Genomic DNA, 288,358 nt, shown 5'->3' on the forward strand with positions numbered 1-288,358 from the left:
TGGCCTAGTGGTCAAGTTCAGTATGCTGTGCTTCAGCAGCCTGGATTTTGTTCCTGTGTGTGGACCTATACCACTCATTAGCAGCCATGCTGTGGTAGTGACCTACACACAAAATAGAGGAAGATTGGCAACAGGTGTTAGCTCAGGGCAAATCTCCCTCAGCAAAATAAATAAACAAACATTTCCTATCTCTTTGTTGAAATTCTCACTTTGTTTATGCACTGTTTTTCTGACCTTGGTGACCATCTTTATGACTGTTAATTTGAACTCTCTATCAAATAAGTCACTTATCTCCCTTTCATTAAGGTCTGTTTCTGGAGTTTTATCTTGTTCTTTTGTTTGGAATATATTCCTTTGTTTCTTCATATTCCTTGACTCTCTGTGTTGGTTTCTATGCATTAGATAAAACAGCCAATTCTCCCAATCTTGAAAGAGTGATCTCATGTAGGAGACGAACCTCATCAATGAGCCTGGCCTGAGCTCCTGGCTGTCTCTCAATGATTGTTCAAGTCCCTTTCTTTGTTCAAGGTGCCTCCCAGTAGTTGAGGGCATGCCAAGACCTGTCAGTGTCCTAAAGGGGAGGATTGCAGTCAGCACCTAGATGCAGTTGTTTGGAAGCTAGACCCTCAGACAGCAGCTGGGAAAGTATGTAGGTAAGGCCCTCCAGGAAGAAACTGGGAGATGGGTGTTTTTGTCTGCTCCCTCTGCATTTGGCCTGGACATATAGCTGGTTTGGGGTGGGGGGTGATCCCGTGCCTGTTGATAACTGCTTCTTTGTTTGTTATAGTCCTGTGGGACTTGTTAATGCCAGCCCCATCAGTTATGAGAGCTAGGAGATCCAGGAGCTCATCCCTTGGGCAGCAGCCACAAAAATTGGGGCACAGACTTGTGTTCAGGCTCCTTCTAGGGAGATACTTGTGACTTTGAGTGGGATAGAGGGAGAAGGTGGAGGAGGAGTCCCCTGGCTTCCCTGGTCTCTGGGGAGGACAACCATCAGCTCTGTTTTGATGTGGGTCTTTTCTCATTTGCCCAATGTGTAGGTGTCACTCAGCTAGTTTCTAGATTTCTTTCAGAGGGAATTGCTCCATGTGTAGCTGTACATTTGGTGTGTCATGGGAGGAGGGGAGTGCAGAAGTTTCCTGCATCACCATCTTGGACTGGAACTCCAAGTGATTTATTTTTATGAGTCCTTTCTACTCCTTGGGAGGCCAAGGCAGAGGAATCCCAGGCAGGACAGACTGGTTGCCACGTTCCAGGTGTCCTGGGCCAGGAGGCTGCGTCTGCTGCCCTAAAGCCACTGCCCTGCCAGCTGTCTGACATTTTTAGATGCCTTCCATGGAAGTTTTATTTGAATCATAGCTAGACCTTCTTTTAAATATTTTGAATGGCTACATTAAAGCTTTTTTTAAAGAACATTCTTATGTAATCATCAATATTAAAATCAAAACAATTTTGATTCTTCTTTACAGGCGATGAGTTTAGTATCTTTGCTTTAAAGATGTGTTCTGTACTTTTTCATCTTCATTAATTTTTTCTGGGGTTCTGCACTGTATCATTTGAAACAAAACTCTTTTTTTAGTGTTCAATTTTGTCATAATAAATAATTATTTAGGCTCACCAATTAACTTTTGTGATTATGTTTAAAGGTTTATTAAAGACATTATAGGATAAGGGTTGTGAAATTTGGAGCCAGAATGCTGGGATTCAAATCCTAGCACCACCTCTTATTGCGTGTATGATTTTGACCAGGAAAGTGAACCTCTCTCTGTCTCATCTTCCTCACTGTAAATGGGGAATGATAGTAGCTACCTCATTGGTTTGCATGAAAATATTTAAATGAATTACTGTAAGTACCCAGCAGAGTATCTAGCATATAGCAAGCACTTTTAACTATTATTTTCTCTTTTCTTTGTGTTTGGCTCGTCTGTCAGTGTTTTGGTAAATATCTTTGAAAAGTATTTCCTTTATCCAGGAAAGGTATACAGTTACTATTCTTTTGCAGTCTTGCATATTTGCATATGATTTTTTTGCATCGTCACATAGGAACAAGAGATTGGTGGAATATAGGATTCTTGCAAAATAATTTTTTCCCTGAAAGCTTATAAATAGCATTTTATTGTCTTCTAGCATTTATTGTTGCAAAAGTCAATGCAATTTTTATCCCTTGAAGGTAAATTGTTTTATCTTCTTGGATTAATTAATGAACTCAATAAATATTTATTATGCTGATTCTATGTATAAGATACAGTTCTGCGCTCTAGACATATGGCAGTGAATCAAATCTCGTGAAGCTGACAACCTAATTGGGGTGGGGATGGGGAAAAGACAATAACCCAATTACCCAGAATTAGCTAAACTGCAAGGTCTGAGGAAACAGTTCCTACAAGATTGCCCTCACTTGTGACACCAATTGCAATTTTGGGGTCTTCCCCAAACCACCCTCAGATTTGGTAATTTGCTAGAAGGACTTATAGAACTTGCTAAAGGTTAGTTAGCAAAGGAAGAGATGCATGGGGCAGCGTCTTAGAAGGGTCTAAATGCAGAGCTTCCAGTTCTCCTCTTCCAGTGAAGTCATGGTGGCATTACCTCCTCCTGACCATGATGTATGACAATAAGCATGAAGTATTGCCAGCCAGGGATGCTCACCTGAACTTTGGCATCTGGAGTTTTTACTAGGCTCAGTTGCATACTGTCTGCCTGGTTGTCTTTTGGTCTCTAGTCTCTCTTGGAGATTGGGCTAATGCTTTTAGTCTCCAGTCCCTCTGGAAGTCAGAACTGATATGGCATGGCCCAAAGCTCCCATCATAAATCACATTGTTAGACTACTCATTAACCAAGCTTCCAGACAAAGGCATTCCTATTAGGCAGGACATTCCAGGGGCCTGGTGATCATCTCCCAGTAGCCAAGGGCAAAATCCAGACCTCTCTTTGGGTAAGATTAATTTTTCACTACCTCCCAATAAATATACAACAAATGCAATGAAGCATAATGAAGCAGGGTAAGGGGCTAGAGAGGGAAGTGGAGGTAGTTCCTCTTGTAGATAGGGTGGCAGGGGAGGCTTCTCTTGAAGCCTGAAGGAAGAGAGGGAATCAACCATGTGCCCATTTGGGGAAGAGCATTATCAGCAAAGGGAACTACAAGATTTAGGGCACTGAGGTGGTGCACAGTTGGGAAGGAAAGCAAGGAGGTCATTTTAGCTAAAGAGGGGTGAGCCCAGTGTAGGCATTGGGGGAGGTGGTGAGTGGGAAGGTCAAAAAGGTCAAAAGAGGTTGAGCTGAGGGGAAGGCAGATCCTATAGGCCTTGTATGTTTTGAATTTTACTCTCAGAGAGATGGGAATCCACTTAGAAAGGTTTGAGCAGAGCAAAGACATGCTATGTCTTGAGTTGTAAAAGCTTTGCTCTGGGTCCTGGCTGTTGAATAGTCTTTAGGGAGCAGGAGCAGAAGCAGGGAGCTCACTTAGGAGACTAAAGCAATAGTGAAGGGCAGAGGTGACGTCCTTGGGCTGGGATGATGGCAACACATGGGGAGAAGTGGGTAGATACTGGATAGGTCGTATTTTAAAGGAAGAGCAATCAGGATTTGCTGATGGGTTAGATGCCTAAAGATTCTTTTAAAATGTAAACATTTACTGCATTTATTTAGGCATAGATCTCCTTTTTAGTAAATTGCCTAGAGCAGACTGACTCCTCTCAGTCTGAAACATCTTTTTTGATTTATCCTTGATCATTCGTCTTATTCTGTTCTATTTTCCTTCTTCATTGACTAGTTCTCTCTAACGTGTTTGTATCCAGTTATTTTTTTCTCAAATGATTTTTTAAAAATGTCTTCACTCTTTTCTTTGCATTTTCTAGATGCCTCTCAGGTTTGTCTCCTTTTTGTTTGTTTTGTTAATCAGGGATTTCCATTTTTGGTATCAAGAGGGACACTCAAGGGTTAGACAGTTAGATAATTGGTCACTTTTTTTTTAAAGATTTAATTTTTTCCTTCTTTTTCCCCAAAGGCCCCCAGTACATAGTTGTATATTTTAGTTGTGTGTCCTTCTAGTTGTGGCATGTGGGACGCCACCTCGGCGTGGTTTGGTGAGCAGTGCTATGTCTCAGCCCAGGATCCAAACCGGTGAAACACTGGGCCACTGAAGCAGAGCGCATGAACTTAACCACTCCACCACAGGGCCAGCCCCAAATGGTCACTTCTAAGTCAGGGTTGATGACAGTCTTGCAGTTGGGGGCAGGGAGGGAGACGGGCAAGGGCAACATAGGGCCTGACCTTTTGGTAGACGGACACTCAGGCCTAGGGATCCTTGTGGCAGGGAACAGAGGATCAAGGCTGGCCTAGCAGCTAGGGGAGTTGACGCTCACCTGTCAAAGCTGATGATGGTCCCATAGATGCTCTGTCTTGAGCCAGCAAACAGCGTTTAAGCAGCCCCAGTTGTCGGGAGCAAGGTCTGCAGAGATAAAGAAATAGGTGGGAACTAATGGATTCTAGAATTTCCTGTACTGAAAGGCAGAGATGAATTATTAAAAAAGTTATGCTGCTCAGATGCCTGAGAGAAAGAAATTGATAAAATTGACAACACAGATATATATGTAGTTAAATTCTCCTAATTTAGTAATGTAGTAAAATCATCCCTGTTTGTGGCTGTCTCCACCCCACCACCTCCCAGAATCCAACCTGTCAGAAGTTCATCTGTTTTATAGCTTTTTTCAGTCAACTTTTTGTCTTGTTGATCAGCTCTACTTAATTTTGATTAATTTCTGTTTTTGTCTACATTATTTCTTTCTTTCAATTTTATTTATTTTATTTTAATTTCTTGAGCTGAAAGCTTAGTTTTGTTTTTTAAAACATATTCACGTATATATGTCCATATATATACACACAAGTTGCATCCCGTAAGTATTGGTATTTAGAGCTTAGATTTTTTTTTTATTTCTAAATCATTTGTAATTTAAGTTTTGATTTCCTCTTTAATCCAGGAATTACTTACAAGTTTATTTTTAAATTTCCAGGTGCTTTCAACGTTTTGGTAGTTTTGGGAGAGTCTTTATTTTGTTGTTTAACTTCTAATTTTTCCATTGCAGTAAATAATTTCTTCTTTTTGGAATTTATTGAAGTTTGTGACTCAATACACAGTCAATTTTTATGAACATTCTATGTGTTTGAAAATAATGTGAATTCTTTGTTTATTGGGTACAGAGTCAAATATTTATCTCTTAGATCAACCTTGTTAACTGTGTTATTAAAATCTTTCCTAAATTTTCTTGAAAAAAATTTATTTGTTCTTCTAAGATCTGAGATATGTGTCATTTTTGTCCACTATGTTTTTCTTTTTTTCAATTTCTCCTTGGAACTCTAACAGATTCTAACAGATTTTGCTTTGTATATTTCAAACTCCAATGTTAGGTACAGAAAAAAGTAGATGACTATTAAATCTTCTAGGTGAATTCATAATTTTAAAAAATACTAAATAGTCTATACTATACTTTTCTTGAATTTTATTTTGTCTGATTACTATTTCTACATCCTTAACAAAAAACCTTTTTCTTAGCATTTATCTGGGGCATCTTTTTTTATTTCTTTATTTGCAACTTTCCTGTGACAATTTGTTTTAAGACTGTCTTTGAAAATATTATATATTCAGATTTTTACAAAAATCTGATTTGTGCTTCTGCCTTTAAAAAGGGAAATTAACAGCACATCTGTTATAAACGATTAATGTGCATAAGCTGATTTTGAAGCCATTTTATTATATGTTTTCTATATATTATGCTTTCTATTGTTTCTTTTCTCCTTTTTCCTCTAGGGATGCAGTGTGTCCCTCCATGTACTTGAGTCTTATTTTATGCCTTATAATAAGAGTTTTTAATTTTGTTCATAAAGGTGCTGTACTTTTATTGGTAGATTTGTTCACCAGAAGTTTACAGTATTTATCACCACAGTGAATGAGATATTTTTCCCATTTCATTTCTTACAAATACAGTATTTAAAAATGTATATTTTTGCATATTTAATATCCATGCAACCATCTAGTGAAATTATCTTTTTAATTTGAATAGATTTTTGACAAGTAATCTCTTGGATTTTCTAGATAAATAATTTTATTGTTTAAAATAGAAAGATGATTTTGTTTCTTTTTTTCTAACATTTTCATTGATTATCTAGTTCTCTTTATCAGGTATACATAGTTTCCTTCTATTCATACATTAGAGTTTTTATTACGAATGTCTTTTTGGCAACTATTAGGACAACTGTCAACTCTTATGCTTTAGTCTATTCTTATATAACATTTATTTAAACCCAAACTTGTTAGGTGGGAAGCTTGGTTTACACTTTTAAGAAGCATTTTTCTTGGCACTGCAGATGCAGGTAAAAAAGGGGTCATGTTGCTACATAATAATGCAATGTGAAGTATAATTTATTTTAGTGGTAGAATTTATTTTGATTTCTTTACAAATGGCCTTAATCTTGAATCTCTGGTAATATTAAGATTTGAATGGCTTCCTTCTATTTCTCAGTTATATTCTACTTCATTTTTATGGTGGGAAATTGTATTCTGTAGCTGAATTTTGGAAGTACTGCCTACAAATATTGATGATCTTCTGTAATACCTGTTTTTCCCAATGGGCTAAATGAAGAATGTATGTGAAAGACATTGTAAGATGTAAAGAACTGTACAATACTTAGTCACTATTGTTAGAGTGAGTGCTCAATCAGTATGTGTTAATTTGCTTTGATACCTACCCTGGCCGTCTTCACCACTTACTTCCTTTTTCAATTATCTATGCCCTTTTCAAAAGGGATATGAGATCCTGTGCCCAGGGACACAGTGGATATGTGGGAATTATTTACTTAGAAATGAATTCCAACATACAGCTTCCTTTTAAAGGCAGACATTAGGGTCTTATTTTATTGCTGATTCTGACAACACATCTGTGGAATACATGCTTCCCAGTGGTCATTTTGGTCAAATGTGAAGCTGAGCAGATGCTTACTTGAGCCCCAACCACCTGGCAGGCCTTTGTTGTCTTGGCAAAAGTCTACAGACTGGGAAATCCAAGGGACACATTTCATTCCAGCTGAAGGCAGGATTATGAGTTGATGATTTACTGTGAGATCCAAGCTTTACTATAGGCACCATTCAGAATGGGAAGCTTGGGGATTTGCATCCATCAGGCACAAGGACCAAGAGCCAGGAGGTGAATTATAGACCAAAGCTGTTTCACCAGCTGGTGAGACATTGCAATTCAATTCCAGTGCAGGTAGAGCTGAGCTCATTAACAAAGGGCAGTCAGGCAGGCTGGCACAGACCTTGCTAGGGTCTTCGCCTACAAGGGCACTATCTTCCCATGAGGCAAGTGGTCGCCTGGAGAAAATACCCTCTGGCCTCTCCTAGGTTGAGTTCTATGAATCACTTCTCAAGTAGAGAACTGGAGACCCTCAGAAAGTTTTCTCCTGCTTCACGCTATCAGATGTGTTTGGGTGTCAGAGCTCCTGGGAGTTATGTTGCTCCTTACAGAAAAAAAATATTATTAAATGTTAGTATTAGTCATAAAATAATTTAATTATTTTGTTTCATTATTTATAAATTATTTATTTATCGTTATAAATAAACATTATTTATTATTCATAAATATTATTTCATCAGTGATTAAATTCTGGTATAAACTTAATATTGGCCAAGGCTTTCCTGTTCTATGAGATCTGGCTTAAGTATACAAGTCCATGGCCTGTGAAAGTCTAAACCTCTTCTAAAGATTTCTGTTAGTTTCTGAGTATTTTAATTCTCAGTCACATAAACCATTTTGAAGTTGACTTTACTGAAAATCAGGAGTCACCATGCGGATGGGTATGTACCATATTGTTCACTGAGCAGCAAACAACCTAAATCCATACATTTGCAGCCCTGTTCTTAAAACCCTTTTGGACATCCTGCCATCGAGAGTTTCTCATTGATTCTTCGACCCATCAGTGCTCAAGTTTCTTGATCTCATTGGCTCCTTTCTTGGTGTCTTCTCTCTCTCTTTCCTCATGTACTTCTATCTCTTGGAGAACCTTGGAAACTCTGATTTCTTCTCCTCCGACACTTATGAGTCCAAAACTATTAAGTCTCAATAGAACTAAAGGTTTTCTGTTTAATAGAAACTGGCTTCCTGAGCAGGTAGTTGAGATTATAAATCACAGATATTTTTTCCTACTACTCCGATATAGATAAGTGGCAATCAGTCCCAATGTTTTAAAAAAGATTTAGAAGGAAAAACAAATCAACTGTTTAATTTAGCTTGTGGATGACCAGTTCTGTGAGGGCATAGTTGTAGAAACACTGAGCTAAAAATAAGCTTCTCAGGTAGGCAATCCAGATCCTTCATAAACAGCCTACTTTTCACCTTTCTCCTCTCCACTCATCTTCCATCATTGCTCACCAAGCACTCAATTGTCTAAGGAACCAGGCAGGTAGGAAATGAATAAAGAGCAAAACTAGAGAAAACATGTCCTGTTTACTTGACTGGGCACTAGTCAGTTTTTCCATATGGGAATGTGGGAATAATGTAGCCAGATCTTCTATTTTTTATAAAAGAATCTGGAGATTCCAATTTTATATGGAATTTCCTAACTAAATGTAAGCCAAATGAAACATGCCTGGGAGTAATATTTGGAATGCAGCTGCCAGTTGCTCCATATTCTAGACATTCTCTCTTTTTGCTCATGCTTCTTCCACTACTGGATATACTCTTTCTTTTGATAAACTTCTTTCACCCTTCAGGGCTCAGTTCAAATAGTACTGTTTCTACAGGGTTCCCCTTTTTCTTCTACAGCTATTCCCAAATAGATTTAATCACTTCACAGTTCCCAGAGTCCTCTCTCAAAATACCAATTTCGAAATGTGTCACTGCATCTGTTTGCTGGTCTGCCTGCCTTGCTACACTATGAAAATCTCAAGGGCAGGGACCATGTTAACCATCTTTTTATCCTCAGGACCAAGTGTAATGCTTAGTACATAGTAAGCCCTCAATTAATGTTTGTCAAATGGATGAGGGAAATAGACATGACTCTGGGCTGTGAGGTCTGAGCTCACCTTTCCTTTCTGCTTTACTTCTTAGATTTTTCTTTTATACTTGATCACAATGCCTTGTGTTTGGAAATTATTATCTCTGACCTTTGGGGACAAGCAGAAAAATAGCCGATACAATCTATGTGAAATACTAGTGTGAAAAAAATTTTCTAGTTGTTTTGAGCAAATGTCTGGGTTCTTTCTTTGAAGAGTTTATTTTTAAAGAGTGTTTTACTGCACAGTCCATTGAGGGCAATTGAGCAGACATTGTTCTTGCCAAAGTGAAGGGGAGTGTGTGAGGGCAGTACAAGCTGGAAGTTGGATGGAACTGTCTAGATAGCATCTGGGACTCTTCTCCGGAAAATATATTAGAAAGAGCAATGTGACTGCTACCTTGAACCTGTCTGGATGAGAGATTTAAGTTCTGCTAAGAAATAGATGAGTATTTCCCATAGATTGGTACCATTTAACTCTCTGAGAGTTGAGTCTCCACAGGTTTAGATAAAATTACTTTTAGGAATTTAATTCCTAATTTCAGGGAGGAATGGTGTTTTGGAATGGAAAGTTTAGAGAGAGAAAACTTAGACCCTTACCCCCTTACTAATGTAAACTAATTATTTTTAATAAAAAAATAAAGATGGAGATTTTCTCTTAATTGGACAATGTAGAATTAAGATGTGTGACAAGGGATTATTATTTTTTGGGGGGACATTATTTTAATAGCTAATATTTTCATGGCTTCTTCTTCTAAGAGTAGAAACACAAGACAAAAAAAATCAACAGTTTCCATGCCTGTCATGTTTTTATCTTGTCTAGTACGTGCACAGGGAATTTCACCATGTAATGAACAAGAATTCCCTGACCAATGACGTGGATGTGAGGTTTGAGGAGGGGAAGTTTCTGCAGACTGAGGGTCATGAGACTTACTGTTTATTTTGGGAAAGTCTTTCCTGACTTTGCTTTCCCCACTCACCCACCCTCAACCCTCAGTCAGCTCATCCCACCTTAAAAATGATGTTTTATCGTTCCAAAGGGGAAAATTCAAATGGAATTTTACCTGAGCATGCTAGAGAACTGCAGGGCTTCAGGTTTGTAAAGTGTGGCGAGGATGGAAAGTACAGGGAAGGAAGTTGTTAACAAATTCTAGGTGATACTAAGTGGTAGCTCAGTATGGATCACACTCCGATAAAACTCCCCTGCCATTTGGTGGATCTCCTCTGCTGCCACTTGGCGCTATAAAGAGATTGTTAATTCTCTTCTCTATCCTCCGGGTTAGATATTTTTAGCCGGCTGTGAGAAAGTGTTATACATTCTCTTAGTTCATGTTTGAATACATAAGGGGGGGCATTTGGTCCCTGGGAAAAGTGCATGGAAGGATGAGGGGATGTTTAGGATTGGCTAGCCGTATTTGAATCTCAGAATTCCCACTTAATCCACTCATTTCTCAACTTCCTCTTACAGCTTTCTTCAAATGACTTTATCTTCTTCCTCTGCCCGCTATTTTCTGATGCTGCTTTGACCTCTTTCCTTTTCATTAGGAACAAGTTGTGTGATTTGTGCACTGTCAGTTCATAAATAGCAGATATTCAAGGAATACCTTTATTTTTTTTAAATCAATTTAGAGTGTCATTATTTCATTGAACGGGTGGGAAATTACAAAATATCACTGGAATGTACATTACATAAGAGGAGGAACTTGTCTGTTTGTTCATTACATTCTCTCTAATTTTTACGAATTGAATTACGTATCCCCAAAAAGATATGTTGGAATCTTAACCCCTAGTACCTTAGAATGTGCTCTTATTTAGAGATAGGATTTTTACGTATACAATGATAATCAAGTTAGAATGAGGTCATTAGGATGGGCCCTAATCCAACATCACTGGTGTCCTTATACAAAGGGGGAATTTGGACACAGACATTCACATAGGGAGAACACCACCTGAAGATGAAGGCAGAGACAGAGAAGGCAGGGTGATGCTTCTACAAGCCAAGGAATGCTAAAGATTGCCAGAAAACCACCCGATGCTAAGGGAGAGGCATGGAACAGATTCTTCCTCACGGCCCTCAGAAGGAACCAACCCTGCCAACACTCTCATCTTGGATTCTAGGCTTCAAAAATGTCAGGCAATACATCTCTGTTGTTAAGCCACCCCATTAGTGGCACTTTGTTACAGCAGCCCTCGCGAACTGATATGCTAATGGTCAGCACACTGTCTGGCCACAGTAGATGCTGAATAAATAAGAACTGAATGAATTAATAAACAGATGATTCCCTCCCATGGAAGGGCTTTGCAGTGCCTAGAATTGGGATTAAGTGACTGTGTTCTAGTCATCATAATCACTGCACATTTCTTCGTGATCCAAACCTTGAAGATAGAAAATTCTCTTCTTTGGTGCCTTGTGTGAGACAGAATAGTCTGTGCTAGGGCAGGGACCTCAGGAGTGTGGGATTCAGCTTTTTACCTTGTAAAACTTCTGGAAGTAAGGACTTACTAAGAACCCAAGGTATGAATTTGAACCCTGAGGAGAGAAAACAGAAAGGAAAAAACACAGATGAATATCTCAAACAAATCCTTCCACAATAGACAGAAATTGCTCTATTATTCACACATGAGGTTTGGGATAAGATATTTTCCCCCTGTGGGTAAAAACACACAAATCAATTTGTATTAACCATGTCTTTTTATTCTGATGTCAAAATCTGGACATCAGATTTTGCTGACCAGATTGCTGACCTGGAAATACTAAAGATTGCCCTTCCCAGGGCTAGCCAGTTCCTAGGGATGGTAAATGACTTGCCTATGAACACTCCTTTCATAGACCAACCAATCCAGAGCCCATGCCCCAAGCGTCTCCTTTACTGGGCTCTCATGTTCTGCATCACTGTCCCCCAATCCTAATTACCCCAGGGCCTGGTACCACTTCCTAGAGACAGCACCTAGACCCCAGAGCCCTCTGAAATTATCCAAAGTAGACAGTCCTAAGCCTGCTTACCCTGCCTCACCCGTTTTTTCCTAAGGTTTTCCTTCTGCCTCCTGACTGACCTTGGTCCTTGCCCATGTGGGCCTGCGTGGCGCGACATGGCATGCCCCTCTTCTTGGGAACTGTCAGTAACAAACTTATCTTTTCAACGGAAATTGTCTCCTGATCTGTTGGCCTCATCATACTTGAATACTAGGTAATAAATAAATAAATAATAAAAGCTACATTTAAAAACACAAGTGTCTGTAAAAAGCTGTGTTCTAAATGCACATGTGACTAACATCATTGATATAGACAAGCTCCCTGATCGGGGCCCATGTCACTGATTTGTGTTACTGATGAGGTTATGATGAGGTCCTTCAAATGAACAACACTTATCTTTCTGAGCAGATTACATTGTGGGAAATGTTTGGGATAACTGAGAATTTTTAGTGTGTGAAAAAGAAGACTGGAAGTGAGAAGTGAATGATGTATCTGTTTTTTATTTAAGGTATTGCTATGACAAAGATAGGTTTGGACACGCACTCGCTCTGCTTAGTCTCAATCAGCAGAACTAACTATAACTGGGGATAAAAGATATGAGAAAGAAGATTTTGTTTCACTATTCAGAAATTAATTAAAAATTAACATTGTTTAAAAAACCAGAATGGGCTATGATGGGTGACGATGAGTTCAAGAGGAGAGTTAAACAGAGAACAGGTGACCATCTGCAGAACATCCTGTAAATTTTTTTGTAGCTAGTGTAACAGTTGTAATAGAGTTTATCTTTTAGTTACTTGTATTATGGCTTTGTCCTCTTGTATTTCCAACTTTCTTGGACCTATACCACAGATTCCATACAGGCAGAGTCTGTATCTGCCATATTTCACTTTCGTATTCCCCATGAAGAGTGCCTGGCACATAGCAGCAGAAATAAATATTTGTTGGATAAATGTTTGTTGCAGTAACTGATGGGTAATCAAATTAGAGACTTTCTTGGATTCCTTTCACATTTGTGTCAGGACTGCTAAGTGTTTCCCCAACCCATTTCCTTTTCCCTGGGCACACAGGTAGACTACATTTCCCATAACCTTTGCTGTTATGTGGTACCATGGGATTAATTCTGATTGTTGGAATGTGGCCAGGCCTCGCTTATGCAAACCTACTCTGTAATTCTGCATGCTCTCTCTTGCTTCCCTCATCTTCTGGCCACATGCAAAGTATCCAGTGACTAAGACAACATCTAAGATAACATTTGGTCCACTGTTTTGACTGCTGCACTGGGAATACATGATCACAGCTGTAAAGGTTTCCATCTCTTAAAAAGTAGGACCGTCTCTAAAATTTCTTACTTGTGCCATGCTATAGCTCAAGAAGTAATCAGTTCTCCAGATTCTCCTCTTTTTGACTGAGACTTTATGATTTGATGAAACCAGACTGGGGGATTTGAGAGGGACATGCCAGGACCAGGCTTTTATGTCCAATTTGTTTTACAAATTAGGCTTCCTGACCTCTCTGTTTTTTGTTTCTGCCTAACTGAGCCTTCTCTGAAATCTCTTTTGGAGAAAGGAAGAGAAAGAGTGTTCTTCCATTGCCCTTTGCCAGTTGGCTGCCATTTCCCATCTCATTGCTTATGGTAAAATTATGTCTGTGTCTGGTGCCTCTGCTGGCGGGTGATTTGCTCAAGGGCAAAACCAGTAAAATAACAGCACATAGATAGTTGGGCAGCTCAAATTACACAAGGAGAATGGACCCCAGAACATGTATTTGACACATGTATTGAGTGCTTACACGATGCCATGCCCTGCTCCATGAACTTGGGAGATTTTAAGGTCTGTGAGACACAGCTGTCGAGAATTTTACAGTCTCTTAGAATAATATTTATTCAATCAGTTAAACTTAGCAAGTTTGAGTTCAGGAAACAGTGAAAGGAAACTTTTAAGCATGGTGGCTCGGTATCTGAGATACTCTCCTACCAAGATGGCATTAGAGAACTTGCTTCACTTCCACCTCTTCTCTAATTGGGTCAAGGAGCTGCTGCCACTTAAGGTATGGAGCCAAACTCTGGCTACTCCTTTGATAACTGAAATTCCTCATGCACAATAGCCTCGTGTAAGTATGGGAACATGTTGCCATTTCTTTTTCTTAAATAAAGGAGAGAATCTATGAACAGAACAAAGCTTTGTGCAAAAAAGGGCTTAATTCATACTTTTTGGTAATGCTATTAAAAGTTAATTATTATCTTATATGGTCCAATTTGAATTTAAAAATGGTAAGTTTCATCTTGTGTTTCAGTCCTGCTTATCTAGGTTTCTGAAAAGACTTGAGATGATTTTACAATAAAGAGTTCCGTGATCAATTGTTGGTGGCAATCGGCATGAGCCTGGGATAGGTCATGATTATATCTTTGCTGTCTCTGACTAGTCACTTGAAGACCTGATTAGAAACTGAGGAACATAAATGGCACTCTCACAGAAGCGTGTGTGCAGTTCTCTGTTCCTGTCCTCTGAACAGGGCCACATGGGCTCTGGACGTCTGGGGTGGAGCTGTTGCTTGAAACATACTGCAAGGATTTCCACTGGTTCCAAAGACTGAAGTTGGGAGAAACCTTACTGAAGGCTTTCTAAGGCTCGTCCTGTGGTATGGGCCAGTGCTTCTAGTTTTAAATCCGTTAGATCTTGCTGTAAACTACCATTCTTGAAGCATTTCATCTCTAGGGACCCCAACCTGCAAAAATATCCAAGCACCTGAAAAATTGCTGGCCTCTCCTAGAACTGCCTTTTTCAACATCATTGTGAGTCTGTGATTACCCTCAATTGCTTCCTATTATAGTTTCAAATAAGACTGAGAGCATTCATATATCGGCGAGCATTGATTTCGGTGGTGGAGCAGCTTGGTGATGTTTTGTTAACAGAAAAAATCAGACCCAGAGACATTAATTATTATCTAAAAGCTTTCATCAGATGTAGGGATTGTCACATCTATTTCAAACCTGCTGCAACTTATTTCAACAGTGTTTGCAGAGGAGTTGCTTATGGCTCTGCTAGCTGGTGCTTCCTTTTATGAAAGTTCTAGAAAAAGAGAGCTATTATCTTTGAGAGATGCTGCTCTCATTTTTATTGCAACATGGTAAGCTCTTTGGCTAGAATGAAGTCTGAGTCTTTTCTCAAGGAACATTTCTAACTCGCTCCAGGTCCATGAGGACACAAGAATTTCCAGAAAAAAATTAACCATTATTTCCTGGAAGAAGGGCACCTCTGTAGGAAGACCCCCATGAGATAATGTTTTCAAAACCAAATCTATCTTCTTCTTCATCCCCTCCTTGTTCCCTGTAGGGGGGAAAGAAATAATTAGGCAAGACTTTTTTCTTTTTCTTCTTTTAATTTTGTTCAGCATTAAAGGAGGGAACTTCATAAACATTGATTGTCATTTACAGAAAACATTCAGAAATCATGTGTGCATTATCAGGGAATGCTAACAGTATTCAACTAATAATTTACAAGACATAAAATAAGGACGAAAACCTATTACATTCTAAAGTAATATAAAACTCTTTTTTTTTAATTGTTAGGGATTGCTGTTTTATTCTAGTATATTTATAATTAAAAAAACTCAATGCTTACTTCCTAAATGACTCAGGCTGCAGCTTTACTCACGTACACAGAAATTAGGGCTTATATATTAAACAAGGAAAGAGAGATAAGAAAATTATAGATTTTAAAACTATATATGTCACAGGGTTTATTTGTGGTTTGCCTTTTGCCTCTATAGGTCAATAACAATACATGATAATAATGTAATTAAGCTCCAGAAAAATCAGTGATGACTATTGGAGGCATTATTCTTTTTAAAAAGTATAATTATTATGCTTTTTAGAGTGAATATTTTTATTTTACATACGTTTGGCAATGCAACTTTTGTGTATTGCCAACAATGGTGTGCATGTTCATAAGAGACATCGACCGCACCCTCGCCGGCTGCTCCAAGGTGCAGTCGTGGTTGGTAGGTACAGCCAAGCCCCAGACAGCCCATGGTTCCACTTGCTGGAGGACTTAGCATTGCTCTTCACTTTACATGTGTAGGCCGGAGCTAAGGTAAAAAACATTAAATCTCGGAATGTTGGAAGTATACGAAAATCATTTCTCTCAATCCTAAAAGCAAGGAAGCATTGTCAGGGATTTAAAAAATATTGGAAAGTCTCATTTAAATCTAAATATCTTTTTTTTAATTATAAATTGATCATCATAAAATACTAGCCTTTTAAAGTCACATTTGGGATGCAGGAAAAGCATCAGGTTCGTTGGATTTGCTCCTGCCTGTGTTGTTACAGCTCATGACACCTTGGATTTTCCTTCCCTCTGAGTCTCTCCCCAACCCTCCCCCAGGTTCTTTACAACATTTATTTGGTGAAGGTCAGTTATGGCTTCAGCGAATGAGTGGTCTGACCTCAGGTTACTAATAAGAAACAAACGTGTACAAAAATATTTTGTTCATCAGAAAGCAGAGTTTGTTTTCCTTAAGCTATTCCATGCAGAAAGGATTTGGACAAAGCCATTTGCTACAAGGAAAGATGACTTACTCAGGCAACATTATTATTTTTTTTTAACTTTCCTTTTACATATTGTCTAGTTCAGATAGAGTTTGCAGGTCTTAGGCCAATCTTCAATACAAATTCTTTGGAGCAGATTTAATTGACAGCCCTGTCCCTTTCTCAGCTGTATTACAAAAAGAAGCGTACACTTAACACCAATGACCCGTCAAGATGCTTAAACCGTTACAACCAGTTTCTGAGAAATACATAACACGCAGAAAGGAAGCCAGTACATATTTGTTCTTTGTTGGTTTTCCCCCTCTAAAAAAATTGTTACAAAGTCTTATGCTTAAACAGAGACATAGAAAAATCAGTGTATTCACTGTCTCCAGTTATTTACAGCAAAAATTACAGAGACAGCATACACCTCATTAGACCTTCCACAAGCATATATTAAAAGTAATTACATTTGAAAAAATATTTTTATTTTTCCTCTACATTTCTACAATACATACTCAATTTTCCGTGGGTGTAGTTTTCATTCTGTGTGTGTGTTAATCAGATGAAGCAGACGGTGCTGTGCTTGGATGTGGGCTCTGTAGCTTTTCAGACGTACCTAATGTGTGTCTGAATGTGGTGGTGACAGAGGCATGCAAACGCTCTCCCTCAGCCACTGCCAGAAGAGTGAGGATTAATACAGATTATGCTGCCCAGCTGGGGTAACCTGCGCTTGCCTCAACTGGGTTTATTCAATTCCAGTAACCTTGTGCTTTATTTTTGGCCACGAGTACAATCACTGAGCTGCTTTTTCTGATCCACTGGAGGTCGTGCAGGAGGCAAAGATGACCATGGCCAATTCACGTCAGAGGAATTTCAGCAGCTTACGGAAAAAGTGCACAAACAGACAACCCCCATCTGCTGCATAGGAATTTGCCATCCCGCACTTCAGAACGATGGAGGACTATGTTGTCATGACTCGAGAACTAATTCTTCATATACAACCAAGGGAAAAGAAAAACTTGTCGCAGATATTGAAGCCACACATTTAAAGAAACACAGTGAGACTCAAAAGCATAAAAATCGTGCATTTGACTTTCAGAAAAAAGTGGCAAGAAATCAAGCCGCCTGGCTCTAGGAAGCTAGGAGTTTGGGCACGACAAATAGAAGGATCTTTTATAAGCCATCATTACATTGAGTTATTTGCATTTTCAGACTGCTATCTTTTTCAACTGAACTCTTACTATATTCTCTAGTGATAGTCAAACATGGAAACCAAATTGAGTATCAGAAGGGGAAAATCTCCCCCATACTCCCCCTCCACTCTAACATCATTCACAGTTGTGTCTGGACAGACTTGCTCCAGCCCAACAGGCCCCTCCATTCAATTTTGCATTAAACCAGAGGTTGCAAACTGTGGGCCCTCTTCTGCTCAGAGGTGTATTTGTTTGGTCTGCAGTAAGCTCTGAATCAACTGACATTGCTTCCAACCTGAGAGATTTTCTAAGATTCAGAAGCTTTAGCAACACTTGAGCTTTAGCTGGCTAGTGGATGTCCCGTTTCAGATGGGGCATTTATTTGCCAGCTTGCCACTGGACAGCTTCACTCATTTGCATCCACTCTCTGGCCCTTTTAGACTTTTGAATTTTTAACCCTTGCTTTAAATAAACACATACCTCTGGTCCTGCAACACCCCCACGTCCCTGAAATGGTTGTCAACTCGTGTCTAAAAACCTGCATGGTTTCCCATATTAGATTGCTGCTTGTACTAGCAATTGGAAACAAAATCAAATGCCACTTTGTCTAAAGCAGACAGTGGGCTCTTTCCTCTTCTTTATACAGGGGACTTTGTACAAAGTTTCACTACAGATGAACATTTTAAAGTTACTGCTGTTCTATTGAATGGTGGCTCTGTCAGGGCACAGATGTCCTTGCTTGAATTTACTGCCAATCATAGTAACTTCATTGGAAACAAAAGTTTATAGAGAAAAAAAGAGCCAGGATAAAGTTATTTCTTCTAATTTTCAATAGCAGTAGAATTTTTCCTTGCTTCTGTAATAAATGAAAACAAAGAACATGGAACAAAACTGACATCATTTGCATCTGACTGATGTTTTTGAAAAAAGCTCGTTAAGTTTTAGGTTGTCCTTGGGACACAAGAATTGCTTTTGCATTCAAGCCTAGTACACATGGGATTGTAGAGAGTGAGCGTGAGTTGACTATCCATGTGCGTGGTTTTCTACAGTTTATCTTGACTGCTGTGAAGTTAAGTGTTGAACAAGGCAGCTATGATAGGAAATGTCCTGATGCCTCCCTGGCACCTCTTGTTGATATCCAGGGTTCACTACGATTCTGGGTATCTCAGATTCTGCCAGGGAAGTATAATTACCCAAGAGACCACTATATTTTTTGTTTTCACCTACTCAGTGGCCCTTTAGTACAGAGCCCTGAAGACAATATTAAAACAAGGGAAATCCGGAAAGGATATGTTTGTAGAGCACATCTCCACCCTCAGCTTTCAGTCTTTGAGGATAAAAAAGCCTCAGAAAAAGGGATACAAAGGTGACTGAGTCACGGACAGTAGGGGTATAGCTGAGATATTTAGCCAGATTTGGAATCCCTTATCCTCTTATATTCCCTCCAAAATTTGCTTTTCCTTTTACAGACCATAGATAGATTGCAGTTTGAATTCACACAGCTTCACCTCCCTTGTCAGGTTCATCTAACACCGCTTAGATTTCTGTATTTTCCTTGTACAGGAAGCTTGGGTTTGCTGGGAGATATACATTCCTATAAATGGGGCAGCTGGCTTATTTGGCTCCTAGCAGAGTTTAGAAAATGAGACTAAGTTGTCCTTATTCATGTGCAACTTTTCAGCAAGTCCATACAGTTTACAACATGAAGTTACAGCTCGTTGGTCTGAAAGCCTTGTCAGAGAGGTTCTCTCATTGGCATATTTAATTTATGCCATTTACAATTTGTTGTCATTTTCCTGTTTTGTTCCCCCTCGTTCTTGATGTACCTTTTTTTTTAAATGAAACATCCCTGAGTGGATACAGTGCAACATCTGCATCAAGCAGTGATTGTCATTTACGAAGCATGAATTGAAAAGTACAGATCATGGGTGCTTTCTTCCAGTGCACACTTTACCATGAATGTGTTGAGAATATTTGTGAGTCTTCATGTGGAAGGGACAGAGATTACATGTGAGAAAGAAAGTTCTTACCAAAATTTCAAAATACCTCGAGATGTAGTCACAGGAGATGTTCAAAGGGCAACTTTTAAAGGTGCTTTGTTACCATTGAAAATATGACTTGGTTCTCTTCTAATAGGCAGATTTGGCAGCTGTGGCAAAAAATGTAAATCTTTTTTCTCCACTGAAGTGAACTGAATGTGTACTGGTTTCCACTGTTTTGTTCTGGTTCAGTCGCTAGCTGTTTCCTGTCCCCTAGTTTCAAAAGGTTCATGCCGTCCCAATGAAATGTTTGCACTAGTGGAAACAACACAAATTCAAATCCAGTACCTCCTGAGGCAGACGTGGGGAACAATCTTTTTCCTACATCACCCATGGGACAAGTAAGGAAAAAATTCTCAGCCACTTCATCAATTGAGCCAATTTAAATCCTCTAAGGTAAATTAGAGGAAACAAATGATTCCCTTTGCAACTGAGCAGGAATTACAGGCTGACAATGGAAAACACTAGGCCAACAGAACAATGAAAACAAAGTTTGACATAAGTTCAAAGCTCAAAGGGAAACACCAAGTAGACACATTAAGCATCGCCTATCACAAGCCAATCATAAAACGTACATTGCATTTGGAAACGGCTTGGTTTAATTGAGTGCCTTCCATTACCCTGTTTTCCTAGCAATCAGTAGAGTAATCTTTCCATTAGAAGGAAATATGACTCTTGGAATTAATTCTTTATACAAAGAGCTAGCAGGAGTGACATTTACACCAAAAAGAATTGAGTCCCTATAGCAGCATAATAAGCAGTCTACAGCTGTCTTCTTAGACACTGAAGGTAATTTGGTTCAATGTAGTTAAATTAATTGAATATAACAGTAGTTGAGAAAGAGACTCATTATTTTAAAGCCTTTTTGTTTTTCCCCATTGGTTTGGAATTCATCAATCATGAGGTGGGAAAAGGCTCTGTTTTCTAAAAGAAAAGACTAACACTACCGTTTGCTCATCAATGAGGAGTTCTGCGGCACTGTGGAGATGGCTCTCAACCACGCGACTTCGGGAGAGCACAGGAGATTAAAAAGAAATCAAAGTTTCCACTGATGGAAACTTTATGAAGCAAGTGTGTGTGTGTGTGTGTGTGTGTGCATGTTCGTGTTTGACAAGGAGAAGAGGGGCAGGTCTTCAGGAGTTGGTGGCTGGGCTACTCTTACAGGAGGTCATAATTTTCCTTGTCTTATACACAAAGCTCTCCTCCAGCTTCCTTTTTAAAAATCTCATTTTGGATCAGACGAGACCAAAGACATAAGGCCTCCAGAACACAGGCAGAACAAACTCCTTGGAGTTGACGCTTTCCTGGTGATCAGTTTGATTGGAGAGGAGGTAGAGAAGTGAGAACTTGTACTAAGTCTAAATTCTCTAATCCTGATCTCACCTTTTGCATTCTGTACTTCTAAAAGTTGCTAAAAACATAATCTCAGGCTAGATGGATGATGCAATTCCAAGTTGCATAGGAAATAGTTTTAGCTTTGGGGTGTATTCATTCTATAGAATAACTCAAATATTTTCTTCTAATCTTCAAGTTTTTGCTATATTTTTATAATACAGTATTTTGGAGTTGAAAAAAATTAGAGGCTCCAGACTAGAAGGACATATAAAGTTCTGCTTCCCCCTTTATTGCTGCTTTTTCTATCAAACTTATTAAAGAGAATGAATAGAAAGAACTACTTCATTACTTTGTGTATTCTCTTTCTAGCTTTTCTTTGCCAAAAAAAAAAAAAATAGTTACAGAAAATCTTTACAGGAAATGGCATTGGGACCCTGGGTTCTGATTTTACTCTTTTACTCTCATTTTATTAGAAAAAATTGCTGGTGGTGATAATCTACAGACTGTATTTCTCTGTTGATGACACAATAAGCACCAAAATCAAGTTTCTTTCACAACCTGAAATCCAAAGAAAAATAGTGTTTTATGTGTCCTGGTGAAAAAGAGGAAATATCTATTGTTTGGTCAAAAAAGTCCTGAACTCCACAATATTATCTGTGGTCTAATTCTTAAAACAGGAAAATGGCTCCAAGTACTTATTTTTTCCCCCAAATATGTACCATCTTGACAAGGCTTTGACGTCATGGATAGAAATAGAGCTTTTATACAGAGGCCATGCATTATATTTATTCCTTCGTTGACTTATTTCTGAGTTGGTACCATCCTGCCATTGACTCTAGATGAAAACTCTGGCTGGGAAAACAAAATCCTGATTGTCTAACATAAAGGTAACATGTAACACAGAAGGTCAAGAATATAAGAGAGCCTGACTGAACCTCCTTTGCTAGTAGGTATGGTAGTTTAAGCCACAGTGCATGTGCATGAATAAGTAAAATCATATATAATATTCTCAGATATTATATACTTATTACATACATGCACAGTGCTTTCCAAGACAGCTACAAATTTACACATGCATCAACTATCTAAAAACATAGAAATAGGTAAGCCTATTAAGTGGAATTTTCTTAAATTATATTTGAACAATCAACAGGAAAAGTAATCATGTAAGGTACCGCTCTGTTCTCGTATATATCTACAATAAAATTCTATAAACAGTTGTCTCCCAAACATACCCAAATAAAATTAAAAAAAAAAAGATAACACCCAGTGTCCTATATTTGTATATTTATGGTCATTTCAAAAACAAACAAACAAATAAAAGAGCCCCACTCAGGTGCATATTTACATTCTTCAAACTGTAGCGGTGAAAAATAATTCTATTAAGTGCAGGACATTCCTAATGTTGCAGTAGTGACATTTTTCTTAAGTCTTCATGAACACATTGCTTTTGTCTTAATGGTGATGCATTCCATGACTATGAGACAGTTCTCTCGTCGCCTTCATTTGCAGACGGTGGCACAGTCAGGATTAAAGAGCTCCTTGTATAACGGAGGAAAGAGTGTATTCACTATGTCTGGATGCGATTGCTTAAATACCTGCAGTTTCTCCCCGTGCAAGTTGCAAACTGCCGTGATGGTTGGTATCTTGGCTATTAACTGCGGAATCGAGAGACAGGGAAGGAGACAAAGGGGAAGCTCATTAGTGCTCTGTCTTCAGAATCAGTGTCCTTCCTGGCCCCAGATGAAGGGAAACAGCTTTGGAAAAAGATGTTCAGCTTCTCCCTTCGAACAAAACAAAACAAAACAAAACGCACCCCCTCCCATCTTCCAAAGAGAAAAGAAAGAAGGAAAGCAGGACCAAGCTTCCTGATTCATTGTTCTTAAATAAAGTGTGCATGGGAGGTAGTCCAGCTTAATTAGGAGGAGTCGGTGCTCTGCAGGCAGGCTGACTGAGCTGGAATCCCAGTTCCAAAACAGCTAAATGGCTGTGTGGCTCTGACACATCCTATGTCTCAGTTTTCTCATTTGTAAAATGGGCTTAGTAACAGCACCTACTTCAATGGATTGGTGTGTTTTTGTATAAAAATGCTAAGAACACCGTAGACGTGAAACACAATTGTTAGCTGTTATTATCTTTCATTTCCCACATGAATTTTTATGACATGGATATTAGATTTTTAGTTTTGGAAGTGACAGTGTTAGGAAGGTGTAACCTAAACTGTGTGAGGTGTGATCCACAATTATCTGGACTGCTTTGCGATCAAGCTCCCTGGCCCGCCTGTCTCTCTCTCTGATCCTTTTCCACTGCAATGCATAAAATGAAACCTGTCTTTAACCTGTATTTAATCAAGAGAGAATTTGGGAGGTCACTGGCACTTAGCTTCCTTAAGGAGGTGTTTTAAAAACTAGTGGGAGAATATCCACTTATAATTGCTAGGTTTTCATACATATGTATAATGTGGAATGTAATTTTTTGAGTTCAGATACCTAAAAGCCAGTGCTTTATAATAATTTAAAATGTCCACAGTTTGCTAAATGTTACATAGGTCTTAGGAGGGGAGCAATTCTAACTTTTAACATACTTATAATTTAGGAACACTTAGAATCTATCATTTAGTGTCAAAATCAATTTAAAACCAAATGCCACTGTAATCAAATTAGTATGCGAATAAGAGTCTTATACAGAGAATACTTTTATGAAAGATAAACTTGATAGCTCATAAAGCTGTCCAAAGAAACGCTTGAAAGAGATGATAAAACAAAATTAAATAAAACCCATCTAATCACCAATTAGGCTCACCGTGCTCCCTACCCTATTCAATAAGAAGAATCCATCTCAGCCTTTGAAGCAAAAGAGGAAATAGATAATTAGTTACTTTGTGACTTTTCAGAAGCAGAAATTTCCACTCTTTCATTAACTTTCCTTTTAACAACTAATGACTCTATAACCATACTATGAGCAATTTAAAAATAGCATCAGGGTTAGAGCTGTAGACGTATTCATTAAAGGGATCTAGAACACATAGAGAAGTTTGAGATTCAGACTTTCCAACCTAACCATTTCCATTGCTATTTAATGATAGGAATAAAAATGAAAAATGTGGAATCTTTGTCTGTAGAATGGATGTTAAATTTTAAATGGAGAATCAAGACTTTCTCTCCAACATTATGAGTTATTTAAACTTGTAGCAGGCCCTCTGCTAGACACCAGAATGTGCAGAACAGTATGGTTCTTGCTTATAATCTACTTGTGAAGACAGATGTGAATGAGATTCCCACATAGCCAAAAGGAGACTGAGAAAATGTAGTGAGGGCTATGGAGGAATGGTGCTAGGACTAGTGGTAGATAACAGAACATTCTGACTTCTTGTAGCAGGCCTAAGAAGGCTTCCCTAAGAAAGTGCCATTTAAGCTGAGCTCAGACGGAAGAGTGAGAGCTAACTAGATGCTGGGCCGGGGGTACATAAGATGCCCCAGGATCATATGAAAAGACGCTGTGGAGCCTGGTGCACTGGAAGAACCGAGGGAAGTTCAGTGTCTCTGGGGCAGTGAGTGAGCATGTTTGAGGGTTAAACTGGAGAAGTGGGCATGGCCAGATAAGGCAAGGTCTCATAGTCTGCATTAAGGTCTTTGGAAGGGTTTTAAGCAAAAAGAAAGATGATCAGTATCCCATTCTGGAAGATTCACTTTGGGTCCAGGGTGGAAAACTGTATCTTTTCTATATTTTCATAGGTAAAGAGTGTACCAGTGTCCATGTAACTGCAGTCCCTTGGGAAATAACTCAAGCTCTCTTAGCAGCTGGTTCACACAGAAGGAGACTACAACAATTTTGGAGCCCTCCTTGCACATTACAATTCTCCCTGAAATAGCTATTGAATGAAGAGAGGCTTTGAAAGCTTTCTATAATCATCTGCAGTTGAATTCATGATGTGCAGAGCTCCCGAAACTTCCAGATGCAACTCTGTAATGACTGTCAATCTTTACTGTGCATAGGAATCACTGGGGTGCTTCCTAAAAATGCAGATTACTGGGATCTACCCCTAGGGATTCTGTTTCTGTAAGTCTGGTGGAGCTCAGCCTCCACGTTTGAAATAAACATCCCTCGGGGATACTGATGTAGCGGGTCCACGGAATAGACTTTGAGAAACACTGTTTCAGAGGCTCACATCTTCTAAATTTACAACTGGTTTTCAAAACTGAAAAGCAAATTCTGTATTGTATTTGAAACAGTCCTGGGAGCTGAGTGGAAAGTTAGCTCCCTTCCAGGTGGCAGAGAAGGAAGCTATCATATCAAGAGAGGGAAGGTTCCATTTGGTTAGACCTATTGGTTTGGTGAGGGACAAGTAATGAACTCCCTGTGTTTCCTATGATGCACAAATACAACATGGAGAGCATTGGTCTAGTGATTGAAAAATGAGCTTTAAAGCCTGACTGCCTGGGTTTGAATCCTGGACCTGCTATTTACAGCTGGGTCATCGTGGGTAAGTCACTTAACCTCTCACCTTCCTTACCTGTCAGATGGCAATTATAACAGTCCCTACCGCAGAGGGTTCTTGTTAGGGTTAAACCTGTCTAGACAAACTGTCTACAGCAATGCCTGGTGCACAGTGGCAATACATGTGTTAGGTGTCATGCTTCCACCCCCACAGAATGCTTCCTTTAAGGAGAGAAATAGTTGAGGCCATGCTTCTTCAGCCAAATGACATGGGGGACAAGAACTCAGCTTAGCCCTTAACCAAGCATCAAAAACCAAGTCTCTGTACATGATGTGTTAAAGCATGGGGAAATCAGCCATTTACTTTTAATGAAATGAGACAGCAACATCATATTGATTTTCACCTTCTTGTAGCAACTTTCTTAAGGTAAGCTCATTTAATAAACTGTGATTCATGAAGTAGAATCCGATGTGCTACAATTCCTAAAGCACTTTCTGCTCCTTCAGTGAAGGCGTGGTGTGAAATTAAATGTATAAAAGCATGACCCTTCTATAGTTGCTCATCTGCATTGGAAATCTTTAACCATGTGTTCAGTTTGGAAAGTGAATACAGACTCTTGCTTCTTTCCTGCCCCAAACTCGGGTTTAAGAAACATCTGGTTCAGGACCTAGTTCTTCCCTCTTTTATGGGACTTGGGTCCTGTTCCTGTTGCTCATCTGTAGAATGGGCTGGAGGGTGACAATTGCTTTCTGTTAAAGAGCACTGGGAGTACTTGAGCAAAGAGCACTGAGAAAGGCAAAGAGCTTCCCCAACTTCTGTGCTCTCAGAAGAAGCTGATTTAAAGGCGTCCAATCAGCTGTGGAAACAGAAGTGCTGACAGGGGCATCCATCACTCTGGAGGCGTGATGGGCCAGGAGGTCACGCAGAGGCAGCCAGAGCACTTGTCAGAACCCAGAAGGGCCTGGTGGAGGGAGCAGCAGGCAGTCACTTACTGCTCATTAATATTATGTACTGCAGCTGGGGGACCCTCATTTCAAAGGGAGCTTGGAGCAGCCTCAGCAGCAGTTAATGGCTCAACAACTTTTTAAACAGCTGGGGAGGTGATACAGAAGCACTTGGAGATGGAGGGGGTAGTCAATTTCAAATCATCATGAAATTTCTTCATGTTTAAATAATCCCCATAGCAGGAGAAGACAGAGGGTCTGTAAAAAGGCATTTTCACACTCATCTCTCTCTCTTAAGACGAGCATTTCTTATAAGAAGGAAGCTTTAGCTTATACCTACAGGGGTTTAGGAGAAGAAAAAGCAGCTGCTTGAGAAGAGATAATAATCCTATGTTTCTTTGCAGAGGGTGGTTTTATGAGAAAATCCACAATTTTATAACTAGTACGTTTGATGTTGGAAAAATGGAACAAGCAGAGGTAAAATTAGTGATCTTGTCCATATGGGCTTCCAGGCCATCACGATGCCTTCCAACCTGAAGCAGGAAGCCAACAACGGTTTGCTCAAAGTGGAAGAAACTTCGAAAGCACTGATAAAAACGGGGCACACCAAGGGAGGATAAATAGATCCATTTCACTTGTCCATTCACTTTTCTTTTTTGGGTTTTTGTTTAGCTAAATTTAGACACTTGGATTGGAATAATAATGTCAAATTTGAGATACCTGTCTGGTCATAAGTTCTCCCCGCCCCATCCTTACTCCATCTTTGGCTGTACTGCAGGTTCTTTCTAACCTGGGCATGGCTGACTAAAGTGGAAGTGGACACTTGATTCAGCTGGGGTTGGGATTTGGAATCGGACTGAGAGACAGCAAGTGTCTTTCTAAATGTAGCAGAAACTACAAGGAACCTAAGAAGCTAAGAGCTAGCCACATGTCACCCCGTGGACCAGGGAAGCAGAGTCAACTGATATTCAAAGAGGGAGAAGAATGAAGTAGATACTTAAAGAGAGATAGACGTGAGATGGAGAATTCTGAAGGCTTCCCAATTCTTTGTTCCAGTGCCTTCCTGAATGGGGGCTGAATTTTTGACCTTAGGTTCCATGAGATATCTCTCCATCATTTTATGTTAGTTTTTCTTTTTGCTTAAGCTAGAGTGAGTTGTTTCCTGTTACTTGTAACCAAAGAGTCCTAATTAATACACTGACTTCCAGCTTGATGAGTGAGGAGTACATCGAAGCTTTCTTCTTATTTATAGACCATTAGTCCGATGGACAACTCGGAATTTCCAGGTGTTGGACCTATAATGTTTGCCAGCAAACTATAAACAGCTAAAATGTACTGAAATAATCTGATTTCTTACGGGAATTCCACAAGAAAACTACTCAAGAACCAAGGCCGTGTGTTACTCACCATTCTCTCCCTTGCCTCTGGCATATAGCACATACAGTAAATGTAGGTTGAAATAGAAAACTATCCGAGGAGAAAGCTATGTTTCCTGAGTATGGATTTGGAATTTAAAAACTTGGGTGATCTTCTGAACTTTTTTCAATAATTTTGCCTATTCCTGAACTATTTTAAAGCATATATACCATTGTGAGGAAGCCTGAGTGAGGCCTCTGGGGTGCCCGGTTTTATCTGGGCATTGGTAACACAGGTATGTTAACTTTGTGGTCATTCACTGAGTTATAAGCTTATGATTTAAGAACTTCTCAGCATGTGTGTTATACTTTAAAAAGTATAGAAATTTTAAAGTATAAAATAAATTATTAACCAAATAGAAAGGGGAGTGGGGAGGCTCAGACCACAAGGCCACATCATCTGGGTAGGGACCCCTCTGCTGACTGGACAGACTGCTGTTCAAGATGGAATTGACCCAAAATCCCTAGTTCTACCTACTAAGAATTCTAATATAACACATAGTGTCTTGCAAGAAGAATAAACAGGCTTTAGACATAAACATTCCACGATGAATCATGGCACAGTCTATTTTGAGCTCACTGAAAAAGCAATGAAAATCAATGTCAATGACCCTTTGCAGTTTCCATTGATCTCTCAACCAGCATTTGCTCCATAGACTCTGTCTAAGAGTCAGCATGGTTGTTTTTTTCTAAATCTGTATCATAATAGCACTATTAATGTGTGAATGACCAGGAATGATTTCTTTCCGGTAAAATTTCAATTATTAACATGTAAAATAGGGTTGTCTAAGCCTTCCATCTTTTAGGCTTTTATTTAGTAACTTGGTGTTGTTATAACAGACAGAGAAACTTCCCTCTCTATGTCGATGATACAGTTTTGTTATTGTTATGCTAAAAAAAAAAAAGGAATTAAGAAGTTAGTGAACCTGTTGGCTTGCTTGTACCTATCCTGCCTCAAACTATCACGGTTCTCCCTGGGAGGGCTGGAACCTTCCAGATATGAAAGGAAGATGAACCTCAAAGGAACAGATTTGTCACCACATGGTGCAGCCATTCTTCTTGTCCAGGACATTCTCTTCCCAGAGCCAAACTGAGATCTCCATATTATTCTCATTAACATGAAATAACCTTAGACTAAAGCTTTATGGATGAAGGGACATGGTGGGACATCTTCATGAGCAGCAAGGACTTAGAAAGACTGAGTAGAAAAGAGAGAGCCCAGAGAGGGAGAGGTAATAACTTTCTGGCCAACCAGGAATCAGAAGAAAGAAGGAGTGAGAGAGATTCTGAGCTTTGGCAAAATGACTAGACTCCTCCACATCCTAGGAGAATTAGAGGGGGTTTACTAGCATAGAACTATGGGTCTAAAGACACCCAGACACAACTAGAATATACAACTATGTACTAGGGGACTCTCGGGAGAAGGAGAAGAAGAAAAAAAGATTGGCAACAGCTGTTAGCTCAAGTGCCAATCTTTAAAAAAGATTTTAAAAATAAAAAGTAAATAAAAATAAAAACACCCAGAAGGGTGGCGTGGCCCATGCTTCCTGGAAAGGTAGCATCTATAGTGCATGGTAAGGCACAAGCATGTGAACACTGTTTTGAGGAGTGAATGGAGGGCATGGTACTCCCCGAAGAGCTCTAGTTGTGGTAAAGTAAATAAATGACACTCCCTCTAGTCTCTGCATATGCTTTGTGGTCCGAGTTACACAGTTCTCCATGCTTTCCCATTGGATATATGTGTTGTTACGGGGTTCGCTACTTTTAAATTTCTCAGTACAGCCTTGGGCAAGTACATACTTCCAGGAGTGTTGCATTTATTTGCAGGAGTGCTGGGAAAAATAAATATGCCACCTAACAATATTCCGTGACTCTAATTAGCCAGCAGACACACAGGAGGGGCTGGACTGGAGAAGACTACATGAAACGAGGGTCCAACAGTGGCTCTGATCCAAACGCTTTCTTAGGAAAGGGCTGGGAACGTGAACCTGAGGGCAGGATGTAAGCAAGACCTGCAGACGCAAGCTTTTCTCTTGGCCATGGGTACATGGCCTCAACCCGGCCCCAACTGATTGGCTCCCTTTTCTCCTTCACTCTCTGCCCCTCTGGTCAGGGCAACAAGAACAGCAGTTTTAGTGACTTGTAATAAAGGAAGTCCACAGGCCAGAGGACAGAATCGTCAGCAGTCTCTGTGGTTCAGATATTCACTGCTTTACCTCCCATCCCTTCTCCTCCTCCAGCAGTGCTTATGCTCTTCTCAACTGAGCAGAGAAAGAGCAACACAGCTTCCTAACCCCCTTAGTGGTCCTCACCCTGCAAGGAAACGGCTCAAAGTGAGTCATTGCAGTACCTAAAGCAAAGGTGATGGAGGCCCTCTTGAAAGCCTGATGGAAACGCAGGCTATAGAAACATAGTATGCTCTGTGGCTTTAGGGCTGGAATATCATCCTAAACTAAGCTACCCGTAGTGCACAGAGGACTAATTTGAATCTGCAAGACTTGGCAAAATCTGTTTCTTCACTTATTGTAATGGTAGAACATCTAAAGAATCCTTAGAATTATCACACTGGACTGAGTATTGGAGGACAAAAGAAGATGTCACGAGGGACCTTTGTTTTTCTCTTTTGGATTCAAAGAATACTACACTGAAGGGAACTTAATGACCATACAGTCCAACCTGCTCCTTTCCCGGACAAGAAAAGTGAAGCCCAGAGCACAGATGGGCTGCCTCCCCTAGTCATATGGGGCTTAAAAATATATATGTATATTATATATTATATATACATATATATGCATATATGTGTGTGTATATATGTATATATATTTTTTTTCCATGAGCCTTAGTGAAAATGACCAGTGTTATCTCATTTCCTGGCTTCTCAAATCCAGCATCCAGCCAAATCTAACTATTATTTATAGCCTTACACTTATACTTTCTTACCTATATATTATTGCTGCCATCACTTGGAATGCTATACTCTGCCTCCCCAATCCCCTAACTTCCATCTTTTCAAATAGTTTTCATCCATCAGTGATTAGCTCAAATATACCATCTCTTGGATAAAAATTTCTCTGCTGACATAAAATTTCTTCTGTCTACAGCACCTACAACGACAGTACTTACACACCACCTATTATGGACCATGCAGCTTGCTTATATTTGATCTCCTTAAAATAACCTCAAAATAACCATATGACAGTGATACTATCTTTAGTTATATATTACAGATGAGGAAACTGAGGCACAGAGAGGTTAAGTCACTTGTCCAGGGTCCCCCAGCTGGGAAATGGTTCTGATTATTATAAGTATGTGACATATTATCATTATGCTCATGAGGAGAGGAAACTAGATTCTTTAATAAGGTTTCCCCTCCAACCAACAAGTAAATAAAAAAACAAACAGATTAATATATAGGAATCAAAACCTTCAAGTTAATGGACACAGAATTCCTGAATTTTCAAAGCTTCCTGAAATTCAAGTTTGGTCCAAAGGATACGGCACTGATACTTGAACTTTAATTTCAGGAAGTGGGCGGGTAGAAAGTGTTTTGGAGGCTGTGCACTCAGGAGGAAGTTCCATGACTGTGTCTGAGCCTTGCACCTCTCGCCTGATGTCTGCCACCCCTGTTCAGGGTTACCTTTGTCGGCAGTGTAAATAGTCTTTGCCCATTACATAGATGGCAGATCCACCCCACCTACTGGAGGTTTCATCGGAGCCCCTGGCCTTGAATACAACAGTCTGGTATGTGCACATTTTTCTAGAGACAGGTTTCATAATGTTTGCCAGATTCCCCAGGGGGTCTATAAGTAACAAATTTAGAGGCATCGTGGAGGCAGAAGAGCTCCATGACTATGAAGGCAGAAGGAGCATTTCCGGAAAGATGAAAAGAATCCGTGGTGGGGTAGAGTAGTTTTTCTTGGATTTAAATAAAATGTTTATTCCTTCTTTATATAAGAAATAATCCTCTTCTAATGCTTTCTCTGGTCCCCAGCTTTTCAATAGTCTCTAAGAATAGAACTGAATGGATGTTAACTAGACTTATTGTGGTGATGACTTTGCAATATATACAAATATCAAAACATTATTTTGTACACCTGAAACTAATGTTATATGTCAATTATATCTCACCAAAAGAAAATCTAAAAAAACAAAAAAGGACTGAATTATGTACTTTCCCCACTACAGATGGAGAAAGGAGAGTTAAGCTGACCTATAGTCAATGTTTTAATTTTTTTCTTGCCCTTAAATATCTTTCATTCTTCAATTTCTCTGTCCCCTTTCTACCTCAAATACCTCAGATCACCACCACCAGGACACCAGGAGGTAGAAAATGGTGTAAGCATGAGACTTTTACTCTCCTAGGGGAGTAATAATCATAGTTCACAGTGTGTTAGAATTTATGCAGTGTATACCTCATTTGATCCTTAAAACACATCTTACAGAAGCAAGAATTCATAATCCTCATTTTATAGATGATGAAACCAGGGTTTTCTGATAAGCAGATGATACCCCTAAGCAGAATAGCAACAACTTTTGTCTAATTCTGGATTTTATCGAGACCTTAATTTTAGAGTGGTAAATATGGGGACCAAAGTCTTCGGGAGATCTCACAGAGCTCCCCTCCGACACCCCATTAATTAACCAGTATATGTTACAGAGCAATTACAGAGACAGATGCAGATATTGACATTATGGTCTTTTCTGCCCAGTGTATCTGAAACCATGGAGAAGTTTTGCTCTTAACTGGGAGAAAACAGGTGCAGAGAGCAGGTGATTTGTCCTTGCTCATGTAATAAGTGAAAAGTTACACCAAAGAGAACTATCACTCTACAGTGTGGAAATGTTCTTCCTAGTGATGTGTTAATTTGAACAAAATGTTACCATAATGAAACAGCATACTTAACTCATGGCGGCTTTTTATAGCAGTGCTCAGTATGTGCAAAGTAAAATCTGATAGTATCTCCAATAGTCTTCTCACTTTTTTAAAAATAAAGAACTTCAAGAGTAGAGTGCGAGGGTTTTAATAATAAATATATAAAGAGTAGGATTTCTATCACCTTTAACCAAGAATAAGCTCCATTTCCTAGTTTCCTACCCTCTAAAAAAACTCCAGTTCTTAAGAAATCAAAGATACTTTCAGATCTAAAATAATGCTGAATATCAAGCATTGGAAAATTACTTCTTCCTTTTATGACCATTTTACTTCGGTAAACATCTTTTCCCAGGACTCTTCTTAAAGATCACTATTCTTAATTAAGTTGAATCAAGAAATTGATGACATTTTGCATGCATTTTGCCCCTGGGATATTTCACCATTTTGAAAGCACCCAGGACAAATCTTGCATGAAGAGATGAGTAGAGTTGAAGGGAAATTTGCAAGTAATTAACCTAATCTTCTACCCTGGGTAGGACTGTCGGTTACAATACACCTGACAGGAAACCAAGCAGTATCTACTAGTGTTTACTAGTATTCTACTACTAGAATATGACCAATGACAGGAAGCTCACTACTTCACACAGTGGTCTACCCCTCTGTTCAGCAATTCTTATCATTTTATAGTTCTTTCTTATTTAGAATAAACATCTACCTACTCTTAACTTGAACCCAGACCTTACTCCCAAAGGGGCACAAAGTCTCTTCTTTCTTCACATACGAATTTTAGATTTGTTTCTTTGTTTCTTTGCTTCAAGCTTTTGTTCTCAGATGAAACACCCTCAGTTCCTTTGTCTTCTTATACCTGGGGTTCAGATGTGTCAATATCATCTTTCCCTAAGAAAGTCATTCTCCTTTCAATCCATTATAATTTCCTGGTCTCCCTTTTTAAAATTGGCACCTTAAAATGTACGCAGCCTTTGGCAACTTTCAGAAATTGCTGCTGCTGAGAAATGTCCCTGGCTTTATATAACAAGCCCTGTTTGCTCACTGAGCTTTCTTTCGGGGATGGGGGTCCATGATCTGAGGACCTACCTTTGCCAAGGTCTCATCATCCAGGTGATTCTTCTGAATCACATGTTGAAGTGCAAAATAAATTTTTTCCTGAAGCTTCTGGACCTTCCTTGGTTCTATCAGCCAGGCTCGGTCTGACAAAGGAAAAGAATGGGTAAGAAGGGGAGGGAACATAAGTTTTGCTTTATTTCACTTAACAGACATAAGTGCTGAGTTTCAGACTTATTTCAAAGCAGTTCTAAATTGCTTCTGAAGACGTGTAATTATTTATATAAAACACAAATATTTCATAAGCAATGCCACGATGACAGTAATGCACAATACACTGACGCAGGAAATCAGGATGGAGGAGGTAAGGGTACAATGGTTCAAATTAACTCCTTCGTATTTCTTCTAGTCTGTGACAATTTGCATCTCTTACTCTCTGTGGACACATGCTGAGATTTTCTTTCAAAGTAGAAGTTAATGGTTTGTAAGGGAAATGAATTTTAGCAGTGAAAAAAATTTCTTGTACAGGAATATTTTTGGTATTCAGGATCCTCCTTCCTTTTATAAGCTATGTTTTAATTTAGCATAAACATGAGTCAATTTCAAAAATTTAATCTTGAGTCCTCTTTCTCCATATTGAATTTTTAAATGGTGGATAGGATAATCCCTCCTTTCTTTTCTTGTTCCTTCATTCCCTCCTTTCCTCTCTTTCCTTCCTTCCTTCTTTTCTCCCTAGAAGCTTTATACACCATGGTGGCAAAATTCAGCCCAGTATCAATGCCTTAGGCTGGAGCTTCAATGAAGAGACACCTGGAGTCTCCAAATGCTGAACAAATACTCATGGAAAAGAACTTGGACGTGATCCTTCTGAACACAGTTCAGGTCAGGTGAGAAACTCGATTCTGTAATCCTAGACAGGGCAAGGACAAGTCTAGTCAACAGGTAAGCAAAACCTTACGTAACTGAGCACAAAAGCCTTCAGTGACAATTGTCAATCAGAATAAATTAAGTTTCCCCCCCTCTCCCTTCCCTAAACTATCTGGAGCTAAATAGACAGTGGCTATTATGGCAAGAAGCTGGGAGAAGGGCGGGGTCTGGCATGAGATGGAGCCTACACAGTCTGGAAATCTCTCTTCCTCTCTTTTTGAATATGGCAGTAGGCCAGGTTGGCAAATATTTGGAGTTGCTGAAGCCTCTGAGTGTGGGTCTGCCATCAGGGCTGGAAGAGTCCCCATTAGGTAGAGCAAGCCAAATGTCCTCTTCCAAACTCATCCCAATTTGATGAGTACAGCACGTTCTTTCAGAAAAAGGCTCATAATTCAGCTGATTTCTAACTTATATGGAACAGGCTTGCCTTCCTTCTGGGGCAGTTATCTTCAAAGACTACTTAGGTTTACCATGTCTTAAATATTTGCTGCTAGGAATTTACTGACATGTCACAAACATACCTAAAGAGGACGGTGAATTTTGCAATGCTTCCTATGAGTAAGCAGGAACCAGAGTGAAGCTGCCTCCCTCCTTAGACACCCACAAGCGTAGAACTAGTCTTCTACTGAACTATACCCAATGGGAACAACCAAATGCAATGAGAAATGGTAGGATGGAAATTATTTGGCATGTGGTCGCTACCAGAAATAAATATTTCTTGTCACTTCTTCCATTTATCTTTGTGCTTGCAGGTCTGGGAAACTTTCTAGGGTTGAAAGAAAAAAAAAGCCTAGAAGAACAGCTTGATTTTAGACAGAGCCACTAAAGAAACGTTTGCAATAATACATCAAGTGATAACTAATTTCCATTTTTGATTAAGTGCTTAAATAAAAAGCAGAAGCAAATAAGAAAATCTTTATGAAATTTAAACATAAATAAATAAAGCCTAACTGATAAAAAGTGTATAGGTCGGTATTATCAGTAGATATAACTAGAAAGACATGTCAAAGTCTACCGTCACAGGTAAGACTAATTTCTTCCAGCCTCATTGAAAACTATGTTAGGATGTAAAAAGAGATCTAGTCTCTAGAGATAAATGCGTTATAGAAGGAATGAGTCTCTGGACCATAAAAATTATTAGGAATGTGTCTTTTTTTCAATAGAGAACTGCCAATGACACTGCTACCCCTTGACCCAAAACCTAACCAAAAAGACAGCTGAATGAGTGACTCTGAATTCTCATTCTGGTTGAAGAAGCAGCCATGGATTTATTAGGACTCTAGACACTTTCAAGCTGGCAGATACTTTTAAAAAGAATTTCAGGGGCCGGCTCTGTGGCCGAGTGGTTAAGTTTGCGCGCTCTGCTGTGGTGGCCCAGGGTTCGGATCCTGGGCGTGGATATGGCACTGCTAGTCAGGCCACGTTGAGGCGGCGTCCCACATCCCACAACTAGAAGGACCTGCAACTAAGATATACAACTCTGTACAGGGGTGGGGTTTGGGGAGATAAAACAGAAAAAAAAAAAAAGAAGATTGGCAACAGTTGTTAGTTCAGGTGCCAATCTTTAAAAAAAAAAAAGAATTTCAATTGCTACAATTCTATTTGATTTATAAATATCGCATCTTACCTTCTTCGAAAACTTTCTGCTATTTTATTGCATTTTAGGGCTAGATGAGGTTATAATTATCAGGAAGTCCAGTGCTCTTACTTTATGGATGAGGAAACTGAAGTTGTGAGGGGTCAAGTGTTAAAGGTCACACAGATAAGTGGTGACACAGCCCGTCCTAGAATGTCTACCGCCGCATCAGAGATCCTTCCCTGTGCAGCCTTTAGCAGGAGCCATTTTTCCCTCTGCTGTTCTCATTCCTTTTAAAGCTCCCCATATTGCTAAAAACAGGAGGCACCAGCATTTGCCTGAAGTGGGCACATCAACATTAATTTGGTTAATAAGCCAATGAAAGAGGTCTTTAAAGAGGAGAAAGTGTATGTTTTACTTATTTTAGTCCCTACGCTAGGTGTCTCATTCCAGTATCCTTCTACTACTCTGGTTCTACTACTGCCTTACTGGACATTTTTTTTCTATGTCCTTTATTTTTAAAATCAAAATAGAACTTAGCTATAACTCAAACACTATCTGTTTTCATTTATTTGTTAAGGAATAATTTTGCTTATTTGAATCTGGAGTGACCCTTACCACGTGCTCTACTCTTGATTTGGGGACAAAACTAGTCATTTTAATTAACTGGAGGCTACTTTATTTTGAATTGTCCAAAAACATCAAAAGCTTATGAAAGAAAATATAGTTTTAAAGTTTCTCCTGAGCACCTTGGATTAGGTAGGTGGAATCCATGTTAAAGATAGTAAAAGAGGTTATTAAAAAAAGGCAAAGACCTCAGGCCTCCCTACCTGGAGAGATGAGAACAGCAGATGAGAACAAAGCAATCTCCTCCTCGGTCAGCTGCAAGGAACACAAATTCTTTGCAAAGTCAAATGCTTCATTCACTAGGTCATCAGAGCCTATAAAAGAAGGCAAATTAGATGAAAATACTTGAACAGAATGGGACAATAGTAAGACAAGTCCCATAATCAAGAAGTTATTCAACAATCTGCATACTACACACATAGAAAAAATATTTCCAAGTTCCTATCCATAAAAAGTGATTTATGGGGCTGGCCCCGTGGCGGAGTGGTTAAAGTTCTGCCTCAGTGGCCTGGGTTTGCAGATTCAGATCCCAGGTGCAGACCTACTCCACTCATCAGCCATTCTGTGGAGGCCTCCCACATACAAAAAATAGAGGAAGATTGGCATGGATGGTAGCTGAGGGACAATCTTCCTCAAGCGAAAAAAGAGGAGGATTGGCAATGGCTGTTAGCTTAGGGCAAATCTTCCTCACCAAAAAAAAAACAAAAGCGATTTAGTAGTAATTACAGAAGAACAAAGTTGGGCAACATCTTGATTAGGTAATGAAAGATAATATTACCAATGAGGGGCAGTTGGAAATGGTGTGTGTCCATTGTAATATCCAACAGGGAATATATTACCTGACTCTAATATTATAAGTTTGAAATTAGTCCCAACTAAAATAATTTAAACAAGTGACTGGGGATCCTTTAGTATAAAGACAGCATTCATAGAAAACCTAAAACATTATGTATAAGGTGCCGAGGACTGTCAGTCTTAGTGGCACTTGAACTTCGCACTGTAGGTTGTCCAGGTGCATTCTATATAGAATGAAGATGAGGTAGCTATCGATTTTGTAATGTCCCTGGAAATTGGATAGAGGAGCTAGGGTTCATATATTTTTACCTTCTCATGGATGACTCACAGGTCAGTTGCTTAGCCATTGTGAATTTTGGCAAAGTAATGCTTCATCCCTACACTGATACGCGGTAAATGTTTATTTTATGAGGCTGGAAATATACCCAAGCTGCTTGCCAAGGCTTTTCCTCCTTTCTTGAAAATCTAGCCTTGGAGATGACATGGATGTGTATCAACCGCAGAGAGGAAACATTGCCAGCCCCATCAGCCTTGCTGTTGGCTTCTGTATCAACTAACGGTACAAGAGGTGAAAGGGCAGTGGCCTCCTTTGATGTCCATGGGCAGGAAATGGAACAAAAGGCACTATCAATGGTTAAAACCTTTCCTGGCATCAGCCCATCTTTGCTAATGTTCTTATCCACACTGTGCACTGATGAGTGGATATGAACAATACACAACGCTTCCAAACAGAGACTGACTCTGTCCGTGCCCTCCCACAAGAATGGTCTGGGGATAATTTGGGGCAGGTCAGCACCCACTCTATCTGTGCTCCCAGAACTTAATGAATTAACAGGGAGAAAGTCATTGCTCTGAGTGAGAAACAAGTGAAGGAGGTCCTCTTTTAACTAGGTGTCTTAACTAATGATTATGAATTTACATAGGAAACTTAAGAGGTCACCCCTAAGGACCACCAGTGGTCTACAGGGCAGACTTTGTGAAGCAGTAAGCTAGAAGGTAACAGAAAAGCTGATCCTACAAAGAATGACCTATAACACACCCCAGCTCTTTCAGATTCAATCTTCAGTGATTTCTGAATGAGGCATGGTCGGTCTCAATAGGGTCCATGATTCTCTCCTTCCTTTCATATTTGGATGCATAATTGTAGGATCCAAAGAATTAGATGAAACATTGGAGGCTCACCTAGTCCAACTCTTATCTAATAATGAGATACTAGTTGACATTAAAGAATCAAGGCATTTCATTTACCAATTTCAAGCTGAGTGGAGAAACTGATGGTACCTAATAAAATTGTGTCATTATCAAAGGGAAACTTACCTAAGGCCTTGAACATTTGCATTCCTCCATATTTTCCTTCAAACAGAACAGTGTTGTTTAATGGGTTGAAGGCACGGCACATTCTCACTAAAACCACTTCCAAGCAACCTGTTAGTAAAAAATTAAAAATATATATATAATATATGCAATAATAAAGAGGTTATTACTGCATACAGACCAAGAACCTTTCAAAAACTTTAAAACACACACACAGACACATATAGACACACACATACAGAAATCCTTCAAGATTCCTTCCCAGGTAAAAATTAACTATTTCAGAAACAAAGCTCTAATAAAGATAAAATATACTTTAAAGGTGGCTAAAATGGAGGGCCGCAATAATATTTTTTTTAACGCATACATTTCCTTCTATTTTTTTGACTAACATTAAAGCTAGTTTCAACTCTCGAATTCATAAGCGATGAGAAGTGGCCCAGACAGGAGCTTTGTGGCAGGCAAGTCCAGTCTGCTAACTTTTGTAGAAGTTTTGCTACTGGGAAAACTTGCTCTCTGCTTCAGTGTTTCACATATTCCATGTATACGTCAGCATATGATGACTTGAAATAGAGACCCCCTCAGTGTGTTTCTTGGAGGCACCATTTGTATCTGATATTCTTTGAAATACGGGTTTCTTGGTCAAATAAGTTTTGGCAAAATGCTGAATATTATCTCACTCCAGAGAGTTATAATCAAGATTTACAGATTGAAGGCTTGGAGAAGTCCTGACTTGAAGGAGCTTGTTCAGCCTTGATGGACCCAGCATTTCTCTGAGTTCACTGTTAGCCCAATGAGGGCAGGAACCTTGTCTGTAGCCATAGGCAATCGTGGTTATTTTATTCACTTTATACCTCCAGGACCTAGAAAGGTCCCTGGCACATAGTGGGTGCTTAATAAAAAATTATTAAATGAATTATTGAACTACCTTTGTTTTGCCCTCTGAATGTATTGACATCCTGAGGAACCATAGCTGCACAGTTTCCCCACATTTTGGAAAAATGGCATTTGCCCCCTAGAGTATTGGAAGGTGACAGCCAGAGCCAGAAGCCACAAATTTGCATCAGAACATCATTCGGGTGATTTGGCTACACCCAGGGTGCCTTTTTTATGCTGCCACTTTATATTTATGACTGTGTTTTATTTCTTTTGTTCTGCTGATTTCTCTTTGCTTTCCCTCATATGTCACCCAGCATAGGGGCTTACACCTAAGAGGTTACTTGCAAGTATTAATTGAAGCAGTGCTTTTCTGACAAAAACAATAATAGGTACCATTTGTTGAGTATCTACACTGTGGAAAGCACTTTCCTTGGCCCCTTATATTCATCATTTTATTTGCTTCTTGCAATACCTCTTCAGGTGAGTTTCATTAGCCTTTGTGTATGGATGAGTTACAGGAGGTGTAAAGAGATTAAGCACTCTGCCTTTTATACCACAGTCAACATTTTTACGGTTGGCAGAGATGTTGAAGATTATACGGTCCAGTGCTTCCCAAATGTCAGTCCATGGAGTGGTTACATCTGAGACTTAGTTAGAGATATACGAACTGGGTTCCCCTTTTGGAGATTCTGATTCCACAGGCCTTGGATGATGCCTATGACTCAGAACCGTCAGTAAGCTGCTCTGATGCTCCTGATGCCATTCCAAGTTTAGAATTCGTTATTTCTGGTCCATCTCTTTATTTTACAAACGAGGAAACTGCCATCTAGCGAGATTAGCTCAAGGTTATATATCAAGTGTGGCAGATTTTATTTTTCAAAGAAAGTTACAAAAATATCTTCCTTCCCACATGCTTCTCTAGAATCCTACTACTCCCCCATTAAGAAGTAGAATCCATGTCTCCTACCCTTGAACCCAGGTGGGATGGCTGCCTCAACGGATAGAGTGTGGTGGAGACAACACTATGTAACTTCTGAAGCTAAGTCAGAAAAACGTTCTGCACTTCTGCCTTGTTCGCTTGGAATGCTAGCTTGGAAACCTAGCAACTATGCTGTGAGAAAGTCCAAGTGGTCTGTGGCAAGGCTCACAGGAACAGGAACTGCGGTCCCCAGGCCACAGCCTTGGCTGTACTCTAGGCTGTCGACCAGAACAAACTGCCAGCCAAGTGAGTGAGCCAGTTTGAAAGTGGATCCTCCGGCTCCTTGTCAAGTTGTCTCTGTGAATACCACCTGGGGCAGAGACAAGCCATCCCTGCTGAGCCTTGCTCAAACTGCAGCTTTGGGATTAAAATAAACCACTATTGTTGTTTGAAGTAAGTTTTGGAGATGTTTTAATCCAGCGACAGAAAACTGATACATCAAGGTGATGTTTGAGTCGAGATGCATCAACCCGTATCATTTGGTAAAGAAGCAGCAGTAGCTTAGAATAACTCGGAGTTCTGTGTAGCCCAAGTTCAAATGTCAGCTTTGTGATATTGAACACAGCCCTTCACTTCTCTGAATCTCCACCTTCTCTTCTAGAAAATTGAAATAATACCATCTCACAAGATTAAATGAGATGTCATGGTAAACATAAACATACGTATGTATATGTTATTATAAATATAAAAGTATATTGTTATTATTACTAAGGCCTGGAATCATGAGTGTTAACACAAACACCATGGTGGTTCTTATTTCCTATTTTCAAATGGGGCCAAGAAAGACTTTTTTTCTGTTTGGATTATGGCTTCTGCAAAGTCAGTCATGTGCAGTTTCTTGAGCTGCTGCCTAAGTGATGGTGTGTGCGTCTGAGAGCATGTGTGAGAGAAGCAGGAGGGAAAGATGCGAGCAGAGTGGAGCTCCTCCTGGTGTATTCTGGCTGCAGGCTATCCTCATTAAAATGATTGGAAATGACCACAGAGGCAGAGCTCGGCTAGCCCGGATTTTTTCTCCTCCAACAGAAGGCAAGTACCACGTTTTAGAGCCAGCTCAGCAATTCAGCCACCTTGACACGCTAATTACTTGGTCTGCCTATCAAGCTGGGTATCTCAACCTCCGCAATTAATAGCTCTACTTTCAATAAGCAAAATTGTATTTGACTTCAGAGGGGAACTGAATGAGTAGCAGGGCATTTTTATTACTCAGAGTTTCCTTTGGGAGTTGGCTGACAATGTGGGTGGTAAAAATGAGTTACATATCAGAAGGAGGATTTTCTAGAACCAACACTGAGCTAAGGGTCAACCACATCCTGGTCTAAAATACGTCCGCCATGAATCTTCTCCTTGTTTACCTGACTTCAGAAGTAGAATTTGATCATTTTGGCAGAGCTCCATGAAGCCTGTTATCCGCTTTGCAAACTCTACCACGTATTGGATGGCGTGAGTGATCTGGATGGCACATTGCTGCCATAGTGCTTCCCTGGACTTCAAGAGAGAAAACACAGAATGTACATGGAGCAAAGAACAACTGGGACAGTCACTGAAATACTCGGGGTTGCCCTACTGGTGCTTACCTGTCACCTGGGCCCAAGGTGGGAATTCACCCACTTCCTTTAAAAGAGGTAGACAATATTTTCTAAGATATTGTTTTGACTGTTTGAACCTTGATACGTCACAATCATCAAATTACTGAGGCTCAAACAATGGAAACACTACAATAGTATGTAAAGATGGTTATCTATAGTTTCTTTACTCTTTTTTCCTCCTTTGCTTCCTTCCTTCACCTCACCTAAACAAACCCAAGCTCTTAGTCCATTTTGTAAAAACAAAACTCTTGCACTGAGGAATGGTGACTCATTTATAGACTTCCATAAGGTTATTTTCACGTGGTCCTGACCGACACTAGTAATATTTTTGTTGTGTTCTTTTTCCAGAACTTACAGGTTGTTTTTTGGTATAAGAAGAATTTCAAGGGAAAAGGTATCAAATCAGATCACTCTCTTAAGTAATATAGAATCCCAGAAATGGATTTTGATCTTTGGGTTATTTTTTTTGGAATGGGAAACATAAATGCAAGTGTGTTAATTCTGGCATTTATTGACCATAACAATACCTATGCTTTTGTCTTCGTATTTATATAAAAGTGGTAAGATTTAATTTTTCCAGTGGAGAAAATCAGTATGTTATAATCATATCTTTAGATACAGAAACATTTATATATTTTATTAAAATTCCATTTACTGATAGATCTTGTAACTGAGAATCTAAACCCCAAAGTAAAATAATGTGAATATAGAACAAAAACAAAAAATTCCTTCTCTTAAAGACTTCTCTAATGGACACAAAGAAATAATAATAATTATACAGGGTGAGTTGTCTTCGTTTTCTTTGGTCCTTTTTTAACATGTTGGGCAAAAAATCCATTTACATTGCTTTGTTGTATATCTTTGTGGTGTTAGTTTGCAACTATTATTACTGCTGTGATTTCTCAATTGTGCTACTGGCATCTAATGGGTAGAGACCAGGGATGCCGCTAAACACCCTGCAATGCACAGGACAGTCCCAACAGCAAAGAACTGTCCAGCCCCTAATGTCAATTGTGCCAAGGTTAAGAAAGCCAGAAACAGAGAAATTACAAAAGAACTTTCCTGTAGCTTCCCAGAGTACCTTGCTTTGATACGCTTTGATTTCTTCATAGGTGTGGGTCTGCCATGCCAGCTGGTGCAGCTCCTCCATGGTGTATTGACATGTCTCCAAATGGGACTTAATGATGTTCTGTGCAATTCGATCTATGAGAAAGAACAATTCAAGAGTTTGTGAACAAAATCCCACTCTGCTCAAAAAGTACTTTTAATGTGTTTACTACAAGAATGCCTTTTGGCAATACTTTAGCTGTATTAGAGTGTCTTTAACACTACTATCTATTTTAAAATCTCCAAACTCTTTATTGTCTATTTAAAATCGTCAATCTTTTAATCAAAATTTACTGCCTTTTCATTCTCCTTTTGGTCACAAACCTGGTGTCTTACAAGTTGTAAATTGTTCAAATAATTATTTACTTTGACAATAAATACAAATTACCATGTTTCTTGGTTTTTCGCCTAAAAGTCCACTAACAGTCTTGACATTTACTCCAAATACTTTAAAATATTTTGAAAATCCCTAGATCTCCATTGTTTATGTTAGAAAGGGGGAATTTAAATATGAATGTATCTGTTTATATTTTGGAAAAGGGAGGATTAAACAATTATCTAAAAAAATAGTTTTCTATAGAAGAGGAAGGAGTGAAGAGACAAGGCTAGAAGCTAGACTTCTCTGATGATATGATTTTTGTATATTTGACTTTGGTACCATGTAGATATCTTACATAATAAATAATGGGAGAGAGAGTATAGATGAAATAACATTGACTCATGAGGAGATAATTATTGAAATTTGGTCCTGGGGATCATTATATTCTCCTTTCTAATTTTTACATGATGAAATTTTTCTTTGAAAAAGAGAAAATGATTATATTCATAAATAAATAGTGACAAACATAGTCTATTGGGGCCATTTTTATCCCAAATGAGTTGCATTTGGTATTGTATCTTAAATACTGATCATTTTGGGTTTGGAGGTGTGAAAGTTGAGTGATAGAACACGACATAGGAGCTCTCCTTAAAAATATGCTCTGAGTCCCCTGAAGTTGGATAGAGCTTGTAGGAGATCCCCTACGTAATCCCATCTACTATTTGAACACAAGACAGTGACATCTTGGGAAACCAAAGCACACAGGAATACTGTATGTGGAGTGTGAGTAGACTGAAGATGACCAAATTTGCTGCCTGAGAGCTAATCTTGGTTCATACAGAAATGGAATTTTTCTTGTGTTTCAGGTTGTACCATTTCAAATACAATTTCTGTTCTTTCTAAACAGCCATATTTCATTTCTCTAGGATAAAGGAGTACTCAGGTACCTTCTTTTTACCTCGCTAAGCTTCTGGTAAATATGGCGTGAAATGAATTGAGTTTTAGTGATGTAGAGAATAAAAAATGTAAGCTTAAGCTTCTAGTAAACTTTCCAAATAAAAGATCTCATACAGCCCATTGCCTGGCACATTGTAAACGCTGAATAAATGGTAGCCACAATTACCATTATTAGGACATTCTATACAGTGTTTCATGGGAAAGCAATGTAGTGACTCCAATGGAGACAAAACAGAGATATTTAATTTTGGAATTAGTGCTGCTGCAGAAAGATATTTCAATATTTATTAGAGTTTTTCAATCAGAACTATAAGGTGACAGACGTAGAAGATGCTGCAAGGTGCTGCTAACTTATGATAGTTATGCTGTATTGGATTCAGCATTGAGCATTTCTAGACTTCCATTGTCTATCACATTACAAAATCCTTTCTTTAAAAATCCTAGATTCAAAATTTTACTGAATATCCTCCTATGTTATAAAAAAGAGCAGGAATTACTCTATATATCATGTTAAAATAGATTGGTATGTCATGTTTCATCATTTTTCAATTTCACTTGGGCAGTCCAATTACTTAGAATCTAAAAAAACCATCTCTATTCCTCAGTAGGTACATAATGAAAACATAAGATTTTTATAGCTCTATAGTTTTCAAACCTTTATCTTCTTGGTGTAGTTTGTTTTCATCTTCAAAGATATGCTGATTTGTCAGTAATTTACAGGCTCCAGGGTTTATGAGCAAAACTACAATTGCCACTCAAAATTGCATTATGAAAAACTCTTTCTCTCTTCCTTTATGACATCTCCTGGGAACTGTTGGCCAAGGTTTAAGAATTCTCTGGCTTTCTGCCTCCAAAGCTTAGAGTTCTATTGGGTTTGAGAAGGAGTGGGCATAATAACACGTGGACAGGTTAAGAAAAATTGGAAGTTAAATCTACACGCATGCTTTAGGCCTCAGCTCAGCTGTCCGCTCCTGCGCGAAGGCTTCCCTGCTTCTCTCTGTCCTCAGGTAGAAGGACGGGCTGCCATTACATTTTGATTCTGCCTGTAACTGAGCCATTATTCTATTCAGACTCACACTGTGGTTATTTGTGTGGATCTGTTTGTTCCATACCCTTCAAGATTGTGAGCTCTTCAAGAACTGGACTGCAGAGCCCAGCAGAGTGCATTCATATATTCATTCAACAAAAACAGTTTTTTGAGAAGCTATTATATATCAGGTTAAGGTACACATGGGAAAAGAAGACATTTTCTTTTGTTTAAAAGATCTTACAGTAATATCATATCATATCATGATGTAATAAGTGCCCTCAGTTATTGTGGGAGCCCAAAGGAGAAAATGTCTAACTTAGTCTGGGGGAGGCAGAAAAATAACCATAGCGAAGATGCCTGTTGACCTGGGTCTGAGCAGGAGTTTGTTACATGGAGAAAAGAAAGATGGACCTCAGGTCGAGGGAATGATATTACAAAGGCACAGATAGAAAATGAGCTATGAGCTAGACAATTTCTGACATTATATTTTAAATCTTTACAATTCTTACCTTTTATAACCAATTTCCCTTTTACTGAGGAAAGAAGTGAGGTTCAGAGAGAGTAAGTGATTCTAGACCCATTTTTACAGAGCTAGCAAATGGTGTTTTCAAATCGAGTCTGTCTTTTCTGGCAAGAAGTCTGAAATGTTTGCTGCATAGAGTGCATAGAAGAGACAGGGAGACATGAGAGTAGGGCTGGAAATTTTGACTAGAGACAACACAGCTGAGTAAGCCGGGCTAAGGAATTTGGATTTACCTTGCAGGCAACTGGGAGCTAGTGGAAGCTGTGATGCAGAAGAGTGACATGGTCGGTTTTTTGTCGTAGAGAGGTGATCCTGGCCATGGCACAGAAGATGACATGGCATTAGAGAGTACATGAGATTAATCAGGCCGTTGTGAAAATTCAGGCAAGATATGAGGAGGGTCTGGACTAGGTAAGAATGACAGAGATGGAGTGGAGGGCCAGATTCAAGGCGATTCTCAGGGAGAATGCACAGGACCAGCAGATGTGTGTGTGTGTGTGCGTGTGTGTGCGTGCGTGTGTGTGTGTGTGTGTGTGTGAGAGAGAGAGAGAGAGAGACAGAGAGAGAACATTATATATAGTAGGTGCTCAACCAATGTTGAATTAGTAACGATAATGTTGAAAATGTCCATCCATCCTTCCATTTTCTGCTTTATTTCACAAAGGATTTTAGAAAGCTTAGATTGACTTTGATGATCTTAAAGCCTAACGACTCACAATGGCTTTGAAGTCAAACATTCAACATGCACAATTATTTCCCATACCCTTGTGGTGAGAAATAAAAGGCAAATCTCTGTTTGACCTAAGACTTATCAATATCAGTGAGGGCTAAGACACAGCAGCAGCAGTTGCTGAAGCAGACTCTTCCGTTTCCTTCCACGGGTCTGCAGTGCAAAGGTGAGCCACGTGGAAAACCCTACTTGACCCTCTCAAGGCTCAGGTTGATAACCACATGGTAAAGCTAGACTTGGTCCCATGGGAGCAAGGCCTGAGGGCTCTTTCTGTCAATTAGAAAGATGCATGAACATCAGAGGAGATGGTTTGCTTCGACTGAGAGTCTCCAGTTGTGAAAAGGAGAGAAGGATTTAAAAAGAAGGGACAAAGGGAAAGACAATGAATACAGTATGCAAAGTTCCTGCTGGGAGCCAAAGGAACTTTCAAGAGTCCTTGCCTGGAAAAATAGAAAAGGTAATAGTAAACGCAGTCCTCTCCAGGGACCAACCACATGAGAAAGTCCAGACAAAGAGACTGAGGTAAAAGAGCAGAGGATATGGAATCTTTCTGGGCAATCGCACTCCCTTCATCCGTTTCCCTGACTTGGGTTGCAGTAGCTTCTCGGAGCCCAGTTTTTGTCGGATTCTTTAACTAACTTGGGCTGCAGATGGCGCATGTTGAAGCAGTTGGCAAGCACTGAGCCGGGTTAATGGGCCCAACAGGAATATGGCCCAGATGACTGACTCATGGGAAATTCTACCACCTTCTGAGGTGATGTCCGCGGACTCTACACTCTGCTCTTCCTGAGACCAGGGATGAGGCTAGAGATTTCTTAAGCGGACATGAAAATGCAGCTCTATCTTCTCGTAGTTAAGTTTCTATATAAGTTCAGAGAGACAGAGGTTTGTCCAATTCACTAAGTACGTGGGCTCTTTTGATAGTTAATAAAACAATGTCAAGAAACAAGAAAAAAAATTTATACGCTCTGTCCAGTCATTCTTCTTCCATCAGGATGAGGTAAAATGTAAACATTGATGCTGGCAAGGGAAAATTATGTAATTATGAGTTAATATTAAGTCCATGATCCTAATATTCTTTTGGTTAATTTTCATGAAAAATAGCTCGCTCTCACTTTACTTTACTGACTAATGCGATTCTACCACGATTATATCTCCCATTTACATCTCTCTTTTCCTCTCCCTTCTATTTCCTCCTATTTACATACACATAAAACTGTTTTTCATAAAATTGCCATTTTGTTTTCAGACCCTGATACTTTTCTTGAAGGAAAGCTTATTGGAACCCAAGAATTATAAACAATTAACAGAATTTGTAACTTCGTGTGTTAAGCAATTTTCTTTATGAGATAGAAACAACGATGTGTGATTCAAATGAAAGAGTAATCCCAGAAATCTTTAAAATAATTGATATAGGGATATGTTTATGGCATAGATTGTGGTGATGGTTTCTTGAGTATATACTCATCTTTAAACTCGTTAAGTGGTATATATTAATTATATACAGCTTTTTGTATGTCAATTATACCTCAATAAAGAGGCTTAAATAATAACTGATATAGGCAAATATACTTTATCCTTTTTGATAAAAAATATTGTTAAATTGTCATACTTCCCTAGAATCCTTAGGGGTAAGCTTAAATCCACTTATGACGTGGGCAATAAGAAGAGAGAAATTAAATTTTTGAAGGGAAAACTGGAATAAACTTGATGGTAATTCTAAACAGTGTGTGCAAAAATTATAGACCCTACGGGCTGGAACTAACCTCCTTCCTCCATTTCCAAATGGACTGTATCTGAATAATCCCAGAAGTTAGCTGTGTCACCTGTCTTTCTCCGAGACTAAAGAATTCCCACATCTCCTCCCCCATCCTCATCAATCTTCATTGTGATCTATTGAATAAATCAAAGAAGTAGGAAGGAAGTCCCTCCTTAAGGCATTTATCAATGGCTGAGATGTATACAATAAAGTTCACATGGGTAAATGAAGTTTTAAAGATCAATCATATCAGACAATGTAAAAGTAATATTTTGAAGTACTGCTTAAAGAAATATATGAAAAATAACTTTTCTTATGTATCAATCCACATAGTAGAGCAAAGTTTGGAAACAAGTCATCCAAATTACTTAATTCTAGGTGGAAAAAAAGGCTACTTCTACTTATTTCGGTGAGAAATAAGTAAACTGACAAGCAAGGTGACAGTTTCTTGTTTATAACTGTAATGTTACAAAATGAGGACCAGCTTGCAGCTACTAAAATAGCAAGTGACCTTCTGCAGCTCTGATTTCAACCACTCAGCGGGTTTTTTTCCACCAAAGGGGCTTATTTTAGCTTTCATTAGACATTTCAGCAAATGGTGCTCTCCAAAGGCTACAGTGTCTCAGACACGGATTGCACGGGTGGTTTCATTAGAGTCCCACATCCTGGGAGCAGGGAAAGTTGAGTATATCTTTAAAAACTGCTGCTTTCAGTGTTATTACCAAAAGCACCCGTGGCCCAACTGTACCAAGGCAAGGAAGCTGAGACTTAAAGCTCTATATAGCTCGAGAGGGGGCTGCATCCGAATTGCCTAATTTGTCCTCCTCCCTCTCCTTTTTTCTTCCTCCTGAGAAGGGATGGTTTCTTCTTGATGAACTATACCCCCTATTCATTTTCCTCCACAAGGGATTTTTTTAAACTTGGAAGTATTCCTCCTAAAATACTATATCTCAGCCTCAATCAAAATGATTAACGAATTTTTAATTTATCACTTGCCTTAAGGATCTAGAGAGCTGCTCAATTCTCTGTTTAGTTTATATGACTAGTGTGAAGGTAGAATTCTTAGGGGATTCGCTTTGAATTAATGCCAGGATATCTCTATGGACTTGCTCAAGGCAAGTTTTAAGAGGCTGCATTAAGCTTTCAGAATATCAAGATCCTCAGAATCCAAGTGCTGAGGCAGTAACTATAATATATTAGAACAACTGGTTGAAAGCTGAAACATTTAACTAAGTGGGCATTTTGTCCTTTTGACAATACGCCACTCATTTTATAAGTTTTCTATCGTTAAATAGAACAAGTCTACTGGTTAGGGTGTAATAGATGGCAATGTCAGAGAGGACAATGTCAATTTCAAGACCTTTCTGATTTTTCTAAGCTCTATTTAGAGCTCATTATTTTTCAGCATAAATAGAATTCTGCTGTCAGCATAGAACATCAATAATATTTAAGCTTAAAACAGCTGTGTGTTAGCGATCCACAGTCTGAAATAGGAGCGCAGTACTTCTAGCTTTTAAGTTCCTCAAATTCTCTTAAGGAGTTGGGGGCATAAATAACCTATAACTCATTTTTTGGCTCAGTTTCACGGTCCAACAACTCATTACTCTCTTTTTTTTTTTTTTTTAAAGATTTTATTTTTTTCCTTTTTCTCCCCAAAGCCCCCGGTACATAGTTGTATATTCTTCGTTGTGGGTTCTTCTAGTTGTGGTATGTGGGACGCTGCCTCGGCGTGGTTTGATGAGCAGTGCCATGTCCGCGCCCAGGATTCGAACCAACGAAACACTGGGCCGCCTGCAGCGGAGCGCGTGAACTTAACCACTCGGCCACGGGGCCAGCCCCAACTCATTACTCTCTTACCAACAAATTAGGATAGATCCCAGTCCACTTTCCATACAAGTTCTATTGCCAATTTTTATATCAGAGAACGGCAGAACTGATTTTTACTTCATGTGGACTGAACCAAAATGTTCTTAAGAGTTTTTCAGAAAAACAGATTAACAAAATATGGTTATGTTATTAACTATAAAAAATGATAAAACTGTGGTAAAACACAATTTGATGAAATATTAACATTGAGAAAAACAATGAAAGATAGCAGAATAATACCAATAATAATAATATCTGGGCAAAGATTGAATGAACAGATTAGTAAAATGGTTAACCTTTTCTCAAATTTCAGGAAGCTTGGGTAAGAGCATTTTAATAGGAGATAAGAAAGCAGCAAGTAAAGAAGAAAGAAAAACTGAAAGAATCTGTATAGCATTTGTGTTTAAGCAGAGTATGTCCAAAGGAAAAAACATAAAAGGAGCAAAACAAATTAAGAGGTTGGCTTCTTAATAATTTAATAATGGAAAACTTGTTTTGGATCATAAGTGTTTTGTTTTATTGTAATAGTGCATGTCTAATTTTTGGGAAATTACAGTTCCTTTTCTTCGAACTAGCTAAGGAAATTGAGAAAGAATCTATTATGAAAACATTACATTTCAAAGTTAATTTTCGTGGTAAAAGACCTCCTTCACAGAACAGTCAGAAAAGATCAACTCACTTCACTGTCCTAGAATGGGTGAGTTCTAAGGGACCTATCTCGTAAGACGGAGGAAGCTAATATGGACCCCTTCAGACTTTTATTTCACACTCTTTGAGAAGTCACTTAACATCTTAAAGTCTTAGTTTCTTCGGGGTTGATTTTCCATCAACAGAAGGATGTGGCAGCAGCGATGTTTTCTAAGGACCATGTGAAGCATGGCGACTTGAGTCTGAGGAGCTATGTAACAATTTCTCTTTGTTTTGACTCACAAAGGAGAAAGAAGCCTTGCAGAGGTACAGAGGGTGAGAATACAACTCACAGTCTTAAAAGCACTTGAAGAGTCTTAGATAGAACAAACAAAAACAGCCCAAAACAGTAAAATGGAGAGCCCATTAAAATCTTTGCCTACTCTCTTTTAAAAACTGCACCTCCATACACTACCCAAAGGACGATTAACGGGTCACAGATAATGAAAACCTAATTATGAAAATTGCTCAGGGCCATCATTAGGATTGACTTTTACTATTTGGATTTTGTTGACATATGGATTGACCGTTAATTTAAACAGAAGCAATCCCTCCCCCAGCCTACTACCCTTGTGGAAGTTTAGTCAATGCCTTTCTGACATTTAAGAAGAGCTAATTCAGGGGAAATCTTTGGGGGCAATTTTTACATTTCCAAACATTTAATTAATTTTTAATTTAGACTAAACATTTTAATCCAAACATTTAATCTAAACTTAATCTAAATTTCAAACATTTAATCTAACTTGATTATTACTTAAATAATACATTTAATAGACAAATGCTTTAAAATAAGTGTTTTCTAAACAGTCTAGCACCAAACTGTCCTAGAACAAAACTGTCTGAAAACCAAATAGCATTCCACAATAGTCCTCATTTATAAATAGGACTCAGATTTAAATGGTAATTTTTTCTCCTCAGTATTGAGGGTATATTGTCAAACACACCTTTACATATAGCTTACATCCTAAAATGAAATAGAATAAACAAAAAAAGTCTTTCCAGCTAGGAACATTTCCAACAGGTTTCCCTACATTTATGAACATTATAGAAATAAATCCTGTACTGGTTGGGAGAGAGAGCCTATTAAGTTGGTTGTATACTATGCTAAGGAAACCAAATTGTATTGATCTCCATCAACTTGGCCATCAATTGGTATTTCTGTGTTCCAAAACTCCTGTGATTTTTTTTTTTTTGGTGAGGAAGATTGGCCCCGAGCTAACATCTGTGCCAATCTTCCTCTGTTTTGTATGTGGGATTCCACCACAGCATGGCTTGATGAGTGGTGTGTAGGTCCAAGCCTGGGATCCGAACCCACGAACTCCAGGCTGCCAAGTGGAGTGTGCAAACCTATCCACTGCATCACCAGACTGGCCCCTGCTCCTGTGATATTTTAACCCTAACCAGCTCATCCCAAAATAAGTGCTTAAAAATGTGGCTAAAGCAGTTCATATTCACCTCATTCAGTGGAAAAGCGATTAAGAGCTGTTTCCGAGAGCTAGTGTCAAACCTTGCAATACCTTGAAATGCTATTCAACAGTGGGGGCTATTTCAGAGGTTGTCTTATAAGAATAAACATTCCCACCTTCGACAAGTCACACACAGAACCTCATGAAATCTCCTTTCCTCTTCCTTACTGCAGAATATTTCATATCTACCATGGCTTTTGAAATTGAGTGCATAAAATGGAACTGGTTTTCCAACAGCTTCTCAATAGCATTTTTTTTTTTTTGGTTGGAGGATTTTAGAATCTTATTATGAAGTTTTGAACTCTGTGTCATAAATTAATCCGACTGAAACTAGTATCTCCAGGGGAAGTCTACTGAGGAAGATCAGTTTTGCACAACTTCAGCTCAAAATAGAAAATGTGATTTAGAAGATTTATCTAATCTAGTGAATGCTAGCACATTAGGAAAGCTATATTAACAGAGGTACATGCATGCGGTGACTAATATGCGTACGTGTACTATAAACAGGTGTGTAGGGTTATAGCTACTTGAATATAAGTACTTCAGCATGTATGTGTGTATTGCTTTATAATGTAAATCATCTTTATATTTGTTTAGAGCCTTGCTGGTCACAAAGGCTTTTGAATACATGAGGCCATTTCCTCCAGTTGTGAGGAATCCCTGGGCACGAAAGGAGAAGGATGATAACATATTACTAGGTGACTCTAGACCTTCTTTGTGAGGTTATTAAAGGATATCTAGGAAGATATGGATTTGAATGCCCCTAGGGAATAACTAGTGTCCTTTGTCTCAGAATGCTCTAGAATAATTCACGGCCATGGACTGGTTAACACTATAGTTGTGACCCCTGTAGAAATCCCAGAAATGTGACAAATTTAGTTACTTAGTCCAGCCCCTACACTCAGGGAATTCCTTTTTTGAGAGAGAAGGTAGGATTCTGGATATTGAGAGATATTCTGTAGGTGGCAAAGAACAAGGCACTGTTAAAATTTCAGAGGAGTCAGGTAAGTTCTTCTCATGGGACCAAGGTGCCCCAGGTAGGCCTGGGGCTAAGCCAAGAACACGTCTTTACTTTCTAGTCCCCCTTTTCCTCTCAAGAGTGGCTCAGGGACGTGATCAGGTTGGAGCGGGCCAGGGAGGACAGGGAGATTTGCCTTGAAGCTATATCTTTACTTTGTTTGTACACGAACTTGGGGTGGTTGGGGATTGGCCACTACCCTCCCCTTGAGCTGCCCCTGGTTGCCCTTGACATTCTTTTTTTTTTTCTTTTTCAGGAGGGCGGATGGAGAGAAGAGGCTGGTGCCTAGTTCTGTTTTGACTGTGATTATTAACTGTGTAATTGATGGGGTCATCCCGCCCCTTGGAAAGTCCCAAGTGTGGTCCTGCTCCTTAGGAGGATGGTGTGACTGGCTACAGCTTTAGGAATTGCTTCAGCATCATTCTGGATTGCCTAGTTGCCTCAAAGTCCCCTCCTGCCCACAACCCCATGCTTCTCCTTGGGAAGTGGCTGTAACAAAGGGAATATTTGTGCATATGGCCGAAGCTCCCACCAGGAGCTAATCTTTCCATGTCATTTAGTCCAATTGCCTTATTTTTTAGACCAAGAGACTGAACTTCAGAAAGCTGAACTAATTTTGAACAAGTTCACATGGCTAGTATGTGGAGTCAGGCTCCCAATTTCAATGTATTTTCCCTAAACTGCCTGCAAAAAGGTATCTAAATATACATTAAATATGCATAGATAGATTTCAGCAGCTACAACATATTTCTCTGTAGAAGCGAATGCCATTAAAAGTGCTGTCTTAAGGCTATAGCACCTGCTTGGGGTTCTTAATAAATAACAACTGAAACACCACCAACTTTTATAGAATTCTCCAGAATGAAACAGCTCTGGTAATATCGTCTATCTTTCTATGCAAACTTGATAGAATGAAGTAGCTCAGTAGAGTGACGAGATCACTTTTAGGCCAATCCCTTTTTGTAATCTCCTCTAACTATTAATACTCAGCTTCTGTAATAGGTGAATATTCTAAAAAAGAGGTTTATTTCTATTTTTGGTGCTTAAAATTCCAGGCTCCATAAATAGGACACAAAAGGAATATGAAAGTAAATCTATGTTTAAGATTATGTAGGAGAGACCAGTGAATTCACATTTCATTGTCTTTATCTGGAGAGAAAATACTGAATAGAACAGCAAACGCAGATGACGTGTGTAAAAGGCAATTGATCACCTTCGCATCATAGCTAATTTGATGGATTTTTTTTCTTTCTCTTTTTAAAAGGATGTTGTTTGGCTGTTTGAATTGCCTCATTGTGTGGTACCTCATAGATACATTGCCAACCACCTTTGAGCTTAAATTAGCTTTCATTAAGAGTATTAGTCCTACAGAATCCCCCAACCCATCTGAAGGTGACAGTAGAGGAGCAGTAACACCAGCTTCCACTTTCTTCTCTGCTTCTTTGCCAGGTTCCTTCAGCCAGCTTCCTCTCCCTGCCACCAACCACTGCAAAATTTTATTTCCAAAGATATCACAGATCCACTATGCCAGCTTGAAGCAAAACTCCAGCTCAACTCAGTCGCTGCTGCTGCCTAAATATTAATTTGCAGCTTGTTTTGACCTCTTATTTCATGGCTTTTTCTCCTATGAGATTTTGAGAAACCTAAGGATATAATTCCTGAAATGCGTCATGTTTTTCTGTTTACTTTCCCACATTTTGTTTTCTGTTCCCAAAACTATGGGAAGAAAGCATTCCTGATAAGAGGTGTGGCTCAGGGTAAGCAATACCGCCACCCTCCCCCTCCATATCACTTTCCACCAGGGGAGTTTGTGGTACCGTCATGCTCAAGGCTTATAATATGTGACACTGAAGTGCAGTTATTTATTTTCATGTCTGGCTCCTAGATGCTGAGGACAAGAACCATGTTCTGCTTGCCTTGCATGCCCGGCATATTTCAAAAATATGTTTTTGAAAGAAGGCCTGGCAGTCTAGGGTAGCAGAATGATCTACAGTAGCATTTAAGCTTCACCACTTTAGCTCTGTGCCCTAGGAAAATCGCTCACTGTGTCTGACCCTTACTCTCTTCATCTGCACAATGGGATGATTTCTCCGCCGCCCTCCTGAAGGCAGTGGTGTGAGGCTTAAATTGGCTAATATGCATGAAAGGACTTTCTATACTTCTCTCCATACATAAAGTATTATTATTAGGGTCCTTAAACTAAGAAGTTTGTATTTCCTTTGTGAACTTTTAGAAAGACAAGTTTGGTTTTTCTGGGGGAATATTCCTGACTCTAACAATATTCACGTAACTGACCTTTTAATATCTGCATGCTGTTGCTGATATAGTTGTTTCATGGATCTTGAATATGTTTTTATGAAAAATTCAAAACTGTAAGATTGTATTCTATATGGAATAATCCAAAAACTTTTTTCAACAAAATTTTGCTTTTAAGATAATCCAATCAGGGGCCAGCCCTGTGGCTGAGTGGTTAAGTTCGGGCACTCCACTACAGTGGCCCAGGGTTTTGCTGGTTCGGATCCTGGGTGCAGACACGGCATTGCTCATCAGGCCATGCTGAGGCAGTGTCCCACATAGCAGAACCAGAAGGGCCTACAATTGGAATATACAACTATGTACTGGGGGGCTTTGAGGGGAAGAAGAAGGAAAAAAAAGGTTTGCAACAGATGTTAGCTCAGGGCCAATCTTCAAAAAAAACAAAAGATAACCCAATCAGAATAACGACCTGGTTGTACACATTTCATTGTTCTCTCAGAGACCAGAGGAAGCAGATCAGGACTTCTAGAAGCCAAGATTGACGTTTAAAAATATTTTAGTGTGATATAGCCTTGAACTCAACCAGTCAGAATGTGGCTAAAATCAGATTTTCTATATAGTCTGTACAGGGTATGTACAGACCCTGTGCATACTATGACAACTTGCTAAGCAAGTCAAGTCAAAATGTCAGCATGCAAGCTCTGTAGCTCATGTGTAGCCTGGGAAGGATGTCAGGCAGCAAATAGCAAACATGTTTTGCTGTGGGAATGCCAATTAGCTTGTGAGGGGCTTCCTTTCTTTGACAGGAGGAAATACAGTATAATAGTTAAGAGTGGGTTTTGATGTTACTTAGACCTGGGCTCAAATGCTTCCTTTGCTTTTTACCAGTTTTGTAACTTCTGAGCCTCATTTTTTTCATCCGTGAAATGGATATACAAATACCTATATAACAGGCATAATAGAACTGTTAAGAAAATTAAATATAGGACACTGCTCAGCACAAGGTAGGAGCTCAATAAAAGGTAATTATATTACCTGTAGTAGTCGCTAATGCTAAGTAAGAATGAGATTAATAACATTATAATATCCATTATATACCAATAATAATGATGATGACGAGGCTTAAGCATGACGGATGCTCTCCTAAGAATTTACAAATATTAACTCATTTAATCGATACACACAGGTAGGGACTATTACTGTCTCAGGTTTACAGCTGAGACTCGGAGAGGTTAGGTAAATTGCCTGAGGGAAACGGCACAACCAGGTTCCGATGTCAGGCAGTCCAAGCCCAGAACCAGAGTTCTTAACCAGCATGCTCTACCACTGACGCCTTCCTGCCCAAGGATACTGTTATGGACTTAGCGCTTTAGTGAAATAAGTGGCAGGTCTTCAGATGGTGCAGAAAAGAAGAGTCTATCACATTATCAAGGCTCATCGTGGGCACCTACATTCGACACCCATAGAAGGAGTTTGTGTCCACTAGATGGCATTGCCGTTTTAACAAAATGTGAACCAAGTCAATACTGAGGTTTAGGAGCCTGCTAAAATTGAGAGCACTAGCCAGACAATCTAATTGTAGTCCTAAAAATCTGATGGAAGAAACCTCCAAAATTTACAGCATATCAAGAGATCTCTAAAGACTACTGGTGCCTTGAAATAATTAAGAAAAATATATGCTAGTTCATTTTGGGTATCAATGTGTAGAAAATCTAGATGAATTTTGAGATCATCTAGTCTAAATGCCTCAGTTCATAGACGAATAGACTGAGGGGCAGAGAGGAAAAGTGACTTGCTAGGGTTGCTCAGACCTGATGGTTTGGGCCATAGTTTTCTGTCCGTAATACTTCCTACTGACTCTAAATCACAAACGAACTGTGATTTGTGAATTCTTAGAAGACTTTCCTTTTGGGTATGGGGCAGAAGATTGCCCAACAATCGTGAGTTTTTGTTTCATTAGGTTTTGTTTCATTAGTGTTCCAACTCAATAGCAGATTCAGGCACTTAGATATTAAGTAGGATAAAAGCAAAAATGGTGCTTATTTCTTTTCCTTTTTAACATATCCTGTTGGAAAGATTGAGTGACTTCACTTAAAAAGACTGTCCCTACTGCTTGACAATGCAGTCTGTGGACATTAAACCTATAGCCAGTAGCAGGGTAATGAATCAGCACAAAGACTCTGGTATTAGACTGCCTAGGGTGGAAGCTGGCTCCATCCTTTAGTAACCAAAGGGCCCTGGGGAGGTAAAGAAACAACCCTAAGTCTCTGTTTCCTTATCTGTAAAGTGGGAATAACATTTTTACTTATAAGATGCTTGTGAAAATTAAACGTGTGTGAAGTGCCTGTGACATAGTTAAAAATTAAGGTTAAGGGTAGCAATAATAATGAATATTTTTGCTATTATAGCTGATGTTTAATTTTCTATATCTCCCAATTGCGAATGTCATTACAGGTATTTTGTCAACAACTTCTTTACTCACTGTCACATGCTGAATTGCTAAAAGAGAGAAATAACATTTCAGGTTGTATAACTATGTGACATCGCTTCTTCCCCAACCAGATGGTAGAAGTAGCCAAGATGCATATGGCATGTTCTTCATTATGTGTTCACATCAACTTTATTTAAAACGCTCGTAGGCTTTAGGCTCCTACTCACAGTGTAGACAGAGAAGGTGACGGAGTACATAGTAGACAAGTAATAACAGCTAAGAGGTATTGAGGACTTGCTGGCACCAAACATTGCTCTGTTTTACAAATATTAACTCATTTAATTCTTACAACAACCATATGATCTACAACCTAATACTTTTCCCTTTTTAAAGACGAGCAATCAAACAAAGAGAGATGAATGAACTGGGATTGAGAAACTCGCTCCAGCTGAAATAATAAGCCATGATTTGAACTCAGCTGGCCTGGTTCTTAACACTCTGCTCTGCCACCTCTCAGGGCAGGATGTGAGGAGGCCTCACAGGTTCCTGGGCTCCACATCACTTTCCGGCATCCACTAAATACTGCAATGAAGCCTGATATAGCTCCTGTTTGTTAGCTCCTCTAGGCTACTGTTAACATGCAACTCTGTTACCCAGGAGGGTAATGTGTTAAGTAAACCTACATCAATATTTTTAGGGCAATTAGTTAATGAGATCAACTGGTTAAACCTTTAATAGACTCCTGAGCTTAACAGGGTAAAACAAAGCTGAGAGGGTCAGAAGAAAACCTGCCTAGGATAGGGCACTCTTGAAGACCACTCCTTAGGAATCAAAGGACATCACAGCGGAGAGAGGATTGGGTTGCTGATGCAATTGTGTCTGTGACTAGCCCAACTCACCGGAGCTTATTTGGTGCTCTTATGTTCTGGAACATTCCAGACTCCACTCTCTTCATTGCCAGTAATTTAGACTCTATTCCCATGTAGAATTCTTGAATTCAGACTTACAAGAGGCTTAGAGGTCGTCTGGTCTACTCCTGTGCCTTCACAAAGAAGGAAACTAAGGTACCATTTGCTTATGGTTTGTCCTCAGTTATCTTAGATGGAGAGTTCAAGCCCTGTTCATTCAGTTACTACACACTGTTTCTATCTCCCTTAGCTATTTTGCTTTAAATAGCATCATTTTGAGTACTTGCTGAAGTTTTCCTGTTTATACCAGTAACATTGTCCTTCAGCGATGAACCCAGACTCAACAGATAGCATCTGTTCTTTACAGATAACATCTCTCTATTTATAATTTCTTCTCTCTTCCTTTGCTTGAAACAAACTTTTATGGGGCAGGGGAACAATGACTGTCGTTAGAACATATTTTAAAATCAATTAGTTTTCTCACTAGAAGCTATGAATGCAAGTAATTCAACTTAGATCTAAGAAAATGACCATACTAAATAGGACCAAGGCAACTTCAAAGCAGAATTTCCAAAAATGAGCTGGAAAGAGACGTCCACTTACCGATTTCAGTCATTGTTATCCCTGGTGCTAACTGCCCGTTGTTGAAAGAGCTATAGGTAAACAAGTTGGGTACGGATGTGAGGTCATAGATAGGTTCTTGCTTTATCTGTTTGATTCCAGTCATGTCAAGTCCTGACTGATCAGGGGAAGGCTGGCAGGAATCCACGTTGTAATAACCCTCGGACTTGGGCAGGTCAATGACATGTCCGTTGGCATATGTGCCGCTGGCTTCATTGTTCAGGTTGCTGAGGCCATTGCTGATGCTGCTGCTATACACCCTGGCAAGGGCTTCCGCCTCCCCACCCTGCTGCTGCCGCTGCTCCTGCAGCCGCTGCTGGTGCTTCTGCACCTCGGCATACAGGCTGTCCCTTTGCTTCTTGGACATCCTCCCGAACTTCACAGCTGGGTTGGAGAGAAAAGCAGAAAGTAGCACTTGTGGTTATCATTCTCAGGAACCACCCTAAGTCCAAGGGGCCATGACTGCTGGTCCATCAACATCAAATGCACAAGCTTCTAGCACCATAGCCCCAGGGTCCATTCATTTGCACTCTACAGTTGGTGAAAGGTTATATTAAGGGGTATCTGTACTGGTTTATGTGCACAGTGAGAACTAAATCTAATTGAGGAGAAGTGTAAAAACTTATGTATTTCTCATTGACATGAAGTTTAGCGTATTTCCTTGTTCTTTCTTACTTACGGGGAAAAAACCCCCACAAAAACAAAAAACTACCAAATAGTACTTGATATTAAAATGTCAACCAATACTCATTATTAGCTTTTCCCTCTAAGCATTAGGATTACTAGATTGTTGGATAGGACCCTATTATTTCACTATTTTCTAAATAGCATGTTGGGTATGATCAAGGATGTGGGGCAGGGTGATAAACACAATTTTAAGCAAACCACATCATTCGCCATCAGTTGGCTTTTCACATCAAACGGAAAGGATCTCTGGAAAATAGCAATTTGGTGCATCCAAGGCCCAGCAAGCGAGCCAGCAGTAAGCCCTCCTTTCTCATTCTACCACCCCCAAGTTTTGCTGCCCATCTCTTCTGATAAAATCCTCAGCTATTCTGAGGAAAAAAGAAAAAGAGGCGTTGTAAGTGGTCACAGAGTAATATGAAAATGCTTTACTGATTGACATTACATTTCAATCTGAATGCGTTGATTTTTAACTTATAGAGCTTAACCTCCTGAACTTATGGACATTGACATTTTTCCTCACAAGCTGTCAACTCTCAGTTTAAGCTGTGAACATCCTGAGTCAAGGTGCCACCTTGTCTGAATTATCAAGCTCTGTGTTGTTCAGCTCATGCTAACGGTGGAGACTACGACAAGCCTGGAGATTCCTCTCTGTTTCTATTTTTTTTTCTTTTGTGACAGTGTTCCCATCACCTGTTGGTGTTGGGAGCTCAGAGAATGTAGAAAGAAGAAAGAAGAGGGTATAAACAGGTTCAGTTCTTGGATTCAGTCACTAGGGTTGATGAGAATAACTTCTGAGGAGACCTACACGGCCAAGTGCTTAAAAACTCTCCAGCACGAAGGGCCCACAGAAGAAATTCTTGCTGTGAAAGAGCTACCATTTCACCCTCCAATATTCTTCCAGTATTCATTTTCTTCTTTCGTGGGTTACAGAGCTACCAAATTTTATCTGAGCATCGGCTGTGTAGAATGGGGACCACATTTCCCAGCCTCCCTCGCTGCCAGCTGTGGCCACGTGATTAAGTTCTGACTAACAGGAAGTAAATGGAAGTGCTACATGTACTTGCAGGTGTTGGGGCATGATATTTTCCTCCTTCTTGCCTACTGGATTGTGGATGTGAGGGCTGGACTTAAAGCAGCCCAAACTCTTTGAATTTGTCCTTAAGCCCTCTTAAAAATCTATGTTTTGGCTTTCTGATACTGCCTAAGTAGGAAAACAAGATGGTAATTATCCAGTCATTTTTCTGAATGAAGACAATTAATCTGGTTAACTCAGACCAAACTCTCCTTTTCACCTCAACTGTTGTTTTTATAAGGTCTTGAATTATCCGGATCAGTGTGTTTACCTTTGTCAAGACACCATCTTTGTTAGCATCTGTTTCCTTTTTTTTTTTTTAATTTTATTTTTTTCCTTTTTCTCCCCAAAGCCCCCCCTGGTACATAGTTGTGTTATATTCTTCGTTGTGGGTCCTTCTAGTTGTGGCATGTGGGACGCTGCCTCAGCGTGGTTTGATGAGCAGTGCCATGTCCACACAACGAAACACTGGGCCGCCTGCAGCGGAACGCGAGAACTTAACCACTCGGCCACGGGGCCAGCCTCGCATCTGTTTCTCAGAGACAATTTTTTTGCTTACTAATTGCAGTGGTATTTCCAGTTTGTCCATGGACAGAATTCTATAGTAATTTTTAGGGAAAACTTTCTCTGCACCTTATATTATATCTTTCTAAAAAATTTACTATGTATCATTCTCTAGGGAAAAAAAACTTTTTGTATAAGAAAAAGTAAATCATAATAAATTTTGATTCAGAAAGAACTCCCTCCAACCAAGAAAATCATGTGACATGCTTCTTTATTTGCTGACTCCTTTTTCTTTGGGTTCATGTAGGTTCCAAACAGCTCACTGTTACAGAGCTATAGAGGTGAACACAAAATTTGTATCAATTGCTATAGATGAAGATTTTTGTTTTGGCCAGAAGAGATCTACTTTCTGACTGACTTTAGTAGAATAGTTTTCCATTTGTTTGTTTAAATTTTATAGGGAGAAAACTGAGAATGAGAAACTCTCCAACATGGAGACAGAAACACAGTGTCTCTTTTTAAACTCCTTTCCTTTTAGTCCTTGCTTTAGATTTCTATATACTCTATATTGAGACGAAATATACATTGTGGTGTACTGAATGCATTGATGACCCTGATTTCTTTTACCTATTTCCATGCCCTTCCCTGTGTAAATCTGCAATGCCTTTTCATTCTGTGCAAGCATCCTGTCTCACCCCTTGACTCAGGGTCATGTGACCTGCTCTGGGCCAGTGTAATATTGACATATGTGATGCTAACAGAGCTTAAAAAGTGCTTGTGTGATTGAGTGTCTCACCATGAAAAGGACATGACTAAGCTAGCTTACTGGAGGATAAAATATGTGAAGCAGACCAGAGCCACCTCAGATATCCCAGATGAGAACATCTATGATCAGCGGATCCACAGAAGGACCTGTAGCTGGTGGCAGATGCATGAATGAGCCCAGTCAAGACCCCACATTTAACAATTTTAGGTTCAGAATTCTGCTGTTAGCCATAGATCTCATAATCAAAGCTAACAGTGTCAAATAAGTACGCTGTCAAGTCCTCTGCCTAGGTAAACATCTGAAACTCAGTAGTGAATAGTTATGCCTTTTCCAGGAAATCAACTTAGCAGATTACTGAGCAACTGAAGTATTTTCAAAGAAACAACTTAAAGCTCCACTACATTTTAGAATGATCAGATTTCATTCTAAACCAAGGACTTTGCTGACAATTACCATAAAACTATTTTAGAATGAATTTTCCATTCATTTTAGAAACACAGATGAGCCAGTGTTTGTTTTATGCCCCTTCCTGTAATAAAAGTGATGACATATTTGTGAAAACATTACAGTACAGGGCAAAAATAAACCTACTCAACTTTCCCGACGTATAAATAATTCCTCGTCACTATTTGTAAATACCTTTGTTGTATTCATAGGCCTATTTTAACAAAGGCTATATTATTATTATATTTTCAGGTATTAGCGTTCTTCTTACCACTACCTATTAATCAGAATGGCACATATTTTAAGTGTTTGCCCCTCTCAGACTTGAATTACTCTGTTAATGAGATTCACTTGAGTATAGAGGCAGCCTCTTGTTAAACTGCTAGCTCTCAAAGAAACCAGCACAATTCTGTATACATTGCAAGTGCTTTATAAATATTCAGTGATTAAAGTATTTTCTCATGATATGCTCTTCACCCTCATTTTGATCCCACACTAGCAAAGAACAATTTTATGCAAAAAGTATTGGAAATCTTTCCATATTTATTTGGATTGTGAGATTCTAAATGGAACAGAAGTTTTGGGAGCAACTATAAAATAAACTCATTGCTTTTTCAAGGATTTCTTCTTACTACTACATGACAACTAGACATACGTTTTTGGTTTTAAGAGAACCCAATTGTAGAACTATCATCTTTGACTTTTCATAGTTATTTTGGAAATTATTTCATCTTACCATCTTTGGTTGTAAAGCTCTCTAAGTTTATATCTTGCTTACCAAGGAAGCTGGTCTTAATTTAACTCTTAAATTTCAAGGATATGCCTTTTTTTTTTTAGTGCTCTAAACTTTGTAGAAAAATTCTGTCCAAACTTGTTCATTAATTTTAAAATGTTCTCTCTCATCTCTTTTCACTATTTCTCCAACAGAACTTCCTGTGATGATGGAATGTTCTCTATGCTTTCCAATTTGGTAGCCACAAGCCGCATGTGGCTATTGAGCACTTAAAATACAGCTAGTGTGACTGAGGACTGAAGAATGGAATTTTAAATTTTATTTAATTTTATTCAGTTTAAATGGTGACACGTGGATACCATACTGGGCAATGCAGTTCCGGATAAGAAGACATTGTGAAATCTGTCCTTGTTGGGAAGCTTCCATTTTTTCATAGATGTATATTTTAGGAGACATACTTGATTATTACAAGGTGAGTATCATGTTTTCTCTTTGAGGCTCAATATCTTCCTGATGCCAAGAGACAATATATGCCAATTATCTGTATTTCTTTAAAATCTGGAAGTTTTTCTTTCTTTCTTTTTTTTTGGTCCACATCACCTTGAATTTCACTGGAGGGAGTGTGACCAAAGGCACATGATTCACATAAAGAAAATAATTATCATTGTGTATGTCTCAGGCTCTAGGAAGAAGAGAATTCTGTGGTTCATTCAACAAACATTTAGGCACCTGCTTTTAACCAGACCTTAAGCATATAGTGGGAACAAGATGGAAATGGCCCCCTGGCTTAGGGCAGCTCACAATTTAATACAGGAGTGCTGTGCCCAATGTTGGTGGGGAAAGAATTATCTTAGACAAATGCTTAAAAATGGAAGCAAAGCTAGACGAAATTCTTTGTTTCACTTTATTTGTTCCCTTTCATTAATCTAAGAAGTTCAGCTGGGGACCCAAGCCACCCAATTGGGTTGGGCATGAGGATGGAGTGCACACTTGTGTCATATTCTGAGGACACCAACCTACGCAACCCTTCTAAAATTTAGACTTCTTCTATAGCCTTTACAATCTTCATCACGGCTCAGAATAGTTCAAGTCCTTATCTGGGTAGCTGTGACCAGCCAGTGGCGCTTCTGGGTTTCCTATAGAAGTATGTTCTTTTCCTTCGCATCTCCACATACTAACCAATTTGTGCACCAGCCAGACTTAACCCAGTGACCAAATGGTCCCAGTTTGACTGAGACTTTCCAGTTTTAGCTCTAAAAATTTCATGTCCTGTGAAACCTGTCATTCTCAGGCAAACTTGGACAGGTGGTCACTTTCAATCTAAGCCTATGTGGCTTTCACTTAACCTAGTTAGCACGGGTTTTGCTCCATGATCTACAGTAAAGCCTTTCTTTTCTTCTTATTTCATAGACAATACTAATTTTTATATGTTCTTACTTTTCCTCTTATGCCTAGCAGCACACGGTTTTCTTTGCTTCTCATCTGCAATTCCCTTTGTCTAGAATTCTTCCAGCAGCTTAAACAGACGCACGCAAAGCATTCATTTGAAAGCCTTTCAGTAAGAAATAGGAAGGCAATGCCTTACCATCTCTCGACATTCCTAGGGCAAGACACTTCTGCAGTCGGCAGTGTTGGCAACGGTTCCTGTTGGTTCTGTCAATTAAACAGTTTCTCTGCCTTGGGCAGGAGTAAGAGGCATTGTTCTGCTGGCTCCTCCTAAAGAATCCCTAGAGGGAAAAAGAGAATGAGGGAGACAGATTTATAAGAAAGGAAACAGAGACAATTAACATAGGTTTGCTACATTTTCTACAGTGAATATAACAGTTTAATTTTTAAAATTCTTTGGATCCTTCTCCTTGGATAGCTTATAGATGTTTCTACTGGAGGAAATACGTACTATCTGCAGAGATATGAGGGTATCACTCATTCATTCATTCACTCACTCATTTAATCAATGTTTACTAAGGACATTAGTGAGCTGTGCTGTTCTATGCAAAGAAAAGCAGAAGGAAGTTTCTGCCCTCACAGAGCAGTGGGGAAGGAGTGGCAGAGAAGATCACTGCTAAGCCAGATATGACAAAGCTGGATGGGGACAATACTACAGGCTTATTTCGGACGCTGTGGGGTGAGAAACTTGAGTCACAATAGACCTACTAAGGCCTGTGGGCTCAGTATGTGCTACTATCTTCCTAGTTTCTAGGATGTATTTTTCCCCATTTGAAAAGTTTTGAATTTGGACTGATTGCATTTGAAAGTTTTTTGTTTTTGTTTTTGTTTTTTTGCTGAGGAAGATTGTCCCTGATCTAACATCTGTGCCAATCTTTCTCTATTTTGTATGTGGGATACCTCCACAGCATGGCTTGATGAGCAGTGGATAGGTCTGCACCCGGAATCTGAACCTGCAAACCCTGGGCTGCCAAAGCGGAGCACAGGAGCTTAACCAATATGCCCCTGGGCTGGCCCCTGGAAGGTTGGTTTTTAAACCAATGATGTATCTTAAAATCAACCACATCTTTGAATAAAGGAAATACGGTATATAAACTGTTCAATAAAAAATAAGCAATAATTAAAAGCTGAACTAATGCTCTCTGCTCAGCCTCAGGCTATAGTGATGTAGGAGACCTTCATGCAAGTAAGTCTGGGTCCTTCTGGTACAAAATGAACTGCCATGGACTCTACGCTACCTTTCTAAATAAATCCACAGTTGAGTTTATTTTTTTAATTCTTTGGATACCACTCGGTTTAATCATCTTACAGAAAACCCTATTGGGGAAAAATAAACATTTTCTTTAGAGAAATGAGAGTATCAGTCACCCATTCCTTCACATATTTAATCAGTTTCCTTAATTGCTCTTTCCTCTTGAATTGAAATACAGCAAAAGTGCAAAGTGCCGTGAGCAAAGTCATGGTCTCTAACGGATTGACCGAGAGAAATTTTAGGAAAAGATAGCCCACAGTAGCATCTTTTGGAAGAAGGCAGCCTTGAGACGGGCTGGGACGGTCAGCCCAATGCCTATCTTGCTGTGAGGCCTGGAGGAGGTCACCTGACCTCTGTCAAACAGTTTCTGTGTTTCCTCAACTATCAAGAGGAGGATAGAGCAGGGCTGGGACAAGGGTGAGGTGAGTGAGGCAATCAACTTGGCCACAAATTTAAGGGTCGTTGAAAGAGTGGGTAATCAGGATAAATATTTCAACACAATATGTTAAAAGTCAACATTAATGCAAAAAAATACTGAAAGTTTAAATAAAGAGAGGATCAACATTATTGATTTTCCTTTGGTCTTGGGCTCCAATATGGCTCAGCATGGCACTGTAAAGGGAGCTTGACTAACCTTGTGAAGAACCTCAGAAAAGGATGTTGTGGCTAAGTATCTCCTTGGAAAGAAAGGGCACCAATTGGCTTTGTGGTTGTAAACCCAAAGCCATTCAACAACAAGAACTAATTTTGCCCTCACGGATCCATGTGTATTATTTATTTAACGGACAAGTGGAGGCAGAAAGAGATATCTGATTGTCCAGTTTGAATGAATTCATGGAGCCCCTGAAAACAGAGATGGAATCCAAGCCCCTGGGGATTGAAATGATGTAGTTCACACACCATGAAAGCTGTCAGAAAGCATAACTTCAGCCCATTGGTCTTGATTAAAGATGACTCGAAATTTACATTTTAAGAAAGAAGCCTGTGGTTTTTATCTTTGGGTACTCTAGCACCACTTAGCAAAAGAGTTGCCAGAAAAAATGAGTGAAGTCACAGCTACAGCCCTAATTTAAGGCCAATTTGACATTAATTATGAGGCATTTTTTGCTTATCTGTTGCTCATTATTGCAAATGAAGTTTTTGGCATGAAAAAAGAGATTCTCTTTCAAATTTTATTGAATGAATAGGAAATTTGAATAAATGCACAAGCTGCATTGATGTTATTTAAAATGGGTTGTTTATGTTGACTAGAAAACAGTGTTATGAAAATTCAGAGGTTGATACTGAATGTGCTGACATTGACATCTTATTCTGAATAGAATTTCCTGAATTTTCTATCTGGAGAAAAATGTAGCATATTTACAAATGTGTGTTTCCATGAAATAAAAAAAATAGTGTGGTGTACAATATCATTTTGACTAAAACGTCAAAGTATGCTTCAGAGTAACAGCATAATTTCTCTGATTGTGGATGCCTTCTTTAAATAGAAAAGATGACATGAATAGGACTAGTTCTTAGCTATTGATCTGTCGAAATATATTTGTTCAGTAGTTAAATCTTTGGGAAATTACTGTTTAAAATGTTTTGCTCCTTAACATGAACATGGCCTTGTATTTTGAAATCAGACATCTTCCAAACAGACCTTATCTAATGAAACACAAAACATCTCCACTTTGACATTGATCTAAAATACATTTTTGCTGGACACTATGTAAACTAGACCAGAGCTCTTAAAACTGCATAAGAAACCAACAAAATGGTGGAAATACTTTCACTGGAGAGGGTTCCGATTCCAAAATTATTAGTATTTACAAATAAAACTATTTATCTACCTGCCCAGAGGAAGTAATAACTTCATCTAGAAGGGTAAAAAATTGCTGATTTGTAATTTTGCTTTATTGTTTCTTTTGAAGAGTTGAAAAAATTGCATTAATGTAAATAACATTCAATTCTTAATTGTAAGTCTGCAGAGGGACAGAATGTAAAGCACATCTTATGATGTTCCAACATGGATTATCACTAATCACCTCGAAGCAGGTCAGTATGTTGATGGGTTAGGACATTAATGTTTTTCTCCCCTCTCTACATCCTTTGCCAGCTTTATTCTCATTTGTTGCTCTTTCTTTTCTTTCCTCCAGTTTCAATTCCAGGAATCATACTTTTTGAGACTATTACAAAGACATTGCCAGTTTTTTGCATAGCACCACTATTTGACAGTTATAGCATTTTGCCTCATTTATATTTGAAAGTCTCTTAAGATTAAGATTGGTCCTTAGAATCCATGATTAGGCTACATCTCCTTCAGTTTACTGACCTTAAATTAATGATACACTGCTTGCATCTTGGATCAAAAATACAATTGCTTTCTCCAATAACTTTGCCAGGACATCACTTTTTCCTCCCAGACTGTGGCTGCATTTTATTTGCTCTGGTTACATATTACCCTTTAAAATTAGTTGTAGAACTGTTTTTATTTCCTCCTGGATACTTAATCTCTCCACTCTTTCTTTTTTTTTTAAGGATGAATGTTAAAAACTTACTGTTAGTTTCAAATTTCTCTTATTTCACATTAGGTCTACGTTGACTGCTATTCCCCCAGCTTTGTATTTTAAAAGCAGCCTGCCTGTAGGAATTAGTTTGCCTTTGTAAGGATTGGTCGAATCTGTCCTGGAAAGGAACTCTGGACAGAGAATGAAAAATCTTGTGTTGTTGGCCATGCTCTCTTACTAACTACATCAGTGACCTTGGCCAAATGACAAAATCTTGTTTATACCTCAGAACTTCATTGAAAAATAAGGAGGTTGGGGAGGAAGATTTTTAATTAATTTAGAGATTATCTGGCTTACTTCTAACATTCCATGCTTCCAGTTTTATTTTTCTGGAATGTGAGAATAAAGGATGGCCATATGCCTATTGCAACTGTTACTTTGACTTCTTTCTCAAGCAGATAAATAAATGTAGGCTCGTTAGTTATAATCTTTATTTTAACCTTTAGTTCTTTAATATAGTAATAAACGCCCTGGAGCTTGCTGGAGACAATACTGTTAAAAACCTCAAGAATCAGTATTTATATCTCTGTAAATGTGAGTAGTTCAAACTTTTAAATAAGAATCCATTTTTAAGCAGCTGCTGACCGGTTAGACAAAAACAAAAGGGTGAAAGGTCAAAGAACGGAAAATCAGCCCACCCACCACTCAGCAAGGATCCCGGAGTGTCAGCAGCAGGCACAGAACCCTTTAGCAGACCTTTTAAAAAGGCGTGCTCACCAGCGCCCGCGAGGCACGCGGATGCCTGAGGCGGCCGCGGGTGCTGTGGCAGCGCTGTGTTAGAGTCCGTACCTTGCAGCCTTCACACGTGATGACTCCGTAGTGGATCCCGGAGGATTTATCGCCACAAATTTTGCATGGTATCACTTCAATTTGTGCTGTAGGGGGAAAACAGACATTTTGAGCTAACAGAGTTGCCTTCTTCCTTTTACCCTGCTATCTCCCTCCCCACCTCTCCCTGCCTTGACCTTAGTGTTTGGACACGGCGGGTGGGGGTGGATGGGTGGGATCATCTACTACTATTTGAATGGCCTCCCTGAGCTACTTCTGTGTGAAAGGGTATCCATTTACCATTGTTTGCTTTGTTTTTCTCAAACTAAAACGTATAACCAGGATCAGAAGTTTGCTAAACTCTTGCCTTCCCTGTGTTCTCCTTTTTAAACCCGACCTTGAAATAGAGTGACTCAAAAATCTCTTGAACCCCTGGCTTTGGTTTTCTTATTTTGCACTTCAAACACTGAGTTACTGAGAGCTATCACATTGCCTTATTTCAATAATATTTTAAATAAGTAAATAAAGCAAAACTGGAGGGGGTGGTGGTGACTTTATACATTATGTGGCTGGATGTTTATTTGTGAAAATGTCAATAATGAATCAGTCGAATATTTATTGAATATGCTCTGTATGTCCACTAAATTAATAAAGTTTGATGACACAACATAAGATATGCTAATGATACCAATAACTTAATTAATAAAACATGGAGAAATCAGAGAAAAATGATAAAGTATGTGGGGACTTAACTAGGAACTGATATAGTTTCGTTGGAGATGAAGACAGCTTGGTTGATTTTGAAGACTGTGTAGGATTTGTTTAGGCTGGAGTGAAAGGCAGAGGGCATTTCTGCAAGCAGAATGGAATGAGGGAGGTCCAGAATGATTATGGCTTGTGATCACTGAAACAAACAACTTGGCTATATTGAAACTTGGGTCATATGGTTGCATAGAGGGGGTGATATCGGATTATAGAGCTCCTGGGAATTAAGTGGAGGAATTTTCACCTGGTTCCACTGGCCGTAGGAATCAAGGAAGTGAACCAGGTAAAGAAATGATGAAAGTGGTGGTTTGAGTACCTTAGAATGGTGAGTTTGCCAGGCTAACTGGAAGCAAGGAGAAGACTAACTAAAAGGCTTTTCCTGACTTAGGTGTTAGGAGATTAAAGCGTGGATTACATTGGTGGCAGAATAAATGGAGAGGAAGAAGCAAATAGACAGACAGTTCAAAGGTAGAGGAGAGAAGATAAATGACAGAAAGGATACAGAGGTGGAAACTGATGACAAAGAGGCTTCTAGCTTCCTAGCTTTCAGGCTGAGATTAAATAGTAGGTTTCACAAAAGGGGGACGTTGGTAAGGCAACTATTTTGTGCAATACGGTGGGGCAGGGGATTTCCATTTTGCATGTGTGCTATTTGGTGTGATGTCTTGTAGGCACCTGTATATAGAACCTTTTGGAAAGATGACTTTAAGTTATCAGGATTGAGGTTATGGGTGAATCCATGGGATAAACTTTATTTAGAATGTAGTAATTCCTACGTCTCTGATAGTATTCTAAGAGTTGTTAAAATTATACACACTAGGAAGAACTGCTATTCCCACTCCCAATTTAAAATAGTTATGCAAAATATGCTTCAAAATGCTTTGTACATCAATCTGCTACTTGGATGTTTTTCTACAGTTTCTTACCCTTGAATATACAAAACAAATAAGTGCAAGATATAATCCTCTTTGTCTTATTGTTTTACATTTTAAAAAAGATAATACTCAGCTTTAGGGTAGCCCATTAAATCTTTTGAAATTAAATATTTCACAGGAACTTCAAATGATCTTTTTGAGCAAAAAAGCAGCGTTATGTCCCTATTTTTCATATGAGAAAACAGGATCAAGGTGGTTAATGATGTCTTTGAGTTGACTTGGGAGATGACAATCAGAAATTAGCCAATTTTCTGATATTTCATTCAGTAACCCTTTCTCTGCCTCCTGCAAAGATAAAATACAAATACAATTTTGAATTCCTATGTTATTCCAATAGCACCAGCTAAAGAGATAATGATAAAAACATTGGGAGAAGAGACAACTAAAGTCAACGAAAATACTTATTAAACTATTTATTTCTATTTGCTTCTGTTCTTTTGGCTTCCAGATTACATGAACTGTCCTGTTTCTCTTAGCTTTCAGATTACATGAACTAGTACTTGTTTTCAAGATCTTTTTTTTTTTTGAGGAAAATTAGCCCTGAGCTAACATCTGCCACCAATCTTCCTCTTTTTGCTGAGGAAGATAGGCCTTGAGCTAACGTCTGTGCCCATCTTCCTCTATTTTATATGCGGGATGCCTACCACAGCATTGATTGATAAGTGGTGCATAGGTCCGCGCCTGGGATTTGAACTGGTGAACCCCGGGCCACCAAAGCAGAGTGTGTGAACTTAACTGATATGCCACTGGACCAGCCTTTCAAGATTTTGTGATATGGGGAAAACTTGAGATTTGATGTCATTCTGTTCTGTTCTGTTCGCCTGGGTTCCAGTCCATAATCTGTTAGTGATTGGGGCCATGGCTAAGATCAAATCTCTGACCTTGTTTTCTGGTTTATAAAGCTTAGCTGACAAACTTCATAGACTCGTGAGGATTAAATGAGATATTTTATGTAGAAGCGCTTGTAAATAGTAAAGAGCTACAAAATGTCACTCTTCATCATCATCATCATCAACAGCACCACTGTTAACTGATATCTCTAACAATTTTGGACAAAAACATAGACAAGCCATATTGTTATTCCTTTATTAAAAATCTTATTAAAAAAACAGATGAATGACACTATAAGTTATTTGTACTGTGGGGGGTTTTTTTAAAATTTTTGTGATAACCTTTCAAACAGTGGATTCTTTACAATGTTTGCAAAGTTGACTAAAATCCCAGGTATCCATTGTACAGTTGTTAGGCTTCTATGATATTAAGTCAGAGCACTCTGCATAAATTACTCCCCAGGGAGTAACTTACACGTGGGGAGAATCTGCTTCAATAAGTTCTTAATTATAAAATGATCTAACTCTAAAGGAAATGAAAATAGAGGTAATTTGCCCCCTGGGGTGTGAGAAGATCTTTTTGAAAGCCACAAAGGTTATCTTACACAACTTCGGAAATACAAACGGGATAAAGAATGATTCGATAGAACATCTGCATATTTATACATATTTATAATCCCAGCTCCACATGTAATCCTGAAGAGCCATAAACATTTTAACAGTATTTTTAAAGAGAAAGAATTCACTTAAAAAGGTATTTGTGTGGTGCTGTGTGTGGGAAGGGATTATCGGTTTGGAAAACGTATGACCATTTTTACCTTTTATGGCAGAATAGATCTGTTGAGGTTTATAATAGGGAAAGATAAATTTAAATAATTTAAGGTGCCGATCCTTTTCCTCTTCTCTCATTTAAAATAAACTGCCTCTGAGCTACTGCTTCATAGTTCATTCTATGTATTTTATAAAGCACATCTTTGAGGCAGAGTATTTCAGACACTGATGAGAACAACAGATCATATTATTGCTCCAGTGCTTGCTATTTCTGAACGTTTTGCCATAACACCAGCCATAGCCTCCTGTGCAATTGTCTTGTGGTGAATACAGATCTGGTGATGTGCTACTTATCGTGGTTTCAGACTGAACACCTGGGGAGGATTTGGTGGCTTGGACCTCACCAGCTGTGACAATGAAGGGTGTTATAAGGAAGCTGAGGAGGGAGTTCGACTTTTATACTTTTGCTTGATTCATTGAGTAACTCAACAACAGCATTGTCTGAGAGACAAACACAGAGGAGCTGAAAAGCCCTTGAGATATGCTCATTTCTCAGTGTTTCCATTTTTTATATCTTCCTCTCGCTTGTATTTTTCTATTGGTAATCCTTCGTGGAGACTATAGTTAAAATTTTATTTACCAATTAATTTTTTTGTTCATAAAAGCGATCATACATGGGGTTTTTTTTAAGTAATATTCTTACAATGTCAAGGAATTTCATGAAATATTTAAAATAATTTGATGTTTTATCTCAGAACAATTTATGAAGTAAAATTAATTGAATATCCCATGATTTAGAAGGGAGATCCCTTCAACAATTAGAGAGTCATCAAAATTTGTTTGTTCTTTGAAAATGGTGGTTCTCTCCTCCTAGTATCTCCTGTAGGGCCTTCCTTGCTTAGAGTCCCTCCCACGACATCTCAGAAAGCCACCACGTGTTCAATTCTTCTTCCTTATCAAAATGGACATATCTTTTGTTCTGCTCCCTCAGAACCCCCTGCTGGTGAAGGTAGGTGTTAAGTTAGAGTAACTAATCCAGGCTATTGAGCTAACTGGAAAATGTATCACTTTGATCCATCAAAATACCTTAACTCTTAAAAGCATCCATCAGGAATGGGAGTAACAATGGACTGTTTAGGAAACATTTTTACTGTGTGCTCTTATGCTCTCAATTCCTACCATTCCATCTCTTACAACTCACCCTGGCCATTTTTATGTTCTGGGCATTTTAAGCCCATTGAGGACAGAGTCCAGGTCATACTTCTTTTTTATATTTTCTATGGAGCTCAAAAGAGGATATTTATAACTCCTTAAAGCAGTGGTCCTAATTTGTTTTTCTTTCAGTACAATTAAGAGATTTGACATCCTCCCTTTTATCAAAGTGGCTTTAAGCAATACTAATTTTCCAGATTTGGGGGCTGGGAGAAGAAATCAGAATCTTGAGATTTGGGTGGATATATATTTTGGAATACACCCTCAGGTGCTTCTCATATGATATGATAAGGCTCCCACTGAAGAATACATGAATCAAGCTATTAACTAGGAATTCTCTGGAGCATGTAAACCATTTGCAAAGGAAATAAAACCTGGGGACAAGGCTAGAATCTGGGAATACTAGGGCATGACCAGTAATTCTCTCCCTGTTTCCTGGCCTTCGGTTTCAGGCTATACTTGCAGCATCTTTTGTTTTCTACCTTTTTTTTTTCCTTAAGAGAAATAAGAAGCATCTGCCCCGTCGATGATAATCCCCTTTCCTGCACACTGGGTTTTCCTCTCAGTTTCTGTTTTCCAGAATTTTACAGTTTTGCTAAAAGCAGGCGGTACAGGAAAAACTTTTAATGTCTGAGTGAATCACAATTTGCACATATAAAAACTTCCAATAAAGATGGCTATTTTGGTTAAAAATCCTTTTGCAGATGGTCTCAAGAGCCAAAGTTGTATCTTATCTACCCAAATTGTATCTCAGCTATCATTTGTGGCAAATCCAAGTTAAAATCCCTGTTTTTACTCTTTCCCTTTCTCGCTGGCAGACTGATAAATATCTACCTCTATTAGATATAAAAATCTTCAATGTCACATAACAACAAACCCAAAGGATGAAGCAGGTACTCCTAAGATCTGGTTCCACGGTAACTTTGATTTATCAGAAAATGGCCCCCAAGATTAGGGTGGGATGGAAGTGTGGAAAAAGGAGACCCTCAGGAAAAAAGTAAAAGTCTTTGAGTTTTTGCTCTTATATCATGCTATGTGGTGATTCTAAAAGATTCCTGACGGCGGATCAGGTTTGTGTTCACGTATATCTCATCAGGGCACACTGCGCCTTAATCCCAGCTTTTTGCTTAAGTATCAAATGTAGTGCATGAAATTCAGCGCACTCTAATTCCTATCCAAATGCCCTCACATATGTCCGCATTTGGGGTCTCCCTTTCTTTTCAAACTCTTCCTTGTAATATTCTGGGTGGTGGTCTATGTGAGCCTTCTATTCCGTTTAATTGATAGATAACTTCTAAATGACCTAAGTATAACATTTACTTTTATATTATTAAAATTCCCTATATATCATTGGAAGCTGGAATAGGAAAAACTTACTATCATATGATAATGGCAAAAAAAGGGTTTTTTCAAAGACATGATTTGTAGGATTATCATGAAAGGAGTTGATTTATTTTTTACATAGGAACATTTACCCTTAACAAGTTGCTTGCCTACCCTAACTCCTCAGAAGACTGAAACAACAGAGAATGAGACCCACAAAGAACAGTGACAGCAATTATTATTATCATTAATAGCAATTACTGATAATAAGCTAAACATACCCCTTGGAAGCAAAGCAAATCACTTTTATAAGCTGTAGGGGTTTTAAACTTATAATTTATGAATTAATTCCCATTAAATACATCCTGTTGTGTCAAAGTTTTAATTATGAGATAATGTGTGTGTACGACCTGGCATCATTTAGGTTGAAAGCAGTTCATGTCTTCCATGACCACTCACAGTGTGGTCTGTAGACCAGTGACATTAGCGTGACCTGGGAGCATGTTAGAGATGCAGACTGTAAAGACTTACTCAAGACCAAATGAATCAGAATTTGCTTCTTATCAAGCTGTCCAGGACGGCATTCAAGTTTGAGAAGAACTATTCTATGATGTCCAGGTAATTACAGTTGTAGCTACTCTGAGAACTGATGGAATTTTTAATTTCTCTGGCATTAAGGGAAATGAAAAACTTTACAGGATTCTGGAAATGTTTCTGCTATTGTCTTTTAGGCATTTCCCCTTTATTCAAAAGGCGGTAGGACAATTGAAGGGTTAGTTACAAAAACTCTGGTCATTAATTGACGAGGCAGAAGAAAAAGAAACCAGTGTGTTTCCAGCTACATCTTGCATGACTGTAATTAACACCCAGTGTACTGGGTTTCCTTTGAAGATTTAATGATCGTCAGCTGTGCTACATCTTCATGTTATAACACTGTGTGGTGGTGTGTCCTCCCTCTTCTGTGGACTCACTCTTGGGGTTGCGGCTGCCAGCTAACTCTCTCGATATCTGATGCAACGAAAAAGCCTCTTTTCAGAAGATTAAAAAATAATTTCTATTTTGAAGGTTGAATTGTACAAAGTTTACTCTTTTTGTGGAAGTAAGGAGGTCCAACAATGTTTAAAACAGAAATGAATTCATTTCAGCTCTCCATGATAATTCTGGGAATGAAACATTTGGAAAGCTGCCGCTTCTAGTGGAGGCAGATTAGTTAACACTGAGTTCAGTAGTCATGATGGATACTCATCGTATTCCTCTCGTCTATCATAATGCGGTCCTGAGATGCGCTCCTCAAAGTGTGGTCCCTGCCTAGCAGTGATAGCATCACCTGGGTGTTTGATAGAAATACAGGCACTTAGGTCCTACTCTAGATCAACATAGTCAGAATCTGCATTGTGACAGGATCTGCGATTCATATGCACAGTAAAGTTTGAGAAGTTCTGGAAGAAAGGGAAGACATTCTACAATTTACCTCTTGGGGTATCTGCCCCCAAACCCCAACCCTCTGTGAAGAGAACTTTATGTAAAAAAGAAGACATGTACTCTACTTGATAGCTAATTTTCCCAGTTATAAAAAGAAGAAAACAGCAATTATTTTGCTTCAGTGAAAAAACCTGTCTCTCCTAGTTCCTTAATTTGTTTCTGAGCCCATTTCTCTAGTCACCATTTAGCTGAAGCCATCCACAGGAAGCTCATGTTTATATAACACCCCCTTCACTGAGGGAGGGCAGACATGGTGACACTCCACACACCAGGTCTCACAGATGATTCAGGGTGACCAGGCTTGGAAACAAACAGGATATCCTTCAATAGGTGAGGGGATAAACCATCTATGGTACATCCAGACAATGGAATATTGTTCAGTGATATGAGGAAATGAGCTGTTAAGCTATCAAAAGACATGGAGGAATCTTATATGCGTATTGCTAAATGAAAGAAGCCAGACTGAACAGGCTACATACAATATGATTCCAACTATAAGACATTTTGGAAAAGGCAAAACTATAGAGACAGTAAAAAAATCAATGGTTGCCACAGATTCGGGGGAGGACGGGGGGATAAATAGGGGAAACAGAGAATTGTTAGGGTAGTGAAACTGTTCTGGATGATACTGTAATGATGGCTATATGTCTATGCATTTGTCGAAACCCATAAAATGGTACAACACAAAGCGTGAACATTAATGTAAACTGGACTATAGTTAACAACGTATCAGTATTGGTTCATTAATTGTAACAAATGTATCACACTAAGGCAAGATATTAATAATAGACAAAATTGTATGTGTAGGGGTGAGTGGATATATGGAATTCTGCTCAATTATTTTGTAAATCTAAAACTGTACTTGTAAAAATTCTATTAATTATTACAAATAATTGAATTACACAAAAGTGCTTCTTTTGATGGAGGTAGTGAGGATCATCTGAGACAGCCCAGCAAAGACAAGTAAGGAGTACTTTAAATATAATCAACTCAGCAAACATTTGTTTATTTTAGGCTACCGATATATGCAAAACCAGGTTTCTATTTTCAGAATGAATGCAGTGAGTGTACAACCACACACAGGTCTAAAAAAACCTAAATATAGGGCAGACGGAGATGAGCGCTAAATGAGCTGGAAGAGGAAAACACTGATTTCAGCTGGGGGAAGCTGGGAAGTTTTGGTGGACGAGGTGGCTTTTGAGCTGGGTCTCAGAAAGTGAGCAGGGTTTCAAGCAGTAAATATGTAGGCAGAGGGCAAACTTAAAATCGGTAACTAAAGATTGAAAGAGGAAAATCCAATTATGAGAGTGAAAATTCCAGATTAGGTAAATTTATTTTGGGGACCTAGTTAATGGGGTTAAATGAAAAGTAAATAGGAGCAGAATGCTTTTAAAATTATCAACCAACCATCTTTTATCTGTAGTCACATTTGTCAGGTTGAATCATAGGAAATTGCCACCTTTTTGTGCAAGAAAATAGTCAACATCGGCGATTTCATATGGTTCATCCTAGTGTTACTGTGCACTGTGCCCTAAGATGTGGTTCCTATACTACATTCTTTTCAAGAATATTTGAAAAGACCAATTAACAAGGACATGCTTGGTAAACATAAAAATAAAGCCATTAAATTATGTATCTGAAGATAGACAATTCAAAGGTTGGAACAGGAAAACTAATTAAACACACACACACCAAGAAAACCCCAAGTAACAAAATTGGAGGTGGAAAGCACACAATACTATTTCTCATTCCCTTCATTGACAGAAGCAGTAGAGAACATTCCCGAAGTCCTCAGCACTTGTTCAGAGAGTTCGAAAATTTTTAAAAAAGTCTCTTTCTGCTTGTTGGCAAAGAAGATGAAATTTCTGGAAATGTGTTAAAAAGAGAGTACCATATAACCATATAACCACATAGTACCATATTAACCATATAAACATATAGTATCATGTTAACATTTTTTCTTCCTAACGTAATAATAACTTTATTTAACTGGCTCATAATACCCTACAATTTACTTGGATGGCCAAACTAAACAGTAGCATTATTTGTCACTGTTTCATATTTACAAACACTTCTGTTTTTTAATATACCCTTAGTCATTGATGCATCAGATAATTACATAAACAAATTTTAGAACATAGGTGAGATATTTACATCTGTTCTGTGTGTCAGAGAGAGACAATGAAATGGAAAAAGAACAATCACTACCAGTAGCCCCAAGGACTTTGCCATCAGAGAGTTGATTTAAGGAAACATTTGTATGAATAGGCATTCCAACGTCATTAGGGAGGTTTCACTTATGTGAGAACATCTTGGACAAATAATGACACCAGTGATCATTCTAGAAGAACTTAGATTTTAGGAACTCATTTTTTGGATTATCTGCAAGAGCTTTGATTTTGTTTTTAACACAGATTATGCTACAATAATAAAATACATTGCAAGTTTCTGCAGTGAGAGCTACACTGTTATGTTCTAGCAAACTTGCAATTTAGCGCCCATTACTTCAGCATCGAATCTTGAAATGAAAAGAAATTGTTAGCATTGGAGAGACAATCTTGATTTTTACTTCATCTCTAGAGACAAGAACAAGTTCAGATATTGGAGAAAGGCATGTTTGGTTTAGTTCATCTTTATAGATAGCATTTTTCAGAAAGAAGATGTAGAATTTAAAGGAAGGCACTCTCATCTGCACACAGCACCAGAAATTATTTTAGTGCTCAAATGGTAATTTAGGATGTCACTCTAGAAGCTCTCCCTTATAATTTCACCCTATGCTAAACATCACAAAGGCCCTATATCAATGTAAGCAAAGGCTTAACCACGCAACTGGTGTAGAGTTACTAGTGCAGAGCTCCCTCCAAGACTGAAGTGCCTGTTCTGCTGAGACTGCACACTTCCCCTAAAGAGATTACCAGCATAATCCTAAATATTATAGGACCCGAGCTATCTTATTTTTGAGCTCATCAGATCCAGCATGCTGCACGTAATCCCTAACAGCTTTATTCAGTGTTTATGTAAGCTGGTGAGGAGTTGTATGAACAACGATGACCAAGTACTAAGAACAGATACTGTGATTTTCAAATTCCATTTTAACAAGTTTCTTTTGAACTGTTTTTTCCTACAAGCAGAAAACTCACCATCATTGTTTGACAGTTTATAATAACATTTGCATGGACGTACTTATGGTTGTCCTATTTGTAAGCCGTGTTTCTTATACATTAATTTATGCCAAAGGTGTTGTGATGCTACCAGGTGGATTGAATTGGGAGGAAAAAGTGCGTTCTTTTGGTTATTTCATCAGAGGTTTGAATTACTTCAAATTAGCAGAGATGTTTATTTTGGGGAAAAATAACAGAAGAAAAAGACTGGTGCAAACCAGAAATTGCTAAGCACAGCATCTAATATTCTACCATAGTAACTTTAAAAAAAAGCTGCAGCTTGAATTTAGGATATTCCTTTTAATTCCACCAAAATTTAAGAGGAAGAAGAAAAACATTTGGTTCTCTTTGCAAAGTGTAAAGAGACTTTTTGTTCATACAGTTCATTAAAAACAATGAGGGGTGTGTTTGTGTGTGTGTGTGTGTGAACACACACATATAAGCTAAAATCAAACACTGTGTTTTATGTCATTTTACAACAGAAGGAAAAGTCATGTTTCTTTTCTTTTTTTTACAGCAAGTCAGAGGAGAAAGGAACACTTCTGTTCACCTGTGAGCCTCTGCTTAATTGTGATTCAGACGCAAAGAGGATTAAGCACATAGACGTTAATACGTCCAGTGTTATTAATTTCTAAACAACAATAGCAACAATATCCTGAGCAAATCTGTCAGTAGTAAGGATAAATGATTGTTTAAAGACTCCACTGATGTCAGAACCGCAATCTGCTGGTAATGGCTTACTTCACCAATGAAGTCTTTACATATATTTTGAAACTGGTAAATAATTGCATCAAAACAATATCTATTCTTTTGTAAAAATACAAGCACCAGGAAGCTCTAAGCATTGTAGAAAGATGTAACTCTGAGTTCATATAATATTTGAAGGAGTTTTAGTTTTGATTAGTAACTTTTTTTGAACAATTGAATAATTCTTTTGAAAACTGGTAACTTTTTTTGAACAATTAAGGTTTATATTATTTGAAACAATTATATCAATTTAGATTTTAATATTTCCAACTGTTGTTCATTGCTATTTAATACTGGCAAAAAAATGGCAACAAATCATGTGTCATTTTGCCCTGAAACATTTTTAAGACAAATGCTCAAACCTGCCTGTGTTACGAGATAATGTGTGTTTAGGGAACTGTACACTAACTTGTAAAGAATTTAGGAGAAAAAAACATAATTCATCTCATTGATAATAATCATTCAACCAAATAGACTTTTTTGAAAATAGATTTCTTACATATGAAAAAGGGTCTGGTATAATATATTTAGAAACTGAATTTTTAAAAAAGATAGAAAAGTGAAGTGATCATAATGATAGCAACACAATGACTAAAATCAAAGCTACAAAGCTGTGACAAGAATGTTCACACTGTTAACCTCATGTCAGTGTAACGTGGCAGATGACTACTTGAATTCAATCTCAAAACTTATGCATTTGGTAATTTACTTTAGGATATGATAATATTTATATATAAATATATTTTCCTGTGTCAAATAAAGCCTGAGTGACTTATTTATTATATACATTGTCAACTCAGAAAATATTTTATTGTCCCCACATGTAGCCATCAATTTATTTCGCTGAGAGCTTAGAAATGCTTACTTTCTTGCCTGGAGGAGAGTTCATACAGCTAAGCGTCAGAAGAGAGAAGAAAATGCAAAACTCACCAGTGGCATCAGCTTTAGTTTTGAGCTCGTTCTCACACATTTTGACGTAGCAATTAAAAATCTAACTGAAAAATATTACACTTTTCACTAGAGGTCTGACGACTGGCCCTGTGTTACCCCACCACTAGGATCCCAAGAGACTGCATTAATGAGATTAAATGAGAGAGGAGTTAAAGGCATCGACCGTTCCATTTCATTAAGTGAGGGTGAAGGGCTCCTCGGGCCAGGAAGGCAGGAGCGAGAACATTGGGTTTTCTTTTTGATACTACTTATTCGCAGAAGAATGCAGCATTTGCTAAATCACAATCAGCAGTTTAAAAACATCATTCCCCCTGCTAGAATTGTATAGACACATATAATTTCTGCACTTCAATTCTCTTTTGTTTTCATCCCGTTGGAAGCAGATCCAACAGGCATATGCCATGTAACTACAGTCATCTCTGTGATTATAAAAGTATAACAAATTCCCTTCAGAATTAATTTGCTTCAATCCTTTTGGACCCTCTGTTGAGGTCCAGGAATGAAGGATTATATAAAGGTATTACCACGTTCCTACTCTCCCAAATATTGAATCACAGTGGTCTATGTACACAAACATTTTGCAGTTGAAGAAAATATGCATAATTTACAGCAGCAGTGGCAACAAAGCCAGGGAACCAGTTTGGAGACAATACCAGGTGGGTCACTCGGCCCCAACCCTGAGGTCTAAAGTGACTTCATTCTCCCAGCATGCCTCAGTGCTCCCACTTGTAAAATAAGAGTGATGAAGACATACAGACAGAAATTTCTGATCCTCAACCCTTGTCATTAGGCAGGATAAATATATGAATATGTAAAAATTGCTTTGACTTCCATAGGAAAGAGCATGATTTTTATGTGAGAGCAAAATGCTCACAGGAGTGTCAGCTTTATTTAACTTTCACTCAGGGTTACTGAATAGTTTCAGTGATGAATCTCACATCTTTGTTTTTGCCCCTCACCTCCCCCTACCACCTTCGATAGCTCTCATTTTCTTTTCACTAATCATTTGTCACAAATGATTTGTTGATCTCTTTTCCTTCTGTTTCTTTCTTCTCTTACAACATCTCCGCTTTTTCCTGGCCCACATTGTAGTAGAACTGCTTTTCGGTGGGAAGAAAGGCAAGAGGTGGAGAGGTGGTTAGAGGAGGCTGGGTAAACCCATTAAATATTATTGTCAGCCTAGGAGAGCTGAGCCCGGTGGTTCTCAGCTTTGGATGTGCACTGGAATAATCTGGAGAATTTAAAAATATTTCTCTCTTACCTCTCATGGTTTGTTTAAAAACTCCATGGCATCTGCAGTTTTTTAAACATTTCCAAAGTGATTGTAATGGGCAGACAGGACTGAAGACCCCTGGAAATTTTCTCAGAATCACCAGAGATGTACATTAGATGTATAGATTCAGGACCACCACCAAGTGCTGAGTCAGAATCTTCTGAGGATGAGTCTGGGAAGCTACAGTAATAAGCACTCAGGTATTTGCTATGATTAGATAAATTTGGGGAAAACTCAAGGAAAGAACCTTGGACTTTGAATTAGAACATTTGGTTTTGGATTCTTGGGTAAGTTACTTCACTTTTTCTGTGTCTCAGGTTGCATACCTCAAAAACAATATCCTAACACCCACACACCAGAGCTGTGTGAGGAGTAGATGCACAAGTCCTCAGCACAGTGTCCGGTACATATTAGAAATTCAATAAATATACATGAAAATGAGTCAGCCTGCCCGTGCTTATCTCCGAGAATGCATTTTGGCTGTTGACTTTGGTTATCACTTGTTCATTCAGTCAACACATATTCATTAGTTAATAATTAATACTATTTGTACTAGGCACTGAGAAATAAAAATGATGGAACTCACAGTCCACTGTGTATTTAAAACCTATGGATTTAATCCTATTTAAGTTCTTCCATTGTAATCGTCAGTTTTCCATATATACTAGAAATAATATTTTTAGAAGAACTGTTGGTAATGAGGATCAGTAACAAAGCCACTTAAAAACTTTTCTTTGGTCGGAAAGTAAACAGATTTGGGGGATATCAAATATTTCATGTGTTACAGTTTAAATGTGGAGACAGAATTTTTCCCTGTGAATTATTTAAAGGTTATTAAATACTAACGTGTGCAACGAAATTTATAGGCATCATTCATAGCGGGGTGGAAGCCAAATCTCAGGGTTAGAAACTTATACCTCCTCATGCCTCCTGAGCCTTGAAAGAAATCCAGCCCCTGTTCTGGCCGACCAGGAAATTGGTACCAAAGAGCATCACGACAGACTCAGTGGCATCTTGATGCACAGGGCATACTCATGCCCAACCCGCTAGAAACAAAGGGTAGGGTTGAAGACAGGAGCACATGCATGAGGGGGGAATCCAGCCTTATAAGGGGTGTATGGTAAGGAAAGAAGGAGGAAATGGTCAGGATTTCTTTAGAGTTATAGTTTAATCACATTGCTTTCTTTATCAAAAACTTTTCAGCTCTCCAGGGTCCACAAGATAAACCTAATCTCCTCCTTGGTCTGTCTTTCCACAGCCTGGGTCAGTAGTGTCTTCAGGCACTCATTCTGTGATCCAGGGCCAAAATCATCCATTTGCCTTCAAATTCTGCCCCAAATTCCTCACTATCCTCCCTTTTTCATGCCACTACTCTCTCCTCTTTCATTTTCCCAAAGGCCTCTCTCCGTTGCACTCCAACTACTCACATTCAACCTATTTTTGAAGACCCCGCTCAACTCCCACCACCTCTGCATAGCATCCCCTGACCACTCCATCCACAGTGATTATCCTGGACTTCCATGTCTTTACCATTCATTTGGTCCTGGTGTTCTTCATTAATCCTGTTTATATGCTTACCTTTCATCTTGACTGTAAGCTCCTTAGGGATAAAAGTCTCTCATTGTATGCCTCCCAGTCTAGCATAGAGATTCAGTAAGATGTATGGAGTCCGTCAGTGGCTGAGTGCACACCTGCTGACTGACTGCAGCACTGGGGGACCAAGATAAGTCTCACCACCCACTCCCACCATTTCCTTTAACTCACGTTTCACTTTGATAGCTCATCTTTGGGGCATGTTGACTTATTTGCTTGCTGCTACTTAGTGGAGATGAGAGAAGGTTAAAAAAAAAAGCTCTTACCTCTTTTTGTTCTTTATTTAACCATAGTTGGTTCTTAATGTAGGAACGAGGAGATTGGAACAAAAAACTTCTCTTGATTTTGTTTCCCTTAATCTGCTACATTTCCCTTCATTCCCTTTGTCTGACATTTAATTGTCGCTTTAGACTGTTGTCCCATTTGTTTAGGTCTTTCCTCTTTTTTTTTTTGATAGTTCTTTTTTTAAAAATTTTATTTATTTTTTAAAAATATTTATTTATTTATTTATTCATTGAAGTAACACTGGATTATAACATTATTAGCTTTCAGATGTACATTGTAATATATTTTCAGTTCTGTGTAGCTTACATCATGTTCACCACCCAAAGACTAATTACACTCCATCACCACACATTTATGCCTAATCACCCCTTTTGCCCTCCTCTCTCCCCACTTTCCCTCTGGTAACCAACAACCCAATCTCTGTTGCTACGTGTTTGTTTGTCGATATTTTTATCTTTTACTTATGACTGAGATCATATGGTAATTGACTTTCTCCCTCTGACTTATTTCACTTAGCATAATTCCTTTAGGGTCCATCCATGTTGTCACAAATGGCCAGATTTCATAATTTCTTATGGCTGAATAGTATTCCATTGTGTATAAGTACCACATCTTCTTTATCCATTCGTCCTTTGATGGGCATCTAGGTTGCTTCCAAGTCTTGGCTATTGTGAATAGGGCTGCAATGAACATAGGGGTGCCTGTATCTTTATGCCTTTGTGTTTTCAAGTTCCTTGGATAAATACCCAGCAGTGGAATAGCTGGATCATATGACAGATCTATTCTTAATTTTCTGAGGATACTCCATACTGCTTTCCATAGTGGCTGCATCAGTTTGCACTCCCACCAGCAGTGTACGAGGGTTCCCTTCTCTCCACATCCTCTCCAACACTTGTTGTTTCCTGTCTTGTTAATTATAGCCATTCTGACCAGAGTGATGTGATATCTCATGGTAGTTTTGATTTGCATTTCCCTGATAGTTAATGATGTTGAACATCTTTTCATATGCCTGTTGGCCATCCATACATCTTCTTTGGAGAAATCTCTGTTCAGATCTTTGCCCATTTTTAAATTGGGTTGTTGGTTTTTTTCTTGTTGAGCTGTATGAGTTCTTTGTATATTTTGGATATTAACCCTTTGTCTGATACATGGTTTGCAAATATCTTCTCCCAATTATTAGGTTGTCTTTTCATTTTGTTGATGGTTTGCTTTGCTGTGCTGAAGCTTTTTAATTCGATGTAGTCCCATTTGTTTATTTTTTCTTTTGTTTCCCTTGCCAGGTCAGACATGGGACTTGAAAATATGCTGCTAAGACCGATGTCAAAGAGCGTCCTGCCTATGTGTTCTTCTAGAAGTCTCACGGTTTCAGGTCTTACATTCAAGTCTAGGTCTTTCCTCTTTTCTTTTTTTTTTTTTGAGGAAGATTAGTCCTGAGCTAACTAGCTAACTACAGCCAGTCCTCCTCTTTTTGCTGAGGAAGACTGGCCCTGAGCTAACATCCATGCCCATCTTCCTCTACTTTATACGTGGGACACCTACCACAGCATGGCTTTTGCCAAGCAGTGCCAGGTCCGCACCCGGGATCCGAACCAGCAAACCCTGGGCCGCCGAGAAGCAGAATGTGCAAACCTAACCGCTGCGCCACAGGGCCGGCCCGCTCTTTCCTCTTTTCTATTGGTAGATTTCTTTTTCTCTAGTTAGGAGTATTTTCATTAGAGGGGAGAATGAGTTGATCTCTCTCCCTGGATGGCTCTCTCTTGACCCCACTTCGCTGTAGGCAGCAGCTACTATACATTTGTCACACCAGTGTGGTACTTAGATTGTTCCTGGTATCATAAGACATTAAGGTAGTGGGACAGAGAAGTTCTAAAACAAACAAACAACAACAAACTCCCAAGGTTTGGGGAAATGAGAAATTAAGTTTCTTAGACAAAAGAAATGTCATAAAAGAGAGAGAGCTTGATTTTACAGGAAACTGTCTCTCTGTAGCACTGTGGTTCTCAAAGTGGGTTCCCCAGACCAGCAGGATCAGCAGCATCTCCTGGGAACTTGTTAGAAAAGCAAATTCTTGGGCCTCTCTCCAGACCTACTGAATTGGAAACTCTGGGTATGTGTGTGGCAGTGGAGGGGAGGAGGGGCTCTGTCCAGAAATCCATGTTTTCACATGATCTTCAGGTGGTTCTGATGCATGCTCATATTTTGGAGCCACTGGTTTACAAGACGGGTTTCCCAGTCAGGAGCTGGTGGATAGAGTTCATTCACAGCTCTGTCGTATACTGGTTATGTGGCCTGGACAAGTGATTTATGACTCATCAGTTTCATCATTTGTAAAATGGCCATAAGAACACCTGCTTGGGGGCCGGCCCAGTGGCGCTGCGGTTAAGTGCGCGTGTTCCGCTTCAGTGACCCGGGGTTCACTGGTTTGGATCCCGGGTGCGGACATGGCACTGCTTGGCATGTTATGCTATGGTAGGTGTCTCACATATCAAGTAGAGGAAGATGGGCATGGATGTTAGCTCAGGGTCAGTCTTCCTCAGCAAAAAGAGAAGGATTGACTGTAGTTAGCTAGTTAGCTCAGGGCTAATCTTCCTCCAAAATAAAAAAGAACACCTCCTTGATAGAGGTGTTGAAGAATTTAAAGTGAGATTATTCTTGTAAAATATTCAGCACAGTCCTAGGCAGACATAAGCACTCAGTAATTGGAGGCTATTACTATGATATTACTTTATCAGAGAATAGAAAGTGTTCTGTACTTTAAAAATCTCACTATTTTCTTTACAAGTTTCTCGAAATTTGGCTGCACATTAAAATCACTTGGGGAACTTTTTAAAAATACCTAATTCCTAAGACTTACTGCAGACCTATTCAGTAAGAATTTTTCGAAGTGAGTACAGGCATTTTTGTTTATAGAAGATATCAAGATAGTTCTGATGCACAGCATACTATACTGTTATTATATATTAAAATCAATATTGCCATGAAAAAGAGGTATAAGATTAAATGCAGGTAAGAATCGCCAGTAATGTCAGATGTCATATCCATGATTTCCATGATTTTTGCTCCAATTCAATGGTTGAAAAGCACAGAGAAATGCTCAAATGTGCGGTCCAGAGCAGGGTTTCCCACCCTTGCCATTACTGACATTTTGAGTTGGATAATTCTGTTTTCTGGGGAGCTGTTCTGTGGGTTATAAACATCCTTGGCCTCTATCCACTTGATGCCAGCATCACCCCCAAGTTGTGACAACCATGCAGGTTTCCAAATATTGACAAATATCCCCTGGGGGACAAAATAGCCCCCAGTTGATGACACTGGTTGTTCTAGAGTTTCAGTGCCTGGATACAAATCCAGACTTTACTATTTAACAACTATATGATTAGAACAAGATACTTAGCCCCTCTGTGCCTCAGTCCCCGGTCCTGTGAAATAGGGGTAGTAACAGTACCCACCCCATAGGGTTCTGTTATGCCATTTGAAAAATAGAAAACGCATAAATAAAGCACTGAGAACAGTATCTGGAACACAGTAAATCTATGCACTGAATATTTGTCTCCCCAAGTTTGTATGTTGAGATCCTAACCCCCAGTGTGATAGCATTAGGAGGTGGGAACTTTGGGAGGTGATTAGGTCATCAGGGTGGAGCCCCATGAATGGGATTAGTGCCCTTATAAGAGGACCCCAGGGAGCTGTCTCACTCTCTCCACGATGTGAGGATACAATGAGAAGTTGGCAGTCTGCAACCTGGAAGATGGCTCTCACCAGAACCAGACCATGCTGGCTGGCACCTGATGTCGGACTTCCAGCCTCTAGAGCTGTGAGAGATAAAGTTCTGCTGTTTATAAGCCACTCAATCTATGGTATTTTGTTAAAGCAGCCTGAACGGACTGAGACAGTACATATTCAGTAAATGTCAGCTATCATTTATTTATATACATGTCTCTACATATCTCGAGTCTTACTTTGATTTCAAACCACTGGGAAAACTCGTCTTAGGATCTACAGCTGGTGTAGGATACAGAGAGAAGCTGCCCTAAACATCCTCTGTGCTCTGTCTATTCATCTCCTCCCTTCCTGCTTCCCCTAGCAACCATTGATTTTTTTATTGTCTCCACTGTTTTGCCTTTAATATAACATTTTTGATATTAAGCAACCACTACCTAACTCAATAAAAATTCAAGCTATTTAAGAGTTGAGATCTGAACATTAGGAAATGGCTGAAACCCATTACTTCTTGAATTTTGACATTTGTGCATTCAGCGAATTCATGTTTGTTGAGTGCATACAATATTCCAGTAATCGAGTTAAATACCTTCCCTTATGGAACTTCCAGTATGTAAGTTTACTGTGCAGGAAGAGTAATAGATTTCCCTGGTTCTCATTTAGCATCTGTTTGGTTGTTCAATGATGAGAGGTTCAGCATTTTGCAAGGCAACCTATTACACCATTCCATTTTTCTGCTGGTCAATCAATTATGATTTCCTTCAGCCCACATATCTGTAGTATTCCCACAGCCTTGCTGAAATAAAGACATAATGTCTGTGTTGTTCCATTGGTCTCATCAGTATAGTAAACACCATCAAAAAGTGCTGTGGGGTTAGTTTGTCATTATTTAATATCTAGTGCACACAAGATGACTGCCAGTAATACTGCTTTATCTCCCTAGTCGTATGGCTCTCGTCTGCTGTTGAATGTCTATAGTGCATTTGCTTATATATGCATATATATGTATATATACACACACACACACACTCCTATCTGTTTATCTATCTCTCTATCTATATATATGTAGTAAAAATACTTGTTTATAAATAATTCATCTTTCTTTGCCAGCATTTTAATGTGGGACATTTTACTTATTTCTAATCTTCTGGAAGCTTTTCAGTTTGCAGGACTCTCAGAGATTACATCAGAGAAAAAAATACATCTGTAATCCCCAATGTACCATTTATCTGGTGACTTGTGCTACTTAAAGTTTCAAGTTTCACCCTTGTACCCCCTATTCAGTGGTGAACTGCAGTTCTGACTTAAAGACTCTTACTCTACCTCCTTCCAGTCTGAAAGTCATTCTCCTGAGAGGAGGAGAAACCAGTCTCAAACAAACACATAGACCTGGAGACCATATTGGTGGTTACCAAAGGGGAAGGAGGCAGGAGGAGGTCAAAAGGGATAAAGGAGTACATGTGCATAGTGATGGATGGCAACTAGACTTTTGGTGGTGAACACGATGTAGTCTATACAGAAGTCGAAATATAATGATGTACACCTGAAATTTATATAATGTTATAAACCAATGTGACCTCAATAAAAAAAAATAAAAAGTATGCTAAGAGATTGATACCATAAGAATGTTTCCCAAGGTATCTTAACCTGGAAGTTGACTTCAGATAAGCTTCTTCATAACCCTGTGTATGATGAAGACTACTATTATCTGGTGCCATGGGAGACAGTAGTAATTTTGCATGTTGCTGAATACACAACATTGCAGGATGAGCTTTGATTGTTTTAATCCAGGACACATGGCTATAAGCTGCTGCACCTGAGACCTATATTATTATATACTCTTGCATGGACTTCATCCATGCTAGCTCAGAATTTTCTAGCAAAACCATTCCCACCTCTCAAGAGTCTGGTTTTCTTCCATTGTGGTTATCAAGTAAAATGAATAACTTCTTACTTTTATAAACATCAGTGATTTTTAGCCTGAGATCTCTACGGTCTGTCATTTATTGCTATTGCTTAGATTGTATTATTTTTCTTTCTGTACCAAGGCACCAACAGCATATCCTAATTTACATGAGAATCAGGCAATCCTGTTAGAAAGAACTCAGGTACAGTCATTAGTGCTAAACCAACTCAGTTCTGCTCCAAAATCACCAAAACACTTGAGTTTCTCATCTTGTATCTTCTAAAGAACATATTCACCAAGAGACAACTGAACAACCAGATACAGTAAATTTACTTAAAGATGTAGAAAGTCCAAGAATGGTAGTATTATCTCTGTGTGCAGTCCAAGTTTGCATTAGTAGAAAGAAATTTGTCCCTGAAGTATCTTACAAGGTAGAACGGTGCAGGGTTCTTTTCCCTCATTCATCCTGGGACATCTTACGGCACCTTACAGCCAACCAAAATCGGGAATATTTTACTGAACAGAGTGAGAAACAAATGGAGAATGTAAAACCACATAAACAAATCACATGTTGCCAAACTAAATGTAGATTTAGCATCCTTGAAGAACAAACTCTTTCATTTCTAACTCAAAAGTGAAAACAGGAGTTTAGTCTGATCTGAAGTTAAAAGCAGACAATCCAGAGAAGCTATTAAAAGCAAACATATCAAGCCATTCACTGTTTTCATTTGCAGAATACTCCAGGGTCCACAGACAACAGCTATGGATTGAGAACTCTGCATGTCCCAAGCACTGTGTTAAGAGCTTGAAATGCATTATCTCATTTATTTATCACAACTTTGGGAGGTAGGTGTTAGTACTCTCAAGTAACTGGTAAAGAAACTGAGGCATAGCAGAGCTAAAGAATGGAATTTTACAGTGGTGATCTTAAAATGTGGTCCACAGTTGAGCAACATCAGCATCACCTATCACTCCTCTGTACTTGTTAGATATGCAAATTCTCTAGCCCACTTCAGATCTCCTGAATTGTGGTCCAGAAGCTTGAGGAGTGCACTTTATAGCAACTTGGTTTGAAGAAGCTTTCCAGCAGATTCTGACTGCTGAAGTCTCAGAACACTGGCTTAGATCATGTGATTAATAATGGGAGATCCATGTCTGTTTTGGCGTTTAAGCCCATACTCTAAATCATATACACAGTATATAGATTTGTTCACAAAGGCAAGTGATATTTACAAGCACTTCAAGAAAGACATAGTCTTTACTGATTAAGTATGAAGTATTGCTTGTTTCTTCTCCTTCAAGAAATCCTGAAGGCCTGTGTTTTCAGTGAGCACAGTTTCAGCAGGGCTGGGTGATCTCTGCAGACAAAAGATATTACCCAAGCCTTTCCCTCTTTATTTCTAAAGAGCAGACGGACCCTGGGTTATCTTCTTGCTGGGGGCAATTTGGTGACTGCCATGGTAGACAGACTACCCATCCTGTGGAAAATGGAGCATGTCACTCTTGTTGGGGTTAAAATTCGACAGAACGTTTCTCTTGGGGACAGTGTTGGTCCGTGGAAGGTTACTGACCAACAGTACCGAAAGTCGATTCTATGATCCTCCTAAGCCTCATGAAATTTGATTACCTGTCAAAAAATATGTGCCTGAATGAGAAAAAATTGCCACTTATTTTCTTTTTCTCCTTTTTAATCATAACATTAGGCTGGGTTGGCATTTTCATCATTACTATTTTTACTTATTATCATTAGTACCTTTGCTATACCTCATGCTGACTGTTACCTCAGGACTGAATGAAAGATTTAAATTCCGTCTCCCTGAAGAAAGAAAGGAGGAACAAAGAGAAATACATGTTTATGAAGATCTCTCTCTTTGCTTCCTAGGATGAAAGGGTTACTGTATAAAACGTGGAGGCTTACTCTATTTTGTCGGAACAAAGGATAAAATACTGAATGTAGATACAATTTAGTGAATGTAGTAGCATCTGCCCTTCCATTGTATTTATCTTTTGTTTTTTACCCTTAATACTTATTAGGTGTTCAAGTCGCTGTCTTAAGCACTATTAAGTGGTAAATTAAACTTATTTTCAAACTGCTTGAAAAGCATTATCAAAATATTGCTGCTTTGGAGGGCAATAAAGCCTGGGGAATTTTCAGTGATAAATGTCATGTCAAAGACTTAAAAGACTTTTTTTCCTCTCCTATTTAGACAACTTGTTTTTCTGGGGTGAAGATAAAATTGCCAAGTAGAAATAATTGCTATTTAACACCATCACACTTACTACTAATAATTGGATGATCTGGAGGAATAAACGTTGAATTATTGTCTTATGGTTGAAAATTAAGAACTGTATCCCACTGGCTAAAGAATTTTTCAGATGAGTAGGGCATGGATGCTGCAGGAACATGTCCATAAATAAAAGATAATACGTATCTTCACCTCTGTGAAACAAATGCTCGTAGATTGAATAACCCAATTTGCCCATGCTCTTGCAGCTAATGGGTCCAAGAATAGTTAGCACTTGGAATCTAAAAATTATCTTTTGTTTGCTAAAGGCAATTGACGGGTGATGTGTTGGAGGAGCAGCCGCCTTAGGTACGTTTCAGGAAAGTGCTTATTCTGATTTTCTGAAGAGAGACTAAATGGCCTTGCTGAGGAATTTATATTGCTTAGGGTATGAAAAAGACAGAATCACTAGGATATCTTAAAACCAGGAAGAACTCAAATAATATTTACTCAAAAAATGAATCAACATGAGAATTAAGACAGAGCTAACCATCAGCATTGGATGTGTGCTGCTTTATTTGAAATTCTAGATCATTAGTTCAGAAAATAGCAATAGGTCCTTTTTTTAAAGGATCATATCCTATGTAAATTATAGGGATATAAGAAAAACAAAATAACATTTTGTGCTTAAGCTCCCATTCCATGTATAGGAAAATAATGTCAGCATCCTCTGTTTCAGTTCACAGGTAAAGGACTAGCTCTTGCAATAAACTGAATGTTTGTGTCTCCCCAAAATTCATATGTTGAAATCCTAACCCCCAGTGTGATAGTAATAGGAGGTGGGGCCTTAGGGAGGTCATAAGGTCACAAGGGTGGAGCTCTCATCAATGAGATTAGTGCCCTTAGAAGAAGAGACCAGAGAGCCAGCCAGCTCTTTATTTCCACCATGTGAGGATACAATGAGAAGCTGGCAGTATGCAGTTCAGACGAGGGCCCTCATCTAACCGTGCTGGCACCCAGATCTCAGACTTCCAGCCTCTAGAACTGTGAGAAATAAATTTCTGTTGTTTATAAGCCACCCAGTCTATGGCACTTTCTTACAGTGGCCCCAACGGCCTAAGACACTCCTTTCTCCCCTTCCATTTTAGCATAATGATTAGGAGAGGGGTACTCTACCCTTTTTATTGTAGCACACTTTAGCAAGGCAAAGACCTCACCGTGCTCCTTCCCCACCTGTTCCCACTTTCTAGTGGCTTTCCAACTATCTGTGTGTTTATATATTGTGATGGTTAATTTTATGTGTCAACTTGACTGGGCGAAGGGATGCTCAGATAGCTGGTAAAACATTATGTCTGGGTGTGTTTGTGAGGGTGTTTCTGAAGGAGAGAGAACTTAATTCAATAGACTGAATAAAGAAGATCTGCCCTCCCCAATGTGGGCGGGCATCATCCAGTCTGCTCGGGGCTGGAGTAGAACAAAAAGGTGAGGGAAGGGTGAATTCCCTCTCTCACTTCTTGGGCTGGGACATTCATCTTCTCCTGTCCTCTGACAAAAGAGCTCCTGTTTTTTAGGTCTTCAGACTCCAGGACTTATATCAGCGGCCCCCCAATCCTTAGGCCTTCAGCCTCGAAATGGGAGTTATACCTTCGGCTCCCCTGGTTCTCAGTCCTTTGGCCGTAGGTTGAATTCTACCCCAGGCTTTCCTGGGTCTCCAGCTTGCAGATGGCGGATTGTGGGACTTCTCGGCCTCCATAACCGTGTAAGCCAATTCCTATAATAAATCTCCTCTCTATATATCCTATTGGTTCTGTTTCTCTGGAGAATCCTGACTAATACACATAAATAAAATAGCAAGTTTACAATATAATATGTTAGTCTGAATTCATTATAGAATAATAAATTAGAACCATCTGTAAACTGCTTAATGACATGCTAATTTTAATTTCTGAATATCAACATTTTAATAACTCCTTGTAATCAGCTAAGCAAGTTACTAGTGAATTGGTCCTTAGTCTTAAGCAAAAATGAAACTCTGTGGAATTGTCATTTGTCTATTATAAGAACTGGAAAAAAAAGGGCTTGCAATAATTACTTAGAGGCTGTCCCAGGGGACAGAGGATCACACTTTGAGAACCACTGGTTTACGACACGGGCTTTAGGCCTGTGTTCATGTTCTAGTCCACTCGAGATGCATCTTTAGTCAAGATGATCAAACTGTCTTCATCTAGGTTTTCCCGTCTATCAAACTGGTAAAGTGATTCCTATCTCATAGGGTTGACAAAAGAATAAAATTCTGTTGTAAGGGAATTGGCCTATGCTTGCCACATAGAAAGTGGTCAGTATATGGTAGTGATTACCAAGCATGAATACTGCCCACCCCATAGCTGAGCTTGCTGCCACTGTGCCAGAAAAGAGCCATAACCCCAGGCAGGCTGTATACCTGCATTTTCCTCATTACTGGAAGTTGAGAGTCCTCCCAGAGACCCACCACATGTGTTTTGGGGTTCACTACCTGAAACTCTTATGACTTGACACATCATATGTCAAGAAGAGCTGTCCCACAGACCATGCATTCCTACCCCTAAAGGGGACCTCATCTCCCAAGCTAGTTCTTACTCTCTATAATCTCATGACAAGGAAAATCACACCTACCAATTAATTCAGCAATAAATTCTTATCAAATGCACACTAACTGCCTGGGTCAGTACTCATGTATAATCACTAGTTATCCAGCTAACAAGTTGCCTATTATTTGGGGAGAACATTATTAACGTTATCATTCTTATGCTAGTTATAACAGTAATAACAGTTATCATAAATAATACTTTGTATGGCACATTTTTATGTACCTTTCTATGCAAATTTTAAGATTTGAAACGTTCACCATTTAAAAATAAAACCAATTTACACAGTGAAGAATTTCTTGACAAAACAAAAAGGAAGGTATTAAATAACTAGATATGGGGAAAGGAATTGCTGACTAAACACTGGAGTTCTTCAGAAAAAAAAAAGTGGTATATAATTCAAAGATCATTAAATTTTTTTCCCCTCTGTGTGTATGGCTCAGAATAGACAAAATGGCTTAGGGACATAACAGTCTGTTAGTAAGGTCAGCCGCAAAGGGTCATGTCATGTCTCCTGTCATCATGGATTCTTTAGAATCAGTTTTAGCAGCATCAAACCTTTCTCAAGCACAACTCCATGAGTCCTTTTCACACCACCAGAACTTCCACCTGTGCTGTTTTTAGCTAATATCTTATGCAGTGCCAAAAGGAATCCAGCATACATCTTTAAAAAATATTCTTTGAAACAACAAAACAAAATTCATTCATTTATGCGTCTCTTTGAAAAATCACTGAGTGCTTATTATGTTCCAGGTCCAGAAATTCAATAAAAAGTTTATATAACAAATTTTATAACTTAATTTTAATCTGAGGAAAAAGCACCAAGTCTCAGCAAAAAAGCCATGGTAGAAGACATTTTATTCTGCCTGGGGAGACAGCGGTGTGGGTTGCTCTCCGGGGTTTGCCAAGTTTCCTCCAAGCTCACTGAGGAGGGGGTGTTGATGAGGTCCAGGATGGGCGTTAGATGCACCCTAAGGATATAGCTGGAGCCCTGGCCTCAGCATGATGGAGAGCAGGACTAATTGGTGCTGGGGTGGCCAGTATACAGTTCTGCTGACCATGAGCTCAGCTAAGTTCAAGGTCTAGTATTGCTTTTAAGGCAAGAATGTGGTTCTTCCTTGTCACTGTAGCTTGTGCCAAGACTGGGGAGTTACTTTGCTTGTTCTGAACTTTAAAACTAGAAGTATAGTCTCCAAGTCGCTATAGTCTAGGCTCAGAGAGAAGAAAACTCGTTCACTCCCACTCACCCGTCAAACTATAATAGGTTATTAGGAGTTTGAAGGGAAAGTGCCTACATGACTAAGCCTCCTTATTTCTTTTGCTCTTAATCAGGAGGTCTCTAAAGACAGGTAGGCAAATAGGATTTCTAGCAATGTCACATGTAGTAAGTACTTCTAGAATGAAAATTTTGGAAATCTCATAGGAAGCTTTATAGTAAGAAATGAGATAGAGTTGAATAGTAATCATTTTTAGAGCTACAAATTCAATATGAGCGTCTTCAAGTGAAAACAAACATTTTATTCACATGTGTTAGAACTTGAATATACATAAAATGTCTCTGACATGATAAATAAGAAACTGGTAATACTGTTTGTCTCTGGGGAGATGATTAGAGGTGAGGGGGGACTGAACCATTAAAATATTGTATATATATTATTCAACTATTCCCTACACAAAATTAAATAAGATTAAATTAAAATTTAAAATAAAAATAAAACAGCTGTTAAAATCTTCTCAAAGAAATATTACTTTTAGTGGATAATAATACTTCCTAATGTGGTTTGCCTTAATTTATTCAATTTCATCATAAGTAGATATTTCAGTTATTACTAAGACTCTTTTCCCTCTTATAAAACGCACACCTCCATTTACTTCTCTTAGATTCCTACAAAAGGAACAGCTAAGAAAAAGAGTATAATTATTTTAAAGGTTGTTTGAAACATTGAGCATGTTATGCGCATGCCTGTCTCATTATACACTTTCTGACACTATTATTTTTTCAAATTAGTAATTACTAACACAATAGGTGAAGAATGACCTCTTGATATCTTTACGTTATAATATGATATATTTACCTCAGATTGGTGTCTACCTGCTACTTAACATAAATTTTTGGTTCTTATATGTTTTGTATCTGCAGAATGCAAATTACCAAAAGGATTAGTCTAAGAAAATTACAATTTTAAAGGGAAATAATCTGCTCAACCCTAGCTAGAAATAGTCTTTCGGTTTCCCACGATTTTGGTAAAATCTGCACTATTTTAGTTCTCCATTGGATGGGCATTAGAGTTATGGTCAGTGCAGAGGATGTTGTACTGATAAAATGGGAACTGTACTTCAATAAAAGATTTCAATTTATTAATGTTTCTAGCTCTGAAACTCACCTTTGAAATCTTTTACTATCTTGATAGCTGAGTCTATCTCAGTAGGAAAACTAAACCAAAGCCAGCATGAGACCCTCAACTCGGTTCAGTCCATGTTGCACCAAATGACAGCTCTAGAACCTATCATGGCTCAGAGGACGATCTGAAATGATGACCATGGATGACAGGCCGTGTGGCCCATTAATGATCCCAAGGACACACACTGCTCTCAGAAGGGTCTTTGTGAAGGTGTCTACATCCTAACTAACTTTCAGCAAGATGGCCTACGCATCTCAGTGATGAATAGGGAGGTTTACTTTAAGTCACTTTGAATATGACCTTCCCCTATAGATAAATAGACAGTTGTTTCATAATTTGACTAAGGACACCATCCAAAGTCTGAAAGAGTCATTTCTGGTCTGCGCTGTGTCTGAAATTTTCCCTTTGATCATTTATTCCTTTTTTTAAGACATTGCTATCTCTAAGGAATTACTTGAAAAAATAAAACCACCTCTAGGGCCACTGCTATTCTGAACAAGAATGAATTATTTAGGGGTCAGGAGTCTAGCAAAGCTCTAAGTGAAGGAGACACAGGATGGGTACATTTTAATGGAGAAGGGGAGAGGGACATGCCTAGAGCTGCCCTGAGCGCCGTTACTGGAAAGCAATCTGTATGAAACAGTGGCAAAGTGTTGGCTATCTTAGGAGATGACATAAGGCTGGGCAGGAGGCGGCAGGATAAGAAGAGAAGTTAGAAATTTGCTAAAGAAAAATTTCACCCCCTCCACAATTTGTCCAGGGCTGGTCTTGTCCTTAATTGGTTCAGGACAGTTTCATAGCTACTAGGGTCTAAAATAGCTTGAGTTTCTGGGATGTTTGAAGTTCGCCCCATGGTCTGGCTCAGCCATGATCATGGGACAGCCATTAGCAGCCCAGATGAAGGTCAGATATGGTTCAGGTCAAAGAGCCAGAGCATGGAGACCGAGTCCTAGCCCTTCCACTGCTCAGCTTTATGACCTTGGGCACGTCCTTGAATCTTCATCCTCAAAGTGGTTAGTTACGGTACTTACAATTGGCAGTGATTTGTTATTTCAAATGAAATAATATATTTTAAAGTGTTTTATAAATGCTAAAATACTCTGCAACTACAGAATGAGTATTACTGCTATTTTATTATTATTATTAACAATTCTCTAGGATTTTGCAAACTGCAGGGATAGAAGAAGGAAAGAGATAGAAGATGGCATTCATAATGTCAGAGAGTGGGTTGTGTTAATTTTTTCTTCTAATTGTGGTAAAGTATATATAACATACAATTTGTAAGTGTACAGTTCTGTGGCATTAAGTATATTCACGTTATTCTGGAACCATCACCACCCTTCATCTCCAGAACTTTTTCCTTTTGCCAAACTGAAACTCTGTACCTATTAAACACTAACGCCCATTCCTCCCTCCCTCTAGTCTCTGGAAACCACCATTCTTTCTGTCTCTGTAAATCTGACTACTCTAGGTACCTCATATAAGTGGAAGCATACCCAATTTCTCCTTTTGTGACTGGCTTATTTGGCTTAGCATAATATCTTCAAGATCCATCCATCCATGTTGCAGCATCTGTTAGAATTTCCTTCCTTTTTAAGGCTGAATAATATTCCATTGTATGTATATATCATACCTTGTTTCTCCATTCATCCATAGATGGACACTTGGGTTACTCCCACATTTTGGCTATTGTGGATAATGCTGCTTTGAACATGGGTATATCGTTTTAACTTTTAAAAATTTCATTTGTATGTGGTAGAAGTAAAGTTCATATTTTTGACCTTGGAGGCCACTGAAGAATAGTTGGCATTTTTTTTTTTTTTGAGGAAGATTAGCCCTGAGCTGACTGCTGCCAATCCTCTTTTTGCTGAGGAAGACTGGCCCTGAGCTAACATCCATGCCCAACTTCCTCTACTTTATATGTGGGATGCCTACCACAGCTAGGCTTGCCAAGCAGTGCCATGTCTGCACCCAGGATCGGAAGCAGCAAACCCCCGGCCAAGGAAGTGGAACATGTGAATTTAACCGCTGCACTACCGGGCCGGCCCTGAATATTTGGCATTTTAATTCATGGCTGTCTAGTGTCTGACAGAAATGACATTTGGAGTCAGGAGCCCAATGTTTTGCTATACACAACAAAAACACGCTCCTTCTCACCTAGTTATGTGGATATATGTTTAAGAAGTGCAGCCATGTTAGAAAAGTTTGTGTTATTGGTAATCTGGGCCTGACGGGTAGTCCTCTGTGGCTTAAGGAGATTCAAGCATCTTTTTCTCTGAACTGCAGATGGAGAGTGGGCTGTCATGGCCTTCAAAGGAAAATATTTGGCAGGTTTGCCCAATGTTTGGATGACAAGCAGGGAAAAAAAGAAAGATTATCTCCTAGCAGTTTGTCTTGTAGAATCACAGAGTTTTAGAGCCTTACAGGGCTTTTGGAAATCGCTAATCTGCTACTTCTTCCCCCCAACCCATGACCCCAATTGATTGATGGGCAATTGATGGTCCAAGACAGAGAAGGTAAGTTCTGGATCAGCACAGTCCAATAGAAATATAATGCAAACCACATATGTAATTTAAAATTTTTCTAGTAGCCACATTAAAAAAGGAACAAGAAACAGGTGAAAATAGTGTTAATAATATATTTTATTTAACCTAATATACACCAAATATTATCATTTCAGCATGTAATCAACATCAAATTATTAATGAGATTCTTTATGTTTTTTCATACTAGATCTTTGAAATTTGATTGTATTTTACATATATCTCAAATTGGATGTTAAATATTTGGTTCAAGTGAAAACTTACAATTTAAGTGAATTCACTCAAGATTTTCAAGTGGAAATTTAAAACCAAGTTTTAAATTCTATTTAATTTTAATTAGCTCAAATTTAAGTTTAGATAGCTTGTTCTGCCAAAACAATATAGCTGTGATTAATGGAAAAAATTTTACACTGCTTTAATATTTAAATTATAATTAATTAAAAGCAAATAATATTAAAAATCCAGTTCCTTAGGTGCATACTTACTAGTGCTTCACCAGCACACGTGGCCAGTGGCAACTGTACCGGACAGTGTGGCTCAAGATAATACTCCTTTTCAGCTACAGAATCAAGGCTTGATAATTCTAGCCCTGCTTTATCCTGATACTACTCCTACTTCCTGCAGAGCTGTAGTTGTCAAAGTGTAGCCCCGTGACCGGCAGCATCTGCATCACCTGGGAACTTGTTAGAAACATGTTCTAACTAAGGGACCCCTAGTAGAAATACTGAGTCAGAAACTCTAGGGGTGGGGCCAAGTGATCTGTGTTTTATCAAGCCTCCGGTGATTCTGATGCATGATCAAGTTTGAGAACTACTATTATAGGTGGGGGATGTCAAGAGAGCAAGAGCTTCTAATTCTACTGTCCAATAGAACTTTCTGTGACAACAGAAATATTCTATATCGGCACTGTCCAATATGGTAGCCATTAGCCACACGGCTACTGAATACTTGAAATGTGGCCGGTGCAAATAAGGAACCGAGTTTTAAATTCTATTTAATTTTCATTAGCTCAAATTTAAATTTAGATAGCTGCATTTGTCTGGTGGTTATCTAATGAAACTTTCTTACAGATAGGCATGGGGTTCAGCAACTGTGTGGATCGTTGATCCGAAGCTGGGGCAAGTTCAGGGTTAACTTGGAGGTGAAATCTGAGAGGCGACAGCCCTATCTTCTCCAGGGCCACTCTCTCAGAACAGAGACTAGACAGATTCACTGAACTGGTGTGTGCTCCAAGCCCAGGATCAGGGTTAAGACTCGGGACTTACTTTTCCAGGTCAGAAGTAGAACCATGAATTCTGACAAGGAAGCCACGACACACAATAACCACATTTTGTAATTAACGATTGCACAAGTTGTCCCCTGAGTTAAAACTGACAGTCTATTAATTTTTTAATGGTACACACTATCTCGCTGTACTTATAGGGACCATTTTTAATTTGTTAATTATGTTTTCTAAAAAATGCTTTCTGGAGCTGACAAATGTCTCTCCCTTTGTCCTGGACCCTTTCTCCTTCCACAGTTCTTGGGCAATTACTATGATTTCCTTGCACTCCCAGAGTACAGGTATTTTCCACAATGACACAGAGAAAAAGAAAATGACTGGGTTTCAAGGTAGGAAGTGGAAAAACCTCAGTGCCATGGCTCTTATTACTTAAAATGAGAGTGGATAAGAAGAAAAGTGACTTGCATTTTTCGTTCTGGCCATCACATCTTACTTAAAACAACTCTAACTGCATGTTGCCCTGGGCATGAGTCAGGTTTGATCATGCTATTGAAGTGGGCTCTGCGGAGCTGGGATGTGGTTCCTGATGAAATTGACCTGGCAAGACAGAGGGACAGCAGAGCTCTGTGGGACCACTGGGCCCCATCACAACACGCTGTGTAATTTAGGTGCACCCAAGAGGGCAAGCGTGATCGCAGAACAACTCCAGCTCCCAAACCTGATCCTCACCCCCAACCCCTCCCATGGAGAGGAGACTTAGTTCATACCTAGTGGTAAACGCTAGAACTTTTGTGACAGCTATGCCATTTTTATTTGTAAGTAGAACCAGAAAACAACATATTATGCACAGAGGGTATCACACAAACTGGTGAACTGAAAATATAATTCTGTCTTTGACAAAAGGAAAATGACACAAAGCTGTTGTTTTCCATATGTCTACCTGAAACCTTCCTGAAAATGATCTCGCTCTACCTCATCCGTCTAACGCTTTAATTGGCAGACAGTAAAGTCTGATGGGAAAATAATGGTCTCCTAAATACCTGAGAATGAAAAGCAAATTAAGTTAGTACAGTGTAAAAGGCAAGTAATTACATAATGTCAATCCCGTTTTATACTATTTAGTCTTAAAGAGCATACAGAGAAAGGGCATGGTTAGGAGAGAAAAAATAAAACTACCTTTCAGATGACTTGTGCCTTGCTTACTTTTTGGTGAGCAATGAATGGGCTGCAGGGAAGTTTTCTCGCACGAGAGGCTGCCTGTACTCAAAGTCTTCTCTTTCTCCAGCCTGTCCTAATTTGCACCCTCAACAGGGTGACTGTCATTCTGAGCCAAGGATTGTTCTTTGATTCATAGATGTGTTTCTGAATAGGAGGATAGGCAGACTGCATATGGAACAGAAGCAGAGTCACAGAGAGCCTTATGTTGCTGGGAGAGTGACCCAACTGGTGGAGGGTCCCCAGTCTTTGGCTGTATCCAAGGCTGGCTTTGTGGTTTCAGGCTGCTTTTTATCCTTAGTGCCTATGTTTTATCATTTACCAGAAAGGGACATTCTGGGGGCCAGGTGTGTAGAATAATCAATGGCAATGACAGGGAAGCCCCATACAATAAAAAGGGCAAGATATCCTGGCATGGAGAAGGATGAAGAGAAGCTGACAGGTTAAGTGGCATTCAGGTGATCAATGTATCAACTTTCCTCACCCTCCCACTCCTTCCTCCCTCTCTCCTCCCTCCCTCCCTTCCTTCATGCCTTCTTTTCTTCATTTGTTCCTTCTTTCTTTGCCTTACTTCCTCCCTCTTTCACTCTCTCCTTTATTTCTTTCTTTATATGTGTGTATGTGCATGTGTGTCTTCTTTGCAAAAACTTGATAGAACGCAGAAATGTAAAGGAGAAAATAAAGATGCAAGTAATTTAATGAACTTTTTCCTAGCATATTCCCAACCCTCTGTCTCTCTCTCATTCCTTAGTACATTTGTGTGATAATATAATATAAAATATATATTTGTACTAAATATACTATATCAATATATACATTATGTAGAGATTGTATATACAATTTTCATGATAATTTATTCTCAGATATCCCTATTTTTGAATGTCCCTTAAGGAGTAGGCAAATATGGTAATGGGTCTTTTATTTGGAGCTTCCTGGAGGTTTAACTGAAATAACCCTTGAGAACCCGGAAATGGGGTTGAAATTGGAGAAGAACTGCTGACAGCTCTGAGTCCTCAGATGTGTCACATTCATAAACCCATAGCTGGTGCAAAAGCCCCATTCATGCTAAGAGCATATAGTATAAATCAGGCTCCATCAGAGAGTGTGTCCCTTATTCCAGTTTATTGATGTTATGCCTGGCAAATTTTATCCTTTTAAAAACACATAAAGCCTCAGCTATCCAGAATTTTATAGCTTGAACATTTGCAAACTCCCCTAAAGTGCTGTGGTTGCTCTTCCAAGAACCATGATTTTTCTACTGGAGCCTCTTCACGTGGAGAGCTTCCTAAAGTATTAAATAACTTTCATTTTTCTTTAAAATAGTGTTCTGAATATGATTCAGCTTTTTGTGAAGACTCAGGTTCCTTTTAAGAATCCATTGCCCTGATGTAATGTACCAAGGCCCAGGTCTTGTGAGGTGGACAGAAATACGGGTATCTACACAAAAATGGCTCCAGACGGCTGTGCTTTATGAGCTCTTCTTGTGTCTTCTATCTATAGGTCTCTGTCCCTTTATTTATGGGAATTCTATTGCTCTATGGATCAGTGCATTTCCCTGTAGCAACCTGTTCCTTCCTCTCCATCCACTCTCATTCACTCTTTCCAGGGAGGCCTTAGAAACCAGGAAACTAAGCTCACTGGAATTGTGTGTAAAGTAGAATGAAACTGATGAATAAAAATAGACTCAGAATTAGGCCCATCCTGATTCTACGTGGAAGAACCATGAGCTTTAATAATGAAGTTTGTTGCCTATTTTTTTTTTAAATTTTTAAAAAGTGAGTCATGGTTATGGTGCTGATACATGCAACCAGGAATATTTGTTGAATTGAATTAAACTAGATTTCTGATGCAAATCTGGGGAAATGACGTTGCCACACAGTTGAGTTTTGGATGGACAAAGGGCTATACTTGGCCACTGTAAGAAGCTGGGTGGGCCCTTGAAGGTATCAAGGGTAGAAAGCAGCTGTGACTGTTATCAGCTCAAGAAACGGTCTACAGACACAAGGGAGACATTTCCAAGGTTTAGCAAGCTCCTCATGAACTCGTCACCAGTGGCACCTCTAATTTCCTATCTCTCTTCACCCATGAATCATGGATTTTGGAACGTCCTTGACAGGCTCGCAGTGCCTGCTATCACCCATTGTAGGTTTTGAGACATGTTGCTGACCATGACTATCCAGTCTAGGTCTGGCTTCTCAGACCACACACAGGTAGGATCTGCTTCCCCTTGAGGTCCTCCACTTTCACACTTGCACCTATCAAGTCACCTGTTCCGAGAAAATGTGCCCAGACAACGAATGGTGAGAGAGGAACGTCTTCTAGACACCTTTGGCTGTTTCTTACTCTCCAGTTCTATAAATTCTACAGCAATGTCATGGGGAGACTCCAAAGAACCTGGGGGCTGGAGGTGGCCAGCAGTGTGGGGGACCTCCTACAGCAGTGCTTCCTAAGCCTAATATACACACAAATCACTTTTTGAAATGCAGATTCTGGTTCAGTAGGTCTGGGGTGGAGCTTGAGAGTCTGTATTTCTTTTTGGAAGATTGGCCCTGAGCTAATACCTGCTGCCAATCTTCCTCCTTTTTTCTTTTTCCTCCCCAAAGCCCCAGTACATAGTTGCATATCCTAGGTGTAAGTCCTTCTAGTTCTTCTATGTGGGATGCTGTCACAGCATGGCTTGATGAGCGGTGTGTAGGTCTGTGCCCAGGATCCAAACCTGCGAACCCTGGGCTGCCAAAGCAGAGGGCACTACACTATGGGGCTGGCGCCAAGAGTCTGCTTTTCTAATAAATTCTTCTACTCCAGGTGCTACACTTTCTCTAGCAAGAAGGTGATCCTTGTCTTGTCATTCCTGAAGTTTTGCATTCTCACTGTTTATTTTCCAGGAATGTGTCAACGCTGCAGCAGGAGACTGAGGGTTCCAGGGAAAGTGACTATGGATAGCTATGGGCACTTCCTGAACTATAAAATCTGGTTCATTGTAAATATTAATCCACCACTTATTTTGCAAAATCAAACATAAAAAACGATACACTGTCAAAATAAAAAATCAACCATCATCTCATATCACACACACACACATACAAACACACACACACACACACACTCAACCTCTCAGTAACATTCTAAGCATTAGAAATGATGAGAAACATATTTGGTTAAAATATAGGAGCTAGGTTCTCTTCTACTTGTTGTACATTAATAAATGAAATGTACTTTATCTACTGGAATCCCTGTGATGTAAACAATTTAATGTGAATACATTTGGCTTCCAGCTGTCAGTGAATTTAGGTAAATCCATCTTTGAGAAAAACATGCTTTATGTGAAAAACAATTTCAAATTCCATGAAAGCACCTATTTATTATCTCAATCATGTCACTCTAGGGTGGTGAAATGAGTAATCAGACTAGTCACTAGGGCTTTATGATCTATGTCCCCTTAGCAGCAGCTATCCACCTTAAATCAGAATGTTTATGGCTTTGCTCCACTTATGTTATTTGCTATAAATCTGATGTTTTCTTTGCTTTGTAACTAGATAGTGTGTAACTTTTGTGTTCTCCTAAAATATTTTTAAAGCTAAGGGACTTCATCTTAAAGAGATGTTAAATGAGAAGACCTTGAAGTTTTGCCTGTTGAGTAGACATTGACTCACAGCAAGGAAAGCCACTCATTCACATGCACAGAACACCATGGTCTCAGTTCAAGATGAGAGCCACTTTTTAAAGGTAATATAAGGCTAGTTGAATTTTAGAAGTTCAGTCTACATTAAAGTCCATTTTACAAGCTAGAACTTAAGTCAGAAATTTCAGTGTTTCTACTATTTGTTAGAAGGTATCTTCATTGTTTCTCCTTTTCACTGCCATTCAGTTGGCTCTGAATTTCCTTTAAAATAACCAAATTGTTCAGATTAGGAAGCTTTCCAAAGTGAAAATAGAAATAACTCCTAGAGAGCAATAATGTACTCTCACAAAATACCCTTTGGTCCCTTGTAAGGGACAGAATGCAAAGCCGGATGGGCTAGGGGTCTCACTTGATGTGACAGCAAATCACGGAAAGAGCTTACTGTGTGAAAGGCAGTATACTTAGCATTCCACACGTACTATCTTTATTAATCCTCATGACAATTCCCATTCACAGGTGAGGAAACAGAAGATTACGGAGGCTAGGTGAACTTCCAAAAGTCACACAAGGTGTAGGTGGTAGAATCAGGACTTGAACTGAGGTCGGGCTGAGGTCAGAGTATAGACTCAAGCACTACAGCTCTTAGACCGTAACCCAGACTATTAGCAAATACTATTTTATATAACTGATAAATAATTTATGTTACATTTTAGAAGGACTCATGATCCAGAAGTAATCAGTCAGTCAAAGAACATATTTGAGTGCCTACTATGTGCCAGGTGCAAACCTAGATACTGAGGATAGAATGGTGAGTGAAAGAGGTGTGCATTGCAGTCCAGCAGGGAGGGCTGCTACTCCCAGGACTCTCAGGACTAGTATTCATACTGTTAATACTACTTGGAGCCTACTATGTGCCAGGAGGATTTTAAATACTCTCTCTCTCTATTACTTCCTTGAGGGAGGTAATATTGTTATCCTCAGGTTACAGATGAGGAAACTGAGGCAAAGAACTGTGAAGTGACTTGCTCCAGGTCATACAGGTAGTAAGTAGAGGAGGTGGAATCTGAATCCAGGCAGTCTGACACCAAAGTCCATGTCTTAGCCACCACAGAAAGCCAATCATTATAAGGAAGGAATTAATACCAAGTGTGCAAATTGCAGCAAAGAAGAACAAGGAGTGCATAGTTGGAGACCCAACCTAGTCTCTGGGCCTGAAAAGACTTCTCTGAGGGAGACCTGAGGCTTGCAGTATGGGGTGGAGTGCAGAGAAGGCCAGCTCAGCAGGTCCTTGGGAGAGGAGCAAGTGGAATATGTAGGGGGCACCCACGAAGCCCTCTGCTGCTCTTGTCCTATGGTTTTTCCTTTTCCTTTTAAATTTGGTTTCATGGTTGTGGAGATGAGGAAGGAAAGTAACAAAGCCAGATTTTGAAGCCAGTCCAGATCTGGGCTCTTATCACTGAACCATGGGGACCCTGTTTTGAAGAGAAAACTCTAAGTCACGGGGTGGGGTGAAGACCTATATAGTCATGTTCTGGTAATGGAAGAAATAGTAGAGAGACACAGAGACCCAGTTAAAGTTCCTTTAGGGTCACAAATCCTTCCCTATGACCACTGAAATCTCCCACTTCCTTAATTTCCATTTTCTGCCCTTCCTGTCTATTTGCAAAATTACTAGATCCTTAGATTGGACCTAACTGTAGACCAACGATGCCAAGGGATATTCTGACCTCAAACATGGATAATTTTTTGAAAGGAATGTTTTTAAGATGCTCTGCAATAGGATGTCCAACATGTACTGAGTCCTGTATGTACTGCTCAGTGACTGTCAACACCGTGTTTTATTTTAAATAAAAATTATGGTTAGAATTATTCTTTTGCCAAGCATGCATGTAAAATCTTCACTTCTTTCTAGGTTCCTTGTTTTTTAAAAAAAAGTCTTATCTAATGGTCAGAGCCAAATCCAAAGGAAAACAAGAAGAAATAAGAAACGTTAACAGTGAAAACAGGCCAGAGAAATATACAACAGTTTTCCTCAGAGGATTAAAAGATATCTTGCTTTGAATCACTTTGTACGCATACAACAAGGTAATACATGTACTTTAGCTGACTAAACAAGATTCATTGATAGCTTAAAAGCTCTGAGTGTTCTTATGTAATGATATACTATTTCATGTACTAATGGTCCAAAAAGAATGAGAAATGTTTTTTATCTTTCCTTCAGAATAAAAGTTAACTGAATGATGAATTAAGAGTATAATACCCTTGGTCTAAATCAAAGAATATCCAACCATAATGAATGATGATCTGTAATAATATTACACTGTATATAATGCATTTATTAGGATGAGAGCTAAACTCATTTCCACCACTAGCTTTGGCTCTTAAAAGCATTATTTTATGTTTAGATTAAAAAGTGGGTATTGATTTCTTTTGAGGAAAACATCAAAATTTATTGACCTGAGTTGGCCAAGGTCAATATTTCCCTCATAGAGCAATACATCCATATGTTTGTCGAAACACAGAATCAATTTTTCTACTTTTATACGTATTCTGGACATCTTAGAGTTGTGGAATATCAGAGTCAGGAGGAGGCTTAGCCCAAATCCCTCATTTTCCAGGTGAAGAAATTGATTCTCACTGAAAGGGAGGGACTTGTCCTAATTAACCCACTCGCCCCACATCATGCTGGTAGAAAAGCATGCCTGCTTAGATGTAGCCTAATGTTCTTGCCACTCTATCCCCCTGCCTTCATTAGATGTTTGGAAAGCTGTTTTCTAAACCCAAAGAAACCTTATTTTAAATAAAATTCCTATGAGCAAGGTAGAATCCTGTAACCTAAAAGCTCTTTGTAAAAAGGGAGAAGTGATCAGAATCTAGTGACAGATCATGCAGAATTATTTGGAGTGATTTTCAATGAAATACCAAGAGAAGGCCCAGTGACTGAACAGAATTCTTATGCTAGATTGTTGCAGTAATGGCCACCAATGTTTCACATCTCTCTGTATCCACAATTTTGGGTGGTGTCTCCCACATTTACTCTAGTCTCAGTCACGTGACTTCTTAGACGAATAGGACAAGAGCAAATCTGACAGAAACAGAGGTTTGACGTGTGTACACCTTGGGGCTTGCCCTGTCTTGTTGACCTTTGGAACCCTAAGACAACATGTGAAGGAGCCCAGGCTAGCCTACTGGAGGATAAGTCATGCCAGCTGAGGCTCCTTTGACCACCCATCCTGCCAACCACCAGACAGGTGAGTAAGGCCATCTGAGATCATCAATCCCCAGCTGAGTCTTCAGCTGACTTCAGAGATCAGCTAAACTGGCTCAGACAAGAAGACCCACCTAGCTGACCCACAGAATCATGGTTAATAACACATGGTTGTTTTTGTAAGCCCTTAAGTTTTGGTGTCATTGGTTAGGCAGTAAGGCTAACTGATATACTTGGCCATACTGTATGATGGAGTTAAAGTAAATGACTGAAAACCATAGAGAACAACACCTAAAATAGACAAGTGGTAATTCCAGGTTGATCCAGGTAGTCTGGCAATTCTTGAATTATTTCAAACTTAAAAAAATCATTCAAATTCTCTCATTGGTAAAGGTGATAGAAGTTCTCGTATAACGGTAACTTTTAATATAGAATTTGGTCTACTCCACTGGGAGGTGGTCAGGAAAGAGTCGATGTGAGCAGAATCTGATTTGGGCACTGAAACGCTAACCAATGCGAATCTAAATTCTGAAACCATCCATACAGAGCGCCGTGGATCAACCCAGGCTGAACTCATTTAATTGTCTGATCTTTATTAATTCTCAAGTATTCCTTTCATTTATCACACCACTGTCAGGTTAGCTGAAGTTGTTGTTAATTTTATTGACAGAGCAAGTGAAACCCAAAGTCAAACAATCTGCTCTGCAAGGAATTACCAGCTAATGCCAGTGCCAAGAAAACAGACACAGTGGTTAGGAGCCCATTGGTATCAGACACGACTTTTAATAATGGAGCACTGAAGAATAAAGAAACTGAACAATCCATCCACATTGACCCAGGCAGAAGATGGCTCTGCTGTTAATTGTATGATTAAACCAAAATTAAAAATTCTCTTCAATCTGACCAAACTCTGCTGTTACCAGCACACATTACTAGAGTTTCTCTCACAATCTCTTCTCTATGCTAAATTCAAGTACATGGCAAAACACAGATAAAAACATTTGCCAGACTCAGAGAAAAGATTCCAACTTTGTCCATGTGGAGTGTAGAACACAGAAGCAGGAATAAATATTCCAAAAATAAAATACTCTGAGAACACACAATATACACATACACACACACTCACTCACTCATACATGTACAATTTTATTTTTCCAGAATCAATAAGACAAATAAATATAAGTGTACTACATTTCTCTACAATATAAGCTGTTAATTCTAGAATTTCATATGCCATTGGCATCTGTGGATCACTAACACTTTGGTAAATTATGGACTTTCTTCTGGGTTAATATCCTCCGTGAAAAAGAGTGCTGTGTAAGTGGGGGTGGGGGAGATGAATAGACAGAGTACAGAGGATTTTTAGGGCAGTGACAATACTTTGTATACTATTATAATGATGGATACAAGTCGTTATAAATTTATCCAAACCTGTATACTGTATAACACCAAGAGTGAACCCTTAGATAAACTATGGATTTTGGGTAACTATGATGTGTCAATGTAGGTTCATCCATATTAAAAGTGTACCACTTTGGTGAGGGATGTTGATAATGGGGGAGGCTATGCATGTGTGGGGCAGGAGATATATGGGAAATCTCTGTACTTTCTTCTCAATTTTGCTGTGAACCTAAAACTGCTCTAAATAAAATCTAAAAATAAAGTCTTTTAAAAAAAGATTGCTGTGTAGATTTTAAAAAATACATCTAAAGGCTCATAAACTTATGTAGGGTGAGAACTGAGTGATAACATGCACATGCCTAAAATATTAGTTGAAAGCAAAATATGAATAGCTGCTTATGGGGGAGAAAGAAGTAGGGACTAACTGACAATACACCACCAAGGACGTTATTCTTCTTCATAATCTAATGCTCAGGATGAGCAAAGGGTAGACTATGGCCGTCAGCCGCATTGCCTCTAACATATAGAATTCAGAAAGTGGAAGAGGACGCACCAGGATTATGGAAAGGCAGCAGATCTTCAGTTTGGCAAACCCCAGATAATTTAGGATCTGGTTGAAAAATCTGATAGCAGACACTTGCTTACATTCTTTATAAAAGCTCCATATAGAATATTGTTGTTCAACCTTTAAAGAACTCCATTCACTTTTGTATTTTCATGTTACTCTTTTGATCCCTGACATTTTTTGAAATTAGGCTAGGGTGAGTGGTTTCTAAAATCTGGAATAAAAAAACTTACTTAGGGTAGGCAGATTTTCAGATCCATCCTAAATTGAACTTTTGGAATCTGTTCTTGAGGAGGATTCACAGTCATAAAATGCTACCAATACCCTTGACAAAGCATCTACATTTGAAAAATGGTCACATTTATCTGTACAAGATAACGTTTGTTCAGCCTTCAGGCAACACAGTGTGTGCATGTAAGGTTGGGTGATTCTCCCATGACCCTGAGGGTCTCTGGTTGGACCGCTGCCTTAGTGCTAAGATTGAAAGGGAGAATGGAGACCCACTTCGCCAGAGCCCTAGGTATATTATCACTTTCAGCATGTTCCATAGCATTTCTGTATGCATGGCTGTTTTGTATGCAACAACCCAACTTCGCATTATTTGATAGCTAGTCCTAGTGCCAGAAGCCTTCTGGCATTTAACTTAGGACCTCACTTTGAAGGCAGCCCCCAGACTCATTAGTTCTGCCTCCCTTTTGCTTACAGCTCCATTAGTCTGAGGGTCTGACAATAGTTACTGAAGAGAGACTTGAAATTGTTGCAGAGCATGTGTCTCCATCACCCATGAACAATGACTTTAAAGAGAATAAACTAATGTCCAGCTGAGTGTGTTCTTAATGGCTTCTGTCCTCTGTGATACTGAGCTGATGTGAAGAACAGTAGACTCTTGAATTTTTTCCAGTAACTTTTCCAATGCAATGAATGGCACTATGAAAGTCCCAGACAGCTCTTTAGAGCCTAGCACACTAACTTCCTGGAGAAATAATAAGAAATAAACACTTAAATGAGTGTTTACTACATGCCAATCGTTGTACTAAGTCTTGTTTCATATATTATCTCATTTAATCCTCACAACAACCCTATAAGCGGTTATCATAATACTCATTGTATTATCATAATATTCATTTTGCACGAGGAAACTGAGGCATAGAGGATAAATATTTTGCCAAAGGTCACACAGCCGGTATAACCCCAGACATACTAGCTCCAAAGCAACTCTCCATCACTCCATCATACTGTCTATGGTGCTGCTGAAGTGACACAGCAGTATTTAAAAAAAAAATAAGACAAAACTCATATAGTTGGTAAGACTCCATAGGGGATAGGAGTAAAATTCCGTATGATTTGCTACACTGGGCCTACCAGGAATAGCCCATTTAATGATATTAGTGGTGTTTAATTCTCAGCCTGTCCAGCCAGAGTCTCAAGGTTGGAGACAGTGTTTGTGGCCATCAAGATTGGTGCACAGAGGGACAGCACAAGCTAAGTCCTCCAAAATGTCTTCTCACTATCACGAGTCCTTGCAGAAAAGTTTCAATCTGTATCAGCTCTACGCAGAGGCAAAATTTGAAAAAACTTGAGCAATGCCATCAAAGTTCTGAGCCTGTTTCCTTGTGAGTTTATTTTCTGGCTGGGCAAAAGCTGAATTTGCCTTATTCAGGGACGGCACATCTTTAACTCGTAGACTGCTCACCAGAACTAACATGGAGCATATTTGGATTCAGCCATCAGAGTCTCAGCAAGTTGAGAGGTCTAGAGCTAAATATTATTTACTCCTTAGATTTTATAACTCAGCCAGAGGCCAATGCCCTCACATCCAGAAAGAATGAAGCTGGTTTGTGGTCTGATTTGCTTGTCTTCTGTAACAGATACATCATCAACCTAGGGGCGACTTTTGGAAGACCATTTGACTCAACAAAACAATTATTTGGCAAATAGATAATTACCTGTAGAATTAGCAAACCCAATAAAACAGATAACACATATTTGGAAATATAAACAATCCTGAAATGGATGAAAAGGGGTGTCTGTTTTGCAGAATTACCAGGATCGTGTACAGGATTGTGTGTTTGGGAAAGATGCTTGGGGCACGCGTAACTTTGGGAATTGTCCGTATGAGTGCATGTCAGTTATTCTTTAATCCATAAGCTGCTTTATAAACATCTACTGAGGCAACAGTAAATTTCTAAAGAGAGACACTTACATGAGCCCTAGATTCACATCAGTGGATTGGAAAGCAGGTTTGTGTGAGTTCTTGAAGTGGTACGCCTTGAAGAATTTTGGGACAAGAGGATGGTAGAGGGAGCTAGAAATGCATTCCCCACCCTTCCATGTGTACACACCAGGGCCCAGTCCATGTTCCACACAGCTGCCTTATGCATGAATAGAGCCCACTTGACATACAATCCCATGCAAAGATCTGAGCAAAAGAGCCACAGCGGTACAAGGTCTCGAGTTTTCTCTTGAAGATATAGCAGCTCTCACTTATCTATCCATTCAAAGCAAATTTTGACATCTACCAAATGACATCTACCAGATCTTTTTTTCCAAAAGATACACTATTAGATCCCACAACTGTTTATTTTGTGCATATAAGAACTTTAGGAGGTTGCAAGCTCAGGTACTTTCTAGGGCATGGGTAGGTAACATACATGGTTAAAGGGAGATGAGTACAAGACAATAGGGTGCGGTGGAGACTGTGGTGAACCAGTAAGGACATACTCTATCCAAAGGAGCAGCTGCTGCTCAGATCCAGCTGACTGTTGCTAAGCAAGAATGTAGATACAAGAGGCAACCAGAATTTTGTGTGATGTCGTCTAATTCTTTAATACTGGTAACTGACTCAGGTGTTTTTAAAACACTGTAGGGGCCACACAAAACAATATTGTTGAGGGTATTTGACGAGCAAGCTGCCAATTTGTAACCTTTGCAGGGTTCTCTTCCATTTGATAATTTTCCCACATTTTTAAGTGACACTGGCATTCCTTACTTGCCATTCATTCCTAGGGCATGGCTGTGAGCCATTTTTCTAATATTGGTCACAACTTCCACTGTTCCATTGACCCTCTTGGCTAAGTTCTTTTTTGTGCACATAGCAAAAGCCAGCTGGAAATTGATATTAGAGACAAGTAGGGAGTAAATTACCCCAGGATAGCTAACAGGCTCATAATTTCAACCCTAAACCTTGCTCTTATTAATCTCATGGCCTAACAAGCAAACCAATCAGTCATAAACTTTTCCCATTCCACTTAAAATGTAATGCTATTTTGGGTGTTATTTCTTCTGACAGAATGCAATATTTCACCCATGCTGGGAAGTTCAAGAAGAGATATAAATAGACACTGAATAAATGATAGAATATTTATATTGTCACCACAATCCAAGGAATCTGATTTTTCTTTGAACTGATTGATACAGGTGAGAATTCTTTATTTCACTTCATGAGTACAGAATTTAAGAACTAAAATAACAATGCTACTTTTTTAAATGTAAAATAACAATCTACACACGTAAGTGTATAGCAGGTGTCTTTGAGTTTCTAAAGCTCTAGAGAAATAGTGGCATAAAATATATCATCAAATAATCCATCAGAGGAATGCCCGTGTTCTAAAGCCCACTGGCAGTCATGAATTCAATATCAAATGATGCTTGGCTCTCAGGGGGCATCACTTCATTAGGAGAGCATTTCATTGCAGGTTACAGAGACTGGGGCCTTTGAATAGACTGATGCAGATATACTTGTAGGGAGAGTGGGATATTGGAAGAGGAGGATGTAGGCTCACATTTTATCATTAACGCCTCTTGCTCCTTTGCATTTTGGCTTGAGGTCTACAAAATTTTCTCTCTCAAGCAGATGGAGATATTTCCTGTCATTTTGGTGAGGTTGTAAAGGCAATTAATTCATTGCTGGCAAACCTTGCTTGTTAATAGAAGCCTTCCTTTGGTCTTAAGTTCCTGGGATAAGAGATAAAACATAAAACAAATCTGGTTTCCCTAGTAAATGAGCTCTTCCCATCTCTCTCCTGGCACCGGTCTTAGTTTTATTAATCAGATGACGTAGGAGCGGAGCACATAGAAAATGTCTGTTTACAGCTGAAGAAAAAGCAGATCTTCTGGATCCTATTTCACGCCCTACCTTTGACCACTATCAGTTTTCTGTGGCATGGTAATATTTTTGGAACCTGAGACTGCATGAGCCTTGTCTCTGGGGTTTTGGGTCTTTAAGAAGATATGGACTGAGGTTCTAAAGATGCCAGTGAATTTTTATGATGCAAGAGAGAAGCTGGTAAATACAAGCTTATTTCCACTTATGGACCCAGAGGAGTTATGAAGAGTCTCCGGGGTTCGGTGCTACCAAGGTCAGGGACTTGAGCCTTTAGGGTGGAGGGAAAGAGTCAAGCTGTTTCCCCATCTGAACTTCTGGCTCCTCTCCACAGTCTAGTGGGGCAAAACTTCATTCACATCTGGAAATTCAATGGAGTATTTGATTCTTCAAGAGCCATGACCTTCCATTAATTTGTGGACTCACTAGAGAAATTTGCCTCTCTACTACTTTAGTTGTTATAGAAATTTCCATGATACAGTCAAAGTAACTGAGCCATGGTTTATTTCAGTAACTTCTCCAAGATAAGGTGATATCATTATGAATCATTGGTACCTAGAGTGTTCTTGCCACTTGACTGGGATGATTTCTGTGAACTGTTTGGGATCTGCAGCTTCCTTGGGCCCCTAGAGGAAGATACAATTAGCAGCTTGATCTACCATCCCTGATGAGTAAACTTTGGTGGCCTTAATTCTTTTCCTGAAGAAGTAGTATATTCCTTAAAAATCATTATAGAATTCTTTTGGAGGAGCTGTAGTAACAGGTAAGAGAAGTGGCATTCACTCTCTAAGCTTCGCATAGCCACCATGAATTACTATACCAAAAAGGCTTCAGTGTTGGTCTTACACTGGTTGCTAGGCAATAATTCTGGAAAGATCATTCTGGATCCAAATCAAGGGGCAAGATCGGTGAAATAAGTCAGAGAAAGACAAATATTGTATGATCTCACTTATATATAGTAGCTAAAAACATTGAACTCATAGAAACAGAGAGTAGAATGGTGGTTGCCAGGTATGGAGAGGTGGGAGGGATGGGAAGATGTTGGTCAAAGGGTGCAAATCACCAGTTATAAGATCAATAAACTCTGGGGACCTAATGTACACATGGTGACTGTGGTTAACAATACTGTATTGTATTCTTGAAAGTTGCTAAGAGAGTAGATCTTAAGTGTTCTCAGCATAACAACAACAACAATGAAATGGTAATTATCTGAGGCGAAGGATAAGTAACCTTATTGTGATAAGCATTTCACAATATTTATGTGTATGAAATCATCATATTGTACATTTTAAACTTGCACAATGTTTTGTGTCATTTATATCTCAATAAAATTGGGGGGGGGGGGAAGGGGGCAAGACCAGCAGAATAATTTCACTTTTTTGAATATTCATGCAAATCATGGCAAGAGGTAACCTTGGCTTAGCAAATTAGCATGGAAAATCATTCAAATGTATTTCATGCATAATTTGGGGACTGTGTCACAGGAAGTTTATCTTAAACTGTCTCATGATTTCGTTGAGGCTTACTACATCTGTGCCATTTCCAAACTTTACTTCCTCTCAAAGAAAAGCCTTTGAAGGTTCTTCTGAAATGCCTTACAATGTTCTCTGGACAAATAAGTCTACCCAAAGGGAAGACAAACTGTCCACTGACAGAAGGGAGCCCAGGCTGACCGGCACAAATTGAAATCAAAATCTAGTAGCATCAAATTCTTACAGTTGGTGTTTTATAAGAGATTCCCTTCCATTGTGGTGAACGTGATGTGATAGGAAAAGGCCTTCTCAAGTTCAGGATTGCCATTGATATTCTTAGGCAAATAAAACTTTACCATCTCCCATGTATTTCCCATCATTTTACTTCTGTGTCAATCCATCCTTGTGCATTGCAACATTGTAGCTTTTCCACAACGTTGAAGCTTTTTGCAACATTGTAACTTTTAATAAGAAAAGGAATCTCCCACCCCCACCCCACCCCCAGTCCAGTTAGCCCTGCTGAGATTTAGGGAGGAAACTGAGAATTCCACCTTTGAACAATGCTAAAAGATGCTGCCAGCAACTTAAAACAAACAAAAGAAAGAAATTTAAAAAGAAATAAGTGAAAGTACACTCTGCAATGTGTAAATCATTATTAATATATAAATAAACAGTAGTTTTGCTATTGCCCAGCATTTAATATCTATCTAGCTTTAAGTTCCATGTCCAGATGCTTAACTTGCTGAAAGTCAAAATTGAAAATTTCTCATAAAACTAAAATATTATGTACTAAATGTAAATTCTTAATTAATCTAGATGAGGAAATAAAGGAATAAGCATTAGAAAATCGCAAAAGGATTCGAATTTAATGATCAGCTAAAAATATTCATATTATATATATAATATCCACATCTTTATGTATATGGATACAATGCACAAGCTGGCTTGTTCAGAAGAGGTATTCATCTGCTCACATATATGAAATCAAGGTCAGCGAGTGCTCTCTTTTCACACGCAGACAGCGATTGTCTGCATGTGAGCTGAAGTAGGGCTGGACAGGCAGAAGGAAAGGGATAAAGACATGTGGAGACACATCAACTGGCAGAGGACCTGACTGACAATCAGAACTTGTGCAAAAGAGCTGGGTGGCCTTTGGAGCAAAGATAGAATCCCAACGGTGATTTTAAGCATAACAGACTCCACATGGAAACAGTGTAGAACAGACTGAAGCCTCGCACAATTTCAGCTAAGTCAATGGCGTAAGGCATTGATACGTACCCTTAAAAGAATCTACTACTTTAAGTAAATTTTTAATATTCAAAATAAAATTTTTACTGCATTTTATGGGCTCAAACAATTTTAAGAATTCATTCCCAAGATACCTGTATCACTGGTTGTCATAACTGATTTCCCAGAGTTCTTCATGCCCTGGACCTGAACACACTCCCCTGAACCAAATAATGTGGCGAAAGGACTGTCCCCAAAGAATATGCTCAATTTGAATCCTAATAGTACTCTCTGCAAACCGTTACGGTTCTCTTTCTCACATGAACATTCGATGGCCTAACATAACCTATACTTTCCATCCCCTTCCCAGAACCCCTCCTTTTATCTTATGATCTTGGTGGTCATTGGAAACAAGGCTCAAAATTTAGAACTAGGATTGCTCTTGGCTGCCCCCTACTGGCCTAAGACTTTCAGTACAGAAAAAAGCAGCAAGCATAATGAAACATGCCCCAGAAGAAGGCACAGTGCTTAGTGCAATTTTGTTTTCATCACTTGTGTGATCTATGATCTTGATAAGCCACTTACCCTCTCAAGTCCTTAGTTTCCTTATCTGTATAATGGGAGGTGGATAGGGATTAATACCTTATCTGGCCAGGCTAGGTAATATTTTGGGATTTCTAAGATTCTTTGAGTTGGAGCCTGGGGACCTGTGGAGCCATCTTCAAGGAGGGTCACAAAATTCCTTTTAGTCCAGGGACCAAATTGAAGAGAAAGAATTATTGTTTGGCACTGCGATTAATTAATCAGCTACTACGTGCCAGGCACTTTACGCAGGTTCTCACACAGTTCTCCCAGCAAGCCTACCGTCAGTGTCATTGCCCCCATTTTACAGGTGGAAACTAAGGATCAGCAAAGCTGAAAAACTGGAAAGTAGGAGAGCTGGGACTTAAACTCAGGTTTGTCTGGCTTCTGGGTCTGCTCAATTTCACTTTGCATCCAGAACGAGTGTCATCTTCTACTAACTTCTTCTGAGGAAGTGTGTGCTCTTGATTTTGAAGGTGAGCTACCACTCACCTCATAGTCCATAGCACTCTGTTTTTCTCAAATAGAAATATACAAACGAATTTGCCTATTGACTAGCAGGTTTCATGTGAAGACATGTCCTGTGATGCCTGCTATTGCTCTCGAGAGCAAATGTAGGATGAGATGAATGAAACCAGGTATATTCCTAAAAGTAGACTGATGGTCACCCTGCATTTAAGCTCCTGACTCTAATTTAAGGCAGAAATAATTTAGAAGGCAAAGGAAAAGCCACCAAATCCATTGTTAAAAGGAAGACGGGACTCTTCTACAGAATTATTTTGACATTAAAGAAACTGAATCCAATCGATAGAATCAATTGTATAGGAAAAAACTGAAGAACACAGAGAGAAAGAAATCAGCAAAATTCAATTGCTTCAGTACATGAGATACACAGACCATGAAGACACACCACCCGGACACAGAAACAGGAACTGACTCCTCCCGTTATAGGTTGTGTGACTGGAGACAAGTTAATTAGCATTAGTGTGCCTCAGTTTTCCCACGGGCTCTTTAGGAGTATTGAGTTAACATATATAAAGCACTTGCCAGTACATGGCCGTAGTAAGCACTAGTTCAATGTTAGCTATTATTATTATACAAGAATGTTCTTAATAAAAGGCTTTTGAAACCCTACCAGAACAAAACATAAAAAAAGGCTTTCAAAATAACATTTTCTTAGCCCATCAATTGCTTCCATGGGCAGATTCAAAAAATAGACACTGATTAAAATTTTCAATTTAAAATGAAGCTATACAGACTGATGGCTAGTTTTCGAAAATGAAATCCAGAGGTTTCCTTGCTAGCCTTTAAAAAAATATGTTTGCATTATAATCATGGTGACATGTACAAGGACAATTCCATTTTCTCCCTCCTACTGAGCTTTCTTTTGTCCACTATGAAATCTTGAATTCCCTTTAAGTCCCTTTCTCCCTAAGCCTAGCTAATGCTCTGGTCTGCCACTGTCGCCCTTATCACCACTTCTGTGATGTTTCCATACTTCAAGGCGGGTCACAGAATGGCTGGCGTACAACTGGGGATTCCCGCAAGGCTTGCCAAGTTCACGGTGATTAGCTGCTTCAGACAGGAGCCAGGACCAGTGTGGATGGTCCCAAACAATGGAGTCTAACATTCATCCACAAAAGCTTTCATCTTGAGAACATAACCTCTTGTGAGATATAACCGGAAGTCTCAAGGTAATTGCATTTTACTGGAATCAAACCTAACAAGTATTTTATAATTAAAGATCATGCTGGTTTCCTTTACCATCACCTGCAACTTAATCATGTACTTGAAGCTTCCCACAAATAGCAAAGGTACTTAATATTTATTGAACAGCCACAATTACCCTTATATTTCATTTCTCTGGAAACATACTCCTTTGGTTTGACTTCTAGGGACCTTGAAGAACACCATTATTTCATTAAGAAGGGAGGCAGAGAGATCTTGTGTGATAATATTAATAAAGCATGCTTACATTTCACAGTCCCTTTTCATGTTCAAAGTGCTTTCACATACACTATGTCATTTGATCCTCACAAAATTCTGTGTCCAATTTGTCCTTCCTACTCTGTGGAATGTAATATTCCCTGTACCATTCTGTAGGGAACCTGCTCCTTTTCCCTTCCCCTTCTGACTTTTAACGTGTGCAAAACTTCAGGAGGCAAATCCCTAACTTGTAGACAGCAAACTGTGTTACTTTTTTTGGTGTCAACTGCCTTGTGAGCTGGGGTAATTAGAACTTTAAAAATTGGGCTTTTTGGAATAGTTGACCTGTTCCTGGGTGAATGTCCAGGCATGGACAATGGTTTGGGAAGCCTGTAATAGCGAATAAAGTTACCACTGATGGAACATTCTGCAAGCAATCTATGAGAACTCAGGCTTTGACGTCAGGCAGATGGATTCAAATCATCTTGGGTGTACCACTACCCAGTGGACTTTGAAAAAGATTCTCACCTTCTCTGGTTAAGAGAGTGGCAGTGCTCAGCCATGCGAATAAACAATCGACTTATGTGATAGGAGTGTGACTATTGAGCAAATGCAGCCCTAACAGGTCCTCTCAATTATACCTAATTTGGGGCTTTTTCATGGTGTTCCCAAGGCCCAGTTTTAAGTGATAAATTTACCTGTCAGTTACAGAAGATCCAAGAGGGGTGATATTTTGGCCCAGTTCCGACCTTGTAAGGCTTTGTTCTTCAACAATCACCTGGTTGCACTATAACGTGGATGATGCTATATGCCTAAAGACTAAACCAATATGCTTGCTCTTGCCAGGCATCATGCTTCCTTTTATTTCCTTTTGGAGCTCTTTAATGCTACTTCTTGATGCAATTGTCCTCAACAGTATATTTAAATGAATAGAGAAAAAGATATTAAGGGAAAATGTCTCTGAGGTGAAAGAGAAGATAATTTGAGGATAAACATTCAAGGAAACCAGCTTGATGTTAAAATGACAACAATATGGCAGAATGTTGGCTGTTTCTCTCATAAACTCTTTCTGTAAATTAAGATCATATTGATTTGTTCACTACTGTGTTTACAGAGGAGTCCGTGAAACTGACTCAGTGCTGGGACTGTTTGTTGACAGCATAGTGGGAGGCGGATATGTGAATCCCAGCTATCCTCACCCCTTTAGGGGAGAGGGTGGGTATTTAATGAGAGTGCCAGATGATCAGGGAAGAAACAATGGGGAGGCAGTCAATCAAAGCTGTGGCTATCTAGAATGGACATCGTCTTCGTCTTGCTGGGGTGGTGCAGGTATCATAATGGCTCCTCTGTTCCTTTAAAACGCTGCTCAGATACTGGCTTGGCCTCCCACGCATTCCGAGAGGGTGCCTCTAGCTTTACTGAAACCCTATCCTGGCCACAGACCTTATTTCCCCTCGCAGCTTTGATACCCTGTCCAGCCCAGTGATCCTCCAGGGACGCATTGCTGTTTCTTTCGATGCCTCCACAGTGGTTTTCGAAATTGCTTCGAGAGCACCTGAGGACAGAAGTCCCTGTCTTCCCTACCCTTTCTCTCTCATACCACATAGATATTGTCAAGAGTTTCATTAGCAAAGTTCTTTAACATTCAGTTAGGGAGACAAGCTGGCAGTTAGCTATCGCTGAAAAGCAACCAAAAGGAGTTGGAAACCAGTCTATAACTGGGAGATTTTTTTTGCCAAGTGCTTTGTCCTCACTACATTTTGCAGCAGTGAAGTCATTAGCAAGCCCCTGCTAATTGAATTTGATTTAACGTCAACACTGTCACATTCACATAGAGTACATCAATAAAATCCCAACCCTGTTTGCTGCCATCATGAGGCCCAGTTTTTCTCACAACAAAAGCTCAGCCTTCGGTTGAAGGCTGTCGCATGGAGCTCAGAGAACTCAATGCTTTCTGGCCTTGCACGGAATACATGCAAGCAACGAAGTCATCCTTTAGAGTGGAACCAAAAGTGAGTGGTACAAATGACATTCACAAGTGGCCGACTGGCCCCTCTTTGCTGTCTGATGGGTTGTACCTTCAAAATAGTTACAGATCATGCTTGAATTCTTTACAAGATGTATCAGTTAATTAGATGCCCAAAATGGCACCACATACTCTGTTCAAAAAAGTAAGACCAATAGAGTTATGATGTGGGAAAAGCACATTTAAGAACTTGCCCATCATTTCAGTAATCAAAATACAAGTGAAACTTGTTACTTCTACGTCTCGGTATTTTATAGCTTGGAAAAGTGGGGCTTCTGATTGAATGACCAAAAGAGGTGAGATCTTCGTATCAAAAGACTCTGAAAGGTGAAAATTACCCTTTCCTAATTCAGCTACAATTTGTTAATTTTTGAACAGTCATTCGATAAGCAATTTCCTGACATTCTAGAAGTTCTCATCCTTTGTGCCACAGACATGAGGGGAAAACCGGGCATATATTTCAGAAAGTGGCATTGGGACTTGTTTGAACTTAACATTGTAGTGTTACACCTGGATGAGGAAACATATGAAGTAATTAAATGAAATCTACTGAGGGAAAAGGGGATTTCAGTTGAATTTAGCTAATTAGTCCCAAGCCTGGCTCTAAGTATAGGAGGAAAAATATTCCAAGAGGTTTTTCCTTACCGGCTTTAATTCAGCTGTGGGCAATGGCAGTGTGATTCCACCGGTTTTGTATCTCGTTGCCCTCAAGATCACCCTTTTTTCCTTCTGTGACCTGTACTTAAAAGATGATACCATCGCCTCATCAATTGCCAATGCCACCAGTTCAATAACCAGCTATCACTGTGGGGCATCTTTCTCGATGAGAAGCAGCTACAGGTCTTGGCTCTCTCCAAAAATAGTCAGCACTGCTGTCCCAGGCACATCCCAGATTTCCTCAGTCTTCCAAGCGCCAGAAAAAGACTTTTCATACCTGCGCTTTCTTCAGGCACTTTTGTAGTCAACTAAAGATTGTATTTCCTTTGACTTTGGTCTTGAGACATAACTGACCATATTTTCTTTAATACCAGTACCCATCATTCCCATTTTCCTTTAAAACCGGTGACAATCACCTATATAAATAAATGTTATCTGTGGTTCCCCATCCCGCTGAATTTAGTGGCTTGAATTTTAAAAGGAGGAAGAGAAAAAGAGAGCTTTTCATTTCGTATCGCATGCCACAATAAGAGTTCCTCTAGGGAACCTGCTTTCACTAAACCCTGGCAAAAGTTGCAAATTGATATCTCAGGTGGAGACACGGTAGAATTTAGAAGTTCTTCTCCAGGTGGGGAAAGGAGGTTCCCTAGAGGACTCTGTATTGTGCCACATAATGTAAGGTGGGAACCAGGTAAGAGCCACAGGTGGGAGGGAGAGGCGCAGAGATGGGGACGACCCCGGGAATGAGGACTGAAGGAACCATCGCCTCTTAGCTCTGCTGCGAGGAGGGTGGCTCAGCCAGCATTTACTCCACCTATGTGGCCACCCTGAGCTTCAGCCTTGCCTGCTTTCCAGGAGGACAGAGGGCTACATGAATGGCTGTGACCTCCCATTTCATCAAACTGCAGGAGCATGACATTGCAGCGGTGAAGGGCACACTAGAGATCAGCACTCTCATTTAAGGAATTTTTAAGTTCAAAGTTAAAAAAAAAATTCACTTTTTTTCTATCAGGAACTGAAAAGGGAATTATGACAAAACACTTCTAAACTTTGGGTGATGTTAAGTGCTCCTCAGAAATGATAATATTTGATTAAAATGTCACAGATAATTTAAGTAAAAAAATAGGATATATATTTAGTTTTTTAAATGCTGTCAATCATGGTAACATTTTTCAAGTAAAAATGTGAGACACTGAATAGAGAATTCTACTTTCTTTTAAGGAGAACAACTACTCCCCAATCTAGTAATTCAAAATGTTAGCTTTTTTTAATGGAAAGGAGCAAAGGCTGTAGTAAAAAATACTTGCCCTGTGTACTCTGCACCAGGATGATAACGCATCAATTCTCACAAGCGTCTGCACCGCATGACTCTAAAAGTGTATAATGTGAGGCACAAATTACTGTCCTGATATCATCTGATATAGGCGAAGTACTTTGTTTCAAATTTAATTTAGACAATGTATATTTAGAGCATTTTATTTGGCAGAACAGTAATTTTTTTCCAGCTTTATTGAGGTAGAATTATGAATAAAATTGTACAGCATAATGATCTGATATACACTGTGAAAGGATTCCTCTCACTGAGTTAATTAACACATCCATCACCTCACCTTACCTTTTTTTTGATGAGAACATGTAAGTTAAATCGTGGCAACAGGAATTAGAAAAGTGGTTGCCAGGGGCTGGGCGTGGGGGAAATAGGGAGAAGTCGGTAAAAGGGTACAAGCGTCCAGCTATAAAATGAGTAAGGTATGAGGATCTAGTGTATTACATGGTGACTACAGTTGATAACACTGTATTGTATAATTGAAATTTGCTGAGAGTAATTTAACTGCTTTTAGGAAACTCTCTGACTTTGCTGTTGATACCAACATCGACCACACGATGTCACCAATAACTATAGTCCCGACTAGAGCCTTAGGGAAGAACGTTATGCATGCATTTCTCCATAGGTTAAATTATTTTCCATTTTATTGACGAATTTCCTTTCTATCCATCAACCTAAAAGACATTTAATCTTAATTTATTACTACATTATTATTTATTATTACTTTACAACTACATTTCTAAGTTTATTTTTAAAAAACATTATAATAAAATTTTAAAACATCCATAAAAGATCCATTTGCTTATTAAACTTCAGATATGTTATGGTGATATAATTCAAAGGGAAAGTAAGAATTAGCCAAAGAATATGTATTGAACACTGTGTATCAGGCCCTATAGTGAGTTGCAGAGATGGATACATTTATAACACACACGTGCACGCGCACACACACACATCTACACAAATAAATTGGCTGTAGTTCACTGTAGTCCCAATCAATACTGCCTTCTAGAAATCTTTTATGGGAAAGTTAGAAAGAATAGGATACTCTTGCCCCTCAAAATTGTTCCAGTCATGTTTAATATTTATTACATAATTACTCTTTTTAGCCTAACACCGGATTAATTAAAATAACATTTGACTTCTCGCCATGAAGCAAAGCCAATCTTTTTTACCTCCAATTCTTTTCACAGATGTATTCTGAATATACAAGGTTAAAAAAATAAACATATTGTGATGGTAAGACCAACTTTTTTCCTTGAAATGGTTTATCATAATATTATGCTTAATTATGCAAATACGCTGGAGGCTTTTTTATGGGTGCATCAGCCAAACTCAAATACATTAAAGATGACAAATACATATTCATTTACACATTCAGCACATATATGCCTGTATGCAGAATTCTATTAATTTAACAAATAATGGCATGTAATGACACATTAAAAAGTGAAAGAGTGTGGAACAAATCTATTCAACAAAAGATTGTGCAGAAATTCATTTTATTAAAAATAACTCTAACTTCTAAGGAATTATGTTTATTTTGTTGATTATTCTCTATGTCATTCCCAAAAAGACTTCAAGGGAAGAAAAGATTTTAGTGTTATAAGATTGACAAAGCTTTATTAGCCCTAAAATATCAAACTAAAGTTTTATGTTATTGGAATGTCCTTGCCATTCCTTTTTAAGGTATATAGGAAAGAAAGGGAGAATAAAAAAGATGATCTTAATCAAACACTGTAATGAGATCTGAAAAAGATGGAAGAAAAATTTCAAACTTTTCAAATATTTGGCAGAGAAAACATATAGCTGAATTTTTGATTGAATGTGCTGGATGTTTGGTTTTATTTACATACAACCAAAGGAAAAGAAATTTGCATTTGCATTATAATTGTCAGAGTCATATTTATGAAAAATGTAGCATATAGTTCTTTCTTCATAAGTTCCCTGAGGAATAAATTTTAAAATTATTTACAAACAAAAGTGTCAAAATGTCTTAACTTTGTAGATCATTTTTGAAGCCTCCAGGTTGTTTCGAGGAGGAGTAGGGGTTCAGAAAAATAGCACACATTTGACCTTTGAGGTAAGGTATCTGTGACTGGTCTTTACATGCTATTTCAATGCAACACAGCAAATTTATGAAATAAGCTTTTCCCCAGAGACACTATAAAGTACAACATAAATAGCTATTACCTTTTTTTGCATGTAATAAACTCTCTTGAATTGGCCTCACTTTTAAAACTATCATAATGAACTTTAGCAAAAAACAGCATTGACATTTCTCATAAACCTTGACTATGACTGCATTATATACTTTAATAGGTACACATTCCTAATGCCTTTGGATACAGTCCTTTTAACAACAACAATGAAAACAAAAAAATATAAATCTCACATTTTTATAAGGGAGCTTTATAAGCTAAAGCTTGAAATAATGGTGAATATGTCATTGCATTCATTAATAAAATTAAGAAAAACTGGACTATAATAATCATAATAATTTCATTTTATCATGGTCCATTAAAAATTTTTTCCACTTGTGTGTAGACACTGAAGTAGATCGATATATGCTTTATTCATATAATAACATCTCAATAGTTTATAGCCATTCTAGGAATAACGTCTTTAGCTAACAAAAACTCTAACATTCATACATTCACTCTAATTCTCTAGCTGTGGGTATATACCTTATACATTATTAGAAGAGTATTTCTTGTAATGAGGACTTTTTTGAGGTTTATGATTTTTATTATTTGGTAAAAGATGAAGAATTTTCATAGTTGTAGAAATGTGACACTATAAATATCCTGAGGAAACTGCTAATTATTTTCATTTATATTTAGAAATATGATTTTAGATTTAGACTTTAAATGTTCATTCACTCTAAGTGAAAATGCTAATTCAAATCACTTCAACGTTTTAAAGACAACTTTCCAGTTTATTTTTTGGGAAGAGAAGTGATTGCTTCTCTCATAGTCCTATTTATTTTGCTAATTTTCATCATTATTAGGTGATGTCTCTCTATACCCAATGTAATGTCCTAAAAAAAGGTCACAATAATTTTGTTGGGTTTCTATTTCTGGAAAATTTCCATAAATACACGATGCAGGCCAATATGGAAACAATATTTTTCACCTGAATGAAGTAGCTTTGGGGAGTGCTGTCCAGTGCTGAATTTTATTTTATTTTATTCAGCAAAACTGCACACTTTTAACATGTGAAAGGTGTTATAAGAGTTTGGAATATTTGGACTCTTTTTGGAGTATTGAGAGCAGGAAGACATGGAAAATATTTAACGGAAATGATATGTTAGATTATTAAACAGGGGAATTTGTATATTTAAATTACAGACATATGGTTAATGGAAACATAGAAAGCCTGAGTTATTAAAACTCTGGGTTGTATTAATAAAACGACACTAGGCTTAAAACTTCCATGACAAGTCATCTGACAATTCTTGATGTTTACTCTGTAATTGGTCAAAATGGCTTTCTTTCATGGCACTCCATCCCAAAGGAAGCACAGATATTTGCAACACATTTGAATAAAAGGACCCACTCACTCAAGGAAAGGGATATGCTGTTTCAGAGTATTGAAAATAGGACTGCTGAAACTTTATACTTCAAAGAGCTATCATTTTCCTAAAGACTGGCAGCAAAGTTTTAGAATGAGGGGAGGTTATGGCGCTGAATTAAATCTGATATGTGTCATTGCTTTAGAAAAGATGGTACACATCAAAAATATGTCTGCTGTGGAGACCCTCATCATCATTTTTCCCTACATTTATCACAGTCCTGTTCCTGAGAGCCAAGACATTGGGGAAATCTACTTTTCATTCCTTGCCATCACCTGCTCTGACTTCTTCCCGTTTTTCCTTATGTGAAGGTTATTTGAGCTCAATTGTCAAAAAGAAAGGTGAAGGTTCAATTGTTTCAGAATAATCTCTGCTTCAGCTCCTTTGGAATGCACCCAGCTTTCCTAGGACTTGAGGGTCTTCTCAAAGAGAAGCCATTCCTTGTCCCAAATGAGGTAGGTAAGCAACAGCTTTTGGAAAACCAAAATAACCCACACACCATACTCCTTTAAGGGGAAGCTTCTAGGTTATTTTAGGTTCCCACCTGGGAAAATAATTCATATCAAGTGGCAATACCAATATGACTGCATTCCTGAAATACTAATGACTTCTCTGATTTAATTGCGGCTATTAGCCTTACATCTTACCCCACTTCCTCCAGTTAACTAAGGTGGTCTTCGGAAGACTTAAAGATGGATAAAAGGCGAAGATTTGGGGGGGCAAGCGAGCATAAACAACCACTGTAGGAATATAAAACTGTTGATAATAGTATAAACAAGACAATAAAACTAATATCAGTAATCAAACAATAGAAAATAACGTAAATAATGTGTTCTTAAAATACGACAACAAATGCACATGCAGTATCTCATAACCTCCCAACAGCAGGGAGGAGGAACTCCCAACAGTATGAAACAGGATTATTTTGAGATTCTAACTTAAAAAAAGTTTAGATTTCATAAAGCTGGGAAAGTTGAAGAGCTGTGAAAGCTTTTGATGAAAGGCATTAACAGACAGAATATTCTGGCTAATGCATTTCCCTGGTCGTGAATTTTATCCTTTCCTCACCCCTCCTTTCAACGTTTCAGGTGACAGAGGTTGGTGAAGGACAGAAGAGAAAGGGAGTGCATTTGCTCCTGGGTAGGCACTCTTTCACCTCCCTCAGTAGATAACAAATACAGAGATGACTACGGTCGTTTTCACTAATAGTCTGTCAGTGCCTGAAAGCAAGATTATGAGGCATGAAGTATTTTTACAGAACCTTTTTAACAGAAAATCTTAGGATTGGAGATCATCAGAACATCTTATTCAAAGAGCACTTGTCACTAATCAGGGCAGTTTCATTCGAATTAGGCAATTCTGTTATTCACGTGAGAGAATGTCATGAAGGAGACGGTGACTTATGCCTAAGTATAAAGGATAAAACGAGGAGATCTCACAGACAGAATGTCCATCGGTCAATCGCATATAACCCGAAAGAGATCTATTGTGCCAACACACAAGCAGAAAATCTTCAATTAAAATGTATGAAAAAGAAGATGTTTTTTAAGGAAAGGTACGTTTTCAGATATTAAGACCAGTTTTTACATTCCACTTTTGGAAGAAATGTAAAGATTAATCATCATCATCTCAACTTCACACTCTCTACATTTAACTGCTTAAGGGTTATGTGAGTGCCCACAAAATGGAGCATCTTTAAAAATAAAATCACATTGATCTCTGAGATACAGATTGCTTAAAATAAAGTCTAATGCTGATGTCAGTCAGCTAAAGTGAAAGCTGGGCAATAAATAGTGACCAAATTAATCATTTACATGATTTTAATCAACATTCTGATTTTGATATGGATGTGTCTAAAAAGATCATTCTTCTCCTACCCAAGGTCCCTAAATGCTTGACCAAAGAAGAAACAGTTAAGAGCAACCTGTTGGTTCTCTCTGGAAATTCTCAAGCAGTAATCTTGCTTGTACAAATTTGTGAATAAATGGATTTTGCACAGGAAGCCCTCTTCTGAGTGCATATATTGTGGTGTGCAAAGTGTGGGTGCTTTCAGCTAAGAGTTGTGCTGATATCTGGTATTTACGTCATTAGTTCCTGAATACCAGGTTCAAGTAATACACAATAGGAACCACCACTGAAAGAGATTTAACAATAAAATAGGAAATTTTAAAGAGATGCCTCATTTTCTTTTCAGGTATCTGACAAGTGTCCACTACATTAAAGATATAGTCTTTGTGAGAGTGACCACTGTTGGAAGATGCCAATGAACCAATATTTACTCAACCCACGTGGAGAAGATCTAAGTAGAAAGACCTTCTGAATGTTTGCTGCCAATCAAAGAGCCACACTTTCTTTATGCCACCAATCCAAGGCTAAGATCCTGGTATCTTTACACCATTAAAAAAATAATAAAAGGCACTAGGACTGAAATTGAGATCCTTTTAATCTCCACCTATCAGTGCTTTGTCTCATCCCATTTTTTTAATCTTCTTTTCATTTCTAAGTCCTCCTTTTGAATCCTGGTGGATGCTATTTTTTTTAACAGTACTTACAGAAAAATCATGTTTACATTCATTCTATCTACCTTCCACCAACCAGCTATTTACCGACTATTGAAAGAATCATAGTCAACTATACAAACTAATGACTACAGAAATGCAAAAGGGCAAGAAAAACAGAGAAAACAAGATAGGGCAGTCAAAACAAGTTCAATTCTTTCCAGCAATATCCACAAATGGGAGAAAATAGTGCTCTTGCAAGTTACAGCTATTTACGATTTGTGCAACTCACAGGGAAGTAGTAATGTGGTAGATGCAAGAAAAGCACATTACACAAGAATATGGTTTTCTTGGAGAACAATTCTAATAAAGAAGTACAGGCATTCTCACTCTGAACACGAGGCATAAACACACATTATTATGCTTCATTTACTTTTGCTCTAAGTTAACGAATTATGGCTAACTTCATAGCCCTACACCTATTATATAGCACAATAATAATCTTTGGAAAGACACTATGAAGGAGAAGGATAGACGTTAGGATACTGACTTTACAGAGACTCAGAGGGGCTGTCTGGCCTAAGGTAACATGGCCAGAAGAAGGTGATGTTAGCAATTGAGCCCAGGTTTTCTGATTCATAGTTTAGAATCCTTTATATTTTATTGTATAGAACATTGTGTATCGCAGCTTGATGGTCTGTGTTGATTAGAAAAGGAAGAATGAGAACTAGGAATCTTAAATTCTGCAGTGGCTATTCTCTATTTGCCTACCGGATCCACACTCTGCTTTTCTTTGCCTGGCTTTGGGCCTCAAAGGGCTGGCATTTATGAACTACATCACCAGTCTTCCTTGCCTTCTGGTTTCCCATTGTATTCAGCCATTGGGAGGCACCTGCTTCTGCTCCCACTGTACTTTGGCACAGCTTTGGCAGTGTCTACCTCCCTCTAAGACTATTGCTTTTCTCAAATGTGCCCCCGCCCTCATACCCACAAGGTTCTAGCTTCAGCTCACAGCAGACTCACCCAGGGACATCATCACTTCCTCTTTCACTAGTTCTAAGTGCCTCTGCCTCCCTTGCTGGTTTCCTTAACCCTGCCAATACCTGTGTATGTACATTGTCTCTTCGTTATGAGTCTCTTCAAGACACATCATTGTCAAAAATGTGCAACTTCAATCTAATCATGAGGAGATACCAAACAAAACCAAACAAAGGTACCTTCTAGAAAATAACTGGGCTCTACCCTTCAAAATGTCAATGCCACAAAAGAACAAAGCAGATGGAGGAAATAGTCCATATTAAAGGAGACTAAAGAGACACAATAGCTAAATGCAATGTGTGATCCTGGATCGGACTCCAGACAAGATTTTTATTTTTTTTTATGAAGAACGTTATTGAGAAAATAAGTGAAATATAAATAAGGTCTGTGCATTAGGTAATGGTAATGCATCATTGCTAATTTCTTGATTTTGATGATTGTATTGTGGTTATACGAGATAATGTCCTTAAGGTTAGGAAATGCACAATGAATTATTTAGGGAAGTAAAGGAACATGTCTTCACCTGACTTTCAAATGGAACAGAAAAAATTAATAATGTGTATTATATAGAGAGAAAGAGAGAGAGAAAGAAAGAAGGAGAGAGAATGAGAAAGCAATAGTGATAAAGTGTTAACAACTGGGCAATCCAGATGAAGTGTACAAAGGAGTATTTTGTACTATTCTTGCAACTTTCTACAAATTGGAAATTTTTCCAAAATGAAAAATAAAAAAAATTAGAAAGAATTTTCAAAAATTCTAGCTGAGTGTGCTGTCTCATTCTTGCCAGGACCCTCACTGATAAGGATTCTAATCTCCATGTTAACTGCTGTCTACTAAAAAATGATGATTCCACCATTTGATCCTTTTGTTGCTTCATAGCCACATGAACCATCATGGTGATGGGCTGGGGAGGAGAAAAGATGGCTGCCTAGCCCATCAAGCTTAAGAGGGGGTAACTAGGGGACAGATCAAGGGACTTTCCAAAAGACTTCAGAACTAGCTCTGCTCTCAGATGGGATTCACAAACAGATGCAAATTTATAAGTTTCTTGATATTTTTGTATAAAATGTATCATGTAATGCCATGTATTACATATACAAAAATATATTCATATACACACACACACACATACTGAGGAGTTTGCAGGGGTCCCAGTACATGATGAAGTCTTTGACTTAAATTCTTGCTCCACTGGATCCCACTTTGAGATACCAAGAGTAATATTTTAGCATATCCTTATAGATAAGATATGGAGTCACATTTAACATATAATTGGGTGTACAACAGGGTAGCAGATTCGAATGCGTAGCACATTTGGGTATTGAAGTTTCACTGGCTCAAGGATAGCAGTCAAGATGACTAGTGATTTGGAAGATATCACCTTGACCAAATGATCCAGGTAAACACCATAAGCAATATGATATCTTGACATCATGCACCAGCCTCTGAGATAACGCATTAAAAGAAAACAACATCACTTTTATAATATTCTGGCCAAAATGCATTAACATCAATCTGTTCATGAGAAAACATCAGACAAACCCAAATCAACTTGAGTGACATCCCACATAATATCTGACCAGCAGTCATCAAAAAGTGTTAAGGTCACAAAAGACAAGAAAGTCTGAGATTCTCACATATTAGAGAGGAACATCTATGAAATGAAATGTGAAATTCTGGATTGGATTCTGCAAGAGAAAAAGGATGTTAGAGGACGAACTGGTAAAATTTGAATAAGGTCTATAATGTAGTTAATAGTATTGTTAATTTCCTAGTTTTGATCATAGCACGGTGGTTATACAAACTGTTAACATTAGAGGAAGTTGGGTGAAGGGTGTCTGCGAACTCTCTGTACTATTTTTGAACCTTTCTGGAAGTCTAAAATTATTTCAAAATAGAAAATAAAATATTACCAGGAATTCATTCTTCCTAATAAAACTATTGCAATTCTATGTTGAATGTCTCCAATTTTGTGCATAAACATGGCACATTAAATCCTAAAATGTTATTTTATATCAGGCATAAAAGGTTTCAAATTTTAAACTTGTATTAATTTAGTCAGTTCTTACAGACAGATGTGAAAGCATGATTCTATAGTCCCATAGTATTCATGCAAAAATAAGATACTTACTTTGATATCTTTCAAGGGAATGTGGTACTTTATTCACTATTTCCTCTGATATTTCAATCCTCTTTCTGATCTCCACTTAGGACAAGAGCTAGAGAAACATACAGTTGTGGGAAGGATAGCTTGATGAACAAAAAGAGTCCATTTCTCACATTTCTGGAAAAGAGTCAATGAAGGCATCCCAGGATGTTGGAGATTTCCGCTGTTGCCATTTGATTCTAATATTTCTCCTTCCGGTTCCATCCGTTGAGAGTATGTAGAAGCGCATGGCTTATTATCTCACACAAGAATGGAAGGGAAGTTGCATGTATTGGAGGCAACATCTTTAATTTGAATCAGGGGCTAAGAAATAGCAGCTTCTTATCTACTCCACAGATTGAAAGCTAAGACCACTGCCTCATACTAGATTTCAGACCTAATCCTGATAACAGGTGTATTTTCAGACAGCATCTTGGCAAACAGTACATATTTCCATGGCTCTGAGAAGATCCTGTAAGAGAAACTGAAGTCCACATGATTATAGGAAAGAACCATTTATGTGTCTTACTTTTGAGTTTTAGTAGGGCAAGTAATTTTGGAATTACAGGTAAGTTGTATAATCATTGATACTATCTTATCAATACTGAAAGACCAAGATCTTTTGAATCTGCTTTAAGATTCAACCCAACAAGCTTCAGTCTCTCTTTGGACAGATCTCAAATGTTTTTAGCAAAGCTGAAAATTTATGAGAATATATCTATTTTCTTAAATATATGAATAAGAACCTTAATCATACTTTTTCCCCTGACATTTTCAGTTCAATAAGCTAGTTTAGAGTTGGTGGTGATCAGGGCATAGCAATTGTTAATACATAGAGCTACAGTGGTCTTTGACATGCTTTGTATAGAAGAACATTCTTACGTTTCTAGAGAATTGAAGAGACTGTGCCACAATGTGCCCTACACGCTACCTGGGATTCTGAGGGCTTTCATTACACCACACTCACAGGCACACAATAGATTAAAAATATCTTGCACTTGAAGTTGTGACCTGCAATTTGAACTTTGGAGACCAGCCTGTAAGGGAAATAGCCAAAGGATGCCTCTAGAGATAGATTCTTACTCTTAAATGATTTTTAAGAGTTGTATGAGAACCATGAGGTTCCCACATGTCACTGAAGAACAGTGAATAGAAATGGGTGAACTATACAGGAAACAAATGCTCCAATTCTCTTAATATCTTCCAGATACCTTTGCTATAGTTTTTTGAGACACACGAATTTCAAGCAGGAGTCATTCCATGTGACTAGTCAATATTAACACATTCAAATTAGATTTTGTAAATGGTTTGCAATGTGGTTGTATGACATTTACACAGAATTCTTAAATATTTTCTCAGTGTCCCTGCTTCAAAGACCCTGAGGGTCCAACTTAGCCACTTTCTGTATGACCTTGAACAATACATTTAAAAGAAGTAAGCCTTGGTTTCCTAGAAACAAGATAGGGTAACAGTATTGCATCTACTTTATGGAAATGTTACGAATATTTCAATATCACTATCAAGGCGCATTCATCTCTTCAGTGAGAAGATGTCATGGAAAACCAGAATATTACTACTATTATCCCATCTGGCCTGAGTGCACTTTAAAGCCCAAAGGTCCTGTCTCTGTGTATAAACCTGCAGTCTGAAAGCTGTGAATTTGTTTTTAAATTTCATCAACTTTCTAGCTGTGTCAATAATGTGCAAAGTCAAAGGTGAAACTCTGGCTATATTAAAAAGAAAAGTTAACTCACAGAAAGAAAAACTAGCAAGGAAAGATGGTGGCCAAGGATACTGGGAACCAGTTTCATGGACCATAGGCAGGGCATTGGCACCCAGTGACTCCATACAATACTAACCTCATTTTCACATTCTGGCAGGAGCAGCTCTGATGTGTCTGCCTTCCATTAATTTCTGCACCTTGGAGCTGGGGAGCCAATGTCTGAAGACTTAGTCTACCTCTTTCAGGGTTTTTGAAGCTGCTACTTGGCATTCCGGTACAGAATGCAAATAAAATGACTTGTTCAAAAGATGCAAAGATACAAGGAAATGTGATTGAGAGATCCTGTGCCTTGGGTTTTTCAACATAGTAGTAATTTCATATATTCTGCCCCACTAGCCCATGGTGGTTATCAAATCCTATACACTGAATTTAGAAAATATGGCTACTGAATATGACATTTCAAAGTCAATAATTATGCTTCAAATTCAAGAGGCTAAAGTCTTAATTAAATGGGTCAGTCACACTCTCCCTAGAATTTTCTTGTCATAACTGTTGCTAACAATGACCACTTACATGTGTCTGCTTTCAATGAAGCTTCTCCAAGGGGCATTTTTATTACAAGAGACAAGTGCTCAGATCCTTTCTGCAGCTAAAGTCCCACGAGAACCGGCCAGTAACCCGTCTTAAGGCTTATGTAAAACTGCATTACAACACAAACTTGAACAGCTGCTGAAGAGAAGTGGGCCTTCAAGAGTCTGCTTAATTCCCCTTCTTCTACTTCTCAGCACTATGTTCTTACCTTTCTCACATTGTATTGTCATGGTATTTTCATAGTCTATCTATCTCCCCCAGTAGACTGGAAACCCTGAAGTTCAGGTCCTCTGATCCATTTGTCACTGACTAGTTACCCCAGGGAACCCAAGGGTGGATCTGGATATTTTAACTGTTTTTCCAAATTGTTCTTTTTCCTTTTGTTATGTTAATGAGATGCAATCACCAACCACCCTGAACCAGACCAAGCCTCACCAGGAGAGCTAGGCCTGTGACCTTTGATATCTTTAGGGCGAGCTTAAGCCTTATGACCATAGCCTGCAGTGTATGTGGAAGCATGTTTTCCAGCTGAGCCTGAGCAAGTGAATACCCACCTCTCCCTTTTGAATATTCATTCAAGTCCCTGCTTCCCTTTGTTCAGGGATGCCATGACTTTGGAAATGATTCCTCATGGCCTCCTATTTGCTGCAAATATACTTTACATCATGAGACAACTACTTCTGGTGGAGAGTGTGATTTAACTCACCAGGAGGGAACCCACTTCTGTTTCCGTAACACATTCACTCTGTAATAGGGTGTGCTGAGTGATTACATGAATGCAGTTTCTGATAAAAAGTGGATCTTCTGTTCATTAGAGTTCCAAAGTCAACATAAGTATCTGTTTAAATGTAGTCAAAGCGGGAACAAGAGGAAGGTAAAAAAGGTAGAGAAAGAAGGGAAACTGACAGAGGTGATGGACAGATCTCAAAAAGGTGCCAATCTAAGGACAGCAGATTCTTAGTGCTGAATAATAGCACTCCCCAGCTCTGACAGTCACCCCCTCCTGTCTAAGATCAATTGGATATCCTTTCAATCGGTAGGCACACAGGCTGGATGCAGCTCCCCCAGGAGCAGCCAGAAAAGGAAAAGTAGCTTTGTGGGATGTTAAAACTTAAGTGGAATATAACATTAATCAAGATGTCCACATTCTATGAAAAATAAAATACTTTTAAAAATAGCATTTACGTAAATATTAATGAAAATATATACTCCTTGATAAGAGAGTAGAAGCATATGTGGCTACCTGCCAACAGTGGCTTGCTCTGGAGGGTGGGATTATTATAGTTCATTTTTACTTTCTTCTTGTTTTAATATTTTTAAAATTTTATATAATAATTATCATATCTTAAGTTCTAGAAACTTAAAGTTTATAGGAAAATACAACAGGAACCAATGAATATTCCTAACATGAGCAACGTGAAAGAAATCAAACATGGCATTTTCTCTTTAAGAAATCATAACCAAAACTGAAAAAACGGAACAAGACAGAATTCCGGTCTTTTTCATACCGAGAGGCTACTTGAGTAGTGAGGGATCTCAAAAAAAGTTCTCTGCCATTCCCATAATTAAGAACAAAGTTCTGGAAGGCCGTCTTAATGATAGTCGCATTTTTTTTTTGTCAAAGCACAATCCTATCGTTAGTCCAAATCACATATATGGATGTATTCACATATCTGAACACATTAGTGTGTATTAGGTGGAATGTTTTGAATTGCAAGTCACAGAAACTGTGACTCAAATTGCCTGACAAGATCTAAAAAATATATTAAGTCACTTAAAACATCCAAAGGCAGAAGAAGCTCAAGGCACAATACCGCCAGTGTTCCGGCTGTTCTCTTGGTATTGCCCTCCTCTGCTCGTAAGGCTTGCTCCTCAAGTTGGCTTCCGCATAGTTTCAAGATGGCTGCCAGTAACAACTGAGGCCACCTGCCACCTTGTTCGTGACTCCAGAAGGGGAAGAGAACCTCTCCCAAAGTATGGGATAAAGGTCCTTCCCACCAGTTTATTTGGGCTAAAAATGAGGTTAGAGAATACCCTATGATGATTGGCTTTAGCCTGGTTTCCAGGACCAATCCCAGGCAAGGGGGATGGGTTACCTTGATTGATTTAGACTTCAGACGGAAATAGGATCAACTGCGCCTGAGCCTTATATACTCCATGGGGAATGAGTTTGTTCCCAGAAAAAAAAAAAAAAGAGGTGGGGGTTGGGTGGGATAGAGTTCTAATAAATAGAAGAAAAGGGGCAATAAATACTGGATAGGCAAGGAACAGTAGCTACCACATGGTAGTACAGCCATAGTGGGAAAAAAGTCATCAAGATATGAGTCAGGGCACTCAGAATCTATTCCAGGGATTGGCATTAACAAATGATTTGACTGTGAAGAAAGTTGCAAAATTTCTGGGTTTCAGCTCCTGTAGCAATAGCAAGCTGATGTAAAAATAATTCCACGGCTCGGTTCAGCAACCTTATCAGATTGTTACTCATTTCCTCCCTCCCTGATCCTGGCCACCGGCTCCCCAGCACACAAAGAGCCCACTACAGCATATAGGTAAATACTTTCAAAGAAATGACTTTCCTGGTGATTTTTCCCCCCATTTATCTCATGGCAGATCAGCCAATTGCTATGACCCAGCAAAGCAAAACAGCATGTGGTGCAATTATCTGGGAAATATAAGACCATCCATGCCATCAGATAATGCACGGAAGGGTGGGCTTTGTTTCCTGGACAACCTGCCTGGTGGCTGTGGATGGTCCCCAAATCCTCAGATAAATGGATAGGCCTCCACTTTTCTTTGGCTGCCTAACTCTGGCTCTTTGTGAATTAAGATCAAACTCCTTGCTGTACAGATAAGATCATTTATGCCACATTTTAAAAGCAAGGGTTCCTTTTGAAAGGCTCATTTGACTCTTTTAGTGTCATATGACACTCTTTCACTGTCCCAGAGGGTCCTAAGACCTACAGCAGAGGCCCTTGTGTTTCTACAATAGCATATATCAATAAGTATAAGATATAAATAAACTGAGTTCATATAATGCTTCTGTCTTCCTACAAATAGTTTCAGGAACTTACAGAAATCATTTCAATCAAAAGCCTTCACATTGATGGCTATATATATACATTTGAATTCCTGAGAATAATTATTTTGTATCTGTATAAAAATTACAATGGCAGAAAGTAAAAGAGCACCAATTTGTAATGGAAAACAATCTCAGTGAAAGTGAATTAAAAACTTGCAAATACATGCAAATAAAGAACCATTGATATTTTATGACTCAACTAATAAAAAAAAAATCACCGAATACATTTTAAGAAAAGGAAACACTACTTAAATTGTGGAATCAGCTGTAAGAGCTTGGGAGGTGACTTCTCTGAGAAATTTCTGCTGGGCTTACAGATGCTAATACCTTCTTATTTTCCCACGCTGACATCATATGCAAACTACCATGTCAAGAACGCATTTGCAGAATACATAAGTAGTGGAATGAAACATTATTAGTTCTTATTTGCAGCTGCTGCCAATCCCTGAGCCCAAGCTCTAATTGGAATAACAGTGAATTTAAAAGCAGTGGACACTTCAGGATCTGAATAATATACACGGAGCTGTCATCCAAGACCTACGTTCTTTCAGAATGCATACTTCTGAAAACTCAAAGTTAAATAAACCCCCATGCTTTATGACTTGACAAATGCAGAGTTTTAAAGCTACTTTAACAGTTGTGAGTTCAAGTCTTTGCTAAATTATGTGTGGATCGGTTTGAGCAATAATAGATTTTGAATGGAAATATAACATATATTTATCAAGGTTTTATTTCTCTTTGATCAAAAGTAATTTTTAAAAAGCTGTTGGTTTCTGGATTCTTCTCCATTGCAATGAGCAAGCTCCCACTTTAAATGTCTCCTGATTACTGGCTGCTTCTCAGGCTAATAAAAGCTGCTAAATCACTGCTAGGACAAAGGTCCCCACTGTGGTGCATGAAAAAGAAGATTTACAGTCATATGCTATGCTGAACAGCCTTGTCAGGGCAACACAGTGCCCTGCATCTGTGACAGGCTAAAACAAACCGCACGCCAGATCTGATTTCAGACTTACATAAGAGGCCAGCAGGGCTGCAGCCTCAGAGCTCGGGAGAATAAACTGGATTGGGAAGGGGCCGTGAGGGAGGATGAGTGGGGGGATGCTCTGCAATTAGCATGTGCCTAGTTTTAATGACTGGTTTCCTCAGATAGCTAATTCCCAATGTTGATTTTGCTTCTTTGCCCATTTTTCTCTCTAACCGTTTCTCTGCTCACCTCTTCTGCACACAGACAGACTCGCAATCACACCCTCCAGAAACACCACCCAGCCATTGGGGTAACTGTATCGGATTTGGCTATATTAACAACTATGGAAAGGAGATGCCAGGTAAAGTTCTAGGATGACAAGATCTCTTTTTAGTGGGGACTGAATTCGTAATACCATCTTACTAGCAAAGAAAGCAGGGGGTACACCACTGTGGCCTGCTGCTACCAAATAGTCACTGGACATCTGAATTTTCAGGCTAGTATTTCAACTATCTTTCCCCTTCTACCGGGACCTTTGTATTAATTCATTCCTCAACAAACAAACAAACAGAAAGCTAGTATTGAAGGTATGATCAGATAAATGCTTGTGAAAATAGATAGTGGACCTCTATTCTTTTTTTTTTTTAAGTTATTCAAATTGCATCTGGAAGAGGCTGGACTTTGGGTAGCCCTACACTCCCTTCTAAGGTTTAGCCGTGGCTAAACAGGCTGGCTCTGCCTGCTCATTATTTATGCAGCTTCCAAACAACGAACTCCTGCAACTGTCCAGAAAGAAACGAAAGAGCCCAGGTGCTTTGGTGAAGCCCGCCTTTCCCTGATGGAGGAGAGGAGGACACAGACAAAAATCCATGATGAGTGGGCCCACCCTGGGCTTCTTGGGTTGCCATTACAGAGAAAGGAAGGAAGTCCAGTTTGAGATGCAAACACACTGCACCATGAGTCAGAAGGTCCAAGTTCTAGTCCTGGTTTAGATGCTAACAAGCTGGGTCATCTCAAGCAAATCACTTTACTCCTCTTGTCCTCAGTTGCCTCATCTGTGCAATAGAGTTTGAACTAGATCCGGGGTTTGCAAACATAATTATAGGTCAAGATCAATCGCCCACAGGTTTTTTAAAGCACAAATTGCTGGCTCTCATCTCCAAGGTTTTTAATTCAGCTGGTCTGGGGTGGGGTTGGGGAATTTGTGCTTCTAACAAATTCCCAGATGATGCTGAGGCCATGGGTCAGAGAACCACTCATTGAGAACTGTTGAACTAGATGATTTCCAAAGGATCTGTGAGTTCTAAAGTGCTATACATCATTTCGTGCTAACTCTAGACTTGTATACTGTTTTTGCCTGGGCCAAGAGAACTGAGGAGTGGGCATAACTCAGCCTCCTGCGGTTTTAGTAGAAAATTACAAGATTCCAGTTTTCTTTGAAGTCATTTGCTTGATTATTAAAACAGAGGTGACAAGTGTCTACTTGAAAGTACAAAATGATTGTTTTTTTTAAATTGGCAATCTATTAATCAATAGCTGTACAAATTGACCTGCAAAGACATAGTTGGAAATTCATTTGTTGACAGATTCATCATAATAGAATCTGTGCTCTCTCTTTAGATCTGTTTATTTCTTGCATTTAAAATCATGTTTGTTACATACATTTCAGTGTAGTGATTATAGTTAATAAGACTGTATTATACACTTGAAAGTTGCTAAGAGAGTAGATCTTTCATGTTCTCACCATAAAAAAGAAATAGGGGGCCGGCCCTGTGGCCGAGTGGTTAAGTTTGCGTGCTCCGCTGCAGCGGCCCAGGGTTTTGCTGGTTTGGATCCTGGGCGCAGACATGGTGCTGCTCATCAGGCCACACTGAGGCAGCGTCCCACACGCCAAAACCAGAAGGACCCACAACTAAAAATACACAACTATGTGCTGGGGGGATTTGGGGAGAAAAATGCAGAAAAAAAAAAAAGAAGATTAGCAACAGTTGTTAGCTCAGGTGCCAATCTTTAAAAAAAAAGAAAGAAATAATTCTTACGTGATGTGATATAGGTGTTGGCTAATGCTATGGTGGTAATCATTCTGCAATATATGTGTATCAAATCAACACATCGTACACCTTCAACTTGCACAATGTTATATGTCAATCATATCAATAAAGCTAGAAAAAAATGAAAATAATAAAATAAAATAAAAGCATGTTTTTACATGAATTCATCTCACTGTTGAATACAACTCTAGTTCTTGGTAAATAAGTGCTGGTCTGCGTAGTCACTGGCAAATCAGGTGATATTTCTGGCTCTAGTTCTGTTATTGACAAAAGGTGACCATAGATATGTCATTTCACTACTCTGGGTCTCAAAATTCTTATCTGTAAAATGAGACCATTCTTGCCTACAATTATTATTTGTTTATGATTCTGGATTTCCAAGTATCTAAGTACATGAAATATAAACCAAAAATATAAATGTTTCAGAACCAAAATATAAGTGAAAAAAGAGACAATCTACGTAAGTCCCATCTGGTAGCTCTAGATTCAGGGGAAAAAAATAATTGTTTAAACCATTTTCTCTCACCAAGATTACCCAAAATTGGTCTTCCTGTTTCTGCTTCTGCTCCCTACCCTTCTGTGTAAAATTCTCCAGTGACTTCTTGTTATTATTACAATAAAACCCAAATTCTTTACTAAGGTTCCTACCCTTCCCCAGCCCCATATGCTCTAGATAGTCTTCCCATGGCTTCCTAAACTCTACAGTGACCTTCTTTTTGATCCTTGCACATGCCACATTGGTTTCCTCCTTAGGGCCTTTGCACCAACAGCACCTTCTGTCTGAAATGCTCTCTGAGTTGAGTCTTTCCTTTGAGTCAGATCTTCAGAGAGATCTTCCATGACTGCCCAATCACTTTGTATTCCTTCATCCCATGTCAACTGTATAGAATTTGTTACTGGCTATTTTTCTTGGTGGATATTTATAGCTTCATTATCTGTGTCTGCACCCATATCCTCTTGAAAATATCAGTCTGTGATGGCAGGAATTTTCTCTGTATTGATCACTTTATCCTTAAAGCCTAGCAGAGCTCATGGTGCATGATATACGCAATATATTCATTTGTTGAATGAATGATTGAATAAATAATGCAGTCATGCACCACATAATGATGTTTTGATGAATGACGGACTGCATATACAATGGTGGTCCCATAAGATTAGTACCATATAGCCTAGGTCTGTAGCAGGCTATACCATCTAGGTTTGTGTAATATACTTTGTGATGTTCGCACAACAATGAAATCACCTGATGACACATTTCTCAGAATGTGTCCCAGTCCTTAAGCGATGCATGACTGTGTTATAAACATGATATAGGAGCAATCCTTTTGCTCCTGTATAGAAACATGAGCCTATGTGAAACTAGCTAAACACTAATATTGTGTTTACACAGAATATTGTGTTTACATGCTAGGCACTTTTCTAAGCACTTTTTTATTAATGTATTAACATTCACTTCTCATAACAAACTTAAGATGTAGTACCATCATCATATTTCACATTTTACAAGTGAGGAAGTTGAAGGAGAGAGAAGTTAATTGACTTGCTCAAAGTCAGAAAGTCAGTAAGTACATGGTCAAGATTCAAACCAAGGTGGTTTGTTTTCAGAATATGTACTCTGAACCACTATGTTATGCATGGTAAGATGAGGTTCTTAAGTCCCCAATTATTAATGCCAAATGACTACCCCATTTATGCTTAATCACTTCTATTGATGAGATTATCCCCACTTCAGAATCAGCCTGTTTCATATATTGAAAGTATTGATAAGAAGTTTTCCCTTACTCTGTGACCCCAAATTTCCCCCAATGTTTCCTCCATCCCTTGGTCCTGGTTCTACTCCTTGAGGCCTATAGAACAGTTAATCTCTCTTCCACATAACAACCCTTCAAAGCTGGAAGCTACTTAGCATTGCCTTCCAAATGTTTTCTTGTTGAATCTGGCCGTCCCTTGTTGCTTTAGTGGCCTCTTGCATTGTAAAACTTCAGTGTCTTACTATGCTGGTTGCTTTCCTAGTCTATATCTTCTAAAATTTTGGCCCAAACATTGAATACAGCATTCCCCGTATGGTCTCATCAACACAAAAGAGTGGACAAATTTTTTCCATCATTATTGATAATACAATTCTATTAATGAATGTTACTAATAGAGATTATAATTGGAGAGTAACAGAAAAAATAATAACTCCATTGAGAGCCAGAGCACTTATTGATCCCAATTTTTATTTGAAAAATTAAAGTCACTTGAAATTTCTATTTTGTAATGTGTCAAAATTCTCTTTTCTTTAATTGTATAACTTTGTGTTAAAATTATACTTCTGTTTTTAAATAAAATTAATTTCTCAAGCAGGTTAATCAGTTGAAAAATGGCACCTGTGTCAAGATCTCCTCTTCTAAAATAGTGTTACCTCAAACTGTGGGTCACTATCTATCAGTGGGTTGTAAAATCTTCTTAGGGGATAACACGTTTCTTCTTCTTAAATTAAAAAAAAATATTTCTTATGGGGAATGTCAAACATATAGAAAAGTGGACAAAATAACATAGTGAACCAACATGTGTAATCACCAAACTTCAACAATTACCATCTCACAGCCAATCTCATCTGATCTAAACCTCACCTGCTCCCTCTCCTCCTGAGCTATTGTGAAACAAATTCCATGCATCATATCATTTCACCTAAAAATAAGAAAATATAAGCACTTTTTATTTATATAACTACAAAATTATTATCACATCTAAATATTTCCTCAGTATCATCACATATTCAGTCATTATTCAAATTTCCAATGTTCTTATAAATATCTAAATTGTTTATACAACCAACATTAAAAAGATTGAAAATAGAGTACAGCACACATAGTAAGGGTAAGCACTATTTCATGACACTTTAGTGAAATTTATGTCTACATTTGTGTGTCTGTGCGTGTGTGTATGTGTACTGGGTCATGAGGAAAAATTTTTCAACAGTGAGTCCTAGTCAAAAGAGTTTAAAAAACCAGCTCTAGATGTATGGCAACATTATTTATTAATATACTAAAATCTCTTGCTGAGTATAGTTCTGAGACACGCTTACCTTTCTCCTGCTGGAATTGACAGAAGGAGCTCCGCCATTCACCTACTTTTGTAATTGTGAACAAATCGCTACACATAGCTAGACCTCAGTTATCTCATCTGGAAAAGAAGTGAGTGGTACTTAGCTCAAGTTTTCTAAATTGTGATGCTCAGAACAGTGGAACCATTGGGTGTGGTATAAAGGTTTGGAAAATGCCTTCCACCATATCCTCAACTTGAAGATTCATAATGCATATTAGCATTTAAGAAGACTCACAAAGAACGGGCTTCCTTTTAATATTTAAATCAGTTTTTTCCCTAGGACTTTTTTTCTTTCATGACATTAATCAACATCCCTGACTGATCTCAGTAAAGCCCCTTCCAGTTCTAATGTTCTATATAATTCTGTGGTCTAACATTACGTGATACTGAAGAGTTAATGTTCTTGTATTAGAAAGGCATTGCTTTCATTGGAAAAGTACTTCTTATGCAGAAAATCAAAATGCATAGCTCTGAACTTGGTAGCAAGATTTATACCTCAGAGACAATTGCTTTCTTCCAGAGTTGTACCATGGATTATCCTGTGGATTGAGACAGTAATCAGGGCTTGGGGACATCCTACTGATGGTGATCGTTGCTGTGTGCCCTGGAGCGTCCAGCCAGACAGCCTGCCCACATTGCATGCTGTCACTGCCTGCAGAGTGTGCTGCTAACCCTGATTGTCCTGCTTTGTTCAGAGTTTGTTTTGTAACAACTCTGTCTGGTTTACTGCATCCAGGGTGGCGTGTTTGCCTGCTCTGGCTTCCCAGAGATTCTATTTTGGAAACAGTTCTTTAATATGACCTTAAGAGAATTCTATCCTCCTGGGCTACAACTGGGCCACCATTTTGGCCACTGTATGATAAGGAACAGAAAAAGAGAACAAGTTTTATTTTAAACATATTTTGAGTAACAACTAGTTCTGTGCCTGAAAAGTCTTCAGTAGTTGTATCAAATCAGTTAAAAATATTCATGTTCAAGTACAAAAATATTCAAGTACTCTACAATAAACTTTTTTTCGTGAGGAAGATCAGCCCTGAACTAACATCTGTTGCCATCCTCCTATTTTTGCTTGAGGAAGATTGTCCTTGAGCTAACACCTGTGCCAATCTTCCTCTATTTTGTATGTGGGATGCCGCCACAGCATGGCTTGATAAGCAGTGTCTAGGTCTGGGCTCAGGATCCAAACCTGCAAACCCCGGGCTGCCAAAGCAGAGCATGCAAACTTAAACACTATGCCACAGGGCCAACCCCCACAATAAATTTTTGAGAATCAAACAAGTGGTAACCACTATCATTTTTTTTCTGGAACAAACTTCTTGTGTTGCAATTACTCTGAGAGATTTTTATATACACTATGAATATGCCTAAGATTAAATCAAACTAAATTATCCACTCTAAGTCTCTAATTATATTCTATAATTTTAGATGCCTAAATTTTCAATAATGTGAAAATAAATTTAATTTGCCTCAGTGGGCATGCTTTATCTCTAGATCAGTGCTGTCTAATAGAATATAATGCAGGCCTTGCGTGTAATTTAAAATTTTCTAGTAGCTACACTAAAAAAAAAAAGTTAAAAGAAACAGGAGAAATTTTAATAGCATATTTTAGTTAATCCAATACATCCAAAATATTATCATTTTAACATACAAGCAATGTGAAAATTATCAATGAGATGTTTTACTGTTTTTTTGTAGTCAGTCTTCAAAATCCATTGTGTGTTTTATGCTTATAGAACTTGTCAAATGGCACCAGCCACATTCAACCGCTCAACAGCCACATGTGACTAGTGGCTGCCTTATTGGACAACACAGCTCTAAACGTTCATATAAGAGATAATGCCCAATAGATGTTTGTTTTTTGGACTGCCTTCTAGATTTTGCTGTTTATGACCAGCATACAGGATTGGCCTGACAATTGCTTTCTTCCAGAGTAGCCATATAAGAGGAGAAGAGAAAACTCTTAAGTGACTTCCTTTTCTGTCAAATGAACTGTCAAGTGGTAATTGAGAGGTGGAAGGGACAAAGGTTAGCATTGTCCAATCAAGACGTTGCAGAGAGCTAGAAATAAAAACTATTTCTCTTCCATTGGAAACTAATAGAAAAGTAGTTCTCAGCGTTGGCTAGGTTAAAGGCTCACTTGTGAAACTTTAAAAACGTACAACTACCCAAGCCCCATGCCTGATCTGATAAATGAGAATTTCTGGAGATAGAGTTCAGGTGATCTTGATCTGCAGTCAAAGTTAAGAACCACTTATCATAGTCAGTTAGGGCTGGAAAAGTGTATTTCTCAAAGAGTGAGTTCTGTTCTTCACTGTCATCTAGAGGGGTATTTGGAAGTGACTTTTCTTTCATTGCATTTTAGAAACATAAATTGGCTCTCTCCTACTTTAATTGAAAAAAATACCCAAGATTAAAAACAAATTCCACTTTTCAAACATCAAACGAATTAACAGTGGAAAGATAGAAAACATTTCAAAATACTTAAGAAAATATTGATAACTGTGCTTTTGAATTGATGCTTATCAAATAAATTCATGAAATTACTTATTGTGGACAGAAAAAAGGGAATTAGAAATAGCACACGATCCATAAAGGGGTAGGATGAGACAAGTTGTCTCAAAGGATGGGATGAGAATGTGAACAGGCACAACTTTCACAGAAAATAATTTAACAGTAGATTTGAAAAGTCTTTAAATATTGTTACCATTTGGTCCAGTATTCCCATTTTGATGTGGTCAAAGATTTAAATAAAAGCTTTGAAATTTAAATAAAGGACTAGAATAATGTTATTTATAACAGATTTATTTGAAAGAACATCGATATCCAATAACGGTGCAATTATTAAACAACTATGATGTATCCATAATCCATATTATGGACCATGATGCAAGTTTATGAAAAATAACTAGGAGCATGGAAAAATCCTTAGCAAATTTTAAATGGAAAAGTAGGATAGTAAGTAGGATACTAAATTTGTTCACAGTATGATCTCATCTTTGAAAAACAAAAGTATATATTTATACACATGCAGAGAAAAGAAGGCTGGAAGAAACCTCACCAATGTATTTTAAAGTATTCATTACTTTTTGTTAATTTTTTCTTTACATGTCTCTGCATTGTCCACATTCTCTGCAATGACTAGTTATTACTTTAGAAGTCCACGTTGCTTTCAGGATATTTGCCTTGTGCCACTCCAGAGAGCAGGAGGCCACAACACACATGGTGGCCCTGGAGCTGTGAAGTCGCTGTTTGTGTAGCTGTAGGCAGCAGCTCAGATTATACTGTAAATCCACTTATTCTAAAAAAGTAAATTGCAGAATAAGAAGCACTAAAAAGAATTAATCTAGATGAAAAATACTGAATTCCAGTATAATAATAAAAATCTTTTCTAACCAGAAAACTCATTTCCAGTATATAGTTTGCCCTGTATTATCTTGGAATTACGTATTTTTTACACATCTCAGTCAACAGAAACTGCCGTTTCAGAGAAGCTGAAGTTGCAAAAGTACTTTCTAAATATGAAAAACAAAACGAATCTGTTATCTCAATAAAGGTAATACTATTTAATAAAGAAAGTAACGTCTGGGAGTAGAGAAGGTGATCCTAAGAAAAGTCACAATAACGACAGTACCTGAGCTGCCTCCTCCCCCCGCCCGCCATGGTCATCCCATTATTGGCAATGCTTATTGTCCTGAGTGCTCACGCTAAAAAAAGTGGGAAGTCATCCTTGCCTGATCTTTCACATCCATCAGCAATTCTCTTGGTTCTTTCTTTAAAAAGTATGTTGAAAACCAAATATTAAAAAAAAAAAAAACACCATTATCAGAGCTACATTTTTGGTCCAAGTCACTCTACTTTGTAGCCAGGACTATTGCAGTAGCATTCTAGCTGTTCCCCCTGCTTCCTCACTTGCTCCTTTCAGCCTGTTCTCAGCAGCCAGAAGGATCATTTTAAAACATGTCAGATCACGTCACCTCTCTTCTCCATCCTCAAATGGATTCCCATTTTACACAAAACTAAATTCCTTACAATGTTGTACAAGGTCCTATGTGATCATGGATTGTAGGAACCCCTGTCTCTCTTCCTCATATTAATTCTCTGACCTTATCTCCTTGCTGACTGCTGTTCATTTAACACATCAGGTGCTTTCCCACCTCAGGGCCTTTGCTTATGCTGTTTGCTCCACTCGGGGTGCTCTTCAGCAGATATTCACATTCCTCACTCCCTCACCCACTTGAGATCCTGGAACAAATGTCATCATTTCAGTGAGGGCTCCCTGACCACCCTATTTAAAATCTCAAACCTCTTAGGTCTACTCTTAGAATTTCCCAAGTTAGCTATGACAAACTTTCTCCAATCTTGGTTCCCCAATCCTAATCTTGTCTCTTTCACTGTCAAAGAATATTTTGTCCTTTGTTAATTTACAGGTTTGTGTTTAAAAAAAATGATTAAAGAAGACAGTTTAGGAGATACAAACTTTATTTATCACTTCATGAAGTGCACAGCTTCCACTTGGAGAACTGCAAAATGGGGCAGAAAGCAGGAAGCTTTTGTAGGATAAAGAATAAAGAACAAGGAAGAGAAAAATAGAAAGTATCTGATTGGCTGGGGCCACATAGTCAACCTTGTTTAGGGTGAGAAGGAACAAGGACATATAGAGCCCAGAGTTGGCTTGGCATTTGGGGATTGGCTGCTTGGATATACAGTAGTCCCCCTTTATCCATGGTTTCAGTTACTCACAGTCAGCTGTACTCCAAAAATATAAAATGGAAAATTCCAGAAACAAACAATTCATAAGTTTGTAATTGTGGGCTGTTCTGAGTAGCATGATGAAATCTCATGCTATCCCACTCCGTCCAGCATGGAAAGTGAATCATCTGTTTTTTGGATTCCCAACCATCAACATCATCTGTTCCTGACATCCAACAATTGACATCGTCAAGGCTCAATAATCCTCCTCCTGACATATTGTCAGAAGGTCAATAGTAGCCTAACACTGCATCACAATTCCTACATCATTCACTTCACTTCATCTCATCATGTAGGCATTGTGTCATCTCACATCATCACAAGAAGAAGGCATCTTATCAAAACAAGATATTTTGAGAGAGAGATTACATTCAGCTAACTTTTATTACATTGTTATAATTTTTCTATTTTATTATTAGTTATTCTTGTTAATCTCTTCCTCTGCGTAATTTACAAATTAAACTTTATCATAGGTATGTATATATAGGAAAAAACAGAGTATGTATAGGGTTTGGTACTATCCTCAGTTTCAGGCATCCACTGGGGGTGTTGGAACATATTCCCCATGGATAAGGGGGACTACTGTACTGCATTTCTGGTCAAGCAGAGTATTTATGCAGACAAGAAAGTTATCTACGCTTTGGTTTGCTGACTTGGTACCCTGCGCAGGAGTGGCTCCATCTTGAGCCTAGAAATTTATTTCAACATTTATTATCCTTAAAGCTGAGTTCACCTATCTTCCCACCTGTCTACCTCTAAATCTTAATATGCCTCGCCTTCCTTTCTTCCTTTTATTTTTCTTCCTTCCAAGGAAGATCAAAACTTCTTACTTAAAGCTGTGTTCTATAATCGTGCTAAGATCCCAAACTTTCCTCCCTTCCTCTGGCTCATGTTTCACCAATGATCTGCTCTCACACATATTTTCTTATGGTTTCATCCTCTCTACCAACCTACACACATACTTAGGCCTCTCCTCTTAAAACAAAATAAACCAAGACTATCCAACAAATTTTGATTCTGCTATTCTTCTCTCCTCGGTCTCATTGTCAAAATTCTCAGAATATGGCCCTTTCCTCTATTTTTATCCCCACAAATTCACTCACAAGAGATTTAGGTCCCATCCTAAACTAACTGAATGGGATTCTCTAGGTGTGGGCTCTGATTATATGCATTAAACGAAAACGACAACCACCATCAAATCCACAGATTAATTCAAACGTACAGCGCGGCTGAGAACCACTGCCTCAGCTCTTAGCAGTCTATCTGCTACATCTCAAAATTTTTAACTCTTAGTTTGTTGGTCATTAGCCTTCTAATAATTAAAGGCAGTGGCTTTTTCTTAGCTCTCTTCTTCCAGAAACTTTCATCAGTTTATGGTGTCATTGATTATGTCCTTCTTCTAAACCTCCTCTTTTTTTTCCGCTTGCTTCTATGACAGTGTACTACACTGGTTCTTCTCTTTTTTGATGCACCCTTTGTTAGTACCACTTCCTTCTGCCTCCTAAATACAGACAATCCCCAAGGTTCTTATCTCAGCCCTCATCTCTTATCTCTCTACATCCTTTACCAGAAATAGCAGCTGCTTAGCAATTTCAATAACAACCTTTCTGAAGATGATTCCTCAGTCTCCAGCATATCTCCCCTTTCTAGATGTAAACCCAAATTTCTACCATTTTCCCACTGTATCCTCAAAGCTACCACATCTTCTACCAAACCAGTCATTGTTTCCCATAACCCCAGTTTGAAACCTCCACATCATTTTCAGACTATCGAGATCATCCCCAAAAATCAGAGGGCAAAGCTCACATTTTCTCTGTCTGCCATGTCTTTATGTCTGTCTCTTTTTAATATAACTATGAAAATTCTCATTACTACCACTTACCTGGACTAATACAACAACCTATAAATGTCTTTATATTGCTAGTTCCTCTCTTTTTATTTTTATGTCTTTGCATTATGTTAGATGAATATATCTGAAACAAAATGTTGACTCTGCCATTACCATGATTTAAAAGCTCTACCAATGACCTATCTATCATTGATTCATGTCAATGATAATAGACCTATGGCCCCTGAAAAAAATGCTTTTTGAGTAAAATAAGAGTGACTAAATTCTAATTTCCACATTGCAGGTTATTATTCTCATGTTCACTGTAAGTCTCCCAAAAGGATTTATGAAATGTTTCGAAACTTAAATGGCCCAGGAACTTTTTTCCCTCCAGAGGAATTGTCCCACTTAATCAGACTAGTTTTCTACAACTCCTCTCTAACTTTCTCATCTCTCTGCCTTTACCCTGGCTTATTCCTCTTCTTGAAGTTTCTCTATTCTTCCTATGATTTTTAAAGGCTTTTCTCAGACATTACCTAATTCACAAAACCTCGCCTCATCACCAAATTGGAGAATTGGATTCTCCCATCTACTGGAACAGAGAATGACTTAACCATGATAATGTTAGAGATATTTACTGGGTCATTTCAAAGAGTTAACTGGGCTGGTTTTCTTTTTCAAATAAAATAATGGAGAGATTTGATGGATACGAAAAGGAACTATAGTAGTATGCACAGTAGAGCTACTAATGTGCCAGAAATCCCTATGGTAGAAATAACCTTTCAAGTTACAACAGGGTATCCAGAAGGCCCCTTTTGAAGCACAAAATCGGAAGGGAGAGAGGAGTTTTAAGTGAATTAAACCACGAGGTCCATTCAGCCTAATACCAGCTAGCTATCACTTCGATAAGCAGAAGGAAGGACCCCCAAAATTATGATGCAAGAAATCCTCGAGGCAATGGAAGTAGAAGAGGAGAACAATTCACATTTGTGTCGTGCATCACAGTTTCCAATCAACTTTCAATACATTTCCACATTCAAGGTCCACAATATGCTATATAGTTAATCCCGATTTTAAGACGAGATGAATGAGCTTCTGAGGAGTTAAAAGCCTCCTTCTTTCCTCATTGCATGTAAGTGGTCAGTGGCCAGGCTGAATGCAAATTCTAAAGATCTGTTTTCAAAGTTTATGTTTATTCCTCTGGATAACAGGGACCTGGCTGTGACATCTGTCATCTTTCTGCAGGCTGAGGTTGACGCAGCCGATCCAGGTCGCTGGGTTGGGGAAGGCTTCCTCCCTCAGGATCCCCGTGTATGTTGTGGTGAGAGGAATCTCTGTATCCATTTCTGCCAGGGAGTACTTGGTAAAAAACCCAGAGGGGAGCTAGTGGTGATGGGGCTCCGGAGTCAAGGACTTCCGTGAGCTACAGCATTGCATGCCAGCCTGGTGAAGCAGGGATTAGAGGTAGCAAAATAAGCATGGAGAGAGGTGAGAGAAGAAATTTGGGCTTTGAAGACGAATGGTAATTTAGCACAGAACTAGCCCTCTAAAGCAGGACCACATCCCTTAGTGTATGTATTTATTTATTTAGACAACTGTATGCAACTTAGAAAATTATAAAGCAATCAATGGAGCACATCTCTTCCCCTTTCTTTGGTTTTAACAATTTACAGTACGAAATGATGCAATTGTGCACAGACATCCTGTGGCTGCTGGAAACTAAAGAACAGTCTTTATGTGTGTGTGTATGTGTGTGCGTGTGTGCATGTGTGAAGAAGAGAGGGCTTGCCCTTCCGGTGTGGGCTTTTCAGCCTCCATCACGTGGCCAGATAGCAATCAACATCAATAGCTGTGTCCTCAAATCAGAAGGATAATGACAGAGAATGGAGCAAACAGAGGCACCGAGGCCAACGGCAAGACTGAGAGTGTTTGGAGGAGGCGGGGGGTGGAGGCTGAGTAATGAAGACAAAATAAGAAAGTGAAAAGGTATTGTGTCTGCCGACAGTGCATTTCACTGGCTCTTCTCCACCAAAGAGAGTCACTGGCACAATATCCTGAAAGATTCCATCCAATTTAAGCCCTAGGTCAAGGGATTGGAAATAAAACCCTCTAGCAGCTTGAGTCCAGCTTCAAGGTGTTCTGTATAATTGCAAGCCCACATCACACCCTAGTTTATACATATAGGTGAAACCAGGATTCATATCATATGCGTTTAGCTGAGACTGTGTTTCTTAGTAATTTCCTTCCACACTCTGGTGAAGTGATATTCATTTCCTTTGCATTACCACAGAGGAAAACACCTCCCAACTCTCTTTTAAAGATCACTGATAGAGGATTACATTAGTTTTTGATACAAGTGATTAGGGAGATATTATTTACTGACTCAATTTGTTTTTACTTGAACATACATACATCATTTCAACAGTTCCGACTCCTTTGTCTCCTCCTCTATCGAGCTAAGGTTTTTATTTTTAAGCCAAAATTCCTCGGACTTCTGAATCAATATATTTTTCATTTCTAAATGTTTTTTTGATTTTTTTTCAGATATGCTCAATGTCTCGTATTTATTACTCATATATTACATATCACTTTTTATTTCCTGAAACATAGCTAACATACTAATTTTATATTTTGGATCTTATAATTCCAATATCTGAAGATTTGTGAATCGAATTTTTCTGTCTAGTGTCTCCATTGGTCTTATTTCCTTTAGGATTTGGTCATTTTTGACTTTAATGTATGGTCCTTAGAACTTCATCTGTGTGAATTCTTTGAGGTCTGCGTTAAAATTTCATTTTTCCAGAGAGGATTGCATTTGCTTCTGTTAGGTATTTGAGGGTAGTGCTAATTATTTAAAACACATTTTTGGATTAGATTGGGCTTACCCTCATCCCCCATAGGTAGCATAAATTTGAGCTGCAAATTTACAAGAGGACTACTTTGTGGTTATTAATTCTCAAGAGAGATGTTTTTCCTCTAATGTCAAGGTTGAGGCATTACTGGCCCTTCCCAGTTTTATGTAGGGATCTCTCATTAGAATCTCCGTTTGGAAAGGTCCTAAAATTACTGTCCTGTCTCCTGAATCCCCTCACTCATCGATAGTCAAGATGGCTGGTCATGAGGGTTGGCAGATGGTTTGGGAATGAAAGACATCTTAAATGCTTCCCTCCCTCTCTCTTTTGTCCTGGATTAAGTATTTTTATAAATTTACTGAAAAAAAGCATATCTTTCTACACAAAACTTTATATTTAAACTTTGAAAATCTTTCACAATTCAAAATCACGTCAAAATTATAATACCCCTCTCCTAGAACATCATCACTAAAACTCCAAAATGTAGTTTAGGAAAAGAATAAAAACACAGATGGAACCGTTTAAGAACATATAAGGTGGGTGAAAGGATGGGCTCATTGTTCAAAGAGGAGATTGTCGTTTTTACTGTGTACATCACTCTAAGTTTTCATCATAAGAATTATTTTATCATTTTAAACTGTCTTTTAAAATACAATATTACAGTAATAGACTCCAATTTTTTTCAGTCTCACTTTCTTTCTTTTCTTTTCTTTTGCCTCTCAGAAATCTTTACTTTGTTAGCTTAACGTATTTTAAAAAGACGTTTTCTCAGGCACTCTCATAGATTGCTGGGGGGGGGGGTACAACATAGTATAACCACTATGGAGAGAAGTTTGGGAATATTTATAAAATAAAAAATGCATTTACCCTTTGATCTTTCAATATCTCTTCTGGAAATTTGTCCTACAGATTTACCTACACACCTACGAAATTATATATTTATGAGGTTGTTCACTGAAGCATCATTTGCAAAAGCAGAAGACTGGAAGCATTCCAAATAATCATCATTGGAGGAATAGTCAAATCAAGAATGGTACATCTATTCGATGGAATACTATGCAGCAATAAAAAAAGAATGAGAAAGTTCTCTGTACTAATAGTTGAGCATTTTAAGCTACATTAAGTGAAAAAAGTCAAATTATAAAATAGAGCATAGTAGTCCCCCCTTACTTGCAGTTTTGCTTTCTAAAGTTTCAGCTACCCATGATCAGCAGTGGTCCTAAAATAGTAAATGGAAAATTCCCCAAATAAACAATTCATAAGTTTTAAGTTGTGAGCTGTTCTGAGTAGTGTGATGAAATCTCTCGCCGTCCAACTCTGAATGTGAATCATCCTTTTGTCCAGCATATCCACACTGTATATGCTATGCGCCTGTCACTTAGTAGCCATCTGGGGTATCAGATCAACTGTTGAGGTATCACAGTGCTCGTGCTCAAGTAACCCTTATTTTACTTGATCATGGCCCCAAAGTACAGGAGTAGGGATGACAGCAATTTGGATATGCCAAAGATAAGCCGTAAAGTGGTACCTTTAAGCGAAAAGGTGAAAGTTCTCAACTTAAGCAAAGAAAAAAAATTGTATGCTGGGGTTGCTAAGATCTGTGGTAACTTCTATTACAGTATATTGTTATGATTTTTCTATTTTATTAGTTATTGTTGTTAATCTCTTACTGTGTCTAATTTATAAATTAAACTTTATCATAGGTATGTATGTGAACGGAAAAACATAGTATATACAGGGTTTGCTACCATCCTCGGCTTCAGGCATCTAGTAGGGGTCTTGGAACATATCCGCTGCATATAAGGGGGGACTACTGTATATTGTATTCTACCTTTTGTACAATAAAGAAGAAAATTAATATATTTTCTTATTTGTCGGGTATATTGATTTATTTGCTTAACAAACGTGTACCCAACACTTTTCATTTGTCAAGAACTCTTCTATGTATCCTTATGAACATCAACCCAATTCATTCTCATTTAAGACCCTTAGGTGAACACCATTATCCCCACTTTTGCGGATGAAGAAACTGAAGCATAGAGAGGTTAAGCAACATGCCAAAGGTCACACAGCTAGGAATTAGAAGGATAAACAAGAGACTAATAAAAATGATAAATTAGAGGAAGCAGGCTGGGGCCCAGTGGGAGTAGATGAGGCCGGCAGAGGAAGGAGCAAGTGTCCTCACCGTATGCCCTGTTATATATATTTTTTGTTTTCAAACTATGGGGATGAATTACACACTCAAAGAAACAAAAGATGTATTTTTTTAAAAGTTTCCAGCATTTTTAGTTGTTTTCAGCGGAAGGTATTTCGTTTGCCATATTGCTGGAAGAGGAAGTTGCCAAGGGTAGTTTGTAAATCCTGTTTATTCCAGCCTTCCCTTTCTGCCACACTGACGAAGGAAATCTTCTCATTTGAATAAAATACCCTTTCCTTTATTGTTTTAAATTAGAAAATGACGATTGCTTTTGTATCTGGGAGATGAAGCAAGAAGCAAAGTTACTTTGTTTTATTTTAGAAACTTTTTTGAGGAGTTGGGGTGAATAGGTGATCTTGTAATTTCATCACAAAACTTAAGGTGTTCTGAAACTGGGCTTGAAAACGATATTTACTTTTTATCCACACATGGAATTCATAGAAAAAAGGTGGCCCCACAGTGAAAAGTGGCCCACTGGCCCTAGTCTCCTGCCACCCTTTACTCTTTCACCCTGCCTGATTTTAGTGCCTGGTATTTATCAATAACGGCCGTTTGTCTCATTTTCATTGGCCTGTGCATTTGTTCCTCGTCTGTCTCTTTTACTGAACTAATGAATAAAATGATTTTTGAGGGCAAGAACCTTATCTGGCTTATTGATGCTGTAGCCCAGTATGCTTAGAAACAGTGGCCCCCTTTCAGTAAATATTTATTGAAGTTATTAATAGGAAGTCCCAGTTTAATCTCTCTCTATCAATATATACATTCAAAGTGAACAGTTTTTTCTATCATTTTCTGTTGCTTTTATTTGTTTTCATCCAAAGAGAAATGCATCTTGGAATGCCGTGCGTTCATTTTCACGGTGGTATGGAATTAGTTTCCCTAAAGACGTTACATTTCAAGGGGAGTTATAAAAAAGAAACCAGCAACATCTAGATGAAATCTAATGTAAAACACACCTAGAACTTTAAGAATAAAGGTATGTGGTTATCGCTGATGTTTGCTTAAAATTTTATGCTGTGGTTCTCAGTTGATTGCTAACTTTCATAGGTATTGATCAACATAGGAAATATATTCACGAACACCATTCTACAGAATTTGTTTTACAATTTAACTTGATCTCTCTAACCTCATAGAAAAGTGAACTTCAGTTCAGCATTTGTTTTTATATTTCTATATAGTCAGGAATAGGGGCAGAGGGTGTAGCTTAGGGTTTTGTTTTTGTGTTTAATTGCAATAGAGTCCATTAGCAAAGACATTTCAGGTATAAAACCAACAGCAGCCACCATTGTCTTCATTGAGAAGGTCATTATTGTCTCTGTTTTGCAGATTAAGGAGCTGGGGACCAGGGAGATTGGGTAAATTGTCCAAGGTTACACAGCTAGTCATCAGCCAAGTTTGGATTCAAACCCAGTTTTATCTGACTCCAAAGTCCATACACTTAATCATGACTGGATTACTTCCTTTTTCTTATTTAACTCTTTCTTTTAACTCTGTTTATTTGGTTTTTTGTTTGCATCTGTGTCTTTTATTGTAAACTGCTCTATTTTATGAAGTAGATCACACATAATAAATAATACATACATATATAAATGCCTCTCAAAGTTCTATGATTTTGTTTGTATATTAATTGAATAACTATTAATAAATAATTGAAATAATAATTGAAGTACACAGTATTGATCATAGTATTGCTGAAGCAAAACACTAACAAAGGAAGCACTTTCACAATGAATTTGTGTCAAATAGATTTTTCCCTGCTTTTCAAATCCTAGAGTTCTGTTTTCTTTTATTCATCTTTAATTTTTTAATGGAGGAGGTGAGCTTTGGGCCAATGCAGATAAATTTCTCCAGTGATAATACTCCTTTTCATTATTTAAAAATTATGCAAGTATTTTTCTTGAGACTAAGAGTATTGTGTATTTCATCGGTTAACAAAATCTTTTTATTATTTCTGTCTGTATTGCTAAAACTCATCAAATGATATTTAAAACTTCAAATGGCATGAAACTAGACAGCAATGAAGCCCTTTGAAAATGTTTCATTTTGAACTAATGACTAAAATGCTTACTTCTGAAGCAGAATGAATAAAGTTAAAGTGTCATTCTTGTTTTTAAGAAAACAAACACCTGCGTGAAGATTTCTCATATTTAACCAGAGTTGAGGGTTTCATGTGGAGGAAACAAATTAGCCTTTTCAAGTTTCAGAAGACGCTTTGGGGACTTTCTTTTGAGTAGACAAAAGTGAGAGAAAAAAATAAACCTTTTAAGAACTAGAAAGCCATGTGCAGAAAAATGTCTTTGCTTTCAGATGCTTAATACATTAATGCTTCACTCACCTCTGTTTACTACATAAGTAAGAGAATGTACAGTCTTTATTCTCCAAATCCCTCAAGAAAAAACAGACTTTTGTGCCAGGAAGCATGTGGAAGAAGCAATGATGAAGGAAGCATCGTGATGCTGTAGGAAACATTAGATTAGGAGAATAATGGTCTGCATTCTATTTCCAGCTCTGCTCCTAACTGGTTCTGTAGCTGGAAATGAGTCATGTAACCTTTTGTGCCTCAGTTTCCTTATTTGTAAAATGGGTCTTACACCTGGCTTATTTATATCACCAAATAGTTATGGAAACCAATTCAAATAAATGAACTGCATGTGCAAAGGATAAAGTTCAATATCAGTATGACAGAGAATTCTTCCTTATGTGGGCCACAGAGATGTTCACACATTTTAGGAAAGCTTAAAAATTCTTCCTTTCCTATGCAGGTTAGGAGCTTTTTGAATGGCAGAAAATAAACAGCTGTCTTTATTGCTGTCTTCCCCAGGTGACCTTGGGCTAGTCAGTTGATGTTTCCTCTTCGTAGTTCTTACATCTTCAGAATTTCAGTTTTTTTTTCTCTTTTTCATGCTATGGGAACAATTTAATAAATGACTCCAGCTACACCATCCATTTTTGGAAACTTGAAGTTACTGACTTGGTCTTATTACTGTGGGACAGTCAGAGTGAGCAATTGATTTGAAATAATATAGTCAATTGTATTTGCTACAGAAAACGAAAGAAAAGGAGATTTTGAGCTGTTTATAAACTTAATTGACCAAATATTTGAACAAATGGTACTTTAATGTCCCCAAAAGAGGTGAAGGATTTCAGTTAATGTATTTCCAAGGACTTAGATGAACTCAAGGAACTAGTTTGCTAAAACGGAGAGTGTCCTCTTTCTATATTATCCTACAGGGTTATGTCAGTTAATGTAATTTCGCTAATACCCCCTTCCTCTTCTATCTCCTCTTTTCTATTTCTCCTCCTCCTTCTCTTCTTCTTCATTATCATCATTTCCATCAAATACTGAATTCCTACTCAATTTTAATGTAGTCTTAGTTTCTTTTAAGCACAGTAAGCATAATAGCTGACTCCCTCCTTATTTAAACCTAAAAACAAGATGTTATTTTAACCATCTAAACCAGAATAAACCATAGACTGAAGAAGGTCTTATCTTTTCTTATTGGAAGTAAATCTAATAGAACTTAATACTTTATGTGAGCAGATAAGTTTGTCATATTTTATGAAATTTTACAATAAATTTCTTTTTTAGATATGATTTTGTGGCTTCCATTTGGGGGATCTCTGTTGAGTCAATGACCTGAGATGGTCCTCACACCATGATTCACTCTCTCTTATACCCGGACCTTACAGATAATCAACAACAACAACGCTAAAATCTTACATTATTTTATTATTGAGTCATTTGTTTACAGATTTAGTTGCTTATAAATGACTAATGTTAAAATACATTTAATTTGTACTCCCCTAACCAATAAATTCTAACACACACATTATTAATAGACTTATTAGCAATTTACGGCCTTCTTCTGAATTTGGATGGCTCATGGGGATGATCTCCCCCTCATACCTTGAAACATTTCAGAAGCAGCCAGATGTTTTATATTCTGTGAATATGCTTACCATCAAATGACAGAGGGGGTTTCTCTACAATCCATGTAAATACCGAAAACATTTTTCAAAGTTCTTAAATGGAGAGAGAAAGGTGGGAGCTTTCGTTTTCATGAGGGTAAACAGAAGCCTCCTGAGATTATATTTTACTGAAAATAGGAGGGGAAAGATTGGAAAATTTATCCCAAGATTTTTTCATCTGTCATCCTAAGCATAGCACTGGAATCCCAGATATATGAATATATATTCTCATTAGCCAGCGGCTCCTTGATTTAGCCATTCTGAGTAACTTAGAAGCAGGTGGAAAAAGAAATCTGGGTGGCCTTTATCCAGTGGACAATGTAAATCCTTCTTCTGCAGCAGAAAGATTTGTTTCTTCATCTCTTTTCTCTATGTATTTTAATAAATGAATAGAACAATATGTCTCCTTTTGTAAGACGTACACACACACATACCTCCCTCTATATTGCTCTGGGAAAGACTGTAGTTTTCCTGTAAAATGACTACATGTTTCACCTTGTTCTCCAGTGCTCCAAATTGCCAATGTTGTGATGTGCTGTCACAACTTATGTGTGACTGACTGGTTACAGCGCCCGCTGATCTATATGGAGAGGTGAGAATTTGTCACTGTGCATAAGCAGAAAGATCAGTCAGATACAGTGATAGATCTGTTCTTTGCCTGGATTTGTCTGCTGCTATATTAGGGTAGCTTGGCAGCTGCCAAATCTAATTGTGAGCCTGGTGTTGTGGTTGAGAAAACAGAAAAAGAAGAAGTGATGTCCTGACATAGCCACTTTTGGGTACAGTAACTGCAGAGTGGAAATATTACTGTAATCATTACATCAAAATAGTCTCTGACTCCACATACACCCTAGTAGATGTAGCAGCTACTTCATCATCTTTTCTCAGGCACCACAGAGTTCACAGAGGACGGCTTTGGGGTTCAAGTTAGCATCTGGGGTGAAAGTGGGTAGACAGGCTCACACAGAACTCAATCTGACTTTTTCCAGGCCTGCTAATTAGAATTAGAATTTGTAATTAAAAATTAAGCCATCACTCTGGTGCCGGGGGCAAAATGTGGTCAAATGACCCTTAAACAAGCTGCAATAGTGTTCTATGAAAATATTACAGATTTTGCAAAACTCATTAATGATGGCAAAGACAATGTGCTCATTAGATTGGAGCGTATAAAATGTGCACAGTAGCTTATCTGCTTTTGTGTTCATTCACTCAGCTGTGTTCATTACTATTCATGTGGATTAAAGAGAGAGAAAAGAAATAAGATCAAAGAAATAATATGAAGCCATTATCAATCATATTTAACTGGTGCCCTTTGACAATCAACCTCCATTCAGCATTCCAAATCCGAGAGAAACTTCTTTCTCAGAATGCTCTTCACTCCCCAAGGGAGTGCTATAAGGCATTTTGTTTATTCTTTATCCCTATATGAACCTGGCCATTTTAACAATAGGAGGGAAATAGCAAACACAGGCAAGGGATACTTATGAAACAGAAGGAGGAATTTCATCAGAAAAGTCACATTTGGACTCAGTCTGTTGGAGAAGGCCCAGCAGAGAAATGAATAATTTTGTCAACAGATCAGTTATCCGGGTGCCGCAGTGGCCATCCACTATTCAGATGGATCATTGTTCTTGCCACCACATGATTAAATCAAAGAGTCAACGGCAAAGTGGGCCCTCTACCAAACTCACTGGGCAATTTTTTTTTTCTAGATTGTCATCAACTTTTAATTTTTCAGGAAGAGAACAAAATCAGTATTCTTAAAAGTCTGAGATTTCGGCAGCAATGCATACATTAAAAGAGAATTAAAAACATCTCTCCAGTTTCCTCCTAATTACAAAATCGTAACCACTGTAGCTCATGGATATAATAACAAAGCCAAACTTGTGAGAACTGGCGCCATTATCTCCCCGGACTGACATTCAGCCTCGCCATCAATTTAAATAAGCTTGACAGGCTCATCCAGATTAAATGAATTTTTAAAAAGTTCGGGGTAGATTAAAAAACAACAACAACAAAATAATAAGCATCAGAGCTTGTTAACCCTTGGAGAACCGCATTGTGACTAAAACAGAGATGTGGAAGTGACCCCGCTTCCGTCTTCTCACCATCAGCACTATTCCAGGAAGGGATGTTGCTGTCACTGCTACTGTCAGTAATTTTTCAGGACATTTTACAGAATGTTTCAAAAATGCAGATCTCCTAATATTTCTAGGGTGGGAGCAGCTGAATGAGGACTCCTGGAGAACCATAAAGAAAAGTTCTGCAAAATTTTGCATAAATACGAGAAAAGCCACAGGAACAACATTTTAACACCGACTGGATCCTATCAGAGAAAAGCATCTATCATTTTGCCTCATGGGGAAATTGCATTTGTGAGGTAATTCTACAAAATGGATTAGAAAGTCTTTGAACAATGTTTGTGCAGAGCAGTGGTAGCAGAGTCAAAGGGCTAGGCAGGTGGCATAAGGAGTGAAGCAAGGCCAGTGGGCAAGGGAATGGAGAGTGCATGCCCATCCCAGGAAGGAAGCCACTTCCGGTTCCGGTTGTTGCCCCGTGGGAATGAAAGCCCAGAGTTTCTGATGTTTTAAAAGAGAAACTGGAAACCTGGATATTTGAGAAGTTTCCTGCTTTCAAACCTACGGTAACTTACTCAAAATGAGCTCAAACCATAAACCAACCAAAAAAAAAAAAAAAAAAAAAACTGCTGGTGGGATTCATCACACTAGTTGCCATTTGTAATTTATGGAGTATGTCATCACACTATCCATGTTTATTGAGAGTCTCCTAACTCTAAATTCCAGGATTGATGCTCTGAAGGACAGTGTTGTTGAAAATGAGGATTTTACTCTTAAAGATGTATGATGTGTGCCTGGGGAGCTGACCCAAGAAAAGAAAGTAACTCTCCAACAGTGCTGCAAAGGGACAGTTTAGCCTTGCCTTCTTCCTTCTAACTAGAAATAAGAGTAAATTAGACTTTTTGAGGAATAAAGACTAAGAGGGGTGAATGAGACTGGAGAGAGAAAATAAAAACTAAGCTTAGAGTGGTGATTTGGGGGTGCATATTAGACCTGATCACTGAGAAAAAGGGAAAGAGTAGGGTAGGGTGGAAAATCTGTTAGATGTTAAATCATCTTCATATACATACATTTCTAGGTAATGCGACTGCTGTTGAAATAGGCCTGCATTTACATTTGGTCATTTCCCTTATGTGTAGAACAGCACAGAAAAGAATTATAGAAATATTCAGGTTTTGAGTCTTAGAAACTAATATTGACTGTAGAGGTCATGGATAGCTGATCAAGGCTAGGTAAGCTTGAAAGAAAATTTCTAATTGCCAACAATTCCACAGCATTATATGTTCTTTTATTTTTACTCACAGTGACAGTGTGTCAGCTTAGATGAAAAGAAACACTGAAGGCTTTTCCATGAGCTTCAAACATCACATAGCATTAATTCCAATGAAAAATTTCAAGACGACTTTAAATGGCAATAATTTTGACACTGTGAATTTCAAGACTAGGAATTCATCACCCCCTCCATATAAACTGCATCCCATCTGCAAGAAAACTTAGCAGTCTTCATAAAAAATTCTCATGCAAGGTTTAGCATGTATACACTCAAATTTTAGTGGGAAAGAGTAGAGAGAGAAAAGCTATTCTGAGTTGACTTATATTTATTTTTCTTTCAAAAGAAGATAGCATAAAAAAAAGTAGGGCTTATTTTTTTCTCTTGTATATTAAAGAAGCCAAACAACAATAAAACTTGATTGTCTTTCTATTTAAAGAAGGCAATTATGCAGTGGTTATACATAACTGAAGCTCAGGTGTTTGAACCTAAGATGTCTGAGCCCTATAAACTGATCTCATAATATAATTGCATTTCACAGGGGGATGTAAAATGGCATAAAACTACAAGCTTGGTATTTCTGAAATAGGAATGGCATTCACTCAGGGAGGGAAATTCAGCTTCCCCTGTACCTGCTGATCTTCACTTTACTCTCAGACGTAATACGCAGACAACTGAGAGTTTGGGTGTGCACGCAGCCCTCGTCTGAAGGTGGAGTCCTGCACCCACTGGAGCCGGGCAGCTGTGGGGTTATGGCTGCATTTTTAAAAACAGAAAGCTCGGAAATAGTATTTTACGTTGATCAGTCATTGTCACGTTGGTACAATAATCAGTGAATTCCAGTGTCGAAGTTGTCAGTTTACATTTTAACAAGATGTGAACTCACTTCTGCTGACCGACAGCTTTGTTTCATAGGAAACTGCCTCCCCAGCACAGTGTTCCCATGTCTTGGGGGGGGTCTCTTCATGAGATAAATAGTGTCATTAAGGGAGCACTTGTCTCGTGTTGCAGGAGAAATATTGAGATTAACAATATAATAGTCTGGTACCTCATGAAACAAGCAAAGAAAAATGAAGGATTATAATAAATTGATTTCTGGGATAAGAATCACATTTATTAAATGGGAATGACAAGAAAGAAGCTGCCATTTAAAAAATGTCTCATATATTCATTGGGAAATAAACAATTAGAAACAAAGTCACCTTGAGGCCAGGGTAGAAGGGCTGATGTCCCTAATTTGTACCTACAGAGGGAGTGAGATAAAGGAAAATGAGTGATTTCAGGCCACAAGCCGTGGGTGTTTGTGTCTGATTTGTAGATGTGTGCCTTTTGATGACCAGCATAGATGGCACAGTTTGACAATTTTTCCTCTGTGTTGTCCAACATCCCTGGATCTACATGACAAGACAGATCAAATTTCCTCTTCGTGTGGCCATATGGCCAGTTTTACTTGCAGAAAGCTACTCGAAGATTTCACAGCAGCATCCACAACTGGGTTAGTGTCACCTTTAAATATACGGGCTTCATTTTAATTGTTGAGGCTTTATTTGGTTTCAAATTCTGAGTATATCAAGTATGATAGTTTTGATTTTGCTAATCCTAAGGAAAAGGTAGAGAATTTACAGTCAATTCTTAAAAGGAGTGAATAGAATCATGTTTTCTTCTCCAGTCACCGAAATCTAATAATAGGGAATAAAATTTTACTTCTATTTGGAAAATATTTTGGGCATGTGTACAACCTTTCATCATACTTGGGCTGGAATTTGGATTATCTTGGAGATTTGCAGAAACGGAAAAGGAAGCTCGATGTTCAGAAGAAACACGCAGTGCCCACACATTTGGAGTTAGAGTCGGAATATTTACACTACAGAACATCACCATCGGTCTGATACACTTCCATGAGATACAGCTCTGGAGTCTTGCTAAATTAATTAATATACCAGTTTATTAATAAATCCTCATATGTAGGACAGAAATGAAGGAATTAATTTTCATTCCCCTGGGTATCATACTCTTTTACATACTGATACATAATAATAAAACTTGCCGTATCCAACATTTATCGAGTGTGTACTAAGTATCTCATGAACTGAGATAACAAATGTAAATTTCTTAGCACAGCGCCTGGGACAGAGTAGGCACACGGTAAATATTAGTTACTATTCTCACCATTGCAACAAAACCTAAAACAAGACACGTAGAACTAGCACCTATTAGCTCTTCAATGGAGGCTAGTGCAACATTACCCGTGGAGAAGAAAACAATTTCAGTAATATTGCAAAAGAAGAACATGTTAGGCTCAGAAGAAATAATTTTCAGTTTGTTTTCTAAATGGTATGGGAAGCTCAATATACCCACAGTGAGAATGTGAAACTGACCTTAGGTGCATCCACAGTCTCCCTCTGTCTTTCTCTCACTTGTTCACAGTTTACAGGTGGAGAGGGTAACAAGACTGGCCTAGCACACTAAATCCTGGATGGAAACCTCTAGGGCTGCTGCCTTTCCCACCGACAGACACAAGTCTATGCGAGGAGAGATTAAGAGACACTCGAGACCTCGATGCCTGAGGCTTGCATTACTAACCATAACAAACATTTTTCTTTTTTCAGTGAAGCAAATATGAAGGGAGCAGCTGCACTAGGAGAATAGTATTTTCACAGTTACTTCTAGTAATAACTGCACTTTAAAAGTGTTTTCAACACTTGGACTGTAAGAATCCCCCACTCCCTTTATGTAGACTACAATTTTACTCAAGCAGGGTAATTTTCTCGTTCCCTCTTCCTTCAAGGTGTCTCTGGTCCTTGCCCCTACACAAAGATGATCTCTTGTTTTATGTCACTGAAGTTGAGGGAAAAGGAAGTGACAGATTGGGAGTGTCTTTTAAAAGCAGATAGATAGTTTAAAAATAAATTATAGCAAACTATATTTATGGTCATCTGTTGATTGACGACATAGAGCTCAGTCTTGGAAGAGTAGCTCTGAAACTCCATTTGGAAACCATGTGAAATTACGTCATCACTCACAACATGGTGTTAACAGTCATCTATCTTCAAGCACATGAATTCGAGCGGCTACCCTATAAACATGTTGCTGGAGAGATATACACACAGAGAAATATTTTGGAAGAGTGAAAATATTCTTAGTTAAAGTTTGGCCTCGTTTGCAGTGACGAAAGTGGATTTGAAGGACAATTTCTAAACTCACAGGAAATGAGCGCGATACATTGTGCATTTGTATGAGTAGACTTGAACTCAGGACTTGGAAATTTTTAGACCAAACAGGTACTGCTGTGGGCTCTGTTCTCTTTTCTGTAAAAATAGGAGGTTGAACTAAATGACGCTGAGTCTGTGAAGTCTGAAAACATTCCTGACGATAATAAACATGGCTATATTTTTATTACGTAAACAGAAAAATAGTAATTCCCTGGACTTTTTATCCTGCTAGCACTTCAATCCTCTTTCTTTGCCTTCTTTTTCTCTCTAGAAATTACTATCATCCATCACAAGTACTATAGCTTTTACTTGTTTTTAAATTGTCTGTGTTTCCCTTCTAGAATGTAGGTTTCTTTAGGGTAGGGATTTTGGTCTCTTTTGTTCCTGCTGTGTTCCCAGATCTTGGAATAGTGATTGGCACATAATTGGTGCTCCATAAATACCCATGGAATGAATAAGTCTACAACTGTTCATAATTTAGCATCCTGTTTTCTGTAGTGGAGTACTGTAGTTAAAACTTCTTGCTTCCTATCTAAAAAATGCTTAAGAATAAATTTCTAATTTAAAATTTGAATAATAATCAATCTTTTCACACTGAAAGATATATTGTCAGTTACAGATAATGGTCGATTGCTCGTGCTTATAGATTCTGGGTCCAAATTCTCATGAATTTTATGGTTAGCTTCAATTAATTAGGGTGCGTTTCCCAAATTGTCTTTGTGAATAGCTGTAAATATATCAACATAGAATATTAGCACTGGAATGGAATTTAAATCTTTAATCCCAATCTTCCATTCAGTGAGGCTTATGTTTGTAAAATGCCCTGAAAGTCACCATTCCAAGCTCTGCTAGAGCACGTCAACGAAAGAGCACACACAGCCTTCTTAGACAATTAGTCCTTATTGAGAATGGAAATCTACTTTCTAGTAACTTTAACTCATCAGCCCTGCTTCTCCCAGAGTGTCACAGAATGTCGCCTCTCTTACATTTGATCTTTATTGTCTTTGGTTTTGTTTTTTGGGGGAGGAGGAGAGAAATGGTGGTTGGTATTTGTTGTTGTTTATTGTTTTGTCTGTTTTTTTGGTTTTAAAGCATGAATTCCTGAAAGGTATATTTACCTGCTTTTTCTTCTGATCAGCCATGAGTCTCTCACTTTGCCCTGTCTTTTATAATATTGCAGATGTGTATTCTGAAATTTGTTATAATTAAATAATTTAAAAAACCATTAATCATGGCAGCAAGACCACAAATCCTGGCTAATAGACCCATGGAATTGTGGCAGTCTTGGTCTGCGGAGGTGAGAAAGAAGAAGCCATCTGATGGAGGAGGCACTAAGCACAAGAAGGAATTCAAGCTCCATGCAAGGATCGCCATGATTGAATGTCCAGTGGTGTCTGGACAAGTCTTTTAGGCCTTTTCTCATTGGTTGCTCGAACTGCAAAATTAAATGTAAGTCTTAGTTTTCCTAAGGGGAAAGTGTGTGAAGTTAACTAGAGTAATGAATCTCAAGCTGTAGTGTAGAATCATTTGGTGGTCTTTGTTAAAATGGATGTCTGTTAAGTTATTGGGCCCCTCAAGTAGAGATTCTGGTTCAGTAAGTTGCATTTTAAGTAAATTCTCTGGTAGTTCTGATGCCAGCCAAGAGTTGACCACAACTTGAGTGAGTCCAAATTAGATGAGTCTTTGATGGTCCATTTTGGTTTTCTTACTGTGAAAATGAGCACTTGTGAAGAAGCTGTAAATTAGCTAAGAGCAAACTTTACTTCTTTTAAAAGTTACTGTATCACATCTATTTTCTAACTAGTCCCTTGGCAAATTTTTTCCCCTTGATTGTGAAAATTTAGTGATCAACTACAGTTTGTTTGCATTTGTTTTCTCAACGTCTCTCAGCCCTGGCTCCGTGTTGGAATTGCCTGGGATCCTTTCAGTAAGAGATTCTAACTTAGTTGCAGATTTCAGGAAGTGGAGGTGTACATTCATTATGGTGCTGCTACAGTGGGGATGGAAAGCCAAAACAGAATTCTATACCTATTATAAAAACTGAAAATAGTTGTCCTTTAATTTACTCATCTTCCCCTGGGAACATCTGAACTTAAATCAGGTTTTTCCACATACCTGCCAACTTACTGTGTGGAGAGAGGGAAAATTCTAATTTGTGGGTATAGTATGGTCTTGTCCTTTTAAGAGGGACCCAGGAAGAGAATCCTAGCTGATTTGTGAAATGCAGGATGGGAAACTGAAGATATTTGACCAATTATAAAGATAAATCTAGCTTTCTCTAAGAAAGAGTAAAAATAAAGTTCCATCTCCCCATTGTCTGACTTTATTAACTAGACTATACAACTGTTTGGTTTCCTACTGATTTCTAAAAAAAGATCTTGGAAACATGGCTTCTCCCTGCCTTGATGTCAGAATCCATTTTATATGGCACGCAAGCCTTTAGCTAGTAATGGAAAAATCAATATAACTTCCAACTCCTTATAGCTTCTACATTTTACTTACAAAGGATTTAATCAGTCACAGTAGGGATTATGGCACATAAGCACACTCTTCTTTCTCCATTCAGTTGACAAAATGAAATATTGCTGTTTTCTGAAAATGAGGAGTTTCACATCATCATTCTTAGTCTAAAGATGATGGTTTGGGTTAATCTTTTGTGTTTATTTACCAGCATTAGGGATGTAGATCACTAAGGAGACTCAGCTTTACGTAAAATTAAATATAAGTCAGTGAGTAATTTTTGAACACCTTATATACCCTTAGCTTTGTGCTATAGCAAATCCAAGGTGAAAAGTAACAATTTTCCTTTCTAAAAGTCCTCCTTATTTTATGTAAATAGAATCAAAGATGTATTTTCCCCCAAAAAAATTTTTTAAAGATCATTATGTTTCTAGATGGTTTTTTTTCCTTTTTAATTGTTTGAATATAAAATAAAGAAAAATATTACAAGTTTTTGAATTTGGCTTTTCATATTCGAGCTGTGTTGGTTGATCTAAGCTTTGATTACCAGACAAGAGAAGAATCAATAGTGGTTGAAAAAAAGTATTTACAGTATGCAAATAGAGAAGAGACCACAGGAGTAGTTTGAGCAAACAATAGAATAAATATTTGAACATTACCTTCTACTATAAATTAGTTGAACCTTTACATGCATGTATTGAAATCACCAGCTCCTCTTATAGGAAGGAAATGAAAAGCTCAGCAAAAAATAAAGTTAATTACCTTTTCAGCAGAAGTCAAGACCTTTGGAGTTCCTTCAAGATCTCTTAAGACTTAGTATCTAAGAGATGATAATGATATAGTTGTGGTATCAATTATACATAGTAAGTTTTCCCCCAATTTTGTTATCTATCACAGCAAGTAAAACCGAATTCCTTTTCGGACACTGCTCTTGCTTGGGGTCATCTTAACTCTAAAGGAATCCCTTCCTTCTTCAGGCCTTTGCAGACCCAAGGCAGTTTACGTCCCCTCTCCTATGACCTCGTAACCCTTTATGTAAAACCCTGCTCTGGCATATCGCCACACTGCACTTTAATTACTGGTTGGTCTGATCTCTGGCTCTCTGTATAAGATATAATCTTACTTTACTCCTATTTCCTCCCTGAGAATCTAGCACAGGTCTTGGCACATAATATTTGCTAAAAAATTTGTGGTTGACCCAATGAACGAAGTCATGGCAATAATTTCCAGGCTGCAAATCTAAAATTCTGGTGTGTAGCACTATTGAATTATTCTCAAGAGTTTTTCATAGCTCAGGAATTAAAGATTGAGTATAAACCCAAACAGCTTCAGCTGCATAATCAAATCATCAAAATTCTCTGGCCACAGTTAATACTGATTGTAGAAGAAAGATTCAACAGGAAACAAAAGATTACTTATTGTTATTTAAAAGAATTAAGTTTAAAAAGCGTTTGGTTTAACAGTCTCCTAGAAGAAGAGTTCAACTGGAAAGCCAGTTTGGAAAACATCACAGGTCATTTTTTCTTTTAGCTTTTGATTATCGGGCACTAACAATAAGGCCAAAGACTTTACTGTGAAAACTCTGGCTGGAGTTTTCTAGTTGTGAAATGTTTATATATGTAAGATAACACAATTGTAGACAAACATTTTTCAATCAGATCTATGGCCTGTATATATGGATTTATGCTTTGCATCTGACCCAGTATATGAGGGAACAAGAAAGAGATCTTAAGATCTTTTCTCTGTTAATCCAATAGCACTTTTGATAAACTTTTGCCAAAGGTAGAAGTGTTTAAAGGAATGAATGAAAATGGGCAGATTAAGGAAACTGGGAGGAGAAGATGGGTCAAGCAAACTCTTTCAAAAGAAATGAGAAGAAAATTAAAGGACAATTGAGATAAAGTGAATGGAAAATAGAAAAAAAAAGAAGAAGCAAACATGGAAAGGACTGTAACAAAAGAAGAGAGAAAAGGACTCAGTCCCAAGGGAGAGAGAGCAGTGAGATGATGGAAAACTGAGAAAGACCAGGAACAAAAAAATATGTTTGTAAGAGAATGTAAAGTGAAAACATTAGACTATAGCAAATTAAAAGACTATTATAGCAAAGAAAATTTGAGAGAATCAACAGCTAACAACCTAAGTCAAACCTCAAGAAATAACTACCAAATGCTTACTGCTTGTTAAGCACCTGAACTCAAATGGCACCGTCCCTACCCTATAAATCAGTGTGATGTGCCAGGTTAATAAGGATTAGAGAGAGCTGGAAGCTAGGAAAGAGGTGCTCACGTGCACTCTACATTCTCCTTTTTTTTGAGGTTAATAGTGATTTGCCATGACGCCCCTATTCATCAAAACATTTCCTTCCATTCTTCAGTTTATTATCTTCTTGCAGTGGAAAGCAAAACAATGACTTCAGCTTACAGGTTGCTCCTTGTAAGGAATAACCTACACAGATTCTGATTTATGCTGTTCCTCTTTTTGGTAACCAGTTAAAGAAGTGAATATCAACACCCAATCTCAGGAGACAAGTCACAGACAATGCACTGCATTACATGATCTGTCTTAGCAAAATCAAAGAATTAGGCTTAATCCTTATTGAGGTAAACACCCTTCCACTGCCGTGTTACCAGTTTGTGATCAGTGCCCGGGTTAAGAAGGTGAACTCAATTTCTCAGCCTTTATTTGACCTACGTACAGATAACTCAGAAAATAAGTGCAATAAAATCACTGTACAGAATAATTTTGGTCAGTATTTCCTGGAGACAAGGTGCATTCTACCTGCTACTTTTTCCAATGCTTGTGAAATTTTGATGTCGGTGACTTTCGATCTAAAAATGCTTGATCTCAATTTTTATATTAATGATGGATCAAGTAATGGGCATTTTCAACATGCTCAGCACAAATCAATAAGTTCAGCACAATGCAATTCTCCAAAGATGATCAATTTCTTAGACAGCTGAAATGTAGAACTGAAATTGAAGGTGTGCTGCTAAAATTCAGCAATTACAAGTGTTCTTTGAAAAAAGTTATCTGTCCATCCATCCATCCATCCATCCATCCAACCATCCATCCATCCATCTTCTGCTTTGTTGCAATAACGTCTTAAGTGACTGCTCAATAAATTTTATTGAATGTATCAGTCATGTGACAACAGAAAACAAAAGCCAGACAGGAACAGGACCAAGGTCTGTTGCAGCCAGGAGCAGGAATTGGAAGAAATAAGAGATAATACACAAGGAGCATATTTTTAAAAGATTGGAATATTGCAGCAATGTTGCTTTACCAGTCCTTATAATTTCATAGTAAACCATCCAAAGGAGGTCAATTGTACTTTCATACTATTATAGATTGGGAAACAAGATGTGGTTCCAATTCCTGGGTGCATTTATTCAACAAATACTCGTTGTGTAGGTACTATATTTGCAATTGGGATAAAATGGTGAAAAATCAGCCTTGTGACAATCTGAGATCAGGGATAAACTGTAGAAATCTGGCTTTTTTGGCTTCCCCGTGTTACGAACTCAATAATCTTCCCAGATGACATGACCATGAGGTTTCAGGAGACTCCTATGGAAAAGTTCTAAAATATATTTTTGAAAGCTGTGATATTTAGTATAGAGATATTGTCCATTGTTGAAACTTTTATTTGCTATCAAGTTTTTTTAAAAGTCTGAATAGGCTCACTTTTGCATGTGTTTGGAATTTTTTTTTTTTTGGTCAGATTTTAAAATCTGAATTTAATTTTGCACGGCAGAGTAAATTATGGCCCCCTGATTTATTCAACTAAAGGTCATGGGCTAAGCCTTTTGGATTATGGTGAAGGAAAAGGAACACTTTAGTTAATTATACAAGGAGTTTGCATGATTTATCATCCCTAGATCTGTTATGGAAAACTTTCAAGGGATATACATGTGGTTATTTTTCTGGATGATACTGTTGTTGTTACAGCTGGACTTCACCATCTGACTCATCTTGGGCTTATGATTAGACCCTAAGTGAAACATTATTTTGAATAAATCATCTTCCCAGAATAAAAACAAGAGTTTCGGCTCAAGCTCGGTGATTAATGCAGTGGTACAATCAGGTTTTAGTTAATGGCAGGATTTAGAAGCTAGGAAGTTGTTATGTTAATTTTTTTTTAGCTGGTAGGGAATGCCAGTTAGCATCCAGTTGCCCAATAAACTAAGTAGAGGGCTAATCACGTGAAGATCATTTCCTCAATTTAACACCTCGACCTGGTTAATTTTACCATTTATTTTGTATTCATATGCATCAGACCTAAAAAGGTGTGGAGCTATAGAGTGTAAAAAGACTAAAGAATGTGAAAGACTCTAAGGTTAGTGACACTGCTTTAGCTGGTTATTAAACAAAATGCAAGATCAACACAACCACAGGCAGGTTCACAGCACGCAGAAAAACAAGCTAGTCCTACAAATGTGAGTGGCATATTAAATGCAATGCAGCTACTCAAGGTGAAGTTTTAAAAGTGCAAATATTATATTGATTGCTCTCTATTAGGTAATAATATTACTACTAATTAAGTACCTGCTAGGTTTGATATTTATTGCTTCCTTTAATTGTTGTACCTATCCAGTGAAGTAGGTCTCCGTCTACTATTGGACAGGTGAGAAAACCGAGACTCCAGCAGTGGGAAAATGATCCCTGCTGACTCAGAAAGTAAGTAGGGCAGAAAGATTCTTAATTTCAAAGCTCAAAGTTTTCAATTTTTTTCTTTTTTAAATCAGTCTGCTTTCCACTACTACACTGTTACACAAAAGTAATTTGTGCTCTTTGCACTAACAACTATCTATTTGTGTGGCAAGATTGCATGTGAAGGACAATTTAGTAGACTATGTGGCTGCAGTAGACAGGAAGGAATAAGAATGTCCAGGTTCTGGTCTTATCCTCCCTCGGATTGCCTGGTTAAGCCGCTGATTTTTTTTTTTTTTTTTCTTCTCTCCTACAGTATTGGAAAAAATGTGTTTCTTCATCTTCTGCAAAATCCTTAAGGGCACGCTTTTTTTCCCCTTCTTTCTTTCTCTCTCTCCCTCTTTCTAAGTCTTTATGTGCTATGTGTAGCAGTTAGCAAAAAGTGGGCCTTTCACTGTTGAAGAAGGATAATACATAGGGCGTTATTGTACCTGCCTCTCAGAGGCATTTTAATTGATACGTAGTTAACAAAGGATGGAGCAACGTTCTTCGAAATTGCTGTGAAATGTGAATAAAAAATGATCAACGGGACCAAAAAACACAGCTTGTCGGGCATGTTTTTCATTTGCATATATGTAACTTTCCTATTTCTGGGCATCCTTGTGAGGACATGTTTAAGCAATTAAAAGGGGGAATTTATTTTTCCAAAATGTTTGCTGACCTTCACAGCATAAAAACCAATGAACCCCAGCTTCCGAGACGACAGACTGACGGGCGTTGTAAAGATGATCCGGCAGCGCAGGGTTCCGCGGGAGGAGCTCAGGCCCTCCGCTACCAGAAAAGTCTAAGTCAGCATTTACTTAGAAAATTTCTTTTAAAAGAGTTACAGAGGCAGTCCAGAAGTATCAATATTCCCTGTACAAACTCATATCTTTGTTCTGTTCTCTTGCTCTTGTGCCGTCTCTCTCTTTTTGAATTTCCTATAAAAGCTAAATTAGGTCTCAAGGGTTCTGCACCACTAAGCAAGGATCTCTTCTAGTCCATTGTGATGGAAGTAAATGTACTCAGGAGGGAGATGTACTTGAAGGAAAGGCTAAAGTACCTCCCTTCATTGAATTCCCCATCTCCCACACAAGCTACCCACCCTGACTTCTCTAAATACTGTCCGCGTGCGCACACGCGCACACACTCCAACTAGCCCTCAACAAAATTGTGCAGTAGGTAGGATATTTATCTTAAATCAGCACAACAGCAGAGAAAGCTCGCCCCATCTCAACTCTGTCTAGAGAGGATAGAAGGATCTTTCAAGTTTTCAGGCCCTTGAGGTCTCTCCTTATATCCGACAAAAACATGTTCTTAGGAAAAGATTTGGTAAACTCATTTACCAGGGTATAAATGATATTAAGGCTACATGTCTCGGTGGTATATACCTCATAATAGAATTCAAGAACAATTAGACTCTTCTTTTAGTATCTGTGACTCTTAAAATCATTCTAATAAATATTGAATTATGGGTGTATTATAAGATATGGGACTATGTAGAAATTTACTAAAATTCTAATAAATTGGAGACCAGGCATCGTGTAGGAGACAGAACTATTGGACTTTAGAATTACAAAGGGCATCTCGGTTCAGGATTTTGGAATCACATGGTCCTGAGGTGGAATCCCAGTGTGTGCACCTTATCCCTGTTTGCTTTTAGACAGGTTACCTAATCTGTAAAATTTTCTGTTTCCTCAATAACTAAAACAACTGGGAACCAACTGTGGTAACAAGGTGACAAAGCATTATCGTTACAGGCATGAACCCGTGGACTTTGAAAGTTGGAGGGACCCTGGAGACCATCTTATTTAGACATGAAGAGAGAGGCCCAAGAAGTGACTTGCCAAGGGTACACCGTCAGTTAGGGGCAGTGAAATCCCCTGATTTAAATTCTAGAACTCTTTCTACTGAATCCCCAGAAGACGGTCTGTCTTTTGTGAACCAGAAAATTATCATTGTGTTGGATGCTGCTTGCATTTGGGTGTGAGCCACACATTGTCACATTAACACAGGTTGCCTCAGGGCCGGGCGCAGTGTATGGTCATTCTTGGGAATTTTTTTAACTGCATGTTTATAATAGAAAGACATGCTTTCAAGTGATTCTGAGTGATCATCCTCTCATTCTAGGTGTTCAATTAATGGTGCTGAGGAAGGACGTTTTAATATTGTGCATGACATAAAGAGAAAGATGAGAGAGCCGGCTCTGTGGCTGAGTGTTATGCGCTCCGCTTGGGCGGTCCAGGGTTTTGCCAGTTCAGATCCTGGGCATGGACATGGCACTGGCTCATCAGGCCATGCTGAAGTGGCGTCCTACATAGCACAACCAGAGGCACTCACAACTAGAATGTACAACTATGTACTGGGGGGGCCTTGGGGAGAAGAAGAAAAAAAGAAGATTGGCAACAGATGTTAGCTCAGGTGCCAATCTAAAAAAAAAAAAAAAAAAAAAAAACAGAGGAAGATGAACCAGAGTGTTTCCCCAGATCACTCACATCACTTTGGGTTGCCTAGATTCAGGGAAGTCATGCACCCAGGAAGGACCTCTGAGACAGACAAGACAGACCAAGAACAGGGAATCAGCTTGCAGCATCCTCCGGCCGTGAGTGAGGGGAGAGGAGGGCACAGCTGTTAGAAACCCAGATTCAAACCCAGCTCCTCAAGGTGCTAGTTGGGGTGACCTGGGACAAGTTATTTAATCTCTCTGTGCTTCGTTTTCCTCATCTGTGAAATAAGGATAAAAAATACTCCTAATTTCAAGGACTTGTTCTGGTGATTGAGATAATTCATATAAAGTGCTCAGAATAGTAAGCACCTAGCACATAGTAAGTGATCAGTAAGAATTAGCTGTGGTCATGATGATGAAGAAATGCGAATTAATGCCAGGGGAACATGGACCTTATAACACACGTATTTATATAACACATTTCACATGATCAGTTATCTTGTAGTGGCATTTAAAACATAAATTACTTTTTCTAGAAATTGAACTCAAAAAAGTAAAATAATGGTTTTGGAAAATGCCAACTGTTTTTAAGAGTACTAAGCTAGCTTTTTTTTTTTAATTAAAAGAATCTGGTAAGAAAATTTTTTTTTCCAGATTCAAATGTATCATCAAATGCCGTTTGAACAGTACAGCTTTTATCTATAAAACTTTGCATTTAGAAATAAGTTCTGCCTGAGAAAGAGGTTTTGGGCTGCTAACAAGGTGCTAATATCTGCACCACAACACTGCACTTTTCTGCCAGCCACTCAGTTTGTATTTAATTAGACCATAAGATGCTGGGCTGTGTATAGTGCAAGTTACATAAATTTCACAATTTAGATCTCTTGACGTCAGTACCTTCCGCTACAGCAGAACACACAATTGAAATTATGACTCCTCCCAATGGGAATCTTACAAATAAAATGATGAATACAACCACTCATTTGTTTAAAGATGAAATAATGGAAAATTTGAATTTTCTTTTTAAGATTGTACACGCATTTTGCAGATGTGCATTGGAAAGTAGATTCAGATGAAAATTTTGAGGAGTCTTTCTAACGGAAAGCATAATTGTTAGTGGGAAGAAGAGAAAAGATTCAACTATTTTAGATACTTGGTAGAGTTTTTAAATGTTGCGTGTAAAGCCTAATAAAATAAAATATTGGGTAGGTCCTCTTTAAATAATCGTGAGCTCCTTGATGAAATACTGCCCCGAAGAACCGATCAACCCTCCACAGCTACAAAAAAACCATGATAGGTATAATAATATTCAGTGAGACAGTATGTAGAGAAACACTGCAATTTATACCTGGTAAATGTTGTGAATATAAGCTTTTTCAACAAGATCGTGCTAAACAAATGTAAATAAATATCAGGAAAAAACACCAAACTATAATAACAATCTTGAGTTTCTTCTCTGTAATTGGATCAATGCTACATTCAGTCCATGTTTTGAAATCAAGTTCACCAGATATGTCAGGACCTGTTAGATGAGAGCGAGGACACTTCTATGAGACAGGTTTTAGGCGGGCAACTGAGAGGTCAGCTAAGCCTGCTGACACTGCCATATGACAGACCACATCTCCAGACCTCCTCTCTGCTTTTTGCTTGACTCCTCTTTTTATTCAGTGACCCCTAAATCGTTAAGAGGCAAGTTTTAAACACAGGAACAGTCATATATTTTGGTTTTTTTTAAAAGTTCTAACACTAGGCTCCCAACATTCTCAATTCATCTTAGTACAAGAAAACTCTCAATTTGGCATTTCAGCATCTCTCAGTTCTTTAACCAAATCTCTACTTCCCAAGGAGAACTCCCTGGGAAGCCTGTTGTACTTGGAAAAATACATATATTACAGACGTTGGTCTGAGACTCTCTGATCCTCAGCTTTCTCATTTGTAATATAGAGATAGCGCTTCACGTTTTCTTGTGACAATAACAATTCCAGAGTAATAATAAACCACTCAGTAAGGAATAAATACCAGAGCACTACGCTAAGCACTTTATAATGTCATCTCAGGTGATTTAACCCCTACAATGACCTCACAGTGCATGTATTATTTTTCTTCACTTTACAGAAAATTTGAGGCTCAGAGAAGTTACATAAGTTGCCCAAGGCCACATAGTAAGTAGCAGAGGCTAGTTTGGAACCTAACTGTCTCACTTTAATGCCTGGGATGGTAACGAGCCCCCTATGAGGTCAAAGACCTATGCAGTATCTGACACAGAGTAAGGGTGGGGTAAATTTTAGTTTCTTCTCTTACACTTTGACTCACATGAGGTGCTATAGACATACAATTTTGGCTTTATAATTCTGCCCCTAAACTTTTGTCGACTCTTTCCTTCTACCTGAAAAGTTTGTCTGTGATTCCTTGCTAATAAAATTCTACACAATTTGAAGGTTTAGTTCAAGGGACTTCCCATAAAGTTCATCCCAATCACTGTGGCATTGACCTTCTCACTTGGAACTCATCTAGCTGTTACTTTTTAGAGGGGTCATTTGGAAATGCCATATTGTGTTGTACTCTTAGTTAACAATTCACATCTGTCCTTTTGAAACCCCAGGGGTTCACTTCTCAAGAAAAGTGACAACATTCTGCATTGGCTAAGAACAGACTCCTGAGGTAGCCTGCTTGGGTCTGAATCCCAGTTTTACCGTTTACTAGACGTGTGACTTTGGACAAGTTACTTAACCTTTCTGTACCTCAGTCTCCTCACATATCAAATGGGCCTAATAATAAGCACTGTGTTATCACAAGTTGGCTGTGAGGATTAACTGAGTTAATATGTAGTAGGAATTAGACCTGAATATGACATGTAGTAAGTACTATATTGTACTTATTTTTTTAAATAAACAAATTGTCTTCATTGGATCTCTTCCAACAACTACATAATGCTTAGAACATACTAGATATGCCAAATACTTGTTGATCAGTTAATTGTTCATTTTTGGGTTAACTTTTCTCATCCATAATTAATTTGAAGTTTCAATGACTTATTATGTACAGATAAGGTATAGAGTTTGAAGTTGGGAACTCAAAGATGTCTGACCTCAAGGGGTTCAAAATATAGAGAAGGTAAGTATATAAGAAGTTATATTTGAATATTAATTGATCATTCGATATGGGAATGTGTAAAAATAATATGCTGCAGACTTATTCTATTATTGACAGCCAAGCTGCCTGGTACTTCTTAGAAAAACGTCTACTAGGCTAATATCTAAGCCCTGTGAGGTTTACAATTCTTTTGTTATTCTCCTCTATAGTGGAGTATTTCAGCTTTTATTCTGTTTGTTTGTTTTTGGTGCAGAAGATTGGCCCTGAGATAACATCTGTTGCCAATCTTCCTCCTTTTGCTTAAGGAAGATTGTCGCTGAGCTAACATCTGTGACAGTCTTCCTCCATTTTTTTTTTTTTTTGTATGTGGGATGCTGCCACAGCATGGCTTGATAGGCAGTGTGTAGGTCCGTTGCCTGGGATCCAAACCCATGAACCCCCAGCTGCCGAAGTGGAGCATGTGAACTCAACCACCACGCTGCTGAGCTGGCCCCCATATTTTTAACACACTATTATTCTCTTAATGCTTGAATACTTTCACTAATTTATTCAGTATTAAATGGATGTCAGGTTCTGTTCAATAAGACATGGATTGTGTCCTCAGGGACTGGACAGTCTGTTGTTGGGATCAGCAAACTACTGCCCACCCAAATCTAGCCTGCTACTTTTTTTTTGTTTTTGTAAATAAAGTTTTATTGGAACACAGCCATGATCCTTCATGTACATATTGACTATGGCTGCTTTGGTGCTCCAATGTTAGAGTTGAGTAGTTGTGATAGCGACCACATGGGCCATAAGGTCTAAAATATTTACTATCTGGGGCTTTATAGAAAATGTTTGCAGACCCCTGGTTTAGCGGAATGTACAAAAGTGCCTCTTTTTTGAGGAAGATATTGTTTCTTTCTCATGGTTGCTGATTCTGAGGTTGGTGGTCATACAGAACTTCTACAGAGAACTGCTACTTTAGAAACCTGGGTGAAATGAACAGTTGGTTATCGTCCAAAGCCTCTCAGAAATGATTGTGCCTGGTCATCTATGAAAAGTTAATGGAGAAGAGGATATCATTCTTGGTTCTTAGAATTTGAAATAGTTGTTGCCTAGGTACTCAATCTAACGCAATTCCCAAGCAATTAGGATAGCAGGTTAAAATGGACCTGAAAAAACATGGTGACCACCATGGAAAATGAATTATGGGTCCTGGAGTATTCCCCTTCAACCTACAAATGTTGTAAAAGCAAACCATATAGTATATACTATGTCACTGCAAGGGATGTAATTTCTGAGGGATTTTAGACTTTATATTTTAAAATAAAACTGATGAATTGCTCTTTAAATATATTAATGGAATCTAAATCTCAAAATGTTTTGAGATTTTGAAAGTATTCATATCATATTGAAAAGAAAATGCATAAATAAACTTTTTTTGTTTTTTTGCAGGGGAAGATTCATCCTAAACTAACATCTGTTTCTCCTTTTTTCTTCTTTCCCCCCACCAAAGCCACAGTAGATAGTTGCAAGTTCTTCTGGTTCTTCTGTGTGAGCCACGACCACAGCATGACTACTGACAGACAAGTGGCGTGGTTCTGCACCCAGGAGCTGAAGCCAGGCTGCTGAAGCAGAGTGCACAGAACTTTAACTGCTAGGCCATCAGGGCTGGCTCAAATAAGCTCTGTTTTAACAAAATTTTATTATATACACTTTTCTTCTTAAATTCATACTTCCATTTCACTTCCCCCTACAGAATTTTATTCCAATGTCAAAATTTTCATGTTTGGAAGTATTTTATAATCACCTGGTTATACTTTTCTGCAACAAAAATATGTATACATATTTAAATTTAACATTTTTCCCCCTGTGAACTTGGGTTCTGAGTATTAATGTTTCTTCTGGATTGATTTACTGTTATCATTATCACTAAAACACAGTTGATAAAAACTACACAAATATATTACAAATTTTATATTTACTAAACATAAAAATAAATATTTAAAGGAAATTCATCTCTTAATAAGGCAGATGGGTTTTTTTTTTTCCTTCCAATTAATTCTGGTACCTATGCTTGTCTATTATTTACTACTAGAATATAATGAGGTTTAGTATCACTTCTATTCCTATTTTTGTTTTCAGAAATGTAAATGTTGGAAAATGTATTCACATAAACATGTAGATGGAAGTGGAACTGATTTTGCCATAGTAATTGAACTCACTTCTTTAAACTCCTTCTGAAACATATGCCTCAAATCACAGCATTCTATCATCAAAACTATTTTTAATGATCTATAACTGACAATTTGATTAGATCTTCCTTCAATCTTGTTGAAAGTAAAGAAACGGAAACTACCTGACTTGCAAAAGGATGTTTTCTCATTCATTAGAATCATTCACTGTCTCAGCATCAGAGTCAATATTTCAAATTGTCCCTATGTTTTTTAGTGCAATAGAAATTTTCCATCATGGGAACCACCTACATAATAAGATTTGAAATGAGAGCGAATTTGGTCTTTCTTTTGTGGAGTGGAAGCGGGGTTATTGTGTAAGGGGAGGTGGAAAGGAGGATCTGGCTTTCTCAGAGAATACATGAGAAAACTGAGGGTCTGTAAAACGATTCCATTTAGAGAGCCTTCATCTACTCCTAGGACAGTGTTTCTTAATCTCAGCACTATGGACATTTTGAGCAGAATAATTCTTTTTTGGGGGGGCTGTCCTATACACTGTAGAATATTTAGTGGCATTCCCAACTATCTACTGGATGCCAGTAGCACCTCCCCACTTGGGACAACCAAAAATACCTCTAGACATTTCCGAATATCTCCTGTGGGGCAAAACTAAGACCTGTTTTGAGCCACTGTCCTAGGAGTATGAGTACCCAGGAATGAAGACTGCCTTAGCCGTCAACATCCTACTTGAATTCTGCCCTACTAAGTGCCAAAGAGTTTCCAACAGTCTTAAGGGCAAATTGGGATTCCTTATCTATCTCAGAGCATAGGAATATTTAAAATCTTCCCACAACCCCATCAATAGGAATCAATTCATCCTCCAGCCTCTTAAATTTTGAGACCTGAGTATGTCTGTGTTGGTGTTCTTCAACATCTCTAGGGACTGCAAGGCTCCACGATGTTGTCAGGGGATAGATATGGGCTAGTTTAATAGAGATAAAATGAAAGCAAGTTGATTAATTTTTCTATATGAGTATTCTGATCTTTCCTTCAACATTTGAAGTAATGTATCTTTCAAATTAATATGAGTCTTCAGAGACAAAAAAGGCAATATTAACCCACTCTTAATAAGAACTTACTAAGACAGAACCCTTCTTTTTCCAATGATAGAGAAAGTCTTTTTAATTGCCTATTATTATCTATATTATTGCTATTTCCAGTACTTATTATAAATTATAGCATATGGCTTTCAAGAAGACTAGACTCTAAGCTCTTTAGAGGATGGGAGTGAATCCTATTCACCCTCGTATCTTCAACACTTAGGATAGTGCCTGGTGCACAGTAGGTCCATGATAAATGTTTGGTGATGAATAAGTGAATAGTTGTGCAAATATCGAAGAAGCTAATTTTCTTAGTGAGCCGTTAAACTTTCACCTTAATCCTATTATCATACAAGCTGACCTCAGGCAAATGGATGAGCTAAAATACAATGAGTCATAGATAAAGTACAGCCTTACTACTATGCCAAAGTAATTGAGCAATAACTTTGACACTTAGGACTAATCTAGAAAGAATGTGTGGGAAATTCTGAAAGTACAGAAAAGGCAATGAAGAAGAATACAATTACCTGATATATTAAGATCCAGAGGTGAATTTTAACATTTTTATATGTTTTCTTCAGTTTCTTTTTTATGCATTTTATATAATTTAGATCATATAGTATGTACAGTTTTTCATTCCAACTTTTTTTTTATGAGTCTTTAGGTTTGTGAGGTCATGGATGATGTCTTTCTTGCTCACCGTTTAATCCCTAGAACCTAAAACATATTGCCAGGTACATATAAACACTTAGTACTAGTGAAGTATATTGAATACACGGTGATATATGCTAGTATAATAGTGAATACATACTAAATGAAAGAGTGCCATAAAGAGCGTTCCAACTTAGCTTCCCAATATTATTGAAAATGTCATAATGAGGCCACAATAAGTTTTTAGGCACAAGTCTTTAGGTATAAAGTCTTGTTGATACTTTAGTTTATTTCCTTTGGAAAGATTCCCATAAAGTGAATTACTTGGCCAAAGAGTATGATCCTTTTTAAGGGTCTTGGTTCAGTGACTGTACCAATATAAATGCCTACTATAGAATATGAGGGTGTCCAGTTCATCACATCTTGCCATAATGTGACAGGTGAAGATGCCACTCATATTGTTTAGTTCTTTAATAAGAGAGCTTGAGCTCTTTCTGTCCAAATGTTTGTTAGCTATTTATATTTCCTCTCTTTATAAAACAATTATTTACGTTTTTGATTGGGGACTAAATTTTAAGGTATTGAAACTGCATTTTTAAATTGTTAAAAAGTGTTCTGTTTATATTTTTGGGTTTCCTTTGGCTCAGCTACCCAGAGCACATTCCTATTCAGACCTATCCTGCCTATGTCACTACACCACTGTGTGGATGACCCAGACGGTGGCTACAGAAGATCGCTGAAAACTATAGAGTGCTAAACACAGGCAAGAAATTGTTATAAATTTTACCTGCTATTACATTTGTAAAGAGATGAGACTGCATCTGTCAGCTCCTCTCAGGTTTACATAGTTCCTTTTTAAAATGTTTTCAGAATTTTCCTTAAGAGCAGCTACAGTAAAAAGAATGACAGAATTAATGAGTATGAAGAAATATACTGCTGTTTCTAAAAGAGAAAGCAATGAAGAGAGTCTTTTACATGAGGTAAAACAAAGAGAATCACGTGAGATAAGCTTACAATTTTTGCCAATGTGATATTATTAAACACACTAGGAACTACATATAGAATGAAGACAAGCCAGTGCAGATTCGGATGGAGTCCATTTTCTTTCTAATAGGATCTGTGGTCAAATTTAGTCGAGTTGTGGGAGTCAGGGCCATTATATAATAAGATCAATTCAAGTCCCGGAGAATAAATGACAGGGTAGGGTCAGTGTTTCGAGCTGTTTGTACAGCACAGCTTACACTGCAGAGCCTGAAAAATCAGTAACAGTGGCTTGATAAATGTGCTTTTAGAGAAAGTTGAATGGACTTAATTTGAAAGCATAAATATTAACCATATAAATGATAGCTTGGCGTAACGAATATTATATTTCAGCCAAAGTGCAAAACACATTAAATTGCAATATTGTTAAGGAGGAGCAGAACTCTGCATTTATTTAGAATTAACGTCAAATTTAATTGATTTTTTCTTTATATTGCTAGGTACAATTAGACATGGCACCTTCTTAATGTTGTCAAGGTTCTTTCCTGAAGAAAATATTTTATGCTTGTACAAAACATAGAACTAGAGAGAAAATGCTAATAGGCCTTTGATACAGATGGTGTGCTGACAGGACTTACAATCCCAATCAGATAAAACTAATCAAACTCAGGTAGTAACATGGTGGTATGCTAGGCGATTCAACCCATTCGTTTGCTTGAAACGCTTATGGCCAAAAGTAGATAACCTTGCTCTTGACAAACATAAAAACCAGAGGAGAGAACCGACAAGCGGAGGGACAAATGAGGGAATTAACATTATCAACTATTAGGCAAAAGCATACTGGCAACTGAATGAAGAGGAATTTCATATTTAGACGTCAAGTCTTTATGGCTACTTCCCATAAAATTGTTCCCATCCTTAAAGTAGATGCAGAGAGTTTGGGATCTTACTTAGTGAAAGAAACATCCATAAATATAGAATTTTACAAGAAATTTGAAATCTCTGTAAAAGGAGACATATTTGAGTTTATAAAATTAAATTTTAGAATCTTCAAGGGATGGGCCGGCCTGTTGGCGCAGCGGTTAAGTGTGCACGTTCCACTTCTCGGTGGCCCGGGGTTCACTGGTTCAGATCCTGGGTGTGGACATGGCACAGCTTGGCAAGCCATGCTGTGGTAGGCATCCCACATATAAAGTAGAGGAAGATGGGCATGGATGTTAGCTCAGGGCCAGTCTTCCTCAGCAAAAAAAAGAGGAGGATTGGCAGCAGTTAGCTCAGAGCTAATCTTCCTCAAAAAAAAAAAAAAAAATAGAATCTTCAAGGGAATAATCATGGTTACAAAAAATGTTACTATATATACTTTTACTTTGTTATTATTTTTACCGGACAGTTTCTATTCAGAATTTGTATATTTTTTCATGCTACTTATTTTAATTTTTCCTGAGATTGGCAAATGTCACTATCACTATTTTAGGAGTGAAAATGGTGGATGGGGCTGGCCCCATGGCTGAGTGGTTAAGTTCATGTGCTCTGCTTCCGTGGCCCAGGGTTTCCTCGGTTCAGATCCTGGGCATGGCCATGGCACTGCTCATCAGGCCGTGCTGAGGCAGCATCCCACATAGCACAACTGGAAGGACCTGCAACTAGAATATACAACTATGTTCTGGGGGGCTTTGGGGAGAAGAAGAAGAAGAAAAAGAAGATTGGCACAGATGTTAGCACAGGTGCCAATCTTTAGGGAAAACAGTGGAGAACTATGGTTTGCCCAAGGGGATCTTGTGTTTGAATAAAAAATAGTTTTTACTATATTATTATCTGTTATTTATATGGCCAAAATGCCCATGAAAGTTTTGGTAAAAAGTTTTATCTTAAGGGCCAATACTGGTCAAATGGTAGCAGAGGCTGCATCTGGACTTAGTAAGTATTAACCCCATGATTGATTAGTGATGTCTGCTGTGGGTGCAGGGGTAGCAAAAAATAGTACAGCCTAAGAGAAGAAGCATAGAGTAATGACAATAGAACTGGATTCTGAGTCAGAGGCCCTTGATTGAAGTCAAATTCTATCTCAATCTCTTTTAACAAATAATTATGGACAAGTCATCTGTTTTTCTCATTTAGGAAAAAGGGATATAATCAACAGTGGACATTAGAAAAATTCAAATGAAATAAAAATTACCTAAGGGGTTCTTTAGGAATTTTATAAGAAAACCACTTTTGTTTTGCTTGAGACTGTTACCATATAGGGCATCGCTTCTTATACATTGTAAGCACACAATATCAAGATTTGTTGAATCGCATTTAAACCTGATCCACTATTGGGGGTGTCATCTACAATTTTGTCATATATTTTCTTTTACTTTTTTGCTCATTGTATTATGATGAAAGAAAGTTTATCTCTGACTCTAAATCAATACTCATGTAAACCATATTAGATAACCTTTCAAAAATCACTAATGAAATTTTGGTGGAAAGAAATTCAGAGTCAATTTATTTCATTACAAAAGAACACTTGATAAAACCAATAAAATAAATTTTAATTTATTCTGACATGGGTGGCAGCCAGACTGACTTTTAATAATATTAGTAAATAAAACAAAATAAAACAAACCACAACTGGAAGAATATCAATACTACCTTATTAGCCTTCTTATTATTGATATTTCTGAGCTGTCCTTGGAAAGATACTCCAAAAGCCGTGTCCCATTGGCACTTAACTTTTTCTTAATCACAAGAATGAAAATATATACGCAAGGGTGAAAGTGCTTAGAATTAAGCCTTTTAAATGGTATTAAGCATTTAAAAGAAAAAAACCCAGCATATTGGACTGTTTGTTTTAAATTTAATTTTAGAGCAAACTGATGAATAGGTTAGGATCCTAAAAATTTTGAAATCAATTTATCTAAAATATTTTGTTTTTGTAAAAAAACAAATTATTGCCAAGAAGCACTGCACCTTAATGATATGATGTGTTTTTCCCGAACAAATGTTCCTCTATGCAACCAGACTGTGTGGCATTTGCTCATATTCAACAACTGTGGAAATTTGGAACAAGGTTTCTTCTCCTTTTTTAAGAAAAAGTGTTTAATTCCTTTGCTATGTGCCAGGCACAACGCATGTATGAGTTAATGGAAAATGTTCTGTGTAATGATTTTATTAGTTGACCTGACAATGATAATGATAGCCAATTAATCATTAGCAACTCAACCTGTCTAAGTTCTTTAAACTTGTGTGTTATTGTCTGATTCTGGAATCTAGAAGCCAGCAGCTGCTGGATGGTAAAATATGACTCGAGTGTTCATTCTGCCTCAAGCTATGTAATGAAACTTTTACTTGGGAAACTTAGAATATGGGTTCTCATGCTAATCCAGTGTTATGGAACCTGTATGAAGCACTTTTGTGATCCATGCCTTGGACAGGTGAAATTAAACATTTTAAATACAGTTTGATAAATAACTAGTTTCAGTTGTATTCTTTACACTATTCAGGCAAATAAAAATAGTACTACTCTCTGAATTTCATATTCTCAGAATTAATTACAGGCAACAATACATTCTGATCCTATTTAACAAGATTGTCCTTAAATAGTCTTTTTAATGGAAAGATCAAAATAGTGGTTTAATATTTGCTAAATACTAGGCGTATTTCCATAAAAGCTAGAGTGAAAATCTAGACTCATATTACCTATAGCACTTCAAGTAAAACTACTATTCTCCAAAGGGTCAGTCTACATTTACCACCCAGAATCTCACACGAGCCCAGGCATAACATGAAGTGGCTGTACGTATCCATTGTCATATAATATATGAGCACCAGAGAAATTGCAACAAGAGGTGAAGAAGGGATGTCCAGAAAACCAGTTGCTTTATTAAATAACCATTCAATCAAAGCTTTTAGAAGTTAGAGGGGCCTTTGTGTGCCCTCTCTTCCACCTTTCACCTTTATAGAAAGGCTCCAAGAAATGTGGTCATTCAGCCACTTCTTGAATTCTTTTAGTTGCAAGAAATAAACAGATCAAGTACAATAGCCGTTATATTATCAGGGTGTGTTACGACAGAAGACCACCACTCCCTGGTCTAACAAATTCCAATTAATAATCAGCATTTTAAAAAAATGTATCTATTTTTCAAGACTGAAAACGTATCACTCTGTGGTCTTGCTCACCGTGTCGAAATTTGAAGATGAGGTTCAGCCTAATGCAGAGGGTTATGACCAAGAGCGGCAATTTGGCTGCCTGGAAGTCTCAACGGGTGACATTTACTTTGCGAATTCTTCCCAGCCCAGGGTCTGGTTGTCAACTTTGTAGGCTCAGAAAGTCGATCTCACCAGAGTTTCAGAGTGGATTAGACTTTAGGATGAGGATTCAAGTTAACTAAGCTCACAAGAGCTAACGTATAAGACCAGAATGCCAAATTACCACTTCAAAATGAAGAGCCTCATTGTGAAACGTAGTGGATATTTTTCCAGCCTAATCAGTGATTTCCCCAAACATAGTGCCGGCATGGACTCGGCCAACAGTTGTTTCTCACACTCCCATTTTTATTACTATAGAGGAGTCCAGGAATTTTCTTTCTTTACATATGCTTAGGAGAAAGAATAAATCAAAAGACAGCAAGATCATTATGTATTGATTTTATTATAGCTTAATTTTCAGAGTTCAATCTTACATCTAAGCTCTTAGAATGGCAGAGTTTCAAGAATATCACTATGGCCCTCAGACACTGCCGACATACCCTACTACTTCAACGGACTTTATTCTCCCTGATATCTTGTAATCTACGGTACTCTCTATGGCAGATATCACTATTTTCAGGTAATATCTTGATGTAAAGAAAATGGAGCTCAGTGTGTATCAGCCATTTCCTTATTTTACAAAGATAAGAATTTATCTTATGAAAACAAATGTATAGGGATGTTGTAAAGTATTTTTCCATAATTTATACCAGTAATATATTTTAAAAAATTTTGTACTCTTCTTCACACCACTATTTCTCCTTCAGTGTATTTTATTTTTGTAATTTATGATTACCTTAGAGTTTTTTTAAATTATCACTTGAAAATCATTTTACTAGCAAAAGCTTTATTCAAGAACAATGTTACTACCACTTGTTCTCCATCAGGATATGCTCCTCTTGGAATGGTTCTACTTCCATAAACTGAATTTCACATAGTACCAAATATAACAGGCAACTGGGGAATATAACAAACAATAATTGAATAAACCTCATTTATGAGGAACAAATTAACCAAAAGACGGACTTCTACTCATCCTTAGAGTTCCATCTCAAATAGCACTTCTCCTGCGAGAGCTGTTTTGATGTCTGAGAGCATCCTCGCTGTATTCTGTTCTGCTCTCACTTTGATTATGGTTTCGACCTCCTCAGTTGACTATGCTTTATCAACTTGAGCATCTTTAGGGCTCAGTTCTGTGCCGTGTTTTCAGTAGATGCTCAATAAATCAGGAATAAATAAATGTGAGTCACATACGTTTCTATTTGTATATATATGTAGCTATAAAAGATGAAACCTTTGAGCCTGTCCCTTTTTAAATTAAAACTGAAAATTGAAATATTTGTGAAGACGTTCTTATTCTCATCTTCAAGAGTATATTTTAACTTGGACTCAGAAATGAGTTGATTAATGAGCTTGACAAATTTTTCAGAACAGGAGAAAATCAACTTAGTTGGTTCCAGATCAGAAGGAGAGAAATTTATATTTTTAAAAAACTAGTCAGAAAATTAAAATAAGATAATAGTCTACATTTTTTTTTTCACAGCCTGTAATATTCACTTTCATGTCAAGTAATGCTTATAAATGCCAAGGCCTTTAAAAAGAGCTTTTGCTGTTTCTTTTTTAAGGTTAATTTTGTGCCCAAATTCAGAGTATCTTTTGTACCTCTAATTCAAAATTAAAATATTGGATATCTGCTGTTGTCACATGATTACAACTTAATCCTAATGAAATTCAGGTAATGGCGTAACAGTGTTTAGAAGGAGGATGATTTATTGGGCAGTCATGTAAAAATTTAAAACAATATAATTTAAAATTGACTTATTGCAATAGTCATCACAAAAAAGTTTTACAATGAGACAAAATCTATGGAACAGTTTTCTTTAAGCACCTCAAATCTTTCTCATGCCCCATGGTGCCAGGATATTGGACTCACGTGAGTACAAAGTAATAAGTAGGCTGGTAACAAAAAACATAATTCAGTAAGCAACCAGATTAGTTTGTTCTTTCTCTGCTGATGTCTGTGATTCCTCTGAATTAGAGAAATATACCCCAGGACCACATGATATGATAACTAATTGCACAAAAGATGACATCAACAAATATCCTCTCTAGTAAAGTAATTTACAAAGTCAGTGTATCCAACCAGTTAATAAAATATTCACTATGTAGAGGCAAACACATTTAAGTCAAAGCAAATTACTTTTGCTCTTTCATAAGAGCCTATTTTTGGACAAGTTTTTAGCCTCATGTTTTGGCAAAAGGTAAAATGTTCATTAGGCCTTTGCAATAACATGCCTAAACCAAGAACATTCCAATTTAATTTTGAAACAAAATTTATCATATAATTATAACTATTATAAAGTTACATTCTGTTTCCAATATTTATAACACAACCACTAACCAAGAAAAATGCTTTGCTACATTAAGTATAAAATACTGTAACTTCTCAGTGTTATTTTTAAGTGTCTTAAATGCTTACTATGAAGGCGTGAAACAACATAGGTAATACATGTTGAATAACGGTTTTAACCCCTCGGATAAGCATTAATAAAATTGCGTTTATTATGGAGACAACAAGTCTGGGACTTGAAATATCTATGGCTACACAGATATGTTTTAAAGGTAAACAGAGCAAGCCAAAATTCTAAGTGGTTTGCAGTGCATAATAATTTTGTGACACTCTGATCACAATATTTCCTTTCATGAGAATCTGCCCCACAATGCCATTAGTTAACCACATGGTTATTATATTTAGGTTGATTCACTATAAATGCCGTTATAACACCTGTGGTTTCCCTCATTAAGAAGTGAATGGATGGGGTCAGGGGTTGAAAGGGCAGCATATGGGCTATGAAAGAACTAGTTAACATAGCCTATTATATTGGTGCACTGGTAAATCTCATTTCTATTCATCAGATGATTAGTTCAATCAATATTTATTCCTCTATGCTCCCTTTGTCTCGTGCTACAAAGGAGACATCCTTCAAATTCATGGCATAAGCCTTGTTATCTATGAATTTGTTGCTTAATTTGAGAGGGAATATTTTATTTATTTGGCAGTCTTGAATTCTTTGATTCCCTTTCCCTCTAATTATCATTAGGTAGTATAACGGAGTTTTGTGTGGATCATTTATAAATAGATGCTATTAACAGTTTCTTTTTTATGTGACTCAAGTACCACATGTATTCGTTTCTTCTTTTTGAATGCTCTGGAAAGTTGCTTCTGTTTCTCTAAATATGCTTGAATTTGGAAGTCTGGATTGTGAAAGCAAAGATAAGAATGATTTTCTCTCTCAAATATTCATTCTTCTTGTCTGAGTGGGTGGTTATAGGCACATACATATACATATTGTGTATCAGTGTATATCAACAGACGCCTCCAAAGACTGCTATTATCTGCTAGGGATTCTGTAAAGTCAGAGATTCTACTCAAAGCAAGATAAATATTTGCAAGAAGATGTAATTGGAAGATGATTACAAAATTACAGGAATAATACTTTATGTGTAGAATGCTCATTTTATCAAAGGTCATCATTCATTACATTACAAAAGACTTATTTCATTTGTCTACTTAATTTCTATCCTTTAGATAAGAATGGATGGAATAGTAAAATTACATCTAGAATTTAAAAACCTATATTAATTATTAAGTACAATGTCCATTCCTAATATTTACTTTTCTGTATATTTTAACATCATCATAAAATATTTGGTTAATGTCAATTACATTAAATTCATGACAACAAAATTTAAAGCCTTTATTTTTTTTGTCTTTATGAGATAAATACAGAAATGATTTAGTCTTAAGAAATTCTATTCATAATACCAGAATCAGTATAAAAAATACATATTCTAAATCACTTCACTCAGTAATAACTTTTGCACTAATAACATATACGCTTATAACCTTTGATTTGTTTCAATCTGGCCAGAATTTGATGGTCTTAACTTTGGCATTAATTCTCCTATTTCCTCCCATAATTATCTGTAAGGCTTAGATTTCACCGATGTACAGTGGCATTGATGTTATTGCTCACAACTTTAAACCTCACTTCATTTACAAATTTGCAGAACACCAGTAGACCCCATATAGAATTTTTAAACTTAATAATTTACTAGAATAATAATAATAATAATAATCCTGTAATAATTGAACGCTGTAATATGTCTTGAAGTTAGAAGTGTATTATTCATTGCAGTGAAAAAAATCTAGTTAATGTGTTGTGATTCACACTGTTACGTCTTAGAATTACTATAGCGAAGAATATGAAAACTATAGAGGCCACATGACATTACTAAAAAGTGGACACAAGTTTATAAGATGCAAAATAATAGCTAAAAAAAGTTTTATTTGTCTTTTTATCTAGAAAAACTTTCTGTATTGAGTCATTTAAAAATCCTGGTGACAATTCTGTATATGTTACTTTCTGAAAAAAAGTCACTTCATATTTTCTTGGTGCTGTAAAACCATCATTGCTGTAAAATTAGGTCTCATGACTCTGAAAAGCTTAAATTTAAAATGCAATGTATGCAAATACACACCTGAATAATTGCTTTTAAGGCTGTTAATAGTTTAATATTTGACAAATTGTTACCAAGATAAGTAAATGTTAATATTCCTATTTGATTGAGTATAAAATAAATCTATCATTTATGTTAAAGTAAAACCTCACAAAAACCACCTTCATAATGATGCAAGAAACCATCCTTTATAATGAGCAAAACTTATACTGTTGTTGATGGAAAATCCAGGACTTCTAAATTTTCAATAAGTGCTAAAAAAGAGTTTTAACCTTTATCCCTCACATTTATTAGGTCTGCTGCTCAAAATTTCTTCCTTTATATTTCCATCCTGGTGTCCCAATTCCCAATATCTGAAAATACAGAAAAGTAAAAAGGCTTGGCGGCACTAATGTGTCTCCCAGAAGCCCAGGATGTCAAATATTTCTTACAAATCCACCCAGCATGTTGGGGGAGGAGAGAGGAGAGAGTCCCAAGATGTATCTACCTAAGAAAATATTTTATTTTTCTGGCTATATATTTTTTCCAGTAATACTTGAAATATAGCTTTAGGATTTTTCTTTAAACTGCTTGAATGTTTACTTTTCTTGGAATAAAGACAGCTTACTGATGATTACTTAGTGAACAATTATTAATGGACAACTGACAGAGATGTCCTTTCTGCGATGTCTTTTAGTTGTGGGAGGTGAATGTTGGTTATAATATTTAATTGGAATTCGTGGAAGAAACTAAGATGGAGAACTTGTTTAGGAAATCTAAAGGCCTGACCAGCTGGACATTCAGAGCTCCAGACTTCCGAGGGGCTGCCATACCTGTGAAAGTAAGCTGCTTCTTTTCTAAAGTTAGCAGTTAATAAAAATTAACTACCTGAAAAGAATAGATGAAAACTGGGCTTTGGAAAAGCCAAGCCCCATCCTTGTTTACAGCAAGCATAAAACCAGATTCCTAATCCGCCCGAGCCACAATCACCTATTGATTGCGAGGACATCTGTGCCCCTGATTTTGGACGCAGGGTTCTCTGCAGAGGCAGAGCTGAAAAATCGGACCATTTCGGTGCCCCCGAGTAATAAACAGCTGACAGGCCTCTGAGGAAGGAGTCTTGAAACCCACACCTCGGCTCACTCGTTTTTTCTCACCTATGAACAGACCCAATTAAAAGTCCTCCCTTCCGCCTTCAGAAGTTATTGTTTCCAGTAATGCAATCTACGAAGAAGCCTCTCGAGAACTCATGTGGTACCCTCTAGCAGACAAAGGGTGAAATGCTTTGTGCGCAACCAAATACAGCCTCCCCCGCCCCAGCCCAGCCCAGAGTAAGTCACCGCGCTCGACACCGAGACCGACTCAGTTCAGCTGTGGGGCAGGACAATGACCTCAAAGATCAGAGACTCTTAACCCCTTTCTTACCCCAGCGCTTCCCTCGGCATAAAGTCTCTGAACTCTCCTAGACCTGGAGGGGGCGTGGTGGAGGTGGGAGGTGGGTTTGCTGGGTTGGCCCCCAGGGCGACCACCCAATCCTGGACCAAGTTTGCGTCGCGCAAAGCTCCCTGACTCAGGCTAGTCGCCAACTGCAAACCGTGGAGCCCAAGCCAAGGCACTGGCTGGGACCGCCTGGGGATGGGGTGTGTGTGTGTTGTGTGGTGTATGGGGTAAATGGAGTCGGTACACTGTAAAGCCGAGTTCAAAAACCGCCCCCTCCCCCCAATATACGCTGCTTTGTAGCGCAGACACAAGAGAAAGCTGATTCGTTTCCGCTCTCACTACACAAGTTCACACTCAAGTTCAACCCCCGACTCTCACAAGACGTCTGAGTAACTTGGATATTTTCTCAACCCGTCCTTAAAGAACAACCCTGATGTCGCGGGCGGGCATGGTCTGTGGGACATGCCCGGGGAACGCAGAGGAAGTATAACAGAGGGTTAAAAAAAGAGAGCCCAGGAGGACGAGAGAAGGACTCTGCCACTTTTGACGCTTGCTTTTCTCCAGCGCTTCCCCCCTGGCCGCCTGAGAGCCGCCTTAAGTTAGCACTTCCAAGTTCTCCTGGGTAGCCTGGCGAGGGCGGCGCCCTCTGGAACAGGGGTGTGGGTTTAGACTGGGTTCTCAAGGTGAGCATGAGGCGAGCGCTTGGCTTTCAATCCTTCAAGCTGCTGGGGTCCCTGAAGCAAGCGCTGTGGCGAATCCGGACGGTCGCCGGCAAAGGGCTCCTTCAGGAGCAGCGCGATCAAGCTACAATCCACTCCTGCCCTGTACTCCTCTGTTTTCTACAATGGAAGGGGAGAGTGAGCGGCTCTTACTCCCCAGGTCTTAGTGCCGGGATGGGCCCTTCAGAACATAAGAACTCAGCCATCGGATGAATGTTGGAAGGGGAGATGCAGGGGAAAGACGAACTGGCAGCCCCAGATGGAGCAGGGGAAACCGAAAGGAGAGCGGTTGGTGGTGAGATGGGACAGAAAAAGAAAAACTAAGACCAGGACGTCTCGCAGTTAAAGGCTGTGCATTCAATTTCCCAAATGCAGTTTCCTGAAAGGATCTGGACAGTGGAGCATGTGACCAAACCCCTAATCGGCACACTAAACTTACTGGAGCCCCCACTTCCAATGCGCGGGTCAATCGACACCATCCCACCAGGACGTCCCTGTTCCTTACTTTCAGTCACTTCCTTCCCACCCACCTCCCTACAGCCTCTCGGTTCCTCCTCCTTCCCTTTCCTTCCACACCCCAGCCCTCAGCCGGCTGACCTAGTCTCTGCTCTAGCGTCCAGGCTCCGGGCTCACTGCGCGCGGGCAGAGGGAGCCTGCTCGTTTCCCCCTCAGGGCGCTCCTAGAGAGGTTTTGGGGCAGTGAATGGAAGGTGAACAAAGCCGGGGGAAGGTGTTGAGTGTTTGCAGTCCAACTCTTCTAAGTTCTTTCTGCCTGGTCCACCTGTCGCGGGGTAAGGGATGTGGGAAGGTCCAGAGCTCGCCGTTTCCAACTTTCTGTTGCCAGGACCCGGAGGGACGCGCGAAGGGGAGAGGAGAGGCCTCCCAAGAACGCAGGGTGGCCAGGAAGAAAAACTGGAGGGTTAGAGGTGGGTGCCCAGAAGCTTGCACGTATTGCCAAGGCACGCGGGAACCAGGCTAGCTCTCCAAGAAAAGAGTGAAGTTGTGGCTAAGCAGAAAGTGGGGGAGAGCGCGTCCGGGCATAGCGCGCAGGAAACCTGGAGGTCCCGGCACCGCAGGGGAGGAGACAGACAAAGTGACTCCCTAAAGCCGATCAGGCCAGCGGCTCGGGAGGCCCAAAGTGCAGCCAGAGCAGACATCTCTCCCCCGTCCCTCGCGAGCCATTCCCACAGCCGCCACTTCGCCCGGGGTCCTGCCGCCGCTGTCGCTGCCGGAGGTCCTGGCCCGAGGGCTCACCCAGCACCGCCTCCTGCAGCGGCCCTTTGAGAAAAGAGCCTTCCCCGCCGCGGGTAGTGCGGGCTGTCCTATCCTTTGGAACTTTCTCTGCACAACTTTTTCGGGGTGGCGCTTGTCCCTGGGCCGCGCGAGCTCGGGCACGCGGACCTGGCCAGTTCGCTGAGCCGGTACGAGGGACGCGCGCAGGGCACGATACCCGAATCCGCGTCCAGCCCCGCGACACCGCCCCTCTGCCTACTACTCCCACGAGGAGACGTGTCGGCTGGCTCGGACGCTCCGGACCTCGTAACCTGGAGAGTGTGTGTGCCTGCCCCGCCGCCTGCCTGTGCGCCCCACGCCCCAACGCCGGCCGGAGACCACGGCGCGCCGGGCGCCTCCAGCAGCTTCTGCCGAGAGGCATCCCTCTCCCGGCTCCCCTCCATCCGGCGGCCGCTCCCGCACCCGATAGTGACACTAAAATGGTTCAGCGCAACTCAAGAACCGGGAGGAAGCAACTAACGTCGCTGCCCTCTCTAAAAAGCGCCCTCCCGCGTTCCTCCAGAACTCCCAAGAGGCATCAAGACCTTCCCACAACTTTCTACGCCCAGGCCATTTGCAGCCCACCTGCGAACGCGAACTCAGGAACTGCGCCCCGCCGACCTCTCTCCCCTTCGGCTGGGTGCGCTCCCCTCCCCCATCTCCCCATCTGGCTGGAGTTGGCCGGACCCGGGCAGACGCGGTGCCCGCAGGCTCGCTTACCTCGCATGGTGTGGCCGCTCTCCCGCTCCGCGTAGTCATGAAGCTGCTCCCAGCCGGAACCCCGGAGAGCCCAAAAAATCCCGCTCAGCACGAGTGAAGAAGGTGGTCAGCGAAGAGCTGCTCCGCCGAGAAAACCATCCCTTTAGGCGGACGCTGTGGCCGGAGGGTGACGTTTGCCGCAGCTGCCGCCGCCGCCGCTATGTTAACAGTTTTGATGATGGTGGTGGTGACTGTTTTGATGGTTGTTTGGTTGTTTGTTTGTTTTCAGGAAGGATGGGAAAAAAAATGTGCTGGCTGGCTGGTGCCTGGGTTTTGTTTTGCTTTTGTTTTTCTTTTTTCTTTCTCTCCAATGTGCTTGCTTTTTAAAAATGCCACCGCCTCGGGCTCAGAAGATCTCTTTTGTGATCACTTGGACTGAGGAGGAGGAGGAAGGGCAGCAGCAGGAGGAGGAGTTGGTGGTGGTTTTGTTAGTTACAAAGAAGAGGGAGAAGGAGCAAGGAAAAAAAAAGGAAACAGAAAGAAAAGGAAGAAAGGCGGTGTGGATGGCAGAGCATGTGCGTTTTCACATGACATCTGTGCCTGTTAGCGGATCCACAATGTGAATTTTCACTGTTCAGTTACAGGGAGGAAGGGAGCTAGAGAGAAAGAGAGAGGAGAGAGATGGAGAGAGAGAGCCTAGAAGGAGCTTATACGCGAGGGCGGGTTTGGCCGGGACTTCCAGGCCCCGCCTCCTGTCAGCGCCGCCGCCAATCAGCGCCCGGCAGCGCGTGGAGGGGCTGGGACCACGGGGGAGGGGACCCGATTGGAGGCCAGGGGTGGGGGTTAGGGACACTGGAGCCGAAGGCGCCCTGGGCTGGAAACAGGCATTAGAGACTGTCCGAACTGGGCAGAGCAGAGGGACCAACAGAGAGTCGGGCAGATCTGCAGGTGACATTCACTTCCGACTGCAGGAGGAGGGAGAGGGCACTGACCAGTCACTCGGCAGCGAGAGACGCGGAGCTCCCGGGTCCCAGGTTCCGTTCGTCTCTCGCAAAGCTTGCGGGCCCGGGATAGATAGTTTTGAATTAATGGCAGCGCTCTGCAGAGTCCTTTTTCGGTAAACTCCGCATGTGTGGCGGGAGTTTCCCTGGGCAAGACGCTTCGGGTTTAGTGGCAGAATAATTCAAATCAACTTCCATCACTGAGCACAACTAAAATGCAGTCCCGTGCAAGTAGCTGTCCGCTCCCTTTAAAAGTATCTTTCAGATTCTTCCTACTCCCAAACCTAAAAACAACCCCCCCCAAACACTCAGATCTCTTCTGATTTTTAAAATTAATTTTAAATTTTTAATGCTTTCTTTCGTCAAGGAAACTGACCTTTATTAGCATTTGGAGAATCTCCTGGCGTTGGGCTACAAGACTCAAGGAAAACAGCCTCAATTAGCAGTGTGGCCACCTTAGTGATGCCAAGTCAAAGGGCTGAGGCCGGAAGGTATGATTGCGTGGTGCTGTGTATTAAAGGTGCATGGCTTCAGGATGGGAGAGCTGTTAATTCTAGCGGCAACGAGAAGGTATTCACCTATTTAGAGGACATCGGCACTTAAATGTAGGTAAAGTTATTCACACTCTTTAGGTGAAAATTGTCATCTATGACCTTTTGTTTGTATTTTGATAAAAATCTAATGCATATATCAGAACTGTTCCTTTGCAAGTTTTCCCCTCTCAGTGCACAAAATACATATAGGTGATCACATCTCCTCCGTCCCTGCAGTAGGCAACTTCGTAAATACTTTGGCTAATTAACTGGTCACCCTAAAAGAGGTAAAAAATTTGCCTCATCTACTCAGTCTTAAGGCATTGAGGCATCTACTCATTAGTGTACCTGTTGGCAGAGCAGGCCTCACCACCATTTAGGCACCCGAATAATTTGATTCTTACTGGTATTTATTCATATTATGTCGTGTAACACAAAATGCAATGTAGAATTGGCGATTATTTAGTTAATTAGATCACTCTACACTGCCAAGTAGCTTTTTTCCCCCCTGATTAAATAAAAAATGGATTACTTGCTGAATCTTCACTAGTGTTAAATTGACTTAGCCCTGCTGTATGCCCTTCCATTTGCAAGCCAATGTGTAATTTAGGAAATTTTTAGCACTAGGAGTGAAAGTTGATTGAGTCTTTAATTAAATGAAATGAACAAAAGGAAGTTACTGTTCAGAATAGTTATTCCCTTATAAATACCTTTCCCCTAGATTTGTAATTGACACAGTAGTTAATCTTTTAAGATAATATTTAAGGCTCCCTGGTTTTATCATTTTTAATCAAGTAAAATATATTCATCATAACTACATTAAAGCTGCACTAAGTTATGCCTAATTTAGTTGCTTCATTAAAAATTACTGAATATAAAACAGTCAAGTAACAAATTGTGACTACATCATTTTAATTTTATGTGCTTCAAGCAGAGACACAGGAATATTGAGAATTCCAAAGCCTTTGTAAATACCATAATTATTATTGTTGTCATTATTTTAGATTTCTATTTCTCATTAAACAGGAATTTCAAAATTCAAGAATTTTAACTCTTTCATCTAGTCTTAAATTTCTAAACTGTATTGAATTCTGAAATTTCTTTTTACTGCTGTAACATCTGTAATTCTTAAAAAAGATAGTCAACACATATATGAAAAGTACTTTTTCTTCCTCCTACACATTTTTATACATCCTTTGCTTTGTGGGTTCAACAATGCATACCTTTGCTTAGAATTATTTCACATAGTTCTTAATCTTTTCTTAATACTTTTGAAAAAATTGTCAATTAGAACTCCTTAATTATATCATTTTTTCAAACCTGTATATATAATATATTTTATATATATATATATATGTTGGTGCAAAAGTATTTATTTTCTCTTTTAGAGTGGAATAAATGTTGATCATTTGTTATAATGTGGTGATCTGGGACATTTTGGATCTTCTTAAAAATTTAAAAACTGAGTTCTTGAGTGCTTCTAACAACTTTCACATTATTTCAACTGAATGGAACCTATTTATGTAAAATAAATATTCAGGATTTAAATTAAAGAAATCAGCATTTTCCAAGAAGTCATGAAATACTTATATTTAATCTGATGTTTTTGTGACCTCTCTGCCAGCACATATCCATATTTCAAGCGGCATACTAATAATATATTAATATAGGGTCCTTGTCCACATGAAGTACAATGTCAGTAATTTTATTTGAATGATTATGGAACTGTCTGGTTTCCTATAAGCTTGAAACTCTGCTTTTGACTCTGGGCCTGAAGGAAGTGCTAACTTGACGGCTAAATTTTGATAAATTTAATGATAGTTAGTAAGTCACAGAGCACTTTACTCCATCTCAAGAGGTGATATAATTTCACCTAGGCTTGCTGGCTTTCACCACATATCACCACTCTCAGGTTTACTGTAAGGCCATGGAGTACTAAGGACAAGAAATATCCTGACAGATGTAAAGGTTTAATATGAGCCAAGAAGTTAGGATGACAATGGCATTTAGGATTATTTCAATCCTAAAATGCTTGAACCAAAATAGGCAGAAATGGTTGACTATATTCTGAGCTGGTCAGTGTATATGGAGAGATTGTTTTAAATAATTATGAATCTTGGAGGGACATTGGCAATATTGATAACAATATTACATTTAGAATGACTAAAAGATTGGGTGTGTTTAGCCCAGTTTAGGGGGGCTGTGTGGCTTTGAAAGTTGAGAAAGAGATATAAAGCTGCCCTTAAATATTGGGAAAGCCAGGAAAATATGAGACCTTTTAACGTTTGAATTTATTAAAAATGGAAAAGATGAAGTACTCAGCTCCCTGTTGCTGGAGGCATCCAAGAAAAGGTTGAATGAAAGACACTGGTAAAGATGCTCAAGCATATAGATATCTCTACTAGGCTGGAAATTGTCACTTCTATATCTCTAAGCGTATCTTATGTAACTCGAAGTGTATTCACATGTAGGCAGCTACCACTACCCCAGTAGCTATAGCAGATCTATGCTTCCTACCTGGGAATGAAACCTTCACGAGAGCAGGAGCCAGAATTTCCCTAGACTTTGAAAGACCTCTTGGTACTTTATAGGTGTTTGAAAGTTAGTGGTTGAATGAATACTTTCTACCCTTTGTTTGCTGGATGTGAAGCAGAGATGCAACAAAGACTCAAATAAGATCTCTTCCTTCTTATTTTGTAATGAATGGGGGCGGGGGAGAGATTTTTTGAATTTTAAACTCTCCTAAGTTTGGGAAGAAAAAAATGATGTTTGAGTTTGATTACAAAATTATGAAAGAAAGCAAACTGTAGTACCTTTCTTAGTTATTACTACTCTCAATTTTATTCCCAGATGAAGAGTCTTTATAATCTTTTAGTAGTTTAAATTCTGCTTCATTTTTAAGTATGGATGCACATTCAACAAGTTTTCAGAATGAAAAAAAGAGCAAATACTAAAAATGTGTAGTTTGTGCTTTGTGTAATAAACTGGAAAGTGTGTTATGGGCCAAAACTTAAAACGAAGCCCCATATGTAAGATAAGAGGTGAGTGAGGTAAGCTTTAGGAAAAGGACAAATATACATGTCAGGAATAAAAGAGCTAACATTTATTGCATGAATCACACGAACTATGAACCTAATTTCTATTTCTTAAAAGAGTTACAGGGTCTGTATTATATCTATTATATCTCATCCCCTCCCTGCCCCCACCTTGTGTGTGTGTTTTTTTTTTAAAGATAAAGGAACAGAGGCTTAGAAAGGTTAAGTAAGTTGTGTAAGATCTCAAACCTAAGAATGCTGCATCCACGATTCAAACCCACGATTCAAATCCATGAGTGCAGGAACTTTTTTGATTTTATTTTTTTCAGTGCTGAATCCCCAGAATCCGGAATCTTGCCTGGTGAATGGTAGATGCTTAAAATCTAGTTATGAATGAATAAGTGGACATTTGAACTCTTGTCTACTGCATAGTACCACATGCCCACACACTCTATAACTGAAGCTAAATGCCATTTAAGAAAAAGCAGTGAACTTGGACTTTGAAAATAAAAAGAAAATGTAGGTAATAATTATCTAATGCCTGATTGAGGTCCATCATGGAGTCTAGGAAATATTTTTGTAATAAATATTTCAGTAATAGAAAATGTGGGCCTGAATTAAATTGGAACCAGTAAAAATAAAAAGGAATGGAAAGGTTGGATGCAAGATCTATTTTGCAGGCAGAAGCTACAAAGTCTGGTGCATGATTACACGGTGGTGCTGATGGGCAGTGTTAGGTTAAGGTGAGGGAGAAGTCAAACCAAAGCTTCATGAGTAGGAGGTGGGTAGAACGAATATACCATTAATAGAAGTAGGTTCTTGATTAAATAGGGGAAAATGTTGAGATTAAGTTTCAGTTTTGGTGTGTATCAATGACAATGTCTAACAGATGGTTGGGTATATAAAACTGGAGATTTGGAAATTGGTAAAAGTTGAAAGCAAAGCTTTATAAGACACTCAAAAACACTAAGAAGAAAGAAATAATGTGAGAAGGAAACAAACGTGTCTTTTTATGGGGTAGGAGATAAGAGGACAAGGTAGTGAATGAGAGGATGGATGGATGAGGGAAGGGTCAACTATGATGGTATTGTAGCAGAGGAGTCAAGGTAGGGAAGAGTTTCAGGAAAGAAGGAATGATCAGCAAAGTCAGGCAGAGAAGTAAAGGGCCATTGGGTTTGTTGATTAGAAAGTTATTAGTGATCCTCAGGAGCCTTTAGGACTGAGGAGTGAAGAGCTATTAGGACATGGATGCAAAGAAGCATTTGGATTACTCTTTCCAGTTGTTGAGCGGATGCAAGAAGACAGATTGACCACTAGTTTGAAAAGATGGTGGACCAAGTTGTCTCTCTCTCTCTCAAAACACACACACACACACACCACTTCTGTCCTTCTATATAAATTTGGGACTGAACAGAATGGTAATTTTAAATATAGAAAGAGAGAGTCCAAAGAAATGAGATCAGGGGTCATAGGTTAGCTTTGATAAGAAGGGGACCTTTTCTTCTGAGACTAAAATCAAGAAATAGAGAATGAATAGATAAGACAGAGCAATTTTGTAGAGTTAACGGTGCTTGAAGGCACATATAGAGGAGAAATATTGCTAACTAGGTCCCAGTTAGCAATTAACTTACCTGTGTGACACCATGCAAGTTACATTATTTCTGTATCCCATTTTCCCCATTACACGGAGGGCATCTCAAGGATAATAACTGTCATTTTCATTTTGGTATCCAGCACCTGGCCTTCTAAACTGCTTGTTACATAATTTAGTTTAATTTTAGAGCTGGATCATTAGTGAAACTTTGTCTCAGTTTAGTGCTTGTCCTATTATTTTAATTATTTTATTTTGGTAAACTCTCTTCCAGTTTTTATCACGATCTTTGAAGACGTATATAGAACAAATCTCCATTTACATGAGCTAGACTGAGTAGATCTCTTTTCCTTGCAACCATACAAGCTCTACCAAAACAGGTTGATTCAGAAAAACATCTAAGATGGGGTCGGCCCCATGGCTGAGTGGTTAAGTTCTCGCGCTCCCTTGGCCCAGGGTTTCCCGGGTTTGGATCCTGGGCCGGAACATGGCACCGCTCATCAAGCCATGCTGAGGCAGTGCCCCCCATGCTACAGCTATAAGGACATACAACTAAAAATATACAACTATGTAGGGTGGGAGGGGGGCGGCTTGGGGAGAAAAAGGAAAAATAAAATCTTTAAAAAAAAAAAATCAAAGAATCTACTGCCTGCCAGTGTGGTTCAGACACCAAATGGTAAAAGATGAGTTATGCTTCATTATTTGGAACGTGATTAAAATATTTTAAAGTTTCTTTAGAACAATAAATGCCTGTGAATAGTTAGTGAAATTATAAAAAACATAAGATTAGTCCATAATGAATTTAGATGTATAAAAATGCTTAGCTAAAAAACTGGAAGAAAATAACAGTGGGTAACTGGATGAATTAGAGAGAGAATGAGGATTATAACATTTTGCACCATATATTTTATACTGTTTGATTTATTTACAAGAAGTAGATATTACTCTTTGTGTGTGTGTGTGTGTGTGTATGTGTAATGAAAAAGTGTTTTCAAGGGGATCAGAAGGGAAGAAAAGGAGATTAATGCAGGGGACCTCCCTTACCAAAACTTACTCTAAAGTCATTTCGATAAAAATGTAATATGTTGGCACAGAAGTAGAAAAATATCAGAGCGTACAGAAATTGACTTAAGACTATGAAAACTTTACATAAAAATCAAAGTGGATTTCAGTTCAGATTGGAAAACATGATGCATTTTAATATGATGGACAATGCTAGATTTCTATCTCAGATTATAGACAAAATGCATTTCAAATGGATTAGAGATTTAAATGAAATGTATGAGTAAATACATAAAATAATAGAACTACATTTTGTGTATATATATATAATATTTTTGATGTGGCAAACTTTTCTAAATTAGGAAGCCCAGTCTCTATAAAGAAAAATTTAGATGTTTTTCCTTATGCATAAATTAAAAAGTGAATATTTTGAACAGCAAAAGACCCCAAAATAAAGTGAAAATACATACAATAGGCTGGAAAAATATTGCTGCAAAAAGGATTAATAGTCTTTACAAACAAATGCATAGAAATTTACAAATGGATAAAAATTAAACAAAAAACTCAAAACTAGGGTTGGTAGAGAAGAAAGGTGAGCTGTTTAGTGGATAACTTTTCTTTTTACTTGATGGTTTTTGTGACAGGTGAACAATTTTCTCCTTCATGTTTATATCTCTGTTAAGGCTGTTGGAAATCCCCTTTCCAGATCACTTGACAATATTTAAGATACTTTCTTGTGTGTTTATTAAAATATGAATTAAAACACAAATGTAATATTTTGCATAACTTCACCTTAGTTGCTGATACATCACAAAATTTCTCTTGAAGTGGTTGCTTTTCTCTATGTTCCAGCCTCATCAATCCAAGCTACTGTTCTCTCCCACCAAGATGGGACCGTGTTCTCAGAATTTGTCTCTCTACCTCCCTTTTTGCCCCTTACCCATCAATTTTCCAATTGGCAGCTAGGGAGGACTTATAAAAACATAAATCACACAATAAATATTCCTCTGCTAAAACATTTTGGTGTCTCCCTACTGTATTTAAAAAATAACCCATACTCCTTACCTTGGCTTAGATGGAGAGTGAATACATATTCTGGTTTGCCCTGACGCTCTGAAAAATTATTAGAAGTGCCTCCTTTCACTGTGAAAAGTGTTCCAGTCTGAGCACTACAAAATATAGTTACCTGAATTATGAAGCTCTGCTGCCTTAAAGATTATGTTTCAGAGAGATCAACCCACATCACACCAGCTAAAGAGCATCGCTCATTTATAATTCTCTATCAGAGCATCTCTTTGTGGTCTTTATAACATATATCAGAATTTATGATTATTTAATTGTTTGTCTTCTCTTGTTATTATATAAGGAAATAGAATAATTTGCTGTTGTTATTATTATTCTTATCATTAGCCCCGTGAGGCAGGGACCATGTCTCTGTTGTGTTGTTCTATATCATCAGGACTTAGGAAGGTGCCTGACACTTAGCACATGCTTAATAAAATTTGTTCAAGGAGTCGATAATGTGGACTAATTCCTAGGACTTGAGCAATGTAAATAATATTTTTATTTTATTCGTGAAAACTTGTTTCACACATTTGTTAAGATGTCTCCACGTCTCATTATGGCTGTATTAAAAAATGCATGGAATATTAAGCTTTTTTTTCAAGACAATTGACATATATAGTGATGATTGTGTCAGCTGTGGAGTAAAATGAAACAAGACAACAACAAAAACAAAAGTTGTTTTCTGTTCCCAGATCTGCTATTTTCAATGTGAGCTGGTACTTAACCTGCCTGAAATTCACTTGAAAAAAATATTTGTGTAAAATAAGGCTAATAAACAAACTCAAAAGGATAAAATGAGATATACTAACACAATGCTTAACACATCATAATCATGAAAAAATCATCAATTATTGACAATTTTTATTATTTGCTTGTGGAATTCTGTTTCATGAATTAGCAGCAGCAAAGTTTTCAAGTCAGGTCAATTAGACTTTGCTGCCCATCACACTTCCCAGCTGCTTCTAAACAATCAACAAATGTACAGAATATAAACTAATTTAATACATATCACCTTTTTAGTTATCTTCAATATGGTTTTCCTCAATTACTTTATGAATCCTTTGTTCTCATTTCTTATTCTGAATTAATAAGTTTGCATTATTATATTTATTTTTCTTCTACTGGCATGCTGGTTGCACATTCTTTCCCTATTTTTTCCCTTTTTTTGTAGTAATTCTCCTAGAGATTAAACATGTGCCCTTGGACTATTAGAATTAATACGAATTAGTACTCTTACCACATTCGAGGCAATGCTAAGACTTTAGAACATTTAACTTCATCAATCTTCCCCAACCCCTTAGTGTCATTATTGTCATACATTTTAATTCTACATATATTTTAACCCCCTTGAATATTATTATTGTTATTATTATTTTATATAGACAGCATTCTTTCAGACTTGCTCCAAATTTAGCCTATATCATTTTTTCCTGCCTTTTTTGGTTTCCCCCTTTGGATCATTTTCCTTCTGCCTGGAGAGCTACCATCAGCATGCCCTTTCGTGTAGGCCACTGCTGAGGAATGTCTCAGTCCTTGATGGTCTAGAAATGTCTATGTTGCTTCACATTTGAAAGCGATTTTCACTGGCTGTCAGATTTTTTTTTCACACCCTGTTCATGTCATTCCGTTGTCTTCACTCACGTCTTTTCTGTTGAAGAGTCAGTTCTCAGTCTTATGGTTGTTCCTTTGAAAATACCGTATCCTCCCTTTTGGGTCCTTCTGTGATTTTCTCTTTATCTCGGTTTTCAGCTGTTTTACTGTGATGTGCATGGGTGTGGTTTTCTTTTCAATTGCCCTGTCTGGAGTTTGAAGCACCTCTTGAATCTACGGCTTGATATCTTTCACCATTTGGGAAGTACTTGACAGTTATTCTTTTTTTTGGCAGGGGGTGGGGTGGAGCAGCCCTGAGTTAACATCTGTTGCCAATATTCCTCTTTTCGCTTGAGGAAGATGGTCCCTGAGCTAACAGCTGTGCCAATCTTCTTCTATTTTGTACATGGGATGCTGCCACAGCATGATTTGATAAGTGGTGTGTAGGCCTGCACCCAGGATCTGAACCTACAAACCCCGGGCTGCTGAAGCGGAACATGCAAACTTAACCGCTACACCACCAGGCTGGCCCCAACATTTTCTCTTAAATATTGCCCTTGCCCTGTTCTCTCTCTCTTCTCCTTCTGGAGGGAGATGGTGTTATGTATATGCTAGAACTTTTCAGTGTGTCCTATATACCCCTTTCATTCTTACTTTTAAAATTTATTTATTTACTTATTTATTTTTTCTGCTGAGGAAGATTTGCCCTGAGCTAACATGTGCCATCAATCTTTCTCGTTTTTTTGGTTGAGGAAGATTAGCCGCAAGCTAACATTCATGCCAATCCTCCTCCATTTTGTATGTGGGTTGCTGCCACAACAAAGCTAACAAGTAGTGTAGGTCCACGCCCAGGATCTGAACCTGTGAACCCAAGCTTCCGAAGTACAGTGTGCAAACTTAACCACTACACCATGGTCCTGCTCCCACCCCCTTCACATTTGTATGTTGGTTTTATCCTTTCTGCTCTCCAGGCTTCCACTGGGGTATTTTATACTCACTTAACTTCCAGTTCACTAATCCTTTCCTGAGCCATATCCAGTCTTCCAGTTTGTGGTTAAACCTATCTATTGAGGTCTTTCCTTCAATTATTGTATTTTTCAGTGCTAGAATTTTTTTTGTTTCTTTTTATAGGTTCCTCTTATCTGGTAAAACCCTCCCTCTTGTCATTTATTTCCTTGAACATATGAATGCATAGTTATAAGTCCATACAAGTCCACGTCTGATAATTCCAATATTTGGATCGTCTGTTAGTTTTATATGTTGTTTATTTATTCTCCAGAATTTTTAAATTGAAATTCTGGAGACAGCAATTATAGAGTCTCTGGATGGTCTAAATGCTGCTTTTTTTTTTTAGGAAGATTCACCCTGAGCTAACATCTGTTGCCAATCCTCCTCTTTTTTGCTGAGGAAGACTGGCCCTGAGCTAACATCAGTGCCCATCTTCCTCTACTTTATATGTGGGATGCCTACCACAGCATGGCTTGACAAGTGATGTGTATGTCCATAGCTGGGATCCGAACTGGCAAACCCTAGACCGCCAAAGCAGAGCAAGTGAACTTAACAGCTATGCTACCAGGCTAGCCCCTAAATGCTACATTTTATGGTGGTGTTTATCTTTCTTTGTTTCAAAGAAGGTTGGAACGGACAGAGAAAACAGAAGTGAAAACAATTTTGAAGATTTTAGTTTGAAAAAAATTTTTGAAAGGCATGAGCACACACTAAATTTGACCCAGGGCATTTTTTCATTAAGATTAAAGAACTTCCTGTGTGTTTCCACTTCCCGAATATCAAAATTGTTCCTTGTATATTGCTGCATTTTACAATATTACTAAAAACACTACTTTCTCTTCAATTCACTCACCAAAATCAGACTATTTCTCAATGCAAATTTTGTTTTCATCTTTTCTGTTGATCAAAGGTGTAGATGGGAATGTGCATTTTGCTTTATAAGATGTGAGATCTCATCCTTGGAACTTATTACCACACTTCTTTAATTGAAAGAAAGAATACACAGCTAACTGCAGCTGCTTTAGGGACCAAGATTATAATGACCATGCCCCTCCCTTAGAATGAATCCACATACATGCCATGGGATCGCCCAGCTTGAATGCTTGGCAGACCAGGGACTGGACGGCATTTTGATGAATGATGCATACACATAATTTGAAAATCGAAAGAGCTGGCAGAGATCAGGAGATGTTTGTGTTAATGAAAGCACGATTTTCTGGATCAAAGCAGATAAGGGAGGTCTAATTCTCTCACATGGGGAGGGCTGCAGAATCTGTTTAGTGAATGAAAAGGGAGGTTGATGCAAGATGAGCTCTTTAAATAGGGGCAAAGTACTTTATCAATCCAAACCAATTTTTGAATTGTCTATCCTCCTCTCTGGAGGGACACTGGGAGTAAAAGAATGCCATCAGCATGCTTTTTCAAAACTCTGAACAAGTATATCTGAACTCCCTAGCAGGTATGGAAATCTGGAGAAAAAGTTTTATGTTTTATTTGAATGTAAATTTTGTTCAATTCAACAGCCAGGACTCAGAAGAGGGAGAGAGAAAAACAATATGAGTGAGGTAGAAGGTGAGACTAAAGAGTGAGCAAAGGAATGAGAATTCAGCGATTAAAAAAGTTTTGGGAGAAGTGGGGAAGGTATATGTACGTCTTTAACAGAGTGCTAACTAATGTGCATTGTAGATATAGTGGGCATATTTCAGATTAGTTAGTCTATGATGGATGAGGAAAAGTTGGGGCATAAAAATGGAGAGCAGAAAAGGAAAAGAAGGGATCAAGAAAAAAGGGAAGAGGGCAAATGGCAGCAGAAACTTTGTTTGGCTGTGTTTATTGGCTTCTGTGAAGGGCAGCTGATGGCTTAGGACCGGAGTTGACTGCCTGAAGAGGAGTACCTGGTTTTTGTTTGTTTGTTTGTATTTAGGCAATTTAGTCCCATGAATGTTCTCACAATGGCACCCCTCAGCTGCCAGTCCCTATGTTTGAGCGCTGTGGTCTACCATGGGAAAGGGGAGGGATGGGTTCTTCTGCTTAAGTTTACATATGTCATGTAAATATGACACCAATAACACAGGGCAGTGTTCACAGTCACCAAATAAAGATTTCAAAAAGAACTTTGTTTTTCTTTACTGCAAAGTAAATACATAGCCATTAACTAAGTTGTTTTATGAGTTTTGTTTCTTTTTAAGTTTTGGTTGTTAATATGTTCATTTGGGAATTACTTAAACTTAGTAAAATTAGTGCTATGAGACAGCTACTATTTTAAAAAGGGAGAAAAAGTTCCTTCCAAACATCAGTGAATTGACAAAAGCTATGATACATTTGAGTGAATTTTTTTTTTAAATTCATTTGACAGGTTTGTTGCACTCAGTGTAGTAGAAATAGGAAGAAAAGTATTTTCTACAAGAATTAATTTTTGCAGGTCACAAGTCTCAATGGGTTATGTAATCAAAGTTAAAGCAGAAAAGTATGACTGAAAATAATTGGTCAGGTCATATTTCAACGCATGTCAAGCATGTCCCCCAGAGAAAGCTGGGATTATTTCATGTATTCAAACTCAAGGTAAATTGATAAACTGTTGTAGAGATTGGCTTAGGTCTCTTGCATCCGCTATCTTTGCTTCTGGAGATACTGGTGGGATATAAAGGAATGAGTAAGTGGAGGGATTCAGAGCAACAAATAAGCAAGTGTCCTCTGCCGCAGTCTAAGGGGAGGGTTGCCTTCATTTCCTGTCTCAACAGATTTGGAAATGAAAGAACAGTGTCCAGCAGAGGGCGCAGTGCTGGAGTCAGGAGCGCTGGACCTGGTTTAGCAACCATCTTTTTTTCTTCTTTAAAAATAACTCCCATTTGTTCATGGTGTACGATCCTTTTATTTTTTTAAACATATTTTAATTATTTTATTGAGGTCGTATTGGCTTATAACATTGTATATAGCAACCATGTTGAATCTACTAGTTAGAAGGAGCCAGAGAACCTGAACATACAGAAGCTATGGTAATAAAAGGGATCAGCACCTTTCCACACTTAGGGAGCTAATTGCAGACCACCAAATCAATATTTTAACTTCAAGCCAATTGAGCTCAAAATTAAGTATACAAAACCAACCATACTCAATTGCCTTAACAGTTGTTTTAATTTTTTTATTAAAGTAGAGCATTATGAATGAGGAGCTATGAGGGAAATACCAATAAGCTATTAATTTTTCATAGTTGCCTTCAGTCAAGAGTAGTTTATTACAGTAGGTCTTATATTTCTCATCTGTTATCTGTCCATAGAGTCCATTTTTTTCTGACTCACTCTATGTTTGTTCCATTTAAATGTTGAAGTAGCTAGGTCTTTAGCAACCTGGCTGCAAATTGATCTTTGCCTTGGGAGGCCACCTTTCCTGGGCAATAATAGATTCTTACATTAGCTCTCAGAAAGATCTACAGTCTCCAAAGGATGAGTTTTTTCCCAAAGGACTAAAGAACTTGGCGATAACAAAAGGACAGTAAGCGGAAACACTGAAATGCCAAAGGAAAAGGCATCCGGGTTTTGATTCTGTGGGCTGTAATAACTGGACAATCTTGGGGCCTGCAAGAATCCTGGACTTGATAGATAAACGTGGATGATAAAGTTACAAATGATGGAGATGAAACTCAAGGTGGGAAAAAAGGAAACGTTTTTCAAAACCAGATGTTATGAAGCCATGACTATATTTCCAGGTAGTTTTTCATTCATTTAAAAATTCAATGAATAGGGGTGGGGACCAAGATGGCAGAGTGAGAGGTCTTCTTTTTCTCTCCCCCGTCAAATCTACAACTAATTGGACATTCACCGATTAACAAAGGATATCCAGATAGCATCTCAAAACACCTAAAAGTCTCGTGCTACTACACATCGGAAGGCGGACGGACTTCCCCCCGGGAGGAGGTGGAAATAGGTGAAAACTTTCCGACCCCCAACCCCCGACTCCCGGACAGCCTAGTTCCTGCAAGAGGCTCTCTTCCAGCGGACTCTCCCATAGCATCGCCACACACCAAGGGCAGGAGTGTGCACTCACCAGTGGAGCGATGGTGGAAACAGGTGACAACACCCCTACCCAAGCCCCCTTCAATCAGAACTAAGCCCAGGGGGAAATCCCCAGTGTCCCACACCCACTGGCAGGGAAGGCCTCCGCTCGCCATTAGCAGGGAGGCTCTGCCCAGAAGCCAGAACAAAGAGAAGCTCCTGGCGGGCCCGGCACAGCACCAGACTGCAAGCTGCCACTGAGCTCATGGTCTCTGGCATACAGCTCGGTGCAGGGGGCGCTTCGACTTCCCATAGACATGCTTGGTACACGGTTGGAGCTCCACTGCCTGGCTCTGTGGTGCGGGGGAAGGCTCCGGGGTCCCACATCTCCCCAGCAGGGAAAGCCTCTGCTCACCATTAGCAGGGAGGCCATGCCCAGAATCCAGGACAAAGGGAAGCTCCCAGTGGGAGGATCCCCTGGGGCAGCTCCAGGCTGCAAGCTGCCGCTGGGCTCATGGTCTCCTGCTCACGGGTCGGTGCAGGGGGTGCCCGGACTTCCCGTGGATGCGCTTGGGGACTGGGTGGAGCTCCAACACCCGGCTCTGCGGCCCTGGGGGTTGCTCCAGGGTCCCGCACCCCCCCAGCAGTGAGGGCCTCTGCTCGCCATTGGCAGGGAGGCCCCGCCCAGCATTCAGAACACCAGGAAGTTTCCTAGAGCAGAATTCCCCACAAGGCAGCAGCTTACAAGCCACCGCCAGGCCCACGGACTCTGGCCGTGTCCCAGACGAGGCAAGAGGCTCCCAGAGATCCCGTGAGAGTGAAGTGGGGCAGAGTAGAGCTCTGGTGAATTGGCTACGTAGCCCAGGGGGGATCTCCAGGTTCTTACAGCAACCTCAGCAAAAGCCTCTGCACAGCACTAGTGGAGAGGTCCCGACTGCAATCACAAGGCGGGAAGGCCCTGGGGCAAAAGCAGCACAGGTGAGCTAACGACAGACTGCAGAAGATACCCATAGCTCTGCTGGGACCTATAGTGGACAAGTGTGATCTGGTGGGCTCTGTTAGGGACAAATCAGAGATTATAGGTGACCCTGCTCCTGGCTGATGGGAAAGCCCACAACACTGCTGCAGACCACAAGGAGGGAGCGTGTCTAGCTGGACTGCAGCAGTAGGCACCAGCAGCCTGAGGCCCCCTTGCGATTGCCCCCACAACCAACAAGGGACCCCACATGACCACTGTGACTATGAGGAGGGGTCCAGGCCCAGTCAGTAACAGCTGACAGGGTTCCTTGTTGGGGCAGTCTAAACAGCTGCCCCCCCCCCCCCACCGCACACACCAGACGCAACAAGTAGAAGCAGCAACTAAACTCTATCTCTATGAGGAGGCACAAATCCACTCCATCAAGCAGTTTGAAAAAATATATCAAATCTCCAGAACAGAAGGAAAATGATAAGCACCCAGAAAACAATCCCAAAGACAATGAAATCTATAAACTAAATGACAATGATTTCAAAACTGCTGTTATGAAAAAACTCAACGACCTAAAAGAGAATTCAGATAGACAACTCAATGAGTTCAGGAGCTATGTCACAAAAGAGCTTGACACTATAAAGAAGAACCAATTAGAAATGCTGGAGATGAAGAACACAATGGAGGAGATTAAGAAAAATCTGGACTCTCTGAATAGTAGGGTCGATAATATGGAGGACAGAATTAGCAATTTGGAGGATAGGAATATAGAAATGCTGCAGGCAGAGGAGAAGAGAGAATTAAGACTAAAAAGAAATGAAGCAACTCTCCGAGAATTATCCGACTCAATTAGGAGATGCAACATAAGGATTATAGGTATACCAGAGGAAGAGAAGGAGAAGGGGGCAGAAGGTCTGTTCAAAGAAATAATAGCTGAGAACTTTCCAAACTTGGGAAGAGAGATGGAACTTCATGTCACAGAAGCCAATAGATCTCCAAACTTTATTAATGCATGAAGACCAACCCCAAGACATATAGTAGTGAAACTAGCAAAAGTCAATGGCAAAGAGAAAATACTAAGGGCAGCCAGGCAGAAGAAAATAACTTACAAAGGAAACCCCCTAAGGCTATCAGCAGATTTCTCAGGAGAGACCTTACAGGCTAGAAGAGATTGGAATGAAATATTCAAAACTCTGAAAGACAAAAACCTGCAGCCAAGAATACTCTACCCAGCAAAAATATCCTTCAAATACGATGGAGAAATAAAAACTTTCCCAGATAAAAAAAAAGTTAAGGGAGTTCATCACCACAAAACCTCCTCTTCAAGAATTACTCAGGAAGAAACTCATTCCTGAAAAATCAAAAAAAGGAAAGGGGTTACAAAATCCAGAACAAAGGAGATAAGCAGAAGGACAATAACACAAAGTAACAGCTCTCCATCAGGACAAAATGCAAAAGAACCAGAAAACAAGTGATAAAATTGCAACAGTAGGCCCCCACATTTCAATAATCACACTAAATGTGAATGGATTGAACTCTCCAATCAAAAGGCACAGAGTGGCAGGATGGATCAAAGAACAAGATCCAACAATATGCTGCCTCCAGGAAACACACCTCAGCCCCAAAGGCAAACACAGACTCAGAGTGAAGGGATGGAAGACAGTACTCCAAGCCAATAATGAACAAAAGAAAGCAGGTGTTGCCATACTTATATCAGACAAAGTAGACTTCAAAGCAAAACAGATAAAGAAAGACAAGGGGGGCAGTATATAATGATAAAAGGGATGCTCCACCAAGATGACATAACAGTTATAAATATATACGCACCTAACACAGGAGCACCAAAATTCCTAAAGAAACTATTAACAAAACTAAAAGGAGACATCAACAGCAATACAATAATAGTAGGGGAGCTCAACACCCCATTAACACCAATGGACAGATCATCCAGACAGAAAATCAACAAGGAAATTATAGAATTAAATGAAAAATTAGATCAGATGGACCTATTAGATATATATAGGACACTTCATCCAAAAACAGCAGGTTACACATTCTTCTCAAGCACACATGGAACATTCTCAAGGATAGACCATATCTTGGGAAACAAAGCAAGCATCAATAAGTTCAAGAGGGTTGAAATAATATCAAGCATCTTTTCTGATCACAATGCTATGAAACTAGAAATCAACTACAGGACTAAAGCTGGGAAAGGGCCGAAAATGTGGAGACTAAACAACATGCTACTGAACAAACAATAGATTATTGAAGAAATTAAAGAAGAAATCAAATATTATCGGGAGACAAATGAAAATGGAAACACACCATACCAAATTATTTAGGACGCAGCAAAGGCAGTCCTAAGAGGGAAATTCATTGCAATACAGGCTCACCTCAATAAGCAAGAAAAATCTTACATAAACAACCTCAAACAACACCTAACAGAATTAGAAAAAGAAGAACAAACAAAGCCCAAAGTCAGTAGAAGGAGGGAAATAATAAGAATTAGAGCAGAAATAAATGATGTTGAAACAAAAAAGACAGTAGAAAGGATCAATGAAACAAAGAGTTGGTTCTTCAAAAAAATTAACAAAATCGACAAACCCTTAGCCAGACTCACTAAAAAAAAAAGAGAGGTCTCAAATAAATAAAATTAGAAATGAGAGAGGAGAAATCACAACAGATACCGAAGAAATACAAAGGATCATAAGAGAATACTATGAAAAACTATATGCCAACAAATTGAACAACCTAGAAGAAATGGATAAATTCCTAGCCTCATACAACCTACCCAAACTGAATCAGGAAGAAATAGAGAATCTGAATAGACCAATCACAAGTAAAGAAATAGAAACAGTAATCAAAAACTTCCCCAAAAGTAAGAGTCCAGGACCAGAGGGCTTCTCTGGAGAATTCTACCAAACATTCAAAGAAGATTTAATACCTATCCTTCTCAAACTGTTCCAGAAAATAGAGGAAGATGCAGCACTCCCTAATACATTCTATGAAGCCAACATCACCCTGATCCCCAAACCTGACAAGGACAACACAAAGAAGGAAAACTACAGGCCAATATCACTGATGAACATAGATGCAAAAATCCTCAACAAAATTTTGGCAAACCGAATACAGCAATATATTAAAAAGTTTATACACCATGATCAAGTGGGATTTATACCAGGGACACAGGGATGGTTCAACATCCACAAATCAATCAACGTGATTCACTACATTAACAATATGAGAAACAAAAACCACATGATCATCTCAATAGATGCAGAGAAAGCATTCGACAAGATCCAACATCCATTTATAATAAAAACCCTCAATAAAATAGGTATAGAAGGAAAGTACCTCAACATAGTAAAGGCCATATATGACAAACCCACAGCCAACATCATACTCAATGGACAAAAACTGAAACCCATCCCTCTGAGAACAGGAACAAGACAAGGGTGCCCACTTTCACCACTCTTATTCAACATAGTACTGGAGGTGTTGGCCAGAGCTGTTCGGCAGGAAAAAGAAATAAAAGGAATCCAAATAGGCAACGAAGAAGTAAAACTCTCGCTGTTTGCAGACGACATGATCTTATATATAGAAAACCCCAAAGAATCTATAGAAAAACTATTAGAAACAATCAACAACTACAGCAAAGTTGCAGGGTATAAAATCAACATACATAAATCAGTAGCATTTCTATATGCTAACAATGAACTAACAGAAAAAGATCTCAAGAACTCAATCCCATTCACGATCACAACAAAAAGAATAAAATACCTTGGGATAAATTTAACCAAGGAAGTGAAAGATCTATACAATGAAAACTACAAGACCTTCTTGAAAGAAATCGATGACAACATAAAGAGATGGAAGGACATTCCATGCACATGGATTGGAAGAATAAACATAGTTAAAATGTCCATACTACCTAAAGCAATCTACAGATTCAACGCTATCCCAATAAGAATTCCAATGTCATTCTTTACAGAAATTGAACAAAGAATCCAAAAATTCATATGGGGCAACAAAAGACCTCAAATTGCTAAAGCAATCCTGAGAAAGAAGAACAAAGCTGGAGGCATCACAATCCCTGACTTCAAAACATACTACAAAGCCACAGTAATCAAAACAGCATGGTTCTGGTACAAAAACAGAAGCACAGATCAATGGAACAGAATTGAAAGCCCAGAAATAAAACCACACATCTATGGACAGCTAATCTTTGACAAAGGAGCTGAGGGTCTACAATGGAGGAAAGAAAGTCTCTTCAACAAATGGTGCTGGGAAAACTAGACGGCCACCTGTAAAAGAATGAAAATCAACCATTCTTTTTCACCATTTACTAAAATAAACTCCAAATGGATAAAAGACCTAAAGATTAGGCCTGAAACAATAAGTCTTCTAGAAAAGAATATCAGCAGCACACTCTTCGACATCAGCTTCAAAAGAATCTTTTCGGACACCATAACCCCTCACATGAGGGAAACAATAGAAAGAATAAACAAATGGGACTTCATCAGGCTAAAGAGCTTCTTCAAGGCAAGGGAAAACAGGATTGAAACAAAAAAACAGCCCACTAATTGGGAAAAAATATTCACAAGTTATTTATCTGACAAAGGGTTAATCTCCATAATTTACAAAGAACTCACACGACTCAACAATAAAAAATCGAATAACCCAATTACAAAATGGGCAGGGGACATGAACAGACATTTCTCCAAAGAAGATATACAGATGGCCAATAGACACATGAAAAGATGCTCATCATCACTAATCATCAGGGAAATGCAAATCAAAACTACACTAAGATATCACCTTACACCTGTTAGAATGACAAAAATATCCAAAACCAAAAGTCACAAATGTTGGAGAGGCTGTGGAGAAAAGGGAACCCTCATACACTGTTGGTGGGAATGCAAACTGGTGCAGCCACTATGGAAAACAGTATGGAGATTCCTCAAAAAGTTAAGAATAGAAATACCTTATGACCCAGCCATCCCACTACTGGGTATATATCCTAAGAAATATACAATTTGAAATCAGCAATTCCAGAAGTTCCATGCACCCCTATCTTCATTGCAGCATTATTCACAATAGCTAAGTCATGGAACCAACCTAAGTGCCCAGCAACTAATGATTGGATAAAGAAGTTGTGGGATATATATATACAATGGAATACTACTCAGCCATAAAAAAGGACAAAGTCGTCCCATTCACAACAACATGGATAGACCCTGAGAGTATTATGTTGAGTGAAATAAGCCAGACAGAGAAAGACGAACTCTGTATGACTCCACTCATAGGTGGTAGTTAACATATGGACAAAGAGAACTGATCGGTGGTTGCCAGGGGAAAGGGGGATGGGGGGAGGGCACTAGGGGTGAAGTGGTGTACCTACAACATGACTAATAATAATGTACAACTGTAATTTCACAAGGATGTTAACTTTTATAACCTTAATAAAAAAAATTAAAAAAAAATTCAATGAATATAGATTTAAGTAAAATCTGCCATTTCAATCACCAACATATTTCAGCAGAGATCAAACCTTGAGTAAATTCTGTTACAAAGACAATAAAGATGGTTAAAAATCCAATACTTACCTAACTAGGAATGCTTCTTTAAAATATTCTAAGATATACATAAGCCTGAAAAATCATTGCCCTATATAGTTCTGTTTAAAAATTTATGTAGAAAATTTCTAAGAATTTTACAAATGAAAAGAAATACTCCAAAACCAAAAAATTAAGCAAGCTAAATAAAAACAAAACTGGAATTTACTGATGATTTTGTGAACCACATTAAAATTACTATTTTTAACAGACTTTAGTTTTTAGAGAAGTTTTAGGTTTACAGAAACATTAGCAGAAAGTACAGACTTCCTATATGCCCCACCCTCCACTCCCACAACAGCTTCCCCTTCTAGTAACATCTTGCATTAGTGTGGTAATTTTTTTTTTACAATTAATGAACCAATATTAATACATTATTACGATGTAAAGTCCATAGTTAACATTAGGGTTCACTCTTTGTGTTGTGCACTTTATGGATTCTGACAAATGTTTAATGACGTGTATCCGTACATCCACCATTACAGAATAATTTCTCTATCTTAAAAATCCCCTCGCACCACCCAGTCGCACCACCACCTCTCCCTTTTTCCTGAGTCACCGGCAACCACTGATCTTGTCTCCACAGTTTTGTCTTTTCCAGAAATGTCACAGACTTGAAATCATACAGTATGGAGCCTTTTCAGAGCGGCTCGTTTCATTAGCGATATACTTTTAAGTTTCCTCCATGTCTTTTCATGGCTTGATAACTGATTTTTTTTTTTTTAACAGTGAATAGTGTTTCATTGTCTAGATGTACCACAGTTTATTTATCCACTCACTTATCGAAGGACAACTTGGTTGCTTCCAAGTTTTGGCAATTATGACTAAAACTGCCATAAGCATCTATATGCAGGTTTTTGTGTGGGCGTAAGTTTTCGATTAATTTGAGTAAATACCAAGGAGTATGACTGCAGGATTGTATGGTAAAAGCATGTTTAATTTTTTAAGAAACTGCCAAATCGTCTTCCAAAGTGTCTGTACCATTTTGCATTCCCACCAGCAATGAATGAGAGTTCCTGTTTCGCCACATCCTCACCAGCATTTCTTGTTAATGTTCTGGATTTTGACCATTCTAGTTAGATGTGTAATGGTATTTCATTGTTATTTTAATTTGCAGTTCCCTAATGAGGTATGATGTTGAGCATCTTTTTATATGCTTCTTGGCCATCTGTTTATCTTGTTGGTGAGGTGTCTATTCAGCTCTTTTGCCCCAAAATGATCATTTTAAATTTATAAAACACATATAACGATTAACAGTAAAAGCTTGGAAAAAAGAAAAATGTTTCTTATAATCATATTTAACTATACAACTGTTGCCATTTTTTATTATCTTCCTTCCAATGTTCTCTTTTTTTCCCAAATGCATAAGGATTTTACATAACTATCATTGTGTACATACAATTTTATGTTCTGGTTTTGTTTAATGTTATAACATATTTTATAGTTATTAATATAATTTATTATAAACAAGTAGATATTTTAGAATTTACTTAATCATTTCACTGTATTGGATATTTGGATTGCTTCCATCTTTCACACTATGTTTTTAACAAAATAAATTTATAAATTCATTTTTTTAGTTGAAAATGCAAATATTGCTAAATGTTATGGGTTTTTTGGGTAGGTTAAGATCACCTCTGTTTGAAATGCAGAACTACTTTGTAGAAATGTCTATGTGGAAGACATTTTCCAATGGAGCTGCTGCCTGTAAAACCAGGGCCATGAGCTCTCTTGATTATCAATAGGAGATTATAGATAAATAAATACAGATCATTTTAACATGTAATAAAATGCTGACTCGGTTTTCTTGTCAGGTGGAACCTGCGACATGTGGTATTTAATGTGGTAGGTGTGCAACACTCAGAAGGTAGGAAAGAGTCTCCCAGGGTACAGCTCTGCCTATCATCAGGATCCAGTACTGTCACTCCCTTGAAGAACTGCTCAGAGGAGGCAGAGTTTTGAACTTCGGAGATTTGTGGGGGTTTTTGGTGAGGAAGAGTGTCCCTGAGCTAACGTCTGTGCCAATCTTCCTCTATTTTGTACGTGGGATGCCGCCACAGTGTGGCTTGATGAGCAGTGTATATGTCCACGCTCGGGATCTGAATCTGTGAACCCTGAGCCGCCAAAGCAGAGCGTGTGAACCCAACCACTACACCACCCAGCCGGCCCCTGGAGACTTTTAATGTGTTCTCTGTGGTCCTAGTGTTTCTAATTAGAATATTAACGCTTCTATCAACTTATCAAAAATCCTGTGTTGGTGGAGAGCTCTGTAACCACTTTCTTGTGCTAGAAGAACCAGCTCAGGATTGAGGAAGGAGGGATTAAGCCAGGAAAAGAGTGAGGATTCACAGTCAAGGGCCAATCATTAATTTCGTCTCGTTTTTGTTCCTCATCTGTCATACTAATCAAACAGGACTTTTTGAGAATTAATTGAGATCATATATGAAAGCACTCAGCATTCAATTATTATTATCTGAGTCTTAATCTGCTTCTTGGCACAACTCCTCTTACCCATTCCTTCCTGTTCATGGTTTACTGAAATTCTATTTGTTAAGCAAAGGCCATGCTGTGGTATATCTGTGTGATCAGGATACTGTGGGTTGTAACTGATAGAAATATTACTCAAACAAATAGTACTGGTTGGAGAAAAATGGGGAATTTTTTGGCTTATGGCCAAAAATGGAACAATTGGATCTAGGATCTCACATAACATCCTTAGGCTTGTGACTTTCCATCTTTCAAATCTGCCTTACTCTGTGTTGAATTCCTTCTCAGGGACCCAGGAAGTGGTAAAGATGTCACCAGACATTCTGGCTTACATTCTACCATCTGAGCGAACTCAACACAAATTGAGTATCTCTTCTAACAGTTTCAGCAAAAGTCCCAGATCTGACATCAACTGGCTTGGCTTGCATCAAGTTCCCATCCTTGAACCAAAGACGTGGGTCTGATTGGTAGGTCTGAAGGAGGTCCTTGGAGACCTTAGAGGGGGTCAGCCCTACTGGAATTATGTGGGAGAAGGACTTCCCCAGAGTAAACTGTATTTGGCAGGCAAAATAGTACATGTATATTACACATTTCTGTGGGGAGTCATTTTGTAGCCCTTTCTAAGGAACACTGCAGGAGAGGAGGAGAGTAAAACAATCACATCTGTTTCCACTTGTTCTTTCCTGAGGGCAGGAAGAACTCCTGAATCAGCTGCTGCCACCACACGAATTATAAGAGAGCTGCCCTTGGGGAAAAGGAGGAGTCGTCACAGCCTCGCCTCCCCACCACACTATCAGGTCCAATTCCACGCCATTTCCCTGAATTTCCATTTGGAGCGCTATATAAGTAAGGATGGTGCTTGTGAATCACAGAAAGACCAGCTTAAGTTTGGATGAATGAAAAAGGGAGTTCTTTTTTTTCTTTTTACATTACAAGAATGCCAGCGGTAAGTGGGCCAGTACGATGTCTTCATGATTTCATCAAGGACACAGGTGTCTTCTATCTGTTCCTCAGATACTTACAGAATATGGCTTTTGTCCTCATGCTTTTTCTCTGGAGATCTCAAAATATTTTCTCCACTTCCTGCGTTACATCAGGAACAAGTGGAAGGCAGAGGGCAAAAGGTACATGCCAGCTAACGGTCCTTCCTGAGAGAGAGAAAAGGGGCCCTTGGCAGCGAGGAGCTGGCCTGGCACGATCAATGGGCCTTGGTGTTGCTAGGAGCTGGCCTGGCACTCACAGCTAGGCCTTGGCAACTGAAGGGACAGCACTAGAGATACTAGAATTATAGAGAGGGTTGCAGAGAAAAGAGGTGAAAAAAAACCTTTGGCTATTCACAAGTTGGGCTAGCTTTGACCTTCCTCCACAGCGTACTACCCAAGTAGACCTCTGTAGATATGGCCAAAAAAGTTAAATTAACTCTCTGTCTGGATTATGTAAATAGTCTCAGAGCAAAGCAAACTGAGAGAGCAAATGGCAAAACTGTGAAATACAGTTATATTTGCAAACAGGAGAACCTAGTTTTGACATTTTCTTAAATAACCAAGATTTATTCTTTAAAAAATTAAATAACACAAGTGATACATAAACACATATGCATTATGAAAAATTCAAGTAATATAAAAATGTGTAGGGTGAAAATTACAGCCCCTTTATCTTCCTCCACAATCCTCTCCTTTCATTAACAGGAATCACTGCTAAAATATTATTGCATTTATTAGAAAACATTTCACTTCACATTCAGATTCAGGATTTGTTTTTCTTTTGCACATATATGTATATACAAATGTGTCCATGTGTAGTATTTATATATACACACACATACATAATATATATAATATACTACAAATTACTTTTTCCCCATAGCAAATAGAACTGCTATGTCTAAGGTTTAAGATTTAACATTTTGGTGGATATGGTCAAACTCCAAAATGCCCTCCAATTTTGATTGCCACAAATGGTGTAGGGAAGCTCTCATTTCCTTAACCGTCACCAACCCAGATCATTCTTCACTTCAGCACTTGATACCCACTCTTGTTTTAACCTTCATTTCCTTGATTACTATTGTTGTTGAGTTTTCCGTATATTTATGGGCCTTTAGGAATTCTTGTTCTGTGCATTGTTTATTTTTATCATTCTCTTGCTGATTTGTAGGGGCTGTTTATATGGTATGGATATTAATCCTTCGTCACATTTTCTTTCTTTTAACTTAATATGGTGTCTTTTTTTCTTGTAAGAGATTTTGTTTCTTTGTAATGACTTCAAAAAATGTTTTTGCTTTAGCATCTAGGTTTTATGCTTTTTAATGAAGGTTTCCCTTACCCTCAGGATTATAAGAATATTCTCCCCTATTTTACTCAAATACTTTATGGTTTGGCTTTGGTTTAGCGCAGAATCTGAACTCTCTTATTTGGTAGGGTGTACGTAGGAATCTAACCTATCTTTTCCTACAGGATGTAACAGAGTCACAAGGCTTAGGTCCATTCTCCAGTCTGCTATTTCCTCGTAGTTCTGAATTACTAGACTCTGCGCGTCGGTTTTATCATCACAAAATGTGGATAACATTTTACCTACCGCTTAGGGTTATGGGGAAGATGAAATGAATTATTACAGGAAAAACACTTAGAATAGTGCCTGGAATATTGTAAGCCCTTCTTAATATGTGCCATTCTCCATCTCCCTCACAAAAACATTCCCCAAACAAACCCAAAAAACAAAACAAAACAGCAACAAAACAAATCCAGTTTCTCCTCTAGAGAACTGATACACTATATTTATTATAATTTATATACATAAATGAATCTGATTTTGGATTCTATTCTGTTTCATCAATCTCTTTATGTAAATTCCCTTTGTTTTTGTTTTTTTTCCTAAAGATTAGCACCTGAGCTAACAACTGTTGCTAATCTTCTTTTCTTTTGTTTTTATGCTTTTCTTCCCCAAATCCCCCCAGTATATAGTTATATATTTTAGTTGTGGGTCCTTCTAGTTGTGGTGTGTGGGATGCCACCTCAACATGGCCTGGTGAGCGGTGCCATGTCCATGCCCAGGATCCAAACCAGTGAAACCCTGGGCCGCTGAAGCAGAGCGCACGAACTTAACCACTCAGCCACAGGGCTGGCCCCTCCTTTGTTTTAAGTAATATAACTTTAAGGTATGTTTGCTATTTGGAAAGGTATATGACTCTCTTTGTTCTTTTTTTTAATTGACATTCTTGCATGTGTTTTTTGTACAGATGAGTTTTAGACTTATCTTGTTAAGTTCCACGAGAAACATCTTGTTAAGTTCAGTAAGAAATCTTAAGTTCCATAGAAATTTGGTTTAGGATTGCATTACATTTATAAATTAATTTAGGGAGAATTGATATCTTTATGATATTGAGTTTTCCTGTGAACATGGAAACATGGTATGTTGCTCCCAAAATTTGTCTTTTTTAATGCACTTCAGTAAAATGTTATCATTTTCTTCATATTTTGCCTGATTAAATATTGGCTGCAGTATTCCAGATGTTGTTGCTGTTAGGAGTCAAGCGCAGGGGGACAATGTGAGAGTCTTGTTGTATCTCAATAATTTTGACTTGGTCAAGTTCCCGTCTCTGAACTGATCACTATAACTAGACGTATGTGATACACACTGCCTTAACCTTATTTCATGTGCCCCACTTGGAACACCTGGGTGACAGGGAAATTACCCAAGAGGGTAGAATGTATGCAATGTCAATTATTCCAATTAGGGGGTATATTTTCTCCTGTATTAACAGTTGGTCTGATTTAATTAACTGTTTTTTATTCTGTTTTTTTTTACTAGTTTCTCAAGTATTTTCCTTGAGAGGGACTTCTAGATTGTATACTTTCTTGTTTTTTTTTTAAGATTGGCACCTGAGCTAACATCTGTTGCCAATCTTCTTCTTTTTTTTCCTTTCTTCTTCTCCCTAAAGCCCCCCTAATACATAGATGCATATTCTAGTTGTGGTCCCTCTGGTTGTGCTATGTGGGATGCCGCCTCAGCATGGCTTGATGATCCCCGCCCAGGATCCGAACCTGTGAAACCCTGGGCCCCGAAGCAGAGTGTGCAAACTTAACCACTAGGTTAGGGGGCCAGCCCCTAGATTGTATACTTTCTGAGTCCTTGCATGCCTGAAAGTGTCTCTTGTTTACTTGTTCATCTGAATTATAAAATGTTTATTTCACTTATTTTTATTTTCACTTAATCTGTATCTATATTCATATATATGTCTATTTCTATATCATCATCTAGATGTAAATATATTTATCTGTATCTTCATCTATAGCAGGAGGGCAAGTTCAATCTAAAGTGGAATTCAGAGTCTAATGAATCTAATAAACAGCTGAGTTAGGTGTTATCATTAAGCATACACTTGGATGACCTGTTTTTATCAGAAGGAAGAGAGACATTTTGGAATGAGCACCCTAAGAGAGAGACAGAGAAAATATATCGTCCATTCTCAAGCCTGGTGTAATGCACCGTGTGTGAACGCTATAGGCATTCTCCTCATTCTGGTGGAACATAATTTGGTTTTGTGCATTGAGGATTGAAGGGAATATGTCTCTGTTTTAACTACTTGAGCTTCATGCACCAGGAGCCCCTGATTTAACGGAGGGCATCAACAGAGAGGCAATAGAAAGGTATGATTCTAACGTGGGGTTATTGGTGATGGAGGAGAGCAGGGGGAAAGAACTTGAGAAGACTGTGAGCCAAGTGTACCACAAAGAGTGACAAAACTAACTGTGGGAGACTTAGCTGGGAGAGGTAGATAGACAGTGAAGTCAGAGTTTTAATATTAATATGAATTTATTGCTTCCTATTGGCTGGTGTATTCTGAAACTTAGATCACTGTAATAACCAATCATTTGCTGGCAACACTCCTTTTAATTTTCTTTCAACTGTATGCTAGAAGTTAAATATGAAAAAAGAAACTTTTGGGGGGAAGATATGGATAAAAATGATTCACTTAATGCCAAATGATAACAACAGATATTTAGAAGTGAAGAAAATCTGAAACCAAAATCCACAGACAGAGGCAAAAATCATCAGCAAGTAAAATGTACTTAATTGTCACAAATGATGTAGAGAATGAATTAGTGGTGGGAGAGTAATATCCTATTACTTGCAAGAGTTGTGTTTTTTAAAATTTACAGTACATATGGCATGATTTAATTTAGTTTCTCTTGAAAAATTTTAATTCTTCATTGCGGTACTATTTACGACTACTGAAAGTGAAATGTACCTTATGGGGTCCGATAGTTTCTGTTGAACTTTCCATGCTGGGGGAAAAAAAAAGAACCATCTCAGAACATAATAATTATTATATTTAGGAAAAAATTACAATGACATTATTTCTGGAAGAGAAATTTACCCCAATGATATCAAGTTCCAGTTAAAATAAAACTAGCCAAAGACGAAGGAAAACTGCATCATTTGAACGGAGCTCTCTCATTTTTTGGCCGCACCAAATTCCTTTGGTTTTCCTCCTACTTCATTAACTACTCCTTTTAGGTGCTCTTTTGTCCCTCAGCCATAAATATAAGTGCTCTTCAAGGGTCTATCCTTATCTCTCTTCTTTTCTCTCTTGTTATTTTTTCTATAATAAATCTCATCTAATCTAATGGCTAAACAATGCAAATGGCTCCCAATTCTTTACCTGCACTTTTATCCTTCCTCTGAGTGCTTCCATTTCCCACTTCAGTGGCACCTTAGCTCTCATATCCTATTGGCATCTCAAACAGCATCCATCCAATCTGATTTAAATCCATCCGACTCACCTTCATCTCTTCTCTTTTTGCTTAACTTCCTATCTATTTTGATGACATTGAATGCTGATAATCAACTACATTCAAAGCCAGACTTTGACATCTTCATTTTTTGTTGCCATCTATGGTCTATGAATATCTTGCAGCTGTTCTTTCCTTTCTATTCCTTCTGCAACTACCCTAGTTTAGTTACCATTATCTCTTACTTGGATAACTGTACTAGTTATCTCACTTGGTACCATTTTTATTCATTGCCATTTGTAAATTCACTTGTCCTCCAGTTAATTTGATTACAATATGTCCTTGTTTAAAACCTCAAAATGTGTCCCATTGTTCTTGAATAAAGCTCAATCACATTATCAGTTATTCAAATCCTTTCATCAAGACCTACCATTCCAAATCTACTTCCAGTTGACTTTCTTTAGATGCCAAAAGATCTAGTCAAACTCGTCTACACCTCCTTCCCTGTGCATGATAATGATTTCCTGCCCTTATTCCCCTTTTCTCTGTATTTTTTTTTGTAGGACTGGATATTTTTTCTTCCCGTATCAAAATATCCGAATTAAACTTACCCATAAAAGTCCAGTTATAATATAATCTCCATTGAATTCAGCTAAAATGTATTGAGCATTTATGCTACATTCCATGCCAAGTACATTATCTCACTTAATTTCATAACAAGATATTACTACTCTTATTACATATTCATCTAAACATATCTTTTACAAAACTGATGTACAAGTCACATATAATTCATCTTGGTATCTCCCATAGTTCTTTGAGAAAGGTAGATGCACATCAATATGGATGCACAACTGAAACATATTAGTAACGTATTTGGTGGTTCTAGTCCATTTATGCCTATCCTGCATTGACAAGAAGGATTTAAGAGAGCTTACAATTTTTTCAATAAAATTTTTAAAAGAAAGTAAGAGTAAAGAAAAGAAAAAGTGAATTCATATGTAAGATTGATTCACAGTAAACATGAAGTATAGTCCAGAAGAATTTGTCAGAGGTGGGCCATGAATTCGGTGGTGAGCCAAGGCAAGGAAAGAAATACAATCATTTATTTACCCTAAAACTAACGTTCATGAAATGAAAATAAGGAAGTTATTGATGAGAAGCCCAATTCTTACTGGCACCAGTAAGACATTGAAAGGCATTTTTCTAAGATGTCTTCTCAAGGAGGATTCTGTTTGATGTAGTACATAACATCTTCAACAGCATGCTTAAAGTACAAGAGATGTGAGTTACCTTAAAAACCAAACTTATCCTTGGATACTCTCTCAAGAATGATAGGTGAGTTACCACAGGATAGAAACAAGTGTACAAGAAATGGACTTATTTTAAGAGTGGTAGAGAGGGCCATACATTATTCAGGTGACAACGGTATTGAGCTGATTCATGTAAATTGTAGAGGGCATGATGACATATATCATGTACTCTTTCTTCTTTCTCCTCTTTTTAAACAGAAAATGAAGGAGCACTTTAGTGTTGTGATGGGTTTCTTAAGATATCTGGAAGTTATTAGCTACATGGGGGGGTCCTCCACACAATGGAAGGAATGACAAACACGATCACAGTATGATTACATGTGTCTGTGACATCAAAACCATAATTACAGACATTGTGGCCAGCAATGATGGCAGACAGTAGCAATAACATATATATGTGTGTATCTTTGTGTACACACATATACACACATGCACAGACACGCACAATTTCAATATGTATTCAGTGTTACTTCACAAAACAGTCTATCACAGCTATTTAATCTCAGCTTTTTTCTCTCTCAAGGCTTAATCCTTTTTGTCAGATAATTGTCATTTATAATGATTATTCTGCTTTTGAGATGATTAGACATATTTCATTACTACAAATAAAGAAACTTCTTAAATTACTCCTTAAGAGTAAACAAGAAATCGTGTGTGCTGACATAAAACACTCTTGAATTTCCTACCTGGTTTTTACTGTCAAAAAGCAAATGGGCTTTCAAACAAGTTCTCATAAAGAAAAATTCTGTTTGTTTTGTCACTCTTTTTCCATTAATTTAAACACCAGTGAAAGCCTGAAAACACTGGGGAGTGTGAAAATAACCCCCAATTTTGAGTTTTCAAAATGCTCTTGGGAAGCACATTTTGTGGATAATTGCAAATGCTTTGTGCAAGAGCTTCAGAACTGCATGAGCTTCTGGATTAAGTATACACCACTTTAGAGAACAAAAATTTTTTCTTGTGCTGTCTCACACCCTTTGTTTAACGAGCCTCATCAATTTATGCCAGTGATGAAACTGACTGATTTGGCTGAACAGCTCTATAATGCTTGTTAGTTAAATATCTCCTAAAAGTCACGAAAATTAAACATCTCTTAAAGTGCTGAAAATTAATTAAACATCACCAAAAGACTGAACATTAGCCAAACCCCCCAAAATGGTAGCATTTTATGTAAGCATGGTCTTTGTGAAACTTGTATACTTACAAGTTGCTGGTGGCATTGTGGATTCGCACAACCCATTTGGAAAGCATCATGCTATTATGTAACATTAATTGCCATCTAACATATGGCACCCTCGAGCCACAAAAAGGTCCATTCTCTTCACTACAACAATTTCTTCCTCGATGGCCAGCACCTAGCCTTGGTCAGATGACAAATCTAAACCTCTTATATATTCTTATTCTCATTTTAGAGATGATAAAAATGGACCTAAAAATGATTAGTTAACCTAGCCACATCACACCTAGAAAAAGGCTCAGCTGACAAGATGCTGAGGTTACAACATTTGTAAATCTGACTCCAAGACATGCAGCCTTAACTGCTGAACTCTCAATTATTATTATTTTTTGGGGGTGGGGAAGGTTGGCCCTGAGCTAACGTCTGTTGCCAATCTTCCTCTTTTTGCTTGAGGAAGATTGTCGCTAAGCTAACATCTGTGTTAATCTTCCTCTATTTTGTATGTGGGACACTGCCACAGCATGGCTTGATGATCTGTGTGTAGACCCGCACCCAGGATCCAAACCTGCGAAGCCCAGACCACTGAAGCAGAATGTGCAAACTGAACCACTACACCACCAGGCTCGCCCCTCAATTATTATTTTTTTTTTAAAACAGGCTAGCTAGTATTTGATTTACTTGTGCACAAATCTTACTTCCCCTGATGTGGATCAAAGAACATTTAGAGTTGTCGCTCACAGTCTGAATCACATTTAAAGAAGCTCTTGACAGGCCAGAGAAACCCTGTGTGTGTGGAAGGTCTCTGCTTTTCTAGCTGTCTGTACATTTCCAAGATCTTGTCTGTGCCTCCCTTTCCAAGACTCCCAAATAGGAGAGCATGCTGTGTGTATACTGTACATTCCTCATTCAGGGCTCTCTCTGGCACCCATGCACGGTACCCTATATCCTTTGGCTATTTAGTGGAATGGATCATTCTCTTGCTGAATAAACCTGCAGTTCCCAAGAAACTTCCTCTCCCCTTTGATTGATCTTCGACTGCAGATCCTAACTCAGAGCTGCCCCATAGCCAATGTTCATGGGGTCCCTTGTCCCTTCCTGAGACCACCTTTGTTTAAGGCCAGTGGATTAGAAGGGCATCAGACAGATGCAAAGTAATGACAGAAGACCGAGCATCAGAGAGGACTGTTTCTCTAAAGAAGCAGAAGAATTGTAACCAAGATACTCTTGTACAGTGAAGTGCAGTTGGTACATTGGGACACTCAGAGTCTAAAGAACAGAAAATTCATAGGGATAATCTTATTTAGTCTTCATTTAATCATTTAACAGCCCTATCGTTTAAATGTTTACCACAACATTTGCTATGTTGTGGCACGTTAACTTGTTTTTTCCTTTCCTTTGCTATATAGTATTCCATTAAATGAATATTCCACAATTTATTTGACAATTCTACTGCTGATGGACATTAGGGCTATTTTCCATTTGAGGCTATTACAAATTATGCCGCTCTGAAATTCTTGTACATGTCTGTAGCTGCACATCTGTGTGCATTTACATAGGCATACATTTAGGAGTGAAATTACTGGGTCATTAGGTATGCTTACTTTTAACCTTAGCATATAATGCCAAATGATTTTCCAAGTGGTTGTATCAATTTATCCTCCATCAGCTTTTTTTTTTTTTTTTTTTTCCTGAGGAAGATTAGTCCTGAGTTAACATCTGTGCCAATCTTCCTCCACTTTATATGTGGGTTGCCACCACAGCATGGCTGATGAGTGGTGTAGGTCATTCTTGGGATCCGAACCTGCAAGCCTGTGCTGCCGAAGCAGAGCACACCAAACTTAATCACTAGGCCACAGGGAGGGCTCCTCTCTATCAGTCTTTTATGATAGTTCCTAGTGCTTCTCCTCCTCAACATTTGGCATTGTTAGTCTTCTTAATTTTAGCTATTCTGGTGGGGGTGTACTATCATCTTTTTGTGGCTTTAATTTTCATTTCCTTAACGACTAATAAAGTTAACTTTCAAATGTTTATGGGACATTTTTATATCTTCTTTTGTGAAGTGCCTCTCCAAGTCTTTTGCTCATTTTTTCTTTTTGGTTGTTTGTCTTTTACTGAAGGATTTGTAGTTCTTTATATATTGTGGATATAAGCCTTTTCTTGGGGCTGCAAATATCTTCTCCTACTCTGTGGCTGGCCTATTCACTTTTTTGTGACTTTTGATAACTAGAAGCCCATAATCTTAATATGGCCAAATTTTTCAATATATTTCTTTACCTATAGTGATTATTGTGTCAAATTAGAAGAATCATTGCTTATCCCAAGATCATGAAGCTATTTTAATAGATTATATTCTACATGCTTTTCTGTTTACCTTTTACTTTTAATGCTATGATTCATCAGAAATTGACTTTTAAATATGGTGTGAAGTAGAGCTCTAGTTTCCTTTTCCCCCCATATGTATACCCTATTGACCATGGACCATTTATTGAAAAGGCTGTCCTTCTCTACTGCTCTCCAGTGCCACTTTCATCATAATTCAAGAGTCCAGGTATGTGTGCATCTGTTTCTGAACTCTGTTTCTATTCTGTTATGGATTTAGCTATCCTTGCACAAATCTCACACTCTTAATTACAGTAGCTTTAAAAATAAGTCTTAATGTCTGGTGCAGCAATACTTGCCTCTTTTGTCTTCTTTTCCAATTTTACCTAATCTATTCTTGGCTTTTTTCCATTTACATACAAATTTTAGGATTCACTTGTCAATTTCCATACATACACACACACACACACACAAATTCCTGCTGAGATTTTGTTTGTGACTGAATTGAATTTATAGATCCATTTGGTGAGAACTGATTTTTTACACCATCGTTTTGTGATCCACAAACATGATATATTTCTCCATTTGTTCAGTTCTTCTTTAGCCATTTTAAGTAAAATTGTATAGTTTTGTTCGAAGTATTCACATTTGTTAGACTTATTCCTAGATATTTAATATTTTGATGCTGTTATAAATGGTATAATCATAAAATTTAATTTTCAAATTCTTTGGTTGGTATGTAGAAATAAAATGATTTTTGATATTGGCCTTGCATCCTGGAGCCTTACTAAACTCTTGCAATGATGCTGATAATTTTTCTGTAGATTCTTTTAGATATTCTGCAAGACCATCAAACCATTTGCAAATATCACAAACCTTCACTTCCAGTCTCTTTGCCATTTATTTAATTATTTGTTTGTTTGTCTTATTCCACTGGCCGGGACCTTCAATACAATGTCCAGTAGAAGTGGTGACGGTGGGCGTCTTTGTTATACCCAGAGACGAAGCTCTCACCATTTTACCATTAACCATTTGCTATCCTTAAAAAAGAAGTCACTCTATTAAATTAAGCAAGTCTCCTTTCTTTCCTAGTTTTCTAAGGGTTTTTACCATGAAGTGACATTAAAATTTATAAAATCCTTGAGCATGCTTTTCTGAATATGATGAAAATATGATTTTTGCTTTCTTTCTGTTAATCTGGTGAAATACACCAATTTTCTAACGTCAAACCAGTCTTATATTTTTGCATTCCTGAAATAAATTAGACTTGGTTTCTCTGAATTATGACATACACACATACACACACTCAATTACACAAACATATTCAGTATTAGTACATTGAATCATGTGAGATGTATATGTTGATTTAGCATGCTAACACTTTTGTTTAGTATTTTTGAATCTATACTCATGAGTGAGATTGATCTGTAATTTTTCTCTCTCAAAAAGTTCTCATCAGGTTTTGTGTCAAGGTTTCATGGCCTTGTAAAATGAGTTGGGAACTATTTCTGATTTTTAAAATTCTCTGGAAGTCTTTTATTGATTGGTATTATTTTTTCTAATATATTTCATATGTTCAATATTCACTGGTGAAGCCATTTGGACCTGAAGGTTTTGTATATTTGTGTGAGTGTCGGGATGTTTACAAAAATAGATTCAAGAACCTTAGTAGACATAGGAATATTCAGATTTTCTGTTTTTGGGGGTCATTTTTGGTATGTTGTGTTTTTCTAGGAGTTTGTCTTTATCATCTAAATTTTCAAATATACTGGCATAAAGATATTACAACATCATCTTTGTAATGCTTTTAAGAGCTGTAGCTTTGCACCTGTTCACTTTTCATCTTGGTTATTTGTGCCTCCTTTGTTTTCTTGATAAGTCTCTTCAGAAATTTATTTTATATTCTTTTCAATGAACCAGCTTTTATTTTGTTGATCATCTCTATCTTATGTTTGTTTTTCTTTCTTTATTGTCTGCTCTTTATTTTTACTTTCCTTCTAGTTATTTTGGTTATAATTTACTAATTTTTAAAATATTCTTGAGATTGATGCTTGTGTCATTGATTTTTAGTCTTTCTTCTAGAGCAAACACACAATGAAAGGACCATAAGAAATTTTAACTACATTTATCGCCCTTGTTACTTCATACACACTATTGTTGTATTTTATATATACATATTTATATATAGTTGTGTATGTATATATAGTTCTGTAATACATAGTTTTATATATGCATATATACATATGTATGCATATATACATATGTATATACATACACACACATACACACACACATGGAGGGAATTACAGGAACAAAAAGCATAGTCTTTACTATCATATATATATATCTCCCTCCTGATTTCTTACACACAATAGCATATAAGAAGTCGGGAAGAAGATATATATGATAGTGAATACTATGCTTTTGTATACACACACATTATATATGTATATATATAAAATTCACAGCAATATCATATAAGAAATCAGGAGGGAGATATAAATATATATAATCGTTTTATTATCTATCTATTTTATATATATATATAATACTACTATGCTTTTTATTTCTGTAATTCCCTCTAATCTGGGCTATGCCTATGATTTGCTTTGACTAATAACATGTGACAGTGTGACACTCTGTAACATCCAAGGCTAGATTTAAGAAATTTACTATCATGCTATGAGCCCATGCTGTATAGAGAGGCTAAGTGGAGAATGGAGGCACTTCAGCCATCAGCCTCATCTGATCTCCAGGCCGTGACCAGCCCTTCCTGTTAGCCATGTGAATGGGCCATCTTGAGCATGTGCAGTTGGGCATAGTCACTACACTCCCAGCTGATACCATGTGGGACAGAAGAACCACCCAACTTTGCTCAGCTTATATTGCAGAAATGTGAGAGAGAATAAAAGGAATAAAAGGTTGCTTTTGGTTTAAAACACAAAGTTTTGATGTGGTTTGTAATATTGTATAGTTTATCAAAACAGCAGATGGCATTCAAGAATGGAGAGAATTAATAAATACATGACCTTCTATTATTTTTTTAAATATTAATGAGATATAATGGTGATTACCTGATAAGTTTCTGTCAATTCTCATTATATTAAGGAGAGAAAAGTCAAATGTAGATTAATGAAAGAAACAGTGGATAAAAATTAGCTGTGTTATTGCAAAAGAACTGGAAATCCTTGAAAACATTTTGAGCTCTCTAATGCAATTATGTACGTCTCTGGATACAGGGCTATCATGTGAATATGGACTTGTAACAAACATCTTTGTTTTTCCTATAAGAAGGTAAGGTAAGTAGTGTTAGTGAATTAGGCTTTGTATCTGGCACACAATATAAAATCAGAAGTGAACGTGGGTGGATATTATATTTTATGGAGTTTAGCTATAGTTTTCAGTCCCTGTTTTTATTAAACTTCTTAAAAAACAAAACACTTCTACACCTTCAAGAAACATGTCGGTATCTTAGTACCTATCAATTACCATGTATTTATAGATTTGCAAAGCAAAGTAGGAAATTATTTGATTAAAATCCTCTACTTCACCTTTCATAAATACATACTCATGGTCATTATATTTTTTTTAAGAAGTAAGTGAGATTCCTTAAATTTTCCAGTGAATCTGACAGCCAGTTCTTCTTTAAACATAGTCTAAATATTTCCATCTAAGTCCTTTTCCTCTTGGTTGTTTTCTCATGGAAATAGAGAAGGTTTCTCATAGATCACAAAGAAGATGCTCAGTAATTATTGCTTAAAGAGAAACCAAAAAAATTTTATTTTTTAGGGGAGAGGGAAAGAACCAAACTATAAAAAAATGAGATAAGTAGGAAAAACAAACGCTGGATCTTTAGTATTTAAAAAATCCCAGGTATATTTTTGTGGTATGTCCCAATTTTCTTCACTGCTACAGTTGCCTTTTGCATAAAGAAAAATGAGTTTTGTTGAGATTACAAATAGGTTCTTTCAATTTTCATTTTCTCTCTAGGGTGAAAGCAGTGAGCTTTTAACAGTGACAGACCCTTCATACTTTATACACTTTTCATTTTAAAGAAGAAGAAAAACTCAAGGAACCAAAGGAATATCAATAGTTATTTGACATCATAAAAGACCGAAACTTTCAAGAAAATAAACATCAAAGGCTTTATTATTTTTGATAGAATAGCACCTATCTCACTTTCTAGAAGTAAGCCAATAGTAGGACACATGCGACTTTTAGCATTTAAATATATACTGATATATTTCAGCAGTATTGCCTAAGAACAAGGACATTGTCTTCTATAAACAAAATACAATATTACGCCACATAAATTTAACATTGACAATTCTATTATCTTTCATATAGTTCACATGCAAATTTTCCCAATTGTCCCAATGTTAGCTTTCACAACTTTTTGTCGTTGTTTTATTTGATTCAAGATGAAACCAAGAATCATATGTTACATTTCACTTGTCATGTCTCTCTAAGTCTCTTTAATCTAGTATGGTTTCCCAGCCTTTTTGTGTCTTTCATGATATTGACATTTTTGAAAACATCCAGCTAATTGTGTTGAAAACACCCTCATTTTGGATTCTTTCCTCACGATTAAATCCAAGTTAAACAGTTTTTGGCAGAAATACTATATAGGTAATATTATGATCTGTGCCTCACAGGTTGCTAAATTTGATCACTTGGTTCATGTGGTATCTACCAGACCTTTCCTTTCTAATTAACAAGTAGTCTATAAAGTGATACTTCAACAAAATGAACGTCTTTTCCCCTAACACTTCTACACCCAGTGATTTTCTTGCCTAAGCCAATAATTATTTGGTGCATACAATCACCAAATTTTCTATGATTTTATATTTCTATTGCCTGAGGGCTTTTGCCACTTTTTATGTTGAGTTAATGTAGTATATGTGTTTTGTTTAGGGTTGTCTAATATCCTTGCCCCTTCCTAAGAGTATCCCAAATTTCCTTTGGGAAACCACCACCCTCTTATTCTCCTCTGTGTGATTTGGAGCTTCTCCTCAGCTCTAAGGAGGGGCCCACATGACAGTCTAATCTTACCTCTGTCTATAATGCATGCTTCAAGAATGCCCATCATCCCAAGCCATCGATGAGATCAGTGATTACATGTTTGCTGAGACTTCTGCAAAAGAGAAGCTCTTTCTTTCACAGGCAGTACCAGAGATAACCATCAGCTCTTTCCCAGGAACTTGATGCTATGTGTCTAAATTGGTCATTTGACCACCCATCAAGTGCTATTGGTATGGACTAAACTGTGTCCCCTCAAAATTCATATGTTGAAGTCCTAACCCCTAGTAGTAACTCAGAATGTGACTGTATTTGAGGATAGGGCTTTTAAAGAGGTAATTAATGTACAATGAGGTCACATGGGTAGGCTGTAATCCAATGTGACTGGTGTCCTTATAAAAAGAGGAGATTAGGATACAGACACACCCAGAAAAATGACCATGTGAAGACAAAGGGAGAAAATGGCCATCTCCAAGCCAAGGAGAGAGGCTTCAGAATGAAATGAACCCTGCTGACACCTTGATCTCAGACTTGTAGTTTCCAGAACAGTGAGGCAATAAATTTCGTTGTTTAAGCGCCTAGTCTGTGGTACTTTGTTATGGCAGCCCTAAAAAACTAATACAGGCATGCTGATGTCAAGAGTGGAACTGATGGTGAGTCTCCTGAGCTATGGGAATAGCCTAGGAAATCTGATGAGGAAGGCAAAACCAGAGAAGGCAGAGCAGGGATACAGAGAAACAGCACTCGATCTGCATCAACTGAAGCCAACCCTCTAGCAAAATGTGGAGTTGAGCAAGCCAATAAATTCTCTTAATTATTTAAATCAATTTAAATTGTTTTTTTCCCTCAAAATGCAGATTCCCACAGATACATGTAGCAAAGCCCCAGCAGTCTAGCCCCTTCTTGCCTAGCTTGGAGTGGCTGACCAGCTTCAGATTATCTAGGTTACACAGGGTAGAGGCAAGCTCTCAGGGGGAGTCAGGAATAGCTCAAGAGTTTCCAAGGGAAAGGATGAGCTAGCCTGGTGGCGGGTGGGAGTAGGAGGTGAGGAGTTGGTGAGCCTTCATGTAATGGGTGTGTTCTTCCTTGGAGACAGGGCAGAGGTGGGGTTCTAGCTCTAAGAGTGATACTTTCTGTGAGTGTTACCAAAGTTCAGTGAATAGAAATTGAAGAGGAAAATGTGGAGAATTGGACTTTGTCCTTCATTCAATGACAGTTCTGCTATTTTGTCCCCAATTTCTCTATTAGATTGTTCCTTCTGTCCTTAGAAGCAAAGTTATCATACTCATCTCTGTCTCAATGGCAAGGTTTCAGGATGAATTGAACAATTTACAGGCCATTTCAAATTTCCTACAGAAAAATGTTTGACCTCTAGATACAGGTTTTGACTTGCATTTTTCTTATTTAATGGTACTTTAAAGGTAAGTAACTGGGAAAATTAAAGACATTATGTAAAGATTCACTGATAATTTATGTGTTTGTTTTAGCTCCCCGTGTTAATTAATAATAAGTGCATGGGTCTTAGAGAATCATATAGAAAATTAATTTTCTCTCAATTATGCTAATATTTCATGTTTTCATGAGAATAATTGTGCAAAGTCCACTAAAATTCTTAGATTTAACTTTGGAGAACATAGAGAACTTCCATTTACGTATGATTTAAGCATTAATTTTGACTTGAAAAAGATTATAGTTTTTTTGGTTTTATAAATCAACACTTACCACTAAAAGAATGGATTTTTACTATAGACAAATAAATAAAAAAAACACCTTATTAAGTCTACTAAAAATCAAAGGAAGGAACTGTCAATCCAGTACACATCTTGAGTTGAATGAGTTTCATCTAGAGCCAGTACCTGGTGGAATACATAGAAAATTTAAAGGAAGTCAGGGTCACTTCAATTCCTAGCAGTTCCATGGCAACGTCTTCATCTTGAGGTCCCTTCTGTATCCTGAAGGAAAAGCAGCAGATATATTAGGTAAGTTCTAGGAAGCTCTCTTGTTGATACCATAATTGCCTGGATAGTTCAGGCTATTCATTTTTGCTTCAGTAAGGGGTGAAATCCTAGTTAGCAGAATGTTCTTGTGATCCAGATTACCTATATAACATTGCATCTAGGTAAGGTTGTTGCAGGGTATTAAATTCCAAGAGGTCAGGTTGTTAATTAATAAGGGTTTCTTATTTTAAGCAAATGCAAAATGTGAAAACAGATTTCTCTCCAAAATATTTAAATGGTTAAGACTCACAAAATAATTACAATGGAATGTCACCACCTGCATGGGAACAACTTAGGTATCCACGGATAATTGTCATCTGGATAATTCAGCAGCCCTCTAACTCATCTCCCAGAAGTCATTCTTCCCCTTTCATCTCTCTAGGCCCCATCGCAATGCAGTTTCCTCAGTATAGTCAAGATATCTTTGTAAAATATTTGTAATCTCAAACTAAACCTGTTATCATGGAAGAAAAAGGTGACACATAAAGAGGTCTTACCTCTAGGTGGTGAAACAGACAGGATCTCTAGAGAAGGTTTCAGTAAGCCTTTCACTTGAAATTCAAGTAATGCAGTCACACTCAAATGAAGTCACAGAAATTTAAAAGAGGGCTTCATTATGCTCCCTGACTTTTCCCTAAGACAAATGCCTGGGCTTGTGACCTTAAACCTTTATTCTCTGAGGACATCCTGTGGAGGTTTCCTGAGAACATCCTTCCTGTGGCTTCTTCCTGCCCCTCTCTCTTTCCTTAGCCCCTTGGCTCTAATCAACCACTCATCAGCACCGTCTCCTCCCCTGACCTTTCCAGGAGCTCTGGCATGGGGGCTCTTCTTACTTTAGGTTTCATCAAGGATGAGGTGGGAATAGAGTTGAGTCCTTTGGATCCTGAAAGGAGGTGAGTGTGCATGGGCCCTCACTTATTTGAGGTCTCAAGTTGGATTTACTAAAACAAATCTTTACCCTTTGAAGATCTTTCCCTTTCCTATTCTTTATTATGCTAAAAGATTGCTGTGTTTCTTTCCTTAGCCTTGAATTACATCACACTATTTATCATGCCATTCCCAGAATTACAGTTCTTATGACTTGGTTTATGAGACCCTATATAATCAGCTCCCTACCTCCCCTTCCATTTTCCTCTAAGCCCATTTCCCTGCCACCTCTGTGCTCTAGTCATATTGGACTTCTCTGATTTTGAACACTTAACTACCTCAAGGCCTTTGTTAATGTTTGTGCCTAGAATGATCTCCTAACACCTCATACCCTTACTTCACCCTGAAGTCCTTTGTCTCTTTCAGGAATCATCTTAAGTGCTACTTTCTGAGGCAAACTTCCTTAAAGACTAGGCTGTATTCCCCTGCACGTGTTCCATAGCATCCTGTGCAACTCCTTTGCAGAAAATATCTTTTTAAAAACTTTATTATGTTTATAATTTCAACCTTATAGAGAAGTTGCAAGAATAGTAAGTAGAACATTCTTCACCTAGATTCACCTATTGTTAATATTTTGTTTCATTGGCTTTAATATTTGCATCCCTTCTCTCGCTCTGTCTCTCTCTCTCTCTCTCTCTCTCTCTCTCTCTCTCTCACACACACACACACACCACAAACACACATAGTATTATTTTTCTGAACCACTTGAGTATAGGTTGCATGCATCATAGCTTTTTACTCTAAATACTCCAGAATGTATTTCCTAAGAATAGGGATATTGTCTTTCATAACCACAGTAGAGTTATTGGCTTCAGTAAACTTAACATTGATACATTACTTCTATCTAATTACCATCTGTGAGATAATAGAAAATATATGTTGGTCTCTGCCCCCAGTTCCTTACACAGAGCTCCTAAAACCCTGGCAATTTCCTAAGTGATAAGAATACTAGGAGCATCTCTTGTTCTAATATTGGTCTTTGAACTCTGTTGCTGACACTGAGCTCCCGAAACCCTTGTGATTTCCTGGGTGTGTTTTGTTCTATTGAGGTGACTCTGGGTGGGCTGCTGGATGGCTCCAGGATGAGGGCTGGTCACCAGAAAGACCAAACCATGATGAGAAACTTGGAATTTTTTAGCCCCACATCTCATTCTCTTGAGAAGGGAGAAAGGCTGAAAATAGAGTTAACGATTGATCATGCCTACGTGATGGAGCCTCCATAAAGTCCCCAAAGTACGAGGTTTGGAGAATTTCTTTGTTGGTGAACACATGAAGGTGCTGGGAGAGTGGGTCTCCTGGACAGGGTATGGAAACTCCATGCCCTTTCCCACATATCTTGCCCTACACATCTTTTCCATCTGGTGTTCATCTGCATCCTTTATCATATCCTTTAATAAACTGGCAAATGTGAGGGTTTCCCCTAGTTCTGTGAGCCGCTCTAGCAAATTAATTGAGCCCATGGAGGGGGTTGTTGGAATCCTCAGTCTATAGCCAGTCGGTCAGAAGCACAGGTGATAACCTGGGCTTGCTTGCAACTGGCATCTGAAGTCGGAAGGAAGACTTGTAGGACGGAACCCTTACCTGTGGAAGCCGATGCTATCTCTGGGCACAGTGTCAGATTTTAGTTCAATTCTTGGATACTCCACTGGTGTCTGAGAACTGCTTGGTGGGGTGGGGAAAAACCTCCACACATTTGGTGACCAGAAGTGAAGTATTGTGTGTAAGTAATAAAGGAAACTCACAGGAAAGAGAGACATAGTAGAGAAGAGCTGGTTTTTTCCCCTGTACTGAACGTGGAAGACTGAGGTTTTTCCATTGTATCATCTATATACTATTGTTGTTAACTCATCTACTAGGATGGGATGCAGTCTAGGCTGGTTTTGTTATCTCTTTAGTCTTCTTTAATTCAGAAAATTTCCATAGCTTATCTTTTGTCCTCAAGGAATCGATATTTTTGAAGAATACAGTTCCTTTTTTTCTTTTAAATAGAACTGATGTCATTTTGGTTTTGTCTGATGTTTCAGCATAGATTTATTTTCTGTATTTCAGGCTGGAACAATGCAGAAGTGATACTGCATTGTGTCAGGGATATCATGGATCTTTTATTTATTTCTTTATGTCTGTTCTCCTTGCTGGATAGTAATCACCAAGAGGGCAGTGACAAGCTTCATTCTATTTAGATTTTTAGCTCCAGAACTGACTACAGGGCCTGGCACATTATAAGCGCTAAATAAATATTGGATGACTGACTGAAGTGACAAAGTAGATTTTTACGTAAATTTTCAGAGCCCTGTCTGAAAGTGAGGTGCAACTTTGCACTGCTATGCAGGATTATCTTGTTGTTACTAAATTAAAATGGATCAGGATGGGGACTCCAAACTCTTTGCATTGATCAAGAAGTAGAGCTAGCTAGGTTTACCTCCTTTTAAAGCTCCTCCTTTTACTGTTGCAAGATGCACAATCCTCAGTGATGTGCGAGCATGCCCCATTCTGAGAGGCCACAGTGTGAGAGAATGCATATTTCTCTGCGTTTTGCCAAAAAAGCTGAAGGCATTTTTTTTCCCTCAGACAGCAATGAATGCATATTAAACCAACTGTAATTGTCTGCTAAAAGTATTTCATAAACAAGCAAACCAGAGCTAGATATTTTTGAGCCTTTAAAATACTTGGGATTCTAAAAATATCCTGTCAACCTTGAGCACAAAGCTGTCAAGCCAGAAACATTAAGCATTTCTGAAAAAGAATTCGGAGGAGGTTGGTGGAGAAACATTGAAATTCATTGTGAATCTCATTTTTTAAGAATGAGGAGGCAGCTATAACATTGATGTGTATTTATCCTAAATGAAGAGAATGAATGAATTCCACTCACATTGTAGGATGTACAACTCGGTGAGATTTCACAAATTATGGAACTTTCTCCTTTTGCTTTTCAGGAAGATTATCTGTGGTTGGTTTGTAAAACAGATATATGTCATTGGAATGGAGAAATTAAAGTTAAAAAATTTAAAAATAAGAATATATCTATATGCTTATATACATTGAAGAAACATTCCTAAATATGAAAATGCCTCAAAATGTTTTGCAGAGTTTGACAATTTTTTTAAACATTCCCACTTGAAAAGTATCTACAGTAATGAACTGCTAGTCAGAACTAAAACTGAGAAAGGAAAAAAAAAACGAAAGAAAGAAGAGGAAGGAATGATCTTCACTGAAGAGTATTTTCCGCTGGGGAGTCCATAGGCATTCACTTGTCTCATTTAATTATCCCTTGTGTGATTCAACCATTATTTATGAGCTTCTTCTTCTTCTTAAAGAGCTCTGGGCTCTGCTTGCCAATGTTGTGGCATATGATGAGGCAGGGGTGTGCGTGTGATAATGCATCGGTCCACACTGCTGGCATGTTTTCTATCTGAACTCATCAGCTGCCAAAAGGACGCAGAGCTCTCTCTTTAAAGATAAAACACTAACTAGGGTTCCAACATTGTGTGGGATTTGGCAGGCATCACATGCTCCTGCATTATTCAGGTGGAATATAGTCCCTAAAATGTGCACAGTACATGTTCAATAAAAATCATTTGCATGGGATTTACACCAGTTCCTGTCTGGTAATCTCTCTGCCACTTGCAATGAGGAAATGAATTCCTAGAAATAGGCTGATTTTAATTAATGGAGATGTTAAACATACAAGCAATTGAAGCATTTTCACATTTTTACTTTCAATCCAAACTCCCCTCCCACCTCCATCCTCAGTTTGAATTAAATTCTCTGTGGTGGATCTGCCTTGCTTTCTGCTGAGTTAGAACGTTGAAGTGAAATGCCAAAGCAATAGAGACATCCCACTAGTTTCTAGATTAAAAAAAAAAAAAAGAGAGAGGGCAATAATTAATGCTGCAAAATGCTGAAAAAATTTGGTTGATGAATGTTGCCAGCAGCATCACAGATGTTTAAAACAAAACAAAACAAACATGTAGCATTGATTCAGAATGTAATATGGAGGTAAATGGTCTTTAATGAAGTTACAGTGATTTTTATTATTAGTAGCAGAACTTGGCTTCATTTCAAGCTAAGTAAGAACTCATTCCTTAATAAAGATTTTTTTTTTCTGAAAATTATTGCTTCAGTTAGAAGGAACTGGTACTTAATAGCTTTTAATTAAAATGCCATGTCTAATGAGATATTTTTCTTTTCCGTGGGAAAAGTAGATCCCTAACACTGAAAAACCTCTAATTGACCAGGTTTGGAGGATGCCAGTAAACAAATTGTTTAATAGAAATGACTAAGCACATTGTGGTGAACCACTGATTCCACCAGCCTGGAACACTTCACTAAATCATATTCTCAAACTAGATTGGCAAAACGCAACAGATATAGCTATGACTGAGAAAATTAATAAGGTCTTATTCATATTTTAAAAGGATTATGAATAACAGAACATACATTTTAGTTTCACAGCAATGAATCACAGTTATTAGACTGATCTAGATTAGTTTCCTAAGAAACAGACTATATACTCAGAAAGAGTCTGCATGTCTAACCTCTTCTAAAGAAATATTAAAGGCTTCAGTACCGTTAGTAGAACTGGCCTATTCATGCATCTCTTCAGAGGTTTGATACCCTTCCCTCTCACCATCTACAACATTAAGGTAAGAATATAACAAAGCTTTTGAAACAAAAAGTCCTATTTGCCATCCACATACCTGGTATCTGCAGCATGCAGGTCCTCCTCCAATCACTGAACAAAGTGTGTGTGTTTCAGTCTATGTCAGTGATTTCAAATTTGGCTTATCTAACATCAGAGTTTCTGTTCAGCCAATTGGCTATTAAGATGAATAATTTAAGGAACCCACACACAACTACATATTTTAAAAAACTCTTTAAGCTTTATCTCTGTATTAATAGTATAATCTGAAATTTAGTCATCCCACCTGTGATACTTGCTGCCTTTCTCCTTTATCTCCATGGAATTGCTTCAAAGGAATAACTTAATAATAATCAATATTATTAATATTAATAATGGTAATACCATTATTTTCAATTACTTAAATATGGTTGTAAAAATTTCAATAGTAAAGAAACTGTCAATTAAGGCTGTTTTATTGATTTTACCTTCAAAATAGATAATATCCCACATGATCTGTAATTATTTATTTTATAAAATACCAAAATCTTTGCTGCTAATATATCAAATATAAGTTTTTATGTATCTGCTCCCTTAAATCCCTTTTGAGCAAGAGCCAGTATAATACATGAATGAGTAAATAAATAGTAAATAAATGTTTTCCTTCAAAAAACAATTCATGTATTTTAAGTTATTTTTAATGACATTTCAAATGTGGAGAAAACCACAGAGAAGGAATGTAACAAACTCCTTTGTGCCCAGTGTTAGCTTGTTATGTTAACCTTCCCGTATCAGCTTTAGATGTTTTTCAAATTGTCTCCAATCCAATAACCCTTTCTCCTTCAGTTAATCACTATCATGAAGTTGGCATGTGTCCTTCTTGACTGTGTTTTATGTTTTACTGCATATTTGTGTCCCCATAGTACTACTTTGTTTGTAAACTTTATATAATTGGTGTTAGACCATATGCATCATTCTGCAACTTGCTTGTTTTTAAGATTTATTCATAATGCTACAGAAGGATCTAGGTTTTTCAATTCAATTGCCATGTAAGAGTGCTTCTCAAAATGTGGACCGCGAACCAGCAACATCAGCATCACTGGGAGCTTGTTAGGAATGCAGATTCTCAGGTCCCATCCCAGACTCACTGAATCAGGAACTCCAGAGGGCAGGGCAGCCATCTGTGTTTTGATAAGCCCTCCAGGTGATCCTAATGTTAAAGTTTGAGAACCACTGCTATATACTATTCTACCACATAAATTTATTTATTCACTCTCATATTTGTGAATGCTTAGATTATTTCCATTTTTTCAATATTATAAGCAATGTTTTAATGAACACTCCTGGGCATACATTTTCTCCAGAAAGGGACTTGCTGGGTCTAAGGGTCACAGATGTAAGAGGATGTAAAAATGAGACTTTTGCTATCTCACCAGGGGCTGAAGTCCTAAGATGACAGATGTGCTGATGAGCAATACCGTCATGAGGGGTTCTGATGAACTCACAAAAGCACCCATGAAAGAATTAGCTTTAACTGCTTGTCCAGACTAGAGAGCATGGATGCCAACTCATGATAGTACTAGACAAGTAAGACTGGCCCTTTCTGTGGAGCCCCAGTGTAGATCTGCTGAGATCTCTTTTCCGGAGAGAAGCAGCTGTTAGAAGTGCAGGTGGATGACAGCCTTGAGCTGTGCCATCTTCAGGATTCCCTACAACATCTGAACCAAAGCCTTGCTTTGGCCTGACCATTTCTGCCCAACGAGGGACTCTTCAAAGGCTGGTGTCTTTGCCAGAGCACCCCATTGGGCTTGCCAAGATGTTTTCAGATCGACACTACAGTCTGAGTCTCTTCCTTCTCAACCTTTTCTTCCCTCTTCTTATAGATCTGCATCAAAGTCTGAACTCTTTCCCTGCCTACCCCTTGTCCCCTCGTCATCTTTCACAGGTGTTATCCCCAGTGAATCTCTTCCACTTCTAACTCTACCTTGGGGTCTGTTTCTCGTAAGACCCAAACTGATACACTCTCTTTCCCTAACCTCAACACCACAAAATTATCTTCCAGAAAACAAAAACTGTCATTTGCATGCTGGTTCTTCCTTTCCCGTTGCAGCCTCCTCTCCTACATTAGGCTGGAGCTGGGGGACGGACAGAAACTTCAACTTTGTAGAAAGTGTGCAGTATTGAAGTATTAAATACTGAAATGCAACTATCTTTGTGTCTTAAAGTAACCAGTGGACTTTAGATTTACCAGGAATGTGTTGTTGAACTATGGGACTTGGCACAGGAGGAATGACAGTTATTTTATGATTGCATTTTGCTTGTTAAAAGCTCAAATTATACACTTTTTTCAACCTTTACTAGACATTGTCAAGTTGCTCTCCAATGTAGGGGTTCCAATATATACCTTTGTGTAGACTGCCTGTTTTCCTACATCTTTACCAATATTTCTTTTATTTAACAAAAAGTTATATGATGCTTACAGTGAGCAGGCTCTGTTCTAAGAACCTTGAAAATATTAACTCCTTTAATTATCTTAACAATTCTCTGTCATAGGTAATGTTCACATTTTACTGATGAGAAAACTGACATTGAGGGGTTAAATGACTTGCTGGAGTCGTACTACTAATAAATGGTACAGTTAGGATTTGAAAGCAGACAATGTCGGTTACTTGCAAATTTTTACTAAAATTTTTTTTTTGCCCATCTGACAGGTGTTATCTTGCATTTTTGTAATTATTAGTGAGCTTGAACATCTTTTCATATTACTGGCAATTCAAGTTCCTTTCCTATACATTGTTTCTGAATATCATATGCCCACTTTTCTATTGAGTTTTCTGTTTATTTGTAGGAGTTCTTTATATCCTCTAGATACAAATCACCCCTTGTTGATCATATGTAATGAAAGCATCTTTTCTCAGTCCGTAGCTAGTCTTTTAATTTGTTTTTCATAGACATTTTTTCATGTAGATGTAGACAATGTTATCAATATTTCTTCTATGGTTAATAGTTTTTGTGCTTGTATAAGACAATTCTTTACCAACTTGAGGTCAAATAGACATTCTATATATTCTTTTAAAGTTTTAATTTTTCTTCTATTTTCAGTATTTCTAAAAAGAAATTTCATGTAGCATTGGGAAACAATCTAACTTTATTTTCCATTTGGAAAGTAAACTGTTACAATGAGTTTTACTGAGTAACTCATCTGTTGACTTCTAACTTGTAATACCACCTCTGTCAAATGTCAAGCTTCCAAAAAAGGGTACATCTCTTTGTCAGTTCTGCTCTACTTCCGTATGTGTCTATTTCAACAACAATTCCGCCATGTTTAAAAAAACCATAGCCTTACAATGGTTTGGATATCTGGTAGAGTGAGTCTTCCCTTCTTTTCTTTCCTATTTCTTTTTCATCCAGATACTTTATGCTTTTCTTTGTAATTTTCTTTTGACCCTACATGCTAATTTGGAGTAATCTTCTTAGTTTACAAAATTAGTCTCCTTTTTACTTTGCTTTAGTTCTCTGTATTTTTATTTATTGATATTTCTATGATTGCCAGATTTGGAAAATAAAAATACAGGATGCCCAGTGAAATATGGATTTCAGATAAACAACAAGTACTTTTTTAGTGTAAGCATGTCTCAAACATCACATGGAACATGCTTATAGTAAAAATTATTTATCTGAAATTCAGATTTCACTGGGCATCCTATACTTTATCTGGCAACCCTAACAATTTCAATTGTTTTGAAAGTGAAATTAAGAGAATGTGATCTATATGATAGTCATTCTTTGCATTTGTTAAAAACCTGTTTTATATTCATGTTTTATAATTGTTCACGTATGTTTGAAAATAACAAATATATTCTTTGTAGGCTACAAGGTGCTATACACACATATCAGACAAAATCCATTAATTGGGTTCTTGCAATCTTCTTTTCCTTATTTACTAATTTTTTTGCTTTATCTATCAATTCTTGGTAGAGGTACATTATTGCAAATTTGTCTATTTTTCATTAACATTATCAAATTATATTTCACACCAATTTGTTAGGTACACACAAGTTCATAAGGCTATGTCTGTTTTGGTAGGTTGTTCTCTTTATCATTAAGTACTGTCACTCTTTAACCTTATTGTTTTTTTTCCTAATTCTACTTCATCCGAAATTCTTTTTTTCTTAAAACTTAATTATGCCTTTGTTGTGGAATAACATTGTGTATTTTTTTTATTAAGGTAAAAAGATTTGTAACATTTTATAAATTTCAGGTGTACATCTGAAATTCTTATTGCTACATAAATCTCCTTCTGATCGATATTTGCCTTTTATAACTTATTCTATCCCTTTATTAACTTTTAGTATTGTTCTGTTTTGTGTAAGATTCTTAGAAAAAATTTAACCAGATTAAAAAAAATGAATCTGATATTTATTATTTTTAATTAGTGAATTTATTGCACAAGTACATTGAGATTACTGATGCATATTTGAATTTATTTCTACCATTTATTAAATATTTTTATAATATAACATAATATATAATAAAAATTTTATAATAAAAATATTATATTGTAAGATTATATATAATAATGTTTTTATACTACTTTTATAATAATTTTTTTCTTTCTGCACAAGTTGAATCGATGAATTTTTTCTTTTTTAATTCTGCTACTTTGGAAATCAGAAATTTATATTTTTTAATGTTTACTCTAATTTTTTAACATACACAACTCTGAAATTTTCTAAAAAATTCCTAAATTATTCAGTATCTCCATCTTTCTGAGTAATATAAGAAATGTTTCATGTTTTAACTGTCCAGTGAACAACACACCATCTCTTGTTTAGACTTTTTTCCACATCTTTCAAAAGAACAATTTTTTTCATTGTAAATATATTTGTTCCTTACAGCAAATGTTTAATTAAATTTACCAACACATTTTTAACAGGTTCTGTGATTATGCTCTTCTTTTATTTAACTCTTTTGTGTTCATTTTTCATTCTGCTGATGACATCCTTTATTGATTCTTTCAGAAAGTGTCTATGGATAACAAGATCTTAATCTTTGTGTCTCTGTAAAGATGAGCATTTATTTTAATTCATCTTAAACAAAAGTCCAGATTCATTTCCATTTTATTTATTATTGTCTATGATATTCATTCCAAATGTCTGGGGAATTAACCTAATAACTTTCACAAAATTTGCATGAGGCTTCTATGTCACTGTATACTTATAAAACAAAACTGAAATGAAGTGAACTCCATGTTACTTCTGTTTTTTCAGGAGTAAAGAAATAGAAATTATAAATGATACTGTTAATATTATTTTGTTGCATTTCATTTGGTTCTAGTCAATCATAACTTCTGAAAACGATCACTTTTTCTTCTTTGAAGTTGTCTATTAACAATCTGCAAAAATATTTCCATAAAGATAAAAAGAAGTGAAATGGAGTTGTTAAACAGAAAAATATATATACGCAGTTTTATTTACCACAAGTATGAATGGCTCTGGAGCAATCTTGTTCTTACCCTTTTATAAATCAAAGCTCTTTGAATACGCATTTTTCGAGAGCTTGCTTTCAGCTCTAGATTTTTCTCCTCATATTGTCTAAGGAGAACTTTTAGAAAATAGAATATTATTTCCTCTTGGAAAGGTACAGAACTACTTGGTCTCTTATTTAAATATCCAAAATTTGTTCTTAGAAGGATGCATTTTGTTAGATTCATAAGTTTTTGTGAAGAGAAAGGAAATCAAAAAGACATGTCAAGGTCCATTGTACTAGACAACATCTACTAGCAACTTAAAAAAAAAAAAGTAGATATACTGGACCTTGTCAACACAGATTATTATTTGCAAGGTTGTCTTAATTATAGATGGGGGGGGTCTGGATTTCCCCTACACTGAGTACTCCCTTTTGTGGTGATAGTTCACTATACACAAAAAACTCCCTGTATGAAGAAACCCTACTGTAATTTAAAAAAAAAATCGCTCTTCGTAAATTCCTTTGAAACAGTTTTGCTTAAAATAATCGTTTATAAAGATGACGTGACTTTTATGAAAAATTTCACAAGTTTACTACCTTTACATTATATTTAACATTCCATCTTGCTTTGTGAAATGTATCATTAAAATTGTGTCCTGAGTCCACGTTGTCATAGCAATTGATTTTCTTTTAGGGAACGCATCAACACTGAAATATATAATGGCATCAAGAAAATATGGAAGGAACCTGAACTGATAGGTTATTCCTCATACTGTATGTAATTCCTCCAAGTCATTCTAAGACAAGTCTTACAGAAATAAACCATATAAAGCACCAAGAATTCTCTAAATAGGCTATATGTGCACAGCTTATTCTCAGAGGTATATAAGAATGTTAGCATTATGATTTAATACTCTGATGGATTTTTGTACTGAAGAGGGGAAGTTCCAGAATCATTCTGGATTTACTCAATAAAACAAAGGCACTTAAGTCTCGAAAAAAATGAAAAAGTAGAACTGGACACCAAGTAGTGTTTCTTTAATCTAAAGCACAAGGATGTTTTCTAGGGTATACATTACACTAAAACGGATGATAGCTTGGAACTGGCAAACTCTCATCTTGCACCTGTTTGGGTTGGCAATGTCAGGCATGCTCATTAAACGTCTTCGAAGATATGACAGCTGCCTGGAAGGAGTCAAAATGGTAAAGGAGTGCTCCTTCTTCCCTCTCAGTCACCTCACTCTCAACACTCCTGAAGGAAAGAGCTGTCCATCTCTGCAACTCTCCAACTCCACCTGTAAAGTTCCTCAAAAATTTATTGGGCATGGGGCTGGCCCAGTGGCACAGTGGTTAAGTGCGCACATTTCGCTTCTCAGTGGCCTGGGGTTCACTGGCCTGGATCCCAGGCGCGGACATGGCACCACTTGGCACACCCTGCTGTGGTAGGCGTCCCACATATAAGGTACAGGAAGATGGGCATGGATGTCGTCAGAGTCGCAATCCAATGTAAACACCACAATAGATGTGGAGAGGGCTGATGGCCACTCTGAGTTTATTATAACCAGCGTTTCAATATATACATAGCTTACATCTGTTAAACATACACAGGTGTTCTGGACAATGTAATTAGCGGATGCCAAGAATTCTTAGTGATTTTTCAAGAAGCCCTCCCTCGGCCTCTGTTTTGATATTATCATGTTATTGCTGTGCTCGTATATTTTCATCTCGGAGCGTGCAAGTCCTCCTAGGCAACGGCCCCTCCTGTTCCCAATATTGTGTCTTCATCTGTGCCCCCGGGAGACCATGCCTGGCTTAGGTTGCCTCCCACTGGAGATCTTACCCGTCTTTGGCTAACTGGCCTTCTCACCTCCAGGTCACAGTTTGTCAGCAAGCCTTTTCCAGTGATTATTAACCCTTCCTGTGTCAGGGGTGGTTACAGATGTTAGCTCACGGCCAGTCTTCCTCAGCAAAAAGAGGAGGATTGGCAGCAGTTAGCTCAGGGCCATCTTCCTCAAAAAATATTTATTGGGCATCTATAACATTCCATGTGTTGTGCTTGGTGCTGTTGCACTGAGGTTGTGAAGAAGAGCGACAAGAGAGCAGGTCTTTTCTTTTTAGTCATTCACTGCTCTCTCCCCATTGTTTAGCACCGTGCCTGGCACACATTAAGTAGGGTTCAGTGACTATGTATTCAATAAATAAATATAAGGGAGGTTCAATAAATGAAGCAAAGTCACTAAAGTAGACTAAAAATAACCATACATTCTTTGATTTTTCTACCCTTGGAGGGGTGGCGTCTGATTTCCTTCCCCTTGAACCTGGGCTGGCCTGAGTGACTTACTTGGCCAATACAATGAAAGGGAACTGGTGGTCTGGGACTTCTGAGGCTGTCATAAGAAGTCATGCAGGTTCTCCTTGTGCCTGTGTGAACAATTACTCTGGAAGCCCTGAGACACCCTCAAAGAAGGCCTGCTACCCTGAGGCCACCATGCAGAGATGCCATTTTTAGGCACTCCAGAGGATGGCATCAGCTGAACCAAGCTTTCCAGCCCTCACTTCTAAGACATCAGACAAATGAGAGGCCAGCTTGGATGTCCAGACTGGCCTCTCCACTAGCTGATACTAGTAAGGCTTCAGCTAATGGCACATAGAGCAAGAAAACTGCCCAGATGAGCAATGTCCAAATTCCTGACACATGACATTGTGAGACAACAAAATGGTTGTTATTTTAAGTTGCTAAATTTTGGATTGGTTTATTATACTACAATAGATAACTGGAATGGTTCCTCAAAGATTACAGTTTAGGGTGGGAGTGAGGAAAGGTAGAGCGTCTCAGAGATTCAGATGAATAAAATGATATTTACAATCCAAAGTATTGTTTTCTAAATAAGTTTTGCACAGAAGGCTGTACAAACCCCTCAGAGAGACAATGAACCCACCTTAGGAGTCTGAGTGGTCTCTCCTTGAAAGAAATGAAGTCTAAGCTAACGTATCCCTTCTAGGGAGAAATGAATAAAAATGTGACATGCTACATGATAGTTTCTCCCTTTTGCTTCAGATTAAGTTTCTGTCAATGAATGCAGTAAATGATAATTGCCTTTTTTTAAATTGAAAAAAGTGTACTCCTCAGAGCTTCTCTGGGGGATGCTGGAGACTAACACAAGGACACAAGGCATGGAATATAGTAGTTGATTACCTAGAATTGACCAAGCTGCTGAGAATGAGGCAAATCATGGCTTATCCTTCAGTGTTTGGTATCGTGGAAGCTCCAGGGAGAGGAATGGTATTTTTTTACAGCATTTGAGGAAGAGTATTTTGGGGCAATATCTGGAGCACTGCTTAGCCCTTTCACAAGCTTCCTTTCTATTGCTCTCTGAAGTAAAAAGTTCATGCATTACCTTTAGACAAGATATTCAGAGTTTGTGAATGTAGAGGTACCGTTAATATTTGGACAAGAACTAAAGATTTTTGAACTAATGTTGCTGAAAGATTACAGACATATTAAAAATTAAATTTGGAGGTGATTGACTTGCTTCTTCTATTATAAATAAAGTGACCTAGAATTTAAACCATGATCTATGAGGTATCTCCCACTTCTAAATTCATGAGAGTCTACATGTGCCACAATTCTTACTTGGGCTGCTGTGGTCCTGTAAGTGCTCAGGCCACGCTATTTTCACGCTATTTAACAACCCTGGGGACCTTCATACTCAACTTCCAGTGGAGAATGAATGCTGCTGCCTCTGGGAAGCAGTGGACTCCCCCTTGAACTGGAAACCGCTGATGGGCTCCATTAGGTTTCAGTGTGAACATCCCCCTGGGAAACAGCATAACTGTATTTCTAATGATAACATATGGAGTAGTCCTTACATCTCTTCCTAGAGCTATAACTGAATACACTAGCTCTCAGATGTTGAAGAGTGATTGGGGACTAGCCATTCAGTCCTTCTCAAAGGTCAGACAGAATGATTGGGCTTCCTCTTTCTGTATCATTTAAATTTTACATTTTAGTTTTTGTCAGGCTTGAAATGGAGGTAAGTGGGGAGTATTTTTCACATAAATTAGCAAAGTGAACATCATTAGTATGTGATTATGACACTGGTTTGGAAATTTAATTACTAAAGAACAAATATTCTTGAGTCTACAGCAATTGGAGGAGTTTTTAGTCTAGAAGTATAAGAAGTACTAAGTCTAGAAGCAGTAAGTTAGTTGTAAGATGTACCTGACATGGGCAGTGGGGGGAAAATAAAGTTTTCTTCTTCTGAGGATAAAAAATGATTGGGCTTTCACTGATTGAGGCTGTTGAACACAGGAGGTAGCAAGAACTCTACCTTGGCTGTAGCTGAAGGCTAGTGTAGGAGAATTGAGGGGGTTTACCCTAACTGATGGGAAAGCAGGGAACGTCCTGTGGAGGCCCTAAGATGGCAGCGTAGGAAGTTTGGAGGTATTTAGGAATAATGACATATATTTGAGCAAGGAAGTAATAAAATTAATGCAGTATTTTAAGGTCAACTAGAGAAGATATTTAACATATGTTGAGGACTGACTTTATCCTAAATAGTTTTTATATGCTATTTAATTTATAACACTATAAGAAAATATTAGTCCCATTTTATAGATGAGGAAATTTAACTTTGGATTGATGAACAAATTTGTCCGATGTCAGATATCTAGTAAGTGGAAGAGTTGGAAGTTGACCCCAATTTACCTAATTTCAAAGACTTTACTCTTTCATGGAGCTAGCCATGCATCTAGAATGAGTCAGTTAATTAAAACCAGAATAGATATAGTGGGAATGGCAAATTAATGACAAAAGTAAGAGATATTGTGAAGTCAGATTCAAAAAGATTTGAGACTTAGCAACTGATGTGGAAGGTAAGATAGAAATAAGAGTGAAAACTACAGTTTCTTTCCTAGGTGACTGGAAGAATGTCATTACTAGGAAAGTTTTGAGTGGCAGTTAGATTGAGAAAGAAGATCATGCCTAAACTCTCTTCCAGTCATCAAATCCTGCCTCTCTTTGTGTGAGTTTGGATTTACACAGTCTGATTTTACTACAGTGGTATGCTCAGTTTGAAGTAGCAAGTACTTAGCTGTTATACACTGGGAAGAAAATTGGGAGAGAAGTTCACTATAGTACCTGTTACGCCAAGATGGTGGGCTGGGACAGACTAGGGCTGGATCAGGAATTCAGCTAATAGGAGAAGTTCCAATGAGGACCATCAATGGCACCAGGTATGTTCAGAAAGAACAAGTGCTCCAATGAAGAAATAAGGTAGACACAGACTTTCATCTTGTGACACCAAAGGCCACTCAATCATGCTCATCCATCGTTTTCTCCTCTGCCTCGCCTTTGCTGAGCTTGGTGCCCAGTGTACTGGTATTTGCACAGCCCTCTACTCCAGCATTCCATCTGAACATGCTGTTCCTCAAGCTACAACATCCCCTTCTTTCATCAACATTTACGTGGAGAGAGCCCTGCTTTGACTTAGACGTTATGTTGAAAGTAAATTTTTCTGATCTTTACTATTGCCTTTATGCTCCTGGAATATTTAATTTTAATTGACCCATGATTTAACGACCCGTTAAAGCTATAGCTCTAGTCCAATGAAGTAAGCACACTCTTATGTAATTGGAAGGCTGTGATGCATGGTGTCACCCAGAAGAGTCTGAACCTGGTTCTCAGCCAACCTCTCTCTCACTAGGGAACCTTGCCTATGGTTTTAGTTCAGCCAATGGCTGGCCTTCCCCAGGACCACAACAGCGCCACAATCAGAGAGTGACTACTCTCAAGGTTACTTTATAACACAGCTCCATAGTCTTCATCCATTTTCTCAATCCTGAGAAAAACAGAGGAACTAGAGACAAGATTCAAGTGGGAATTTAAAAGGGGAATATAGAAAATAATTATTGACAACTTTATAACTCATGGGCAAATAGCTTAGAAGTTACAAAGAATATTTGGGCTGCAAAAGTGAGACAAGAGAAAAAAAAAGAGAAATAAATAGCAAAACTTAAAGCTCTGTGGATGAAGAGATCTCCCTTGCTGCTAACTCTGAGGTGGCCCACCCTTCTGGCTGATGTGTTCCTGCCAAGCGCTGTTTTGAAGGTGGCTAACTTATGCTAGAGGGGATCATGTGACCTAATTAGTCTTTTCAGGGTATATTAAAAATGTGGGGGCCGGCCCTGTGGCTGAGCACTTGGGTTCGCACACTCTGCTTGGGCAGCCTGGGGTTTTGCGGGTTCAGATCCTGAGCACGGACCTAGCACCGCTCATCAAACCATGCTGAGGTGGTGTCCCACATGCTACAACTAGAAGGACTGACAACTAAAATTATACAACTATGTAGGTGGGGGGGAGGCTTTGGGAGAAAAAGGAAAAATTGAAAAAATAAAAATAAAAAATAAAAATGTGTAGGGGCTGGCCCCATGGCTGAGTGGTTAAGTTCATGTGCTCTGCTTGGCAGCCCAGGGCTTTCAGGTTTGGATCCTGTGTGTGGACCTACGCACTGCTCATTAAGCCATGCTGTGGCGGCATCCCATATAGAAGAGCTAGAATGACTTGCAACTAGGATACACAACTATGTGCTGGGGCTTTGGGGAGAAAAAAAAAAAAAGAGGGAGATTGGTGACCGGTGTTAGCTCAGGCCCAATCTTTCTCACCAAAAAGTATATTAAAAAAATGTGTAGAACTGGTATGAATTGTAAAAGGTACACAAATGCAAATATTACATTAAAACAAATTATTTTTGTACATTTTTCTACTTTTTCTCATGACATTCAAAATGGATTTCCACTGTATCCTAATTGCAACTAGTGCCCTAGACAACTTGCTTTCTTTTTTCAGTCAAAAATCCTCCATTAGTCAAAGCAAATTGAAATACATAACTTATTTAGCCACTTTGCTTCAGTTCCTTTATATACAAAAGCAAACACATTCATATTTATCTCCATGTGGTTACTTCTTAGTCTCTTAGTTTATGGCTTGAGACAGAGAGAGGGAGAGAAACACAGAGAGAGGGAGAGAGAGAGGGAGAGAGTGTGTGTGTGTGTGTGTTGAGAATTGGGCCCTTTCATAAGGGGAAAAAACTCTAAACATTGGAAAAATCTAGAAACAACAATCCACAGAAATTAGTATTAATGAGGCTCATTATTATTTGAATGCCTGGGTTTTCTTAAGAATTGATTATATCAAAGTACCCATACAAATTAAAGTTAGAAACTTGTCAGTTAAGAACTTTCGGCTAAAAAACAGCATAAAGACAATAGGAAATGCAAACAATCCCCATCTGCCAGTTTATTAGGCTTTAAACAAAAATCATAAGCTGTACATGAAAAAACAGGAGGAGGAGAAGTGTGGTATGTGGTGAGACAGTATTTGGGGGGAGCTTCCTTTTCCATTGAGGGATCTGACATTGTATTCTCTCCCTGCCTGAACATGCTCCTAAGAAAAACTCTAGCACTAATTCACACCAGAAGAAAATGATTGCCTCGTTACATCTTTTCTTCTGTGAAGTATATTTACATTATAACGGGGTTAACTCTTTTAAGCCATGCGGGTCAACCTTCCACAGAGCACTTTCCAGCATCGCTCAGCAGACAGAAGAGATCTTTCTGGGTAAGCAGCAAGGAGACGCGGGCATGTCACATTCTTGCGGAAGGATTCCAGCGTCTTTCGATGTGGCACAGGAAAGAGCTCCTGGATTGGGATGATGATTATGTTAGTGGAAATGTGTGGTCAGATGCCTCAGGGACACAACCTGTCCCCTTCTCCCATTGTCCTAGCACTGTATAAATCCACCAGATCCCTGACACAATCCTGGGGACAAGAATGACATTACAGTCTTCTGCCAGCTTGTTTGGAAGGGGCCTTGAAATACAACAGAAATTAAGTTAAATTATAAGAAAAAATAATTTTTTCACATATTATACTCTTTGGTCTGAGATTCGCATTCCCTATATAAGATGAATAGCTTTCATTCAAGGGGCTTATGTTCTAGGGTCGTTCAGTATGAAGATTTTTAGAAAAATAAACATATTATATCATCATTAGGAATCTGAAGATAAAAAAAACATATTTAATGTATTCCTTACCAATAACTTTCAGCATAAAGATTTCCATATAATGTATTTGTAAAAGCACATATTTACCTTTTGACTATTTACTTGGCATACACTTGACTTCAGTAGAAGGGAGCTCCAGTTTCAGACACGCTCAAATGTGTACTTTTTGATCTTTTGATGGTATAAATACATACAGGGCACTTGGGAGCTAATTAACCTAAAATCTGGTTATGCTATTCATCAGCAGATGGGCTTTCACTTTAACTTCGCTGTAGAAAAAAAATATGGTGATATCTCAATTATCAAATCACCTAAGAAGTAAACTGCTTTCGGTATACACCTATCTCTTGTTTAATGCCTTTAACTCTTTTCTGAAAAAGCTGCCACTAAGTAAAGAGCTCTTAAATGAAAAAAAATTTATTAATTCTAATAGGAAAATTTATGAGGAGTTCCATCCCAAACCACAAATAGAAACAATCATTTTTGAACAATGAAAATTTTATGTAAGTAGGAAATAATCACTTACAAGCAAATAAATATAGTTTCTATCTTAAATGCAATGTAATAACTCACCAAAGAAATGAGACTTCCAAGTGGTTGGATCGTAGGTGAGAATAAAGAATCATCCTTTGAAAGGGCATTTTTCTTCTTGCACCATTTTATTCACCTGCTCTTCAGTCTGTTTGGGGGCTAGCTGACAGTTATCCTGCACTCAACGTCACTTAAAAATAATATTAGTAAACAGGGAAACACCTTCTATCTAAAATATCACTTCTTAGAGAGTATTTATTTAGTGTTTTTTTGGGTTGAAAAGTCATTGTACCAAAAAAAAAAGAGTAGGATGTAAAAAGTTTTCTAGGGGCTTTTGAGAAAGTTCTTTCTCATTCTTTTGGGAGAGCTTTTGGAAGTGATTCTCTTTCTTTTGTTATAGGAATGATTGATTATGGCCATAGGCCTAGAGCCACAATAGGCACTTCGGATACCAATGTGTGGGTGAAGTTCACCTACGAAGAAGATAAGGCAAAAGCTCGTGCAAGGATGAAGAGCCATTGAATTAAGGCAATTTTGTGTCAAGCTACTTACAGCTGATGGCATTCAAATTCATACAAGAGAGATTCGAGACAAGGACATTGTAGAGGAATCATATAAGGGGCAAATTTGAGGGACAAACGGTCCCACAGAAACACAGACGCTAGCAAGAGAAGATGCTCATTGCACTGTATTCTGTGTGTCCAGATTAGATGGGAATGCTGAGAGCCAGATGCAGGCAAATATTTGCCCTCTAAATGGTCACGGCCATTGTTTGTGATTTACCTACTTAGGAGGGCTTATATCTTTCATTGTGTCAGAGGTTTGACCGTCACTGCTCAGACTCTTTCTAAAGAAAAGAATCATTGATAAATTACAGTGGGATTATTAAAAAAGTGTTAATAATTTGAAGGTGAGTTGGGGTGAGTAGAATTATTCCTGGGGGTCTTAGGACTTTGGATAAGCCAATAAGAATGTGATAGATTCTGACTAGGGTTTTATCATCATTCGGTGGATTAGGAAGCTGGTGAGTGGTGGGATCAGAGGCACCAGAAGAATAACTCTCTCCAGATCTCTCTGCTAGTTGAGTCTACCATAGTGTGTGAAATTGGCACCAACAGTCAGTTCATAAACAATGAGCATCTCTGTTGAAATGCAGAGTTAATACAGATAATACAGTAAGCCCATAGTTCTCAAACTAAGCACTGAGATCACCTGGGGCCCCACTGCAAACTCAAAGAGGCACCACAGGATACTTTAAAATTCAGGAAAAACATGGCAACATCTATTGGACATCATGTGAACTACTAGCTCAAGGTAGTTAACATTTCTAATATTGATTGCTACATTCCTTTCAGTGAGAATGGTGCAGTCCAGTCTGATTCCACAATTTGGGAAGTTTGTGTAGTGTTCAATAGGTGCTAAGTTTTTTTTTAAGAAATGTCTTTTTTTTTCCCTTAAACATTGGCTCTGAGCTAACATCTGTTGCCAATCTTTTTTTTCCTTCTTCTTCTTCTCCCCAAAGACCCCCAGTACATAGTTGTATATTCTAGATGTAGGTCCTTCTAGTTCTGATATGAGGGGCACAACCTCAGCATGGCTTGATGAGTGGTGCTAGGTCTGCACCCAGGATCTGAATGGGCCAAACCCTGGGCCACCGAAGTAGAGTGTGCGAACTTAACCACTTGGCCATGGGGCCGGCCCTGGTGCTAAGTTTTTAGGACACAAATGTTTATTAAGGTGCTTGGACCTAAGTATTTAATGACTAAGACTGTCGGGTATTTATTTTGGCCCAAGGATGCCATGAAACCATTACTGAGGCAATTAAGGATGCCATGAACCAAGATAATACCGGATCCCCTGCATTCAGCTACTATCACTTATTAATCATTTGACAATATTTTAATCACTTAGATCCAATGAACACAGCTCAGGTTTTTGTGAGGAAGAGGAAAGCAGAACAGCTCCTTAACAAGTGGGTGTGGGGTTTCAAAGAAAGGTTCCTTGGAGAGCCATGAAAACTTGGGTTCCGGAAGAGTAGAAAGAAGCAAAAAAGCAGAGCAGTTAGTGAATGAAAAGGTCACAACTTTTGTAATTTTGTCTAGAGCCAGGCTCACTACTGCCCCAGGGCCCCAGGTCTGGCGTGATCTGGAACCTCATTTCTGAAGCTTGGACTGAACTGGAATGTCTTTTAACACAGAGTGAGGCAAATTGCCATTCTGCTTATTGTAGCCTCCTCTTTCTTTGGCATTGATTTCCCAAATGCCTCAAAGCTAGATATGCTCTTAATAGAAAGCATTCAAGTTTGATACACTTTTATGAAACAGTCATTTTTTTTTATGAGGAAGTCCAAGTCACTAAAATATTACCACAGAAAGCAAATATACCCTTGATATTCCAATATCTATCGACCACAAGGTCTCTCCTTTTCTCCATGTAAATGATCTCAGAGGACCATGATCATAACTCTCCAATAAGTCTTAAGTTTCCCATCTGTCTGGATCACCGATTACAATATAACTCCACTTTTCCTAACCACATAATACAAATGAGTACCACTTTCATGTACCAAATTTTTGAGTGTAAGCATTCCCTGTGTTCAGGTTAAAAATCAGAGTAATTTCTGCCCATGACTTTGCTTAGACTGAACTACTTCATTCAGAATTCTTGTATAGTTTAACGTTAAACAATACAAGAACACTAGGGATTTCTTATTAACTTATTCAGACATTGACGGAAAGCATTCATAAACTGGATTTTTTTTTTTTCTGGATGGATTGAAGAAATTCTAGTGTGTCAAAAACTTTCCTTTAGATTATTCTCTTTTAAGTTATATCATCGTTACTGGTTCATCTGCACTTTTTCTCTCCATATCTGTCAAACAACTGAAATGATTTTGTGGGATTTTTTTCTCCATGTTAAATATAGGCTTTTTTTTTAATTCGTTGCAATTGAGCATGTCATTTATCCTTCTGCCCATTTTTCTTATATTAAAAGGTCTCCTGCTGGAATTTAATTTCAAGTTAAATCTTTACCCCACCCTCAGGCTGTGAGACTGAATTAAATAAATCCCACTAAAAGTAATAAACCACTCTTAGCTGTGGTCTTGTGATATCAGTTGTCAGCCTGTCAGAGCAAATCTGAGTGTTAAATTCACTGCCTCTGCTAGTGAGGAAAGAATCAGAACACCAAAAAGCCCAGGATGGCAGAACTGCTATAGTCATTCCAGTTTCATCTCAGCAGCAGTACTTAAGCATGCAAGAAAATATCTTTGAAGATGATTTTCTTGATGACACTCTTTTAAAATTCATATTGATGGTAAAACATGAAGGCTCAGCTATGGTTATTATACTTATTTAGTAATGTTGTGAGCCCGTGAGATCTAGTAACAAGAAGGCAGAATTCTTTTCTGGGAGGAAGGACAAAACAGGAGTATTGTATTGATGGGGACTGATGAATTTTAGATTTAAAGCGTTAGGACTAGTATCTAAATATATGATTGAAAGGGAGACAATTTGAGAGAGGGAAAGAAGAAGAATATATGTCACCTATTTTCCCTTGTGGAAATTTGCAAGGAGATCAATTCACAGAACACAGCCAATCCCTCAGAATTCCAAATAAAATGCTCTAAAAAGGGAGAAATGACACCCTCTCTCAACGGGCTCCCTTCAATACCCTGTCTGTGATGCAGGGACACTGGGAACAATCCCAGTTCCAGGCTGGATTTATGGGTGTGACTAATAAAAGGTGACAGCTGGCTTCAAATCTGTTGGCTTGTCATTCAGTGGACCAATTTACAAAATACTTGTTTACCCTTAAAGCACTGAGCTTGTCGAAAGAGAAAGGTCTTTTTTTTCAACATTAGTTTCTCCATATTAAATTCTGAAGAGTTAAAGTTTTATAAAGAGCCAAAAATCAATACTGTCAGTGATTTGGTATTTTTAAAGAACAGGACAACAGCTCAGCAGATTAACTTCCTCCTCTCCATGGGTAAGCACAATATTGCCTTCTTTAGAAATATAGCTGTAGGAATTCCCAGGGGTGGGGGAGTTGAACACAGACAATTCCCTGAATAGGATTTTAATAGAGAATTTTGAGGTGTAAAAGATGATGGACGTCTCCCAATAATTATTATAGTCGCAACTCTCATCTTTCTAGAGATGTAGCATCTTCATCCAGTCACGCGTTGGGCGTATAGTTAACACTAATGCCTAGAATTCCTCAAGCTTTTGAAAACTCTTTTTATTTCCTGATTTGGAGATGAAAATGGTTCTAGGGAAAGCATGTCCTAGGAAATCTCTTTCTTTCCTTATTTTAAAGTAAATATTGGCAGTCAAAAATTATGATATTTGATTTCTTACACCTGAAAACATAGTACAAGCTCATATCCTTTTCTATCCTTATAAAGAGGTTACTTTCAAAATACAAATGTGGGGAAAACCATTTTCAGGTTCTTATAGCAAAAAACCAATGCATCATACTGATCTTTATTACAGAATTGGATTTTTCAGATGGTGGAAAAATACTTCCGCATCTGCAATGAGATTATTTAGCAGTAATAATTTGAACCAAAGCCAATGGATTTTGTATTCTAAGGCTGGGCCTTCATATTAAATCGTTAGATTATATGTTTGTTAGAATTTCTATTTCTTTATGTATTTATAAACCTGCATGAACATATTTTCACTTGAATTTTATTTGTTTTTTAGCAAGTCATCGTGAAAAAAGGATGGACTTTGGAACTGGAGAGATCTGGTTTGAAGCCTAGCCATTCCACATAGCAGCTGTTTAATCGCAGGTTAAGTTTACCAGTGGGAGCCTCAGTTTACTCATACGCACTCTGGGATCACCGTGCTTTTGTTATAGGATTGCTGCTTCATCTGTAACTTTAATACACATGAAGTTATAAAAGTTACACATGAAGCAGCCGGCTCAGGGCCTTGCATATGTCAGACGGTCTCTTCTGACTCTGAATCTACAGTAGGTTTTATTGCCTATGATAATCCAAATTAATATGTTTGGCTGAAATTCTTGTAACAAATGTCTGCCAAAAAATTAGAGTGTAGAGAATTTTATAGAGTCAGGGTACATAAATGATGATTTGAGTAATCTCAAATGTTTTTGAGTAATCTCAAAAACATCAAGGGTTTTCTTGTTGGATAGTGAACTTGAGATCATGAAACTTGATTTTGATTTTGACGAATTTTCACAAAATCAGTCAGTTTCACAGTTAAAGAGTGAACGTGCCCCTTGCAATTTCTTTCATTTATTTACTCACCATGATGTACTACTAGCTCATTATGTGCTAGGATCTCTGCAAGGCCTGGGGACCTAACAGAGAGCAAAATTACAGCCAAGCTGATCACGGTACAGTGGGGAAGGCAGATAATGAACTTGGGAAACAGTAGTGATGATAACATATGGAAAAGCATTGGGGCTGTGAGAGCAATCAACAAACATCAAGTATAGTCACAGGGAAGTTCCATTTCTAAACTCCTGCTCCTATCCCACTTCATATTTGTAGTCACTTTCTATCTTTAACGATTCCCGATTTATTTAAGATTTAAATATTCCTCTTTGGGGAATGTATGAAGACATTAACACTTCCTAATGTTTCTGTGAGCTATTTGTTAATTTTACTGTGATAGAGTTTAAACTGAGCACTGTAACATGTAAGGCGGTGTGGCAGCTGTGTAGCTCAGTTGTCCAGAGACAAGGTAAACGGGTTGGGTGCTATGCTGTAAGTAACGCAAGCCATCTTCTTGGCCAGTATTCACTTCTCCCGACAGGTATATACTGCTCCATATTCTGAGGGTTTTTTTCCCCCTGCAAACCTGGAGAGTTCCCAAGTATTTCACTGTAAAGTGAAATCATATTGTAAAATATCAGTTACCAACCTTAGGAGCCCACTAATGAAGAAGGAGGCTCTTAAAATCAGAGCCAAAATAATGATGATGAGGACAGTCAAAGTTATAAACATCTAATATTTATTAAGCACTTACTATGTGCTGGTCATTGTTCTAAAAGTCTACATCAACTCATTAGATAGCAGTTATCAGGCAAATTAACAAAAGAGGACAAGCCTTAGTCACAAGCTTCACCTTTGTTAGAGGATAGACATATTTTGCCTGATATCACCAAAATTAGAAGGGTACTATGTTTGGAACCTAGAGGAAAATCTGACTTTCTGAGCAAGAATTCTTATAATGAGAAGGAGAAGATGGAGAACGAGACACCTAATGATTACATGCTCACCTCTCTGAGCCTCTTGGGCACCTGCAGTGAATCACTTTATTTGATCAACTTAAAAACATCCCCCTTTCTCCTAAACCATTTGTTTTGCCATTCATTTAATTCAATATGGCCGAAAGAAACATGACTGGCAATTTTTTATCTTCCCCAAATATGTCTCCTTGATTGTGTTCATCTCATAGGAAACAATAATCTTGAGTTAGCGTTTTAAAATCTATCTGACACTTTTCAGGGACCCAGGCACACAGTTCATTGAAAGGCTGATGTAGTGTTAATTTATAAACTAGATGAGAAACTGCTTCTTGGATGATGACAGACGTGTTACACCTCTATGTATATTTCTCAGTGTCTAGCTTAGTGCCATGCACATTGCTGATATCTAACAGACATTCACTGATTACTTCACATGTGATTAGAACATAAAGATTTCACTCCAGTTAAATGCTAAGGACACGCCACCTTCCCATCTTCCTTTTCCACAAATAACTGATGTCTTCCGAAGATCAGAAAGTCTCTGCCTTTAAAAAAAATTCCGTTTCTTCATAGCAAATTGTGTTAGAATTTTCTTTTCTTTAATGTTTTGATAGCTTTGGGTACATATTTCAGTAATTCTAAATCAAATAATCATAGAGTATGAGAGCTGGAAGAAACTTCTGCAGCATTGTGTCCAGGGATTACAAACTCGAATGCCTCCGAGGGTCAGGCAGGTAACATAAATATGTGAATCTGACTGGGCTTAAGATCACAGGGAGGAGGAGAGGAAAGCCTGTAGCAAACTAGAGACTGCACAACTTGTCAAATTCAAACCCAATTCTGACCGCAGAAAACACGTCTGAGGGCTATGTTTGGTCCACCAGCCACCTATTTATAAACCCTGAGGTTAATCCTTTAATTTTAACTATTAGTGCATTTAATCCTGCACTTATCATTTTTTCAGAGCGTTGAAATGCCATCAGAGTTCAGGGTCAGAAAGAGCCATAAAAGGCACCTACCTCGCCTAACAACCTTAAATTGACTTTAAGTTACATCATGTGTCTGGTGTATTTAGGCTCCGTGAATTTTTATCTAAGTAAATATGCAGGAGCAGGGCATAGAGCCTTAAAATTACTTCCACTGTGATTTTTTGGTTTTTGAAATAAAGATGTTAAAATACCCTAGTGAATTACTTTATGTGCCTTTCACTGGCTTTGAAGTCAGATAAACGAAGGCCTGCCTTTTACGAGCTGTGTCACCTTGAACAATATGCTAAGTTCATTGAGCTTCACTTTCCTTAACAGCGTACCCGGTTTATTTACCACAAAGTTAGTTTTAGGATTAAATAAGAAAATTTCTATAAAGCGCCAAGCACAAAGCTTGTTCATATTTGATGATCAGAAAATGCATTTCCTACCTTCTATGCCCAAAACCTTTTTCTTTCTCTCTTTTCCCTGGATTTGAGACTATAACTTTTGTAAACCAGTTGGCAATAAATTGGTCTGCATTCTATCCTTGCACTCCAGCTGAGATCATCAACAGTGTTATGGTTTTTATTTGTAATGCATTGTTAGGTGAGTCCTTTTATATGAAAAAATGAATGTAAACATTTTCTTAAAGGACCTTTCTTGGAGATTTACACCCCCTGGTTAAATAATTTGTATTCTCCAGAGCACATTATTACTATTATTAATTTTTTTTTTGTTAACGTGTCTTTCCTCTTTGTACCTTTTCTTCCAAGAAAAATAAGATGCTACAGAAGCCTCCAAATGTTATGGGGTCTTTAAATGCTCACCGTAGGAAATCTGGGTCTCTAAAGTTGGCACTGGTGATTTGACAGGGTAAGGAGCCACTCTGTTATTATTGGTACACGTTATCAGAATGGCTACAACACGAAGTCCTGACTGGCTTCTCTGGAAAGGAAGCCCAACCTGGTGTTGTGTTTTGAGACGCCATAACTTTTTAGAATTTCTGAAGAAATGTAATGAATTTGGTCAATAGTTCCATGTTGTTTATCACTCACACACACAAAAAGTAACAATGGGCGATAGGCCTGGGAGAGGCTTAATGAATTTAAAGCAGCACTTCAGGTGGGCAGTCTCAGGCGGGCAGATTCCCCCTTATACTTACTGAGTAGCTTTTCTTTAGACATGGATTAATAGAGAGAAATATGTTGTTCAGCAAGCAAAGGCAACCCAAATGTGTTTTCCCTACAAAACTATACTTCACTGAGAAATCAGTGTATCAGCATTTGTTATACGTATTTGGTATATTTCTCATTACTCTGAAGCCAGTAATTCATGAAGGCAAAAAGGGTAAAAATTCAGGATACATTTGGTGACTTTGTTTACCTTAATGGTATTCCTGCCACTTCTCTACAATTTGGGCTGCTATCAGCTACAGGTAGTTTCTGTTTTCTTCCTAACTCATGGCTACATATTAATACATACTTGTTTTTCAACAGCCATTCAAATGAAGGGTGCAAATAACCTCTAAAATAGCTCTTTTTCCTTGTTGAGTGCTAACTGCTCTTAATTTTGCTTGACTTCTCTGGTGGTTCAAAATTGCTTTTCAAACGGCATCTTATATTGGTCCTAAATCATTCATTCACTGTATGTCACTCTTTCTTTGTGAGTTCTACTATCTTTGTATTTTGAACAGACTCAGAGTTTTTTATTTGCTTATTTGTGTTTGTTGCCTTACCATTCATCATAATTCTTGATAGTTTTAACTTCGACACAAGGAACTGGTTCCTCAGCTTCTTCACCTCTTCTCTTCCACATGCTCTGTGTCCTTGTCATCACCAACAACTGCCTCACTCCATCATCTCACTCTCAATCTGTTAGCACTGGTGATATGTCAGGGTGAAGAGGTGCTCTGTTATTGTTTGTGCATGTTATCAGAATGGCTACAACCATGAGCCCCAACTGGATTCTCTGGAAAAGAAGCCCAACCAAGTGTCTGTTTCAAGACATAGCCCTCATTCTCACTCTGATCACCACTGCTTATCCTTCTGGCTCTCCCTCTAGTTTCCCACCACCTACAATTCTGCTACTCTACCACCTTTGATTCCATTACCTTTTCACTATGTCTCATCCCCAATCTTGTCCTCATTTCCTTGTGTATTAGGTTACTCTCCATGGTCAATCATCATGCTCTCTCCCTTGCATACATTCTCAACCACCTTTCCCCTCTCTTTCTTTACCACCCTCCTAGCAGAAACCCAATGCTAGAGAAACCCAGCTCTGCTTGCCCAGATGCTCTGCCTGAGCAGCTGGAAATAGCTGGGGAAAAGAACACACCTATGGAGACTGGTCTCACTTTAAATTCATGACTTCAAACCGCAATTGGACATTCTACAGCTCAGCAAGTCAACCTCACTTCCCTTATCAACTCACTTTCCCCTCTCGTAGATGGCTACTCCAGTTCTTTTCTCTTCTCAAACTGCCTGCACTGCTCCACCATCCTCACATTCAGCTGATGGCCTTGCTTCCTGGTCCCGTCAGAAAAGGACTTCCACAGGATATCACGGCCAGTGAATAATTTTTAAAGGAGCTAAAATTCTTTTCTCAGAACATTCCAAAATCATTAAATCCAGCCAAAGCAAGCATTTACTTCTTTATCTGATGTTTTCAAAGTTCAAAAGTAATACGTGCTTATTATTAACAAGAAATTGGGTGCCTGGAACTTTCCTGGCTTTCACATTGAACGTCCTATGTCCCAACTTTACTTTTGAATCTTTCAGTCTTAGGTGAACTGGGAACACCTTACTAGGAGACAACACTCTATATAGGTAAATATGGTAAAAATTAGGAACTAGTGATTTCACCTGGCTACCTTCCCATCCTTTCACAGCACTATGCTTACAGCAATATATACAAGCATACATGCAATGAATACACGTGGTTTGTTGTCTTTTGCTTTTACTGAAGTGGAACCATACTGTACACATTTCTCTGCAACTAGCTTCTTTCTTCCTGATTAAAAAATAGGAAAGAATTCCCCTTTACAGAGCCTTGAGACAATGAAACTGAATGTTGTATTCTAGCACATCTGGGTCCAACCAGTTGAAGCTGATAAATAACTATGCATTTTGAGTGATACCAAGATACCAGTCCCTTAGTAGACCCAACTAAAGACTCTTTCCTGACCAAGGCACAGCGGGAAATGTTTAACCAAAGGGGTATGGTTTATAGACTCATTTTGTCCTGTCCAGAGTTCATTTTCAATCTTAATTGGTATAATCACCATTAACTCCACCTTTATAACACTTAGAAAATCCTTACTTTCTCTTCAGAGAACTCAGTAAATTTTATTCACTGTGGAGTGTTCCATTGGCTGACAAAGTAACTTTAGCTTTCTTTTTTATAAGCTCTCTGGTAATGTTTGTTTTAAAATTTAATATCTAATAGTATATAATGGTTACACATAAGCATACACACATACAAATATATGATTTTATATACAGAGATCATATCATACATATGTTTGTTTATTGTTGTTTTAGTGAAGTCTCTTTTTTTCTTATTTCTTACTTCTCCCCAGTAGGTTGTTACTTAGATTTCCCATGTTAACCTGTGGAATATCCTTCTCTAATTTTCTCCGTGCTCATAATATGTATATAAGACTTGTATAATTGTATATAATAAAAGGTGGATATTGGTCTCATTTGCTTAACAGAAATGGTATCATATTAAATTTGTGGGAGGAAACCTTCAAAAATGGCTCACAATCCCTCCTTCTGGTATTCATGCCCTTGGCTAATCCCTTGCCCTTGAATGTGGGCTGGAGCTAGTGCTTTGCTTCTAATGAATATGGCAAACATGATGGCATATCAATTCCAAGACTAGATCATAAACAACTGATTTCTGTCTCACTGGCACTCTCTCTTGCTTGCTCATCTTGAAGAAGCCAGGTGCCATGTTGTGAGCTGCCTTTTGAAGAAGTTCAAGTGGCAGGAACTGAAGGTGGCCTTGGGTAACAGTGAGGAGTTAAGGTTCTTGGTCCAACAGCCTGTAAAGAGCTGAATCTTGCCAACAACTCCTGAGTGGGCTTAGAAGCAGATCCTGCTCCAGTTGAACCTTCAGATAACTGCAACCCTGGCCAAAACCTGGATTGCAACCTTGTGAGACACCTTGGGCAGAGGACCCTATTAAGACATGCCTGGATTTCTGGACCCAGAGAAACTCTGAGATAATAACTGTTGTTGCTTTAAACCACTAAGTTTTGGGATAATTTGCCATGCAGCAATACATAATTTAACACATTTCTCTAAATATTACTTTTCTCATTTAACAATACACTACGGAAATCTGTTCAAATTAATTGACATCAGTTTGATTCCCTCTTTGTAATAGTGGCATAATATTACCTGGTGGGGATTTGTCATAATTCATTCAAATATTTCTTTATGGATAGTTATTAATTTGCCACTATATTTGTAGTGATAAAAAAGTTTTAAATTAGATAAGTGTTTTGAAAATTTAGAAGTTTATTACTTTATTACTTACTATTAGAAGTTTATCTTATTTTCCATATTTCAGATGTTCATTTAGAAACTGGGAAAAACACACACACAAGAAAAAACACTGAGAAAGTCTCTTCTTCATGTTCTATAAGAAAATCTGGATCAAATTATGATAAAAATAATTTTAGAGCAAAATACAATTAAGTCAGAATTATATTTTTTGTTTGTTTTGGAGAAAGCATTTTCATACTTTTTAAAAATGTAAAAACCAAAAAAACCACTTTACATTAACTCTATTAACTATGTGGATTCTTTTTAAATTCCCTTCAGAAGTGTAAAATTAATAAAATTATTTAATCTTAGAGTGAAAGGATGTTAAAAATTACCTAATACAATCAATCATTTTATATTTTAACTCTCATTAAATCTCTCCCATTGAAAGATATTTTAAACAGTAATTTCTAATTTTACAAATATGTGTTTTCTGTGTAAAAAATGTAAAGATTATGGATAATACTAAAGTTCCCTATCTTTTCCTCCTCTCAAAGAGAACCATGGCTGTTGATTTGTGTATTGATAAGTGGTACTGTGTATCTTTTATATATACTTTTGAAGACCTTTAACTCATGCAGATATGTGCATGTTTGTAGAAACTATAAATTATATTATATTGTAAATATCATTCTGCGAGACACTTTATCAAGGGCTATTTGAAAATATAATTTTAATACTGCCTTATACAGTGCTTTATGATTGAAGATTATATTTAAAGAATTGAGAATGTTCTTTCTTTCCTTTTTTGTTATTTTCATCTTTATGTTATTTTCTTTTGTTGCTCTTCTGTTATCATGTGGAATCAATATTATTTTTACTTTCCAACAATACACTGGCTTCCAAGTTAATGAAATGATGTTAGTAGCTGAGCTGGCAAACAGAATTCCTTCCATTTAAAGTACATTTCACCCAAGGAAACATTTTGCAACCATGTGAAGCTGAAACCTTGTCTGCAAACATTTCTACTGACAATCACTTTTCTAGTGGAAGTAAGGGCTAGATATGTTTTTTACACTTGATGTCCTGATACCTTTAAAACAAATTTTTTCAGCCTCAACAGCAAAAACACAGTTTAGAAATGCCTGTTAGTAGAGTAAACATTCCAACCAAAAACACATTTGAACCGTTACATTCCCTTGGTGAACCAAATGTTTTGCTTCACAAATGGTTTTTAGATTTGCCTTGGTTTAACATAACTGTGAGGAATTCATAAATTAATATATTCGTTCTTAAACATTACTGTGAGGACTTCATAAATTACGAGCCCTAACTTCTTGGAATATCTGTGCAATTTAGATTCAGTTTGGCAGATTTTTAGAGAGCATCTTCTTTGTGCCGACTGCCATGACAGGTACTGATTTAACGATAAATATGGCATAGTCCCTGCTCTTAAGGAACACGTTATCTAATGGGAGAGACACAAAAAATCAAGCAATTAATCCAATTTTACATAGCAAATGAGAGCCATTAATTAATTAATCAATCAATTGATGAATTCTTATTTCTAGAAACTCTTCCATGGACTAGGCTTTATCCTGGATATACTATATTTCTGGCTTAAGAATTAAGAAGGAACACAGAAAAGGACACAGAGAGTAGGAGCTCAATCTCCATAGACAAAGGAGATCAAGACAAGCTTTCTGAGAGACGGCACACAAACCGGGACTGAAAGAAAACAGTCATTGCACAGGCAAAGAAAATCATTATCAGCAAACATGTGGCGTCAAGAAAAGCATTGTGTGTTGGAGAAATACTGACGCACATTTGGATGGTGGGTGTGGAAGATAAGCTGGGAGTAGCTGACAAAGACCAAGTCATGAAGAACCCTACAGCATATTCTAGGACACAAAGAAGTCAAGAGCTTACGTTGCATCTTAATACTCATGCTGAAGCTCAGCTGCTTACCAACTCAGCAATTTAGGCATTTTACCACCTTAATAACCCTTGGGAAAAAAAAATCTGATAAATTTTCAATTGGACTGGAAAAGGAATGTTCAGCAAATTAGACCTAGTAATATACTGATGTTTAGGCACAATGTGACTTATCGTGACAAAAAAGTTCAGAGTAAAGTGGATCAAGCTCACACTCAACAGTCTGGTTTTCCTATAACATGGTGTTGTGGCAAGGGCCTCACATGCCATTTTAATAGTCTGAGAGTTTTCCATGGTGCCTTTGATTTAGACTGAACAGCAAGGAACCCATCTAATGGTGGTGTGTACAATAGGTTGATGATTCTAAAATGGTTTGTGTTGTGGTTAAAGCAACAATGACTTTTGAAAATTTCTATAAAGTTGTCAAGATTTGATAACATTGTAAGGTGAGTCAAAATAGTGCACTACAGTTTAGGGTTCATCAGTGTGATGCAAACGCTCCATATTTTGGTCAGATTTTCACTGTTAAAAAACTAAAAGCAGAAATTTGGAAAAGTCTTTTAAGCCTTCTGGACTTTAGTTTCTATAAAACTGAGGGGATAAGGGGCTGGCCCTGTGGCCAAGTGGTTAGGTTCACATGCTCCACTTCAGCAGCCCAGGGTTTTGCCAGTTTGGATCCTGGGCATGGACATGGCACCACTCATCAAGCCATGCTGAGTCAGCATCCCACATGGCACAACCAGAAGGACCTACAACTAGAATACACAACTAGGTACTGGGGGGCTTTGGGGAGAAGAAGAAAAAGAAGAAGAAGAAAAAGAAGATTGTTACCCCAGGTGCCAATCTTTAAAAAAAACACAAAAACTGAGGGGATTAGATCAAAATCTTTTAGTCTCCTCTAGTTAAAAATTATGTAAATCAAAGTTATCCACTGTGTGGTAAACCTGTCCCACTTCTAAGTGACAGAAATATGTAATAGCTCAGTTGCTGGCAGAGTTGTCCAGTAACAGAATATATTAATTTGATATTTACTAAGTACCTACAGTGCTGAAGTGTCGTTAATGGTAATGGGAATATGATGGCTGTGGTCACTTGCACTAGTAATTAAATCTTTCTGTCTCTCTGCACCTCATGAATCCTTGGAAAGATTGTACTTCCTGGTTCCTTTGTAGTTGGATAGAGCTATTCGATTACTTCTGGCCAATGAGTTTTCAGTGAAACTGATATATGTGATTTCTGGACCATAGCAATTGAAATCTAATTTGAGATCTTCAAGTGCTCCTTTTCCTCTTTCATGAACTGTCAATGTTCCAGATAGTAGCTGTTCCACCAGCCTAAGTCCTAGAGTGAAGCCCAGCTCAGCTGCTCTGAGCATACAGAATGAGTGAGAAGTAAACTTTAATTGTTTTAAGCTAGTGAGATTTTGGATTTGTGTATCACTGAAGTCAAGTGATACACAGCCTTTCCTGACTGACAGAATGGACAGCAAGACAGACAAGGCCCCTGTTCTCATGGTGCTTACATCCTAGTGGGAGATAATAGATAAATAAGCAGAAACAAATGAACGTGGTGATTTCAGACTACAGAATGGCTGGGTTGATGGGGAGGAAGAAGACTAATTTAGGATGGGTGGTCACTGAGGGCCTCATGATAGATATCTGAATTGAGGAAAATTGATAGAAAGGAATCAGCTACCTGAAGACCTTTGGAAAGAGCATTCCAGATTCAGAAATGGCAAGTACAAAAGCCCCCAGGTGGTACAAGCTTAGCATGTTTGAAGAAAAGGAAAAGGCCAATGTGACTGGAGTCCAGAATTTGTATATGAATTACAGAGGACAAGGTTGGAGAGATAGGCAATGGACTTTCTCAACCCTGGTGGCACATTAGATTCTCCTGGAATATTTAACAAAATACCAATATCAGGCCCTGGCCCTAGAGACTCTGTAGTAGTAACAGGTCTCAGTACTTTTTCTTTTCTTTTTTTTTTAAAAGAAACATTCCCTAGATGAGTCTAATGTGTAATCAGAGTAGAGAATCTCTGATGTAGAGTCTTGTAGGTTATGGGTAAGATGGTTAGAATTTTACTCTAAGTTATTGGAAAATTTTTAGCAGAGAGGTGACATGATCTAACTTTTTTTATAAAATCACTTTGACTTCAGTGTGGAAGAAATATTACAGATAAACCAGAAAGATTATTTTGGAGGAGGAATTCTGATCAGAGATAATGGTAGCGTGGACCAGGTGTTAATGGTGGAGATAGAGAAAAATTGTTGGATTCAGTCTATATTTTGAAATGAGTGTTAAGTTAACTTGTGAAGGATTGGATACATTTAGGGTGGGCCAAGTTAGAAATAAATATGACACTTAAACTTTTGGGTAGAGCAAGTGGGTTAAGAACGGAATAATTAGCTTAAATGGAGAAGATTGGAATAGGAATTGGCTTGGGAAGTGGAGAGGACCAAGAGTTCTTTTCAGGATTTGTTATATTAAAGTTGCAACTATTAAATATTCAATAGAGACATAACGTAAACAGATACCACAGTTTGGAGATCAGAGGACAGATAAGGAGCGAAGATATAAAGTTGGTTGTTATCAGCAAATAGTATTTAAAAACCAGGAACCTGGTGTAGTTACAGAAGCAAGCAAAGAATTGAGTCTTTGGGCACTGCAACATTTAGAGGCTGAACAGATAAGAACAAACCAGAAAAGACTGACAAGAAATAGTCAGTAAGGTAGAAAGAATATCTGGCGCACATACCATCATGAAATGCCCAAGAAAAATGCTTTAAGGAAGCACTAATCAACTTGTTGACTGCTGCGGTAAGGTGGAGTAAAAAGAAACACTAGTAGCACCCAAAACTAGTTCTCCTTTGTATTTGTTCCTGATTCAACTCAATTTAATTCAGTTTGGTATATATTTAAGGAAATGGTGTGGTATAGTGCAGTGCTCTTCAAATATGTGGCTCAAATGATTCTTAAATAAATTTTGAAAGTAGAGAAGTAGAAAAGCTTTGAGGTGTTTTTGCACGCCCTTGCCCCAACCTCTCCTGATACTACTCTAGTCTTGAAGACAGAAGGCTGTATTCCCAGTGTGGGACTCTGGTCCCTCGTTCTGGAGGGAACAAAGCAGACTCTTTTTTGCTAATTGTTGCGTATGTCTCTTCTAATCTGTTTGGGGACTGACTGAAGGACTGACTCAGGGTACTTGTCTCTGTTTCACCTAACTTGAAGCTTGGGCTGGAAAGGTGGTGGGTATTGCTCAGAAGTGCTGCAAAGTGAACTAAAAACTACAGATACCCCAGGCAAAAGATTATGGTTGAAACATACAATAGACCACCTAATCAATGCTCAGCAGCAAAAGCTGAGGAGAGTTTCTTTGGAAAATGAGGACATTCAAAGCACTGTGTACATATGGGTTTAGAAAGCCATGTATATACCCAGGGCAATGTGTATACTCAGAAAAAGCCTGAGAAGACCCTAAGCTTTCATCTCAGGCTAATCCCTAAGCTCAGTGCAAGACTGGTTAAGTGTCAAAAGAATGCCCTGGCACAGAGTGAATCTACAAAGAATGGGAGAGGGTTTTTCATTTGTTTTTTAGTTCCTGAAATTCAAGTAAATCTCTTTCAAAACACCAGCTAACACAAGCTAAAGAACAGAGATTTCAGTGGCCACTCATGATAAAGAATAGTGTCTTTGCAAAAAGAGTTGGGAAATGTCACCAAGCCAATAGACTACTACAGCCTTCACCAACAAGAAAAAGTAAGAAAGAAAAGAAAAGAAAATGCTGGGGAAAAGGAAAAATCTGATTTCCAGTTATGACATTATAGTATTGAAATGTTGAGTTTCCAACAACAACAGCAACAAAATGCAAGACACTCAAAGAAACAAGAAAGAATGGCCCACTCAAAGAAACAAAATAAACAGAAACCATCCCTGAAGAAGTCCAGAAATTGGACTTAGTAGACAAAGACTTTAAAACAGCTGTTTTAAATATGTTCCAAAAGCTACAGGAAACCATGGACAAAGAACTAAAGGAAATCAGGAAAATGATGTATGAATAAAATGAGAATATCAATAAAGAGAGAGAAATTATAAAAAGGAACCAAACAGAAATTCTGGAGCTAAAAATTACAATAATTGAGATGAAAAATTCACTAAAGGGTTGCAATAGCATATTTGAGCGAGCAGAAGAAAGAATCAGTGAACTTGAATATAGGACAACTGAAAATATAAATCAGAGGAGCAGAAAGAATAAAGAAAAGTAAACAAAGCCTAAGGGACCCGTGGGACACCATTAAGCTGTCCAACATGTGCTTAATGAGAGTCCCAGAAGGCAAAGACAGTGAAAGGGCTAGAAAGAATGTTTGAAGAAATAATGGCTGAAAGCTCCCAAAATTTGACGGAATACATCAATCTACACAGTTAAGAAGCTCAATAAACTCCAATGAGAATAGACTCAAAGAGACCCCTACAAAGACATATTATAATCAAACTGTTGAAAGACAAAACACACACATGCACACACAAATACACACACACATACACACACACATAGGAACAGTACTCATCCATAAAAGGGAATAGGGTTCTGATACATGCTACAATATGGATAAATCTTGAAATATTTTATGCTAAGTGAAATAAGGCAGACCCAAAAGGAGAAATATTGTGTGATTCAACTTATAAGAAATATCTAGACTAGGCAAATTGATAGAGACTGAAAGTAGATTAGAAGTTATCAGGGGCTGATGGAAGAGGAATGTGGAGTGACTGTTTAATGGTTACAGAATTTCTGTTTAGGGTGATGAAAAAGTTTTGGAAATTGATAGGGACGGTGGTTGTACAACATTGTGAATGCAATTAATATCACTGAATTGTACACTTAAAAATGATTAAAATGATGAATTTATATTTATTTAAAATAAATTTTAAAAAGATTACTCCTCTGGATTATCATTGCAGTTATTAGTATACGATTGATCACTATATACACATATCTACATGTTATACATTTTGATAATCACTAAATATAAGACATGTATGTTATCAGAAGTATATCTTTTAATGCAATGTATGGAAATTAATTTTTCTAAAAAATCATGGAACTATGGATGAATCTCATTTATTCCTAGAATGAGATAGAGTTTATAATCAACTTTATTTCTGTCTTTTCATCTTAAAGTATGTGTTGAAAAAATTTGTTGGTATAAATTTGAAAAATAGAAATGAAAGGAGTTTTGTAACAACAACGTCACACAATTCCTTGATTGATGTTGGTGTTGAAAAAGTGAATGAAAGTCACCCAGGCCATCCTTTCTCAACCTACAATGTTTCGCATTGTCGTTGGGATATCTGAACAAGAACGATGTGTCAGAGTAAGACTATGCATGGTTGAGAATTGCATCTTCCATTTTTAAAGGCAGAGACAGGTGACTGTGAAAGTGGAGGTGTGAAAAGAGAATCAATGTAATACCTTAAACTTAGTCCCTTGGAAAGCCTTTGTGTACCTCCATAGTCACAAGTACCTCTTATACTTCTGGTTTATTGAAAAGAACTTTAGGCGAAGATCCAGGAAATTTGCCATCCACAGTAACCTCTACTACTGGGAAGCAAGGAAGATAAAGAATTGGATGTGTTTCAATATAATTAACTGCTTCAATGCCATCTCCATTGATCTGCATAAGTTAAATTTCATTAATGTTCTGTCATGAGGTTTCAAGAGAAAGAATATTTAGTAAAGTAAATAAAGAACAAGGAAACCATAGTTAGAGGTTATCTGGGAAACCTTTTGTGTAGCCCTTTTCCTCATACCTTCTGTGTAATTTAGTGCTCTTTCCTGTACTTTTAAATTTTTGTTTGTTTAGTGAGTTAGTCCTTACAAGTCAATTATAAGTAAGATATTCGTTGAGTTTTCACCCTGAATTAAAAGCTGCTCAATAATAAAATATACATCAAATAAGGAATGCTGAGGTCAGTGTGGAAAGCAAAGGCAGTTCTTTTTTTTTCAATTTTACAAAATCTCTGATTTAAGTTCTTTCAAAATCTCAGAGAGGAAATGCCACTCTGCTAACAGTAGGAAAAGAACAGAGAAACGCCTCTTATGCTGGCATGCTTCCTTTGATCATCAGGAAATCTTAAGCTCATAAAACATTTTTGGCTGGTCCTGAGGATGCTTTGTCAATTAAAAGAAAAGTTAAATGAATATGTTCATATAAATTCTTATTTGGCCAATATTAGGGCCATTTAGGCTTTGTCTACATTAGACAAAGACCTGAAGAAAGATCCACATGATTTGATTGGAAGTCTTATACTTAGGATTTGTTTCCACTAGAGTCCTTTATAATTCATGCTCTGTGGCTGTCAGAGAGATCTTGTAAAAATGTAGATTAGGTCCTTTGATTTATCTTATTTTGAAACATCTTCTAATGGCTTCTCTTTGTACTGGAATAGATTACAAACTCCTCACAACGACCTTGAAGGCTCCTGCCTATCACACTGACCTCATTTCAGAGCTCCCCATCTTCATCTTTGTTCTCCAGTTGCTGCCCTTTTTCTGTGTGTGTTCCCTAAAAATGCTGAGTTTATTCCCATTTAGGACCTTTGCACACACATTCCTTCTGGCTGGAATGTTCTTTCTCTGAATCTTTGGCCGGCTGGTACTTTTCCATCCTTCAGGTTTCAGTTCAAAGGTAGCCTCTTCAGAGAGGCCTTTCCCAAACTGCCCATTCTTGTTCCCTCACTACTCTCTACTCTAGTGCATATTAGAAAGGAGTTGTTTTCATAGCATGTATCATTATTAGACATTTTCCTGTAATTATTTGCTTACTTTATTATTTATCTCCCTCCTCTATGTCGTAACTTCATCAAAGGAAACCAGTCTTGTTCACTGTTGTTCAGTATTCTGGTCTTCTAGAACAGTAGAGAGTAAATGCATTATAAACATGTGTTATTAATTGACTAACTAAATGAATCTTCTGGTTTACTTTTCAACTATATTATTTCCTGCCAAATTCACCTAAAGGCATTTTTTTCTTTGCACTGTGCAGTTTGTATTAATTCTTAAAAAAGACTGACTGACATGCACACAGCAAAATTGACTTGAATGAAATATTTAGCCCATTGGTCTGACACTACAGAAAATATCAGCTGGCTAATACCTGGTAGTAAAAACCTGGGATCTGCAAGTTCACTCCCATTTTTGGAACTAGAATGAGAAACCAAGGTGAATTATGAAAAGTCATGTCTTTTATGTTCTGGATTTCCATTTTTCATATCTGGATCTGCCAGTTGATCTGAAAATCCCAGTAAATCATCAAGTTACTTTTTTCATAACTTCCTGCTTGCATCATGTCCTGCTCCCACTGTCCTGGAATTTCCACTGGGGAAAGAATGGAACTAGAAGCAATGCCCTGAACTGGGAGTGCACAGGAAACATCATCTCTTTCCCCGTCTATGCTTATGTGGAATTACATACACCAAAGTCTGAGATTTCAGCTCTGGGTTAGGCTTGCTTGTGTAGTCCTCTTTTGCAATTTGTAGAATTTTTCCACTGATAAGATCAATCTCTCAAGAAGAAGTTATGATGCCAGTAACTAACATTTTCCAGTCATTGGCTGTATTGGTTAATTTTATGTGTCAACTTGACTATGCTAAGGGATGCCCAGATAGCTGGTAAAATATTATTTTTGGGTGTGTCTGTAAGGGTGTCTCCAGGAGAGATTAGCATTTGAATCAGCAGACTGAGTAAAGAAGATCCATCCTCACAAATGCAGGTGGGCTTCATCCAATTCCTGAGGGCCTGAATAGAAAAAAAAGGAAGAGGAAGGGCGAATTTTTTCTTTGCTTGAGCTGAGACATCCATCTCCTACCCTTGGATATCTATCAGTGCTCCTGGTTCCTGGTCTTTCTAACTCAGATCTAGAGGTACATTAGTCCCCTGATTCTCAGGCCATTGGCTTAGACTGAATTACCCAGTTTTTCAGCTTGCAGGTGGCAGATTGTAGGACTTGTTGGCCTCCATAACCATGTGATCCAATTCCTATAATAAATCTCCTTTTATCTAACTCTCTCTCTCTCTATATATATATGTGATATAACTATATATATGTGATATATAGTTATATATATCCTATTGGTTCTGTTTCTCTGGAGAACCCTGATTAATACATTGGTAATAACCAGGTCATAGCTAAATTTTGGTCTATGCAAAGAGTTATGAAACCCAAGGTTTTAAGGTAACTGTTGGACAAAACCAATTTAATAGTCATCCATTCCAAAACCATTATTGTTTAAACTGCAAAGCCACTACACTATACTTCAGCCAGTTTGTAAGTATTACTATTTTTGAGGTATCAGCTGTCCAGTTTATTAAAATAATTAAATGTCAGTATTTCCTTCGTGACTCCTTACTTTCAGCTCTAAGTTTCAAATGAATGTTTACTTTTTAAGGTGATGAGCATAAAAGCAAACAGTATCAGTACTCCAAGGATATTCTTAGCCATTATTTTCTTTCAAAGCTAATTAAACGAAAGTAATATTTTAATCTTTTATTCACAGATAGTATTATTTATACTGGGGGCATAATAAACTAAATATTTAAATTTTTCACCCAAATGCTAGGCCTAGAATTCAGAAAAGAGAGTTATTATGATATTAAAATAATTTTATTTTCTTTTCCTTAAATAAATGTTAGTTCCTCTGATTTCAAGGAATAGTCTCTCATATCATTTCAAAAGGCAAGAAGATGAATCAATAGATTTTAATAAATAAATAATAGTATAAAACTCAATAATCAACTTACCTTAAAAACTACAGTACATAAAAAACATTGAACATAATTCACATGTGAGGGAACACAAATAAAAAAGGTAAAATTTGACAGATGTAGGTAAGAATCTGGTATCGGATGTTTACAGAGATTTTATTTTAGAACAAAAAGAGAACCAAAGAAAAACAATTATCTGTTGATAAGATTATTTTTAAAACCTATTGTCATGATTTTTGGCTTTTATTTTTCCTACTGCTGGCTGCCTTAGGAACATTTTGCTTTCTGAAATCAGTAGTGAAGCTTTAAAAACCATGAAATATTTTCTTATCAAAGTTCAAGAAAAAACTTTTTTCCCCTTTAACCCAAAGTAACTGACCCTGAATCCCTAACCAACAAGAACTTTACATTTCAGCTCAGACCAACAGTCCAGTTATCTGTGAGGGTGCTTCCTCCTTAATAATCTCTAAACTAAAATAGCCACTGCTCAAAAATTTAGTTTAGTTAAAATTACGATTTTTACCTGCTTTTTTAATAATCCAATTATGGGTGCACAGCTGGAAATATTCATATGAAATGTATTCTTCTCACAGTTTATTTCTCCTTTTGTCTCAGTTTTCTTAAAGTACGCTTGATTCTGCATCTTTGAGCTACAGCCATTGAGTCGACTATCCCCAAAGTCCTCCTAATCTTCTCTCCCCGTTGATGCTAAAATGTGTGCTCCTTGAAGGATAAGACCATGTCTATGTCATTTTTGTTTGCGTGGTGCTAAGGTAGCAAGTAAGTTTCAGCTCTTATGTCAACTGCAAATAGATTGCCAGTGACTGCCTGGAGTGATACATTGAGAAGCAATCTGAGGCTATGTCTGCCATCAGGGGGAAAGATTGTTGTGTTTGATTAGCAATGCCTGCCATTGTCATTCAAGGAAAGGAGAGCTCTGAGGCTATGTATTTGCTATTTGTCTTTGCGCTTAAGGAGGTGCCTATAACAGATTGGCATATGATAAACATTTGCTACATAGATGAAGGAACTTTAATTTTATTTGGACAGTCCTCCTCTGCAGAAAGAAAACTCTGAAATCTGTTTTCATCCTAACCGTCCAAGTTTCCTCTCTGAAACATTAAACTTGATTAGTCTGGAAACTATTCCACTACTCCTTGGATTGGCCAGACAAAATCAATGGTTTCTTGGCCACACCCAAACTGAACTTCCCAAATTGTCAATCTGTACCATTTACTTGCTGTCCAAATTACGGATTTGTCTTTTACACACTGTTTGTATATTCCTATATATCTGGGATAATACTATTTGTGATTTAGCCATTTAATTTTGTTGTGTCTGTGGCCATGGTTGGCCCTGGGCAAAATTATGAAGTAGGCTAAGCATGCTCCCTGTAGTCTAAGCTTAACTCTACAATCTGTTTTCTTCTCCTGCATGGCCCTTCCCATAGAGTCAAAACTTTCTTTGAGGAAAGGGTCTGCTATTATACAATGTACTACTTTTAAGATAATATATCAACCTTTATAGGAGCATCTAAAAAATGCCTTTACTAATTCTAGAGTAAAAGTCTTTATCTTAACTTTAGAAGAATTTCAAGCTATGTTGAGCAAGTGGTAAAATAATTTTTGAGTTTTTGACACTTCAGAAGTTTGCATCCATTTCTCCTTTGCATATACTCGTTACAATTTTTCATCTTAGACTCTATAATCTTTCACAATTATGACAGTAAGTATACACTCCTTTCTGCAGAGTACTTAATAGAACATTTATAAAACAGCAAGCAAACAAATAGAACATCAAGAAAACAACAAAAATCTTCATACTAATGCCTCATGATAATTTAAAAGTGATATTCTTTCTGTCAATTAATAACACCTAAAAATTTAGTTCAAAATATGCAGAGGGTTGTATTATTTCTCTTATCTAATGCTTGTCCAAAATGTAACTAATAAATCTACTTTATAAGCTGTATTAGGGTGACACACAGATATACATGGCTTAGCACAAATACAGTGCCTGGAGTATAACAGACACTCAATAAATGATAGGTGCTGTTACTGTTGGTGCTACCCCTAGTCTGTATCTCAAACATGTTTTCCCTTCACTACTGTGCTTGTGAAAATGTCACCTATTACTCTATTAACTCCTGAATATTTTTAGTAGTAAGTGGAAGATGAACATGAGTATTTGAAACCCTTCAACAAATCAACATCCACTTTTCCCAACCAAGTGTTTTATAAGAACTGAGGATAAGCAGCAAAGTGACTGGTTTGAATTTCATATGGTTTTTCTGCCTGCACTATTTTTTGTGTCTGTTTGTGTGTGTCCGTGAAAGTGGTACACTTTTTAAGCAAAAAAGTTTTTAAAAATATGGTTAAAAGGAAAAGACAGAAAACAAAGTTTTCCACGGTTCCAATCCAAAATGGTCCTCTGAGTAATTGAAAAATTGGCTCATTGAAGGAAGGAAAAATATTCACAACTTCATAGTGCTTTATATAATGGTATACACACAATGAAATCCAGTAAATATTTTCTGAAGGAATATGGCAAACTGTCTACCAAATTTTGTGTTGCTTTTTCATAATATAAATTTGTCATGGGGATATGGCTACCCAAATGGGGACTGCACACCCCAACATCCTTTGCAACTAGAAGGGGCCATGTGACTATTTTTCACATTAGAATGTGTGTAGAAATGACCATGTCACTCAGGGTCAAAGTAGTAAAGAAGCGGGGGGGTTTGCTCCATGCTCTCTCTTGTTGACTCTGGATTCAGACTTTGGACAAATGGAGCTCAAGCCTCGGTCACCATCAGGATCACTCACACTGAACTGTCATGGAGAAGTAAACTCTATTAAGATATTGAAAATCTGGGATTTATTCGTTACAACCATCTAATGAAGGCAACACTCACTTTTCATTCAAATGCCCTGAATCCCCCTATTCCCCAGCAAATTTGAGTTGCTTTCAACCCCAAGCCTAATTCATGACTCTCCTGCTGACTTTGACTTGTATTCTTATTTCAAATTTCAACTTCTGACACTTTAAATCTTTAAACTGTGACACCGTAAGTATCTAAGGTTTTGACATGTGACCTGTCAACAAATCTAGTGGAATATTAGTTATATTGGCATTTTAAGGTGTTCTGCCTTTCGGCATGTCAAGACAGGATAGAACAAGACCATCACAATATTGTACTATTCTTGTGAAGTCTTTCTTCAGATGGTTGCTCAGAGTGCTCATATATTTGATTTTGGTGCATAACTAGTCTGTGGCCTACAGGACAGTCAGCAGCCTGCTGTTTGAGTTAGAAAAGTTATTGTCTTCTATTTTTCCAGATATTCTCTCTATTAGGAAAGCCATGACATTTACAAAACATACCTGAACAAAAACAAAACCAATCAAAACAAAACATCCAAAACAGAAGTTTTTGTTCGGATGGTGAAAAGGACTAAAAATCAAGAGTAAATTACTTCAAATTGGTATCTTTCAACTACAATTTCACTAAGTTGTTGTTTGGAGCATTTTTATGTCATATTTTCAAACGTTTTTTTTATAATGGTAAAATAACAGTCATTTGGTCTTTTTGAAATCCGAGTTTTTTGTGTACCATCATTTGTCCATCACTGAACATGCTATGGGAAAGGCCCAGAATGATAAGTTTACTTCATTTTTAAACACTTTGTAACTTTCTGATATTGCAGCTTGAAATTCTAAATTAAAAAAAATGTTAAATTATGCTATGTGCATAATTAAAATGTTTTAAATATTTTCATCTTTTTAGATGAAGGGAGTCTAAACCATTTGCTACCCATTGAATATTGATCATAAAGACAAACTATACCTGAATATAACACAAATTCTGGGGACTGCATTAATTATGATGATGACTGTCACCTTAATTGACAGCATAAATGATAATATGCAGTATGAGACAGGAGGAGGTACAAATCTAGGTTTGAGTTTCACTCCTGCCACTTGCTAGTGTCATGACTTTGAGAAAGTTATTCAAACTTTCTAAATCAATTTTCTTACCTACGCAATGGTGGATTAGAAATAATTCATATAAGTGATGTCTGGCACATATTAGGTGCTCAATCATGACCACAATTAGCTCTTAATTACATAGGTAAGTCTTGTCATGTGAGAGTTGCTTAAATTCCATAAATTTGGGGACTTTTTCTTATGTTTTAGAATCAGAAATTGTGGTCGGGTTAGGAAGAATTTTATATCGGCTAGTTCTTGCCACAAAAATGCTATGTAGCAAATCATCTCAAAACATGGTGACTGACAACAGGAATTATTGTCATGCTCTGAGGCCTGCAGGTCAGCAGGTAGACCTGATTTAGGATTAGGCTCTAATTTAGGTGGCAGGGTCAGCTGGGCTCAGCTCCAGGCTGTACATTAAGTTGAAGCTGGTTCAATGCGTCTTTGATCTGGGGCCTGGTTGGAAGGAGTGGCATCTACCTGGGGTGAGCTCTTCTCATGGAGTATCACCAGGCACCAGAAGCCAGATAAACCATTCAAGTGCATCGGCTAATATTTCACTACAGAGCAAGTGACAAGGTCAAGTCTCAGTTAGCGAAGTGGGGGAAAATATACTCACAATAGGTCGGAAGGTGAACAAACATTTGTTGAACACTCAGAGTATCACCATATTTCAGAGTATGGGGCACAGAGGAAAGAATAAAAATAGTTTAGGTCATCAGAATAGAAGAATCAAGCAGAGGGTGCTGTTTGGCTTCAGTGATAGATCAGAAGAAACAGAATGAGACAAGGAAGAGAAAGAAAAGAGGAGAAGAAAGGACAAGGTAGTTCTGAGGACTGAAATGCAATAACACTAAAGAGACAGACTTACTCACAATAGCAATGATTTCAAAAGCAGCATTTAGTTTTGAAAAACAGCATGTGTACTTAGCTTCATCACAAATAGGGATAGGCAGAGTACAGTTATTAAGACGGACTTACGTGCGTTCAATATTCTGACTCATTCAGGCAGTTACTCAGCTAGTTACTTGCATCATCTCTGAAAAAGACATATTATTCATGCAACGAAATATACGGTGAATTGAAAGCCAGGCAAATGATTAGTTTACATGAAATAAACCGTTTCCACATAACATTAAAACCACTTTGGTGATGTCTATTTATACGAAACAAATATGCTTATATCTAACAATTCCGTGAATTAAAACAGATGTATCAGAATACTCATTCTTTAATAAATTATTAGCTTTAATTTCATACTGCATACACTGAAAAGTGCTTTTTTAAAAACATTAAAAATATTTATTAATTTAGACTTTTCATAAGCGTAGCTTGATTCTCCTGAATAGACTAGATGAATGTAATCTTATATAAAAAATTACAATTAATTTTCATTTAAGTGTTCAATCAACAAATTGTCTAGATGCTAAAGATATAAAGATGAATTAAAAATAAGAATCCCTGCCCTGAAGAAGCTCAGAGAAAAAATATAACATATAATTTTATACAATATGTTAGGAGCCGTAATGGGAGAATATCCGAAGTATACAAAGTCATTTGCAGTACCTAGGAAGTGAAGGTGTCATCAGTGTGGTGGTGGTTGGGCTGAGTTGGAAGGATAAGTAGAAGTTGGTTAGGGAAGGCTTAGTTAGGGACATTGAGATGGAAAGAACAATGTGGAAGGTCATAGAGCACGACGATGATAGCAATAGTGGGAAATGAGTCATCCACTGTGGCTGGAGCATCTATTTTGGAGGGAAGTGGTAGGAGACATAGCTGGAAGCATAGTTTGGAGTCAGAAGTAACAGACACGTTAGTCAGGCTCTTTTCCCCTCCTACAGCCCTTCTCAGACTCTAAGTTGCCTCAA

At 38.1% G+C, this 288,358-nt stretch overlaps 1 protein-coding gene across 1 annotated transcript; it reads right to left on the minus strand.

The window, feature by feature from the left end:
- Window positions 1–22,410: 22,410 nt before the first annotated feature.
- On the minus strand, window positions 22,411–199,347 carry RORB (RAR related orphan receptor B). Its single transcript, XM_046664812.1, has 10 exons — window positions 199,094–199,347; window positions 70,447–70,532; window positions 65,996–66,137; window positions 60,187–60,588; window positions 43,608–43,729; window positions 42,293–42,425; window positions 39,086–39,193; window positions 37,177–37,287; window positions 33,877–33,989; window positions 22,411–22,769 (listed from the first exon to the last, which is right to left on the minus strand). The coding sequence occupies exons 1-10, from the start codon at window positions 199,098–199,100 to the stop codon at window positions 22,614–22,616; spliced, it is 1,380 nt and encodes a 459-aa protein (XP_046520768.1). The 5' UTR covers window positions 199,101–199,347; the 3' UTR covers window positions 22,411–22,613.
- Between the last annotated feature and the right edge of the window lie 89,011 nt (window positions 199,348–288,358).

Source organism: Equus quagga, chromosome 6 (assembly GCF_021613505.1).
Source record: "Equus quagga isolate Etosha38 chromosome 6, UCLA_HA_Equagga_1.0, whole genome shotgun sequence".
Taxonomy (NCBI): Eukaryota; Metazoa; Chordata; class Mammalia; order Perissodactyla; family Equidae; genus Equus; species Equus quagga.

Excerpts from the sequence above, each read along its gene's own strand:
- RORB (XM_046664812.1), bottom strand. Across the intron at positions 43,730-60,186 it reads GATAACAATGACTGAAATCG|ATCGAATTGCACAGAACATC; the intron begins GTAAGTGGACGT and ends TCTTTCTCATAG. Across the intron at positions 33,990-37,176 it reads TGCTGTTCTCATCTCTCCAG|ACCGAGCCTGGCTGATAGAA; the intron begins GTAGGGAGGCCT and ends TTCCTTTGTCAG.